We start from the raw sequence: 242,974 nt of genomic DNA, 5'->3' as shown, positions 1-242,974 counted from the left end.
AACACCGTTGTTACGGAGTTTAATGGAAATGGACTCTTACATTTTCTTATTTTCCATTGAGAAAATAAAAGTAACTCACAATATATGCACTTTTATCCTCCTCTGGACGTTGAAGAGAGTTAGTTAAAGCTAACTAAAACTCTTTCTTAATTAGTTTTTAAAATACTTTCCATTTCCAGTGTTCAGTTTTCTTTACAAAATTAAAGCTTATTGGTCTCTGAGTGGGCGAACTTGCATTGTTATACCATTATCAATATGTCACCTGAAATCTCAAAACAACAATATTATTGTTTATCGCAATAACTGGGACAATTCACTATCCACTAAAATGTATTTTGATTGGATAGTAGGAATCCACTGACTTAATCAGTAGCTATGTTCCCATCCAATTGTAGTGCAAATTTTGAGCTTTAAGAAAACGTTGCAAAAGAAGAAAAAAGAAAATGCAAATTATGCGTTTCCACCCACTGCAATAAACAATAAGTAGAAGTTGAAAATGCACGAATCACACATCCCAGAAAAAAAATAGAGTTCTTCTCTTTCAACGTTTCCTGCCTCTGGTAAGGCACAGAACCAGCAGACAGTTTGCTCCTTCATTACAAATTATTTCCCTTTTAGTGTTCTGACTCCTTTGCGGAAAAGTCATTAGGGTTTTTGGAAAACGAACAATTATTTGGACATTTTGCATTTCCATCAACCTTTTCAAATTCAGTACTTCAAAATCAGCACAAAAAACATTCTAAGCACGGCCACAGGCATCTATTAATGTTTTCCAATGTTTTCTTCATTTCACCTTCCAAACAGTGTTGAACCTGACACTTTCCTTGACTTTTCTTTAATTAGTCATTAATTTATGTTTTCATTGTTGTAAATTCTCTGTACCTCCTGCACACTGTTCAATTTGTTCACTTTTTCCCCTGCTGAAAACACAATATGCTGTCACGATCAGCCACAACAATTGGTTGGGTAAAAAGATTAAAAGCAGCCAAATTCTGGAAAAAACAGCCTCAAGAAAGCCTGAAGAACTATTGATCCAGACCACTTTAAAAATACATGAGTCTGGCATCTGTGGAAGAAAAAATATCAGGAAAGTAGAAGTATATATTTAATCACTCAGGATGGAGTGTAAATTGTACTTTCTGCTGAAACAAAGCGAACGTTTAGTTATGTAAGGAAACTCAACCCTCTGTCCCTCAAGATGTTCACTGCGTGTCGCCCGGCTGCTCCATTATGTCAACATGGTGAGCAATGTGCATCTATTAGTCTCTTTGTCATTGAGTTTTCTCAGATCACTACTACTATTTGCTTCATCTTTTAATAAGTTATCAAGTATCTCGTAATAGATGGAAATTTTTAAATTTTCGCTGGCAAAATCTGTCAGCAGAATAAATTTTTAACCCTGTCTTCGGGTGTTTTCATTTTGTTAGTGGGAACAAAATTGCAATATTTGTTGTTTTCAGCTTCTGCATTTGTCTTTTGAAGAATCCAGACCCTTTGAAAAACCTGTTCCCCTCCTTGCCTGTGGGGGCGCTGCACAAAGACTCATGAAGGAAACGACACAAAAACCTCTAAAGAAGACGTAGAGCACAACTTTCTCATTCAGAAAATGCTAACAAAACTGGAGTGGCATCAGTTTTTAGGAGTTGAAGGATTTCTCTTTTGTCTTTAGTAAAAGACCACGAGCTGTGCTAGCGCTAAGCTAGTGCGTTTATTTTGGTTTTATTTACCCAGAATGCCCTGCACTTTAGTCCACTTCCTGCTTTTGGAGCGGCGTCCAGTTTGTTATGCGTTCACATTTGCATCTGAACCGCGTCAGAGTTCACTTTGATGGACTTTGTTTAGCTGAACTCTTTGCAGGGACACATTGTTGAGACATAACTTGAATAAGAGAACATTGATATGGCGATGTGGCAAGATCCTTAATTTGATCCACGTTGTACTTTAGGAGATCTGTCGTCCAGAAGACTAATACCGAGTAAGGCTGGGGGGAGGAAGAGGATGATAATGATACTAAATCCCGTTCGTCTGGGGAGATATGAATTCATAACTGACCAAAAAATCAAACTCTGGTTTCCCTAAAAACCTCAGTTCCGGTTCAGTTTGAATGAACTCTGCCGCTGTTCAAATGCTCCAAAAGCAGGAAGTGAACTACAAACCAGGGCATTCTGGGTAAATACAAAAGGTAAAAGTAATTTTATTTACATAGCACATTTTCAGCAATAAGGCTTTACAGGAATTAAAAGGAGATACAAACAAAAGAAAGAGCAAAAGAAGTAAAATAATGATCCGAAGTAAATAAATTAGATACTCTTTTTCATGGTTGTTAGATAAGTATAAATATTCTCTGGACTTTCGAAGTGTGGTCTAAATTTGTCAAAGTAATAAGTACTCCACAGTTTCTAAGTAATAAAACTAAATGTTTCTGTTCTGGAAGATTTTTTTCTAAGTTTGTTCTGGGTTGCAATAATAGGAGTCTCTGCATAAGAATGTAAAAAATAATCTAATGCTTGATCTAAATAGTGAGTATTCTACAGTTTCTAAAATATAAGTTAAGGAATGACTAATAAACTAGAATATCTGGATTCCATCACAAAACAGTGCGAGAAATTCAACCTGGTCTTCTACAGACTTCAACTTTCCAATGTTTGGCAATCATGATTGAACTGGATTGTGCTGCTTTGGATAACATTTTTTCTACTTATAAATAAATCATCATATCCAAACTGCATTTTGTATTCATTCAGGCAGGTCAAAAGTCAAGAAATTCTTAACTTTTGAAGGCTTTTTGACCAAAGATGGATGCATTTCTCCGATCTGCTTTACTTCACCAGAGCAGCCAGTTTCCATAAAACACAGGAGCGTCTTTATGTTCCTTCTCTCTGCTTCCTCATGGCCTCCAGGAGAACATGATCAAATCATGACTCCAATAAGCCTATGTCTTCTTTAACCAGACCTCAGCCTCTCGTCTCGTTGAGGTTTCGCACCAGCACTGACACAAACAAGCACAGATCCATGTCTTTTTCTGGCTGCCAGCCGAACAAACAATGACCCACCATCCCCTCCTCATCCTGCTCTTCTCGTCCCACACAACATTTTTTACCTGCAACACACCCACCATCACCCCTCCAGGGGCATCTGCAGGAGGATTATTATCTAATCACAGCTCTAATAGGACCAAACAAGATCCAGGACGAGATCCAGAGACCATTTCCTACTAAAAAACACACACAGCAGCACTCACAAACCGCCTCGCTCTCCTCCTATACACGCCCCACATACATCAGTATGTCTTTAGTACAGGCAGAAAGAGGAGAGACGGAATATTAGTATTCAGAGCACAGGGAGGAAAAGGAGGAGAGGCAGCGAGCGAGCAAACGAGGGAGAGTGAGAGGGAGGGGACAGTAGGAAAAAAAAACACAAGGAGGGGATGAAAATATAAGAGAAGAAGAGGGGAAACCGAGAGGTAAAAGAGGGGAGGGGAGACAGGGATCATATTGTTCATTTCTTCCCTCTCAGTCTGCCTTCGCCGGTTCCTGCTCGGACAGATGGATAGGTGCGGAATGCCCCTTTACGAGCGACGCATCTGAGTGAAAACAGCGGAGGAGAGAGAGCGGAGGACGAGCAGCAGGAGGAGCCCAGCGGTTCCTGCGACGCAGAAAGGTAAGGAAGGGGAAGATGTTGGCTTTTCGGTCGCTCCTGTAAAACATCCGCGGCTCTGCTTTCAGCGACGCTCCTTTGATTCCTGCAGCCCCCGCACTGCTCAATGGGAGATCCAGCCGCATGTGGCTGTTTTCCATCAATATTTAATGTTTAGCCTATTATTTGTGCATCCATGTTGCATTCTGCCTCTACATTTACACCCCAGGTATCTACTATCCGCCTGCAGTGTTTTTTCTCCTAATTCTTTTTCTCTAATATCCTCGCTTCTTACAGTGATTTCACTTATTATTATAATTTTTTTTTTACGGGATATATACGATGCACAGACGGCGGGGTGCGCAGAAAACACACACAGAAGACAGGTTGACGTGCGTAAGACGTGCGTAATCCCACACCCCCACGGCCTCCACCCGACTCCCCCTCCATCACCTTCAAAGCTGGAGTTCCTCCACCGAGGAGGATCATATTTTAAAAAATAACCGTCCCACAGACTCTTAAAGCTGCAGGTGAAAAATCAAGTGTGTGTGTGGAGTTGCTCCGTGTTGCTTTATTATCTTTTTTTTTTTTTCCTACCAGGTGCCAAACCAGTCAGTGGAGTCCCGCGTGTTTTTAGCTGAAACCAATGCTTTACTTCTCCCACATATCATCAGGTTCGACCCTCAGGGCTCCAACGTACTTCCTCCCGAAGCGATGACGCGCGGTCTCGTGTTCGCGCACAACTTTCACACAGCCCACCTGGGGACGCAGCTTCCCTCCCCACATCTTCCGTTTTGCTTGAAAGAAAAATGAAATAAAAGCGCCACACCTTTCTGCAGACAGCCTCTTCCAACTCAGCAGTTTCCATCCGGGAGTTTTTAGCTTTTTGACAAGCTTTGCTAGCCTGCTGAACGGGTCTCGCTCTGGAGCTGACGGCCATCTTGGAAGGTACGTTGCTAACGGTCGTGACGGTTGCTATGACGACTACAAACGAGCCACACATTAGCGCTAGCTCTCGTCTCATTCTGGTCTTATAAACAATATAAAGTACATCAAAAGTATTTCTCGACTACTATTTTTGAGAACTTTACCCACCTCTGTGTAATACTAAGATAAATATCAGTGAGATTTACCGAACTAGCAGAATTATCTTAGCTAATGTAGCTTCTATCTGCTAGCTAAGACGGACATGTAGCCTGCGTGTTTGTTTCCACATGTACTTTCTCTGCTTGTCACCAGAACCTTGTTATTCACACAAAAATTGTAATTTAATTAATTAATTTTAGTAGTAACAATTTATTAAGCTGTTGAAACACTGATTAGCTCCTCCGTGGTAAACGCACTCTTCCTGTTCGTTCATTAGTGAAAGACGCCATAGTAGGACATGGCTATTGTTTGACCACAATCGTCTCACATGTTAACTATATAGTACATATCAGTCCTTACAGCAGCCATTTAGTTGATATGTTTCTCTTGCACATTGGTCAAGAGAAAGGAACATATTTTCTTTTTCTTGGCCTCGAAGCCATGATACATCTGTGCTTTGCGCTCAGCTTGTCTACTTCTGGTTCAGATTTGTTTGAACATTGTAATGATAAGCAATTGCTTTCTGAAGGCACGGACTCTGTTGAGGTTTTAAATTTTATCCAGTCGATAAAGTTTGAAATGCGTTTAGACATTGGTGCTGCACTGCAAAAAAAGAAGTGCCGCTTTGAACAAGATGGCCGTTAATGCTCGTTCAATATTTGGAAGTGTGAGAACACAAACTCAGAGGCGTTGTTCACTTCCCCTGCTGGCAATGCTGAAACTACAGACAGACTACAATTATAAAACAAAATCAACATCACAACTACTTCTTCTGTTTGCTGATTGGCCAAGTTGAAATTTTAATTGAGGAATCCAAGTGAATGGGAGAAAGCCCAGACGGTGCGTCGGTTAAATGCTCCTTAAATAGTATTTGTACCAAAACAAAAAAATTACAGTGTAAGCATATTAATTGAAGCAAAATGTTGCTGTCCATATAAAACACATCCACAAACGTCCGACCAATCACACGACACATCGCACAGAGCTCTGTCAGAAATAGTTCGACCCGGGCTTGGTGTCAAAAAGGCAGAGGGATGTTTCACTGCAAACAAGTTGACGTAATTTTCATCACTCAATGACGTCAGTGAGAGCTGATTTCGATTCTTCGGTTTTCCAGCATCTACTTTGTCACTTTTTGACAGTTTTTGCTCTGGGAGGCTCAACTTTGTGTTCACACCAGCCCTATTTAGTCCACTTTAAACAAACGGTAGTTTGTTTGCCTTGAAAGTCTGGACGAAAAATGAACTCTAGTTCGCCTGGGTCTCGGTTTGGTTGTAGTGAACTCTGGTAAAAATAAGGGTTGCATAAGGGTGTATTCACATTAACCCTGTTCAGTCCACTTTATTCCAATTGTTTATTTGCTGAGAGTCTGTTTTTTTTTTTTTTTCCAACTTAGAAAAAGCAAGTCTCAGTTCAGTTGAAGCGAACTCTGGTGCAGTTTGTGAACGCCAAGCGGACCTGAGACCACTCCAGCTGCAGGAAGCTGACTATATTGGAGGGTTTTCTGGGTTAATTCAACTAAAACAAAGGCGTGAATCTTCCATTTGCAGGTGAAATGGCCCTTGTAAGGAAGTTGCATTCATGTCTTCTTCAGAGGTTTTTGTGTTGTTTACTTTAGTGGTTGTTGGTGCAGAGCCCCCACAGGGAAGGAGGAAACATGTTTTCCATAGGGTTTGGGTCTTTTGACACAGTGCAATGTTAAAGTGAACAACACCAGCTGAAAATGTAACAAATGTTGTAGTTTTGGTCCCCAATAAAACCAAGTGTACCAGAACACCAGGTGTAAAAACACCCAAAAATCTGAACTCAGTCACATCACACTCGCTGTCTGCTCTGCAGCTTTGCTTGCAGTGAGGAAAGAGGAAAGAGCATCGGCAGTATCCCAGGGTTTCTGCCTGGCCACTTGTTCTCTCCTTCCCGCCTCATGTTATGGATAATTTAGACACTTGCAGCTCCAACAAGCTTAGAGTGCGAAGCTGTGAAAGCCTCAGCAGCAACATTTAGAAATGTGGGACAGAAATAGTTGGACATAAAAGGCGACAGTCTCCTTTGGATGAGCTGGGTTGTTCGATTGCATGTTTATTGTGATATATGATCATGAGGAGATAGTTTCTGATGCTGCGAAGGTGTCCAGGTCTTATTATAGTGCAGACTAAATTGGAGCAACCTCGAGGCTGAGGCTCGGCAAAGCTATTACCTTCGAGTCAATAGGCATTAATATCCCCACGCTCAGTCTCAACCCTCATGTGGCGCCGTCTCTTGTCCCTGCGAAACGCGGCACCGCTCCACTGGAGTAACCAAAAAGCTGTGTTGTAGCAGCCCTATCTGTTTACCCCAGCGCTTCAATCTGTCACGGCTGAGCGGCCAGAGGAGCGATGATCGCATTGTCTCAGCCAGGCATCGCCGTGGCCTCGGAAAGGAAGTGATGCGAGGCGAAAAACGAGAATACGTCAGCCCTGGCAGGGAGGGGTCACGACCCCTGTGAGTCCAAGATACGTCTGAGGAATGGCGGGTGATCCGAAGGTTCGTGAGTACATCGACTGGAGGTGGTTCGCCTCATGATACGAGCCCAGCAGGGTGGCAGCAAAAGGCAGACGGCATGAAAGTCACGACCAGAGAGGAAGAGGCCACTGGGCCGCTGCCAGTCGGTACAGTGCAGCAGACTGGAAATGACACGTTTTTACAGGAAATACAGTTAACGCCTAAGCTGTCATTAAGGTGCAAACATGGGGGCGTGTGAAATTGAAGAGATTTAAAAAAGAAAACAAAGAGCGGAAATGAAAACAAGAGCTTCAATTAAAGATGACTTCCAGGTAGAGATGAAAACAAAGGAAGGAGCGCAGCAGCTGATGGGGAGACCTCAGAGCACGCTCACTGAGATCTGCATGAAACATCCTATTAAGCAAAACCAACGGATTAGCTTCCTTTTGTCGACAGAAAGCATTGTGCTCTGACACAGAAAAGCATCTGCCTGTTTCACTTTCGTAATTATGTAGGTGTTTTTTTTTCTCTCTTGTAAAAATAGTTTGACGTTTTAGCAATAAACAGTAATTCCCATTGGTCTGGGTTTAATAACGAGAGAGCAGGTTAATAAGACAACGATTTGAATATGCAGCAAATAAACCCTGCGAGTGGAATTAAAAATTAATTGATAACTGTTCTTTGACCCAGAATTAAGACCCAAGTACTTTCAGTGTGAAGAAAGTAAGATCACAAAATGTTGTATAAAAATACCCATCACTGAATACAAACAGGTGAGCAAATCCAACTTAAAAAAATACAGATTTGTAGTTTTTAAACTACATAAATGCCTTGTCACTTTTAGTTTTCAGCTTCATGTCTCACAATGTGACCATAAAACTTAAAAAACTTCATGTTCGAAATTTAGATTAATAAATTTTTCAATAAAGATATCAGGTCAGGGCATCTGCTAACCAACTGGCTAAATATGACATTATTAAAAACCGTAATGAGATTTGTGTGTGAACGTTTACGTCCCCAAAGCAACACAAGGAGGAACGTTAACGTCACACAGCAGCGCACTGTTTGCTGGAGTAATGACGGACACCAACACTTTAGAAACGGCTCATTTCACAAACTCTAGAAGAGCTTATTGCAAAATATGACTGGATGTTTTTTTGTAAATTTAAAGAGAATATAGCTGCACAACTGCTACTAAATCCATTCTGATTGTGCAAAAAATCCTATATTTTTTGCACAATTATTCATTCATATTCAATGCAACCTCGATCAGATTTCTGCATGTTTACATCCCCAAAGTGATGTCACACAGCAGCGCATTGTTTCTGGAAGTAATAATGGATGGAGCTGTTAATGGATTGATTTTAAAGTTCATTCAGCAATAGTAGCTGACATACTGTCACGAAGTCATGAGAACATGAAGGAAACTGATAAAAAAACAAAGCACATCTCATAACAATGTTCATAATAGGGTTGATAGAGAAGTTTGTTGGATGGGAAGTGATTATAATTATCATTTTTCTCAGCTGTTGTTTATGTCTAGCTCGTCTGCTGGTGCGGAAATGTGATGCATGTCTCACATCAATGTTGTAAAATTCGGATTAAATGTAACATGAGCACCCTAACTACAAATGGTTTGAAAACAATTGGGTACAGTTTGATTCCACATATGAAAATGGATCAAATCTTTTTTTGTGTGTATGTGTGAAAAGATCTCAACAGTTTGGACATCTTTTTATGGCTGTTTCACTTTGACAAGACCTGAAACCATAGGCGCCGAATTTTACTGTACAATTACTTGAACTGAAATATTTTATCCTAACGTTTATTGAACCTTTAGAAGTTTCATCACCTGCACTGCGCCACAACAAAGGGAAAATAACGCCGGGAAACAGGTGAAGAACAACTGAAAACCACTCAAATTATTCCCTTTTCCTTCGTTCTCTCTGTTAGTTTCACTGCATACGCACACTTGTTGCTATGACAATCGGCTGACAACAGCTCCGCTAGCCAACGTAGCAGAGTTTGAGTTTATCCCACACATTGAGTCCAGTGTTATATTTTTAGGCTTGATGTTTATTTTGCGTCTATTAATAATTGTTCGCCTCGAAACCTGTAAAAATTTGACCTTTTTAGGGCTGTTTGGTTGTTTTCCGCTTTTCAGCCACATCGATGCATATTTATAGGGAAAATTTTATAGTCTGTAGGCAGAGAACGTTGTCTTTCCATGTCCGTCCAATGAGATGTTGCTCTGAGTCATTGCATAAAACGAAAACCTGAAGGCGAATCTGTCACTTCATGTCACCTTAAAGCCCAGAAACCAATAAAATGTTCGCTGAGCTTCTGGATATCAAAGATGGCAATCACTCAAATTCAAAATAACTCTTCCTCTCTGAGTCCAATGTGGATCCTTGTGTCTTAACAAACCTGCCTTCTGACATATCAAATTTGCAGGTCGAAGAGGAAGAAAACTGTCTGGATCTACTGTGTGAAAAGCAAATTGAAGGAGCGAGTTCAATACAGGATATATATTCATTAGCGAGAGCCTCGGCAATAAGACTCTGGAGAATCATCGCCTCTTCTTTTCGAGCACAGAAACGATCCCCTCATCAGAAGGAGATGCAGACACAAATGTTTCATCTGCTTCATCACCAGGAAGGTTGGATGTAATGGCTGCACTCAGCTTTAAAAATGAGTCATTGAACTGAAGCTCCCATCCTGGGAGATTTAACTGGAGCGGCGGCGGCGGGGGGCAGCGTCTCGCTCAAGGACATCTGTGGAGATTTGAACTTGCAGCCTCCTTCTTCCTGATGCATCCTTGAATTTATATACTACAGATAAGGCTGCAACTAACAATTATTTTAGTTAATCTGGCAATTAATCAAATAATCTGGTGATTAATCGATTGATTAGAAGCCTTACATGAAAAATCTGCAGAATTGACCAATTGCAACATTAGTTTTACTGAAAGATGCAAATAAACAATTTAATTCCTTTTTAATTAAAAAATACACTTTTTATTGCCTAAAATACATAGCATTCCTTTAGTGAAAGGATCCATTTGCATCTAAAATAAATATTTTTAACATCAGCATGTGAAAAGCTCAGCTCTTTTTGCTTGACTTAGCATAAATACAGTGTAGAGGTGATTTGTTAATTATTAGTATTATTATTTTTTTGATTAACTGATTAGTAATTGGATAGCAAAAGGTGCTAAAGAAATTAGTTTTACAGAATTTGAACCAAAGCTGAAACTGATACTTGAGAAGTTGAACATATTTACTGACAGTTTTTTTATTCTTAAATGCAAAATGTATACATTATTTTTACAGTTTTGGCTAAATTACTAGTACATATTTTCCATAAAATTATTCTTAGATATTGAGATTTCTGCTCAGTTCTGCCTATTGTGAGGTCATTTCAGAATGAGCTGCTGTTGCTTTAAATCCCAAAAAAATCTGCCGCTTGTTTGGATTTCAATTAAACTTTTACACTCGCAAGTGAAAATGGCTCAAAACTTATACAACTGTACATTTCTGAACAGAATTAGTGGAGCCTCCTGATCAACCAGCAAGAATGTGGCAAGTGATTTCTGGACAATATGTCAACATTTGGGGTGAAATCAGCTGACCAAACGTGTTGGAATTCAGCTGGGGTTGCTCGGTAACGGGTGGAACTGTTGGGGTTGCTAGGTAACGGTCTGCACTTCTCTGGGGTTGCTAGGAGAGGAACTGCTAATTTGTGACGCTACTTTCAGAAGGTTTTTAAACGGTTCGTTTTTCAGACACCAAAAAACAAAAAACGCTTGGGCTGATTATAGAAGCAGTAGAAGCTCAAATGGAAGTACAAAAACGTGCAAAGTTTGAATTTTGTATCATGCTTCCTCTTTAATTTGACATTTGTTATAAATGTGAATGTATACGCAATAGTCCAGTGTGTATTTGCAATTTGATTGCGAGGGAATGCAATACTTTTGAGAAGGAAAAGGAGGCTCGGTTATGTATCTCTCCACAAGCAGCTTTCTGTCTGCTGCTTTTATCCGGTCTGAGTGCTCCCTTTTTTTTCTTTTTACTTTTTATCCATCCAGATTTAGCTCTTGATCTGATTGGACACTGATCTCATCTTGTTCGCCGCTGTGCGACTGGATGTGGTTGATTCGACTGCCTTCGCAGCCCGACGAGGCGGTGACCTTGCACGCCGTCCTGTCTCCGCCGCTCAGCCGGACGGTGACCTTGCTGCTCTGGCTGCTCCATGATGTGGCGTATTTATTCCCCTGGAGTATTGATCCCGGCAGTCAATGGAGAGGCTGTGGCAGCTTTACTGTTGCTCTGATATCCACTGGAGGAACATGTGTTTCTGGTATCGGTGGTCTCCAAACCGGAATGATTTGTAGATTTCTTTGCCACCAGCTTTTCAGTCAGATTTCCTCATCTTTCTGTCTTTTCCTTCCTGCTTCTCCGTCTTGATGCTCCAGCTGGCATTGAAAGCAGCCTGATTCTCTGCCAGACGCCTGTTCTTCGGATTGAGATATCTTCAGCTTTAAGTCACTCAAACAAATTTGCTTTCCTAATGGAAAAGGAGGACGTGTTATTCTGCCATGGATGCTGCATTGCAAAAACACCAAATCTTACCAAGTAGTTTTGGTATACTTTCTAAGAAATATCTTAGTTCACTTGAAATAAGACAAACTAACTTTTCAACAAGAAATATGAGCTTGTTTTAAGTAAAGAATTTCTTAATATTGATGAAAAAGTTCTGGTTATAAGCAAAATAATCAGCCAGAAGAACAACATTTTTTTCCCCCATATTATAAGTTAAAATATTTTGTTCTACTGGCTGATTTAATAGTTTTTTCCCCTCCATATCAATAATTGATATAGAGGGGAATTAGCTTTGACTAAATACTGGGTGGGTTGTGTACTTTAACGTTAGCCGAACAAATGTTAGGGATTAGAGGTTTTTTGGGTAGCGCAATTAGCTTTTCAGCCAGAGATGCCAACAGATACTTTAAATGTAAAAACAAAAGGAAATAAATTCTGAAAATAAATCTACACATGGTTCTTTTTTATTCTTTGTTGTATTACAAAGGATTAAGTGTTTTTGTAGCGTAGTGGTCTTCAACACAGATCAATTTAGCGCTTTAGCATTAGAGCTAATGTTTAAAATTAGAAGCGCAAATAGCTTTTCAGTTAACTGTCCCCACAAACGCTTCTCAATATAAAAAATAGAATACAAAAATCTGCATATATATTTACATACTGTTTTTTCCCTTTTATTTCATTCTGGAATATTTGTTGTTTTTTTCTGTGTGATTCCTTCGTTTGTAATATTTTTGCACCAGATGGACAGCTAAAATTGACTAGACTTGACCAAAGGGGAAAGTAGAGATTGAGTGGAAGCACTTCTTGTTTCAGACGATGTTCAGTGAGTGAAATATGTCTTTACGTAATGTGGCGATTGATTGATAGACAGGAGACAGATGGACACTGGAGGACCACTTTGCAAGGGAGGTGCCACTCGGCTGACGCTGACATCTCACAGAACAACATACATCAGATGATCGATAGTCCTGCTCCTGTTTGACACGTCACCTCGCTTGAGAAATTGGTCTTTACAAGGACGAAACAGCTGAGTGGGGAACTGAGCTGACTTCTCATCATGGACGCCGTGTTTTACCACTGATTCATTCTTCAGCCGCACCGCTTGTCCACGTTTCCGCTCACCGCCGCTGGGCTTACGGGACGCTGCTAACGTCTCAAAGCAACCCTCATTTTTTAAATGCGTATACTATATAGATTCATTACACACAGAGTGCAATATTTCCGGCATTTTTTTCTGCTCAGCTTCATAATTTTTATAAAAACTCAAGATTCTGCCAGTCAGAATATTTACACACTGCAAAAACACAAAATCTTACCAAGTATTTTTGGTCTGGTTTTTAGTGCAAATATCTTATTACACTTGAATTAGAAAAAAATATATTTTCAGCCGGATGTAGGAGTTTGTTTTAACCTAATAATTTATTAATATTGACAAAAAGTACTAGTTCCTCTTCTACACGGGGAAAAGTCCTGTTATAAGTAAAATAATCAGAGGAACTACAACTTTTCTGTCAATATTAATAAATTATTGACTCACAACATGCTCCAATATCTTGCTGAAAAATTAAACAGTTTTCTCTTCAAGCATACTAAGAGATTTGTACTAAAAATTATATTACAGGTACATGGTAAAATTTCATTTGTTGAGGTTTTAAATGTTAGAAGATTTAGAAGTTTGTTTTAAGTCAATAATTCCTGATTATTGATGAAAAAATACTAGTTCCATTGATGAGATTGTTTCACTGTAACGCGGGAAAAATGTCTTTTTATAATCTGCCAGTGGAACTGCTACTTTTTCATCCATATTTAGAAATTGTTTACTTAAATCAAGCTCCTATAGCTTCATGAAAAGTTATTTGTAAGTTAGTTTTGCCTTATTTGAAATGTACTAGACCAAAAATACTCTATAAAATTCTGTGTTTTTGCAGTGAAGAAGTTAATTTTTCTCATCTGGGCCACATTCCTCAATTGCTAAGTGAAGAAAGAACAAGAAATGAGTAAAAGGTAGACCAGTTTAAAAGGAAAACCTGTAGCGATGAAGATGACTTTAAAACATGATAACTTTGCAGCTTGGAGGCAAAGTAGAAAGAAATGAGGAATGACTCAGGACTTTTGCAAAGAACTAAGGTTGTTTTTATTTTTTCAAATTTGAATAATTAGATAAATCTTTACATGCATTATGTTTGGCCAGGGCCCCCGGAGGCGCAGACTCTGGGAAAGAGAAACATTTTAGTGTTGACCTGTTTTTATTTTGACAGAATGAGACCAAAAAATGAAGACCGTGAACTAAAAGCCAGCGTTTGTTGGATGAAAGGACAGGAAAGAGCCAGACTTCATGAGTATGTTTTTATTTTTTACTTCTTGCTGATTGGTTGGGTTTCTTTACTTTGCAGGTGCAGTTGGAGGGTTTCCACACAGTCTTTGAGAAGTCAGCCTCCTGTCCAGGTGGATTGGTGGAGGAAACGGACTTCACCGATGCATGCTTCGCGGTCCTGCTGGAGCTAAACACGCCTGCTCTGTTCACACCTCTCAGTGAAGAACGATGGTTTTGAATTCACACCACAGATAAATCCATTTCCTCTATCCAAGAAACTTTCACTCAAACCTGCCTTCCAAATTCAGCATGACCAACAAGAGTTGATTCCAGAAGAAGGTAAGGTTTTATTTGTTTCTTTTTTCAAATTTAATCTAAAATTTATTCTTTTAAATTTATCAAATTAGCAAATTCATCTAATAGTTTTAGAGGTGATCTGAAATGCCTCATTGAGCAGGTTAGCATCGATATGTGGCCTATACAAAACATGATTATTACATTTTTTTTTGGACAAAGTCATTTTGAGATTTTAGTTTAGTCAGTTTAGAATTAACTGTTTTAGGGTGTCCTGTCATTTTAAATCCAATACGCCCTCCACATAAATGTTTGAACGAATAGTGAAAATGGCTGCAAACAGTCACACAACTGTACATCGTTGAAAAGCAGAAGTGGAGCCTCCTGTGCAACCAAAAAGAATGTAACAAGTGGTATCTGAATAGCAAGTCAAAAGGAAAACATTTTTCTTTTCCAGCAGCCATTGTACAGCGGTAAAACCAGCTGACCAAATATTCCGGAACTTAGGTTGCCAGGTAACAGGCCTTAATGCAGCTGGAGTTGCTAGGTAACAACCCAATGACTGGAATTTGATGAAAAATCTCAAAAGTTGGGAGATTTTTGAAATGGCTCGTTTTTTAGACATCAGAAATAATTTACTTATTATCATAAAACTACTCAGTGTTTTTTTTTAAGTGTTCGGACTGTTCCTTGGAGCAGTTCAGACCTAAATGTTTGTACAAAAGCGTGCAACATGTGGATTCCGCAAAATAGGTCTCCTTTAAACAAGAAAAAAAAACATACAAATTACTTATTTAACTCTGTTTGCCTCCACCACATGTTTCAGAGACACAGTTTAAGAGAACCTATAATTGTGTAAATTGCTGTGTAATTACAGAAAGCTTCTGGTCAGTTTTAGACACCAACACTTCCACTGAAACCACAGGAGGTAATTGCCAGCATGGTTCTGTGAAATTAGGCGTGCAAACTGTTGATTCAATAATCTGGCTTCAAATAAGGTAAAAAGCTAAATAGTTAATAATGATATGTGGGAAGCAAAAATAGAAAACCAAATTTTCTGAACGCATTTTGTAGATTCAGTGATAAAAAAGAAAGTACACCCCTATTTTGAATCCACCTCTTGGTCTGTGGTTCTTTTAATCCACTGCGAATGTACTGGAACACACTGCAGATTCAAATCAATTATAATTGATAAAAAGAGCAAATAACTGAACAGGTTTGTGTGGAAAAACTAAGTACACCCTTGGTCCTTCCACTGGATTTCAGAATCAGCTTAAGTGAACAGACAGGGACTGTGACTTCGACTTCAAACATACTTGGCACCCAGATGTAAGATGTAATAAATATATAACCAACAGAGGAAATGTAAATGTATTTGGAGATTTGTGATTACCGCAAGCAAAAAGCTAGTTGCACTCTTCCCAAAGCACTAATCTTAACCATTAGCTCTGCTAATGCTAAAGTGCTATACTAACGTGGTATTTAGCAGAAGCGAATGCTAAAATGCTACATTCATCTTTGTTGATACTCACAGCACTGCAAAAACAGAATCCTACCAACTATTTTTGGTCGAGTTTTTAGTTTAAATGTCTTCGTGCACTAAACATAAGACAAAAATAACATAAGTGTGACATTTGTGCATGATATTGGAGCTTGTTTTAAGTCAATAATTCCTCAGTATTGATTAAAAAGTTCTAGTTAGAAATGACATAACCTGCCAGTGGAACAAGCCATTTTGCCATACTGTAAGTTAAAGATGTCTTGTTTCACTGGCTGGTTATTTTTCATTAATATTGAGAAATTGTTGCCTCAAAACCAGTTTTTATATTTTCTAAAAAGCTACTTTTTTTGTTAGTTTTGTCTTATTTTAATTGTAGATATTTGAACTAGAAATTAAACCAAAAGTACTTGGTAAGATTTTGTATTTTTTGCAGTGTGAAGGGTATCAGCATAGCTCAATTTAGCGCTTTAGCATTGGCTTCTGCTAAGTACCATGTAGGTATAGCACTTTAGCATTAGCAAAGCTAATGGTTACGATTAGTGCTTTAGAAATTGCACAACTAGCTATTTAGTTAGCGGAGCCCAAAACTGCTTCTTTAAAAGTAAAGAAAATTCTACATGTTTCTTTTATCCTTGATTTTATTTCTTCTAATGATTTTGTGTTTTTGCAGTGCGTGTGTCAGTAACATGTTTGATAGAGTCAAATTTGTTGTTGCACACATACCTGTGCTGTTGGTCTTCAGGAAGTGAATCAGACTTTTCTGAAAGCTTCTTCACTCTAAATTAAAAAGGCTATGTGACTTTGGTTTGCACAGTCTTTCAGCATTTTAGACTCAAATCTGTCCAGAATGCGACAAACTATTTAAATCCCTCCTTAATGACGTGAGAGGCTAATAAAGTCAGAACTACCGGGAGCAATCGCTGCTACAGGTGGGCCTAAAAGCTGTTAAATCATAAATAGTTTCCTCGTTTTGGCTTCATCTTTAATAAATAATGAAATCTGTTGTGCTCTGTTTTTCTCGCTTGAGGTAGGATTTAATTAATTTACCATCTTGGTAAATACCAGATCCTTTTTATTTTGTCCTCAGATGTAAAACATTAAAATTTAAAGAGGTTGTATTTTTTCTTTCCCCCACATCTGTGGAGAAGCAAATGTTAATTTTCTACCAGCATTTGCAGAAATTAGCAGCTGTAATTGTTCTGGTGGAGACAGAAAATACATTAGTGTTTAGTCTGCAGAGTGAATCGAAGGCCTTGTTCTGGCATCATCTTAGCATGCTTAAAACTACACAAAACTGCCTTACAAGTAACCTTTCAGCAAGATATAAAAGCTTGTTTGAAGTAAATAACTTCTAAATTTTGATTTAAAAACTTCCAGTCATAAGTTCATTGAAAAAAAATCATAAAAGGATTCAATTGAGAATTTTGTTTTCCTGCACAGCAGTAAACTAAGCAAGACATATTTTGATTAAATAAAGAAAATGCTATTTTTGTAAGAACGTAAGGTGCAAATTAAAGAATAAATTTGACCAAAAATAATTGGTAAGATTTAATGTTTTTGCGTTGTAAAGCGATAAGTGATTTGCTGTGTCTTTCTTGTGTATTAAAATATTAGTAAGATTTGGAGTTTTGGCAGTGATGTATCCCTTCACTGTATAGTTAAAGTGTAAAATATCCATACTCTGGTCTAGTTTCTATTGTAAATATCTTAGTAGTTTGTTTTATGTCAATGATTCCTTAATTTTGATGATTTATATCAATTATATTTTTCCCATTTTACAAGTTTAACCAGAAGCTTTCCATCAAAATTAATAAGTTATTGACTTAAAAGAAGCTTCTATATTTGACTGAAAAGTTACTTTTATGTTATACCTACATATTTGCACTGGAAACTAGACCAATAATAGTTTGTAAGATTAGCATTTTAAGGTGATAAATGAGCCAGAAGTTTGATTTTCCGTGTCTTTCAGGGACAGGACCCCCCGCAGAGTCGCTGCTGTTCTTCCTGCATCGTCTTTTCCAGTTGACTCCTTGTGAAAAGAGGTGGACCGGCCGGCACTGTGCTTCTGCAGGAGGCCGTCCGATTGGTGAGGGCGGCGAGGGCGGCGCTGTCGTCGGCTGACTGCTGCGGTGGGAGTGCGATGCGGATTGGAGCATGTCGGGGGACTGGGACGAAGACCTGTGTAAGAAGGCGCTGACGCTTTTGGAGGAGCTGTGCTTCAACTCCCAGAGAGTTTACAGCCAGAGCAAACAGTGCCAGGAGTTCAGCTACCTGGTGAGGGGCCACAACAGGCAGCTGGACGCAGGTAACCCCCATCAAACCTTTTAACACCCATCTCCTGAGTTTCACTACAAAAACACTAAATATTACCAAGTATTTTTGGTTTAGTTTCTACTGCAAATACTTTAGCTCACTACAAATAAAGAGCAATATATAAATGTATTTGGATAATTTATTTTCTTTTGTTTTTGTATTTGAAGAATCCCAAAAGCACCAATTTCAAACATTAGCACCGCTAGCGTTAAAGTACAACACCCTCATGCTATTTAGCCAAAGCTAATGCTGAAGAGGTAGGCTGATCTAAAACACTGCAAAAACACTAAATCTCACCAAGTATTTTTGGACCAGGTTTTAGTGCAAATATCTTATTACACTTGAAATAAAGCAAAACAAACTTAAAAGCAAATGTTTTGGAAATAAATATAGGTTTGTTTAAAGTAAATAATTTCTTAATATGAACAAAAAAGTACGAATTATTTCACTCAAGATGTTTTTCCGACATTGTAACTGAAATAATCTGCCAGTGGAACTGGAACTTTTTCCTCAATATTAAGGAACTACGTACTTTTATAACAAGCTCCTAAATTTCGCTAGAAAGTTACTTTTAGGTTAGTTTTTTTTTTTTTTTGTCTTATTTCAAGGTATTTGAACTACAAACTAGACCTAAATTTCTTGTTGCTCTTCCAGAAAATGGCCTTTTTTGAGCCTGAATCCTCCAGTTAATAATGAATCAATTACAATATTGGACGATTATATTGTATTGATTATATTATATTGTTGTGGCAATAATGTTACTGTGTAAAAAAGAAATCATATTGTGTTTTGTAACTGTGAAATGCTTGTTTTGATTTAGGATTGGGTTTTATGATCAGCAAACTTTCAATAATATGTGTTAACCCAAAATAGTTGTGCTTCACTGGCCTTAAAATGATTAATATTCTGGTTTAACCAGGAAGTTTGACCCTGAAAAGACATGAAACATGCTATTTAGTTGCTAAATTATCTCACTAAATTAAAGAAGTGGCTACAAATAAATGCTGGATTATGTAAAAGAAAAGAAGTGTCAGTAAAAATGACACATTTTTTACTGTAAAAAGAAGAAAATGAAGCCAAACACTCTTCTTCATGCTTTAAAGATGTCAGAGTTGGCTGCTGCTTCCTGGTTAGTTACGGATGATGCTTTGGATAAATGTTTGACCGTGAAAACACGATTTTCACGGTCAAGATGGGGGAGGAAGCATCAACACATCCGAAACACTTTTTTAGAATAAACAGCTTCCCCTTCTGGGCATACAGTTTGCTCAAGATCCTCCAAAGTGCATTTAGAGACGCCTGCTTTGAATACATTCAAACACATTTTCCTCCTAAAGACAGCTTTCATTTCCAGGTCAGTGTATTCAGGAAGACCACAGATGTTTGTTTCCCCTGAGGCGAAATAACAAATCTTAAGACACCTTTAAAGTCTCTGGGGATAGAATTTAAGAAACCAGAATCTGTGTACTTATTTTATTCCTGTAATCAAAGAACAGAGAACAGGATCAAAAATATATGATCAGCACTAAACATATCACTGAGTACAGAGTGAGTGGCAATTATGATGAGGAAGATGATCTGACAGGCGTTCCTGTTTAAGAATAGTTCGACGCTGAGACGACTCGGAAAAACAAATCATGAAATATTCATGTTGCATATTGAAATGTTGATGGTTGGAGTCATTGCATTTCTTTTAAGATGCCCAAAGGAAACAAGAGACTGTTATTTATATGTACAGCTAAGCTCAAAATCATTCATATCGCTGGTAGATTTAAGTTTGAAGTAATTAAATTTCACCTGGTAACTGATGAAATATTGATGTTTCAACGCGACTCAGTCAGATTTAAGACTTCACTGCAAAAACACTAAATCTTACCAAGGTCTTTGGTCTAATTTGTAGTGCTGTTATCGATGTATACTTGAAATAATATAAAATAAACATTCATGCAATTGTTTTATCAAAATGTAGGAGCTTATTTTAAGTCCTTAATATTGATTGAAAATTTGTGGTTCCACTGGTCGATCATTCCAATTATAACAAAACATTTTTCTCATGTTCGAAGTGAAGCCAGTTTTACTACAATTTTAAAAGTTTTCTCCCAATTTACTAGATTACATCTTTTTTGTACAAAATAATTTTTAGATAATGAGAATGTAGTCTACGCATTTCAGAATGTTTTAGGGCGTACTGTCACTTTAAATAAGCTTCTGTTGGCCAGCCACGCCCACTAACTCAACGTCTACGCTCAGATGTGAAAATGGCTCCGAATCGATGCACAACTTTATAACTTTACATTTTTGAAAAGCAGACGTGGTGCTTCCTGCACAAGCAACAAGATTGCACCAAATGGTTTCTGCAACAGCAAATCACTTTTCTGTTTCAGCAGCCATTGTACAGAGGTAAAACCAGTTGACCAAATGTGCTGGAGTTCTGCTTCTGTTGCTAGGTGACGGGCTGGGCTTGGCCGGGGTTGCTGGGTAATGGCGCAGTGCCAGTTGAATGTGATTCAGTTAGAGGGTTTTTGAAATGGTTCATTTTCCAAAGACAAAAAAAAAAGTTATTCCCAAAAAATGTCTGGATGTTTTTCAGGTGTTTTGTTTTAGGAGCTTTGGTTCATTTAAAAGCAGCTGAGACCCAATGGAAATACAAAGTCGTGCACAATGTGAATCCTCTTTAGGTAATCGGCAGATCCCACTGTTCCCACCTTCATGTCTTACGAGTTGCTTCTGGTTGTTTCCCTGTGGTGCCACAACCTCTTCCATTTTCACTACCTAGTAAATCCTTGGAGAGGCCAGTTTACATCATGATTTTGGACTTTGGGAGGAAGCGGGTGTACCCAGAGAGAACCCCCACCTGCACAGGGAGAACAACGTCAATGAAGCAAGACAAGTTCCAGCCTAGCATCTGCATAATCAGATTATTCTGTTCTTATGCAGAGGCAGCACTACATGAACCCAGTCTGAGTTGTTCCTGGTAAACTGCTGAGTTGGTATTGTGCGTGGGCTCCATGGGGACGTTCGGGTGAGCTACACCGGTTAGCATGGATCTTTGGCTCAGTGTAGATTTGGCTCGATTGGCTGGCGTTCCTCCTGAGGTTTGTCCGATTCTCTGCGGACATGCCAGGCCGCAGCTTTAGGCGCAGAGCTGCTGATGGAAACGTCCGTTCCCCCAGAGGTCCGCCGAACGCCGAAAGCTGTCAGCGAATGGCTTGTGTAAGCAGCGGAGATGCGTTTGATGTAGAGGATCGTACGGCTCCCAGCGGGGGTTGAGTCAGTCGCTGAGTGACAGGGAGCCTCAGCCGCTCCTCACGGCGAGCTTCAGAGGCCGGCAGCCCGCCCTGCAGCCCGGCAGCCCGGCCCCCTGCTGATTCGCTCTTTATGCTCGGTGGATTAGTGACGGATCTCTGGCAGGATCAGTGCTCAAGATGCTACGGCTACAAATGGAGGGGAGCCGTTTTTACCCCACCGACTGCAGCTGCACACGTTTGATCAGATCCGTGACTTCAGTGCAGCACTGATCTCCCAGCCTGACACAACCTACTGCTCTCCTTCTGTTTTGCTGCTGCAGATCAATGCATTCACCTTACACGTCTGAAGCTCTTCAGGTGTTTTCCTCTAAATCACTGTCAAGCTCCTTCATCTGAGTTTCCACGGCTCTTCCTCTGCTTATTATTTCTGTTTATGCGTTGCTCTTTCACACCTGGTATGCAGGGGCATTTCTAGATTTTTCTTGTTAGGAGCCCAAGCAGCAGGTTTGCCAGATTTAGCTCATTAGTGCTAATGAAATGATTAATCAGATTAATCATGACGTAAAACACTAATCTCTGTACAATACAAACTAACTAGCACTAATTTAGCTCATTTTAAATGGTTCTTAGTTAGCATAAGCACTAGCTAACATGATCTAGCATGAGCATTACAACCAGTTAGCCTTTTAATAAGGGCATAAGCAGTGTCACAAGAGGTTGTGATTGACAGTGTTAAGCTCCGCCTCCTGGCTCTGATTGGTTGTTTCTTGCTACCACTGGGAGAAGATAGAGAAGCTCACTATTTTTCCTCTAATTCTGTTACATTGCAACAATTTCAACAAATATGTAAAAAACATTAAAAAAATTTTTTTTTAATGAAAGTTACATACTGCAGCTTTAATATATAAAAAAACAACTTGAAAACAACAGAAAAACTATGAATGGAAGTCATAAAGCAACAAATAGTCAATGTATATGCGATATCAGCTCTGGTGGGAGTGGCCAGGCAGTGCAGCTAATCAGATTTCAAGAGCAGCTGGTGCCCCGCCCCGCTACCCTCTTTGGCCCCACCCCTGTTGTGTCAATTTCCTCCTCTATTGCCGCCTCTGTGGAGCTTTCATGTCGGCTCCAATACGTGTTTCAGGTTCATCTTTTCTCCCCTCCTCCTCCACCTGGACCAATCCTGCTCTTCTTCTCTTCCCTTCTTTCTTTTCTTCCCCTCATCTTGCTCTCCACCGAATCGGGTTTCCACCCCCACCCCGTCCTCTCCGCACTCCAATCATATCTTTTGAACAAGTACTGATTAATGACATACACAGACTGATGAATAATTCAGCAACAAGAGAGCGAGAAAGCAGAGTAGAGGAGGAAAGACGAACAGAAGAGGTAGATGCTGAAGGAAAGTGTGGAGAGGAAAAGACGGCAAGGAATGATGGGTAGAAATGTAGCCATTAAATAAACGATTAGCTTGTTTCGCCTTTGTGATGTTATTACATCCAGGGCTGAAACAATAAATCAGATTAATCGCGGCTAAAATAAGCTTGTTGCATCTATGACGTTATATCACATCGGCTTAAACGATTAATCAGATTAATTGTGATTAATCGCGATTAATATAGGCTTTTTCATCTTTATTTGACGTTATCACACATTGAGCTGAAATGATTGATTGAAATAATTGTCAACTAATTTTTATACTGCAGTTGATTGTTAACTGCAGTATATAGACTCAAATAAAATGTCTTTTCCTGAAAGAACCTCACATTCAAAGCAGTAATTATGTATAAAAAGGCTTAAATAAAAAATAGCAAAATGTGCCAAACTTTATTTTTCAGATTAATCGTTAGAATAAGTGATTAATCGATTACTGAAATATTTCTTAATTGCAGCCCTAATCACATCTAAAGTTATTGTCTTGTAACGCCTCCAAAGGAACCTTTAGGAAGAATTTTCTAATCCTAATCTGTGGTCTGGAAGCAACCCAAGAAGGCAAAATATGCCATTTTTACTGCGAAGACTCCGGTGGACAGTCTGCAGATCTGTAATGAGTCTGCTTGGTCTACACACAGACCATCCATATTCATGTGCAGAGCTCTGGGACTCGGCTCAGTGTGAGCGCCGATTGGTCCGTTTTTATCAAGACAGTCATCAGACCCGAAAGTGCTATTTATAAAAAGACTTCAAATGGTTCCAGGATAAGAATAAATATTCATTGTATATTTAGTCTATTTATCTATAAATATTAATGCAACCAGGTCCCCAGCATGTGCAGAAGTTAGAAAGCATGTGTTTGCTATCACAGTTGTGGTCAGAAGCTCATGAAGCACATTTTCACATTTATTCACATGACAACCAAAACTTCTGCTGTTGGATATTTTGTGTGATAGACGAACACGAAGCTGTGCATAACTGCAAATTGTTAGCGGTGGTTACCCCACGCTACCCACCGCATGGGTTAGCGTGTCAGCTAACACGCTAACTGACACGCTAACCCGCTAATTTTTCCTTTAGCTCTTTACCTAAATCTGAAAACGTTTGTGCCCTTAGCTTCCCTTAAACACATTTTCCCTGATAATTTCTGAAGCACTGATTTACTTGGCACAACTGTAAATTTTCAGTTGCGTTGAAATCGTTAGCAATTATTTTTATTCATGCTCTTATTTTGAAGTAAGCAAAGAATGTTTATGCAATAGTTTCATTTCCTGTTTTTATGTTTTCTCTTTTTTTCCTTTATTTCAAACAGAAAACTTAAAGGTACAAGATAAAACACAGACAGTAGAGAACTAAATATAAACATAAATACACATAATAAGGGCATAATTGAAGAGGTAAATTGTAAAGTCAAAATTAAATTGATAATCATGGATTGTAGTGTTACAAGAGCAGATATAATGTGAATTAAAGTTAGTGCTTTAGCAGTAGCTTCAGCCAAATGCTGGTGTAGCAGTTGAGATTTAGCAAATTACAATGTTTATAATTGGTGGTTTAGGGTTTAGTGCAACTAGCTTTTAAGTGAGCGGTGCTCCCCACTGAATGGATGAACTGGTTTTCAAAATTTTTTAAAAGTAAAAGTCTGAAAAACATGACACCCATATATATTTACAACTCCTTAGTCAGTACTTTCTAATAACTAAGTAGAATATTCTAACCTTTTCAGAGTGTTTGTCCTGCTGGAAGGTGAATCGGTCTCAAGTCTTTTGCAGCCTCTAACAGATTTCTTGCTCCATCCATCTTCCCATCAACTCTGACCGGCTTCTTTTTCCCTGCTGAACATGGAGGGTTGCATGTAGGCCAAAGACTCTATTTTGGTCTTTTCTGACCAGAACACCTTCTTCCACTTTTGCTGTGTCACCTACATAGTTTGTGGCAAACTGTAAATAGGACTTCTTATCTCTGTCTTCAACAAAAGTTTCAATTTGATGGAAGATTTTGGAGTGAACAGTTATGCTCCTACTGAAATATTCCCCCACCTGAGCTATGGATCACTGCAGCTCCTCCAGAGTTGCCTTGTTCTATGTAATGCTGTCTTTGACTGTAAGTTTAGGAACATACAGATGAATGGAGCTGAAGCTGAAATGAAAACCATTCAAACCTTTCAAAGAAAATAATTAATCAATTGTCAAGCATGGCAGTGGCAGCGTTATGGTGTGGTTCCATTCCATTTTTCCGTGTAACAGGTGATTTACACAAGCTCAGATCCAGTAGTGGGCAAAGTTAGTTCTCTTAACACAGTGGTATGCTGACATGGCACTGTAAGCATAGCAGTGCCACTTTAGCACAACTAACATGGCACTGTTAGCAGTGCTAACTAATGCATGGAAACTAATGCATTAGTTTTCATGGAAACTAATAGTAAAGTGCTAAATCAACATGTTATTCAGTGGATCCTAATGCTAAAGACCTTAATCAACATGTTATTTAGTGGAAGCTAATGCTAAATACCTTAATCAACATGTTATTTAGTGGAAGCTAATGCTAAAGTTCTACATCAACACGTTATTTAGTAGAAGCTAATGTTAAAAATGATGAAAGTTTACAAAACAGCCAAATATAATAACACTTCAGAATTTGCTCTTGAAAATACATTGTGCTGAACATTTTCACTGTTAGAAAAACTCAAGTGCTAAATGAAAAATTAGCTCTGCTATTAGCATGTTAGCGGATTAGTGGAAATGTACCAAATGCTGTTTAAATCAGTAGTTGGGTGTTCCTGGGGGAAACAGAAAGAAATACACAGCTAATTTGGTTTCGGTGTGACTTCAGCAGGCTAACTTTAAACTTCTGGACTATTCTTGACTTCAGTCTTATTGAAAATTTGTTGATTTGTGGATGACCTTTGACCTATACCAGTTCTGAAATTTAGAGTTGTCAGATATCCAGCCTGTGTCTACTTTAGCTTGAAAAATTAATTTAGGGGAAGCTAAGTGCTAAATATTTTCAAAATTAGCTAAAGTACTGAATAAAAAATTAGCTCTGCTATTAGCATGTTAGCCAATTAATGGAACTCAAACAGCTAGACGGCTACATCTAGACACTTTTCGGTATTTCTACGGAGTGAATCCAACAGCTTCTGGACCAGCCTTTACTTCAAATGTTATTAAAAATGTGGGGATGATCCTTAAAAACTGGACCTGTTCAAAGAAATCGACTTATTCTGAAAAGGAAAGTGATCAAATATCCAGGCAGCATGAGCCTGGCACTGGCAGGTGCAACATGCTAGGAGAACAAACCAAATCTATCACATTAAATCAGGGTGACTGAGTGTATGTAAACGTCTGACTGCTCTGTTTGATGGAAATGTTCTGGACTTTATTCAGTCCAGCGTTTTTGCTCGAATGAGTCATTCTCTCCCCCACCGTCTGGCCCCACGCGCTCCCCCACTAACCTGTCGGAGATTAAAAGGCTCATAACTGTGAAGAAATGCAGGATGACATCACTGTGGGTGTGTTTTTTTTTAATGATTATTAATTGCCATCGTCATCATCGCCTCCTCCCGTCTTGTCGTTTTTTTTTCTTCCTGCCAGCGTTTGCCCCCATTTCCAGCTCGGATAAAAGGTTCAGCGAATGACTGCAAATTACACTTTCTGCTTGCGGCTGCTGGCGTTGATGTGTGATTTGCAGATATTGTGTTAATGGTGCTTTAGTTTGGCATATGCATGATGTGTTTATAGCATGCGTTTGGAGACAAGGCTGTTGTTTTTATTCATGTTGGCGACATTCATCTTGACGTTGTTGTGGCACCAGCGAGATGGATAAAGCTTTTTACAACGTCACATGACAAATCCTGCCTCATCATTTGGGCTTTGCAACATCAAGTGCTTGTTTATTCACCTCTTAAGGTGAATCATGATTGTTGCAAACCCCCACACAGTCATTTGGGGTATTTGTTGTACTGGGATTAAAATAAAAACCAAAGATGTTGAACTTCTGGGTGCCAACTTGAAACATGTTCTTCCGATCCGATATTAATATCTGTATTGATCCCAATGTTGTAAAAACTCTGTAAATGATTCATAAGAGCAGATCTATTCAGTTTAATTCTATGCTTTATTATTTGTTTAGATTTCCTAATTGCACTTTCTGATTAATTTGAAAGGTTTGTTTCAGTTTATTTTTTAAATGTTTGACCAAAGTAGCCAACTATTGTTTTTTGTCAGTTTCTGGGTTTCCACTGCAAATGTGTGAATGTTTGTAAAAAAAAAAAAACACAATTTCATAATTCTTGTGTTTCCTATCATAAGAAAAATGATCAAAATCACGTTTTTTATGTGATAAGTTGGTAAAAAACATGCATCCTTGTCACTATGGAACTACTTCCTGTGGTCATCTTCTTTGTGGTTTTCACCAGCAGTAACATCCAGATGTCTATTATGAGACTCGGTTTACTAAAAACATGTTTTCAATGCCAGTTTTACAAAATAAACCAATTTCAATATAGCCAAAAAAAATGTACCTCAACTCAGTGAAAAATTTGTTTTTTCAAAATTGCTGTTTCCATTAAGCAGGTTTGTTTTCAATTGTCAAATCATGGATTTATATTGTCAGCTATTAACTTTTATCTTCCTAACTGAACTGACTGAACAAATTAAAGTTGTTGTTTTTACATGTTTGACCAAACTTGTGAAGCCGTTGGTGCAGAGCCATGAAACAAATTTGTACATTTATGTCTGTGTTAAAAAAAACAATAAACATATTGCGTCTGTCCAACACTGATTTCTGAATCGTATTGACCGATCCTATACTTCAGACATCGGTATTGATAATAGAAGTGAAGATAGTGGAACAGTGTGTTTCTACTTATAAGTTAAACAAAATGTTTGAACATCCCTGCTATAAGTGAAATAATCTGCCAGTGGATGTTTTTTTATTATTGTTAAGGAATTATTTAAATAAATCAAGCTAATCATGCTGAAAAGTTACTTTCTGTGTTTAAAAAAGAGACGTATGTTTTTCCGTATCTGATCGGCATCAGGAGATACCGATCAGATCTTGGTATTTGTATTGGAAGTGGATCGGTGGATCCTCTATGCTTCAGTTTCTCCATTCCTCTCTCTGCAGAAATCTCCGTCAGCCTGCTGTCGGTCATCGTGACGTTCTGCGGCATCGTCCTCCTCTCCGTGTCCCTCTTCGTCTCCTGGAAGCTCTGCTGGCTGCCATGGCGCGACAAGGAGGGCGGCGGGCTGAGCCTGACGTCGGGGCTGCTGCCCGGGACCGCCGGGTTGCAAGGGGCCGCGGGGCCGTCGCTTTTACCCCCGCTGCTGCAGAGGAAGGAGGGCCAATCCTCTTCCTCGCTCTACCCCTCGCTGGGGCAGCAGGGACACCCCCACTTCTCTGACCTGGTGGGGCTGGAGAGAGGGGAGGGCGGAGGCGTGGCTGGGGGCCCAAACGAGACCCAGGAGCATTCGTACCTGGACATGGACTCTTACCCCAACAATGCTGGTGAGTATTGCCCCTTTTGCACCAACCTGCGGCTTTATATTTATTTATTTTTTAGTTTTAATCGATTAGTGTCCAAGTCTGAGCATCTTATATCTAATTTTTTCTGCTCTCATTTATAGATCATTTTTAGATCAACATATTTACGTGTTCATGCTTTTTATTTATTTATGTTCGGTCATATTAAATTACTTGCATCACTCCTAGTTATATTTTACAAACTGGAACTGAAGCTCTTTGATTTTCCAGCAAATTAATTTTTTTGTTGTGAGTTTTTGCTGCTGTTTATTATTTACAGAGTTAGAAAAAATGGCCGCCGTTCTTCCACAGCTCTGCTTGTCCTTCACGGTCCGGATGTCGATCAACAGCCTGTTTCTGGTTTTTTAGTCTTACTGTCGGCACAGTCGGGTAGTAACTAGTTACATTCACTTATGTCATTTTTTTGTTTTTGAGAAAATTTGCTTTTAGGAGTATTTCTACATCAGGCTAGTTTATTGTTGTCTTGATTTTACGTTGGTTTGTTTTTGATCCAAAACTACTTTTGGTTCTCCAATTTTAACCCGGTCTGGAAACTTCTGAGTTAGTTCGTCCTTGAGTAGATTTTTACCAAATACATTTTTACTCTTGAGTAATTTATTGGACGGCTACTTTGTTACTTTTACTTGAGTAAACGTGTGAAAGCAGTGCTGCTCTTACTATAGTGTAATTCCTGGGTGCTCTGTCCATCTCGGACTGTCGGCAGCATTAACTAAGACAGACGGGTTTGTTTTGGCTTCTCTAGGGACTCTGAAGCTGAGTCAAACATCGCCGGATGTCCCCAACTCAGAGGGCGGGGCCCATCCCAACAAAGAGCTGCCCAACGCCCTTTCCCAGCAGCAGGTCACCCCGCGGTCAGTCAGCAGTCGGATTCCTCGCCTCTGAACTTAATGCATGCTAATTGTTTAAAATCAATGTCATTGAATGTCAACTAGTGCAAAAAACGTGTCTGAACACAAACCGCCAGTCGTCTCACAAAGTTCAGCCTCAGGTCAGATTCTGCAATGCTGAAAAAATCTGCTTGAGTTTGCAAAGTGGCATCCAAAAACCACCTGGAATTATTGATTATTGGAGCTTCTTTTTTCTGCGTTTATGCGCAGAAAAAAGTTTGGTGAAATCCAGGCAGAAGGTCAAACAGAGATGATTAGGACAGCACTGTTTAAAGAGAAATAAATATTATACTGTCTGTCCTCAAAGGACCGGTTGTCCCCAAATGTTTTGATAAAGCTCATTAAAAAACTTTTCAAGGATTAATAAATAGCTCTATGTTTGGGAAGTATTTCTTAAAATTAAATAATTATGTAATTTGACAGTATGTGATTTAAAAACTTTGATTTGATTGATAAGAAAATATTTAAGTTCTTTTGATGTGGCCCCCTGGTACAGAAGACAATGGGGATCACTGATGTTTAATCTCACAAGATTAAAAGTCAAAATTCTGAGAAAAAAATCTGAATTTTGAGAAAAAAAGTCAAAATTCTGAGATTAAAAGTCAGAATATGGAGGAGAAAAAAAGTTAAAATTTCATGCAAAAAAGTAAAAATATTGAGTTTTTAAAAAATATGAATTCAAAGAAAAACTTATAAGTTCATGGAAAAAGACATAATTCTGAGAAATCAAAAATCGACAAAAATATGATTTCTGAGAACAAAATGAAAATTAAAAAAAATAATAATTCTGAGAAAAAAGCCAATGCAAACATATGAAAAATATAAAGTATACATAACTATGCTTCAAAATCAATAAATCCCTTAAATATAACAGATTTGACAGCATAAAATTGACAACAACATCAAATGAACATGAAGAAATTCAACAACAAAGGAGAAATTATTTAAGCCCATAACTGGTTCTTCATTTATGCTTCGTTCAGTCAGAAGGTAAAAGAGAAAATAACCTGCAGATTCACCAGGCTGCACAGCCTCTAGTTTCTATTTTTCATGCGTTTTCCTCATATTTCTGACTCCTCGTGTGACTTCAGACCCAAGCCCATGACTCACCAGCTCTCCAGCCCTGATTTCCACGGCGAGGAGAAGGAGCAGGTCACCTGCATCGGGCAGATCAAGCCGGAGCTTTACAGGCCCAAAGGCGATCAGGGCGAAGGCAAGCAGGGCGACACCTGCGGCAAGATCTGCTTCCTGCTGCGCTACGCCTTCAAGTAAGCAAACCACGGCCGGCTGCACACTCTGACGGGAAGGTTTACTCTAATTTAATAAACTTAACTGGGAAAATGCAGAACAGGAAGCACTGGTCAATTTGGCTTTAATCAGAACAACTTGACCAGCTTTTGCTCATGTTGTTTTTAAGGTTTGGAAAGTTTTTCATTTCTTTGTAAAGTCATTAAAAGTGTTTGATATTTAATCTATATAATAATAATTCTGTAATAATGTGCGATCTGAGTTTTGGTTTCAACTTTAAATAACCTTTTCCAGATTGAGGCTTTTAATCAGATATTTTCATACTCTGGATCAAGACACTCACATTTTCAGAATTCAAAACTGACTTTAAATCAGAGTTTTGATTTTTATTTATTTATTTATTTTCTCAAAACTTTGATATTTTTTCCCCTTAGAATTTTAAAGTTTAAACTCAAGTTTTTTCCTCAGAATTTTGAATTTTTCTCTGAAAAGTTTCACTTTAGTCACTTTCAAATTAAAGTGGGACTCATGTATAAATTTTGATTTCTGACTTCATACAGAAAATACAGTGACTTCCTCCATGTGTGATGTTAAACCAAACTAAACTTTTATTGATTATGGAAATTTAGAATTACTTAAATATTTTCTAAATACTAAGGTTTTATTTTTTTTGAAGTATTGATTGTTAAGTTTTAAATGCTACAGAATTGACAGAGATCATGTTTTTTAGAGATTTATTTGTAACTTTCTTTATTATGTTTAAGCATTTAATTTAATTTTTAACATAATGTGTTTGTTTTAATGTAATAGATATTTATCATTCCTAATGGATCAATAACTTATTGATCGTCTCATATTTCATAGGTTAAAATTGGGGGATTTTTTTTGGTAAATTAGTGTTTTGTTCTCGGACCAGTTTGTTGCTGACAGTGAGACTTTTCAAAGCATAAATGTTTGTTATACTTTACTTGCTGTAGAATGTTGAATATTATCATTAATAACAGTGATAGTGAGTGAGTGTGGTGCTGAAAAAGTTTAAAAAACTACCTTGAAAATGCTTGAAAGCGGCTTGGACTGTGCAGTGTGAACCGCGGCTTGCCTGTTTTTAAGACAATGCTGAACATCCGACCCACATTTTATGCATAACACCAGCCGCTCCTTTTGAATCTGCGATGCCCTGCAGCGCTGTGAAAGCTTTCACCGACTTGCTTGATTGGGTTATGTGTGAAGGAGCAGAAGTGGTTTAAAGAGGGTCTCATGTTAATGGAGAAACCATGAAAACATAATCTGAAAAGACACAGTGAGAGTCTTGAGACGTATTCAGACCGACACTGGCTCTTCCTCCGGCCCAAGGTTCCTTCCTCTTGCATTGGTGTCATGTGTGAAATGACTGGAGCAGTTTGGGAGAAGAAGTTTGACCTCCAATGTTACACCAAGCAGAGATCAAAGGAGTCTCTGACACGGCGGCCATGATGGATATGTGAGCGCCAGACAGCAGAACCGAATCCCAAAACTCACCTGAAGGAGAAGATCGTCAGGGAACCGTTCTGCACTGCAAAAACACAACCCTCCAAAGTAATTTTAGTCTAGTTTTTAGTGCCAACATCTTAGTACACATGAAACAAGACAAAACTAACTTATGATTAACTTTTCAGCAGAAAAAAGGAGCTTGTTCCAGGTAAATAATTCATTAATATAAAAAAAGATATCAGTTTCATTGATAGATTACTTAGCGAATAACGAGACATTTTTACAGTAAATGAAGTAATCTGCCAATTGAGATAATCACTCAGAAATTTGAGATTAAGCTCAGAAACTTTCTACAAAAAACTTTCCAAAGTTTTGAGTTTGAAAAGTAGAATATTTGTTAGAAGAAATCTGAAATTTTGAGCCCAAACTAAGAATTTCTGCGGGTTTTTTTCTCACAAATTCTTTTAGATCTCAGAAAATGTAATTTTTTTCCCAGGACATTTCAGAGATTAAACTCAAATTTTTTGGCAGATTACTTCTCTTATGGGAAATATGTCTTATTAGTTCAATAATCAACCAATAAAATTAATACTATTTACCTAAAACAAACTCCTATGTGCTGCTGAAAAATTAAGTTATATATATATATTTTTTTTCTCGCAAATCTTCATCTTTTGGGGCTCTGAAATTATTTTTTTCCAGAAAATTTCTGACATTGATCAAGAAATTTCTGAGTTCTGAGATTTTTTTTCTTCCAGTTCTTTGGCTTTTGAAGGTCAGAAATGTCTTTTTTTGTTTGTTTGTTGTTTTTTGTTAATCTCAAACATTTTTGTTCAGGAAATCTTCAGTTTGGAGGTCAGAAATTTCCAAAATAAATTTCAAAATTACCAATTTTTTTTTGCGCAAGTTTTTGACTTTTTGAGGTCAGAAATTTCTGTTTTTTTCCAGACACTGTCTCAGAGCAATTTCAGTTTCCAAGGTTCTTTTTTTTTTTTTGTGCAAATTCTCTACTTTTGCAGCTCAAAAACTCAAAATTCTCTAGAAAAAGAATTGAAATTTTGAGATTAATCTCGAACATTTTCCTAAAATAAAGAAATTTGAGTTTGAAACGTAGACAAGTTTCAACTTTTCAAACTGTTTGACTTTTGAAGGTCAGAAACTTTTCTGTTTTTTTCTAGAAGATTTCTGATATTAATCTCAAAATTTCAGAATTCCTCAGTGAAAATTAACTCAATTTTTTTCTATCTTCAGTGAAGCGAATGCTAACCTAATGAGAATTATACCATCAGTATGTGACGCATTTATGATGCACGATCACACTCTTTATTTTTGGGATGGGGTATTGGTATTATTGACCACTGATCGTTATCGAATCGATCTGATAAATGCTGATTTATCAGATCAGTTCTGGAGCCATTGGGCTCTGAAGGGCATATTGGATCTGCAGGGGGGCAGCTCTGCATCCCTTCCTGCCCTGACACGTTGAAACATTGCAAAACGTGAAAGTGCTGATGGTCAGAGAAAAGAAAGGGTGCGACCGTTTCATTCATGAATTATATATATGAGCCGGTTTGAGCAGGAGCCCTGCCGACGCATCAGAACCGCAGACGGCGCTAACGTCAAAGGACAAACGCAAAGAATTAGCCTAATGGAGAAAAAAGCAACAAAAAAAAAGCCATTCCTGCATCTCTTTTAAGTCAGCAGATAATGTCTGTGTCTGTAGTTATGGAGTAAACAACAAAGGTTGGCGGTGCTGCAAACACTCACTCACCTTGCGATGGGATTGGTGCGTTAATGTGTGAGACCCGCTAACAGACGGCAACAACAATGTCAGACCCGCTCAGGTCCTCTGGGAAACGCATTTCTATTGACAGCCCCATTAAAAGCTGACACGTTTCCACAGAGGGAATAACGGCAAGCTTTCCGTGCTGTCTGCCAGGAATAAGGTGGTGAAGCCCAGTTTGAGCTGCGATAGGTGTATTCGCTCTGGGAAACATCAAGAAATCCTGAATTATTCTCCAATGCAGGTCCTTAAAATCCTTAAGAATTATTTCATTTCAATTTTATGTTTCCAAGGCTTGGAAAGTGCTTGATATTTTGTAATAAATTCCATTTAGTGTTTGATTAAAAGCCTAAATTTGGAAAACATTATCATTAAAACAAGATATTTTCATGTGCCTAATATAAAAAGTCTTGCTTTAGTGTTAGAATGAACAAATTGTTTCTAAATACCAGAAAATGTAGTGAGAACATTTTTAGATATTTTTTTTAAATTGTGGTATAAGCAAATCTAATACAGGTGTTGAGATTAAGTGAATATACACAGAAAGAAAATATATTCTCTATATTCTGTTTCAGTATTTAATTTGAGGATGAAGGTTGTTTAGTAGAATTGAAAAGTCGATACAATTGTTTCATATCAGTCGATGATTGTTGATTGGATTTTTATTTTAATATCTCAAACTGTTATAGTCTTTTTCTCCTTTTACTCCACACAGTTACTATTTTATTTTTAAACAGTTATAAGGTGAAACCTGGAACCGCTGCTGTGCAAGCTAACAGGCTGCTGCTAGTTGATTCCTCTTAACTGGCCAAAGGTTGAGCAGCGACGGTCTTTCCTACATCTCCCAGAATGCAGTGTGGTTTTGGATCGGAGTTCAGTGAAATTATTCAACACTCTATTGGAGAATATCTATTTGTATTGATCACGTGTCTGTCATGACTGATATTGTTATTGATTTATTGATTTACTGTCCGGCCCTCACACGATTTGTTTGGATTGTTTTAATGTAGATCAGGGGTGTCCACAGTGCGGTCCGGGGGCCATTTTTATTTGGCCCCTGACCACAAATCAAGAGTACTAAAAATTTGGCCAACTGATCACACCATAATTAGGAAATGACTTGTTTTTTTTTTAATAAGTCTGGAGCCTAAGGATGTCTAGATTTTATCTACATTTTGTTTTTTATCAAGCATTAAATCTAAAAAATTAAGAAAATCACAATTAACAAATTTTAGCATTGTTAGTTTATTGAATTTTGTGGCCCGGATGTAATTTAAATTTGTCAGTATTTTGAGATTTCATTATTGATTTTCCTTATTAATAAACAAGCAGCATTTTTAGTTTTATGAATTTTGTGGCAGCAAGTAAATTAAATTAGTCAGTTTTGGCCTCAGGAGAAAAACCTTTTAAAAAAAAAACACCACTGATGTAATGAATATTTAATATTCCTAATGGCTAAATTACTTGTTGGTTTGTGTAATTGAAATAAAGTAAACTTAGATTTATATTTCATATGATAAACAACGTTATTTATTATTTTTATCAGCGTTTAAAACATAAAGTTTTGTTATATTTTAGTTTTAGCAGGATACAATCATAAAACACTGTTAAAAACAGTAATAAACTACATTATATTAAAGTTAATGGAAGTAGCCTTTTTTTGATCCCATTATTTACCTTAAATATGCTTGAATTTTTCTCTGGAAGTCGTGTATAAATCCTACTAATAAGAGGCTTTATTGCATTAGTTTCTTTTACTTTCCAGCTATTATTTATCTGGTTAATTAATTAGAAAACGTAAACATTTATCCTGAAGTGTAACACGGTGCAGCATCATCTTGATTTGCCCCGGCTACGGCGGAGGGATGTTTATGCGGCTGGATCAGAGTCGGGGGGTAAACGCTTGTCCAGATTTACCACGGCTCTCATGTCAACATGCATCCTGTGGACGTTGCAGCTGCTGCGGGGTCACTGTCTGCCGTTTGCCCCGCTGATCCGCCCTAAGCCTCCAGCTCACGCCGGCCTCCTATACGGCAGTAAATGAAGTGCTGACAGCCTCGTTAACACATGGAGACGCAGCCTAACGAGGTCTGATTAAAAGCCTCCGAGCTGTCCTCATCTTCATCTGGTAATTAAATGCATAATAAACGGCGAAGCGTTCGTATGTGTAGACATCAGAGCCGTCCTGCGCGCGCAGACGTCTTATGTTTGTTTGCGTGACAGAAAGATATTTTCGGTCCCGCTTGGTTTATTTGTGCGTTTGTGCAGAAAGAGGCTGTTGAGCTATTTTTATACAAAGGCTGCTGATTGTCCAATTTCTAACAACCTTTCAACATGTTTTTGTGTGGAAACGTAGGAAAAGCTACAGAGCATAACATGGTGATCCGCCGCCTGAAGGGTTCTGGACTGAGTGGCTTTTTCCGCTATTCCAGAGTCCAGTTTAACACATTCTGAGTCTTATTCTGTCAGCCATCCGTAAACAACGTCTACTTTAGATTAGGGCTGAAATGATTAATTATGATTAATCGATTAATGAAACAATTGATTAATTGTTAACCAGAGCATACAGATAAAAAAGACAATTTGCTGAAAGAATAATATATTTAGAGCAGTAATTAAGTAAAAAAAAATACATATATTTTACCTTTAAGATAAAAAGCTTCTGTCTGTTCTACCCAAAACTCCTCATGTGGCTCAGCTTCACCTGATTCAGGTTCTGTAAAGATTTTCTGTTTAGGACCTTTTGTTGCAGAGTTATCCAATATATTTGTAATTCAGTGCATTTATGTCTGTGTTTTATTTAAAAACAAAGCATTTTTAAATAAAAAGTTCAGCATTGTTTTGTGAATCGAATCAGCATCGGTCGAAACTAATTGGTATCAGCAGTGGATGAAGCGGATCGGTGCATTCGATACAGATCCCAGGGTAATAAAGATAATAAACGAGCTCCGTTCTGTGTAACTCTCTGTACATCTGCGCTCACTGAGCTCACATTTAGCTCTGCTGACGGTGCAACCATGATACAGCTCTGGAGATGGCGCACACAAACACACACCGGCTATTCTGGCTCCTTTTCTTCTTCTCCAGAGACTCTCAACACTCCCACTCCAATTTGTGTGCACGAGTTCAGCACAGGTGTTTCAGTGTTTGTGTGTGGGCTAATCCCGTCTGAGTCTCGGCGTGTTTGTTGTGCAAGCCCTGACTTCATGTCTTATTTTACGGATAATTCGGTTCTGTTTTTGTCTTGTCTCAGTACGGAGCAGTTGGTGGTTAAGATACTGAAAGCTCTGGACCTGCCAGCGAAGGACGCCAACGGCTTCTCCGACCCGTACGTGAAGATCTACCTACTGCCAGACAGAAAGAAGAAATTCCAGACGAAGGTGCGTCCCGCTCGCCTCCATACTCGTCGGAAATCGGCTGTTATTCCTGCGAAAAGAAAACACTTTCCCACCAGTTTCATTCTGTTCTAACAACCCATGGAGAATTACACAGTTTCACTAATGTAATCCCATCTAATCAAGTCTGAGGCACAATTTATGCTGGATAATGTGCTTCAGATGATAACTACAGATAACTGGCACATTTTCCTGGGGTTTGAAGAGTCTTCAGTCTGGTGTGAGCAGTGTGAGCGAAAGCAGATCAAGATCAAATTGATTTGATCCGTTTAACGTTTCGCTTTTCAGAAACAGAGTTGCCAGATTGGGCTGTTTTTGTTGAGGTTGTTACGGACAACTTTTCACTGCATTTGGCCAAATATGTACTTGGGGAAGGTAAGCCTTTCCTTTTTTATAACAGTAAGTTATTGGACCTAAAGAAATGAACAAATTTGAGAAAATCAGTTTCAATGAAGATAATCTGCTATATTTCATTTAAACTAAAAATAAATTGTTTCCAATCATGACTTAATGTCGGTTTTTACAAGGTAATAAAGTCAATTTGAGATCATCTGCAGGTATAAATGAATATTATACCTACTAGAGGCAGCATGCACAAAAACAAAAAGCAGGGCCTAGAAATGAGCCCTGCGGGATGCCATATTGCAATAACACCACAAGTAACGACGTATAACTGGAGCAGTTTGAGAGCCGACTGTGTCAAAAGATCTGAACTAAAGTGGATTAATAAAACCTCTGAAATAAGATGACAGCTGTCCCATCTGTCTTTGGATAAAAAAATACACTGTAGGCCTAAAGATGGAGGGAACAGAAAGTCTAAGACGAGTCGTCCTGCTGAAAGAGGTAAAAATTATGTATAGGAGGGGTTACGTTCCCTTGATTTGTGGTTTTGGTTTATATTTGATATAAAGATTGTGTCCTGCTTTGGTTAAAACCTGCTTTCTGTTGCTGGTACAGTAAAAACAAATGTTGAATGAATTTACTTTGAGGTTTTCCCTTCAGAAATATTTAATTGTATTGTGGAAACAGTCAAAGAGTGAATGGCAACCTTCATAACATTCAGCTTAAAGCAAATGGCCAGTGGTGCTTTTCCTTTGCAACTATAAAACAAACACAACAGATTAATAAAAAAATAACAGTACTTTCCAATGCAGCATTTCATAAAGATGCAAGGTTTAATTAAGGTTGCCACAACTGTGTGGTCACAGTTGACCAATTAAGTTTCCTTGAACAGATTAGGACCGGCTTACGGTCTACACAAAACATGTTCACGACATATTTTGCACATAATCATTCTGTTTTAGGGCATCTTCTCACTTTATATCCAAATAAGCTGCTGCTAGCCACGCCCCACAACTCAACACTTACACTGGCGTGTGGAAACGTCTGCAAAAAGATGTGCAATTATACCACTGTACATCTTCGAAAGGCATAAGTAGAGCCTCCTGCACAACCAATAAGAATGTGGCAAGTGGTTTCTGGATGGTAAGTCAACAACAAAACACTTTTTTGCTGTTCCAGCAGCCATTGCACAGCAGTAAAATCAGGTGACCAAACCAACTGGCACTCTGCTGGGGTTGCCAGGTTATGGGGCAGAGCTCTGCTGGGGTTGCCAGGTTATGGCAACAGGCAGTGGCTGTTGATATGTGTTGTTACATTTCGGGTGTTTTTGAACCTGCTCATTCAAAAACAGCCGCTCACGGGTGGGCGTGTGTTTTCTTTTTAAGCACTTTGGTCGGTTTTAGAAGCAATTGAGACTCAAAACAACAAAACTTGCGAAAATTGAACTTTACATAATATGTCCCCACTAACCAGACATAACTTGTCTGGTTAGTGGATTTATTACATCTAGACACTTCAGAATGTGTTCGTTCGTCCAGCAGCTTTGAGCCACAGATCTGATGCCACATTTCTGTTCAGTTCTTCTTCTGCTATAAACGGCATCAGAAAACTTTCTCTCCCACATCGTCCGTTATACCAATTGGTAAACCTGACTCCGTTGCTCGTAGGTTGCAGACTCGCAGAAGCCCATCTCTCCCTGGCTCAGGCCCAATGAACGATAAATATGGCTCCACAGAATTTCTTTTACTTTTAAGTTTTAGCACCTCATTGATACTAAAAGTAGCTAACAAACTTTTGAGTTTTGCTCCTTGTGTAACAACATCAAACCTGAAGATAAGGGTGGATTTAAAGGTAAGATGTGTTTACTGATTGGAAAAACGTCTGACTTTTTCATTTCCTATGTGCCAATCACCAGGAAAGGACTGTGAAGCTGAATGGGACCCATTTCCAGTAGATGTGCTCCAGAGCTGCTATCCTGCAGCTTTTTGAAGCACCTCTTCTCCAGAACCTCTGAATCAGATGAATAGCTTGTTACCTTTGCAGAGCTGAATGACGTCCTGATTAGATGTATTGAAGAAGTGATGCTTCTAAAACTCCAGGATCTCTGGAGGACAGGATTTGGGGCCCCGTGTCGGTACAATGTGCTTTTAGTCAGCTTCTGCTGCCTTGCACCAGAATAGTTGGTTCATTGTAATCTGTACAGAAGGCAGACATTAAAATATGTTTATTGTGCAAAATTCACATTTTGCACATTTTTGGGTCTCAACTCTGAGCTTAAAAAATCTGATTTTTTTTTGGTAATAAGTTCATATTTTATGGTGTCTGGAAAACGATGAGTTTCAAAAACCTCCCAAATGTAACTCCAAGACATTTGGTTTACAATGGCTGCTGGAAAAGACAAGGGTTTGGTCTTTTGTTGCTACTATCCAGAAACCACTTGCTGCATTCTTGTTGGTTGTGCAGGAGGCTGCACTTCTGCTTTTCAAAGAATTATGGCTGTATAATTCCGCATCTGTTTGCAGCCATTTTGATGCGAGTGTAAATGTTGAGTTGGGGATGTGGCCAGTAGCAGCTTATTTGGATTTAAACTGACAAGAGGCAGAACCAAGCAGACTAAAATCTCATTATCTAAAAATGATTTTGTGTATAAACCATGTGCCTCTCCTAACCTGTTCAAGAATTGATTACCTGAAAACAGTTTATTGAAGTGCTTTTATATTTGGAAAAACATTAAGTCAGACCTTCATTAGCTGTCATATAATTCCCACCCGGCTTGAGGTGATATTTGAGAACATTTCACGATGTTCTGTATCAGAAAATGTTCCTTTTCTTAGACAGGGGGAAAATCAACCTCCCCCGTCTAAGCTATCCTCTGTGGAGAAACTCAACATAACTACTTACAAATGTGATATATGGAAGTGAAGCTACATCCATAAATACCAGCAGTACTTCAGAAGAGGACTGGAGCAGCCACAGAAGTGGGACAGAGTGAAAAGCAGAAGCTAACATGGCAGATGAAGCTGTAGCCGTTAGAAGAAGCTCCCTCTTGATTTCGCCTTTTGTTCTGCTGTCTCTCACGTGCAACAAAAGATCCCTCTGCCTTTGAAAAGCATGAATGCTTCAGTAATTTACATAATGTGGCTCCCATTTTTTTGTTTGAAGTGTGTCTGATTGTTTAATTTCAATCACACCCTCATTAGCATTGAAATTTTACACCTTTCATATTTGGACCTCTTTCATCGCACACCCCGCCGGCTGATTGTGACACCGGCTCACAAAAAGATGTTCGGAGGGGTTTGTGTTTCTAAAAGCCGCCGCTTCGCCATCAGACGCACATTTAGCGACCATCAGGCGCTAATAAAACAGATTGGCAGACGCGCTCTGGCGGAAAGTAATCGTTTTAATTTATTTTTGGTGTCTGCAAAAGCGTGACGTTTCAAAAACCTTCCGACTGTCACAAAACACGAAGGCACCGCGCCTCACCCAGCGAAGAACCGTTACCTAGCGACCCCGGCGGAACTCCGCCCGTTACCTAGCGACCCCGGCGGAACTCCGCCCGTTACCTAGCAACCCCGACGGAACTCCGCCCGTTACCTAGCAACCGCAGCCAGGCAGTGAGTATAAACCCTGTTTACTCCTCGACAAGATTTACACCAAAGGCTTTTCAAGCAAATCTATCCCAATGTGAGGATTTACTTGATAATTTTGATGATTTATAGCAGGGGTGTCAAACTCCAGTCCTCGAGGGCCGCCGTCCTGCAGTTTTTCGATGTGCCACAGGCACAAAACACAGGAATGAAATGGCTTAATTACCTCCTCCTTGTGTAGATCAGGTCTCCAGAGCCTTGATAATGACCTAATTATTCTGTTCAGGTGTGGCGCAGCAGACGCACATCTAAAAGTTGCAGGACACCGGCCCTGGAGGCCTGGATGTTGACACCCCTGATTTATAGGAATAGCAGCAGCTTCTATGCACCACAAATTTGGAACAAACTTCAGAGAAATTGCAAAACACAGAGTTTCTTTAAATCTAGACTCAAAAGAGTGGCTTTTGCACCGTAATTAATGAAACACTAATTAACATTTTGGATAAATTTTAGTTTTTTGTGTTTTTATGATATAAAGCACTTATAACTGCCTTGTTGATGAAATATGCTTTAAAAATAAACAGATTGATTGAAATGGTGGAGTTTGAAGGCAGGAAAATGTTACAAATGAAATCAGCAATCTTATTTCTCATTTGAGCTTTTAGTTGACCTGGAAAAGGTGAAGAAGCTTTGAACACAGTTATATAAAAAGAGAAATGAAAACTTTCCCTTTAAACTACTTTCTTCAATTCAGTGGATTTTTTTTTTTTTTGGGATCATTTTCTCCGAAACGGAATAAAGAAATTCGTTTTTATCCTTTCGGCACAGGAATAAGGTCAAGCTATGGGTTAAGGTTTAAATGCACTTTTCATCCATCTTTTCTTTATCTCCTTTCCAGCCAAGCAGCCAGAATTTCTTATGATCTTTGATCAATAGTTCAGGGTCTCTGGGGGTCTTTTAATGTTTTCTCTGAACTTTGGCTGCTTTTTTTGTTCATTTTCAGTGCATTGGCCTGCATATTTTCAAATGATTGCTTTTCCTGTCCGCTAAGCCACTTATGCTGCATTTCTGAATTATTCTGACATAAAAAGGTCCTTAAACTTGACGAATGAGTCGATGCGAAGTCTAAATTTATTCCATTTATTCATTTAAATGGAATAATCCATGACAAATACTGAAGATATCATATTCTGAGACTCGTAACAAGATTTCACTTCAGTCATTTTCCAACAAGATATTATAATACAAATCTCCAAACTGTAGTTTGTTGGCAGGTTTGTCGCAATAAGTAATAAATAAATTAATTTCCATAATTGTTTTTATTTCTCATGTCTCTATTTATACCAAAGTCTGGCGCTTTGATCTCAACTTGATTCTCTTTTTGAAGAATAACATTGACTTCATTATCCATTTAATTTGTTGTTTTGTTTATTTCTTTTGAATATTTACAATCTCTTCCATTTCCAGTGTTAAATGTTAGCTGGAATTTAAAGTTTATTGGTCTTTGAGAGGGGGTAGTGTCTTACTTTTATTTATGTGTTATTATTTTTTCATTATCAATCAGTCAAATTTATTTTTATGGCACATTTAAGCAAAAATGCAGATCAATACTCCAAGACAAAAGGTCATAAAAACAACCTAAAGTCACCAGTTTCAGAAACCAGTAACAAACGTTACGTTTGTTGTGGTACAAAAGCAACCTAAACTAAAACTAAAGCAACATTTTGAGAAACGGAGAAGCAGAATGTAGAGAAATGTGTAATTTTCACCAGTGATGGAGTTTTGTTTCTCTTGTGATTCAGTCAAATTCTCAACAGGTTTACAGAAACTGATGCTGCTCACATTTTCAAAATGTTTTGGATGAAATAAGAGGAGAGGTTTGTGTTCTGCCACAGGCACGGCGAGAGAAAAGGACAAAGCAAACACCTGTTGGATATTTAAATCAAACATCACAGCAGTGGGAGTGAAAACGGCGTGTTTCCAAAGACATAAATCCGGGGGAAATGTTTTATTTTTTCTGTTTTATCTGAAGGTACAATCTGTGAGGATCATCTGAAATCTGTTTTGAGGATTTCAGATGCACCGTCTTTGAGCTTCTGTAACTGAAACAAAGTAATCGATGGAAAGACTCAAATGTCAAAATGATTGTTTAATAATAGGGCTGATGCCATACAATGTGTAATTATGCAGCATGAACCCGGCATTCGTCTGGACTCCTGGCCAGAGGCAATTATTGACGAATAAGAGTAGGAGGGTCTGAATACGTCTCTTTCTACTTACTCTGTGTCCACTTCATAATTGCTGAGGGCAGTAAAATTATTACTAGCAGGTGGTTAAAAGTATTGAACCAATTAAACTTTTATTTAAATAGTTATTATATGTACCCTATTTTGTGGCTCATTTTTTAAAGATCTCAATAAAAATGCTCCCTTCTCCCAACAATCTGGTCTAATTATACCAATAAATCCTGTTTAAATTGGCCAAATGCGATTTTTAAGGCAAACAGAACAACATAAATCAAAATTGAGTCCAAAAACATGAAAGTTTTCAAAGAAGGAAGGTAAAAAGTATTCAAAGGGCATCATTTAAACAATTGAACAGATAGTGTGTATGAAATGTTTGGGGTTTTCCTTCCAACATGGCTGCCATCAGACATCTTTACTGTTCCAAGTTTTTTAATTTCCTAAAGCTGCAGCTTTGCTCTTTCTCCTTCAGTGCTTTTTTTTCTACATGTCCAGTCAAAAACATTTAAGATTGACCTGTAGATGTCGCTCGGTCTGATCTTTGGGATGACTTTGCTGAGGCGTCCACTGCTGGGAAACCTTTCCACTGAGGAATAATTATTTTCTCTGGAGAAATACAGATTTTAAATTGTGTCTTTTCAGATTATTAAATGGTCAGTGGATGTTTTCTAAATCTGCCCATGTGTCTCTCAGGTCCACAGAAAGACCTTAAACCCAGTGTTCAATGAGACGTTCCAGTTCGGCGTGCCGCTGAACGAGCTACATTCCAGGAAGCTGCATTTCTCTGTGTACGACTTCGACCGCTTCTCCAGACACGACCTGATAGGTCAAGTGGTGGTGGACAACCTGCTGGACTTCAGCGAGGGCAGCGGGGACAAACCCATCTGGAGGGACATCGTGGAGGGAACGGCGGTAAGACACCAACCGAGAAACGCTCAGAGTCCGCGTGATTCGAAGGTTGTGTTGGTTAGTCAGTTTATTTTCATAAACATGCTGTAGGGTGACGTCATGGGCGCTAACGAAGACTACCATTGGTTTTAGCTGTTATCAATATAACAAGCTAAATCTGAAATGTACGTGTAAAAAAAGTGAAATGGTGCTTTGCTACTTGTCAATTGTGAACGCTGCTACAACAACAAGATGAAAGGTCAAGAAATGTTTTCATTAAGAAAAAACAGAAAGGGAGATGAAAGTAGCTATGCTAGCTCGACTTTAAAAACCTAGCAAGTAGACGTGCTGTGGAATTGGATGTGTTTCAGTTCAGTTAGAAAAAGGCTTTGCTGAAAGAGAGATGCTATATTTTCACAGAGAGCAGTGTAAGGAGTTTAGGCCTGTGGGGATCTGCTGTGCCTTCCTGGTTTTATGACAGCAGAAGCATTCTGGATTAGCTGCAGTTGGAGGATGGATTTTCTAGGCAGACCTGTGAAGACTGTTGCATTAATTAATGCAACTAAACATAACTACGTAAAAGAGTTTCTTTTGATATTGCTGAAACATCAGTGCTTTACTCCTGGAAATGTTCTTCAGATAATTGAAGACCAACTTTGTAATTGTCTTTATACGTCTCTGAAGGCTCAAACCTGATTTAGCTCACTGTGTAAATCTTAACGGTAAAGTGGTGAAACTAGTTCATGCAGAATTTCCCTCTTCTTGTGGCTTCTCCCATTTTATGTTTGTGTTTTTTGTGATGAATGGATGAATCAACCTGAATAGTATGACAGATAAAAATCTGCTGAAATCGCCATAATTAGCATTTTCTATAGATAAAACTGTTGCTTATTTGTCCCATAATCCAACAGTGGCAATTAAATAAAAACTGAAAATTCATAAAATTGTAAAACTTTGCTGTGTTATATAATCTGCTCACATCCTCCTGCTGCTCAAAATGATATTTTGTGGACATTTCATCAGGCAGGCGAAATGTTGGTGCAGCTGAAGGCATCAGAGCTGGGTCAACATAATCTCAGGCTGAACTGAACTTTTCTTTCGTCAGCCTGAGATTTGTTTTTGGAAAGTCTTTTTTCTTGTATCAGTATGGCTGGATCTGTTTTGTCTCAGTCATGTTTAATAAATAACATGTATGGATACCTGGAAAGCAGCTAAATAAAATATGTTTAAAATTTTATTTTAACAGGCTAAAACTTTTTTATTTTAAAAGATTTTGTTTTTGAAAATTATTTAGCCTTCAAAAGCAAGCAAATGGGAAAAGTAGGACTTTATTAAGTCTGATCAGTTAAATTTTCTAAGACGTTTTGATTTGATTAAACATTTTTCAGTCCTGAAGGAGACACTTTTATGTGCAACTGTTTGTTTTTGTAATTCTCCTTTGTGCCTCTAGAGGCGCTGAAGCAAGTCGCTGCCATTAAGTGACGACTGGCTTCCTGAAGCGAATAGTCTGACTTTTGTTGGAGTAAAATCAGCAGATAACCAATAACCTGAAATAATATAAATGACGTACGGCTCCACAGTGGTTTATCTCATATTAGATTATTTACATCCCCCTGCGAATAGTTAAACCAGCAAATACTTGAAACCCTCTCTAAAAATCCTAATGACTGTCTATTTTAATCCTTCAGACACCAAATATACCTTAATATGTATTAATATGTGCTGTGGAAACTGTTTTATCCACCGTCGCATTATGGTTGGTTGCTTGGAGATGAGCTACGTTTTGAATCTGCACTGAAATAATTTAAACTTTATTGACAACTTGATGTAATTTAAATACTTTGATAAACAGCAGCCGCTGCAGTAAATATGCTGATTCAGCTGTTTGTTTTATATTATTTCTTTTGAGTTAGAAATCCACATCATTTGCATTTCTATTCTAAAACCCTCATTCAGGAAAGTCATTTTCAAAATATTAGATTCGCTTGCAGCCAGCTGAGATCAATAGTTCAACAGACTAAACCTCGATATATTTATGTAAGGCAAACAAGTCGCCATTTCTCTCCCAGCATAAAGACACAGAGGCTTTAACTGGACCTGCGATCTGCTTCCTGTTCCTCTGATTCAGCTGGATGGTTCTGGATCCAGTCGGAACGGTGACATGCTCGGATTTCGACAGTAAATCCAGTCGGGTTTCTGCAGCGGTCCATATGGAAAACAGTCTGCCTGCAGGATAGACTGATCCAAAGTCTGGCGGTGTGAAAAATCATCTTAAGAGAGTCTGTATAGATTACTGGCAGAATCCAAACTTTATATTGGTTTACGTCCAACTTGTTTTATATGAAATATTCATGGAGGGCTATTAGCAAATTAGATGGAGCAGAGCTTTAAAATGTTGGCACCAGGGTCTAACTTATTAAATAAGTTTAAAGCATCAGTGTATATCAGTGCTTCACTTGGGGAAGTGTTGATGAGTCCGACCTGAATAGCAGCGATTTTGAAGGAAAAAGGCAGGGAAGATAAAAAAGACAAACCTTACAATTGATTGTCAATTAATAAGTTATTAGATTGAAATGAATTCTAATTGTTTGACTAATAACAACTACTATAAATAAACTACATAACTATAATAAAAACTAATGACTTCTGCTTATGCCTTAGTGTTGTAATTTTTCCTCCAACCAGCAGAGGGCAACCCAGGTTATCGTTAAGCAAAGCCAGTTGATACAGAAACAAAGATGGCGGCCGTATCGCAGAACAGGAAAGAGAAATGGACGTCATATCACAACTTTATTCTGAGAATATTACGACTTTTTTCTGGTATTATTTTGACTTAATTTTCAAAATACTGGCTTATTCTCTAAATACTGTTTTTCTTATTTTTGATCTTAGCCTCATACAAATCTATTCTTTTTCAGAAAATGTCTGCTCATAAAAATCAGTCAATTAGATCAATCGACTTGCATGTTAGCCGAATCCCAGGGATCTGTGTTCAGAGTGAGGCCTGTGTGTCTGTCTGGTGGTGTTGTTTTGCAGCTCGGACCAGAGCGTCTCCGCCTGCTTTCTGATCCCTGTCCGTGTGTCTGTCTGCAGGAGAAGGCTGATCTCGGGGAGCTTAATTTCTCGCTGTGTTACCTGCCCACCGCAGGCAGACTCACCGCTACAATCATCAAGGCCACCAACCTCAAAGCCATGGACCTGACGGGTTTCTCAGGTGAACAAATCGCACATCATGAGATCATCAACACATTTACAGGAAGGGGTTTCCTCTGAAACTCCTGCTTTTGTAAAACACTTTCTCCATAAAGTGGTAATTTAAAAGCATTTGGAGCCTCATCAGATTTTAATAAACTAATTCAATTACAATTGCATTTAGACATCAGTCATTAAGTCTATAGCAAACTCCCACTGTTTTCTACCATTCTTCTTAAATTTGGTTGGAAATATATTTATACATAAAGGAAAGTTGTACAGGATTACAAAGTGAAAGGAATATTTTAAGTATTTATTTTCTTTTACAAGTGGAAATCTTAAAAGTGTGGCTTGCATTTGTGTTCAGCCCCACTGAGTAGATATGCTGTAGTAACAGCTTCAAGCCAGTAGGGGGAATTGTTTCATCAAAGTTTGCACATTGAGCGGATAACATTTCTGCCCATCCTTTACAGAAAACAGCTGAATAATCTGGACTTTAAAAAGTCCAGATTAGATGGATTTATTGAAGAAATGAAGAATCCCTTTGGATAAAAGGCGGGCAGTGCAGCGTCTTGTTAGGGCAACTGTAAATGATGTCAAAGAGTAAATGTCCACCAAAAACTCAGTTTTTTGATTCATCTCTGAAATTTTCTAGAAAAAAAACTTGAGATTCAAAAGTCAAAAATTTTTGACTGCTGGAATTTTTCTAAGTTTAATTTTTTTAAAATTTTGACTGTTGGAAAAAAAGTCAAACATTTTTGACTTTTCAAATTCTGAAATTTCCTAGTTTATTGTTGAAAATTCCTGAGACTACTATCTGAGTTTGAGGTTTTTTTCTAACTAATTTTTGACCTTTTGAGCTCAGAAATTTCCTTGTATTCTAGAAAATTGTAGAGTTTTTCTATCTACTCTGGTCCTAATTATTCAGGGTGGAAAAGGTTAAGATGCCGAAAAGGAATCTGAGTCGATATGGGACAGATTCACACTAAATCACTTAAAAGTTGATTAAGCCAAGGGTGTTCAAAGTGTGGCCCGAGGGCCATTTCCAAAGCCTGGACTGATTTAAAAAAAAAATTTTTATGGTCCCCAAAAAAATTTTTATGGTCCCCAGAACACATTTCAAGACAAAATTAGGATAAAACTACAACTTTTAAATCCAAATCTACTTACAGAAATGTAATATCCAATATAAAATCAAAATCAAATTGAAGGTTATAATTGTAACAAGAGAAAATCAAAGGGTATGAATACTTTTGCAAGCCACCAAATTTAAACCCTCATGTTGTTGCCAGTTTTGCTTAATGCTGTACAATGTGAAACCATGTCTGGAGAAAGGCAACAAATGGTGTAATAAGGATTAGAAACTAAATAATGCATGAGATGGAAGCTATTTTTCTTTTTTGTTGCACACACCAACAGATTACGCCTGCATGCTGTTATTATTGCCCCATTGATCTCGGCGTGATTTAAGAGCATCAGAAGATACCGACACGCAGTAGAGGAACTCGGATGCGTGTGATTATTCCCAGCTGCTGTCACTGAGCGAAGGGATCCGACCTGTTCTGCTTCTCCCCTCCCTTTCTGTTGCTAATCCAGCTTTGCCTCGGCGACTCGATTCTCACCAGCTTTCATGTGTGACAGATGCAGATACGCGCGACCTCTTATCTCGCACTCCGTGCTGCCATCCTGTCTGCGTGTCTTCTTCTTCTACTACTAATTCCAGTTTTTCTCTCCAGACCCGTACGTGAAGGCGTCCCTGATATGCGACGGGCGGCGGCTAAAAAAGAGGAAGACCTCCATCAAGAAGAACACGCTGAATCCCACATACAACGAGGCGCTGGTGTTTGACATTCCCAATGAAAACATCGAGAGCGTCTCCATCATCATAGCAGTGATGGATTATGATTGGTGAGGCGCTGTTCAGTCGCCGCTCGCTCCGGGCGCTTCAACAACAGGCTGATCGTTACTGGGAAGCAGCTGTTTGTCAAACGTCTTTGTGCATGCGGCATGTTTGATTTTGGGGCCCGCTGTCGAACACGAGGGGCCTCCTGCAAGACGCCCCCCTCCTGCTGAATGATCCCTTTTTTACATAGATGGGTGCCCCATGAATAAGCATGATTTATGCTAATAGGGAAGGAAGACGCGCAGCCCTGCCAATATTTATCTCACAGTTGCTTGCAGCGTCACTTGGCTGCTTTAAGTGTTTGTGTATAATTGCACCTCCTCCCTGTTATGCTGTGTAGACGCAGCATTTGGCCTCCGTATAGGTGTCCTTCCCAACCTGTCAATCTTTTCTCCAAAGCTTAGAGGACCGATTACGATTCCTTGAACAGTTTACGAGACGTCGACGATCTACACTCTGAAAGGATTTTGATCTCTTTTCAAAACAGGGTCCTTTCACTTTAAATCCAAGTTATCTGCTGTCTTCGTGTTTTTTGCCATTCAGTCCTCATGTTCTCGTGGAGCTGTTGTCAGTCAGTTGCTATGGCAACGTGTCTTCATGTAGCATGACAGACACACACAGCAAGAAAAACAAAGGATATGAGCGGTTTAGAGTTGCTCTTCAACAGTTTTTCTGCCTTATTGTTCCTGTTGCTGCGGCGCACTGCAGTAAATTAATAAAACCTCCAGTTCCGGGTTTCATTTTTAAATCCTCAAAGGTTTTTCAAATGGCTGATTTTCCAGATACTAAGAAAACATAAATTTAATGACAAGAAACAGCTCAGTGGTTGTCATTTTGAGTACTTGGACTGTTTTTATACTCATGTGGAAATACAAAAATGTTCAAAATGTGAATTTTACATAATAGGTCTCCTTCATGAGCTTCCCTTCATTTTTGTGAAACTCTCCTTGTCCTTTCTTGTCTCCTCTCGCTGTCAGCATCGGTCATAACGAGGTCATAGGCATGTGTCGAGTGGGCAGCGAGGCTGACGGTCCCGGGAGGGAACACTGGGCGGCCATGTTGGCAAACCCTCGGAAACCGATAGAGCACTGGCATCAGCTCGTTGAGGTACAGACCCTGGTTGATTCATCTGTTACTGAAGAGGCGTGACTGGAAAATGTTTAAAAATTCAGCCTTTAATTTGACAACATTTATTTAGTGTTGGAAAATCTGTAGGTAGATTAGTAGTTTGTTAATTTTCTGTTCTCTTGAGTAGAAATATTGCATAAAATGTCCTAATTATGAGACAAACTCTAACTAATTCATGAGATTTGAAATATTATTTTTTAAAATATCAGTTTCTATTAATTAATATTTTTGAATTAACAAAAATTCTTAATATTAGACAAATCATTATTGAGATTTAAAGTTGTTTTATATGTTTAGTCTGAAAGTCATATTATGAAAAGTAAATAAAATGTGAAGACGGGTTTAAAAGTCACAATTATGAAAGTAAAAATCATAAATATAAGATTTGGTTTCAATTTTGAGTTTGAAAGAGTATGTGGGCTAAAAGGTCAATTTAGAAAATTATAATGATTAATTAGTGATTGGACTTGATTAAAGTTTTTAATCAAGTTAATTGCAGGGTTTCTAATTAATTTCTAGAATATATTCATCATAAAGGGGAAATTTGCTTAAAAATTGTATCTGGACAAAGTGAGCCAACATTTTCAATTAGAAAACCCTTTTTGCTATTAAATTATTTTAAAAAGACATCTGAGCTCAACAACAGATATTTATTGTTTTTAACCTGTGATCATCCAACCAAGTCGGTCGGAACGGCTTTAGAAATGCGCTTAGCATCGGAACTTATGCTAGCCCCACATGCTAAGTATTGAGATGCTATGTTAGGCTACAATACCTTCGCTAACAGGCTAACTCCTTTTAGCAAGACTTGCCCAAAGTAATAGTTTTCTCCAGTGTCCAATCAGATCGTTTTTGGGCCCGAAATTAATCCCGAACCGGTCAAGAGAAGCAGCTTCGTCTGTCGCTGTTGTCTGAGCTGCTTGTGCGTCAGATTTACGGACGTACCAGAAACGCATACAAAGGTTCCGCATGGGGGAAAAAAACCCACCAGAAGCAATTAATTGTGTTAAGATTTGTAATATGTTAATTCTGATCAACTAATATAGATATTAAGGTGATAAAAAGTGTATTATGATTGCTCAAGTTTAAATATGGAATCAATTTTATTTTTTATAAACAAAACCTTTGAACCATGTTATGTAAAAGATTATATATATTTACATATCAATCTATAGATATGTGCATCTATATATCTATACATAGATGTAGATAGATATAGATCTATCTATCTATATATATCTATATGTGTTTTATGGTAAAATATTAACAGGAGAGTTTTTTCCCTTACAGGAAAAAGCAATTGGTACATTCGTATCAAAAAGTGCCACTACCCCAAAGCCGCATATTGTGGTGGACAGCCCCCACTCTGATTGAAACGGTGAGTCTCTCATGTGTTTATTGGCTCGGAGCATTCCACAAATAGCATTAGCTCTCTTGGACTCTGACTTTTTAATTCCAGCACACGTCCACCGCTGTGTGGCAGATGCTCTCTGGTCCAATTAACACGGGGGCATCGAGTCGGGTCTTAAAAAGCATGGCTGAACTGTGAGGGTGCGATAAGGCAGAGGCTGTGAAGCCGTCAGATGTTGCAGCTCAAAGGCTCAACTCTGCAAAAACACAAAATATTACCAAGTTGTATTTTCTGTGGTTTATCGTGCAAAAATCTTAGTACATTTGAAATAAGACAAAACAAACATTTCAGGAAGATAAAGAAACTTGTTTTAAGTAATTTTTTAATGATTAAAAAATACTTGTCACACTGAAAGATTATTTCACTCATAACAAGAGATTTATTATGAGTGAAATATAAAACAAAGGATGAGGACAATGCAAAGGAGTAAAGACAATACAGAATAAATCCTAAATAATATGAGAATAAAGTCATAATATTACTTTATTCTCATAATCTTAGTACATTAATCTCATTATTTTGACTGTATTCCTGAAATATGACTTTCTCATTTTCTTACAATTCTATACTCATTATTTCAATTTATTCTTGTACAAATTTATCTTGGAATATTATCATTTATTCTCAATATACTTTATAATAGTATTTTTTCTTGGTACAGTCCTAATATTTTGTCGCAGAAATTATCTGCCAGTGGAACAAGGACTTTTTCTTCAATATTAAGGAATTATTTACTTCAATAATCTCCTATTTTCTGCTGAAAAGTAACTTGCAAGTTAGTCTTATTTCAGGTCTATTAAGACATTTACAGAAGAAACATGGTTACATTTGTTTTTGGAGTGCATCATCTGTATAATCTAGATGTTACGGGTTATGTAATGCTTCTCCTCCTCCTCCTGCCTGACTTGCAGAAACTCCATGCTGTTTATATATTATCCTGTCTCCCTCTGTCTCACGCGTGCTTAATCCACCTCTTCTCTCCTTCCTCAGGTCATTATCATCTCTACAGCTCCAGATTTTCCTTTTTTTTTATTTTCTCTCTTGTTTTCTTCTCCTCTCATCTGTGAATAATTCTCTCCATCAAAGACAAGAGAGACGCGGAGACGCTGCCAGTGTCCAGCTGCTAGTGCCGTTTTGCTCCTGCTAATGAATACTCTGACTTCTGCGCTGTCTGCCGAGCTGGAGGGGAGGGGGCGGAGCTTCACCCGTCCTGAGCTGCAGTGTGAACATCAGACTACAAACACATGCAGACAGGAACAAAGTCAGGTGTAAATCTGGGACCTAGCAAGAAGCGCACACACTTTCCTCTCTCTCGATCTCTGTCATACACACACACACACACGGATACACAGAGTTTGTAGTATGTGTGTAGTTCATGTGCTCTTTGGATATGTGTAGCAGTGACGTGCGATTAGGAGAGGCAGGTGAGGCAGTGCTTCACCTGTATGAGTAAAAATAAGAGGTAAAATCAAACTATCCATTTTAATTTTCTATAAATTGTTTTTTTTATTGGTCATTTCAACATTTTCATGGTCAAATTCACTGAATTTCCGCTGCATTGCCTGTTGAAATGCTTTAAAGAAGCCCGGTGCGAGGCAGTGTAGTGCTGTGCCTCACCTCTGGGGGCGCTGTATCGCCAGTTTACTTGTTTAATTGCACATGTTGGCTTTCCACCATATGTTTGGGACACATTTAGTCCCAAACATATGGAACTGAGGGAAAAGGAAGTAGTTCTGTTATATGCTAGCTTGACTATGATAAATGTAACATGTTCATGTGCTGTAGAATTCTGTGTTTCAGTTCAGTTAAAAAAATTAAAAAGGTGATCTCAACAGCAACTCTGACAGATCATCAGTCGAGCAGGTGTTTAAATTAACTAATCTACCACCACAGTGTTAGCTTAGCTGATAGCTGCGGTAGCTAACCTACCACGGCGATCACTTATTAATAATCGCAAAACAAACATAAAGTCTAACAACAAAATACTGTGACGAACTGGATGTTCTGTTCTTTGTGTGGAAAGTGTTTAGGTGTTTTTTGATGCTGAATCCTGAAACAAAGTGGCGTTGTTGTCAGTTGCTATGGCAACGAGCCTGCGTTGAGTGTAGTCGACAAATAGAGCGAGAAAAAAGTAGTTTGCAATTGTTCTTCAACGGATTTTCTCCGTTATTTTTCCCTTTGCTGTGACGCACTGCACTAAACTGATAACGATCAACTAAATCTCCAGGTTTAGTTAACCGTTCTACCGCGGCAGAAGGAATCATCTTTTGCTCTCCAGCTATTTCCGGATGTAAACAACGACATGCGAGGAGTCCATATTGGATTTTGGACTCCGGTGAAGTCCGTGCCTCGCCGGTCGTGAGCCTCACCGCACGTCACTGATGTGTTGTAGTTCATTCTAGACAAAAAAATAAGAAAAAGAAAGCCATCATCGAGTGGTCGTTTCAACCAGGACCAAAGCTTCATGCACTTGTACAGACTATGGAGAGAAAGTTCAGCTTCAGGAGGAGGAACAAAAAAACTCAAACCATCCGTTTTGCATCCATTTGGCGGTTTGAGGGAAGACGTCGAGCTCCTATTGATGTCAGATGAACGGAAAAATGAGGACGGACTCGTCGGCCTCAGCATGTTGCGCAACCTTGAAACGTGTCCCTCTTTGTCTTTTTTTTTTAAATCGTCCAAAAGTCTCAACAGGAGGGGAACTTTCTCGCCAGACTTTTACGGGTTTCCAGGATCGGGGTTGGACTGTTTGGATCACCACTCGGTTGTTTTTCTACCATTCCAGGACTTAAAGTTTTTGCTTTCTCAGTCGAAGAAAAGAGAAAAAAGAAAAGAAAAAGTCATTGTTACGCTTCAACAGATCAAATTGTTGTCCATATCATGTCTCTGACAGGACTATAGAAGGACACACACTTCTGTGTTGCTTTTATCAGTGTGTGTTTCAGTGTTTGTGGGCGTGTTTGTTTTGTACTTGTGTGTATGTGTGTGTTTGACATGTATCTGTGCTCACCGTCGTTCCCTTTTCTGTCTCCACTCCTAAAATTCAGGCGTCTGCACTGAGAAGTTTGCTTAAGAGCCAAACTTTGTCTCGTTTTGTCTCTAAAGAGTGTGAGAAACTAGAGTGTGTGTGTGTGTGTGTGTGTGTGTGTGTGTTCTACTCGTGCCTCATTGCACTATAGGTGGGGAAGCACCGTCTTTGACAGACGTTAGTTTTTATTGTCTATGTTGTCTCTGATAACTGCTGCCAGTCACCAGTGAGCCCTCCTCTCCTCGCGAACCCTTTTGCCTGATGTAAGTAACCGTGTTAATCGTGTTCTTCTTTCACTAATTTATGTGCTGAATGTTGGCGTGAAAAACTCAGATGGGATCGAAAGTGGTGAAGTGCTGGTGTATTTTGCTTATAATTATTCAAAGGAACACAACAACTTTAAAAAAATTAAAAAACTGCTGTTTTACAGGCTGATAACTGAAAGTACGGAATCCCATTCCTGCCTATTTTAGACTGGCACATTGCATGCCATTATCTGGAGTTAAAAAGTTATAATAATGGCACTCGAAGGAATCATTTAGTTTATATCGAAGGCATATTTAGGAAATAAAATATCAAAATTGTGAGTTTGAAGGTTATAATTACATTGAAAAGAGTTTAAAAATATTTTTTTGTGCAATTTAAATTTCAATATTTATGAAAATAAATTAAGAAGTCCTATTATGTGACAAAAATGTTCAGTTTTTAAAGTAGTAGCTTCATAAAATTCAGAAATATCAATTCAAATCATAAAAGTAAAAAAGATGTCAACAATTAGATAAAATTAAAATTCTATAAAATTAGTTTACTTTTATAAAAAATACATTTTCTTTAAAAAAATATATATATATTTCCAAGGAAAATTGGATCAAAATTGTGAATGTAATGTTTATGAGATTCAAAGATATATTTTTTTAATGTCTTTCAAAAACAAACACTCAAAATTATGATTACAAAAGTAATGTTACAAAACTGTGTCATAATTTTGAGTAAAGCAATTATATATTAACATTATCATGAGATGTCAAGTCATACTTTGGTTCTGAAATCACATTTTTTTTAAAAGTAAATAAAATGAAAGAAATTAGTTTAAACTGAAATTATTTTTTTAAATTTGAGTTTCAAAGTAACTGAGTTAAAAAGTCAACCATTGTGAAACCCATAATAAATTGGGTTTCAAATCTGAATGATGAATTTATTTTCATTAATCTCTGTCAAACATTCAAATTATCATGATAAAATTCAAAGTTCACATTTCCCACTGCTGACACAAATATTTTAGAAACCCAGTGTGGCAGTTATGGGCTCCCGTACGAGTCTGGAACCCCCTGAAACAAAGCCGACATGGAGGGAGGAAAAAACCAGCACTTATAAATCAGCCGAGTTCTAAAACCACGCCTGTCACTGCTAATGCGACTGAAGTTGAGCAGAACAGTAACGCTCGGCGTATTGTTGCCACTACTCTCTAATCCGCTCCCGCACAAACACGCCGTGTTCTCCAGAGGGGGGATCTACTTTCTTTCTCTTTACATCCGGATGAAGGAAATCAGGTCACTCGCTCTCTGTTCTCCGTGTTTCTCCAGTCAGGAGATGATCAATCAGCTCGTTGAAGGTGATATTGATTCATTGGAGCTCCATAATAATTCTCCTCCTTCTCTTTCCCTTCGGCTCCCTTCTTCTTCTCCTTTTCATTCCACCTGCTTGTTTTTATTGGTTTTTTCCCCAGCCCTCCATCTTGTCATGTTTCTTATCGTTTGCCCTCTCTCCTGCCGTCTTCTCTTGTTCGTGCCAGTCCCGAATGGTCATGGGGAAACATGTTTGCATGCTTATATTAACACGAATGATGTCAACTTGATGCAATGAAAAATTCTATAAGAGATGCTTTAAGCAAAAATTTGACAATGAACTTGATACTAATACTACTAATGACGACTAAATGGAGACCTAGTAGTTTAATCTCTGTTGTCAAAAAAACTACAACAACGATGAAAATGACGTTGATGCTGTGTTTATCAGTGTTCTGTTTCCTTTCTGTCAGTTTACAGTTGTTTTTTATATATATAATTTATTCAAGAAGTTTACTTTTTTATTGGTTGTTGGTGAGATTGAGGGCGATTGTTTCAGTCCGGACAGGTCACAGGATGTTGGTGAATGTGTAAGTAACGGCGTGGCTGAAGCAACAATAATGGAAATAAAGGATCTGTATCATCCGCTCTGGTGTTTCTGGCTTCTTCTTCTAACTGTTGCCGCGCTGCTCCAGGCAGAGTATCAAATGTAAAGCTGGGGGGATATCAGGTTTTTTACCCTCTGTAATTGACTGGAGTATTAGGATTAACATGCTCCACCTGCAGAAAAGCTCTCAGACTCTCCGCTGTGCATTAAGTCCTGAAATTATTCAGCCACTTTGTCATAAATTCTTCATCGAGGCCCGAAATACAGCGCCAGCACTCGCTCCTGCCACTGCACTGCAAAAACACAAAATCTCACCAAGTGTTTTCACTCCAGTTTCCAGAGCAAATGTTTTACTTCACTGGATTAAAATAACTACAGGAGCTTGTTTTAAGTCAATAATTCATTAATATTGGTGAAAAATGAACCGATTATTTAACTTATTACCTGGGAAATAATGTCTTATAATAAATGAAATAATATGCCAGTGAAATTTGTTCAACTCTATATTTTATTAGTTTTCTTATTTCATATTATTTTCTATTCATTTCTGAACTTGTCATGTTTGAACACTGCAAAAACAAAATCTTACCAAGTCTAGTTTCCAGTTAAAATATTTTAGTGCACTTAAAATAAGAAAAATAAATATTCAGCAAGACATAGGAACTTGTTTTACGTCAATGATTCCTTAATATTGGTGATTATTTCACTTATGGGGAATAATATCTTACAATTGAAATAATATACCAGTGAAATTTGTTCATTTTTATATAACTTTTTAGAAACAAGCTCCCATATCTTGTTGAAATGTTTCTTGTAAGTTAGTTTGTTTTATTTAATACTTTCTATTCATTTATGACCTTGTCATGTTTGAACACTGCAAAAACACAAAATCTTACCAAGTCTAGCTTCTAGTGTAAATATCTTAGAACACTTAAAAAAGGACAAGTTACTTACTTTAAGCAAGTTATAAGAGCTTATTTTTTATCGACGTATGCTTTTTGATGTTAAACCGACAAGGTTTTCTGAAATGTGTGTTTGAAATACCATACCTAAATCTAATCAATTTCTCTCTTTCAATAATCTCTGTATCAAAATAAAGCTAACAGGTGGGAAACTCCATCAGAAGTTAAGTATCACAGAAGCTGCTAGTTTCAGAAAAAAAGAGGATGAAACAAAATAATTTGGATTTGTTTTTTGTTCATTACCAGATTTTTGGTTTTTGCATCATGCAGGGTATAAATCTTTCAGAAATATTATTAAAAAAGATCTAAAGTTTTTTAAACCAAAGATCCACATTAGCTATGTAATTATTGATGCAGCCACCACGTTTTTTTGGCACTGCCAGAGCTCCGTACAAATGCTGCTTTATCATCTTCCAGCCAAGAACCTCATATTTCCATGGATACATGGATACATCTGTGTTTAACAGAATGGAGGCAGTAATGAGAGCAGGGAAAGTTAAAGTCAGAGATTACAGGTAGAAACTAAGAATAAATCTGGTGAAAAGCGTCTTTTATTCAGCTTTTGTTTAAAACTAATTAACTACAAAAAAACTAATATTCCTTGATAGTGATTTTTTTTTTAAAAAGTTACTAGTTCAACTTCAATATTAAGAAATTATTCATTATTATTATTAATCTTGCTGAAAAGCTACTTGTGAGCAGTGGTTGTCCTATCATATTTTTACGAGTATTTGCGGTTTATTTTAGTTTTTGGACACACTCCATTTTCTGCTGCCCTGGGAGACTGCCTGTATGAAAAACTGTCACTGCTTATAAGTTACTTTTGATTTATTTCCCATGTATTAGCAGATAAACACCAGAAACAGTTTGTAAGATTGTGTTTTTGCAGCGTGCGCTCTCTAACTTCTGTTCTCCCTGTTTTGTTTCCTTTTAATCACTTTTATTATCCGACGTGTCGCTGCCACCGGAGCGAAGAGCCGCGCAGGAGCAATTTGCAAGCAGAGAGGGGCGATCACGATGAGCGGGGAAATGACGGAGAAGGAGGAGTAGGAGAGGATTAAACAAATGAAAAGAGGATGACGAGGGCGAGGAGGCGGCAGAGGAGGAGGAAGAGGAGAGGAGGAATGCATGGGGAAACCTGGAGATAGCTGTGGAGGATGGCTCTGTTTATAAAGCATCCATAATGGGCAGCAACAGACCACACACACATATATATATGAATATATTTAAATATATGTGGCATCCCACCAGTTGGCTTTAAAGACTAAGAGAAAAATGAGAGGGTGGGGTGAGGGGGGATTTCTGTCTCCATGGCAACTTTCCAGCCGTGCCAAAAAAATAAAATAAAATAATTTAGTCGGAAAGACATTTCACTCAGTTCAGTGAGCTGTAAGAGGGACGGGAGGGGAAACGGTTTGTTTCTCTCTGAAGGAATTTTTCTAAAACCTGACAACTAAACATGAGCTGCTACTGCAGCGTGGATAAAAAAATAAAATAAAAATAAAACTAAGACATCCACAGAGGACGATAAACTAGACAGCAACGGCTTCATAGGACAGGAATGTCTCCGTGCAGAAGCAGCTGCTTTTGAGTCGTGACGTTGCTGTTTTTGTTTTCAGGCTTTAAAAGTAAATATTACACTGCAAAAATCATACCAAGAATTTTAAAATTTTGTTTCCAGAGCAAATATCTTAGTAAATAAGACAAAACTAAATTACAAGAACCTTTTCAAGAAGAAACAGCAGCTTGATTTCAGTAAATAATTATTTAATTTTGATGAAAAATGACTAGTTTCTTTAGCAGGTTTTTTTACTTATGAGAAAAATGTCATAAATAAAATCTGCATGTGGAACAAGAACGTTTTTATTAATATTAAAACAATAATTTACCTAAAGAAGCTCCTATAACTTGCTGAAAAGTTACTTGTAAGATAGTTTTGAAGTTTTGACTTTTCAAACTCAAAAATGTCCATGTTTTCTTCTGGAAATGAATCTCAATTTGTTTTTAGTGCAAATTTTCAACTTTTTCAAGCTCAGAAATTTCCAAACTGTTTCTAGAAAAATTTTGAGATAAATCTGAAATATTCTGAGTTTTTTCAAGCGAAATTTTTCCAAGCTCTTTCTTGAAAACTTCTGAAATTAATATAAAAATTTTTCTTTTGAAACTCGAAACTCTGAAGTTTTCAGGTCTTTTTCTAGAATTTAATTTTTTCTTTTACATCAAACCAAAACTAAAAATTCTGAATCTTTTTCAAACAATTTTTTTACTATTAAAACTCAGAAATGTCCATGTTTTTTCTAAAACATGTCTGAAATTAATCTAAAAGTTTCAGAGTTCTTTGGCTGAAATTTTCTCCTCCTTTTTTTTGGCCCTAACAGGCTTCCGTACCTGTGCTGCACATCACCAGCAGCAGCAGCCTTCGTAGAGAAACCCAGACAGGATGAGAAACGTATGACATCCCAAATGTCCCAGGTCACTCTGATAAGCACTTCAGAGGACGTAAGTGCAGCAGCATGTAGGCTGTGATTACCTGTTGTGAGACGACCATCTGGCCCTCCCAGCTGGACAAAACGGTCAGGAGATGGATTGTCTTCACCACACCGCCTGGACCTTACAGACACAGTGCACCGTATTTTCTATTTATATTTTATAATGTCAGTCTCTGACTTTAAATAACAAAGAAAAAAACCCAAATGCAGTCGAAGTAAACATTGTCTGGCTTTCCAAAGACATCTAGAGAGCAGGTTCTCTGTAATTGCTTGGCAACTGCCTGCATGGTGCGTGTTGCAGTTCAAAGCTAGACGACATATCTCCAAGCAGCAGAAAACATCAGAGGTGCCTACGCAGGCAGGCACAAACAAACATCCACGAGCCGTCCCGTCACTTTAAATTGGCCATGTTGCTCGGTCACAATCGAAACGCGCTGTGGGAGGCTGAATGTTGAGATGGAAACTTTACTCATCTGCTGCCGGAAGGGGCACGGCTGTTTTCTCCCGCCTGCAGAATTTAGGTTAAACTGATGCAGATTATTGTCTGTGGGAGGTTTTGACTTTGATGAAAACAGAACCGAGCGACCATCAGAAGAACGGACCGCTGGACCAAAGTGAAAGGCTGCAGTCACACAGCAGGAAGATGCCTCCCAAATCTGCTTCTTTTCACCCAACTGCGACTTATATCCAGCTTTTCACCCCCGAAAAATCCAATTTATTCCTCGTTTATACGTGGCAAGAAGCAGACTTGGGTTGTAACTAGTTACATTTACTCAATTACATTTACTTCAGTAACTTTTTGAAAAAAATTACTTTTAGGAGTAAGTTTCTTATTGAAAGAAACTTATTTGAAAAAACTGTATTTTGCCTAATTTAGTTACTTATATAAATTATTGTCATTTTGGTCCTTAAAATACCAAAATTTCCATTTAATTTCATATTTTGGTCCATCTGATGATGTAATTTTTTAATTTTAAATGATTGATAATTTAATCAGTTACTCAGTACTTGAGTAGACTTTTTACCAAATACTTTTTACTCTTACTTAAGTAAAAGTCGTGGTACTCTTAATGGTACTCGTGGTACTCTTATCTTAATTTAAATAAAATTTTTGGGTCAGCTATTCTCCTCTCCTCCGGTACTAATTCGGATTTGCATCCAATAGTTTTCAAAGTGTCTGCAGTCTGACCAGACATGTCACTTTTTATCACCCAGGAAGTGAGATCTGCATCATAATTTGCATCAAAAAAAGCCAAACACTGTAAATCAAGATGTAAACAGAGACTGGAAATTGTAATTATGGATCTATGGAAGGAAAAAATATTGTAATAAGTAACTGTCAAAAGAAATATTTCTACAAAAACAAAAAAATTCTGAACTGATAATGTCAAAACTAGGTAGAAAAGAAAAATCTGATTTTTTTTTTAGATTAATCTCATAAGTTTTCTGGGGGAAAAAAAAACCTCCTGAGTTTCAAAAGTCAAAAAATTTTATGACTTTTCAAATTCTGAAAATTTCTGAAAGTTGAAAACGTTCTTTTCAAATTTATAAATGTTCTTTTCTTTTTAAGAAAAAGTTTTGAGGTTAATCTCAAAATTTCAAGTTCTTTTTCTAGCGCATCTTCTCATGCTCAATTTCCAAGCTTTTTTGAGATAATTTCTGAGATTAATCGCAAAATGTCTGAGTATTTATGCGGAGATTCCCTCAGTTTTCCATATCTACTGGCTACAGAAGCGCATCACAATAAAACCATTTCTGGTTCTGAATACGCGTCCAAACAGACTTCCTTATGTAAAATCTAGTCGATGCGCTAGTAGCTGTGCTTTCTCTTTATTATCTTGATCAGCACTGTTGTGCTCGTTTCGGCTCTTTTTGCTGAATAAACTTGTAAAAATCGATCCACAAACGGCTTTAAACGGAGCGCAGCTGTGTTACGTCAACGATCTTCTTCTGCGCATGCGGGCCGCTCCTGGGGACGTTAACCGTTAATGGCCTTGGTTAGCAGTTGCTATGACATCAGTGAACACGCTGCAGGCTTATAACCAGCTCTCGCGACCTTCCTAATTTATGAACAATATGTGTCCATTTCTACTATTATTTGATCAAAGATGTTCGTGTGCTCTACCCACTTATGTGTGATACTAAGATAAATATCAGTGATATTTACTGTAGTACTTATTTGCCGAACTAGCAAAATTAGCTTAGCTAATGTAGCTTAAATCTGCACGACCACGTAAGAAAAAGATCGGATTTCAACAAAACATTGGAATTGAATACAATACCTGCCAAAAACAGTTAGTTGATTATTTAAAAATACGTTTAGCTGTACGTTGTGTTGACTTACTGATGAGGAATTACACGTTGTGTCTCTACCTTTGACGTTAAACAAGAAATGGTTGAAGATGAGGATGTAAAAATAAAAATGAGTCACAGTGATGTTCAGTTTGTGATCCCTTGAACTCACCAAGTCAAAAGCGAAGAAACCTGACAGTGTTTTCTAAAGCATCTGTAGTCATGCTGTTGTCCCTCAAGTGTTTATGGAAATTATCAGCAGCTGCTTGACGGGGATTTTTACCTACTAAAGAAATTTGGTGCCATCTAGTGGAGATACTGGAAAACTTCCCCTTCTGTTCATCATCACTGCTGAGAATATGAAGCAGAACAATAAATATTAGGCTTAGTTAAATTTAACTATTTAGTACCCATTAACCACAATCGAACCTCGTAAGATAAAATGTTTTGTTGTGAGTTAGATAATCTGGTTAATTATTATTTGGGAATTATTGACTTAAAACAAGTACACATTTCATTCTAAGAAGTTATTTATAAGTTAGTTTTGTCTCATTTCAAGTGTACTTAAATATTATGCATTGAAAATCTGATCAAAACTAAGTTAAGATTTTTTTCAGTGTATGATTATTGAAAACAAAGTTGGAATTATGATTCTGACAATGAATATGTCACAGAGTGACACACAGAAAAACACTGAAGTACTGGGCCACGTATAGTTTCTATGGAAATTAAACTCCTCAGAAAATACCAAATATGATTTCATCTCTTGTTTTTTTGCACATTAAATCATGCTTTAGCGCATTTAATTTTATTTTAAACTTATTATATTATGTTAACTGTTACTACTAGTTATTATTATTATTATTATATTATTATTATTATTATTATTATTATTATTATTATTATTATTATTGTCTGTTGTAGTCAATAAAAAATCTAATTAAAAACAATTGGAATATGGTATTACTTTCACCTTTTCCTATTTTATGTAAATACTTCTTTAAAGTGTTTTCTTAAGAACTCGGCACGTTTAATTTAATTAATTTTGTGGAAAACAATTTTCATCTACAATGTAAACCTCAAGCTCTTATAGGCATTTTGGAAACGCAAGTTTAAGCCCGTTTTCCTCTCTTCCGAGCCGAAATCTCCCTTGCCAATATGGCGGGCGCGTTGACGTGTCTTTAGCGTTCAGACCTGTGAAAGGAAACGCTGCGCCCCTTGTGGTAGCTTCCATAGACCAAAAGCGAAGAAGAAGAAGAAGAAGAAGAAGAAGAAGAAGAAGAAGAAGAAGAAGAAGAAGAAGAAGAAGAAGTGTTACGTCTTGGTGGGCGGGTCTAGACGTCATTTCCGTAAAAAAAAAAAAAACAAACAAACGAGTTTATTTATGATAACGCTAGCATCGCAGCTCTGCGGCTTCGTTTTCTAAGATTGATTTGATTCCGGTTTACCCGATCCTACACTTTAACGGACATCCGTGAAACACCAGGTTAGTTCACACCGCTGTCTAACTTACAGTTATAAGGAGACAATTTAGGCTCCAGCATTCTCACTAATGCTAATGCTAAATCAGAAGCTCTGTTGAATCACACCGGTTATTGATTCTGGTTTTAGACTCATATGGACTTGATTAAACAAAAAAATGTTTACTTCGACTGGCTGTTTCAGCAAACTAACAGGGATGACGTCGATTTGGAGCTGGAGTAAAGGGCTAGTTGTACCATTTTTGATCAGCTTTTACTCCAAATTTAACACAATTACATGGATTTCATTTTTACACACAAGCTATGTTTTATCATCTCTTGTTTTCTTTGCAAAATATTAAAATATGTGATTCTGGGAGTGCTTTAAAGTACAGTTTGTGACTTTAAGCTACTTGTAAAACCACCTGCGCAGCTTAAAACGAATCCCTATATTAATTTTAAGTTTTAATCTGATGCATTACTAACTGTGACTAAAACGTTTCCATTTACATTTATTGACAATTCTTTGTCTTTGGTAAGACAATTCTTTGTCTTTGGTATGTTGTGTGCACATTCAGATAATTTAAAGTAAGATCATTTACTGTTGTAAAGGAGAGAACAAGACATTTATGTGATTTATTCAGATCAAATATAAAGCCATAAAACATTTATCCACTCCAAAAATCAGAAACATTTATCAATTTAAGAACACATGATTAAAGCATTGTTATGCTATAATTAAACAGACACTGAGAGGGGGTGTGTATATGGCTCTTTTTTTTTAAAGGTTTGAGGATAAAAGAAATGTGGCCAAATTACAGTTACACATTTTTAAATATTACAATTTTTTTTTACTATAGACTGAGGTACTTATGTTTATTCTTAATTCACAAATTAATCTGGTTTTATGAGTACCAGAGAAAAGAGGGGCTGAATATAATAATTGATGTAAAATAATTCACAACTTTTTGTCGGGCTGTCATGTAGAACCTCAGTGAGGTGCATTGGATTTTGTGACAAAGCCGTTCCAGAAGTGTGAATATTCTTTCCTCTCTGCTTGTATTTAGATGACATTTCCTCCTCCTGCTTCCTTGGATTGAGCTCAGCACAGGATGGAGCCCTCCACCAAACCTGGGCCCAACCAGGTTGCTGATGTGGTGTTCGTCATCGAAGGAACGGCCAACCTGGGACCGTACTTCGAGTCTTTAAGAAAAAACTACATTCTTCCAGCCATTGAGTAAGTTCCTGAACATCCAAACTGGTGAGTTTCATTGTGTCCTTAATTCATTCTCATATTTATTTATTTATCTTTCAAGATATTTCAACGGAGGCCCTCCTGCAGAAACAGATTTCGGAGGAGATGTGAGTACTCTTCTTAATGCAAATTATCGATTAATGAGTTAATCTAAAGTCAATTGCTTTTACCAATCGACTAATGATTAATTGATAAGTGGCCATTTTCTTAAAACTTAAGTTTATTTTGTACCAAGAGGCCCAGATGCCTTTCCATTACACCAATAGCTACGTTTTTTGCAAAATGCTGAATTTAAAAATACGTTTTTGTGTTGTAGTCAAATACTGACTGAATAATTGCAAAATTATGGTTTTCTCACATTATTAAACTTAGCCGTCAAAATGAACCGTGCTTATTCATGTCTGTTCATTTTCTGTTATCTTCTCCGCTATTCTGTCGTCACTTCCTGCTCTTCGAAGCAAATCGATTAAGAGTGAGCGATATTCACATGAAATTTAAACGGCTAATAGAGCGTCTATATTTCTAACCAGATCTACTTTTCATCCCTGTTTAGATTGTTTCTTTTTCCCGTTCTGCTACTTTCCGCCATCCTGGCGTTGTTTAGAGATGGTCAGTGGCGCCCTCTGCTGAATGGCGGCCAAACTACACCACTAAAAGAAGTCTAAACGGACGTTATTAATTAATCGATTGGAGCTAATTTTAATCTAATGACCCATTCATTGTTTGCATCCCGACTCTCTTCGTGTTCTGGCTGAAATCGCAGCGTTTCTTGAAGGTGAGCACCACTTTGTTTCCTGCAGTATGGAGGGACGCAGTACGGTCTGGTGGTGTTCAACACGGTCGACTGCGCGCCGGAGTCGTACGTCCAGTGTCACGCACCAACCAGCTCTGCTTTCGAGTTTGTGTCGTGGATCGACAGCATCCAGTAAATAGCTTCTTGAATCCAGATCAATATTTCTCCTCGGAGCTGCGATGATTCTTAGCTTTTGGTTTCTTGCAGGTTCATGGGAGGCGGAGCTGAAAGCTGCAGTCTGATCGCAGAGGGACTCTCTGTGGCCCTGCAGCTTTTTGACGACTTTAAAAAGATGAGAGAACAAATGTAAGCTGGTGTTTCTTCATATCTTCAAATCTGTGTGTTATTTGAGGTTAATTTGTACTTCTGTGCACTGTTGCAGAGGTCAAACGCATAAGGTGTGTGTGCTGCTGTGTAACTCCCCTCCATATCTGCTTCCCGCTGTGGAAAGCGTCAGCTACACTGGCTTCACAGCGGATAACTTGGTCAAAATCATCAGAGACGTAAGAGACGTTCTGCTCTAATTCAAGACTTCAGGTGGAATTAATCAGCTCTAAGTATTTTTCAAGATATAATTTTTAAAGTAGAACCAAACTGCTAATTTGAATGTTACTTTCACTTTAGATATGCTTACTTTTGTTTGGAGTAACTATTATTTTAGTATTTGATTAATCAGATAAAAAATTGACAAATTGTATAGTTTTTTTTTTTTAACCACTTATACCTTTTTATACAATATTAGAAATACATTAAAAGATGCAAATAATAAAATAATTCTAAACATTTTTAAAATAAGAAAATAAGGAATTTTTGTTGTAATTTATTTTTATTTACTTATTATTCTTTCACTTTATTTTTTATTTATTTTATTATCATTTCTCTTTTTATCAATGTATTCTCTCGTGTTATTGTTTTTGTACAGCACTTTGGTTCCATTTTAAACCTTTTTAAAAGTGCTATATGAATAAATTTGACATTTTATTGCCTAAAATTTAAACAAGGTGAAACTAAAACTATCACTTAAAGAGTTTTGGGTAAAATATTTTTACAGGGTGTTTCTTTTATTTCTTAGCTTAAATGTAAAATTAATTTATATTTGTACAGTTTGGGCCTAATTATTGATCTGAATTATGTTCTTTTTTTAGCATTTTATCTGTACTCTTTAATGATTAATCAATTACTAAATTAGTTGACAATTATTTCAGTTTTCAATTAATTCAATTAATTGTTTAAGCTCTGCTGTACTAAGTTTACCACTCAGCTTTTAACATTTTGTTTTCATTTTGGTTCAATAAAGAATAACTTTATTGATTCCTTAAAGAGCATTTATTTAACATTAAATTGCTGCTAGCAAGTTGAAAGCAAATCACATAAAACGTTTGAATGTCAGAAATAGTTTGAAATTTGATTCATGTTTGGAGATATTAGCCCAGAACAGCTTAGAGCTTTAAAATGTGTGTCTGAGAGGCAGGTTTTACAGTTTTTGATTGCGAAGGACTGAAAACAAAAAGTCTTTCTTGTCATTTTTGTCTGCAGAGAGGGATTCACTTCTCTGTTGTCGCTCCGCGGAAGCTTCCAGCTCTCCGGGCTTTGTTCGAATGGGCGTCTCCGGTGACCGGCGCCGTGGAACCGCATCCGGACTACAGCCAGGACCCGTTCCACATGGTGCTGGTCAGAGGAATCTCTCTGCCCGGTGAGACGTTTTTGCATCCCAGATCTCAGGATCCAGGTTTTCACGGAGCTTCTGATGCAACACGAGCTTCACACTTGATTTGGACTCCAGTTTTTTTAATTAACACATTTTTTTATTAATTTTAAATCAGTTACAAACACAAAGAACAAAAGAGAAACCCATGTTGCCTCCCACACACACAAGAAAAACAAAACAATAATAATACTGCAAAAGCACAAAATCTCACAAAGTATTTTTGGTCTATATTCCAGTCCAACTATTTTAGTAAACTCAAAATAAGACAAAACTAACTAAATTAGTGTTTAACACAATATAGAGGTTTGTTTTAAGGAAATAATTCCTTAATATTGCTGATAAAATGCTAATTCCACTGCCAGGTTATAACCTCATTTATCTGCCAATGGAACTAGAACTTATTCATCAATATTAAGGAATCATTTACTTAAAACAAGCTGCTATATCTTGCCAAAAAATTACTTTTAAGTTAGTTTGTCTTATTTCAAATTTACTACAATATTTGCACTATAAACTCAACCAAAAATACTTCGTAAGATTTTGTGTCTTTGCAGTGAAAAAGAGATGAGGTGCAATTAGTTTCCCCCTCCAGTCCGTTTCACCTCACCGCCACTCTGAGACAAAAAGCAAAAAAATAAATGAGTAAAATAAAATTATAAAAGACACAAATCTTAGGGATTAAGTAGGAAAGACTCAACCGGTTCCCAAAGCTTCAAAAAAATGTCCAATTTGATCCCGACTCAGTTTTTCCAAAGGAAGGATGACAGATATCTGTGTAATCCACTTACTTACTGTTGCGAAGTCTGTCGCAACAAAATGCACTTCTTGGCAAGAAATCAAAGAATTGCAAACAAAGGTTTAGAATATAGATCCAAATAGTTACATTTAGAAGGTAAAATAAAGAAAATGAGAAGTGAAAGCCCAAGACTTACTGTGCTTACTGTGTGCCACATTTTTGCCTGTGAGCTGCTGGTAACTATAATTTCCTGAGGGAGTCTTCCCAAGGGATCAATAAAGTCAAGTCTAAGTCTAAGTCTAAGTCTATGTTCAGTTCCAGAATGAGAATGGAAGATCACACGGCCAGAATAAAACTCTGTGCCAGCAGAGGTTGGAACGTTTGGGGAACAACGAACAGTTAGATCTGCAGAAAAGTTTCAAATTTAGTTCATGTACACAAATATAAGAGCAGTGAGGGAAAGTCCCATTTCTAATCCTGACAGAGTCGAAGTTTGATGGTTCAGATCCTGGAACCTTTGGGACATTTAGTGGAAAACAGGCTATTTTTTAATCTGCAGGTCCTTAATGAAATATGAATGTGTAGTTACAGTTTTAAATCGTGTTGCTTTCCTTTGTCACTCCGAGGCACACAGCTGCTAAAATTCTCCCACTACAGGTAAATCCTTTTGGATTATTTAGATTAGCACCTCTGGAGGTTTTGCACCTCATTTGGACGAATCATATTTGCTCACATCACTTCCAGATTTGACAGCGGTTTGGCACATTTCTGTAAAAAAATCCAAACCTTGTTTTTGTTCAGGAAGAAATGGTTGTGCAAAGTTTACTGCATTGTGCCGATGCCCATATAAGGTCGCGCTGAGTGCTTCCTACATCTGGCCTGCAATATTTTTTAAATGCATTGCTGTGTGTAAACTTTAGATGTGTGTTTGACATTTTTCTGCTCATTTTATGGAGGAAAAACTATTTTATCATCCTCCTACATGTTTCTCTCAAACCGCCTTTACTTCATGAACGTCAAGGTTTCTTCGATTTATGCTGCTAAACAATATGTGGCTGTTAATTTTCACACCTTAATTGCTTTTTCACAATTTTTCTGCAGTGCATTTATTGCGATGAAGGTTTTAGTGGCCTGACAAAAAGATTTAGTTGTTTTGAACTGTTTTTTTGGCGCGTAGGAGAGAGAAATGCATGAACCCCAACACCTTCTGCAGAGCAGGTTTTCTGAATCATGGAAACGTCTTTATTAGTTTCCGCAGGCGGAGGACCACCACACAAACCAGTCCTCCCTCCTCAGCCGCTGCCTGGCAGCCAGTCTGTTGTCGGACCCTCGCAGGCCCCCCCGCCCATCAACCCCGCGCACAGTTATCAGGTAGCAGGCGCCTTCATGCTAATTCCTGCCACCTGCTTTTTGGCACGCGCTCAGAACGTGGCGTTTATGTCTTCCTCTGGAAAATGTTTGACGCTGTATTTGTGTGCCTTTAATCTGCTTCCTGCAGAATCAGCCTCCGTTGACTCCTGCTCAGGTGGCTGCACAGATGGCCGTGGATGCAGCCAATAACCAGAAGAATCGCTGTAAGTCAACAGGAGGTGCTAAGCTTTTGAGAATAATTAATTTTTGCCAAGCTTTGTTTTGCCTTTTTTTCTTTTTTTTTCTGTTTATCTACCATGTCTGGGATTTTCTTCTCCTTTAGGAAACCCTGTTATGTTTGAGATGTTTACCAGCCACTTTTCTCTCTGTTTTTGTAAAGATCTGAGTTTGTTGATGTGTAGAATTTACACCTTTTCACGGCAAAAATACACAAAATCTTAGGAAGTATTTTTTGTGTAGTTTCTAGTGCAGATATCTCCACACACCTGATGATATAAGAAATAAGACAAAACTAGCTTACAAGTAACTCTTCATTGAAATTATTGGCTTCTTTTGAGACAATTATTAAGGCTTTTGAGCCAAATAATTGCCTATTTACATTTTATTGCTAACTAAAGGAAAGTCAGTGAAGGCTTTCCTATTAAATTAATAGTTTCTTTTAAGGATTAACAGTTTCGAAAAACCTTCTATCTGCAAAGTCATAGTGCTGAAACGACACAGTCAGGCTGCACATTGTATATTAAACTGGCTTACCATATGTCACCACTGTTCACCATTCTCTCTCTGTGTTTCTTAAAAGCAACAGGAACCTGAAACTTTTCCACTCTGCTCAATAAAAAAAAGCTAGGAGCTTCGTTTTGTTGTTCTTTGGATAAAATGTTTTATTTTCATCATATTTAAAACAAATCTTCTGTGAGTAACATTTGCTTTGCTTTCTTTCCTCCAGTCACAGGAATCGGCGCTGGGCAATTCCAGAATCAGCCCATTTCTTCGGTTCCCGGGTCAAAGCACGGGCAGTCCAGCCTACCGACGGTTACCACAGTGACCCAGTCGATGATGCCCCAGCAGGTTCCCCCCAACCCGCAGCAAACCGTCCCGCCCCCGGGCCAGCTGGTGGCCAGTCAGCAGGTCCAGCCGCAGCCCACGCCCAACCAGCCCACAGCGCCGTCAGCGCAGCCCAACATCGTGAGGCAGTTCAGATTTAACACGTTTTGTGTCACCGGTGGCCTTTGAATACACTTTTATTTTATTTGCAGTTCCTATTATCAGGTTTGCTTATAATAGGAACAAAAAGTGTTAACTGGTAAATTGAGACACTTGTTTGCCCCCTGCTGTTGTGACTCATCTTAGTAGATTTAATTCTCAACTCTACAATTTTATTTTTTTCAAGACCGACATTTTGTTTCTTTGGTCTGACACGATTAATCTAATTATTTGTGATTAATTGGTTGTTGAAATAATTGTCAACTAATTTAGTAATTGATTAACAGGAATATATTGAATATATTGAAGCCCATTTGATGAACATAATTAAGCAAAAACTGCACAATGAGTAAATATATTTTGTAATGATAGTTTAAAGAATCTCTTTTCTGTAAATATCTCCTAGAACTTGTGGCATAGTTTGAGCTTCACCTGGTTCAAAATCTGGAAAATAATCTTATGAGCTCTTTTCAGTATTTTTCTACAATATTAGAAATACAATTAAACATTTGAAGTCTGAAAACATTAATCAATAATCTGATTAAATGTTTCAACCCTGTTTACAATGTTCCTCTACTTTGTCTCATTAAATCACTTTATAGGTTTAATTTGTCAGGTGAAAATGTGACATTTCCAAGGGGTACGAATAATTTTTCAGGGTGACGTTTATATCTTGTAAAGTATTAGTAAAACTAATTCTGATATAATCAATTCAGCAATTCTGAATTGATTATGTCCCCTTACAGCATTCTTGGTGATATAATCAATGTTTCTGCCTCCAAATGAGGTCAAAAGTCGGTGAATATTAAAAAATTAAATGTTCAGAGAAGTAATGCGAGATGAAAGTTTCTATTTTTTTTATCAGTTATTTTGACAATTAATTGATTAATCATATAAAAAAGTGTCACTTTCCACAGATTTTTCATTTAATCTGTTTTGTACAATATTAGAAATACATTATAAAATACAAATAAATCGTTTTGTAAATGAGAAAACGGACATGTTATTGATTACTACCTCAGTCTGAATGCCTGACAAATGAAAGACAGAATTAGATTTTATGTTTAATATTAGAGCTTTAATTTACGCTGCAGCCGCTAACATGTGAAAATGCCCCCCAGAATATGTTTCCCTTTAATTAAAATGTATATCTCACTTCAATACGCTTGCATTAAAGTTTCTGTCTCCTTTATTCTGTCCGTAGGCCGGCGTTCCCGGAGGTCAAGTTAATGCAAACCCAATGGGTCAGCCTCAAGGCGTGGCGAATAAGGTTGTGGCCTGGACCGGCGTTCTGGAGTGGCAAGAGGTAAACCAGAACCGAGAGATTCTCAGCTTGCTGTCCTTTTTCCTCACACTGCAAATATAACGCTTCCTCTTTGTTCGGTGTCAAAAATCATACAAAGATTCTGTTTTCTCCTTCTACAAAACGTTCCAGTAATATGCTTGGATTAATTATTGTCCAAGTATCTTCTAAGAGTTGGTGGCATGGTGATGCTGTAGCAGTCAGTCCTACAGCCAGTCTGAAGAAGCCTCTGACTGAAGACTGCTGCTGTGTGATGTTGCAGGCAGCAGAGATGATATTTCACAATAACATGTCCCAGATGAGGCCATTGGTTGTTGGCAGGCTCTGCTAATCCTCCTCATTTGCTTTTGCTGCTCCTCATATCGCCAACATTGGAGTTGGCGATATGATCCTTGCCCATTAAGATCAGTAGAATTTATTTATTTTATGTTTGGTTTTCTTTGTTTCTTGTTCACTTTCCAGTAAGACCCTTGGAGTTGGACTCTCTGCCGCTTAGCTTCTTTAGGAATCACCTTTTATGGCTTGTTTTCTCTCAGTGTGAAGTCGCCAGTCTCCTCCATGAGCACATAGCCGTAATATAGCAATTATGTTATCAAAACTCTTAGCATTCAAATTTTATGAGAAAACTTTCCATTATTTGTGAGTCATAATCGTCAAAATGTGCATAAAACAAACACGCCTTTGGTTTTTATGCATCTTAAAATAAACAATCTAAAATTAAAACTTTAATCCCTGGGTGTAATTGATCAACTCAAAAGCTGCAGGTGGGGATAACAAGATGTAAGCATCATCATCATCATCACCCTGAAGCCACCGTGGTGCAAATTCCTAATAACCCCTTGTTATTGATTGCTGAGCAGTTTGATTAATCACACATCACTTACCGTCCTCCTTCCACCGCTTTCACACAAGGTCAAATTGATCCAGTTTACAGTGCAGAACCAGGAAGTTTGACTGCGTTTATGTGGCTCGTATGGGACGCCATACGTGTTCGCACCGGGCCGATCAATCGCCGCCATCGACTGAAGTCCCATCCTCCCTCATCTGTTTGTCAGAATTATCGAAGCCGGTTAAATTGATAGGAATAAGATTGAGAAGCTTCGTAAAGTCAAAATCTATAAACGGCCCGACGGGTCAAATTGGGAGCATGAAACATTGCTTTTAATCGACGGTTTCCTCCTCCTGGTAGCTCATCTGGCTATCTGTTTGGGAATTGATTCTTCGAAGAGACGGTTTGTATTGTTGGGGAGAATTAAACTGCAGCATCTGAAAGCCGTTTGGAGAAAGCAGTTGTTGACTAAAGAGACGAGATGAAGGTTTTTTAAAGCACAGCATCATCAGCATAATATGATCGGTGCAGGTTTTTCTCTGGGATTCACCAACAATTGTTGTAATCAACCCCTGATTTAGAGCAGAAATAATTGTTTTGTTACTCTACGTCTTTACTCCATGTCCTTTCTGCCGTAGCCAGCACTTAAAATAAATTACCCATTTGTCTTCACTGCAATAAATCTGTAATTGAGTACAGTGGACCTGACTAATGTGTGATTGATTAATCATTTATCCTGTATTGACGCCCTGAAGATGAGACTTGGCAGTTCTCCCGTTGGGACTTTTTGTAATTGCTTGTCCTGATTGGGGTCGCTGACAAAGGTTCGAGCTGGACAAACCGCACGTCTATTTCCTGGGTGATGCCTCAGAAACGCCGCAATTCACCCCTCAACTGCTTCCACTCTTAATGCCGAGAAGAAGAATTTCATTTGAAAGCTTTTATTTATACCTGGAACTTCTCAAGCAATTTGTTTCTCCTTATTTTCACAGAAGCCCAAAGCCTCGTCTATGGATTCAACCAAACTGACGCGTTCCCTGCCGTGTCAAGTTTACGTCAACCAAGGAGAAAACCTGTGAGTAGCTAACGCCGGGTTCAGAGGTCAACCCTAACCCTATCCTAACCCTTACCCTAACCAGAGAACAACTTGTCCTCCCCATCTCTGCCAAATCATTAATAATAATAATAAAAATGCTGAGAGTTATTATGGGATGCCTGTGCTGCTAAAATGTTTTCATTGCAATTGATTGACAACAAATGTGTTATATTTTGTAAATGTGGATGTGCTGGTTGACCTTTGATGACCTCTGGAAGCATTCGTTTCTTTTATATTTGACCTGAATTTAGTCTTCAGTCAGAGGTCGCTTCAGATTGGTTGGAAGACTGACTGCTATCCTTCCTGCCTGCAGCACAGCATCGCCTTCCACAATGATTCTGTGGATGATTTGAGTTATGACAACATTTAGTTTCCCCTTTGGGACAAACAAAGTATTTTTGGGTTTAATTGAATTTTACGCCACATTTTGACCCTCATCAAAGCGTTTTGTGGCTTTACTGTCAGTTTTCGTTTTTCCGTGATGGTGTTGCTTCGTCTCCTTGCAGCAACACGGACCAGTGGCCACAGAAGCTCATCATGCAACTGATCCCACAGCAGTTACTGGTGAGCCAGCTGTTTGTAACAGCCTTTTACGCAGAAGAAACTTCTGGAGTGATGCTTAAATTATAACCCGACTTGTTTTTCCTGCAGACGACTTTAGGGCACCTGTTCAGAAACTCTCGAATGGTTCAGTTTCTCTTCACCAGCAAAGACATGGATTCCTTGAGGGGGCTTTATCGCATCATGGCTAATGGCTTTGTGAGTGTTTACTCTTGCTAAACCTCAAATGTGTTTTTACTTTGTTGAACTTTATAGTTTCTGACTTTATTTTTGGTGAAATCCAAGCGCAGGTTCCTTCTCTGCCCACTAGGTGGCCTGAACATCACTTCTTGTTCCAGTGATTATAATAAGAACTCTGGAAAAGGCTCCTCACCCACATGATGTCTTCATTTTCAGCCTAAATATTGTAAATGTTCTTTCACTTCAGATGGAAATATTGTTAAAACCAGTGAAAAAAAACATCTCTAATTCACTATAAGCTCCACCAAAGGCGCATTATGAATTTACTCCATTTGCATTCGGTTTATGAAGCTCGAGTCTGATTGTTTCTGTTTTTCTTTTCTATCCTGGGGGAAACAAGAAAAAGACAATGAAACACACAAACATACAATGAAAAATCCACAATTTGTGTTCTGTTGTCATTTGAGAAGAGCCGTCTATGTGCAGAATAAATTAAAAAAAGAAATAACGCTGGTAAATTACATGAATAAGGTAAGCCCAAGTTCAGCAAAGGGCTGCACAAAGTATAAAAACTCCAGTGGCATCAATAGTTAAACAAAGAGTTGAATAAAACAACATAGCGCAGGGCATTCTGGGTACATGCAACCAAACAAATGTGGGTATCTCGTCCAAGAAATGTTTATTTTTGCCAAAAGAAAAATCCTACAGCTACTACGTTTTGTTTCCATTTCATGAAGAAGGAAGTTTCGCTGAGTGTCGTCTTCAGAGGTTTTTGTGGCTTGTGGACTGATCAGTGTGAAAAATCTTCAATATTATTTAATTTTAAGAAACGTTTACTGAATCCTGAAACAGCTATTTATTGGTATTTTAACTGTTTAATAGGTTTTATCAACCGGCCCTTTAAGAACAACCTGATTTTTGATATGGTTTTGACAGATGTGTTAAAAATGAGTGTGTGAAATTACAAAATTAGGCCTGAAATGGGGACTAAATGATGTGCAAATGTATTTTTTGTCTATATTTCCACAGGCAGGATGTGTGCATTTCCCCCACACGACTTCGCCGTGTGAAGTGCGGGTGCTGATGCTGCTCTACTCCTCCAAGAAGAAGATCTTCATGGGCCTCATCCCCAACGACCAGAGCGGCTTCGTCAACGGCATCCGGCAGGTCATCACCAACCACAAGCAGGTCCAGCAGCACAGAGCGGTGAGCGGTTAGTGGGCAGGCGGCTCCTCAGGACATGAAATACTCTGATTCTGATCACTGAGCTGCACACTTTATCGCACTGTCTGATTTATTGATGCTTTCATGTAACAAACGGCGGATAAAACAGGATAAAAATAACAGTGGAGATAATGCTGTCAGTTTTCAGGTTTTATTAATAGGATTTTATCATTCGTGGTGGGAAATTTTTTGTGATGAGATGAACGATATAATTTTTAAATCCCTTATAAGTCTCATAAACGGCTTTGATTTTCTGTGAAGGCTTCAGACGGCTCTTTGAACCGTGTTCTCGTAACTCACTGCTGTTTGATGTTAAACACTTCAAGAAAAATCTGGTGTTCTCCTAATTTTATGACTATTACAGCGAGAATAAGAGCTTTTTTTAATGTCTTTTTTTAAATTATGGGCATTGCTATAATATTAGTGAAATAAAGATTCAATATTTCTGGAAAATCGTTGTAAAGTTATGAAAAAAAGGTTATTTTTATTAAGGTTATTAAAAAAACTTCAATAGTTATCAAGATCTGAAATAATTGTTTTAAAGTCCTGCTACTGTTAATATTCTGATGCTGAACTGATAAAGTATTTTTATATTTTTGAAACGTATCCTAAAGTACAACTTCACAAGATGCTTAATATTTTTTTAAATATATTTTTACTATTTCATTCTCCTAATATAAGACTTTATTCTGGTAATATTTTAAATTTTTATATTCATATTACGATGTAATTCTCATTTTATTATCACTTTATTCTGCTAATATTACAAGTTTATTATCAGAATAATTTGGCTTTTTTCTATCACTACAATTCTGCTTAAACTGCAACTTTAATCCTGAGTTATTTTGACTATTCTTCTCGTTTTATCACAACTTTGTTTTGGTAAAATTATTACTTTATTTATTTATTTTTTTTATCTTATTCTAGAGTTGAAAAAAAATCTTAGCTTGACTTTAATACTTTCTTGTAATTTATTTATTAACAGTAACTTTATTTATTTTATTCTCCAGAAACTTTCAGCCAATTTATTTATTTTTTTACTTTAATGGTTTGACCTTATTTGAATCTAGTGTAATAAAGAATAAATAAACTGATATAAAAACAAAGTAATTGTAAAACAAAGCAAAAGAAGGACAGTAGTAAAGTATATTTACATGTTCAAAGGAGTGAAATATGGACTTATTTTTACGTCCTCTGACATTTACAGCATCTCCCAGTGAATTACTATTCATGTGAACTTGGTTTTATTTATTTTCTACATCTATCCATGCATTCATAATTGCTTACCCATATTAATTGTCAAGAATAGTTCAAGTTCATATTAAATATCCGAATGGCGTCTTAATGACACACCAGCTGCTCTGCTGCAGCTTTAAGTTCAAGGTGTGTAAATTTCATCATTAAGCAGAACCGATCCTTCATACGATCTGACGCTCCCGGTTCTCGGCCTGCTCACCATTTCCTCTGGATGAGCCACCTTTCCCGCCACATGGCGTTTCTCCAGCTCCTCTCGCTGCACGGCTGCTAAACAAGCGGCGAGCTGCCAGGGAAGCAGCATGTTGCTCTTTAAAAATAAAGCTGCTTGGCGAGTTTACATGATTCAGATTACATTACTCCTCATGTTCTGATATCATCGGTGTTGATAGCTCTTGTCTAACCATCCCGCTAATTTCATGTCTTTGCGAGAAGCCCAATATGTGACTCATAAGTCGTGTGTGTACGAGTATCGGGGCATTTAGAGAAGGCAGGAGACATGAAATTTTAATGAAGACTTTTTTCTACCTCTGCCTCTTGTGTATCATCACAAATTCAGAGCTGCATTGCTAATAAGGAAGTGCTACAGCAATCTTAGCATAATTAAAATTCAATTTGGACCAGTAGTTAAGGTTTCTGTTTAGCAGAAGTGGCATTCTTCCCTTTTCAGATTCGAGTATTATGGCGTTTCAAGCGATGCAGGTTACCGAGTTGAAGGCAGCAGATGAATCACAGGCGGCGGAGGAGAAACAAGCTGTGTTTAGTTTTCTTAGAAGACCCAGAGCTGTGTGTTTCCTGGCTGTTGTTGGTCAGAGAGCGCGCTGCGTATTAGCAGCATCCCTGGGTGATTTGTTCAGATTCAGTAAGATGGATGGGTGAAGGTGTTTTTCCATCACGCTTTCCTGAGTCTGAAGTTAATAATTTTTTTTGCTGGGTGTGGAGATGAAATGCCCTTCATTTCCCCTTGTCTCCCTGAGTGTGAAATCCATCACAACACATTTTAAATCTAAAAGCCTGTGCAGGTATCTGCATCTGGATGCTGTTAGTTTTCATTTCTAAAGAATCAGAACTTTGATCCTTAAAGCTGCTTCACACTTTATGTTGCAAAATCAACCAAACTTTCTGTTGATGTAGTTTCTCACCTGTCAAACACGTCTTGCTCATTTTTTTTCTTTGCTTTTCTTGGAAATTCTTGCATAACCAAGATTTGATGTAAAAATGCTATCGAGCCTGTTTGGCTCGGATGACATCACAAAAGGTAAACAATCATAATTCCTCTTAAAGAGGCAGTGTGTTTTTTCCTTCTGCCATTTTATATAACAATAAAGTAAATGTGCTGACAAGTTGTTATATAAATGCTGTAAAGGTCAAATTTGGCCTAAAAGAACAAGAAAGAAATGTTTCCGTCTAATTTAACACATTGAAATTGGGTTTCTCTCTCTTTAAAAACTCTTGCTGTGCCTTAAAGACCACCCACTGGAAATCATTACAACAACGTTCCTCTTTTAACCCTTTTAGGACGTTTTTATCTGCATTTCACTGAGAAGTAGCTCATATATTAAAGCTGTGCTGTTCCACCAGGTCTTTGCTAATAGCTGCTGGCTAGTCTGAAGGAGCTGAGTGGGGGAGTCACAGGGGAGGGCTGAGCCCAGTTCGACTCCTCGGAGTTGATTTCTGACCAAAACATTTGAAAACTGGCCGCTTGCAACTCAAATCAAACCTGAAAAATTCAGATTCTGTTGAAATCTGTGAAAAGTTTCTCCTCTGCCGTAGCATCTGCTAATGCAAGTTAATGTCATTATCCAGAATACACACTAATTACAATTGGATACCAGAAGTTTGTGTTGTTTTTAAAAAGCCATTTTCTGAAATCCTGCAGAGAGAATCGATAACTCATTACCCAGCTGTGTTTTTAGTGTCAGTGTAAATCTGTCACTGTAATAAAAATATAGCCGTGGATTGTAGCTTTAAAATGTCCAGCTTCATTTTTGGTGTCTCATTTGTTTGTAATCCATCCAAGGCTGAAAGTCTGAAACTTTGATGCACACCACTGGTCATATTTAGTGAAATGACCCTGAGCAGGTTGCAACTTCTGGCATTAGTAAACATCTGAAACTATTCCTGCATGATATTTGACCACTCTGTCTGTCTCGGCCAGTTTATTCATGGAAGCTAATTTTTAGTTTTGAGACCATCCAGTTTATTTGCCTGTAACTCATTACTCTGAGAGGTTAATGCTTCACGAATTTCCATCCAGATTCCTAAACCTGCTGAGTTTTACCCTGACCAGGATCTGTAGGAAATCTGTTTGGCTTGGCCCCTTAGTTCCGGTGAAACAAACTTTAAATGATTCAGCAAACCAAGACATTTTGGACAATTCCAGGCTCCCAACTTTGTGGGAACAGTTTGCATCTGGTTCCTTCGAGCACAAAGCAAGGTCTATGCTGGAGAGTGGTCTGCACAGAGTTCTGACCTCAACCTAATAGAATGGCTTTGGGATGAATTAGAGCGGAGACTGAGAGCCAGACCTTCTCGTCCAGCATCAGTGTGTGACCTCACAAATGCACTTCTGGACAAATGGTCAAAATCCCCATAGACACTCCTAAACCTTGTGAAGAGCCTTCCAGAAAGAAGAGTAGAAGCTGTTCTGGCAGCAAAGGGAGGACCAACATCACATGGATTAGGATTAAAATTAGGACGTCATTTAAACTCGTCTGTGACTCAAAGCTGGGGAGCGAATACTTTAGGCAACATAGTTTATGATCTGGCCTCGTCTGTTTTCAACACCGGCTGTCGATCATATGGCAAAGCGATATGCACCGTCAGATTTCGTGTGAATAAAACTATTTTAGAGACCATTTCAGAACATTTGGTCACACGGCAAGGTGCAAAAAATCAGCTAAAAGTTCCACTTTGGAAACGGTGTGAACGCCGCGCAGGTGGGGTTTAAAGTAAAATCTCCACTTCTTCTCAGTGTTTGTTTTTCTCTTTCCATCTGCTGTCTGACAGAGTGGGTGTAAATGCAGCCGTGCAAACTTTCAACGCTGGTAACACAGTAAATTGCATAAAGAAAATATGTGCTGTAAATACACTTTATGTCAGCAGAAGGTGTGCATATAAACAGCAGACTGGGAGGATTTGCAGAAGTTTAATGACTTTTATTCCAATTAGGAATCATTTTGCACATTTAAACATCTTTTATGCTTTTTTTTTTTAATTTGGGGTATGAATATAATTTTTTACTGCAGGAATCTTTTAACCTTTAAACTGCCAAGCAGCATTTCTGCCTTTTGTTTTCAGTTCTAGTTTCTGGTGTAAATATTTTAGTACATTTGAAATAAGACAGAACTAACTTACAAGTAACTTTTCAGTAAAATATAGCAGCTTGTTTCAAGTCAATAATTCCTTAATATTAATTATTAGTTACAAGGGAAATAATGTGCCAGTGGAACAAGGAATTTTCATTTATAATAATTATTTCATTACAACTAGTTCTTTTCTATCAAAATTAACAAATTATTGATTAAAACAAGTTCTGATTTTTGGTTAAAAAGTTGCTATTAAGTTAGTTTTCTTATTTAAAGTATATTAAGATTTTTGCACTTCAAACTAAACCAAAAATACTTGGCAAGATTTTATTTATTTTAATCCCTTTGCACTTTTCCCACATTGCAACCCAAACCGTGTATTTTATTGGGATTTTATTTTCAGGTTTTTTCTTCTTTAAAAAAAAAAATCTAAATAAAAAAAAAAAATAACTGATTTTTTTTACTTTTTTATGTATTTTGTTTTTGCAGCAGTTAGGTGGAGCTGGGGTTCCAATGCAGTCCAATCAAGTCCCGACCAACCAGAACTTTCTGAACCGGGCGCCCGGCCCCATCCCGGTTTCCCACAGCAACGTCCAGCAGCAGGTAAACAAAGGCGGCTCCAGAGCCGCTCCGTTTCTCCTCCCGGCGGCCGCCTGCGGAGGTGCATGCCTTACTGGTAACTGTCTCTGCTCCTCTCTGGTCGGCTCTGCATCCAGTCTGTGGTGGTGGGCATGCCCCCCGTTAGTCAGGTCTCCATTATGGAGGAGCAGCAAAGGCCCAGCAGCATGGTGAGAACAACTAACTAACGCCTCCACCTTTTCATCCGGGCTGGGCTCGGTTTCCTTCATGCATGCGTGAACTGGAGGCATGGACTGGCATGGTGCTGATGTGGTTTGTCAACAATGTGATTGATTTAAGTTGCTTTTATTTAAAGGGACCAGGGCAACTTCCAAGTAGTATCACATTATGCTCTCAGTAAAATGTTGGAGGATGAGGGACATACTAAGAAAATAACTATCAAGAATATTACTAAGGTAATATTCTGGTAACACTATGACTTTATAATTCATGTGTAATTATTCTAGTAAAATTATAACTATTCTTGTAATATTACTTATTTATTCCCATAATATCATGATTTTATTCTCATAATTATAACTTTATTCCCACATGTCTTTATTCTCGTACCTCTTATTCGTCAGTGTGGCCCTATAATTTTTAAAATTATAATTTTTTTGAAGTTTTTATTGTCTCTGCATGAAGCTAATTAACTTTATACAGTACATTTAGATTATGGGTGCTGACCTACGGCAAGCTGATTTTACATTTAATAGAGAGTGAATCAATTTTTCCAGGTGATAAAATAACTTGTAACGTAATTCTTCCAGTTTGATCTCAAACATAATTTCCTTGGATAAAGTGAAAATGATGTTAAACTTGTATTTTATGTTTTATTACTGTCAGGAATTGTTTTTTTTTTTTTTTTTTATCCTTGGAGGAATGATATTATCGTATTTCCAGATTATAAGTTGCCATTTTTTTCATATTGTGGCTGATTCTGCAACATAAAGTGTGAAAACATTCGGGGTGGGGGAGGGGGGGTTTCTGTGTTTTCAGCTTAAAATGATCACTGGTGGTTTGTTTTAACCTACATTTAACGCATTTAGATGACGATGAGAGCAACAGGACCAACCAATCAGCAGCCTCCGGTCAGCGGAGCTCCACCCAATCAGGTCGCTCAGGGCGGACAGACCCAGCCACAGGGATCGATTCTCCGCCTCCCGAATCCAGGAGCCAATCCGCAGCTCCGGAGTCTCCTGCTCAGCCAGCAACAGCCGGTGAGAGCAACAGAAAGCTGGTTTTTCATGCTAAATTTTCCAAAAACATGCATGTAGAATCTAACATTGTTACTGTTGTGTGTTTTCACAGCAGGGTGCGGTGTCTCACATGCCGAACATGATGTCCCACCAAGCGATGGGGCAGCAGATGGTGCATCCGACACCAGGAGCAGGACCTCAAATACAAAACCAGTGGAGGCAGCCAATGACAGGTCAGCAAACGCACAACTGTTCACAGCAAGATAAAGATAAAATGACAAAATATTTATGGAAAAAGGCAGATTCCTCTCTATTAGAACTCCCCCGCTCAGCTCCTTCAGACTAGCCAGCAGCAATTAGCAAGAATTAAATTTTTTGTCAAAATTCTCTAAAGAATACATTACAAATAATCTATTGAAAAGTAGCTTTTATTCCAATTATCCCCTTTGTGAGTTTGTTTGACAGAGTATTAAGACCAGACAAGAAAATCTTTGATCATTTACTAGTTTAGTCACAATGTCAGTAAAGACACAATTTTAAAACGCTGATATTCAAACTTGTTAGCATAAAAATTGAAAGAACACCAGGCTGCAAAGTTTTAATAGCAAAAACTATTATTTTTCAATTGTACTTGCTAGATAAAAAATAAATTAAAAGACAATATTTTAAGGAAATTAACAAGTAAGTCAGGTTTCTGTAAAGATGTGTAAGTTGTAAATTTAACACAAAAAAAGGTCCTGTAAGTTTCCCAGAATAAAAAATCTCAAGAAAATTGCAAATTCTAAATTTTATTTATTTATTTATTTATTGTCTTTTTAGTAACGAGAACAGAATATAACTCCATTTTGCTTTATTTTGATAAGCTTATAAAGCCAAAATGCCAGGTCTGAATTTTAGTTAAACCCACTGGTTGTTTTTCTTTTTTATAATTATTAAAAGGAAATGAATTCAAAACAAATTTCTGGATGAATACTTTGTGTTTAATGCCTGAATTGTGATCAAAGACCGCCATATTTGTCCTGAGGAGCCACAAATGGTCCCCGCACCACACTTTGGATACCTCTGCCTTAAAATGACAAAAAATTTAGCGGAAGAAATGCTTTATCATCTTTTTCACCACTAACCATTAAAATTTTATGTTACTCCATTTTTGTGTCTTTCGTGTCGTTTCTTCAGTGGGTCTTGGTGCAGCGCCCCCACAGGCGAGGAGGGGAACAAGTTTTACAATTAGTTTGTTAGTGTGAAAGTTGAACTGCAGCAACTGAAAATGGTTCCCAGTCAAACCGAATCAACTGAACCATCAGTCAATTCCACGATACTTACAGAAATTATATACATTTTTGACATTGCATCTTTTTTGCATTCACTTTGTCTAACTTTTGTTTTGAAACACTTAAGTGTGACCAAAAAAAAGCAGGATAAACTGCATGCTATCGTATAAATTCCCCTCCATTTTGGCTCCAGGTTTTTGTCCAAACAAACCCGCTCTGAGCTTTTCCATTAGCGGCGCTCCTGAATATTTCATGTATGTCTGTGTGCAGGTCAGATGCTGATGTCTGGAGGGCAGCGGGGGCCCATACCCCAACCTGGGATGCCCCAGGTCCCCAGCATCACAGACGAGGACGTCATCAGGGACCTTCTCTGAGGGTCCGGAACCAAAATTGACTTTTGAATCTTGATTTTTTATTATTTTTTTAGTTTAATCTTTCCAATTTGGAGTTATAATTCTGCATTTCCTTTTTTTTTTTTTTTTTTGTCTTCTCTAAATGTTCAATTTAATTAAACAAGCCACATGTTGTTGCTTTTTTTAGCCCTGCTGAGCTGCCAGAGTTAATTGGGGGCAGAAAAATTAGGATTTTTTTTTTTACGGAAACAGTGAAACAGGGAGGAAACTAATCCTTCATTTTTCACACCAGACATTTTCTTTCTCTCTCTGTTTTTTAAATAATCAAGTCAAGTCTTTGCAGAAGAAATAAAATTGAGTATAAAAAAAACTCTTGAGCTTTTGGGTTGCATACATACAAACAACCGAAGCTTCTGTGTTGCAGCAGCTTGGACTCGAAAGGTGAAGCTGAAATGGATCCACTAATAGATAGTTTGGTGTCTTTTCCTGCCAAATAGTGTCACAGTGTTAATTTTAACTACTCCAATATGTCGAGAAACCATCGCGGGCCTCGCTGTGCCAAGTAGTCCTACCAGATGGCGGGAGTTGGCCACGTTTCCACTGGCATCGTGTGCAATCAGGCTGCGCGCATGCGCACAGCGGGCGCCGTCAGTCTATACGCCCGCTGCGCGCGAGCTCCTCTGAATGCATTTTATGGGATTCAAGAAGGAACGAAATCCTGAAAGCAGAGCAAAGGCCGGAGGAACACGCGCCGCACGTCGCTGCTTCCAACAGGAAGTGACGTCAGGCTGCGTGTCACCTGGGAAACGCGGTTGCTAAGAGACAGTGACAGTGGGCTCTTGTTTTTGAGTCTCTCTCCGGGTTTCCAGTCCCGTTTTTTTATCTCTTTTTTTTCACACGGACTCACAGACAGACAGTAGTCCCTCAGAGGCTGGAGCTCATCCCTTCATCACCCGGCGGCCCTCCGGAGCTCCGGCGGAGCCTCGCTTCTTCACCCATCCATCAGCTTCCACCCGCTATCCAGCTATTACCGCCTTTTCAGTGTCTCTGTTAGCAGTAGCTTGTTTTTATAATCGGTTGTTTCTGTCAAATAAGAACAATTTGGCTCTTAAATGGAATTAAAAATACAAATAATTCCTTTTTAAAATAAGCTTTTACTGCCAAAGTTTTAATGTACAGATTTTATTTTGTATTATTTATAGTTTTTTGTTAAGACTCTTATTTTGAAGGTTTAAGGTAGGAAGTAGATGTAGAAGCGTCTGGTTACCAGGTTACCAGAGACGCTTGCGATATAACAGCATCGCGTTGGCAAGCAGATGAAGAAACATGATTTAAGTGTAAGAATTTACTGAATGACCTCATTTCTACCTCAAAAGGAAGGGTTAGCCAGCGAGGTATGTTTATATGTTTTATGTTATTTTTATATCGATATTGTATTCTTGACACCATCTCACTAAGTTTACGTTGTGTTTTAGTTCGACGGTGGTGTTGGTGTCAGGGAAACTGAAGCTGTGATAAGAACGTCTTTAAAGAGTTTCATTAAAGCTGACTTCACACCAGCAGTGCGACGAACTCTTAATTGCCATAAAAGAAGAAGAGGTGGAAGTGATAGTCGAACTCGGAGCTGCACGATTTTCCCATCGTCGCATCGATGACCGGTCAGTTGCAAATGTTAACGGGCACGAAGATTGGACAGTTGACAATATTAACGGGCATCAAGATCGGTCAGTTGCAAATGTTAACGGACACACGTTCAACGGTTGCTTCTTCATAAAGACGTCCAGAAGCCAGACATTTAAGTTCATGTTTGGAAAGTGACACAAGGAAGGAGTAACAACAAGGAACCGTGTGAAGCCTGACAACAAGAGCGCAACAAAGTAACGAGAAGGGAAGTAATGCAACGAAGCTCAGAGTTAATCTAAGTTAAATTAAAAGGAAATTTTGACCAATTAAGAAGTCCATAAGATTTCAAGTAAAGTAAAATGTTGGAAACAAATGAAACAGAAATAGAAGTTGCCAGTGCAGAACAAGCTGCCGAAGCAGAGCAAGTAGATGGAACCTCTTTAGAGCAACCTGGGCAAGAAGAACTACGTAGAAGTGAAAGATCTCGCATGTTAACGGAAAAAGGAAAAGAATTTCATAAAGAAAAACTAAAGGGGCTGCAGCGTCACTTTGAAAGTACCTATGACAGATGGAAAGCATTAATTAAAGTTGCTAAAAAATCTGTTATCAGAGGAGATCCATTTGACATTCTTGAAGGTCACATGGACATTGTGCAAAGAGAACTAGCCGCTCTTAATGATATTTATGATCAATACAGAGCAATAGATGGACCACCTCATGATATGCGTTCCAAATTAGACAAATGTACATCAGTGACTAAGTTAGTTTTGCAAAACATCCAGTGCCACGTTGAGGGAACAAATAAGGAGGAGATTGTTTGGCCTGATGCCAGTTCTATATTTACATCTTCTAGCTCAAGTAGTGTCTCAGTTCATAGTCATTTTAAACCCAGTTCAGTTATCTCTAATGGCTCCTCCGCCAAAAGACAAGAAGCTGTAGCAGAGTATGAAGCCACAAAGGCTGTGCTTAAGATAATGGCTGAACAAGAGAGAATTAGAGAAAAAATGCAAACCATAGAAGAAGAAGACAAACTCAGAACTGCAGAACAAGAAGCTGCTGCGATGTCACAACGCCATCAAGAGGAAAGAGAGGAAACAGAACGCAAGTTAAAAAGAGAAAAGGAGAAGGCGGCTGTGATAAAGAGACAACAAGAAGAAAGTGCTGCAAGGAAAAGATCAGTTGAGGACTTAAAAAGAGAAATTGAAAGACTGGAAAATCTGAAAGGACTCAATGCAGCAAAGGCAAAATTACAAGTTTATGAAGAAGACTACTTTTTAGTAAAGCAAGAAAGAATCACTCCGAATCCTGCAAACATACAGGTAACTGAGATGAAGAACACTGCCAATCAACCACCACAGTTAAATGTCGTTCACGAGAGCACAGGTGAGCTTGTAAAAGTTTTGGCAGAAGCTATGTCAGCTAACAGGCTACCAATTCCAGAGCCTTCAATATTTAGTGGGGATCCACTTAAGTTTAAACATTGGAAGGCATCTTTTCAGACTCTAATAGAGAGAAAGAATATTCCCATTGCAGAAAAGATATTTTTCTTACAGAAGTATGTAGATGGGAGTGTTAAAGAAGCCTTAGAAGGCTATTTTCTGATTGGCTCTGAAGATTCTTATATGGCAGCATGGAATATGCTCAATGATCGTTATGGAGAGCCTTTTGTTATTGCTAAGGCCTTTAGGGACAAGTTGCACACATGGCCAAAGCTCCAAGGTAAAAACAGTGCAGACTTAAGAAAGTTTGTGGATTTCTTACAAAGCTGTCAATCTGCAATGATTACCAATGAGAACCTGAACATCCTCAATGATGCAATAGAGAATCAAAGACTTGCTGCTAAACTGCCAGACTGGTTAAGCAACAGATGGAACCGAAAGGCTACAGAGTATCAGTTAGAGCACAGACAGTTCCCACGTTTCAGTTACTTTGTAACATTCCTGTCAATGGAGGCAAGTATTGCATGTAATCCCATTACATCATATGAAGCTATAAGACAAAGTGACTTTGACAAACCAAAGACCAAGTCTCTACTTACACCCATTCATAAGAAGCAAAATACAGCGAACATCTTCACAACTAACTCCAGAGAAAGAAGCATGATCTCTTGTGTATTTTGTAAAAGAGCAGGACACAGCTTACACAAATGTCGTAAGTTCACTGAGAAACCAGTCACTGAGAGAGTCAAGTTCATTCAAGGTGAAAAACTATGTTTTGGCTGTTTAAACAGTGGTCACTTCTCCAAGAACTGCAGCAATCGGATGACATGCAACACATGCTCAAAACAACATCCCACATGTCTGCACGAAGAAAGACAAAGACACGAGACAAAGAAAGAACAACCTAAAGAACAAGAAGTAGCTGAAGGGAAGGAAACCCAGGAACAGGTAACACAATCACAAGAAACAACGAAAGTTAATGAAAGTACATCTAACAGAGTGACTCATGAAAGTAGAAACACACAGACATCTGCAATAGTACCTGTCTATGTATCCACACAAAATGAGCCACACAAAGAAATACTTACCTATGCTCTGCTGGACACACAGAGTGATTCGTCTTTTATTCTTAATGAAGTAGCAAACAACCTGGACACAGCTAAAACCCAGGTTAATCTCAAATTATCTACAATGTCATCCAAGAAAACAACTGTAGCATGTACAAAACTTGAAGCTCTGCAAATAAGAGGATTGTTTTCCAAAAGGAAACTCACTGTGCCAGTTGCTTACACACGTGATTTTATACCTGTCAATCGTAGCCATATTCCTACTCCAGACACAGCAAGGTCATGGCCACATTTGGAACATCTCACTGAACACATTGCTCCACTATTGGACTGTGAGATAGGACTCCTGTTAGGCTATAATTGCACACAAGCTTTAATGCCCAGAGAAGTCATATGTGGTGAAGAAAACCAGCCTTATGCCCAGAAAACAGATTTGGGTTGGAGCATCATAAGTTACTGTGATTCGTGTGATGCAGGCAGCGATGTAATTGGAGTAAGTCATCGCATCACTGTAAAGCAAGTAATACCAGAGACTGAGCCAACCACAAAGCTAAAGAATAAAGTTCATTACATCTGCAAGACACAGATGAAAGAAGTAACAGGTCCAGATGTAATCAAAGCACTTGAATTAGATTTTACAGAGAGAGCAGTGGAAGAAACAAGCATTTCACAAGAAGATGTCTGCTTCCTAAGAAAGCTGCATGAAGGAATCAAACAAAAGCAAGATGGACATTATGAAATGCCTCTGCCTTTCAAAAGTGACAGACCAAATCTTCCCAACAACATGTCAAGTGCAATGCAACGTTTAAGCAGTCTCAAACGCAGATTCATAAGGGATCAAAGGTACTACTCAGATTATGCAAGGTTCATGGAGGACATTATTGCACGTGGTGATGCAGAGAAAATACCGGAGAAGGAAATCTGTAATTCCCCTGCCTGGTATATTCCCCATCATGGGGTATACCACCCTCAAAAGCCTGGCAAGATCCGTGTTGTTTTTGACTGCTCTGCACAATATCAGGACACTTCGCTGAATGAACACCTGCTTACAGGGCCTGACCTCACAAACACTTTGGTGGGAGTACTCTGTAGGTTCAGGAAAGGCTCAGTGGCTGTAATGTGCGATGTGGAGCGTATGTTTCATCAGTTCAATGTAACACCTCAAGACCAGGATTATTTACGCTTCTTATGGTGGGAGCATGGTGATTTAAATGTTCCCCCCTCGGTCTTTCGCATGAAGGTTCACCTGTTTGGTGCAGCTTCTTCACCTGGTTGTGCCAATTTTGGTTTAAAACATCTAGCCACACAAGGTGAGGGAAAGTTCTCTCCAGACACAGTAAAGTTCATTCAAAGAAACTTTTATGTAGATGATGGACTTGTAAGTGTTACATCAGAAGCAGAAGCAATAAAACTAGTCAAAGAAGCAAGAGAGCTGTGTAACACAGCTAAACTAAGATTACACAAGTTTGTATCAAACAGTGAAAATGTGTTAAAATCACTGCCCAGAGAGGAGTGTGCTGATAGTATTAAAGATTTGGATCTAGCACTTGGAGAGCCACTGATGGAAAGAGCACTTGGTGTTCAGTGGTGCATCTCTTCTGATGAGTTTCAATTTAGAATAAAAGTCAAAGAGCACCCAATGACAAGAAGAGGAATCCTGTGCACAGTAGCATCAGTGTATGATCCACTGGGATTTGTGGCACCCTTCATTCTAAAAGGAAAACAAATCCTACAACAGTTATGTCAAGAGAAAGTCGGATGGGACGAGCCTCTTTCAGATCAGCTCTACAGAGAGTGGGAATCCTGGCTCCTAGATCTTCAAAACTTGTCAAAGGTGAGAATCCAAAGATGTATGCTACCTGAAAACACAGATATCACACAGTGTGATTTACACAGTTTTTCAGATGCCAGTTTGACAGGCTATGGACAATGTAGCTATTTAAGAACAGTCACATCCAAAGGGGATGTTCATTGTGCACTAGTCATGGGAAAGGCACGTGTTGCCCCAACCAAAGTCACTACTGTCCCTAGACTTGAATTGACAGCTGCAGTAGTTGCAGCAAGAACAAGTGTAATGCTAAAAAGTGAACTGGAAATCAGCAATCTTCAAGAATATTTCTGGACAGATTCCAAAGTGGTGTTAGGATATGTGAACAATGATGCCAAAAGATTTCATGTGTTTGTGGCAAATAGGATTCAAAGGATAAGGTCACTCACAGATCCACATCAGTGGCATCATGTACCATCTGAAAATAATCCTGCAGACCATGCATCAAGAGGACTAAGTGTCCAACAGCTTCTCAAATCTAACTGGTTTAAAGGACCAGAGTTTTTGTGGCAAAGTGAGTTACCCATCGAAACTGACAAGGTTGTTGGAGTTTTTCCTAATGATCGAGAGCTAAAAACAGTACATGTGCTCAAAACAGAAGTACAAGAAAGGAGAACAATACTTGATCGTCTCAATAAATTTTCTGACTGGAGAAGAGCTGTTAAAGCTATTGCTCGTCTAAGGAAATTTGTGAGAGATTTTAAAGGAGACACACAAGCAAAAGGTGGAAACACATGTGTTGAGGACAGACGAGAAGCAGAACTATTCATAATAAAACTTGCACAAGAAAACACCTTCAGTAAGGAAATCAAGGACTTAACCCAAGGAAAAGACATCCAACTCAAGGATAAGACACACAGGCTGCATAGCTTAAACCCATTTGTTGATGAGCAAGGAGTACTCAGGGTGGGAGGACGTTTAACAAGAGCAAGTCTGCACCCATACATCAAACATCCTGCCATTATTCCCAAATCAAGTAATGTGTCATCTTTACTGATTAAACACTTCCATGAAAAGATGCAGCATCAAGGAAGAGGAATTACTGTCAACGAGCTGCGTTCCAATGGACTGTGGATCACAGGATGCAGCAGTGCAGTTGCTTCACACATCTACAAGTGCACAACCTGCAGAAAGTACAGGAGGCATACACAAGATCAACAGATGTCAGATCTACCAGAGGACAGAATGGAAACAACCCCCCCATTCTCTTACTGTGGTGTTGACTGTTTTGGACCTTTTTATGTAAAAGAAGGCAGAAAAGAACTAAAAAGATATGGTCTTTTGTTTACATGTATGTGTTCCAGGGCAATACATATTGAAATGTTAGATGACCTTACTACTGATGCTTTTATTAATGCATTGCGTTGTTTTATTTCTATTCGTGGACATGTAAGACAAATCAGATGTGACCAAGGAACAAATTTTGTCGGTGCTAAGGGAGAGTTTTTGAATGCACTGAAGGACTGTGACAAAGAACAGTTGAAACAATATGGATGTGAGTTTGTTCTGAACACCCCATCCTCAAGTCACATGGGAGGTGTTTGGGAGAGGCAGATTAGGACTGTCAGAAGCGTTTTAACTGCTATTCTGGATAAAACTTATAAGAGACTCGATAGTTCTTCCCTCAGAACGTTTCTGTATGAGGTGATGGCTATCGTGAATAGCAGGCCGCTAACAGTAGAAAACCTAAGTGATCCAAGTTCAGAGCCTCTCACACCAAATCATATTCTCATGATGAAGTCCAGTGTTATTCTGCCTCCTCCTGGTGAATTTGTAAGCCAGGACTTGTACCTGAGAAAGAGGTGGCGCCAAGTTCAGTTTTTAGCTAATAAATTCTGGACAAGGTGGAAGAAAGAATACCTTCTTAATCTTCAACAGAGACAAATCTGGCAAAGAAACAAGAGAAATGCAAAGGTAAACGACATTGTTATTCTTCAAGAGGACAATTCTCCAAGGAACAAGTGGAAACTGGCAAGAGTAACAGAAGTATATACAAGCGCAGATGGAAGGATCAGGAAGGTGAAGCTGTTACTAAGTGACTCGATCTTGGATAAGGATGGAAAAAGGACTGTCAAGCCAGTGTATCTTGATAGACCAGTTCATAAAACTGTGTTGTTACTGGAAGCAGAGTAAATGTTAAAATGTAAATATATTCCTATTTAATGTTGTATGTTATTTGAAATCACCATAGGTTTGTGATTTGGTGGGAGTTTTACTGCCAAAGTTTTAATGTACAGATTTTATTTTGTATTATTTATAGTTTTTTGTTAAGACTCTTATTTTGAAGGTTTAAGGTAGGAAGTAGATGTAGAAGCGTCTGGTTACCAGGTTACCAGAGACGCTTGCGATATAACAGCATCGCGTTGGCAAGCAGATGAAGAAACATGATTTAAGTGTAAGAATTTACTGAATGACCTCATTTCTACCTCAAAAGGAAGGGTTAGCCAGCGAGGTATGTTTATATGTTTTATGTTATTTTTATATCGATATTGTATTCTTGACACCATCTCACTAAGTTTACGTTGTGTTTTAGTTCGACGGTGGTGTTGGTGTCAGGGAAACTGAAGCTGTGATAAGAACGTCTTTAAAGAGTTTCATTAAAGCTGACTTCACACCAGCAGTGCGACGAACTCTTAATTGCCATAAAAGAAGAAGAGGTGGAAGTGATAATAAGCATTTTATTGGCTAATGTACAGTACTAGCACAGCATTCTTTAGTAAATGGTAATTTGTGGCATCTGCAGGTAAACAAAAATGCTACGTGGCACTTAAATTTCTGAAAAGTCATAAATTTGTAGCTAAGAGCTAAATACTTGAGTTTACTATAAGTCGCACTGGAGTATAGGTCGCATTTTGGTGGGAAATTTATTTGATAAAATCCAACACCAAGAACAGACGTGTCATCTGGAAAGGCAATTTAAAACAAAAAATAGAATAGAAACCACAGGCTGAACAATTTTACGGTATGCTAACGTCACATGACAAACAACAAACTGAGAACGTGCTTGGTAAGTTAGCATAACATATTAAGAGTTATTCAGATAACTATAGCATAAATAACATGCTAACAAGTTTACCAAACCATCCGTGTTACTCCAAATCACTAATTCTTCATCTTTGGTGGCACTTATAAACAAATCCGCTAACTTTGGAGGTAGCTTCTACCACACACATTATCAACACAGGCCTAAAGCGCCCTCTTGCAGTTTAGTGTGAAAATAGCATGTGATATGACATAATATGCGTTGTTAATTTCACACATAAGTCTCTCCGGAGTATAAGTCGCACCCCAGGCCAAACTATGAAAAAAAACAACAACTGCGACTTATAGTCCGGAAAATACGGTAAATATGACCGCGTGTGAGCCCCAACCAGGTGTGTCACGTTAACAGACACATTAGCTCGATTCACACAAGAAGAAGCTATGAATAAAATGGCTAAAACAACTTTGGGAAGTTGTTTTTGCCACTTCCGACGCCCATCATGACGTCTCGAGGGATTTAGTGACATTGCTGCAAAGGGTCAGCAGCGCAAACTCACTTATTGCGCCACTGGTTGCGCCCCAGTGCAGCAACTGGTGTGGAAGTCCAGAGAGGCGGACTTAACCAGCAAACCGAACACAGGAGGAGGCAGCAGCTTTCTGCATGTGAGGCGCATTCATCCTCCCATCTTTATGCATTATCGGTCTGCGGTGTCCACTCAGTCAGCTGGCGCTGCACAAACACGCCACGAAAAGTGAAAAGGGAGGCGACGCTCCACACCACGCAGCCGGAGGAGACACTGCAGCACAGACAGACAAACAGGGGCGGGATGGGGAGAAAATGTGAGGAAGCTTTTTAAATAACAAGCCGAGGAGGAAGGGGGGATTGAGAGGTTCAAAGCCAAACGAAGGGAGAGAACAATCAATAACAAGACACGGAGAGATACAGGAAAACACCTCCACGAACTACTGAGGTATGTAGGACTGGAGGGGAAGGGTGAGACTTAGCGAAAGGGAGGGATATCCACTGCACTGTTGTGTGACTGGAAATTTAATAGAGCGAGGGAGGCGGGGAGAGGAAGAGGAGGAGGAGGAAGGAGCGACGCAATGCAAGAGCTCAGAGGAAGAGTCTCTGCTGCTGGGATGAAGCAGCAGCGGGACAGGCTGCGGATGCTGATCCTCTCTCCATGTCTGCTGGAGAGGAAACAGGTCGGCCACCCTGTTGCATCCAGACTCGCTACATGCACCAATCAGGCATCACATTACGACCACTGACAGCGGAAGTCAGCACAATCTGTCACTTTATACGGCCACACAAGTGCTAAATCACCAAACTGATCCATTAGCATGCAAAGAGAGGTTTTCAAGAAACTATTACATTTAGTAAGGAAATAAACTTTTTTTAAAGTATTCTTAAATAGGACATATCTTTTGTCCAGCCATTTCAGTCTCAGTTGCTTCTAAAAGCAGTCCAAGCGATTAAAAAAAAAAAACCCAGCCGTTTTTTGGTGTCTGGAAAATGAGTATTTCAAACACTTCCTGAATAATCACATTCAGGTGCTGTAATGTTACCTAGCAACCCAAGTGTTCCAGCTTGTTTTACCACTGTATGCACTGTACAATGGCTGCTGGAAAAGACAAGTGTTTTGTTGTTGACCTACCACCCAGAAACCACTTTCTGCTTTCTTGTCAGTTGTGCAGGAGGCTCCACTTCTGCTTTTCAGAGATGTACGGCTGTATAATTGCGCATCTGTTTGCATCTACTTTTAAGTGCAAATGTGAACATTGAGTTGGGGGCTGTGGCAATCAGCAGTTTATTTGGATTCAAAGTGACAAAAACCCTTAAAACATCACATTCTGACTGATTAAGCTAAAATTTAATTAACTGGGGATAATTTTTTGGGGGGGGGGTTGCCCTTAGTCCTATCCTAACCTGTTTAAGAAAGCAAGTTTCTTATTAGCACCAATCTCAAATGAATAGAATGCCTCACAACAAAAAGCATAACACTATGCTCTAATTTAAAGAAATTCAAAGGGAGCCCAACAAATTTCTACAGTGTGAATCATTATCCAAATGTGGAGAAAACATGGAGAATCTTCCCAGTTGTTACAAATAATTTGTTTGTTGTTGCTGCCAATAATCAGAGACAGCTAAGTTCCCACATACAGCTGGTTACCTTTTTCTCTTGCTGCATTTCCTCGTTTATCTTTGTTAGATAGAAAAGTTTGTTTGATGTGAAACGTAAACAGAAGAACTGAATGTTAGTCGAAATATTTTTAACATTTTGTTCTCAGAGTTGACGAGTCAAAGCAGGAAAAACTGACCAACTTGCGATTGCTAATCGGTTGCTGTTGTGAGGCGTTTATGGTCTGCAGTGATCAGTTTCAAACAATCAGCCGCCTCCCTTTTAATTCCCTGCTGAAGTGACTGATGGCTCAGTCCCCAGCCGACCTTTTCCCTTTTAGTTGACCTTTACGTTTTCCTCTGTTATCCGTCCCTGGGGAGTCTTTGATAAACTGCTTTCACTCTGGAACAGCCGCACATCTCCTCCGTCAGGAGAGGAAAAGCACAGAGACCGGCTACACAGCGCATCTCAAAATGTAACTTTATTCAGAATTGAAGCTCATATAGAGATTCTTTGCAGATAGAAAGGATTTTTAAGTGTTTTTGTTCATTTTAATGAAAAAATACCAAAAATGTTTCTTTCCAGGAAACTTTATTACTGCTTAATGTTCAATAAAGAAAAAATAAAGCAAAAAAATTTCTACACTTAATGCCTGGGTCAATAATTTATTAACATTGATAAAACAAAAACACTAGTTCTCTGTGAGATTTAGTGTTTTTGCAGTGTAGTTTCCAGTCCCTGGACAGATTCAGTTAATCTAGTATCATTTTAACAAATCAAATTGGTAAAGGAAACCAATTTATTATTCACTTACACTTTATAACTAAAACATATTTCAGTCTCATTTGCCAAACAAAAGACCATAAATATTACTTTTTTCATGATAAAAAAATCATATTCTGTATCATATCTTTATTCAAATGCACACAGTTTTTTATGTTTAAGCTGTCATGAGGCATGCTGGGAAAACTTGAAACTGCTGCTGCACCAGTACTCAGCAGCTTGTTGCTAAGTAACCGAAGACTGACTGAGTTGCTAGGTAACCGAAATGTGAGTGAGTTCGTTGATTCCTTTCTTGGTGCTAATTGTACTTTAATAACTGCATCAATGTGATTGCTGGTTGCTTTAATGGCGGCCTTCAGCTGGTTGTCCTGTCTTCCTGCTGACAATACGTAGATCCGCGCTATGCGGGTCGGATCAAGACCAGTTCACCAGCCAATAAAGAACCAACACCAGCAGATCACATGGACCCAGAAATCACTGACTGTGACTCTCGCTCTCCATCCAGACTCCAGGACCAAAGAAGAACCGAGTCTCTTTCCAGCTCAGCCCAGGTAAAACGCCTCTGATATCATCTATGAGTAACAACTAAATTTAAATTGGCATTTCATATCAGTCGATATTGATAATTATTGATTGTTCTTTTGTTTTAAATGTCTGAAATACTGACAAACTGGCTGCATGACCTTTCCTGTTCATCACGTTTTACTTCATGCTGTTGTTTTTTGTTTTTAAGCAGTTATGATGCTCTGTGGGGAAACTTTAAACTGCTGCTGCACAAGTTACTCAGCAGGTTGTTGCTAGGTAACCAAAGTATGAGAGCGTTAGTTGATGTCACCAACTTTGCTTATTATATTATTTTATCTATTGATATTGATCACGTGTCTATCGCCATATATATTGATATTGATTTAGTGTCCTTTAGTATCTTTTCTTTTGCCTTCTTTTAGTTTTAGTCATGGTTAACTTCTGGGTTTAGGCTTTTATTTTGAAGGGGCGGCTTTTAGTTTAACGACAAATGAAGAGATTAAAAGTTTCTTGTGGAAGCACTGCCCCCACAATTCTCATTTTTTTATTTACTTGATCTTTATTTAACACAGAAACAACAAACTGAGAGAAACAACCTCCTTCTGATAGTCAGTTTTTCCTTCCACTAAATGTTTAGCTCCAACAAGACATAGATTTTATGACGGACTCATAGTCCAAATCACGAACAATCAATTATATATTAAAAAAAAAAGAAAAATGGTATAAAACACATTAAAATTAAGATTTTGCCAAAAATTCTGTAATTTTGAGATCAATATTAGAAATTTAATAGAAAAAAACTTGGATATTTCTTTGTGTGAAAAGTTTCAAATTTGCTAGAAAAATTTTTGACAGATGTTGAGATTCAGCTCAGAAATTTCTTTGAAAAAAGTTTAAAATTTTGATATTTTTTTTAAATTCACAAATTAAAATTTTTATCTAGAAAAATTATGAGATAAATCAATTTTTTTTTAAAAAATGTTTGACCTTTTGCTCAGAAATTTGTAAGATTTCTGGGATTGTTTTTAATTTTTTATAAGTCAAACATCTGCCATGATTAAAACATTCTCGCATGACCATGCCAGAATATTTAACATTTTCACAAACATATTTTTTGTTTTTTAATTTGCTTTAAAACCATCAACATAAATAGAAACACATGCTTAGAATATACAACTTTATTTGTAATTAAATGAACTTTTCGATAATATTCTGTGATTTATTGACATGCACCTGCAGGGAGGATAGATGTGATTGTGTCTGCAGTGGCAGCGGCGCTCTGCACAGGTGGAGCTGTGTTGCCACGCAGCAAATGCTCCTCACAGGAGAGGTTGCCCTGGATTTGTTGCAACTATCCGACTATATTGCATGAAATGCATGCGGTCTGCATATGTTTTGATTGTTTTCTTTTGTATTATTATTATTTAAAATAATGATGAGACTGCAGCAGCAGCAGCTGCAGGAAGAGTCCGTGGTTGCATCCACCTGAAGATTTCTGAGACGATTCCCATCATACCAGCGGCGGCAGCGCAGCACTTGGAAACGTTGAATCAATCAGAGAGAGAGGGAGAGAGGGAGTAGGAGAGAGGCAGAGAGAGAGAGGGAGAGAGAGAGAGGGAGAAAGAGAGAGGCAGAGAGAGAGAGGGGAGAGGGAGTAGGAGAGAGGCAGAGAAAGAGAGGGAGAAAAAGAGAGGCAGAGAGAGAGGGGGAGAGGGAGTAGGAGAGAGGCAGAGAGAGAGAGGGAGAGAAAGAGCGTCGGCGGCAGCTCTGCAGTGGAATACGCGGTTATTCGAGGAAAGCTTGGAGCGACGTTGCGTTTTTAGGACTCTGAAGGCATTAGGAGATTTTTCAAAAATGGTAAGTCTGTTTGACTTTCCCTCACGCTCGTTTCTGTGATGAAGATAATGATTATGGCTTCATTGTTGTTGTTGTTATTATTTTAATTTTTGCGTGTGCGCGCTTGTGTCCCGACAGTCAAGTGGCGTTTGATGCTCGGAGCGCAGCGGAAATCTGATATCCATGCGGTGAGTCCCGCGCTGTGCGGACTCTCACATCCACATGTCGGGACGTTCAGATTTCCTCCCCGTAATCCGAACTTTTCCTCGCTGTTCGCCTGTTTTTGGAGCAGTTGGCGTTAACCTTGGGTCATAAGATGGGCAGCATCCACTGTTGCGCAAGCGGTTTCCACTGATTTCCTGATTTAACCCGATCGGGTCAGGCTGTTGCTTCTGCATCGCGGCCGACGACCCTGATTTGGCGGTGGCGAGAAACGCGCTGGCAGCTTGCGGGTTTTTACGCGCGGGCTGCGTTAAGCTTTGAATAAGAAGCTCTGTGTCAAACTCAAGGCCCGGGGGCCAATTTTGGCCCGCCTTAACTTCTCATGTGGCCCTCCAGAGCCTTCAAGATAACAGTAGTGTGGTTAAAAAGCAAAGCGGTTTTTTCTGTATGCTGCCATGAATCTGTCTCTTTACCTTTTCACACCAGTATTTGAAGAAATTTACGCTAAATGAACAGATCCCTCTATTTTTTCGCAAGTTTATCGCAAATTTGAGTTTAACCTATGCTAACTCCCAACTGCAGGTGGTCGTGTTTCCTTCTTCATGTACCTTCAATTTGCTGAGTTATTTTTAAAGTTAAATATTATAATAAACATCTTTTCACAAGAATAAGTCCCTCAAAGGTTTCACAATTCCATGATTGTAGACGTTTGCGCTAAAAGAACAGATCCTTGTAATTTTTTTTGCAAGTTTACTGCAAATATTCTGAAAATATTGTCAAAAATATTAGTTTTTAGTAATTCTAACTCCCACCTGGAGGTGGCAGTGTTTCTTACGTCTTAAAATGTAATTATGTTGAAGATATTTTCATGTAAGCGCATGCAGTTTCTCAGGATTCTTGCTGAAAATTATTCTAGATGACAGATCCCCATATTTTTTGCGAGTTTATTGCAAATTTCCTCAAAAATGGTTAAAAAACATCAGGTGTCAGAGACGCTAACGCTCACCTCTAGGTGGCAGTGTTTCCTAAATTCTTATTTCTTCAATTTGATAAATTCTTTCTAAAATTAAATATTATTGAATATTGTTTTCTCATTGATCAGTCACTCCACAATTTCGTGATTTTTTTTTTGTGTGTGATTTTCTTCAACATAATAATCAAAGAGTTTGTTAGAAATATTTGCAAGGAATTTTGTAACTTGACTTACCAAGCCACTGGAGGGCTGATGTGGTGATTAGTTTTAGATCAATTGATCAATAATTGGATGGGAAAAGGTGCTTCTTTAGACTGGGTGAAGCTAAAATTTCACTTGTGTAGTTTTTGGTAGAACATATTTACAGACTAAGGTTTTTCTTTTTGTGTTTCTTTTTTTGTTTTATAACCATAAATGCTAAATATCCACATTGTTATGTTAGTTTTGACTTAATTACTGCTCTGAGTATGTTGTTCTCTCAGCAGGCTGTAAATCTCAACGATTAATCGTAAATAAATCGATGATTATTTCAATATTGCTTAATCACGATTAGTCGTTTCAGCCTTAACGAGAGAACTCATCATTACAAGGTGTTTAATGATGAGGTACTAAAGAAGTGTTACGCAGACTAACGCTGAAAATTGATAAAATGCCAATAATAAGCCATTTTTTAGCTTAAATTTTGCAAACCATATTCACACACTGCTCTTTATGGTACCTGTAAACTTAAACACTATTCCAGCATGACCATGATATCTACCATTTATGGTCCTGCGCTTTACGGCTTCACTAGGTCCTAAGTGGTAAAACTTTAAGGCGATGGTAATTTTTTATGTTGAGTGTAAAACTGTGCATGTTATCTGCTGTGACGAAGGGAGTCTCTGTCATCTGACGATTATGAAGCGTGCAGCAGCAGCAACACCAGTCACTACAAGGCCACAGTTTCATGGGAAGCTTGTCACATAATATCATATTTAAAGGGAAGGTCCTCCAGTCGAGGGAGCGGGGACGCAGTTTCCACATATCAAGACATGTTTGCACTGAAAAGCGAGGCTGAAATGTCTCCAGGATTTGTTGATTTTCAACTTCTATACATCAATTTTAGGGCAGATTATTGAGAATTTGGTATTTTGCCAGAGAGGATAGTTTCTGGTGACCAGTATGAAGGCATACAAAGGTTTTAAAATGTAACCTTACAAAAAAAAAAAAACCCTCGTCAAGCAACTATATCTGTAATCTTTGAACAATGAGCAGAAGGAAAAACAAAAAAAAATCAGAAAATTTAATCTGTCAGTTGTTATTTTAAAGGGAACATATTATGCAAAATTTACATTTTGCATAAATTTGTCCTTCCTTTGGGTTTCTGCACAGATTACTGGCAGTTAGTTCATGTTTTTGGTATCTGGAAAGTGAGCCTTTTCCAGAATCTCCAGAATGTAACATCAAAAATCAGCAGGCTGTTCCCCTTACCTAGCAACCACAGTTGAGCTCCAGCACGTTTGGTCAGCTGGTTTAACCTCCATATGCTCTTGACAGTGTCTGCTGGAAAAGACAAGAGTTTTGTTGTTGACTTACCATCCAGAAACCACATGCTGCATTTTTGTTGGTTGTGCAGTAGGCTCCACTTTTGCTTTTCATGGATGTACAGATGTATAATTGCGTATCTGTTGGGAGCCATTTTCATGTGTGAGTGTAAACGTTGAGTTTTTAAAGCTGCTACTGAGATAAGCAGCAGCTTTTTTGGATTTAAAGTGACAAGACGCCCTAAAACAACTCATTCTGAACTGAGCACACAGAAATCTGATTATCTAAAAAGGATTTTCTGCAAAAATATGTTGAAAATGTGTTTTATATCACCTGCCTAACTTGTTAAAAGAAGCATAATAGGTCACCTTTAACACACATGGTCCTACATGTTGTGCTGAATCCTCACAAATTAAACGCCAGCTGAGCCATTTCAGTCATTTGAGGGTTTAGGCCAGGCTGCTCTTTCATTTCCGTGGCGCATTGCTTGACCAATGAGCTCGATGAAAACAAGCAGGCAGGTTAACAAGAACATGCTAAATTACACCTGCACACCTGTTCTGCAAAGGAAGGGTGTGACTTTGAGATAATGCGCCTCCTACGCCGCAGGAGTTCCGAGCTATTAGGGATTATTTCCAGCGGAGATTGGCGCAAATCCTCCCAAAACACACAAACGGAGTGAAAAAGGGTCAATGGGGTCATCTGAGATGGTGAATCTGTCAAATTAAAACTCACTTTTTCCAATCTGGTGAAAGTGCAGCTCGTCTCTTCGTGTCCTCTGACTGTAAAAGGACAAAACGTTCAACAGGGTTCATCTGTTGCTGCTTTAAAAGTAGGGCTGCAACTAATAATTAATCAGTTATTCTGACGATTAATTGGATTTGAAAAATGACATTTTAAGATTTTTCACTCATTTATTTTGTAAGATAGTATAAATATGTTTTTAAAATTCAAACAAACAAATAATTGAATTCCTTTTTGAAATAAAATCAAAATTTTATTGCCTACAATGCAACAACAGAGCATTCCTTTAGTGAACGGTTGATGGTTTGTTGGACAGAACGGAGCTGCATTGTGAAAAGCTCACCCTTTCTGCTTGACTTAACATCAACACAGTGTATGGATAATTTGTTGACTATTTATTGGGTTAACTGATCAATAATTCAATAGCAAAAGGTGCTTACAGGAGAGTGTTTTTTTTTTTTCTTTTTTTTTTTTTTTTACAGAATTTGAACCAGGAAAAACTAAAATTGCCACTGAGTAGAGGATATAGAGTTTTTAGTCTGTAATGAAAATGATATAATTTTTTTCGTTTTGACTTAATTACTGCTCTGAGTTTGTTGTTCTTTCAGCAATTAGCCTTGTTTGAGTCTGTATACTTCAGTTAGCGATTAATTAATTACTTACTTAGTTGACGATTATTCCAATAATCAATTAATCTGATTAATCGTCCCAGCCTATTTAAAAAACAGCTGTTTGGTTGAGCTTGCTTGTGGCTTCTGCGCGTTCAGTGAGAACTTCCACTCCTGTGAGGGGGAGAGGGACCAAGATAATAGATGACACTTGAACCGCTCTAATCAGGCCAAGCTGGTTGCTGATCTCTTCATAGAGCGAGGGTGTCAGTGATTGATGGAGGCACAACTTGCTGATGCGCACAGGTTGAAGGGTGAGGGGAGAGTCACTGATCAGCCAGCAGAGACTGGAAACCGTAGGAACGACTGCAGCCTGAAGCTCTGCTGGAATGTTTCACCACTTCCTGTTTCCTGGAACGCTTCGCTACGCCAAGCAAAGTAAATCCAGTAATGTGTTGCATAAACAAACTCGTGATTTAGCATCTTTGGCTAAAAACCTGCGGCTGATAAACTTTCCCCATCATTCTTTTTTATGTTGTACAGTTTTATTCTTCGCAACTTCCATACATGAACGTTATGAACTCTATTTTTAAAGTTATTAAATGTCTTATCCTGAAGAAAGTTCTTTAGACATCTGGGTAACTGATTATTCTGACAAATAATCAATGTTTCAATTTGTTTGGTTAACCATAACTTGCCTAAAGAGTTACTTAATTTATATGACGATCTTTGGGTTTTAATTCTGATGATTAATCAATTAATCAAATTTAAAAAATTGGCTCTTTTTGGCTAAAAACTTAAGCCTTGTTGTTGATTTTTACCTTTGATTCAAACTGTATATGTGTTTTTTTGGACATTTATTTCTTTTTACAGCTTTAAATATGTTGTTCTTTCAGCAAATACTCCTGTCAATGATCAATCGATTACTAAATCAGTTGGTGGTCATTTTAATAATCTATTCATTACAATTTGATTAATCATTTAAGCCCTCCATAATTTGCATGCTGCATCATTTCCAGGAAGTCCACCTGATGCATTGCTGAAAAGTTTTTTGTGTTCCAGTTATGCTAAAAGGAAATAACAATAATAAGCATTTGTTGTTGACATCATATGTTTATATATTTATATATATATATATATTTATATATAATATATATATATATATATATATATATATATATATAATATATATATATATATATATATATATATATATATATATATATATATAAAATCAGTAATTTAGCAGCAAAAGTGGTTTTTGAAATGAAAATATTGCTTATTTTGTCAGTGTAGTTTTCGATTAAACTGCGATTGATTGATTAATTACAGACCCTGCAATTAACTTCCACCACCACATAAATAACTTTCTGCTTAGTGAATGAGTAATGGAAAAACAACCTCAGTTTATGTTGCACATAATGCCAAGAACTCAAACTTGGACAGTGATTTGTATGTTGTTTTTGCATAATGTGCCACTATTTGATCATCAGTAACCAGCGGCCAGCGGAGCACATGTGCACTGACCCGGCTGCAGCAGAACCGCTGTTCCCCTGATGGCTGGATGGGCACTATCACCCATGATTGGTTTGACTGAGCCTCCCGTCCAGGCCTGGGTGTCGGCCCTCCGGGGATCGTGATGGCTGTCCGGGGCATTAATTATTGAATATAGTAGGAGGAATGGGAATGGTTAATTGCATAAAAATGAATGCTATAATCCATTGAATTGACATAATTAGAAATGGTGAGATTTCCCCTGAGGAATATATTCTCATCATGACCAAATGTGGAGAGGAAAAATGAAACTGAAAAATGAACTGAGGATGCTCTTCCTTCCTCGTGAGTTTGTAAACGTCCTGGGGGAGATTTCAAACTTAGTGTGAGATTTTTTTAAAGGTGACCCACTATTCTTCCTTGAATAGCTCCATACAGAACATGTTCATTTTTGCACAAAATCATTCTGAGATAATGAGATTTTAGTCTGCTCAGTTCAGAATGAGATGTTTTAGGGTGTCCAGAGAAGCTACTGCTGGCCACGCCCCCTAACTCAACATTAACACTCACGCGTGAAAATGGCTGCCAACAGATGCGCAATTATTCAACCGTACAACTTTGAAAAGTAGAACTGGAGCCTCCTGCACAACCAGCAAGAAAGCAGCAAGTGGTTTCTGAGTGGTATGTCAGTAACGGCGCCTGTTGAAAGAATTAATCAATCAATTAATTGAATGATAAATCAAAATAAGCTTGGTAGCTTTCATTCTGATTATCAATATTTTTTGAAAGGTAATTCTTTTTAACAAAATTCATAAACCATTTTATTTATGGATTTGGTTGTGTCAGGTTTTTATTTCTGTTTTATTTATTGGAAATTTAAAATATTTTCCAGTTCAAGTGCGATGTGTTTTCTGCCTGATTAAAGTTTATTGGTCTTTCACAGAGCAAACTTACGTGATCACTTGAAAATTGTATAAAAACAACAACATTATAATTTACAATTTGTCATCCAGGCGTACCAACAATCAAACATTTGTCTTTTCCAGCAGCCATTGTACGGCGCATACAGCAGTAAACCAGCTGATCAGCGGCATCAATTGTTTTTTGCTTCGTTGGGTTTTGTAAGGCGACTTGAGGTTTTTGGAAGATGACCCCTTATAAAAATACATTATTACTGTTATTTTTATTATTTTTACCACATGTGCTGGGATTCTGCTTGGGTTGCTAGGTAACGGGCTGGGATTCTGCTTGGGTTGCTAGGTAACGGGCTGGGCTTCTCTGGGGTTGCTAGGTAACGGGCTGGGCTTCTCTGGGGTTGCTAGGTAACGGGCGGTGCCTCTCTGGGGTTGCTAGGTAACGGGCGGTGCCTCTCTGGGGTTGCTAGGTAACGGGCGGTGCCTCTCTGGGGTTGCTAGGTAACGGGCTGGGCTTCTCTGGGGTTGCTAGGTAACGGGCTGGGCTTCTCTGGGGTTGCTAGGTAACGGCAGTCACTGCTGGTTTGTGACGTCACATTCAAACCGATCGTTTTCCAGACACTAAAAAAACGTTAATTTATTGGCAAAAAAATGTGACTGGCTGTTTCTTTAAGTGCTTCGGGTTTTTTCAGCCACATCAGAATCCCAAATGAAACAACAAAAACGTCAAAAAACTGTGAGTTTTGATCCCCTTTCAATGAGTTGCCCTCGCAGAGGCTGAGCGTGGCTGTCGATGCCGAGTCGAGTCACAGGAAGAGCTCTCCTCCTCTCTGCGCGTGTCAGTAAATGTGATTGGATAATGAAGGCAATCCGGCCTGACCACCCTGCGCCGCAGCCACCGCTGGCTCGGCTGCGTTCAGGCTCAGAGTCTCGAGGGAGTTTGTTTCGGGTCACTGATGGCATAAGAGCTCACTACAGCATTGCAGAGTCAGGCTGGGGCCTTTCCTCGGTTCGGTCTGCCTCGCTGACTGGCTCCGCTAGCTGCAGGCGCAACAGTAGAGTCATCCTGATCCTGCCATATGGCAGGCCGTTTTTACATAAAATCTGCCTCACCATACTTCCATCACAGATACCTGAAACTGGTTTAAAGCTTGACAAATGAGTCAGTAAGATAACTGTAATTATATTTTCACAAGACAAAATTCCTGTTTGAAATATCTCTATTTACATTCTGACTAGTAGAAATGACAACAGATTCATTTATACGGATATTTACAATGAATTTCTGACTATTTGAAACATAAATTTCAGATACCCAGAATTATATTATGACCGTTTATAACTTAAATGTAAGATTTTTTGTTCTGGCTAGTCCATATTCCAATTAAAGATATCTTGAATGACAAATTAATTCCAGGTATCTCAAATATATTTTCAGATAGATTTGACTAGTTCAAATCAAATTGTGGATTTATTGAAATCAAATAACAACTAGACAAAACTAAATTACAAGTTTCTAAAGTTGTAATTTTGACTAATTAAAATTCCTTTTAAAATATTTTTAGATATCTGTAATGACAGCTTTTCTATTTCAGATATATTGAATTAACGTCACAGATTTAGGCAGCATATTGAAATCTTAATAAAACAATAGATGGACAGGAGTATCTTTAGCTTTTCAGAACCTTTTTTTAGGTATAATATGTTTGTTGGAAGAGAATAAACTGAATTATTACACATTACACCATTTGAGATTTTAAATTGTTATTCTTACCAGTCAGAATGTGAATGTAGATATCTTAAATTACTGATCCAGATAGTCAAAATGCATTTTTAGATATCTGGAACATAACTACAGATAGTCAGACGAAACTGATTTTTTTGTTAAAACTGCTTGCCATAACTGCCGCTACTGATGCTGGTATAAATATTAATGATGTAGACGATAAACATGGAATTATAACCCTGGTGAGGGTTTTTTTTTACTCCCCTTCTGATGCCGTTGTTTTTTAATTTCATTTCATCTCTCCGTGCTGCGTGTGATTCAACCTGACAGAGCCAGGTTTGGTTTCCACGGCACTCTAAGAGATCACAATGAGATGCCTGGAGAGAAGCGTGGGCGCGCTGTCGCACAAGATGACACGTAATCAAATGTCCTTTTTGTATCTGCTCGGAGGTTGTTGTGTTTTCGGGGGCAGCGGCGGGGGCGGCGCTGATGTCACAGCGAGATGCTGGCTCCAGAGGAGGCCATGCAGGCGTGCCAGCAGCGGCGCCAGGGGAGCCGGAGGGAGCCACGGAGGAGGCAGTTAGCAAAGCTGCATGCCGTCACTGTGATAAATCCCAGATCTGGCTGTACGATGAGGTCGAATCCTCTCCCACCTTCACCGTTTGCTTCCCAGTATCCGCTTTGTGGCCGCTGTATTAGGAACAACTGCAAAACCACAAAGTCTCACCAAGAAGTTTAGTTTCTACTGCAAATATCTTAGAAGACAAAATTAACATTTCAGCGAGATATAGGAGCTTGTTTTAAGTAAATAATTCCTCAATATTATATATTTTTAAAACTTCTAGTTCCTCTGGAACATATTTTCATTTTGAATAAGTGAAATAATCTTCCAGTGGAACTAGAACTTTTTCCATCAATATTCAGGAATTATTGATTTAAAACAACTTGTCCATTTCTTCCCCATATGTGTAAATATCTGAGCAGCAGGACAATGCAACATTTAATCTTAATTAATCTCTAATCTGAACTTTCATCAATTTAGGAACTTTATTAGGCAACTTTTCCTCTAGAGCATTTTTTAGAAAGAGACTCTGGCGAATCAGTAATAGTTATTACTTTTCTCTACGTACCTTGAACCGTCCCACAGGCCTCACAGGGACCTAAGTCCTTGCACAGCACTTTTCCGAGTGCAATAAATATTTCCCCCCCAAATTTAATGAATACGTGTTTTAAATTGAGCAGCTGTATGTGAAAATAAGTTGGTATTGCACTCCACCGGCCTCCGCAGTCAGCAGACCGCCGGCATGTGACACCAACAGCAGATTTGCATCCTGGATGTGCAGCTGAAACTTCTGGAACAACTGTGTGATACTATTATGTAAATATGGAGCCAAACCTCTGAGGAATGGTTCCAGCACCTGGTTGAAAATGTGCCATGAATATTTAAGGCGGTTCTGAAGGAAGACAGGAGTCCGGTACAGTACTGAGTGTGCACAGTGTTGACTGCTGCAGTGAGGCGTTCAGGTTCAACTTTCCTGTCTGTTTTTATCCAGACTGTTTTAATTAAAATGTTAAAAGTACGGCAGCAACTATTTATTATTTTAACACTCAACTGTTTGGTTCATTTGATAAAAAAAATTGCCACATTCTGCTGATTTTTTATTTAACGACCAAGGTTTATTTTATAAAATATTATTGAAAATAAACAAGTACAAATAAATAAATAATTCAGCTTGTTGAAAATAAATATTTTATTACCTAAAATGCAATAATATATAGCATTATTTTAGTGAACTTGACTGGGGAAGGTAAAACTGCCACCTGTGGAGTTTTGGGTAAAACATATTTACAGACTGAGATGTCTTTATGTTAAATGCAATATATATATATATATATATATATATATATATATATATATATATATATATATATATATATATATATATATATACATATATATATATATGTTTTGTATAGTTTTGGGTTAGTTACTGCTCTGAATATGTTGATATGTCGTATATTCCATTTAGCGATGAATTTATCACTTAATAATTTTAATTATTGAATGATTATTTTAGTTGTTGTCATGCAGAATGCTTTAAATGAAATGGTAAAACAGCAATTAGAGCTCGCCTGGTGGAAACGAGGCCTTTGTCCTTCGCTTTGCTTTGTACAGAGACCTGGACTCGCTGTGTTGAAGTTTTACATTCTGTTCAGTCACAAACGTTTGGTGGTGACGTCTGTAATGCACCAGTTCCTATGAAGCTTACCGGAAGTTTCCTGCGCTGTAAACAACCATCCTTCACAGCTGCGGAACCGAACTTTATAGCTATTGATGCTAAATGTGGACGTGCGACCAACACGGACCGAATGTTGATCTGATGTTGCTAAAACTACATGCAGACTACTTTTCTAAACGAGCGCAGAAAATCAACGCCATCGCTCCTCTGTTCGCTGATTGGTCCGGCTGAAAACCTGCCGGGAAAAGCCCAGCAGGTTTTCAGCAGTGAGGGCAGATTGTGGACGTTACGCCTGTGGAGACGTTCAGCCGGAAACGTGGCTGTTTTGATCCGAACCGAGGAGATCCGGCTCCGGCTCTCAGCTTCAGGAGCAGCAGAGCGGGGCCGCGGACGCCCCGAGCCCCTCCGCACCCTCCGCACCCTCCGCATCCCCGCTGACGTGACGGAGAGACGCAGGATGGTGAGTGGTTACTATGGCAGGTTACTATGGCAACCCCAGGTCTCTGCAAGAGCTTCCATTTCGCACAACATGAGAGAGAGAGATGGAGAGATGGAGAGATGGAGAGATGGAGAGAGAGATGGAGAGAGAGATGGAGAGAGATGGAGAGAGAGATGGAGAGAGAGATGGAGAGAGAGATGGAGAGAGATGGAGAGAGAGATGGAGAGAGAGAGGGATGAAGAGAGAGATGGAGAGAGAGATGGAGAGAGAGATGGAGAGAGATGGAGAGAGAGAGATGGAGAGAGAGATGGAGAGAGATGGAGAGAGAGATGGAGAGAGAGATGGAGAGAGATGGAGAGAGAGATGGAGAGATATGGAGAGAGAGATGGAGAGAGAGATGGAGAGAGATGGAGAGAGATGGAGAGAGAGATGGAGAGAGAGATGGAGAGAGATGGAGAGAGATGGAGAGAGAGATGGAGAGAGAGATAGAGAGATGGAGAGAGAGATGGAGAGAGAGGTGGAGAGAGAGATGGAGAGAGAGATGGAGAGAGAGATGGAGAGATGGAGAGAGAGATGGAGAGAGAGATGGAGAGAGAGATGGAGAGAGAGAGGGATGAAGAGATGGAGAGAGGGATGGAGAGAGAGGGATGGAGAGAGGGATGGAGAGAGAGGGATGGAGAGAGAGATGGAGAGAGAGGGATGGAGAGAGAGAGGGATGGAGAGAGGGATGGAGAGAGAGGGATGGAGAGAGAGTGGAGAGAGAGAGGGATGGAGAGAGAGGTGGAGAGAGAGATGGAGAGAGAGAGGGATGGAGAGAGGGATGGAGAGAGGGACAGAGAGAGGGATGGAGAGAGAGATGGAGAGAAATGGAGAGAGAGATGGAGAGAGAGATGGAGAGATGGAGAGAGAGATGGAGAGAGAGAGAGAGAGAGATGGAGAGAGAGGTGGAGAGAGAGATGGAGAGAGGATGGAGAGAGAGAGGATGGAGAGAGGGATGGAGAGAGATGGAGAGAGATGGAGAGAGATGGAGAGAGAGGGATGGAGAGAGGGATGGAGAGAGAGGGAGAGAGAGATGGAGAGAGGGATGGAGAGATGGATGGAGAGAGGGATGGAGAGAGAGATGGAGAGAGAGGATGGAGAGAGGGATGGAGAGAGAGGTGAAGAGAAGAACCCGCAGAGAAAGAAGGGTGGAGAGACCAGAAGAGGAGGTGAGGGATGGAAGTAAACACATGTTGGGTGCAGGAGGAGAAAAAGTGATGGAGGTGTGAGCGATGGGGTGAGACTGTGGATCAGAGGGCAGGAACGCCGGACCGGATCGCTGCACGTGCTGGAATGTTTCAGGTCTGGTTGTCCATCAGTCTGCTGCTGCGCTGCGTGTTCCCACTCTTTACCTCCTCCTCCTCCTCCTCCTCCTCCTCCTCCTCCTCCTCCTCCTCCTCTCCTCCTCCTCCCCTCCTCCTCCTCCTCCTCCTCCTCCTCCTCTCCTCCTCCTCCCTCCTCCTCCTCCTCCTCCTCCTCCTCCTCCTCCTCCTCCTCCTCCTCCCCTCCTCCTCCTCCTCCTCTCCTCCTCCTCCTCCTCCTCCTCCTCCTCCTCCTCCTCCTCCTCCTCCTCTCCTCCTCCTCCTCTCCTCCTCCTCCTCCTCCTCCTCCCCTCCTCCTCCTCCCCTCCTCCTCCTCCTCCTCCTCCTCCTCCTCCTCCTCCCCCTCCTCCTCCTCCTCTCTCCTCCTCCTCCTCCTCCTCCTCCTCCTCCTCCTCCTCCCTCCTCCTCCTCCTCCTCCTCCTCCTCCTCCTTCTCCTCCTCCTCCTCCTCCTCCTCCTCCTCCTCCGGCTCGGCGGGAGACATCGTGTCGGTCTCTGTGACGGGGTCTCCATAGAGACGTCCATCAGTCAGTCGGCGTCGGGTTTTTGCGGGCAGAGCCTTATCGTGTTTGTCAGTGTGAGTGTTTATCTGCGCGCGTGTTAGTCGGGGTGTCACTCATAGGGAAGGCCGGGGCGAGGCCTGAATGGATGGGGGCCAGGGGAGCGCTGCTTATCACTCATGCATGCACACGCTGCTTGTTTGTTGTGAAAAAGACAAGCTTTTCTACACAAAACTCTGGGTGCAGTCGGGGAACTGCAGATACAGTCGGATGCATAACAGGAGCATTTCCACCTCTGCCCTGTTGCATCAACCTGCTGAATACAGATCTTTGATCCTACATCACTAGTTTTCCTGTAGAAATAGTTTATTTTTGCTCTTTTCTAGCTAATATCTGTTGAACAGAGTTTCAGAAAGTTTTTAAGATCCTTTTCATGCAACCTCAAATAAAATTTAAGAATGAAAACTATAAATATATGTTGGTTGGGTGCGTTCACAGCAGCTCTGTTCAGTCCCCTTTCATTGGCCGAGAAAGTCCGGTTCATTTGTGGAGGTATGAACACTGCTGACCCAGACCTAAATAGGTCTGGGTTTGCGGGAAGCGGACAATAGTGCAGGGCATTCTGGGTAAATACAACCAAACAAATGAAAGAGTCGAACACAAGCTGGAGAAACGGTTTGTTGTCTTTTACAAAAGATTGAATAGAAATCCTTCAACCGCTGAAATCTGACGCTACTCCATTTTTTTCCATTCTGTGAAGAAGGAAGTTGCACTCAGTGTCGTCTTCTGAGATTTTTGTGTTGTTTCCTCCAGTGGTTCTTAGTGCAGCGCCCCTACAGGCGAGGAGGGGAACAGGTTTTTCACAGGGTTTGTTGGACACAGTGAAAACACAGGAACTGGAAAAGTAACAAATGCTGCAATTTTTGTTGCCAGGAGAACTGAGTCTGTCGGGATATTTGGTGTGAAAATGTCTTTGACCGCTAACCTTAACTGGAAATTATTTTCAATCATTCAATCATTTCGTAGAGAAAACAGCAAATACGTTTCAGTAAACTAAATTGTGTGCATACTGGAGGGACCACTGATCCAAGCTATATCAATTAGTGTTAAAAACACAATACAGACACAAAAGCTACATCTAAATGAATAATTAAACATGTTATATTGCTTGAAAGTGCAAAGAGAACAAGAGTTGAACAAATATTTAGTTTAGTAACAAACAGGACAAAATAAAAATAGAAAGACCTGTTCCTTGAGTATTTTTTTAATTAAAAACATGACTGTAGTTGAGCTAAAGAGGCTAAAAATAAAATGTTTCTTTACATCTGAAGATCAAAACATCTTCATCTTTAAAGCACTCATCTTCTCTTGGCATCTTTGTTTTCTGGCAGGATATTGAGATAAATTTCTATTTTTTAAATTCTCTCATTTAAATAAACAACTTTAATCCAAATTTAAAATATTGCTACAGATTATCCTTATTAGTCTGTTTCTGGCCTTGCTGCAGCTCCCTGTGTAAAACGACATGCTGACGACCTTGCCCTCGACCTTTAACGCCTAATAAACACTTATAATTACCCTTCTAATTAGAAAGATGCCCTTGTCCTGCACTCATCCAGAGCAGTTGTGCGTGAAAGCTCAGAGTGAGGTAGACTTATCTCAATGTTTAATTTAAAAACGGCACCTGTTAGCTCTTAAGTGCTGCTGTTACTCTGCTTTGTTGCAATGCACCGACTTCTCCGGCCCAATTAGTGGAGCGGCGAGCTGTGTCCCGGTATGTGGATGGGCTTGGAGCCAGGCTGCAGCTGTTAGATTAGCAATCACAGGTTCTCATTCTGGTAGTTCTGCATCGCCTGCACCCAGGAAAGCTTTCAGCAGCCATCAGCATGAAGAACGAATTCTGTCTCTGCATTTTAAAACACTTTTAGACGTGAATGCATGTGTAAAAAAAACAGTCAAGAGTTTTCCTCATGTTGCTTTCTGTGCATTGGAGCTATAAATACATGTGATTAATATATATTTAATTGTGATTCTGCTGCAAAGTCAGAGAATTGCAAATGCTACCAAAAAGTGTTGAGACGGAGTTTCAGCGGCACAAACAACGCGTTGGATGACCGTCCTTTGAACGGCTGCGTGGGAGGATTTATAATTGCTGTTATTGCCAAGCCCAGAATGCTTTCAGGGACTGAAAAAATGATTCTGCATGCAGTACTTTAAAATAATAAGTAGTAGAGCGATGTTAAAAAGGGAAAGTGTGCTTGTGCCGATTTCCATAATGTGAAATCAAATCCAAACATGGTTGATTTATCTTTTTTATGCTTCTTTATTGTTTTATTATGAGGCTAATGTCAAAATATGGACTCATGGTGCGTTTATGGTCTGGCATCACAACCCGAAACGAGAGCACTGCATTTATAAGCAACACTTTGTTAAGAAGTTCTCTGATAACCTAAACAAGCAGAAGGATAAATATTTTAAACTTCGGTGGATCTTCTTTATTGATTTGCTACTTTTTGATAAATTATTGTTAAAAATATTATTTTGTTGGGGTTTTATGTGATAGAAAAATTATATGTAGATTTTTAACCTCTTTACTGAAGAATATCTGAACAGTGCGGTGTGCATGTTGAGAACCTCCCTTCGCTGCAGGTCTTTTGGGTTTGTCTCTGTCAGCTATTTAACTAACTCATCGAAACCAGGGGTTGGCGTCCTTCACAACACTGACAGCCATTTGTTTAGCACAACAAAAGCTACATGAAGTTAGCAGAAAATTACTTCATTAAAAAGTAACATTCTTTATAAAAATGTTATGCATATGTAGCCTTAAAACACCCAGGAAAAGCTGATAAACTATCTTTTAAAATTACCTTTACATTTTACGACCAATCATAAACATTAGTTCTGCTAATGCAAAAGCGCTAGCCTTAATTCAAAATTATATCTGACCAAAACCCTCAAGCACCAGTTAAATCCTGACATTATAATTTGCCTTATTTTATTTATGTATGTGTCTAATGTTTGTGCTTTGTATAGTTTCTTGTTTGAAATAAAAAGAATTTGGAGGAAAGGAGAATGTTGGTAGAGGAAACTGAACTGCTGCATTAACCATCTTCAATCTCTTCAAAATAAGAGCATGAATATAAACATCCGCCTCCTTGGAAGAACATCCAACATTCAGAAAAATAAATTTAGAGGAATGGAAGATCGATAGTCGTTTTAAAAGCTAGCAAAAACACTTAACGCTAAAAGAAAAATCAGCTTAATTTTTGGACCAGATACCAACTTCAACGACGTCAGTAGTTTGGAGATATTTTTGATCTTACACTTTTAAATACAGAGAAGGCACTTTCCTTTGACGGGATATAAAACATGAAATGTTCATACCGCCCACCTGGCTGTGGCGCCCTGGGTGGTTATTATTGCCCGTCTCAAATAAATGTTTTTTTTCCCCACTAAATTTCTACATGACTTTTCTTCACTTAGAGATTTTTGTGTTCCTCCTGCTAAAGAAAACCTCCAAACTCACAACCAATAAAGAGGATTTTTGTCTCTTCTCACAGAGAGGCAACAATAAAACCCAGAGTATAAACACAGAATGCAGCACAGATTGACTTTGTACCAGAAAGGCCACACGCACAATCATAGAGTCAGAGCTGGCAGATTGTACCTTGACCCCTGAGAGAAATCACTCACACTCTCCTTCTTATGTTGAAAAAACAAGAAAACCGGAGGCAGAATGGATTCCAGAAATGCTGAAACAAGTCGTGTTGTGCTAAACAGCTGGGAGCAACGAACGCTCAGCTCAGAAACACCGGGGAAAGCTCTGAGAGCAACCCCAAAGCCGCGCCATTTACAGCGCTCTGTAAATGGCTGGCAGACATTTCCATTAGAGAGCGGTTTTAATCCTCAGGAAACCAGTCCATCAGCACTGCAACAACACGGATCAATTCTTCTCAAAACCAGCTTCCACACCACAGCTGGATTTATGTTTGCAGCTGGGAGTTTGGGGAGATGCTTAAAAAGCCTTTCTGCCCAAAACCTAGCTATCAATTAATGAGTTAATCTAATGCTGATTGATTTTATTGGTCGACTAACGATTAATTGATACACGACCATCTTAAAAACCTGAGTTTCCTCTTGTATCAACTGTATTTACGACATAAAGGACTGCATTTGTCATATGATAAATTTAGCAAAAATATTAAATTTTTCAGCTGTACTGAATTCTGACTGAATAAACAGAATTATTAAGCTAAAGACATATTAATAAAATACACCAAAACAGGAACCTTTTAGGTTGCTGAATGTGAAAATAAAAGATGAAAAAATGAAATGTGCTGCCTGAATGTTAAAACTTCGCACCATGATGCGCTTTATCTTACGACAGCCCTTAAAATGAACCGCACTCAGTGGCGCCATCTTGTTTTCTGCGTCATCCCTCCCGTTCTCACGTAAAATCGTTCCTTCGTAATGAATATATAAAATTTGAATAAGTTTTGATTCAGTTCGCTTTTAAGTGTTTATATTTCTAATCGTTAAATATTGTTTGGTCTTAGTTTTCTCTAAATCAGCCATAGTTGTAATTTTAGTTTTTTCATATTGTGGTTAATTCAGAATCGCCAAAGTTTTGGTTTGTGAGCACCTGTCCTTTCCAGCAGCCATTATACAGTCATTATACAGCTCTGAAATCAGCTGACCAAACATGCTGGAACTCCATGTTGGGTTGCTAGGTGACGGGCCGGGGGTTGCTGGGGTTACTAGGCAACAGGCAGCACCTGCTGGTTAATTTACATCCTGGAAGTTTTTGAAACGTCTCATTTTCCAGACAGCAAAAAATATTTAGTTAATGCCAACAAAACGGCTGGGTGTTGTTTTTTAAGTGCTTGGGCTGTTTTATAGGCAGAGCCAAATGAATGCACAAAATGTAGACTTTTGTTTTTTATTTTTTTTTTACCAAATAGGTGTTTTTGCTCTTACTTGAGCAATTTCTTTGGTGGCTTTTTTTTTTTGCTTTTGCTTGAGTATAAACATGTCAAAGTAGAGCAACAGAAACCATTAAGTGTTTGAATCTCTTCCACCACATAATACCAAGTGGTTTGGAGTCCCAGTTTAGGGGTGGAGGCAGAGTAATGTCCGTTAATGGGAGTGCTTCAGCGGGGTGATGAACACAGTGACTTTTAATCTGCCGCTCTCGGCCTCCTCTGAAGGATGAAGAGGAGGAGGTCCCCTCTCCGGTAAGAGCGGTTCTGAATAGATCAAGGCTCCTCTGCGCCTTCTGCATCCCAATGAGAGCGGAGCCGCGTCTTTGGATGGTTTGAGTGGGAGGGCGAGGTGGGAGACCGCGCAGGAGGAGGGGGCTCGAGTACATCCTATTCGACAAGGATGAGCTGTGAATGAAACGGGAGACGGAAAATTATCCAGTTTTAGAAAGGACTAATAAGGCTGTTCTGCTGTTTTCTAAAAATAAGCACTTATTGTAACACTGCTGCAACAGCTAAAATAGCCGTTTCACTGTTTGAGGAAAAAGAAATGGCATCACATTACGGTCCGGTTTTGATTAGTAAGTAGAGCAAAACGTTTTGAATAATTAGTGGTTTATCAAAGAATTGGAACGTGATCTCAACTAGTTACTTTTACTCAAGTTACTTTTAATGTACTAATTTTACAACTCTGTACTTTTTACCTGAGAACTTTGAGCTGCTTTGTTGGTGAAAATGTGCTACACATTAAAATTAACTTGAGTAATTTTATTATGAAGCATTTTTACTCCTTTTTGAGTAAAATCTCTGGATTTTCTTCCCACTGAAAAAAAAAATTTTATTACCAAAAATTCACCAAATAGTTTGTTTAGATTTTTTATTTTGTAGACTTTTTACCAAATACTCACAGTTGAAAAGAAACTAGTTACATTTACTTGAGTTACTTTTTAAGAAAGTAACTCAAAATCAGAGTTATTAAGTAGTTACGTTTACTCATAAAATGGTTTTTATTTCCATTTAATTGATTTTTTATCGTTGTGTTTTATTTCTGGACATTTAATGTTTTTGCAGCTGCAGTGAGAAATGTTCTTTACAAAACTTTAGTCCATTAATATCAGAGAGAAAACTTGCTTTACCGTTGTCAACTTGAAAATTGTCTAAAAACAATAATATTGACATCTAATTTACCGTCCAACAAAATTTGCTATTATTGAAGGTCTTATATTAGCATATTTATATATTTTTTTATCTTTTTATTTATTCTTGGAAATAAATTAAAATTAAAATATTAAACCCCTAAATAAACAACAAAATATGTGATTAAATAAATAAATGGAATCAAATTAAAATGGATAAATAAACAAAAATAAATTACCTGGGAAAAGTTTTTTTTGGATTTTGTAAATTAAAACAAATAAATAAATTACAAATAAAGTGGCAAATTACTACTAATAAATTACTACTAAGGCAATATATAGATAATATGACTAATTTAGTAAGTAAATAATCAAATATAAAAAATTACTTAATATGTAACAGTTAAAAATGTTTAATAAATGAATACAAAGTAGGAAACAAAAAATTTGAATCAACCTTTATAAATTAATTACAGATTCACATGATCATCAAACTTAAACAATAAATTCATGCCAAGATGAAATAAAGTTTAATCAGCATTTTGTCAAGATTAACTCTGTCATCATTCTAAAACTAAACTGATAATAAATATAATTGCAGATTTATTTGTCTGCGGCTCGATGGAAGGTAATTTAATCAGGACGCTACTGGACAAGCAAGACGTCGCGGAGGAGAGACGTTTCGGTTTGGGACGAGTTCTGCTGTCGTCCCGCGATAGATGAGACTCGTATCGGAGTTGCAGTAAAACACGCAGCGTCTCATGACGTCTGATTGTCTGTGAAGATGCGTATCTCGCTTCCAACGCGCTGCAGGCTCATTTCATCTGGAAACGGGGAGAAATCCTTCACCTCCGCCCCCTTTGGCTCGCTTTACATCCTTCCTGCCTCATAATGATATCAGCCATCAGGCGAGCATCGATTCAAAACGCTCAGAGGGAAAAAAAAGAATGCGTTCCTATAAACTCGTAATTGTGGATGAAATTACAGCGTGCGATATTAGGAAAAAGAATCAATGAGAACAGTGGAGGTGTTACACCTGTAACACATCACTGGCCTTAAGAGTCATCGATTCACCTGAGCTAACGCCTCAGATGATGGTTTCAGGCTCTGCTCGCCTCCTGCAGGGAGCCAGACATGAATCAGGTGGAAAAGGGCTGTTTGTTCGGCGTTAGTCAGCCGGCGTACAGTCAGTGTTTGCGATCCAACGTGACGTCAGCGGCTCATTCATCAGCAAGGCCGGCGCTCCTTTCTGCGGCTGAGAGGAGGAGGAGGAGAGCAGGGCTTCCTCCACTCCTCCGTTCATGATCGTCACAGATTGCTGTACCTGCATCTGCACACTCACTTTTACTTTAATCAAACAGCAGAAACAATTAAAAAAACAAACCATGGAGTCAAAATGATCCTTAAAAAATGGCAGGTTGACACCAAAACACCAGACTGAAGAATCTCATCATCTCGTTTTCGGTAGAAAGACACAAAAACAATAAATCCTGCAAATGAAAATAATTTAATTTCCACTGTTTTTGCAGGGTTTTCTGCATCCCCAGAACCAAAAGCAAACACAGAGAAGCCGCTTTCAGCTTCTATGCACCACAAAAAAACTCAGAAAACTGCAAAACTGCCGAAACACTGAGCTTCTTTAAATCAAATCCCTTTGTCTTTTTTAAAAGTCGCTTGTCAGTTTGTTTTGTCTTAATTCAAGTTTACTAAGATGTTTGCAGATAAAACTAGATCAAAAATACGTGTTTTTGCATTGTAATAGGTTTTATTGAGTTTTCTTGTTGAGGCCAAAACTCATAAAATTAATTTATTTCCCAGATATCCGGTGGCGTGTTCTTTGCTAAAGTCCAGTTTGGACCCCTGACCCACTAAGCTTTATTTACCAGGAACCCGGTAAAGATCTGAAATGAGTCACCCAGCAGCGAACGAAGAGGAAACGGGATCTGCAACCTGCTGGCGTTGCCTCCAGGCGGCGCTGCAGTCACTTTTTGTTTTCGTTCGCAGCGACGCGGCGAAGGGAGGAAGACGGGCGACGACTCCGGGTCCTCGCGCCGCAAATTCTCCAAATCGTTGTTTTTTTTATGACCGTTTGCAGCTCGGACTGTTTCTGCCAATATCGATGGCGTTTAGATAAAAGGAGGCAATTTCCCTGCGAACGTTATTTTACTCTTCTCAGGCTGCAGCAGATTCAGTGGTGAAAGTCCACCAGTTAGAAAAACGGCTAATTGCTCTCAGGGGAATCTGGTCATTGGATTTAGTTCAGGCTGGAAGAATCAGATGCTGTCGCCAAGCCGCACTCATGATATTCATCTTCTTCGACGTCAACCGCGGCAATCTGAAATCTAATCAAATGTGAATTGATTAGATTGATTGAATAAACCGACCAAATCAGCAGCTACAGCGACACAAATTCTCCCTGATGTCAGGGAGGATTTAGAGTTGGTTTAAACCAGTGCTTCTCAAATAGTGGGGCGGGCCCCCTTTGGGGGGCGCGGTGCGATACTTGGGGGGGCGCGTGTGATCCTGGGGAACAGGCTTTTTTTTTTGGCCGTACTAGTAGAAAGTGTAATTGCGCACAGTAGGCGGCAGTGGCGCTCTCATTGTTACTTCTGTCACGTTTGCGACAGTGCAACATTTTACGACTTACAAGACAACAGGTTTGCCTTGGTTAGCAGTGTTAAGTCAACAAAAAGCTCCGACTGCGTTCTGTCTATGGCCTCCGTTATTCAACAACCCCCAACATGAAAAAGTTTTTCACAGGGATGAAAAGAAAAGCGGAGAGAGACAAAGATAATGAGACAACAGAAAGTCAACCGAAAGCTAAGAAGAGGAAATACGACAAATCTTAGTTAGCGCTTGGCTTCACTGTGACTACAGTTGGAGAAGAGGAAAGACCGGTGTGTTTGCTGTGTCTAAAAATGCTCGCAGCGGACAGCATGAAGCCAAATAAATTAGCGCGTCACTTAAATACGTTACATCCCAATCACGCCGATAAGCCGCTAGAGTTTTTTCAGCGAAAACGTGCTGAATATTGCCAACAGTCATCCCGCTTTGTGAAGGCTACTTCAGTAAACCATCGAGCGCTGCTAGCATCATATAAGGTGGCGTACCAAATTGCGCAGTGCAAAAAGCCCCACACCATAGCAGAGGAGCTGATACTGCCTGCAGCAGTAGACATGGATTTATTTATTTTTAATTTCAGGCATTGATGCACTTAAAATCTTTTCTGTTGCAGACTTAAAACACAATTTAATAAAGTTATTCTTTGTAAGTTTGACCATATGTCTTTCTTTTTTTCTTTAATGTTAATAAGGAAAAAATGTTATGCAGAGATGGATAGTCACGGTGGGGAGTGGGGGGCGCGAATAGTTTTCTTCTTGCTAGGGGGGGGCGTAACGGAAAATAATTGAGAAGCACTGGTTTAAACCATAAAACGTGTCAAATAAATAAATTATTCTGTGTGCATTGATTGTTTTAATGGTCTCATAATGTCAGCGATAACTTCTGGGACGACAAATTGTCCCAGAAGTTATCGCGATAAACGATAATATCGTTGGTTTGAGACCATTTTTAAGTAACATAATGATAAATAAACTTTTTCCAATATACTTAAAAATATTGGAAAAAGTTTGACTGCAGCTACTTAAGAAGTATAATAAATAGTTCTTATTGTCACGTTAATCGTTCTCATAGTGAACCCACAGCATGTCGTGATAAACCTTCAGCCTGGTGAAGCAGCAGCGTCTGGGCAGTAAATAAGATGCTTCCTGATGCCGGTTTCATGAGTCGAGATGTTTGACAGCAGATTTTCCTGCTAAAGCTCCAGAAGCCGACTGGAGGGAAGTCGCCGCATCAGAAAAGGTCGTGGCTCTCTTCCCACTGCCCACATTGGACGTGATGAGCTTTCCTCGTCTTTTTTTCCTCCTTTTTTCTTGCGGCTGCGTGAGCTGCCATCTTGGTGTGTGCCAGCTCATTATTGATGGGCCTCCATGCTGATGTGCAGACAGGAAACTGGAGAGCAGGACTTTGTTCCTGTCTGCTTGACTCGCTGCGTCTCTCTCCTCTCGTTTCGCTTCGGAAATGTCTGAACTGCCGTCATACTGGAGCGCGTTACTGTAAAAAAATCATCCAAGTGTGGATTTAAGCGTAAAAATGTGTGTGATTTCTGAATTTCAGGATGACGGCCATGTTTCAAGATGGCCGCCATCTTTTTCAGCTACAATATTGAAACAAATTCTAGATGTTTCAGAGACAATGTGGATGAATCTTAAGAGCAAATCTATTCAGTCAAATTCTATGCATTGTGCTTTATTGTTTATTTATGTTTAAATTCCTAACTGCATTTTCTGACCCATTTGAAAGAAGTTTTGTTTTATTTTTACACACTGCAAAAACAAAATTTTAACAAATAATTTTGGTTTAGTTTTTAGCGCAAATATCTTAGAACACTTGAAATAAGGCAAAACTAACTTCAAAATAATGTTTCAGAAAGATATGGGAGCTTGTTTTGAGTCAATAATTCCCTAATATTGCTGAAAAAGATCAAGTTTAATCTGTAAATTACTAAACTTGTAACATGGGAAAAATGTTTTGTTAAAAGAGAATTTATCTGCCAATAGAAGTAGTCATTTTTAAAGAATATTAAGGAATTATTGACTTAAAACAACTTGGAAAGTTACTTTTAAGTTAGCTTTGTGTACTAAGATATTTGTGCTAAAAGCTAAACTAAAAGTACTTGATAGGATTTTATCTTTTTGCAGTGCTAGGAAGTCCTCCCATTGTTTTTATCAGTTTCAGTTTCTTTATTACTTATTTTACATTGTTCTTCTCCGAAATCCATTGACTGAACAAGTTAAAGTTGTTTTTGCAGGTTTACAGGCTTGTGAAGCTGTTGGTGTATTTTAAATCTGCTAATTAGTCATTTGACACATTTATATCTGCATTTAAAAAACCCAGAAAAGACAGATCTGCTAAACGTCAGTAACTGCATCAGAAGGTAAAACAGTGGATCTGTATTTCAACCATTTATCATCACTAAATGTCACTAATTTTCATGTCACATCAAATGTTTTCCACTGTGGTTGTCCTATCCATACAACTTTAGAGTGATGATATGTATTCAGTATTTCTGAAAACTTTAAAACGAGTTGCTAAAAAGTAAAACTTGAAATGTAAGAAATATTTGAAAACTGAAAACTTATTTAAGTTTTCAGCTCCAGTAACTTCAGCCTGTGAATATGCACTAATTAGCTTTGATCGTTTGGATCAAAATATGTTCAGAGAAGCCAAACCTGTTGGCTTCCAGAGGAAAACGGATCCGGTGCCCGTGAGTAGGAAGCTGTCGGTGAAAACTTGGTGAAAACTTCAAGTTTTTTCTGTAAGTTGACACTTCCAGGTTGGATCTGTGGGAGGATGTTAGACGTTACATATATTAATGTAAAATACTTCTAATTAAAATGTCAATAACAGCTCAAATCATTTATCTTTTCTCAATTTTGCCAAATACAGAAAATAATTTATAATGAAGTTTCATCTGTAATATAGCAGCTTCATCAGCAGCAGACTTGTTGCATTTCACATCAAATCAGATTTTGTAGCATCTCAGGAGAATTTTAAGCAGCTACTTTTCTAACTTCCTGTAACCACCAGCTGTGCTGCAATTTAGTTAGAAAGCTAATATTAGTAATTGCACACAATAAACAACATCAGTGCATTAACATTTACATTCATATTCGATAAAATATGAACATTTTAACATGAACATGAGAATCATAAGAAGGATTTGGTTTTAGTTTTCTTTGAGTTGAATACAACACGGTGCATATTTTGAATTAAAGAGTTTATTTTCTAAATCAATGAGAATCGATTATGGAATCGGTATTGATCAATTCTTTAGCTGATCTTTAAAAAGACTGACCTGCCGATTCTGATTTTGGCCGATTCGTTTTTATCTGTAATGTCACTAAATATAACAAGAAAGTAGCTGAACTGGTAAAAGTGTTGTTAGCGACAAACGTCCAGACGTGGCCCGGTGGGCGGGGCTAATGGCGCGTTCAAAACGCGCCTGACGTTTCCAGCTGTAGGCGAGCGTTGAGAGGAGCCGCTGTTTTCCTCTGTCCATGACACTGAGAGAGTGACACCAAAATGTGATGCAGTGAAGCTTCTGCAGTCGTAACGCAGGATCAGATGAACATTTTGTGTGCAGCTGGTAACAGCACGATGTGCATCGGACGTTCTTTCCTTCCTTTCTTCTCCCAGTTACTGTGAACAGATTAAATATTGAGTGTTTTGGTTTTATCTGCTGAATTATCCGGTGTTTAAATTCCCTAGATAATTCAGAGGTGTTGTAAGTTTTGTGAGCTGTTAGTGTTGTTTGATGACTTGCTAACCTGCGTTAGCCAGGCTAGCAGGAGATTTCCTGGCAGGACACCAACCGCTGGCCTCTGCGTCACGCCGCCGAGTCTCTGATTGGTTGATGCTCCGTGTCGAGCAGCGAAAGTTCAGATTTCTCAACTGCAACGTTGGACTTGTTAGATACTCAAAACGCTTCAATCGCGCATGAGACACGACGTCGACGCGCCGTCGACACGACGTCGTGTGACGTCGACGCGCCGTCGACACGGTGCCTCCACATCGACTTTGGATGTAAACCAGACGCTCTTGACGTTGAAATTGCGTTTGGTTTGAACGCATCTGAACAGTCGAACCTGTGACTGCAGAGCTGAAGAGAACAGCGGTCCATTTTTAGACGTGTGAGGGAGAGAAGATCAGTGGATAATATCGGCTTCCCATGTAAGTATCGGCCGATCTCCCACAGTTAGATGAATCGGTGCAGCTTGTAGTTTTATTGGTTTCCTGGTCGAGGGGCTGCAGTGAAAGGAGCAGCATATCAACTTACTGACGTCGATCCTGGTAAAAATGTCTTTGAACCAAAACTTAAAAACAACCTTGGCTTTTCGAGCGTGACTCTCTGCCGACGTTAGCGTCATCGCTGCAGCATCCCCGCCGCAGGCGTTGGCGCCGGCTGCTTGTGTCTCTTCTTCGTGGCTTTAATTTTTTTGTGGAGAGTTGATGTCATTCAGACTCTGGTTTAGGCCTCTTGTGTATGATTGTGTGTATAGAGTGCTAATGAGGGGGAGCGGGAGGAGGATGCGGAGTCGGTGGGATACAGCTGGACGGAGCGGGAGACTGTGGTGAATAGGTAACCATGGCAACTCTGCCGGCTAAGATTTCAATGTGCAGAGAGGAACGAAAACGGGGAGAGCGAAGAGAAGCTGCAGCGAGAATGTAAGGGAACGCGTCGGGGTGAGGGGTCAATGTGCGTCATTGTTGCAGGTTAATTTTTCATCAAACTACAAGGTCAGTGCAGCATTTACGCCGCACAATGGACGCCACAAACAGGGCGGGGGGTCAGAGGTCAGGAACGCTGGAAGGAGGAGAGGAGAGGATTCGAGCTGGAAAAGGAGGAGAGGATGAGTTGGCAAGAGTTTGTCTTCTGTCCCTTAAATACAATATGGCCATCAAAACGATTTAGAATAAAATGAGAGAATATTTTATGTAAGTCAGAATTTATTAATAAATCAGAATGTAAAATGTGAAATTCAACAAAAATACTTAAGAAGCAAAACCATTTGAAATAAACTTTAAAACGTTTCCTGAACCATTTTGCAGACGATTTGTTGTAGTTTATTCTTTAAATGTTTTTCTCTTTGGCTCTTCAACTCTAATTGCACCGACTGAACAAAGTAAAGTTGATTTTACACGTTTGACCAGATTTGTGAAGCTATTTGTGATTTTAACTGAACTGCACCGGTGCAGAGTTATGAAATACATTTAATTCACTATATTTACATCTGTGTTTAAAAAAAAGAGACATTTAGAGTCAATTCAGCTGTTTTTCTGTATGCTATCGGTATCGGTATCAGAAGCAAAATAAAGTGAATCGGTTGAGTTCAGTCTGCGCATCTTTTACTGAGATTTAAATTAGTTTCATGTTAAGAAACATTTTGGTTAGAAATTATAGTAAATAAGAGGAAACACTTTTTCAAAAGCAGTTAAGAAGTGAACGACTTACATTCACTTGAATAACTTTATTGAAAAAATTTCTGTTTAGTATTTTTTCTACGCTGTACTTTTTACTCTTAGTTGAGTAAAATGTCTGGATTTTTTTACCCACTGAATGAAAATAAAACATGTTTTAACCAGAAATCCACCAGACTAAAGTTTTTGTTGAAGTTTAATTAGTTTCATTGAAAGAAACTGATTTTGAAATTTTTGGTTTGATTTTCTTATTTTTATTACTTGTATAAAAATGAATTATTGTCATTTTGTCCTTAAAATACCAAAAATTCCACTTCACTTTGTTCTTTGGTCTGTGATGTATTTTTTAAATATGAGATGATTGATCATTTGATCAGTTACTCTTCTAGGAGAAACTTTTCACCAAATACTTTTCTACTTGAGTAAATTTCTTTTCCCTGTAAGTTGAGCGAAACATGTTGAAGTTCCTCTGGGTGCTGAAAGTGTTTGCTGTTTTAAAGCGACGGCCTCTGGCCTGCTGTCAGCACCAACTAGCCTCACTCTGCGATGGACTCGCTCCTCCCAACATCACCGCCACCATCTTAACCTCGGCTTTCTTTTTTTACAGCTTTCCACTCAGATGATGTCTACCTGAAATAGCTCCGGCACTTAAACCTCGCTGCGCAGCGCGAGGGGGGGCGCAGTGTGCGTGGAAATTAAAACATGTGAAAGAGGTGGTCCAAAAATAACACAGAGCTACTCTTTCTCCATCAGTGGCGGCGGCGGCGGCGGGGGATACAGATGTTGCAGCAGTCGCCGTCTCCGTGCCGACTGCTGCGCTGCAGCTTGCAGTCCCGCTGCAGCAGCAGCTGCAGCAGAGATGCTGTCGCCTGTGTGATTTATTGCCGTGTCCTTGTGTGTGTTTTAATGTCATTGAACTTCGGCGTGCGTGTTATTGATCAGTCGACCAATCGGAGCCCAGCTCCCCGTCTTCTGGAGGAAAACTCCACCTGTGTTGTCTTTTAGCTCCATCTCTTCGTTTTGTCTTGTCATCCTCATCCCTCCATCTCCATCTGCTTTATATTCATCTCTCTGTTGAGCCTTGCTCACTCCTCTCCTCTTTCTCTCCCAGATTATTAATATTAATACCTCTTATTTCCTCTTTTTTCCCCAACTACTGATCTCTTTTCTGCTCCTTCCACTATTTATACCTCCATCCCTTCCACCCAGCCTTCCCTCCATCTGTCTCCATCTCCATTTCTTTCTTCTTGTCTCTCTTTCTCTCCGCAGCTGTTCAGTATTCATCTATTACTGTACTGTTGATAATTCCCTCCTCCGCCTGCAGCCATACACTCATCGATCAGATTAATAATCCTTCTCTTCTTCACCATCTCTGCACTCCTTCCTCTGGATGCTCAGCGTGTCGGACGGGTTTGTCCCATCATTACAACCATCATCATTAACAACCGGATGCCCTTATTTGGGGTTATTGGGGTCTAAATAACCTGCAGGGGGGCCATTCTTGACCGGTCATCTATTAGCAGTAATGTGCAGTGGGCTTTTCGGCAGCGTCCTGCGGGCCCTGAGCCTTCAACGCCGCGTTCGCACAGGAATCAGATTAGCATTTTGGTCTGCTGCGGGGAAAATGCCACGGGATTGGACGGGCTTATTGTTTCAGGGTTTGGACCTTTTAATGAGTCTGAGTTTAATTGCAGTTGATAAGTGTAGCATGTTCGCACATCAATCCATCATTGTCGTATTAATTGTTATACCTTGGTATAATTAGTGTTAACAAATGAGAGCGGGGCAGAGATGGCTGGAAGCCGCTGCCTCACCCTGGTGATGTTATTAATGGCTCTCATAGTTGGGACCAAATGTCCCGTTGCACCCTGTCAGCACCGTTATGTTTGGCTTTTTAACTGATGGTTTGTTCACAACATCATATTTCATTATTTTTAGTAATTGAAAACAGCAGCTTTTCTTTAAAGTCCTTCGTTTTAGGCCCGTGTTCCTGATTGATGCAGATGATTCTTCAGTTGGTTCATCAACGCTTGTGTTAGAGGTTTTAAACGGGATCTGCTGTCCAAACGTTTTGCATGTTTCTGTACTTCCACTTGTGACCACTGAGCCACAATCAACTCTAGCTGTTATTTTTTTAAAATCAGATTCATATAATCAGACTTTAAATTAGCCTCATAGTTGCATTTTTTTATAGATTTCTGGAAAAACCAGCCAAATAACCATTTTTCTGCAGAGACTCCATGAGTTATTTTGTTCTTTAATAGTTTCAGGTTGAATTAATGATGCACATCCATGACAAAATGGATTCTCTTTAATGTTTACTTCAGTCAGAAAAGCCACATGTTTCCTATTTACTCTGCATGTTTTGTTGTCTAGACCTTTTAACAATTAGATACACCAGAATCCTCTTGCTGTGCGATGGGATTTGATTACTGGCAGAATATCTGTTCAGGGATTATGTGGGATTTGATGTGAGCAGCGCCACACAACTTCTAATACTTCTGACAGACTTTTTTTGACAATCCCTCCCCTGATAAGCTGCACTGTAGATGTCTTGGTATTGTTTGTTTTGTTCGATGTGTGCTGGTGAAGACACAAAGTGCAGTTTGTCTCTAATATCTGCTTCTCTCTCTCTTTTTCTCTTTGTTTTGCTCATCGCAGTAACTCCTGGGCTCTTCTCACTTCACAAAACGCCTCACTCAAATCTCCTGACAGCCCAAGGAAAAAAAAGAGAGTAGCATCTGTTTATCTGCATACTTCTATGTTCAAGAAACAAGAGGAGAAAACAGAGACTGACAGAGGACAAATGAGATCTCAGAGGATGTGGAATTAGAGGGAACAAATTGATACCGGAGGACCGAAGGGAAAGTGAACCACAAATCCACCGACGTGGAGCCACCTCACCTGTATCTCCGGATTAAAGAGCAGGGTCATGTCCCAGTTGCCATGCGCATTGCCACGCTGACCTGCCTTCCCGGCCCTTCCCCCTTCCTCTTTCTATTGGTCCATCTGCTCCTGCGGCTCCTTCTCGTCCTCCACGGGCCGCCGCTAGCGGGAGCCGCCTCCACCTGCCCGTCCCTCTGCACGTGCTCCAACCAGGCCAGCCGGGTCATCTGCACCAGGCAGAACCTGGAGCAGGTGCCCGAAAGCATATCGGTCAACACTCGATACCTCAACCTGCAGGAGAACTCGATACAGGTAAATATCGCCTTTGAGCAAACGTCTGGAGACAATGGCTGTTTCTACCTGGACTCCTTTTAATATGATTTATGGTTTTCACACAGTGACCAAATATTTGACCTACAGAAGTTCATATTTGTCTCTCAGATTTATGTAAACAGTGGCAACAGAGGCTCCTCCCCTTCCTTTAAAAAAGGCGGGAATCACCAAAGCAACCAACTGCCCTTTTGTTTGTCACAAATGTTTACATGAAAAATTGGTTCACTTGGGGGCAAATATTGCAATATTTGTTGCCGCATCCCAGATTCAGTGGCTGTGGTTCTTTCACACTGTTGCGTGTCAAACCTGTTTCCATCCTCACCTGTGGTGGCGCTAAAGAACCACTCACCAAAACGACACAAAAACCTCTGAAGAAGACACAGAGCGCAACTTCCATCGTGACAAAATGTAAACAAAAATGAAGTGATGCCAGATGATAGCAGTTGTAGGATTTCTCTTCTGTCTTTGGTAAAAGTCTACAACTCATTTCTCCTTCTAGCACTAAACTACCGTGTTTGTTTTGGTTGTATTTACCCAGAATGCCCTGCGGTATTGTTATCTTCCTGCTTTTGGAGTGGAGTTCACTTCAAACAAACCTAGACTGAGGTTTACATTTGGAGCAGAGTTGCTGTTTTGGGATTATGCATTCACACGTCCCCAAATGAACCGGACCTTCAAAGCAAACAAACTAAAGTTTAATTATAAAGGACTAAACAAAGCTGGTGTGAAAACACCCTAAATTTAACGAGGAGTGCATCATTACCATGCAAAGTCGATCTGCAGTTTGTGAACAAAGTAAATCTTCCTGTTCATGTTACACCCTAACCTTTATGTATATGTGCCTCGACTGCAAAAGGTTCTTGCACACGTATTTATTTTTACAAAAAGAGGTTAAAATGATAGCAAAGGACACAAGCATCTGCTGAACTGAGGGAATGTTTAATGAAACCAAAGCCGGCCTTTACATTACCAGTTTGTCTGGATGGTGTGCGGCTGCAGGGCTGCAGGACTGAACCTCAGATCATTTATACACATATGCCAACACTAAGCACAAATTCAGTTCCTTCATATATGAGGAAACTGAATTTGTGCTCAGTTGATTCCTCTGCAGTTTTTTTGTTGTTGTAATTGGATTCATCCTCATGTTGCTGACAGTGCTTTGTTCTTTTGTGGTGTTTAGAATAGTTTCCGTTACATTTTATCTAATGAAAAGCCATGAATGTCCTGGAGATTGTTAAATTTTTCCACAGCATCACTTGTAACGTTGGAGAAAACGTCTTATTAAACATTATGTGATGTTAACGCAGCATAAATGGGACATCAGGCCACTCGATTTAGACGCTGAGGTTTAAAGGGAAGCTGTTAACAAGCAGGCGAGAAATAAAGAAATAATAATAACTGTATTTATTGCATCTTGTTTTCAGCCCAGAAAATTTGATTCGGTTTGCTGTATCCTGCAGCTCCACTTGAAATGATTAAAAATCTAAAAATGTTTTAACACCTGAAGGCATCCCAGATTCAGTGGCTTATTTTTTCCTCCACTGAGTACCCTGAGAGTAAAGCCTTGACAGCTTCCACCCCCTCTTAACATCCTCACCCTCCTTCTCTCGCCTCCTCCTCTCGCTGCCTATCACCTTCTTCTGCTCCACATACAGAAAACGCGGCGCTCCGACTCAGGACACACACATAATGAACCGGAGAAGATTTCAGGCTCTTTCTTTCAGCTCCTCTAACTTACTCTGTGTCTGACTTCGCTCCAGCCGGATCTTTGCAAACGCTCGTCATTGTGTTTTCCAGGAAGCGTTTCATTTGTGCAGCGATATTATGAAACCTCCTCCAGACTTAGAAAAGCGCAGTTTGGAGCGAAAGGCCTGATTCTGCCTCCTTTGTGGACGTAAATAGGTCTGGTAGTTTCTGACGCTGTCAGGCTTTTTAATAAGTTACACTGTAAAAACACAAACTCTGTCCAAGTCAATTTGGCCTAGATTCTACAGCAAATATCGTGAAATAATTATTTCTCTTAAATCATATAAGTTAAATAATTTTCCAGTGGAACTAGAACTTTTTCATTAATATTAAAACAAACTCTAATATCTTACTGAAAAGTTACTTGTATGTTACTTTTTACCAGGTGAACAATTTCTTGATATTAACTCTATAAGTACTTCACTTATAGAGCTGTTACTGTCACTGAAATAATCTGCAAATTAAACGTTTTCGTCAGTACTAAGGAATTATTCATTTAAAAAAACTCCGAAATCTGAAAAGTTACTTGTCATCTCATTATGTCCTATTTGAAGTGTGTTAACTTATTTACAATACAAACTGGAGCAAATTTATCATTTCTTATTTCCTTTATCATTTTTGCTTGTTGTGTTTTATTTTCAGTCTGTAAAATGTCTTCCAGTTCCAGCTTTGACGTCTTTTGTGCAAAATTAATGTAAAAGTTTATTTTTACAGTCTGTTGAGACTGCTGATTCCTTCTCGCCTTCAGTTTTCTGTTTGCGCGGTAATAAGCTGCTCAAAGTTTTTTTATTTTCTCTGCAGCCAGCAGAGGTTGGACACACCTACTCAGTCTGAATTAATGGCCACAATTAACCCGAGTGTGGGATGAGGGGAGGAAGGCCGACACGGTCACTGTCACGCCGCCTCAGCCGACATGCCGAGACGCTGATTTGCTGCGTCAAAGTGCAGTTTTTATGTTGAGAGAAGCAAACAATAAAACTTCATTTGTTTGCAGTCTTTAAAACGACATGAAGGGCTCTTTTGTAGCGGAAATGTATTGATTTGGATTTTATTGCCTCAGTATTTATCAGGTTTAAGGAGCTTAATAAAAAAGCTCTCAAGTTCTCTAATTTTACTGAAACTAAACATTGTTCAAGAAGTTGAAATTTTTTAGAAAAAACAAAGAGATATGCTGATATTTATGTAAAAAAGTAGTGAGAATATCACCTTTAAATTTATGAATCACAATCAAAACTTAAGGTTTCATCAGAGGCGGTTTTGCATATTCTGCTTAAGCGCGCTCATGTCGATTCCTCCTCGGGCGAAGGCTTGTGAAGTTCATCCATGATGACGTTGTTGCAGTGTGAGCACTGAGCAATGCCTGACCTTTTGCACATGCATTACACAAAGGTCAAGTTTGTGTGCGGTGGCGGCCGCCTGAAGAATGCGTCGCCTGGCTGGGCGCAGCTTCACAGCGGGGGTCCAGTTACAGTCCACAGACACTCATGAAATTAAAGTAAAAACATAAAAAATTGTGTGAAAACATTAAACAGAAGTAAAAATGCCTAACTGAGGTAAAAATATCTAGAATTAAGCTGTAAGAATGAGATAAATTTCATGTTTGTTAGGTAAAACTTGTCCTGCTAAAATAGTTTTAACCAAAATGCACAGGAGGGAAAAAGTAAAACAAAATTTGGGATAAACAAATAAATTTAGTGAAATTTTTGTACTTAAAGGCAATTTTAAATATCAAATATTTACCATGTTTGAGCATTCAGCTGATGAGTATTGCTGTATTTTATTTCACTTTAACCAACTCTGAAAGTTGAAAATAGTTTAAATATAAACACTTTCTTGTTTTAGATCAATTAGGATTATAAAAATTATTTATTTCTCAGAAAATGTCAGATATTTATTTATTTATTAGGTTTACATACATTTCCTCATATTTCCTCATTATTTGCATAGTTGTTTTTTGTGACGATGCAAAAAACGTTTAGCAAATCAAGCTAATGCGATTTTTTTATTGCCACCATGACTTTTTCTGTAAAACTGCAAAAATAACTTAAAATTATTCACTCGCGTTTTGTTTCATGTAATAGTACAAATTCACCAAACGATCTTGTTTTCTGTTAAAAACTGATACGCTTTTATCTGTTTTAAAAACTATTTTTGTAAATTACATGTCCTCATACTCATGTTTTCAGTAATTCTCCTTTCTTCTGTCCCTCCAGGTCATCAAATCCGACACCTTCAAACAGCTGAGGCACCTTGAAATCCTCCAGCTTTCCAAGAACCAGATACGGCAGATTGAAATCGGGGCATTCAATGGCCTCCCTAACCTCAACACTCTGGAGCTCTTTGACAACCGCCTCACGTTGGTGCCAACACAGGCCTTTGATTACCTCAGCAAGCTGCGGGAGCTGTGGCTGCGCAACAACCCCATTGAGACCCTCCCGAGCTATGCCTTCAACCGCGTGCCCTCCCTTCGTCGCTTGGACCTGGGAGAGCTCAAGAAGTTGGAATACATCTCTGATGCGGCCTTCGTGGGCCTCGTCAATCTACGGTACCTGAATCTGGGCATGTGTGGGCTCAAAGACATTCCCAAGCTGACGCCTCTGGTGCGTTTGGAAGAGCTGGAGTTGTCGGGGAACCGTCTGGATATCATTCGTCCGGGATCCTTCCAGGGACTGGTGTCTCTTCGGAAGCTGTGGCTTATGCACTCACAGGTTTCCGCCATTGAGCGCAACGCCTTTGACGACCTGAAAAACCTGGAAGAGCTTAATCTGTCCCATAACTCACTGCGCTCCCTGCCTCATGATCTTTTCACACCCCTTCACCAGCTGGAGAGGGTACACCTCAATCATAATCCCTGGGCCTGCAACTGTGATGTACTTTGGCTTAGTTGGTGGTTGAAGGAGACGGTGCCCAGCAACACCACCTGCTGTGCCCGATGCCATGCTCCTCCACTACTTAAGGGCAAGTACATTGGGGAACTTGACCAGAGCCACTTCACCTGCTTTGCTCCTGTCATTGTAGAGCCTCCTACTGACCTCAATGTCACCGAAGGGATGGCTGCTGAGCTGAAGTGTCGTACAAGTACCTCTACAACGTCAGTTAACTGGATTACGCCCAATGGCACGCTGATGACCCATGGGTCTTACCGGGTGCGGATATCTGTTCTTCATGACGGCACACTGAACTTCACAAACGTCACCCTGAGGGATACGGGCCAGTACACCTGCATGGTCACCAACGCTGCTGGAAACACCACAGCTACCGCCGTTCTCAATGTATCTGCTGCTGACGCTAGTGTCAACTACACCTATTTCACCACCGTTACTGTGGAAACGGATAACGGAGGAGATAAAGATTATGCACAGATATCCATTGACGAGGCCAGCATTCCCATTCCTTCTGACCTGTTGCCAGAAGTGGTTCCTACCACTGCCTCCTCTCTGGCTGGTGGCTGGTCGTCCTCCTCTCCCCGGACAACTCAACCCACGTTCACTGTGCCATTCACAGAGCCGGGATTCTCTGGCCTGGACGATGTGATGAAGACCACCAAGATCATCATTGGCTGCTTCGTAGCCATCACCTTCATGGCAGCAGTGATGCTGGTGGTGTTCTACAAGCTGAGGAAGCAGCATCAGCTTCACAAACACCACGGCCCAGCTCGCGCCATTGAGATTATCAACGTGGAGGACGAGCTGGGGCCCGGGGCAAGTGGCCGGGGCAGCGGTATCTCCGGAGGATCTACTGTGACACAAAGCGCGGGCGGTGGAATAGGCGGGAGCCAGAGTCTTCGGTTGCACCACCCGGAGATTGTGAACCTACCCAACCTGGCACGATCGGATCACCTCAACCACTACTACAAAACACATCACTTCAACAGTAACATGATGGGCCTGGGAATGGGCACGGGGCCAGGAGTGGGCCTCAACAACAACAACAACCCCTCGCCGTGCTCTCAGTCGCAGAGCATATCCTGCTCCCAGGTCCCTTCCAGCACCGGTGGGGGGACGACCACTGGTGGCACCCTGCCCTCCACCCTGCCTCAGCTGGGGCTACATAGCTCTCTGAAAGGCCTGATGGGAAAAGGCCAGAACGAGCCGCTGCTTTTTAAGAGTGGCTCAAAGGAAAATGTGCAAGAGACTCAAATCTAAAAGGATTTGAGGTAAGACAGAGTAGATGTTAAAGAGAGACCATTTGAGAGTGATTGTAGCCCAACGTCCTTATGGACAATCCTTAGACAGGCTCTACATAACCTTTATTTTGTGGTGGCCCTTTGTTAACAGATAGTAAGACAAAAGGAGACAGTAGACCAGTCCCACAAACAGCATTTGCACAGTCCCAAATGTCAGAATTACTCATTGCGTGCAGCGTGATACGGTCTTTGCCAAAGCTCGAGATCAAGCCTTTTCTCTCGGCGGACAGATGTGAACAATGCGGCGAGCCCTTCAAGGATGTATACAGATTGCTTCGTACATTTCCAGATGCATTCAGTGTATATATTTGGAGGGAGACGTGATATTGGCCATTGAACACGTTGTCAGATTAGTGTTTGGCAAAGCCAGGGAATAAAAAACAATGATTTGTGCGGTTCCAGGTTTTCAGAGGAAGCGAAATAAGAGCAGAGCAGCAAGGTCGCTTGGAATATTGGAGGAACAAAAAGCGGTTTTGCTCTTCACTTTATCACTTCTTTCCAATTTTACACCTTACTGGTTACTGTCTGCTTTGGGAGAGAGGAAATATCATGAAGGAATACAGGACGAGAAAAACTGAAGATACATATTATATATACGGTAAATATATTTTCATTCAAATAAATAATGAAAAATCTTTATCAAGCAAATGAGTGACCACGACGACGACTGAAGAATATATATATTTAAAAAAATAATTTTTAAAAACATGCCCTCTCATTTTAGTGGAACAACTGCTGGTTGCTACTTTTCCAAACTGCTCTTCCTCTGGATAAACGAGAAACAGCGGAGTTACAATGCAAACCTGGCAAAAACAAACACAAAATTACTATTATTTTGGTGTTGACTCTTTTTTTGTAGTCGTTTTCCCTATAGAAACAGGGTCCTTTGAGAATGGAGACGTTCTGCTCTCTGCTGCAAAACCACAAACACAGCAAATATGGCGGCACTAACAATAATCCTGAGCGTAATAATGACAACAAATTCAGCTTTATTTGTCATATTTAAAATGGTGAAACATTGAAATAACTTGACATGCTGGTGACATTAATGTTGCTGTCATTGTTGCTCATGTGAGCATTATTGTTACTGCTGGAGCCCACAGGTGACGGAGAAGAGACGTTTTTGCATTTGTACATGACGCTGATCTCATTGGGCAGATTTAAGAGAACTCATCAGCAAGAATTGACCCGGCTCATAAAATGGCTTCCTCCACCCCGGTTGACCCTGGTTGAGCCCGGTCGACCCCGGTTGACCCCGTCCGACAGGACCGTCATGCTGTCTGACATTACGGACGAAGACTGCACCTTTTTGCAGACTGGATTTGATGGCAGCAGGGGGCGAAAATGGATGGACATTTTTATAAAAAGGTAAGAGACTCTGGTCTGCTGGAGGCTGAGTTGCATTTAGTGCAGAATTCAATGGAGGGTGAATTTTTTTTCTAAAGAAAAATGACAACTAAATGAAAAAAAATAGAATCTTATAGATCTCTTTAAAAAAAATGAAACAAAATTATAAGTGTTTTTCATTCTTGGTTTTTATCTAGTTTGATTTTATTTTATTTTTTAAATCACGTGTTTATTGTAATATTGTTATTATTATTATTATTAGCTGATTACGCTGAAAGATGTTCTGTTAGCAGAGGTCACTTTGAAAAATTAAAAAAAACTTGGCACATAAAAAAAAGGCAGTTGAAGTTTGTGAAAATTCGGTGGCTGTTTCATTTTCATTTCTTTCCTCTGATCGGCTCTAATCGCGTTTCTGTAGCGAATGTGATGATTTTTTATTTCTTCTTTTCTGTTTACATTTTATTTCTGCACAGAGGGACAGGAAAAAAGAAAAGGCTCGCCGTGTACATTTGTGAATGTCATCGCTGACCGTTGTGCTGGGAGTGTGATTCTGCTATGTCAACGCCTAGTTGCCGTGACAACGCACTAATGCCCCCCGTTTCACCCACTTGTTTGTGGCGCTGCTCTGAAAGGCGCCGCGTCTCGGGGAGGCGGCCCGTTCTCCTTCAGCGGCAGCAAATCAACCTCAGCATTAGAGCCATGTCCTCATGCTAAACACCCTCTTCCTCCTTCTCCTCTTCCTCCTCCTCCTCTTCCTCCTCTTCCTCCTCTTCCTCCCCAACCCTCAGCATCCTGCCATCAGGTTTCCCTGGCAACTGTTGCTGCTGCGACAGCCCCTTATCACAGCATCTTGATTTGGGTTTTGAATGCTAAGCAGATGAGAGCAGACAGTTCAGAACTTCATGTTTTTTAAATGCACAGTGATCACCGTTTCACACCAATATATTTTAGCAAGCTGCTAACTCCCACATATTTACTTGCAGACGAAGCTGCAATACAGCATTAGCTGCCTTACAGACAGGTGGAAAAACAAAGACAACTTCAGTTTAGACAAAGAAATCTTCCAAATATTTGATCTTTACTTCTTGTCACTTGAGCATCACGTTTATTTTCTTAAATGCTTAAGGTTACAATGGCACAAAGCTAGCTGCGCTAACCCTAAAGCACTAATCATAAACAACATGCAGAAGCATTAGCTTCTGCTTTAGCATTTAGCAGAAGCTAATGCTAAAGCACTAATAATAAATATTAGTTCTGCTAATGCTACAGCACAGTAGCAGCAGCTAATGCTATGACATTAATCACTAGCTTAAGCACAATACCATCTTAGTATTTAGAACAAGCTAATGCTAACGCACTGCTAAACATTATTCCCACTGGTTTAAGTGCTTTATAAAACCATGATTTTAGCAGAAGCCAGTGCTAAAATGCCAGACTCAGCTGTGGTGGTACCATCTTGTGTCAATGTCACGTTTTGAACTGTAGTTATGGCTCCAACAACAGGATCAAATCACTTTTTCATACCTGCCTGTGCAGCTGTTTCAGGAAGTGATTCTGTGGAAGTCATGGTTTCAATTTTATAGTCGTTGAGATTTCCTGAACGTAGCAGAACATTAATAGATTTTAAACCATTTACTGGAGAACTGCAGCGATGCATTCTGGGTACAGCATAAATATCCAAGCTTCTTTGTAAGTTTAATAACCAGAGGTGGGAAGAGAACCCAGAAGCGCTCAGGAGCAGCACCACTTCAACGCATTTCTACTCAAGTAAAAGTAAAAAACGTATTTGGTAAACAATCTGATTGATCCAATTATCGATCATTTCATATTTAAAAATTACATCGGAAATATAAAGTTGTGTGGGAGTTTTGGTGTTTTCAGGACCAAAATGAAAATAAACCTTATAATAAATGTAATAATAAAATAGCAAAATAAGGCAAAAAAAAAAAAAACGTTACGTTTTTGCTAAACGTAAAGTTTAACAAAAATTCTGGTGAATTTTTGGTTTAAACATGTTTGTTTTCATCCAGTGGGTAGAAAATCCAGAAATTTTACTCAAGTGAAAGTAGAAATATCTCATAATACAATTATTCAAGTGAAAGTAAAGTACAGTGTAGTAAAAAATACTCCTAAAAGTGAATTTTATTCAAAACTTAGAAGTAAATGTACCCAACTCTGAAACTCTGAGTGCAGGTAAGACACTGTCTCCTCCTAAACTCTCCGCAGAACCCCACTCAGAACATTTTAATTTGCATGCTCCATTGCTAAACAAATTTATGCACCTTACACTTGTGATTAACACTCATTCTCTGCACAAGCTATTAGCATTCCCTTCTCCCAGCACAGGGGATACAAGCCCCCCCTCAAAGTTATTTCCATATTCATCTGCCTGTGTGTGCAAATAACAGAAATTATCACGCGGGCACGCTCCCGGGTAGGGATACGTGTGTAGCTTTCTGTCAGTATTTGTGCGCATCACAGGCTAAAAAAGCGGATTAGGCCGTGGATTCGTGCCCCGACGGCTGCAGTAGCTGATGGCGTCTGTAAGCGCTGGGCTGCCCCCTCAGGCGCCTCTGAAGTGGCACAAACCAGAGGCTGGAGACACGCAGTATCACATTGCTGCAGTGTCTGAGTCACGGAGCAGCGAACACGCTCCAAACTGTCTAATGGCAATGCTGTGTTTGCTGTGCAGGAAGTCCCGCGCGCTCAGCAAAGAATCGCCAGAATTGAGGTGTTTGTTGCAGGGCTGAAAACAAACCTGTTGTGTTGCTGTGTGAGGTGCAGGAATCTGAACATTTAGAGGTGTTAACGGCACAAAGATGCTGCGTTTGAGGTTTCAGGTGGCCTTCCGCTGCGCGGGAGGAGGGCGCTGAGACCTCCATTTTAGATCCCAGCTCTCACTCTTTGCTTCAGGCTAATTTTTATGATCCTCTCACTGACACTTTAAGTAAGGACAGGATATTTTCCCCTGCTTAAGCTGCTCCTCGTGGTCTGCCTCTGCACAGAGTCGGATAATCACTACTCACATTTACTCCCTTACATTCAGCTGACTAACTTCTGGAAAAAAAAAAACTTTTTACTGGAGTCATTTTATTGTGAAGTATTTCTACTTTTACTTGAGTAAAATTTCTGGATTTTCTGGCTTCCTGGCTAAGCTGTTGCCTTCCAATGCAATTGTCTTTGATTCTCATCTCCGTGCTGCACTGTCTGGGATTTCTCCCATTCAATTTGATTTCTCTGACAGAATTTCAACCGGTCAGCAAACACAAGAAGTTTTGATACCAGTTTTTTGCACTGTTTTAAAATTTTAGTGTGCCTGTAGTTTTAGCGATGGCAGTGTAGGATGTGAATTTTGGAATAAACATTAGCTGTGTTTACATGGACCATACAATTGTGCAAATTAAAATTCCGAAAATAAATGTGCTAAATGACAACCCGCCAATTTGTTTTAGTTTTTCGAGGGCAGATGTAATTTGAATTGAAGTTAGCTCTTTAGCATTAGCTTTTGCTAAGTATTATGGTGTTTTCAGAGGTATGGAAAGCGGTGTAGCATTAGCAGAAGTATATTTATAATTAGAGCTTCAGCAATATCAGCATGAATGTTTAGTTATTAATGCTTTAGTATTGAGCAGAATTAATGTTCATTATTAGCGATTTAGTGGTAGCAATGCAAATTTTTATGAATAGCATTCTAGCATTAGCAGAATGTTCATTATTAGCATTTTACCACTAGCAGAACTAATGTTTATGATTATAGCCTTAGCATTAGTGGAACTGAAGTTTATAAGTACTGCTTCAGCGCTAGCATAGTTAATGTTTATGGTTAGCACTTTAGCATTTGCAAAATTCATGTTCAGCATTAGCAGCTTACTTTCAGCAGAACATGTGCTTATGGTTATTGCTTTAGCATTGGCTGAACTAATGTTAATGATTAGCTTTTTAGTGTTAGCAGAACTGATGTTTATGGTTGTTGCTTGGGTGTTAGCAGCTACCTTCTTAGCTATCAGTGCTAACTACTGGTGTTGACCCTGTTGTTAGTCATAACCTTGCGTATGAAAATGATCTGAAGCTGCTCCCTTACAGTCGGCCAGGTCGCGTTCCAGCCTTGTTCTGGCCAGCAGCGCCACAAACCCGGCGCCGTGTTTGAGTCGGCCCCTGAGGGCCACTCTGCACACGTTAACCTCGGCTCCATCATCCTCTGTAAGCCCTGCACAACTTAATTTCTTTTCCGACACCCCCCACAACTCTCCTCTTTGAAAATAGCAGTGAAGCGATAGCAGAGCTTAATGCATTATTGATACATATGGTGTCAATGATGCATGTGCTGAGGCAACGGCGCTAATTTTCTCCACATTGCTGGGCCAAGAGCATCAAACCGTCTGTAATTTATATGCATCGTTATTGCTATTATTTTTCACAGCCCCCTCAGGAAGCGCGTTGGAAGCCAAACGTTGCAGCTTCTCTTCTCACATGACGGCTGCTGTGACTCTGAGACGTGCAGGAATGTTTTCTGTGCCACTGTGTCACCTAGCAGTCACCACCGTCAATACGGCAAGCAGTTTTATCATAAAATCTGCTTCAACACACTTCTAGTCCAGGTATCTCTCATTATATTTAGACTAGAAAAACAACCTAGTTAAGATATTTCTGATTAATTACATTCTGACTAGTATAACTGACACCATGTTTAATGGAAGATTTAATTCAAGATATCGCTTTTTATTCTGACTAGTCATAATTACACTTCAAGGTCTTAAATGTATTTCAGATACATAATTAGATTAGGCTGGTTCAAGTTAAATAGTAGATGTCTTGAAAACAAATAATTAGGCAAAACTAAATTAGCGATACAAAGAATTGTAATTTTGACGACTCAAATTTCATCTAAAAACATATTTAGGTATTTTAATGGGAGCTTTTCTATTTCACATGGATTAAATTAACATTCTGGGGAGTCAAAATGACAATTTTGATATGGTAAATGATTATTTTCATTTATTTAGTCAAAACATTATAGATTTATGTAGAACTTTTAGATTTTAATAAGGTTTTTAAAAAAATAACGATTTTTGTAAATAATTCAAAGTGCAGCATGTTTTGTCAGAGGTGAAAAAATATGAGATTATTTGTCATATTTCTGAAACAGTCTCTAGGTTTACAAAGTTTAGCATTGTCTTTATCTTCCAAACCTATTTTTCTACATTTTAGCACTTTCTGGCAATTATTTGGACAGCTCAGAGGCAGCAGAAGGGGCTTAAACGCATCTTAGTTCAGACATATAACTATTTTATTTTGACCAATTAGACGGCAGAATATTAAGCGACGTACTGAGAAAAAAATAAGAAACACAATTATGAGAATAAAGTTGTGATATTACAAGAATAAAGTCAATAAATGAGAATAAAGTTATTATATTGTGACTTTATTCTTATACCATAACTTCTTGTCATTAAATGGTTTTATTTTAGCTACTACATGTCGTATAATAACGTTCCACACGTCTAGAAGTGTAATAACTACGAATCCGTTGACATCATGCACAACTTCTTCCAAGGGATTTTGATTCATTAAAATGTAATTAAAGATATTTTGGATTATTGTTTTTTCTAGTCAGAATGTGAATGCAGAAATCTTAAATTACTATTCGTGATAGTTAAAATGCATTCTTGTATTTTATGATGGAACGGCTTGCCATACGGCTGCGGTTCATCGCCGTCATGGCGCCTTGATGCTGATTTGATGACACCAGTTTCTGTTTCGTGCTCCGGTGGTTCTGCTCAGTCGCATCATGCCAAGGTGTCCTCAGGTTGAGAACGGCCGACACTAACGCATGACTGGAAACCACGCCTCCAGTCACAAGGCGGCCATGATGAGAGCATGATGAGAGCAGAGGCGTCTCCGCGTTTTTTCCCTTATGGGGCACAAACTGTAAGACTGGCGCACCAAGATTAACATTTTATCTAAATGCAATGCAGAGTTGGTGAGATACTTTATTCTCATATTGTTTCTAGTAATAAAATTACAATAACATCGTAAAATAAGAATAAAGTCAAACAAGAAAAAAAATCAAAATAATACAAGAAAATCTTACAAGAATAAATTAAATGATTCATGTGGGGTTTTATGAGGATGCTCTACAACTTAAGATCGTAACATGAGAAAAAACTCGAAATAAGAATTGAAGATTAATCTCAAAATTTCTGAATATTTTTAAAGTAACTGCTTCAACTTTTCAAACAAAAATCTCTAGAAAATTTCTCCAACTAAATTCAGAATTCCTGATTTTATTATTATTTTGAATTTTCAAACTCAGAAATGTTCTCATTTTTCTAGGAAATCTTTGAGATTAATCTGAGTTTTTTTTTTCAAACTAATTTTTGACTTTTCAAGCTCAGAAATTTCCAATTTTATTCAGGAAATTCTCTGAGGTTAATCTAAAAAATTCTGAGACTTTTTCAAGTTAATTTTCAACTTTTCAAACTTTTGTTAAGGTTTTCTGTATTCTTTTTAGATTAATCCAAAATGTTCTTAGTTTTACTCCTTTTTTCTTCGATTACCCAACATGTCGCCGCATTAGCTTAGCCTCTGTTGCGTCTCCTTGTGATTATTTGCATTACAGGGACATATTTCCTCCAGAACGCTGAGTGATGTCAGACTGCTGTTATCTTGAACGCCTCTGTGTTTTGCAGAAACCCTGCAGCCTTTGTGTTGCTGAAACTTTGTGATTCCACTGGGGAAGAAAGAACAGCAGATCTCGACATGTTCAAACGACGCCTGTCGCTCTTGGAGCCTGAAACATTTGGAGCTCGGTTTTCACCCAGCATGCACCGAACCACTGATTTTCTTTCGCCTTTGCGTTTGGAAAACAATCTTTGCTGTTGCAGCTGTTGTTGGGATGTGGAAAACACTCTGTGGGATTTTTACTGGAAGGTTTTTGAAGCAGCCTGAACTATTAGCGATGTGCTGATCCAGCAGCTGCGCTCCTCTCAGAGGACGAACTGACTTCCTCGCTGCGCCTGGGTGTTTTCTTCACTCGCTGTGTTTGATGCTCGTTTGGTGGATTCAGATTAACACTTTCAAACGGAGAAACCTGAAGCAGGTTGAAGTTTGACAAATGCTTTAAAAATCCCCCAGATATCCGATCGATCCATCAGTTGATTACGGAGGGAATGTCGACTAACTGCAGACCAAAGTATCAAAGAAAATAATTTCAGCTAAATCTTCCACAGAACAATGCATTTGTAAAGAAAAAATACAATTGGCAGATAAAAAAAATCAAGATGGCCACTGAGGAAAACATATCTGTGAAGTTTGTCGAGATTTATCACAAATGGATGTGATTAGACCCATAGAAATCATATTTAGTGACGCCGCCCCGTATCAGCCCCTGCTAGCGATATTTCATAATAAAGTTTCTCAAGTAAAAGTAAAAAGTACAGCGTAGTAAAAATCCATTTTTAAAATAGAACTACTGATGTAAATGTGAGTAAATATAAGTATTTTCTGCCAAACTCTGGAAATGAGTGTTTTTAATCTGCGGTTCTGATCCGAGTGTTCGGGTTGCGCAGGCCTCAGCGGCCCGGAGGCCAGCGACCCCCTGCCTGCTCGGGTCAGAGGCCGTTTGGTCTCCGAAAGGTGAAACTGGAGCAGAAATCATCTCTGACCCAGATAATCCTGCTCAGCTGAGCTCCGGATCAGGGTCGTAGAACCGCCATCCAGACGTATCCGCTCTGGGTTTCTCTTTGTTCTCCTCTTCCTGTGGTGTCGGCCGGTGAGGGAGGCCTCTTCTCATGAATATTTGTTCATTTATCGGCTCTGGCCTCATTTCTCTCTCCGTCTCATTCCGGCGTGACACAAACGCGCACTCTCACCCCGGAAGTGCACGAATCGCCACGAGCAACGCGCGGTTGGCATTGCGCCGCTTCATTCCCCCAGTTTCTGTTTTTTCTGCTCGACTCTGGTTGTGTTTATCACGCAGCAGCCTGTCGCCTCGGGCTCCCGCTCCACAAGGCCGCAGGAAAACGAGGGACAACGGAGGCACAAACACGGAAAGAAAGGGGCAGCAGAATGAAAAATGACACCGGAGGACAAATCGGTGCTTTATGTTGTTATGAATCTGCATCACAGGCGATTTAATGCCATAAATTAAAACATTTTCATCTGAGTGCAGGGCCGGCCCAAGCATTTCTGGGGCCCTTAGCAGATTTTCACCTGGGGCCCCCCATACCAACATGTCAACACCAGATGCTTCATCGTTCCTAAGCTACTCTATGTAAAATGCTGCTATCATATTTAGCTTAATTTATCGTTAGCTTACATCACACCAGTGCTACTGTAGCAACAAACGCTAAAGATTTATATTTTGAAATGCAGAGTGGTACTTAAGTGTGCCATATTACTTAGTAATACTAATTTATTGTAAAAAAGTTAAGTTTGATAACTTAATATTGTTTGTGTGACATTTATAAAAAATAATATATAAATTGCTTTTGCGTTTAGTTTGTATTATTCAATGTTACTTTAGATATATTTAAATCTATTCTGACAATCAGATAAAAATGGCTCATTATTCTAATTTTTTATTTAAACACGTAATCCGGTTTTAAACTAAATTAGTTCATTTAAATAAATAATACAATTCCCTTTTAAATAAGAAAATAAACATTTTATTGCCTAAAATGCAATGACATTATTTGGTGAATCTGAACCAAATGAAGTTAAAACTATTAGCACTGCTGGAGTTTTGTCTAAATCATATTAACACCTGATAATATACATATATTATAGTTTTACCTTAATTACTGCTCTGAATAATTAAGGCAGGAATTATTGTGGGTTTTTTTAGGCAAATTGCCTTTTTTGATTCTGTATTTTCCAGTTAATGATTAATCAGTTACTAAATTAGTTGACGATTATTTCAGTAATCAATTTATTGTGATTATTCCAATTAATTCAGCCCTAATAAAAATATATATAAATCTGTAGGAGGAGGAGATGTGATGAGCCAGAAGGGGAATTATTCCTCTCTGTTTCCAACACAGGGATTCGGAGGAGCAGCACTACTCCTGCTCTTCTCGTTCCTCCAGAAATCATCTCACATTTTCCTGCTTTTTCTCTCCCTTCCCAGAGCAGAACAGAAGCCATCTACCTCATGCCACTTTCTGTCACCTTTTCCAACCCTCCACCTCCAAACCCCTGCAGCTAAATGTCAACTTCGAGTTTTCATCCCCACAAACAGCAAGCTTAGCCATTAGCCACCATTAGCTCACATTATTTAATTCTATTATTTATTTGTTTTAAGGACAACCACTTGAGACACATCATCTCATTTTCAAGGTGCAGTTGGTCACTGTTAGCTTTCGTTCACCAGTGTTTGTCCTTGTTAGCTCCCATTACCCCGGTTTTTCTGGTTGGCTCTCATTAGCCCCTGTTAGCTAGCTTCTGTTAGCCCCCGTTTGCCCTGGTTAGCTCCCATTACTTGTTTCCTCTCGTTAGAAACTGTTATCTTTCATTAGCCCCTATTAGGCACCGTTTGCCCCCGTTAGCCTGTTAGCTAGCTCCTCTTAGTCCCGTTTGCCCCTTCTACAGCACCATTGCAATCGTCTCTCAGGAAAACTGAAAAAAAAACCGAGGCCTCTGATATTTCCTTCCCTCTGTTCAATTAAACATGGCCTCCATCTGCTTCTTGGTTTTGCTTCAGTTTCTTTTCCGCAATATTGACTCTGGTTGTTTCTGTGATTGTTTCTTAAGACTGTGTTTTATCCTGTTATAACTACATATGTGCATATTAACACTGGAGGAAAATGTTAGCAGTGTGTGTGTGTGTGTGTGTGTGTGTGTGTGTGTGTGTGTGTGTGTGTGTGTGTGTGTGTGTGTGTGTGTGTGTGTGTGTTTGGAGATGAGGGGACGGGTTTGTTCTGCTTTACGGTTGTGCCAAATCTTTTTCAGAACATTCAATCTCTGTTCATGTGTTATACTGAGAAATTTATGAACTCATAATAATTAAAAAAACAAGTTTTTCACAAATTTGCAGGTGAGATTGTGTTGCTTGTTCTCCTCTTCCTGCCGTTTCCGGCTCGGTTCTGCCGATCCGCCTGTGTGTGGGGGTGTGTTGTCTGTCTGAGCGCTAGCGCTGTTTGTAGCCTGCGGTGATCACTTAGCTCCAGCAGGATGGGGTTTGCCAAGAGGTCAGCGTCTCTGCGCCCGACTGCGGGTTACTGTCGCCGTCCTCGCCATGAGCGCGTCTGTAAAAGACGAAGGCCTGGGGTTAAATCGCGAAGGCCTTCTGCCTTCACGGTTTTAAATATGTGAGGGATAAATCATTTCTTTAAAGACGCAAAAACTCCAAATACATAAGGATTTTAGATCCTAAACGGAGAATCAACTCAACCCAACTAATTTGGCTTTTTTTAACAGAAGCCTTACAAAGCAATAAAAGATCTGATGTTTTGATTGACTGCATTTTAGCAGCTTATTAAATAATAATTAGTGACAGATTGCTACGTTTTCATAATAAAGCATTTTAAGTTAGGATTATGCATTTTCCAGCACAATCAAGTCACTTTGTCATCATGGAAAAATATTATATAATGATAAAGGATAAAGGTGAGGCATGCAGTTCTCTTGCCTCATGGCAGGGGGCGCTCATGATCCCAGAGATTGTGACTCCACACTGCAGAGTAAGAGACACCAACAGCGAGCTAGCGATGGAGCTAGCTAGCCATACAAAAAAGTCAAGTGCAGCGATATATTTATAGTTTTCTCCTTTCACAAATGTCATGGTGAGATCGTCTCGCTTGTTCTCTTCCTTCTGGGAATCATTCGAAAAATTTAATCTATTCTCGGCAAAAAACAGGAGTTCGGTTTCTCTTTGTCTGAAAACATTAGCTGTACTTCAAGAAAGTAATGAACTGCAAACTTTGATGCAGTTTTCTTCTGAGTAAAAATCAGGATAAATATGTTTAGATTTAATGCAAAAGGCTGTTTATTAAACTATTAATATTTTTTTACTGCACCTAATATTTTTTTAAATTTTTATGTAAAAATAAAATCACCAAATTTAGCCAATACTGACTGAGTTTTGGGCCATAGAAAATCATTTGAGGGCCCACAAGTGGCCCTTGTGCCGCACTTTGGGACACCCTTGATTCAGACCAAGCTTTTTCTTTAAACCGCTTTTATATGGTAACTGGAAGAGATATATCAAATTATTAAAAAGTGGGAAAGTTTTTCCTTTTCTCTAATCAGATTATTGTAATCCAGTTACAAATTATTTTTTAGTCCTGCAGCCTTTGTGTGGGAGAACGAGAGGAAAACGGCAAAAAGGAGCAGAAATTTCAAACAAATTGTCCCGTTTTACATATCATGTTAAACGAGGTTTAAATCCCACATGCGTGTCATTTGCCTGTATTTTAAGATAAGCTTCAGCACGAGATTAAGCAGGAAGTTATCATCAGCGAACGAAGGAAACTTCAAAATGCTGATGTGACGCCACCTTGGCTGCCGTCTCACTGAGTGGATTATGCAAAGTTGCCTTGCAGTTCTCATTTTCACCTCGCCGCCGCTCGTTTCAATGTGACCCGGAGGTGCAGAGGGAAGGACACGAGAGATAAGAGGAGACTTCATGAAATCCGGCCTAATTTAAACGTGACAGAACAGTGCGGCGACCCGATCGCGGCGCCGCGTTACCTCTCTGGGTCAACCAGCCGGGATCGGAGCAAACGTTTATAAAAACAGCTCCAGCACTTAAAAACAAACCCATGTTTCTAAAACCTCTGGAATGGAGCGTCACCTAGCAACGCGAGCTGAGCTCCAGCTCATTTGGTCAGCTGTGCAATGGCTGCTGAAAAAGACAAGTGTTTTTGCTTTGTTGACTTACCATCCAGAAGCCACTTGCTGCATTCTTGTTGTGCAGGAGGCTCCACTTCTGCTTTTCAAGTTTGTACGGCTGTATAATTGTGCATCTGTTTGTAGCTATTTTACTGTGTGAGTGTAAACATTGAGCTGGGGGGCAACTTAACGTTATGACAGGTTTAGGTTCATTTTTTTACATTTTGCACAAAATTATTCTTACATAATATTTTAGTTGCTCATTTCTGTGTTTTTAGCTCCTTCCAGAATGAGCTTTTAGAGCTTTCAGTCCAAAAAAGCTCCTGCCTCCATCTTGATGATTACGCTTTTAATTTTTCTTAACGTGGCCCTAACTAACACTCTTGACACTGTGTTTGTTGTCCAAATATTATATGTCTTGATTTTCAAGGCCCAAAAATGGCCCATGAACCACACTTTGGTCAACCTCTTTAATCTAAGAAAACCCAGCTGTCTGCATAGTTTAACTCACTTTCAGGAATCCCTCCTCCTGAACAAGCATGCGGCAACAATGGGAAGGAAAACACGTCAATCACCTTGCTAAATGAGTAAAATGTCGGTTTTCCTTCTAGCAGCTTGTTGGGTTTTACAGGAAACGCGTCTCGTGTGGAGAATCGCGGTGTTTTCGTCATGTCCGCTGCACGTTGCTCCGTCTGGAGGCGAAGGTCAGCGGCAGAAAAAAGGTTCCTTTAACTTGGCGTCAGGTGATGAACGGCCGCCGCCGCCGCCGCCTGCACTGACACAGCTGTTGTAAAGCGTAACCTTGGAGACGGGGGTCAATCACCCGTCTCTCCCCTCCCCTTTAATCTGCCGTTCAGGTGTTTCACTGTATTCGCTCCTTTCCTTTTAAGCTCCGTTTCTCCGCTGCCATCTTTGTGTTCGTCCTGCGGAGGACGATTGTTTTTCTGTGGGGACAGAAGAGGATCGACGTCGAGAGATGAGTTATTGATTAGAAACCGGTGAGCAGGAGAACCAAGACGGGACGACACGCATGCGACAAGCTGCATGTAAAATCTCCATGGCAACACAACCAGTCATGCATGCAGAGTAAACAGAAGCAGGACGTTTCCTCTGCAAACTAAATATAAACGTTTATATCAATATAACTGAATATGTAGCATAAACTACAGATAAATATTTTATTTGGAGTCAAATCTTTCCTTAGTGAGCAAACTTTTTAGTTTACAGTTTAAATATTCACTTTGGAGCCAAATATTTAGTTTGGAGCTATAAATGTAGCCAAGAGCTCATCATTTAGTTTGCAAACTTCATATTTAGTGCTCAAGCTAAATATGTAGTTTGTTCGTTAGCTACGATATCAAATGTCTGAGGCCTTAAGGAAACGGCTGCTTACACTGACGTTTATTTGTGGCTATCGGAATAAATGGGGCTCAATAGAAATCAGAATCCAACATTTTAAATATATTTCCTCATCTTTAATTTGCTATGAACTACTAAGTGTTGGTCCGTCACGTCTCTAAGCTCCATTTGGTATTTTTGCATCAACTATTTATTTTTGCCCTCAGCTTCGGGACCACGTAACCATGGTTACCACAAAAATGAACTGTCGTACAGAAAGTAAATTTCAGACGCTGCGATTTCCCCGGATGCAGCCGGTGTTTGTGCAAACAGGAGAAACTCGTCACAATCGGTGGGTCTTCCGTAATCACACAGGATTAAACCGGACTGGATTTGACTGGACCGGAGATCTGCATGAGATTTCTGCTCCTGTCACATCTAAATGTTTTAGATCTTTAATTATTTTTTAAAATCAGAAATAACCTGAGATTTTTTAAACACGTGGAAAGGTAAAAAGTTTAGAAATAACAGAGACATTTTTAAAATTGTTTCCGTTCAGCATAAAGGTTCTGTTTAAGGATCCATGCCTGGACTTTGACTAGGCCACTACAGAACTGGAAAATATCGGAAAAAAGCAAATCGGAGGTAAACAAGATGAGATGTTTATGTTAATATGTATTTAGTAAAATCTGGAGAATCAAATTTATTTCTGCTCTCATTTGTTTTTCCTCAATTTAACCTTCAAAACAGTGAAACCAAATTCCATAATTTTCCATCTATGATGTTTTCAGATAAACTCCATGTAAATCACGTCATGATAAAAACACAAAGACGCTTCGCATCGCATGCGGCTCACATGGAGAGCCGTTCTAATGCGCATGTGGGTCGCTTTGGGGCGTAAACACAGAATTCTACGATGACGTTTTAGGGCCGTTGCAGATAAAAAGAAAAAACATGGAGGCAGAAATTTCTGCCAAAAAAAAAAAAAGAAATCTTTAGACTAATCTTTGAAATTTTCTAGAAAAAAAACATGGACATTTCTGAGCTTGAAAAGATGCAAAGTGGCTTGAATTATTTTTTTTTGACCGAGTTTTTTCTAAAATGTTTAAATCTAAAAAATTGACTTTTTTCTCGCAATTTTTCAACTTTTCAAACTCAGAAATGTCCCATTTTTCTAGAAAAATTCTGAGATTAATCTCAAAATTTCTTTTTTTCTCATTTTTCTAGATTTCAGGCTTTTTCCAGCATTTTTTTTATTTTTAAATTCAGAAATTTAAAAAAGGTTTTAGAGAAAATATTGAAGATTAATTTCAAGCTTAAATTCCCTTTCTAAATTTAATCTAAATATTTAGCTTATAACCAAGTTCGTTATTGAAAGAAAATAAAAAAACTTATGAGGATGGTCATAAAATGATGAGACTAAATATGTAGTTTTATGCAAATATAGTCAAAATTGTGTGAGAATAAAGGTTAAATAGTGTAGTTGAATTTCAATATTGACATTATTGATGAAATATTACTTTATTCTCATACATCTATACTTTAGAATACTTTGTCTTCTTTATTGTAATATTACAACTCTTTTCATGTTACTTCAGATTTACTACTTTATTCTCATAATATTGACTTTATTCTAGTTTTTTTCATTATTATGGTCCCAATATGCTGTCGTATTAGCTTAAACATTTAGCTCTTTTTTTTTTTTACATTTGTATGCATTTTTTAAATCAGTAAATATTTCACTTTAATTCGTTTTCTAAGTGTGAAATAAAAAATTTATATTTTTAAATTGTTGTCAACGACCACACAGAATCACTGGAAGGGCTGCAAATGGCCCTCTGGCCGCACTTTGGACATCCCTGTTTTAGAGCTTACGAAAACTGCGATTTCCCATAATGCACTTCTGTTGCAGCGCTGCACACGTCGGACTTGTTTACACTCGGTGGAGGGGCCTTGATGAGTAAATATAATTTATAGTCGGGCGCGACGGCGGCCACCTCTCCGTTAGACTGATGATGACGGCTGCCTGCAGGAACCAGTGGTACTTTGCCGCTTTTTATTTTATGTTTTTGCAGTGTGTTGCCTGGTAAATGAGCCAGCAATAATAATAATAGTAATAACAACGAAAGTGGCGTGTGGAGTGGAGGTCTGAGATTTTTTAATACCACAGGAGAGAAAATGACGTGGCAATGAATGAATTAGAGAAAAAATAAATCGTGGGAAATGGAAAGAAAAGAAGGAGGGAGGAGGAAACGCACGATCGATGATCAGTGAAGTAGCATTAGCATTGTTCACACATCTCTTTTCCTCCTGCGGCCCATCTTTCTTCTCTTGCTGCAGCGTTGCCATGGTGACCGGGAAAGGTGGGAATACCTGTCCTTCAGAGAGATGGAGAGAGATGTGGGCCGACCCTCATAAATCTAACCTTTTCCTTCACAAATAAGGGAATTCTGGGGAAAAAAACTCAATTTTGGAGAAAAATGTAACAAATTTTCTAGACTCAGGATGGAGATAATCGGATCGGTACCGATGTCCAAGGTACCGATGTCCAAGGTACCGATGTCCAAGGTACCGATGTCCAAGGTACCGATGTCCAAGGTACCGATCCGGCACCAAGGTTTACCTGGTATTTTTTGTCTCGTTTCAATGGTTAATGTCTTCGTTCACTTTAAATGAGACAAAACTGTCTTACAAGTAACTTTTCAGAAAGATAGATGGTTTTTAGTAAATAATTCCTTAATATTAATTTAAAGTACTTGTTTTAGTGAAATTATTTAAAAAATGCCTTGCTAATAATCTATCAGTGGAACGAGAACATATTCATCACTATTGTGCACTTAATTTAAATGCAAAATGTACATATTTTGTACATTAATTACCTTGTTTAATTACTGCTCTGAATTTGTTGGTTTTTCAGCAATTTATGTTTTTTTTTTATTCATAAAAACACCAGTTAGTGATTAATCAGTCGCTAAATTAGGTGATAATTGATCAAAATTAAACCGATTAATCGTTTCAGCCCAAGTCAGTGTTTTCAAAGTGGGGGTCGTGGCCCCCTGGAGGGCCACCAGGTGGCGCTAAGGGGACCTTAGGAAGTTGGAGGGAAGTTGAGAAAAACCTTTTAAAATAAAACAAATTAAGAATAATTTTTTAAAACCACTGTTTTTCATATACATCTTTCAGTCTAATAAAATGAAAGTTGATGATGAAGATGGAAATAACCTTTGTTGTCCCACTGAAAGCAAATGTTTTGATTGGCTGCCCGTCAAATTTATCAAGCTGTTTTCTCCTGAAGCTGGAAATACAAAAGTTCCTGACAAGAAAAACAAACCATATAAACTGTGGGGATGAAATAAAATTAGATTACATATTTTCTTATCAAAAGAGGGGATTGTGATGGAAATGTTTACCTGCCAGGTGAAACAGAACTCGTGACAAGCTAAAATCAGAAGGTTTGAGGTTAGTATTTATGCTAAATGGCTATAATAATAATATCAACTGCATCAGGTTTTTGACCTCTAACTCGTCCCGGTGACCTTCAGGGTCGCCAGCCTGTCGTGTTCGTCTCCTTCCCGTTTCGCTCTCACCTGCTGCAGCGATTCTCCTCAAATTCATTTTATTGGCAGCTAGCATTTCCATGGAAACATCTCGAAACCATGGCAACTGCTCCAACCGAGCCAAGCGCTTTCAGACCTGCTGCAAACGCTGCTTCGACTCTCCCTCGCGCTATTTTTACCCCGTCTCCTTCCTCCTCTCCGTTTACCTGCTCTCAGATATTCACACGCTACACCTGTGGGGTTACAGTCACACAGCGACTGTGAGGCTGCAGCCTGATTCTGCAAACTTCATGGAGGAAAATCGGCTCTGGTTTGAAAACTCGGCCATCCTTAAAAGGTCTGAAATTCAATCATCTAAAACTGACACCTTAAAATGTCTCAACTTAATTGAAAAGCCATAAATTGGCCATGAATACATTGATCACAAGTCTCACATGTAGTTTCATATTTGAAGTATTTTTTGTTTTTCTGGCTGGATTTTACTGTGACACAAAACTTTGAGTCCTGCACCCATGCTAACTAGCTACACTGCAAAAACACAAGATCTTACCAAGTAGTTCTGGTCTAATCTTACTGATTTTACTGCACTTCAAACAAGACAAAATAAACAATTCAACAATAAAGGAGTTTGTTTTAAATGAATAATTTAATATTGATCAAAAAGTTCTTGTTCCACTGGTGGATTATTTTACTTAACAGGGGAAATTTTTTTTTTTTAAGTGAAATAGATTGCAGGTGGAGCTTAAAAAAACTTTTAAAAAATAAATTATTGGCATAAAATAAGCATTTATCTTGCTAAAATGTTCTTCTAAGTTGATTTAGTCTTATTTCAAGTGTACTAAGATATTTTACATTCAAAACTTGACCAAAAATACTTAAGATTTTGTGTTTTTGCAGTGTAGCTAGGTGGCTTTTTTCTGCAATTGGCTGAACAATGTCTGTCTTTGCCATTGGCTCACTTCTGTTGCCAATCCAGGCCATTTATTTATTGGAGATTTTCCTTTGTACGTCTCTGTCACAGTATAGGTCTTAAATTGTATTCGTTATGGTTGTTAAAAGTCTTAAATTTGAGTTGGTGAAACTTGTAGAAACCCAGAAGCTTCACATCAAGGAGGTTTGCAATTTCTAGTTTAAAGAAGTTGGAAGGTTTGTACATTTTCCCCACAGTAAAATTTATGCACCTTTAAGGCATTATCAAGGTAAGCTTTCAATTCACATAATTCTTTTTTTTTACTGTTACCAATATCTTCTGATAGTATTCTACATTCAACAGCAGGCACTAAACTAAAGGATAATCTGTTTATTCACCAGACTGGTCCCAGAATGTGCCAACACTGCCAAAACAAAATCTTACCAAGTATTTTTGTCCAGTTTCTAGTGCAAATGTCTTAATACACTTGAAACTTACAAGGAACTTTTCAGCAAGAAATGGGAGCTAATGTATTATGTCAATAATTCTTTAGCGCTCTATAGCATGACTTTTTATTCTTTTGGGGAAAAATATTTTCCTGCATTCTGTGGGAGCTTGGTGGTAAAAACATATCAATCATAAAATCGGACCTTGACGCCAGATTTAGGTTTGATTCCTCAATGTGTCTAAAACACCAAATTAAATACAAATCAAACAAAAACTGTAGTCATAAAAAACTTTTTGTTGACAAAAATAAATCATTGATCCAATTCACCAAATATAAAATAAACAACTAACTTTCATGAATGAATAGTACATGGATGAAATGCCTTCCTATCAAAACAGAAAATGATTAAATTGGCATAGTGACTGGAAAAATAAAAACAAACATTGCAAAAATGCAAAGTCTAACCCATTTCTACTAATTACCCTTGAAATAAGACAAAACTAACTTACAAGTGAATTTCAGCAAGATAAAAGACATTAAATCCTTAATGTTGATATTAGTTACACTGGCAGATTATTTTGCATATAAATGTTAAAAATGTTTGAAATATTCTGTTACTGAATTATTTACTAAAAACAAGCTTATATTTCTTGCTGAAAAGTGATTTGTAAGTTAGTTTTGTCTTAATTCAAGTGTACTTGCTAATATTTAGTTTTTGCAGTGGAGCATTTAAATATTTTATTTTTTGTTAGTGTAATTGTCTGAATGAAAACTGCTCAAGGCGTTTTTTTCCTTCACCGTTTGACAGCAGATGAGTCTCCAACCCTGAATTCAGCAAGCAAGCAAGAAAATAAATGCTCAACAGCAGCACACTCTAAAATAATAACACTATTACTAAACATAATGCAGATGAAAGCGCAGCCATATACACAAGTCTGTTCCCCACAGACCTCTGGATTTGCTCAGTGGGACAGAAAAACAATTACAGCAGCATGAAATGAATAAAAGGTATATTCAGCTATCTGGGTCCTTTGAAGATGGTTGAGGACGAGTAAGCAAATTTAATTCAACGGCGGCGGTTTTTTGGTTGCAGAGGAAAAAAAAAATCCCAAAGTACAGAGATTAGACGGCAGTACTGGCAGCTTCTTCTTCCTCACCGGGGAATCGTTTCTGTGTGTGCGTGTGTGTGTTGGATTGCAACAGACCAATCTGCTCTGCAAAACCAAAAAAAGAGAAAGGAGCCGTCCATGTCTGCAGGATCCTGGGAGCTGATGATGAGGTGAGAACATTATGATCGAACGCATGCAGAGAGAACAAAATGAACACATTCGAACGGAGAGAATTTAACAAAATAAACCTGAATCCAACAACAACAAGGCGCCTTTGCTATGAAATTCATTTTGTTTCTGGAACCGCTTTAGACGGTGCAATGCAGGAATAATTTAAAGTTTGAAGATTTCACAACAATGTTCGATAAAGAAACATAAACACGCCACAATCGGCCTTTACTGTGGCTTTGATTCTACAAATTTAACAAAAACATTTTCTCAATCCCATTCACACCGATTTAAATCTACATTTACACGCAGCCAAGGACGTAGTCAAGATCACCCAACCCAGACCAAGACCAGCGCCCCGTGCCACAATTAAATGTAAAATATGATCAAAATTGCTTCTCAAATTGATCTGAAATATCCACATTCCCATAAAAACACATACGTATTAAACACTTAAGATCTGAAATAAATAATTCAAACTCATCTATGAACACTGTTCAAGGCGCAACAAGCACCCATTCTTCTTCTGCAACATCTGCCACCATGACAGGTGGCAAAAACAAGCAAAGATCAAAGAGCATGCTCTGCACTCTTACATTCTTGCTTTATTCATTCGCCAATTAAATAAATCTATGTGTATATTAGTTAAATACAATAACAATAACTACTGTAAGGTAAGAGTCCTTCAGAAGAATTGAATGTTCAGGAATATATATAGCAGACTTTTGGTCACAGCGTTGTTCCATATATGTGACATGTCATTCACACAACAACTCAGGACAATGAGTGACACCTTTTTTTCATGCAACAATTGAGTCTCTGTACAGCTCGCTTTGCTAACATCCCGTCCACAGAGCTTACCTTTCTTTAAGTTTCCTTTCCAAGTGACAATAAAAGTTGGACGAAGCGCAGCTGAGCTTAAAAGTCGCCATATTTGATGATTTATGCAGTGGATTTCTATTACTGACGACAGACAGCCACCTTGTCCCGCTCAGAGAAAACCACTGCGCATGTCTTGGAGGGTGACGACAGACCCACGTAATTACGTAATTGTTTGGATTTTACGGCGCCACGTGAAGTCCCTGTACTTCGCATTTTAAGAAAAAGCGCGCAAAGCGACTTGGATGTAACTGTTCTGTAGAAATATAGTGCAATAGAAAGTACAGATACTTACTGTAAAATGTAGTGGAGTAAAAGTCGAAAGTATCAAAGATTAAATCTACTTAAGTGAAGTAAAGATACACGAAACCGAGCCGAACCTCCTCCCTCCTGACGTGTTGATCACATTATTTATATTAATATGTCATAAACAGAGTTTCCCCTTCGACCGGAGCGGCATCAAAAACCTACAAAACACGAGATGCTAACCAGTTTGTTCCATACATGCTAGGCTACATCATCGTCTACATGGTTACCAACGGTTAGATAAAGCGTACCTTCTCCATAATGCCATATTGAACATCTTTAAAGTCTGACCTACGTATAAAGTTTATGCTCGTTAATCTCCTTACCTTGTAAAAAGTGTTCGCTGTGTCCTGACTGGCTTTAATGGAGCCGTTGGTCGTTTTAACGTCCATCATGGCGGAGTGGGCGGGGTTACGGAGAGCGTGACGTAATGCGCAAAGGGTCAACAGTTTTAGTTCTGAAAACGATTTTTAAAATAATGTTATCTCGCTTTTTAAGCATGTTTTGATTAAATTAATCAAAAAAAAATTTTTTTAAACAAAATTTTTACTTTTTCCTAACTTCACATTTGGTCATTTAGGACATTTTCTTCTGATCCTGTGATTATTAACAGGCTTCCTGCCTTTAAATAATGTTTCTCCTATGTTTTTAGGATTTTTATGACTGTTATCTCCTTCGCACTGTGCAGATGGATTTACATACACAGTATGTGATTCATTTGTGTGTGTCAACATATTTAACACCTCCACACATTTGCATGCCTGTGCACACCCACACAATACTTATGTGAACCTTCTGTTGCTTATATTTATAAATGGAAACCTAAAACTGTCACTGCTACATCACAGCTGCCCAAATTGTTTTCATTCCCAATCTTGGTGCTTTAAAAAATTTGTCTCCATTTGACTTTTAAATCGGAACAAAATGTGTAAGTCATGGAAATGGTTTTGACATCAGCCTGTTGAACTGGAACCAGCAGGGAGCCAGTAAAGATGAGTTACCATTTGGGTTTGTAAAGCAGCTTCCATGAAGTATTTTCCTTTTTTCTGAGAGTTTTTGTTCAGTCTGGTGCTTAAAACTAGAGTTCAAAGCATAAACGTTTCAAAAATATCATTTTTTAAATAGAAAATCCATATTTTGGGGTATTCTTAATTGTTTTGGGTTTCTGGCAGAAGCATCAATGAGTAATAAGAAAATGTATCATAAATGGCCAAAACTTTGAGAAATAACCCTAATTCTTGGTATGTGTAGAATGTACATCAATAGGCATATTTCAGTTGAATATGTAATGTCAAAAAATCACAATTTTCTTGTTTCCATTAAGTAAGAAAAGCAACAAAAATCTCCTGTCAATTAATTTGTTCCTGCGATGGGTCATTAAAAAACACACCACTCCTTCATTCTCCAACCACTTTCTGTCGTCTTCTTCCTCTTTTCCGCCAGTAGAAACATCCAATTCTTGATCATGTGACACAAAAAAAATCTATGTATTTTTCCAAAATACACCAATTTTGATACAGCAACAAAACCACCTCATTCTAGTGCAAATGCAACAAAAGTTGGTGGGTTTCTGTTAAGTTAATTTATTTTCAGAATTCCAATTTGCGCGTACAGAATCCATATTTTTAAACATTCGGATCCTCTAGATAAAGGCTCTTTGGTGAATATTTTTGGGTTATTTTGAGGAAACTGGCTAATTTTCTAGCTGTGAAGCAACATTATTTCAAACTGGAGCCACCAGTGAATATCTATTTAAAAATTAACACCAAATTTTCTGCTCACATTAAATTTCAGTTTTTCTGAGGACACCAAGGTCGTTTGGATCAACAAAATTATCCTTCTTGTCGATTTTTCCACAAAGATTTCAAAGACTGAACATTTTCAGAGAAACTTCAGCATTAAGGTACTTTTAAACAAACAAACAAAAAAAGAAACAGATTTATCAGGTAACTTTAAGAATATAATTTAAAATATATTGTTTAAAGGTTTGTTTAGGATAGATATAGTACTAAATAGTAATAAAACTGTTGGTGCATTTTAAATTCAGATGTTTGTTGCCATATTTTCTTGTAAATGTTTCAAACATTTAATTTAGACTCTAAATAAATGAACTTAAGGCTCTAATTTTAGTATTTCTGGCAGGTTTGGCTCCATCTGTTTCAATAGGAAACCCTCGTTAGAGCTGAACCCTGTGGGAACGTCCTGTAAAATTATCTTTACTGGAGGAAATCCAGCTGGGAATCTGCTGCCACTCGGGGAACTTTCAACAAGGCAGAAAGCGTGGGGATAAAAATATACGGGCCTCCGACCCGGCGGTACCTGGGGAACGGGACGAGCTGTGATGAAGGGAAAAGGACGCCTGATTCTCCGCTGACCCGGTCCGTGTTTCTGGGAAATGGATGGTGGCACCAAAATAAAGCAGCTCCAAATTACAAAAGGAAAGCATCCAGAAACCTGATTTCCACACAAACTGTTTTATCCTCCCCTATGTGGAGAAACTGCACCGGCCATTCTCCCACAGTTTTATTCTCATAATCAGACTAAATGTTTCTGGTTATTTTTGGAAACTAACGAACCTGAGCTCAGCTTTTTATAAACTGATAACTTGGTTTCTTACAACAATATTTCAAAGAAATATTTGAATTTCTTTCTTAGACAGGAACCCAGTTCCTCCATTATTATTAATTATTATTATTATCATCATCATCATCGTCACAGTTCTGATTACAGACACTCTCAGTGAGTGCCGGTTGGAGACATCCTCAAAGGAAACGGATTCAAGTGGAAAACCATCTGGACCGACCCATCTATATAATCTGCATCAGAGGAAGGCCTCATATTGATGCTAAAAGCTGCTAAATATTAATTTATTTAAACCGTTTTGTACTGGTGTCAGCAGAACTTCTTCATGTCCAATATTCTGATTTATACACTGAAATTTAGACAATCAATTTTAGACAGTTTGGGAAATATTTCTACAACTTTATGTTTTAATGGTATAAGATGAATGGATGGATAATTATTTTTTGTTTTAACTTCAGATCTTTAAAAGTTTGTGTTTATTTTTTACTTTTAGCTGCTCTTCTCTCTTATCTTTCTGTCCATTTCTTCGTCCTTTCTGTGTCTCGTCTTCCTCCTTTTCTGCCGCCGTTTCTGTGACGTTTGCCTGAAATCCGTCCCGGTTGGGTTTCATCGTTGGTTCTCCTGACTGGACGGTTCCCAGCGGCTCAGATGAGTCGGGTTGACCCACACTTGACCCAAAGCCTGTGAAGTTTGAATTTCGCTGGCGCAGTCTGTTTGATGAACGTCTGGTCTGCCTTCCTCTCCTCCGCCGGACACATCTGAGAGACCAATTTGTCCAAAACGGTGGACTTTCAGCAGGTGGCACAGCTGAAAATGTGGGACACTGAACTTTTCAGAATAAAAAGCTTTTTCTAGGCAGTTCATCGTCTAATTTTAAAGCGTTTTTGTTTTAAGGTTTTCCCCTGGTTGGTGCGATGATGCAGTCAAGCTTTAACCTTCATCCACCCTGAGATACATTGAGCTCATTACGTGGGTCACGACCCCAGGGAGGGTTTGGGCCCTTCAAACGATGAGCGCGATAACGCAGAACGTAAGTCACACCGGCTTTCATTAGAGGAACTGAACTCTGATGGAGACCAAAAACATCAAACTGGTCCCATTTACAAACATTACGGGAATAAAGTCAGAATGTAAATGACACCTTACTCTTTTAAGATTCAATTCTTGTGACATCACTAATTACTTTAGTATTATTTTGACTTTATTCTAAATTTTTTCATAATATCAAAACTTTATTCACAAAATTGACTTTATTCTCGTACAACTTTTTTAATCATTTGAAACTTTGTTGTTTCAAATTATAAATGACAAATCATAATATTGTAATTCTTGTGCAACTTTTTTGTATTATTTCACCTTTATTCTAATTTTTTTGTAATTTACAACTTTATTCTCATAACTTCATCCTTGTAATATTTAGATTTTATTCTTGTAACATTATAAATCTCACGCAACATTTCTTTTACATTATTTCGACTTTATTCTTGTAAAATTATGAATTTATTGTTGTGTGACTCTTTATTCTTGTTTGACTTTATTCTGGTATCATTTTGTTTTTATTCTGGTACTTATGTCCTAATTCTCCGTCGTAGATTGGACCAATCCAAGCCTTTCTGTTTCTGTGCACTAAACTCTGTGAAGTTTTGGCGCGCAGGTCAAAGGTCGCAGTCCTGTGTGTGTCTGTTTCATTTTTAGTTGCTATCCTGTAATTACCCCGATGGGACTCGCGGCTCTCTTTCACTCCAAGTCTGTGATTTCATGTATAATTACTTGCATAATTACAGTTCCCTCCATCCCACTGTTTCAGGAGGTCTGTTTCTGTCTCGCTTCACTCACACGTACACCACCGCAGCCAGCCCTCCCCCCTCCCCCGCCTGCTGCTGAGGCTTGTCACTTCTCTTTGTCTCGTCTTCGTCTCAGCCGGGCCTGTTCTAATATTGGAAAGGCAGCAGCAGATACAGTGGCACTTCCATGCTAACTTATTAATTATGCAGTCGCACATCACAAACTTGACGAGCCTTAAGGTTTGTCGCAGGGAACGCGGGGAAAACAAAACACCCCATTATTATTTTATTTTTTTCTGGTGAACAGCAGCGGCTTCACCCAAACCGTTCTCCTGTTTGCAAAGTTTCGAAAGGCTTCAGGATGATGCCATCAGACACAATTAATGTGATTGCTTAGCAACCGAGCGTCGCTTTTTACGGCAAGGAGAGCAGCAGCAGAATATTGAGGTTATGCGCCGTCTTCCTGAAGGATGTGTTGTTTTTTTCCCATGCGGTGGATCCCCAGCGCCGCTTTCAAGTGTCAATCAGCGGAGATACGCGCCACACTGCGTCTCGGGTTAACTGACAAAAACGTTATGTCAACATCCGCGCACACGTAAACACGGCTGAGCAGCAGGAACGGCCCAGTTTCAGGCGATTTGCTGCACAATGTGCGCAGAGGATGTTACGCTCAAGCAAGAGCAGATCTACTGAGGTAAAAACTAAAGGCAGCCGTCCAAGAAATGAGAAAAAAAAAGTATTTGGTAAAAAGTTACTCAACTCCTGAGTAACTGATCAAATTGTCTATCATTTAATATTTAAAATTTACATCATCACCGAAATATAAAGTGGAAATTTTGGTATTTTAAGCATCAAAATGATAATAATTCATAAAAGTAACCAAAAAATAAAATCAGGAAAAATATATATTTTTTAAAAAAAATCAGTTTCTTTCTATTTAAAACTTGTGAAATTTCAACAAAAACTTTTGGTGTGTTTGTGTCTGGTGAATTTTTGATTAAAACATTTTTGTTTTTCATTCAGTGGGTAGAAAATCCAGATATTTTACTCAAGTGAAATTAGACATACTTTGAAATAAAATGTAATTGAGTATCTGTAACTAATAACTACCCAACCTTTGATGTATGCATATAAATAAACAAAAAGAAAAAACCTGTATGAACCCTATCCGCCACAGGGGGCGCTGTGCTAGAAGGGGCGCCAAACAACAACACAGTTAGCATTTTCTAGTTAGCATTTTCTGCATTTAACAGCTGCTTTATGTCTAAGTTTTAAAAAAAAATGGGTTAAAGCTTTTATAAGCTACATTTTGAAAAAAGTTTCAAAAGTTTTCATTGAAAACTATTTTTTTTTGCATGATTTTGTTATTGTTACTTATTTGAATTATAAGTAATAACAAAGACCATAATTTCTACTTAACTTTAGATTTTGGTCCATCTGATGATGTAATTTTTAAATATCAATTTATTGGTAATTTGATCAGTTACTTCATTACACTTTTCACCAAGTATTTTTAATTTTTCTCTTTTTTTCCTCTTATTCAGTGTCAAGTAAATAACATTTACTCAAATACATTTATGTGGGTAACTTTGTAAATATGTACATTTAGGAGTATTTTTACTATGTTGTACTTTTACTTTGACTTGTGTAATTTTATTATGACGCATTTTAATCAAAAATCCACCAGACAGACGCACCTGCAGTTTTTGTTACAGTTTAATAATTTTTTTTATTGAAAGAAACTGTTTTGGAAACATTTTCCTTTGCCTGATTTTGGCCATTTGAGTTTATATTTTGGTCTGATTGATTGATTGATGATTTGATCAGTACTTTTAGCAAATACTTTCTACTCTTTCTTGAGTGATTTCTGCCTTTACTCCAGTATCAGGATGCTGGTTCGACCCTCGCTGACATTCTGGGTCATCTTGCCCTCTCACCTGGACCCAGACCCTCCTGACGGCCAGTTTTGCTCTTGCGCCCTCTGCTGGACACACCGTGACCTCACGCAGCCTGAGGCCCTGCTCTCCGCAGTTTTTGCGCCACATTTGCTCGTGGCTGGTTCAGGTGTGCGCATGCGCAGGGTGACCTGGCGTCTCCCAGCGGAGTCGGCGCTGTGTTTGTTTTGCGGGTGTGTAAATTAGCGGTAATTCGTTTGCTCAGTAATGACGTGGGAGAGCTAATTAGGCCAGCGCTGATGGGTGCATTAATTAGTCTCTAGTGTGATGCTAATGAGGCCCTGATTTGGAGCGCGTGTTTGTGTAAGTCGTGTATCTGAGAAGGCCTCTCGCGAGAGGTCAGTGAACTCTCAGAGCACGTGCGTATCTGTGTGCAAGAGGCTCCTTGATTCCTGTTATTCCAGCATGTCTGTCGATCCTTCCGCTCAACCATCACAGCAGCGGCTTTGGTACGGCAGGCCGTTGTGACATAAAATCAGCGCCTAATTAACTTTCTCCAGTGGAAAAGGCAAAAGCCGATGGGACATTTAAGATTTGTGCATTCATATTCTGACACGTAATTGAGCTACAATTAAATTTTAACGAGTCAGAAATTGTTCAGTATCGTCTCAAATGACGTCACAGGATCCGTCATCTGAACGTCACACTTCCGTAATTACATTATTATATAGTATTATTTTGCAAAACAAAAATATAATAAAATAATAATATTGTAAGAATAAAAGTCAAAATAATAGAAGAATAGAATATTTAATTTCCCTTTTGGATTAATAAAATATTTCTTAGGTATCTGAATTAAGAATTGCTGCCACAGAGCTGTCCGATCAGTTGCCTGGAGAATTTTGGGTTTTATATACAAAATTATCAGAAACTGTCACAATGTAGAAAAAACTGAGCAGTATGGGATACAAGTTCAACACAAAACTTTGTTGACTTGAAGACTGCTTTGAAAATCTGCCAATAATTTTCCATTTTTTCACTTCTGTAAAACACAGTACGGTTGAAATGGCGTTGAAAAGCTAAAAAGGCTGCTAACAACCCATCCCCAAACTGAAAATGGTGAATTTTATTCATTTTTTTCTATTTTTTATTGTTGTATTGAAATTTCAAAGATGTTATGTAAATCTGTGACGTTTTGACTCTTCAGAAAACTAACTCAATATGTCTTAAAAAGAATAGAAGTCATTAAGATATCTAAAGATATTTCAAAAGGAAATGTGAGTAGTCAAAATTACTGTTCCAGTCTTGTTAAAATATAATTAAAGACATTTTAATACATCTAGTCATAAATCAGATATCTGAAGTGGTATTTTGGTGAAACTGATTTTATGATAAAACAGCCTGCCGTATTTTTGGTGCCATAGAAAACACATGGACACAGAAAGGAACCAAAGACACAGGAAGTGGTAATGGATGTTTTATAAGGGTTCAGCGACAGGTCCGCTTCACGGCGGGGGGGAAGATGGCAGCTTTACGGCTCGGTTCTGATTGGTCACAGCAGAAGTGAAGCATGATCTGTTCTGATCATATTTATTCATGACTCTCCTGTTATACATAATCCATTTACTGTTTCCGTTGGACTGTGTCCTCTGGCGCTTCATTTCTCTTCCGTCTTCTCCTGCAGAACTGTGGAAACAAAAACCACCAAGTCAAATGCAAGCAGTGCTGTGCAAAAGTGTTCATGCTCCACGTTACCTCACCTTACATCAACAAACTCAACGTAAAAAACAACTTTTACCAAGTATTTCTGGTCGAGAGTCTAGTGCAAATAAGACTAAACTAACGTACATGTAACTATGAGCTTTTTTAGTGACTTAATATTGGCAGATTTTATTTATAACAAGGGAAAATAATCTGCTTATGAATCTAGTATTTTTCATCCATATTAAGGAATTATTTACTTAAACAGGCTCATATTTATTGCTGAAAAGTTACTTCTAAGTTAATTTTGTCTTATTTAAAGTAAACTAAAATATTTGCACCAGTAACTAAACAAAAATACTTGGTAAGATTTAGTGTTTTTGTTGTGTAGGAACAAATTGGTTTTTCAAAAATAATGTACTGCACTTTAGTTTTATTATTTTTGAAAGGATGTCTCCCTCACACAACAGAAAATGTCTGTATTTACAGATATTTTTTGGTATGATCCACTGTGTTTAAATAATTACAAATTAGCATAAATTCCCAAATAACCTTTATTAGATTAAACCTACCTAATATTGGGAAAATAAAACCGTTTACTGTCTCCAAACATTCAAAAATAGAACATCTGTTTCCTTTTAGCATTTGACTGATTATCAGAGAAAACTGACCAATCTCTATTAAAGGAGCAGTTATACTGCGACACTGAGTTTGGTTTGTTTCTAGATGTTTGAAAGGAAATTCGCACCTCGAACCTCCACCTTGCACTCCACCTCGTCGACCCCCAGGTCGTTGACGGCCCTGCAGGAGTAGCGGCCGCCGTCGAACAGACTGGCCTTGCGGATGTTCAGGGTCAGGACGCCCTGGTTGTTCTGCATCAGGAACTTGGGGTCGCCGTCGATGGCCATGTTGTTCTTCATCCAGATGATCTTCGGCTGCATTGGGGAGGGAAAACGTGAAATCAGATCGACGATTGTGTCTCCGATCTTTCCGCTCCTGACGTGAAAAGCCTTTAATCGTTCCCAGTTTGACTCGTAAAACATGCAACGCTGCGCCGCAGCCAGAGGAGGGGAAATGCATGCAGGAGGCTGCAGCCAGTTGCTGCAGCCAGAGGAGGGGAAATGCATGCAGGAGGCTGCAGCCGCCGTCGCTGCAGCCAGAGGAGGGGAAATGCATGCAGGAGGCTGCAGCCGCCGTCGCTGCAGCCAGAGGAGGGGAAATGCATGCAGGAGGCTGCAGCCAGTCGCTGCGAGCTACAATCACTTCCCCCTCATTTCCCTCAGGTTTACTCTGCTGCTTTTATTTATACTCACTTCCCATCATGCTTCCATTACATCTCTGCAGATAACTTGATTTACCAAAAGTACAACTTAAGAGATTCACATTTTTAAAATGTATATTAAAATTTTCTGATCTTGTGTGTTTTATTTTTGTGTTGCTGGAATGAAATAATTAACGTAATTAACTTTATTTTTCTTTATTTGTTAATGTAAATATAAAATATGACAAGTGATAATATATAAAAATAAGTAATGAAACCAAATTAAATTAAAAATCTGTATTTCCACAATTAAATTAATACTTTCATCAAATATTTACATAAAATTATATAAATCTCAGCTTTTTCTTCTTGTAAATAAACAAAGTATGAACATTTAAATAATAAGAATTACATATTTAGATGATAAATAATGTCAATTGAATATAAAGCTTTATATTTTTAGATATTTATTTATATTTATGAATTTACAATGAAATTCATGTAAATTGTTATGTTTATTTGCAATAATACTTATGATTCCATAAATGCCTCCAAATGTCTGTAGTGATAAGAATAAAAACACAGATTTCATAGTTTAGTTATTTTCTGACTGACCTGTTTGAGTTTTTTAAGGCGTTTTGCTGTAATTCAAATTAAGTCTCTGAATTCTGAGCTGAAGTTTGGTACCTTGGGGTATCCGCGGACGGCGCAGCTGATGGCGGTGGTGTAGCCGGCGATCACACTCCGGTCCACTAGAGGCGCTGTGAATTTGGGGGATCGGTTCATGTCCGTCTCCTTGAAAGCTTTGGGCTGGTAGAGCAAACCTAAATAGGAAAAAAAAGACAAAACACGTTTAAAAACCTCAACCTGAGAGTGGAAAGCAACGTTTGCTGCGATCTTTTTCACCTGTTTTGTCGATGACGGCGGTGTTCTTGCTGATGGCGGCGTCGTCGCTGAGGCCACAGATGTTTTCGCTGAACACTCGGAAGGAGTACTCGTTCCCCATGACGAGGTCGGACACGGTGCAGCTGAGCCTGCGGTTGTGCTCGTGGACCGTGAACCACTCCTGAGACGGAGACAGAAAGTTCAGACCTGCAGCGTTACTCAATCTGCATCTAATAATAACAGGAGAAGCTTGTAGATCCACTGTTTGGATCGATAACTCAGAGCTTTAATTTGTTACAGTTCATTTCTGAAAAGTATAACAATTTGGACCTGTGGTAATTGTAGGATTTATGACTTAGGATAACCCTAACCCTACAATTTATTATAACAGTCTTGTGGTAACATCTACGATGCTAATTTTATAATTTTTCTGAACATTTTTCAGTCTTAACTGTTTGATTAGTTGATTGAATTTTGGCCAGTGATGAGATGTAAAGAACAAATCTGAATTTAAAATGGCAAACGTGCAGAAAAGTATCTTAATTTATAAATAATCTTTTCATCACAAAATGTTTATAAATGGTTAAATCAGTCTAGTAAAATGTAACTATACAGCTTTTTTAAATCTATTTGTTGTTATTCCATTTAAATCATAGACTATTTTTATTACAATGAAATGCAAAACGAATGCAGAAATAGAAACACCACCTTCCTTTCGCACAAAATAAGCTAACGGTTCGGCTTGTGCTGATGTCTTTCCGCCCTGGCATTGTGCTAGCACACATTAGCGTTCTCCAGGGCAGAGCCAAGTCTAATTATTTTAAATAAGTTTCTAATTCTATTACATATCAATGCTTTTCCAATCCATTTTGCTGTAGATTTATGCAACATATATTGACGCTAAATTATAACCAAGCTAGCACAGATGAGTGGAAGAAGCAGCTAAAAACAACAACAATGCGGCTTAAAAGTGAAATCTTTCTAAGTACAAGTGGTTGCTAATTGATTCCATGTTCAACAGCAGCCTGGATAACTGCGTTTCTCTGTAATTTGGTTGTGCAGTGAACACTTAGGAATATAAAGCTGCTAACATTTCCAGCCAGCGTGGCGTAAACATGAGTGAAACGAAGCATTCGGAGGCAGAAAACTAAAATCCATGAAATGAAGAGCAGAACGAGTCTCTGCAGAGGCGCAGAGGGCTGCTTAATTGGGTAATAATTCTTTGTGGGTTTAATATCTTTTGTGTTACATGCAGTCATTTAAATTATGGTTTAATATGTATCAATTACAGCCTTTTACTCAAAATGAAAATATTACAATCTGCTGCAGAATGAAACCAGAATGTGGAGACTGGCTGTATTTTTATTTTAATGGTTCGTGGTTTGAAATGAAGGAGCTCTGGCATTTTTCACAGTAACATTTTAAAGAAGAAGTGATGCAGTGTGAAAATAAACAAAGACGCACTTTAACCATTACAGCAGATTTGATTTATACACTGCTATTATCCTGGGCAACCAGGGAGAAACTAATTGGTGTATAAATATGAAATAAGTCATCCACATGGACAAGCTTCTGCGATTTTCAGGAAATACGTTTACTTTGACTACACTTATCCAAAGAACTATCATCTTTAGAAGTATATGTATTAGTTTAGTTAATCGCACGGTGCGTAATTAATTAATCGCAAAACCTTAGTTGACAAATTAGGAAACATTTTTAATTTAAAGACACTTTTTGGTGCTGAATTTGTGAAAATGATACTTGATCTCAACAGCAAAGATATTTTTTTATTCCTCTGGAACCTTTGCATGTCAGTAAATAAATGATGGAATTAAATGTATTTAAAGTGTTTTAAAATGTCATTAATTGCCACTAAATTAAGGGAGATGTTTGTTGATCTTCTTGACCCAGTTGCTAACTAATAACCAATCGGAGCCAGGAAGTGGGTCTTAGCTCTGTCAATCACCCTATGTGTAGCAGAATCTGCTGTCCTGTATATGTAGCTCTCATGTGATGTCACATTTCCGGCAACTTTGTAGCTGACGGCCATCTTGGTAGGTATTCGTAACTAACTGTCAGGACAGTTGCTATGGAATTGCTATGACAACAATATGAAACTTCTCCATGTTGTGCGACTGTTCGTGTTCATTAGGTTGTTAGCTATGTCGCAGTATCGCTCACAACCCGTAGGGCGGGGCAGCCGGGTTTAGAGGCAGCTTCTTTTCCTCATCGTCTGCCGTATTTTCAGTCTCCGTCTCATACGGGTCGATCCCAGCAGCAGCCATTTTGTATATTTTTCATGCCCATTGGAAAGAGTGTCAGTATATTTTATTTTTGTTGGTCTGGAAGCCATTGTTCATCTAGGTTTGCTCTTGCCTACCAAGATGGCGGTTTAGTGTTGGGGATCGTGTCCGGTTCAGAAGTTGTGGGAACTATGTATTATAAAGCTGTAAGTGGGCCGTCATTGGTTCTTTAAGAACGATAATGATCCAAACAACGAGATCGTCAGCATAGGAGCGGTTTAGCTGGCGGTTGCTTATACTGGTAGATTTACCCAGAATACACTGGGACTGTTCTTCCTTCATGCATACCTTCGTCTTCTTGTCACATTTCTGGACGGTGTAGCCAATAATCTCGCAGTTGCCGTCATCTTTGGGTGGCTTCCACTCCAGCGCGGCGTTGAAGCCCCAGACGTCGGCGACGTGAACGTTGATGGGCGGGCCGGGCTTCTCTGGAGAGATCGCACAGCAGACAGGTGAGTGGCAGGATTTCACCTGAAACTCAGCAAATTTGACTGATTAATTGATCGATTTAAATAGAACTTATCAATGACCAACTAAGGTGACCCAGGACTGGAGGATATCGCTGAAAAGCCTATGATCAGTTATATCTGAAATGTCAAACTGGTTCCTGCTTTATCCACAGTTTTCACTCCACTGCATTTTTTTATTTTTAAGCAGCTGTGAGGCACGGTGGAAAAACATGAAACTGCTGCTGCACACGTTGCCCAACAAGTTGTTGCCAGGTAACCAAAGAGTGAGTGGGTTAGTTAATGGCACCAATGTAGCTTAGCAAGCGGTGAGCAGTAAAGCGGCTATAGCCTTTCCTCTGCCTACGTCTCCCAGAATGCTGTGCGATTCTGGATCGGAGTTCAGGGAATATTTTATATGTTGAATATTCTACCTATTGATATTGATTACATTTCTATTACAATATATAATGTTATTGATTTATTGTTCAGCCATAAGGCAACCAAAGCAATTTACAGCAAAAATCTCATCACAAGAAAAAGAAAACAACATTAAAAATAAGGAAAAATTGTCGCTTCGCTGCATAGTAATCTTAGGGTCATTATTAGAAATCCACCACAGTAATCCAGTCTAAAACTAACAAATGCGTGAATTGCCTTCTCCAAGTCAGTGAAAGTAAATCTTTGAAACCAACTTTAGTTATTTTAAAACCAGATTTAACAAAATATTTAACAGTGGAAGGATAGTCTTTTTTTATATTAATCTTTTAAAGAAAGATCTAACTTTTGTCAGGTGATCTAAACTCTCGATCAAATATGACCTCTTGGTTTCTGACAGTTTTATTTAGCTAAAAAGTCAGGACACTCCCATCCATGTGTCACCAAATAAAATACTACAGTCCTTCGCTAGGACTCTGCTTGGGTTGCTAGGCAACTGGGTTGCTAGGTAACGGGCTGGGCTGTGAGGGTAATGCCTGACAATTTGTGACGTTACATTTTTTTTTAGAAAACATTAACTTGTAAACTGTCGGAGTGTTTTTTTTAAGCACTTTGTTTTTAGAAGCAGTAGGAACAAATGAACAAGAACGTCCAAAATATGTATTTTGTATAATACGTCCTCCTTTACGAGACAAATGGATTTGTAAGTCATCTGCATAACGTTTGAAGGACAGTTTTTGCAAGGATGTAACTTCTCCTGGTGGCAGGATATAAAGGGAAAAGAGAAGGGAGCCAATGATGGAGCCTTGTGGCACCCCACACACAACACAGAGAATGTTCTGTAAGCCACTTCAGCGCAGAGCCACAGACACCGACAAAGTGTTTTAAACGAGTCAGAAGGACAGAAAGCTCCACCGTGTCGAAGGCTGATGTAAGGTCCAACAGAACCAGAACGACAGATTTGTCAGAAGGGAAGGATAAACTCTGCCAGGAGGTTCTGAGACGAAGAGAAATCCCAACGGGAGACAAAAATCAACAGTTGCAGTGGAGGAGATTTGACAGATTAGACAGATTAGAGAGATTGGCAGATTAGTTTAGCAAAGAAAAGGGATCAAGGGAAGGCAGAGAAAGGAAAACTGGCAAAGCAGCAGCATGCTTTGCATTACAAAGAAGAATGAAGTCTGTTGTTATTCTCTCGTCTGTGTGGTCTGTGTGTCACAGCGCAGCAGCGGAGTACTGTACGGCATCGCCGAGTGTTTATCATCAATCTCACTCTGCTGCTTCTGTAGTCCTCAGCGCGGTGACGGATCATCCGGGGAGGGGGCGCCATCTGAGCCTCTCATTAGCTCAACCTTCCCAGCGCCGCTAAGTGACAGAGTCGCCCTCAAAATCCAACCCTAATCCCAGTCAACGTGCAAATAATCCCCCAGGAACCCCGGCCCACGGAGAAGAGCCCTGCAGGATGGAGGCGCGGCGGCGGAGTTAGGATTACGTCTCAGAGGGGAATGAGCTCTTTGATGGTTCGCTACTTTTAGCTGCACATCCCTCGGATCAGAAAATGAGGAATTATCATCAAGTTCGGAGGAGAAATCTCGACATGTCGCGGATTTGGAAACAGGTTCCTAATCTTGCACCTTGTGAAATTGGAACATGCGTGATGCACTAATCCTAATGAGAGAACATGCAACACAAGGAGGGCAAAGGTCGACGTCATACAGGTGATGAGTTTAAGAAGGAAAATGGTAACTTTTAAACAGAAAAATAACTAAAGGAGTTAAAACCTGCAAGGTTTTGCAGGTTCCTACAGTAAAGCTGTTGCAAATTATTACTTTATTAATGAAGCAAACAAATATTTTCCTTTCTGTAGCGGCTCCTCAATGTGAAAAACTAAATATTAGAGAAAATCCTAGTAAATAAATAACTCAGTTGCTTCTTTTAGTAAGAAAACATGTTAAAAGACAATATGATTACAACATCACATTTATTTTTTTAAAGTGTAAAAGCTGATGAGTAAAAATCAAACACTGCTTTTCATATCATTCAGTCGCTAGTTTATTAGGAGTATTGAAGATACCAAAAAAAAAGGAGGAAATTTTTGCAAAAAAAAAAGCCCCATAAAACTCAGAAGTTTTCTAGTTTGGAAAGTCGTTTATTTTCTAGAAAATACTCATAAATTTTCAAAGTCATCTCTGAAATGTGCTAGAAAGAACACTGATATTTCTGAGCTCCAAAAGCTGAAAATTTGCTGGAAAAAAGTCAAATTTTAAGGCTGATCTCAGAAATTCGACAGAAAAAAGAAAATGTGGAACTTTCTGAACTCCAAAAACTGAAAATGTTCTAGGAAAACTCAGAAATTTGTGATTGTTCTCATAAATCTTGAAGAAAAAAAATAAAGTTGGCAAGTTCAAAAGGTAAAACATTTTTGATTTTTTAAATTCAGAAGTTTTTTTAAAGAAAACTTCTCAGATTAACCTTAAAATGTGAAGAGTTTCTTTTGAAAATGTTTGACTTTTTTAATTTCTAGGTTTTTTGTAGAAAACCTTTTATATTAATTTTAAAAATTATATTTTTTCCACTTTTTAAAAAAAATCTTTTAAACTGAAATTTCCAGGGTTTTTCTAGAAAATGTCTGAGATCAATCTCAGAATTTTTGGCAGGAATTTACACCTTTTCTGTCTATAACGTCATACGAGGGAGTTAATTTGCCTCATGTCGGGTAACGCTCATCACTGACCTACGACCTGGATCTCGAGGTCTGCGCTGTCCGTCTTGTCCTCGACCTGGACAGACAAGGTGTACGTTCCTGAATGTCGCCGCTCTGCAGAGCGGATGAACAGGATGGTGTCCACCTCGGTGGTGCGAGTTCCCACGGATTTGTCCTCCATTAGGGCTCCGTCTTTGAACCAGGTCACGACGGGTCGAGGTTTTCCCTGCAGCCACGGGAAAAAATCAGGAGAGATCAACACAAAAATGTCAAAGAAGAACTGAAAAGGTGTGAAGCACCTGCTGTCCCTCTTTCTTCCTCTCACACACACGTTTCTCATTTTGGATTTAAGACGTTTTAGAACAATTTTAAATGTGTCCTGATATGTAAAAAACAAGGAAGCTACATTTATTTTCCACTAGGACAGTAAACAGCAGTGGCAGTGAAATCGGGTTGGATATTTCTCCAGTTTTGTTGGTACAAAAACAGCTCCAGGAGCAAAATGTCTGCCTCTTATATAAGACGACAGAACGGTTGATGCTTTCTCTGTCTCTGGAGATCATCATGCAGCTTCGTCCTCCATCTCATCTTCCTCCTCTGAATCACTTTCTTCTTGTCTATTTTCATTTACAACAAGCCTTTTGTCGCTTGCGTTTAGCTTCTTCTTTACCAGCGCCATAATTTGCAAGTTGTTGTCAGATGCTGTAGTTGTCCTCGTGCCTTTAAAGCTCTGGCTCTCTCTCTCTGTTGCAGGCAATATTCACAAAACGGATTTTTGTTCAAGGAGATGAAACAAAGGAAATGCAGCCATCAGGGGGAATCTAAGTTGTTGGTTCTTTTAGTATCCAAAACACATACACACAAAAATGTGGCTGGGTGTGTTGCAGTCTGGTTTTTTTTAGATAATTTGCTGCATTTTTCAGCAAATTCTTGCAGAAATAAAGCAGAGAACATTGTGTTTAAGACGTAAGCTCTTTATCCTGGGCTGAGTTTTAATTGAAACGTCTCGACTTAGAGTCTCAAATGATATTTTGACGCAGGTAAATGTTAGATCTGACTTCAGCTTTTGATGCCGTTCATCATCTGATGCTGCTAAATGAGGCATTACACTGGAAAAACAACAATCTACCAGATATCTTTGATCTAATTTCTACTACAAATATCTGAGGACACTTGAAATAAGAAAACTGACTTACACGTAACTTTCCTTAAGAAACAGGAGTTTGTTTTAAGTCAATAATTCAGTAATATTGATGAAAAGGTTCTAGTTCCAGATTATTTCACTTATTAATCAATATAAAGGAATTATTGGCATAAATATAGCTAATATATTGCTTTAAAATGTTACTCTGAGTTAATTTTGTCTTATTTCAAGTGTACTAAGACATTTACACCTCTCTGGCGTCCCACAGGGTTCAGTTTTGGGGTGGCCACTCTTGTTTTTGCTCCATTTCCATCCTCTTGGTTCCACACAGTCGTACTTAAAGAAAAATTTCTGTTCTTACGCATTCAGACTTCAGTTTTTATGTTTCTCTAATCTGGAACAAACTTCTAGAAAACTGTAAAACAGCTGAAACACTGAGATCCTTTAAATGAAGGATAAAACCCCACATTTTTAGAGTTTCTTTTGAATATTAATAACAAGAGCATTGACTAGTATATATGATGTACTAAAGTACTGACTTAAACCTTTTTGTACAATAACAGAAATACATTATAATTGTATTTTATTGAATAAGATTAAATAATCTGAACCACCATTACTGGCTCAATTCTGGATGCATTTTGTGATTTTTATTCTCGAAGAGTCCATACAGATAACATGTTTGCCTCTTCACAAAAAAACATAAAGTTGTTTCTTCCAGAAACATTTGAAACATTCAGGCTAAACATAACAATTAAAGGTTGATTTGAGTCCAAAAGGAGGTTTTCCTGTTATGTCGAAAAGGCTTTGATCTGCAAACATGAAACCTCTGCATGCAAGGAAAACAAATGAACAAAGAAGTCGGTTTTACCTGGAAAGGGATGACCAAGTTCACCTTCTCCCCCACAGCTTTGATGATCTTAGATCTCAGGTTGCGAGGGAGTCTAATCTTTGGATTTTCTGCATGAAAAGACGGATCACGCTTATAATCCTTTTATAAGTTTGCAACCTTAACTATCCAAAGAGACGTTTTTGCTCCCAGTCAAGCTAAATAGAGCTGAAAATATCAAACGACCTTTCGAAAAACGACAACTTATGAAATTTAAGATTGGAAATTTGTTGTCAAAAAACATAAAAACACTAAAAATATGCAACTTTTGAGTGACTTAAAACAATTTCTTCTACTGGATGTTGACACATGTGAAAAATGATGTAACTGTTATAAATAGTTTCCAACCTGAAGAGAAGAACAACTGATCCAGTTTTTGTGTTTTTCTGTTGTAAAAATATGGAAAACCACAAAAGCCTGAATTTGTAATTTTTTTTTTAAATCATCAGTTAGCAATTTTAGAAAAAGAGATTATGAGCCATTGAAAGATCCAAAGATCAGTAAAATATATGAATGTGTACACGTTGATGATTCACATTTAAAACATTCTCTGGAAAACAAGAAAACCATGAACCAAACCTGGGCTGCAACTAATAATCACTTTAGTAATCAATTATCCTGTCACTTATTTTAATGATTAATCGATTAATTGGATAAAATTATAATGCATTCTGCATAATTTTATGTAACCATTTAAGCCTTCCTGATGCAACATTAGAAAAACAATAAATGATGCAAATTAAAAAAAACTATTTAATTTCTTTTTTTAAATAAAAAAATACGTAATTGCCTTATTGTGGCTGAATCGCTGTTCTGAATATGTTATTACTTCAGAAAATGTATTTTTATTGAGTCCGTGTATCACAATTAATGATTAATCAATTACTATACTAGCTGACGATTATTTGAATAATCAATTAATCATGATTAATCATTTCAGGTCTAAACCAAACTAAAGAAAAACTTCTGGAAGAAGCCAAATAATTGTTGCTGAAGCTGCTATTTGGAGCATGAAGCGAGAATCTTACCAACAACCTCCCTGATGGTGACGGGCTGAGCCAGCGTGGCGGGGGGGCTGCGTCCAGCCACATTCACTGCAAACACTCTGAACAGCATCTTCTCCCCCGTGGGGAGGCCCTTCACTGTAAACTGGCTCATTTCCACTGGTTCCTTATTGGCCTGCACCCACTGGTCACCTGGGAAAACAGAGAATCCATCAAACCCTGCCAGCAAATTAGGAAAAAAGTTATTTAAAATTAGCATCAAGCATCATTGGAGCGTCATCTGAAACCAGGCCTGAAACGATTAATCGTATTAATCAATAACTGAAAAAATGTTACAATTTAGTAATCAATTAATCATCAACTAGAGTAAGTCATTTGCTGTAAGGACAGTAAATAAGCCAAAGCTTTTTAAACAAACATTTTGTACTTGAGATAAAAAAAATAAAAATAAAGCTCTTTAGCCTTTAAATATGTTCTACCAAAAACTCTTGGCTCAGATTCAGGAATGACATGTGATTACATTTTAGAGCAATAAAATGTTAATAAAGGAGCAGAATTGTTTATTTGCATCTTTCTAATATCGTATACAATAGTGCTTAAATGAGAAATCTAAAAAAAAAGTGTACATTTTTCTATCCGATTAATCAATAAATCGTTGGAATAATCAATTGAATAATTGATTGCTACAATAATTGTTAGTTGCAGCCCTATTTTCCTGATTTAAACAGGGATTTGACAAGTCAAATTACTTTTTTCCAAAGCACGAAAGGACCCAACAATATATTTTATGTTGAGTTATTTTCTTTCTGGTGCAAAGATAAATATTTAAATATTTTCTCCACTTTATCGTTTGCAACAAATGATTAATCGTTCACTAAATAAAAGATGAATATTACGCAGTGACATGTCTACTTTCTTATTGAATTGTTTATTTGTATTTTTACATGTATTTCTAATATTGTTAGCAATAAGCTGAAGTTGTTAAATGATCAGCAGAATGTGACAATTTTTATTCGATTAATCAATACAATATTTGATTAATTGACAGAATATTTGATTAATCTATAGAATAACCAATTAATCGATAAAAAATGCTTAACTAATAAACAGAACAACCGATTAATCAACAAATGTTTGACTATCTGATGTAATAACTGATTAACTGATAAGAATATTCGATTAATCTATAGAGTAAATAATTAATCGATAGAATAATCGATTGGTAAAATAATCATTAGTTGCAGCCCAAGCTCATACAAGACATCACACTACTGTAATGCATTCAGACAGGATTTGTTTTATTTACTTCCTTCTGTGCAGTACTCAATGATGTAGCCGTTGAGGCCGCCAGCTCCGATCTTTTCTGGAGGTCGCCACTTGAGCGAACAGCTGGAGTCGGTCACATCCTCCACAGTGAGGCGAGTCGGCTCGCTGGTGGGGGCTGAGAAACACAAGAGCTTATTAAGACCTTAATACCTGGAATAAACGGGAAGGGAAAGCAGGTTAAGCTGCATCAGAATGAGCGCCGTGTGAAAAGCCTGGGTTAATTAGCCGCTCCATTAGCGACGCACCGATGGGCATGAAGGGCTGGGAGCTGGCGCTGGGCTGAGAGACGCCAACGCTGTTGACTGCAAACACTCTCATCTCGTAAAGAACGCCCTCAATCATCTTCTTGGCCTCGTAGGTGGTGGACTCATAAACGTCGAAGTTTAGTTTGGTCCACCTGGCTGAACCAACCTTCCTTCTCTCCAGCAGGTACCCTGCAGAGAGCAGAGGAGGGAGGAGTAGCCAAAAAATATACTCAAGTAAGAACAGCACGGCTTCAAAACTATTTAAGTAAAACTAAAAAGCAGCTGTCCAAGAAAATACCCAAGTAAAAGTAAAAAGTATTTGATAAACATGCTACTTGAGTAACCGATAATAAAATCTGATTCAATATTTTAAAATGATATTATCAAACAGATGTATATATTCTGGCATTTTAAGGACTAATATTAAAAAATATATAATGAAAATAAATACAAAACCTAAACTTTGAATAAAATTAAACCCTACAGTAAGTAATATGTTCATTAGAACAGAATAATGACAATAAATAAATGATCTTATTTGTCTCAAAATCACCCAACAGGCTCAGCAAGTAGAAAATATTAGATCAACAAAGCTGGTTTATGAACAAGAGGTCTCACTTTGACATAAACTGAAGGTGTGTGTGTATCTATATTTCACATATTTTTGGCTAAAATGTTTGTTCTTTCTTCATTGAAGTTACTTGTATTGAATAGAATATTCAGAAATTTTAGTCAAGTAACAGTAAACAATAAAATAATTTAAAATTGAACATTGAACTTTCTATTAAATCAGTTTGATGATCTGAAGCCTGAGAGTGTTAAAAAAATTCCCTCTCCACTGTGAATCTGTCAGTAGTTTGTGATGAAATGAAAACAGACCTATTAGATCATGAAGCTGTTTTCTCCCGGGAGGACATCAGATGTCAAAACATCTGATGTACAGGCGTACAGCAACATTTACCTTTAACAGGAACGCCGCCATCAAACGAGGGAGGATCCCATGTGATGATGGCAGAATCTTCGCCAACTGATGTGCACCTGATGTTGCTGGGAGCGTTGGGCATATCTGGAGGTTACAGTCAGAGAGTAATTATGATTAAAATGAGTCCTTGGATGAAAAGAAAAGAGAAATTAGAGGTCAATTAACTTTTCATATATGGGAATATCTGTTTATTTGAGCTGGAAGGGGACCTGATATGCAAACTTCGCAGGTTTTTGCACTTCCATTTGGGTATCTACTGCTTCTAAAAACAGGCCAAACGTCTAAAGAAAACAAGCAGATGGTTTTTTGGGGTCTGGAAAGTAAAAATCTTCTGTATTTAACCCGTCACCTAGCAACCCCGGCTGAAGTCAGCCTGTTACCTAGCAACCCCAGCAGAGTTCCGCTCGTAACCTAGCAACGCCGCAAGAGTTCCGGAACATTTGGACAGCTGGTTTCATTAAATTTAAAAGTACTTTATTGATCCCAAAGGGAAATTAAACGATGTTTCTCATTTGATTAAAGGTCAGCAACAGCAAAGAGTGGAATGTAAGCAGCTGCCAAAATAACAGTGGTGAACTTTCTAGGTAAACATTAGTGACGAAAACTTACTGCAAAGAGTTCAATGCGCTGTATAATGGCTGCTGGAAAAGACAGGTGTTTTGTTGTTGATTTACCATCCAGAAGCCACTTGCTGCATTCTTGTTGTTTGTGAAGGAGGCTCTACTTCTGCTTTTCTGAGATTTATGGTTATATAATTATATTCTGTTTTCAGCTACTTCAGGGTAAACGTTGAGTTATTTGAATTTAAAATGAAAATTCAGAAATGTCCAGACTGAAAAGTTTGTATAGCCCACCTTTCTGTGTGAACAAATAAAGATGTAAACAGAGAATTAAAAGGTTACTGACCCACAACCTTGATGAAGAGTTCAGCCTTGTCCTCTCCCACTGGGTTGGTCACAGTGATGGAGTAGGGAGCCTCGTCTCCTCTCTCCGCCGCGTCGATCACAAAGCTGCTCACGGTCTTCTCCGTCTCCACCCGGACCCGTCCCTCGGTCTCAGAAATCACCTGTCACAAACTGCCTCCTTTAAACGTGTTTATGAAGAATGTGTTTAAAATGACAAAGCTAAATCTAATGTCGTTTTTCTCAGCAATTATAAACTCTATGTCAATAATTTTAGTCTGAAAATAAAGCTAACACATGCCGAAAATAATTTTCATTTTTAAAGTATCTACATTTCTTTTGTCAAATTATATATAAAAAACAATAAGAAGTTTCTATATTTGACTCCAATTGTAATTTTTGAAATCCTGTGTAAACAAAATACAAATTAAGAGATTTTTAACAGATTTTTTTTAAATCACTGAGATATATACACTCTAGATGTTTTGGCACTACCAGAGCTCCATACAATGCCTTTTAGATAAAGCGTCTGTTCTGCAGCCCTTTGGCGTAAACTCAATCACTCAAATGCTTATTTGGGATTCAGTTGTGCTTCAAAAACAAGTGAACAAACAATATGTCTCCCAAAATAAAAACAAGAGCATAACCAGGTAAGGATAAAAATAAATAAATAATGAAAATCTGCTGATCTCACCTGGTCTCCTTTCATCCAGGAGACAACGGGGGTCGGCTCTCCCGTGACCTCAACATCTAGGCGGAGTTTGTTTCCAGCCACCACCGTGATGACGTTCCCGTCGCCGCCGAAGTTCAGGTGGATTTTGGGAGGTTCTGTCATCCAAAGAGAAAACATGAGCCAGGAAATCATGTAAATACGAAGATAATGGCTGCTTAAGAGTTCTAATTAGCTTTTAATTCTTAATGTTTTATTACAAAACAGTGTGGTGTTGCTTTAATAGTGGATAACTGCATGTAAAACAATGTTTCACCTTTTTCTTTTTTGTCTACAACAGTAAAATAGTTTTAGTAATTCATCCTGCTTCTCTGTCTCTCCTACCTGATCTGACGATGGGAAAGACTGGAAAAAATTTTAATTTTGGGAACAAATTTAAGCTTCACACTTTTTTTTACTCAAAAATGTTGTTGCCGTGATTAATTATAATTAAGAACCTGATTTTATTTTTTCCCAAAAACAGTTTTAAAGAGACATATTTTGTAAAAATGGAGCTTTGCTTATGCATTGCTAGCATTAATACTAGTTACACTGGCAAATTATTTCACTTGTAACATGAGAAAAATATTTTCTGCTAGCAATTTCTTTGATCAATATTAAGAAATTATTTTCTCGAAACAAGATCCTATATCTTGCCGAACAGTTAATTGTAAGTTAATTTTGTCTTATTCTAAGTGTATTTAAATATTTGCACTAAAATGTAAATGAAAATATTTGGTGTGACTTTGTGTTTTTGCAGTGTAACGTGTCCATAAAATATTACAAAAAAATTTTTCATGCTAATCTTTGGATAGTTGAATTAAAAAAAAAGAAGAATTACCTTCTATGGGAACATATTCAATCTTGACCTCTAAGAAAAAAGGAAATTATTCTTTGTAAATAAAAACAGCTGGAGGGCTGTTTAAAAAATGTTAAAAGCTTAAAATGTTTTTTTTTTTCTCACCTATGAAGTTGAGTTTTGCAGACAAAGAAAGATCGTAGCCGTCTGGGACGAAGGTATAATCTCCTGCATCTGATTCCTGAACGTCATCAATCGTCAGCTTGTGCATCCTGAGGATTATTAGGCAGATGTTACAAAACAAACAACTAAATAAAAAACTATTTTCATGACCTGCGTTTATCCTGAAAGATGACGCAATCTTAAGGAGCGATGCGTTCACCTTGTGGGATTACAATCGCCTCATGGATCTCCTGCTTTGATGGAGAAGGAAGGATTACTGTGAGAAAGCCCAGACCCCTAGGGGTGCATGCTCCATCTGAGGAAGCTTTTATTGTGTGTTTTCAGAGGTTAACGCCTTACAGACTGCAGCCTATCTGCAAAAATAGGTCAAACGACTAAAAAAACCCTGGAGTAGTAGTTTGCCAAGCCATTTGGCAGCCAGTAAATTCTGTTCTGCACACTGCAGAAGCACAAACTTAACCCAGTGCTTTTGGTCTAGTTTCTATTGCAAGCATGTTATGACACTTGAAATAAGACTAAACTAACTTACTAGTAACTGTTCAGCATGAAATAGCAGCTTGTTTTAAGTAAATAAGTCCTTATAATTGATAAAAGCAGTAATATTTTAATTTGAAAATTAAATTTTTTCCCATGTTATAATTGAAACAATGTCACCGATGAATTAGTACTTCTCCAACTTGAAAGTTAGTTTAGTCATATTTCAAGTTTACTAAGATATGAAACTAGAAACTAGTAAAAAAACATTCTAATAATGAATATTTAGTGTTTCTGCAGAGCAGTTTGATGGGAGAAAAGGTCTGAACAGCAGAAACTCCTGCGTGACGTTTGAAAATACCTGCCGATGTGGGCGACTTTGATGCGGTCGCTGGGCTGAACTTCGACGCCATCTTTGAACCATTTTCCCGTCACGTTTTCATCGGACACTTCGCACTTGAACACGGCCTGCTCAGCTGATTTCACCGTCACGTCAGCGATGCTCTGCAGAATCTCCAGCTCCTTATCTGCACGGACAAAAGGAGGTTTTAGCAAGATTATAAAAAAAATAAAACGCAGTATTGCTACGGCCTGGCAATTCATTGGCTTTCTGTAAATTAATTTCTGGAGAGTACATTTTTGGGGGAATTGTGTTTTTTTAATTTTTTTATTTCCTTAGTTCAAAATACAGTCATTTCATTTAATCAGGCTGAGAGTGAGAAAAACGGGAGAGATTTTAAAATTGTGACGTTCTTTCAGCCCCTTTAACTACGACACTCCTAAGTAAAATCCAGCACAACAAACTGACTTCAGAAGTTAAATTAGAAGTTAAATATATTTACTAAATTAGTAACTATATTAAAAATCATATGTCTGCTTCACTAAGTCACAAAATGATGAGACAGAAATGTGAATAAATCTGGTGACGAATGTTGATTATTTCATCCTCACAGATTCTCACAGGGAGCTGAAACTGTCACCGTTTCATGGTACAGAGATGTTGATGTTCGCAGATCTATGATTGGACTCGCAGTAATCTCCCCAATTAACAGAGAAGGACGGACAGCAATTTTCACACCATAATCAATTAGCGGACTTGTCTGGAGCGCCTGGAAGCAGAAACCAGTAAGAGGTGGAAAGCAAAATGTGCCTGACGAATGCTGAAAGCCGCTGATACAAGGAATTAACCAAGTTTTATTAATTACCACATAAGTAATGACTAATTTACTCCTTTTCATGCTTGTCAGAATGGAAAACGTCAACATGTTCGGATTAAATTGCAGAGAGATTCAAGCTGGTAAACTTTAAATGGCAGCTGATTATTATTTCCATCGGAGCTCAGTGAGATGTTTATTACAGCGGCAGAAAACAGAACAGGAAGGGCGCATTTTGCCAAAAACTCAGATAGTTTGAGATCTCGGAAATTTATACAAAAAAACTTGGACATTTTTGAGCTTGAAAATCACATTAAAAAAAAAATTTAATTTTATGATTAATTCCAAAAATTCCCCCCCAAAATTGGAAATTTGAGTTTTAAGTGTCAAAGATTCAGATATTTTTTGCAAATTTTACATATGGCACATTCTAGCTTCTTCGAGACTGCATATTTTTGACAATAAAATTAATGGTGATACTATTAAAAGAAAAGACAACTTTTATGTTTTCTTTTTTCAGATTTATGTTATTGACAGCGCAGACAAGAAGAGGTTTGAGGAGACGGGATTGGTAAGCTTGGAAATTCAGTTTGATTCCCACCCCACAAAAAAAGAAGCATCACAATATTTTAAGATATCATGTTTGATTGTTTATGTGTATTTAAAATTCCTTTCAAGCAGTTTCCACAAAGATAATAATCTTTTTTGCTTAGTGGGTTGCCCACTTTTTAATTGAAATCTATTTTTTCAGCAAAATTTCAACTTTTCAAACTCAAACATATTAAAACATTTTATTTTTTCTTTCAAATTTTTTTATTTTACTTTTCAAATGTAAAAAATTGTTTTCAAGAAAATTTCAGATATTAATATCACAATACAGTTTTTTTATAGCAAATTTTCAACTTTTCAAACTCAAAATTTTATGCATTCATTGTTTCTTCCTTTGAGGCATTTTGGTGAAAATTTACTCCTCCTTTTTCATGTTTTCTACCTAAAGTGGCCCTAACACGCCGTCAAAGCTTACAGACGGAGTGTTAGGGCCATTTTGGCATATAAATACCTAACATTGGCCTGTTTGTTTGGATAAATCAAGTCTTCCTGTGACCTTCGACCTCCAGCTCGGCACTGGACTCTCCGCCGTTGGTGAAGGCGTAGTACGTCCCGATGTCGTCTTTAGTGGCTTCGGTTATGATCAAAACATGCCTCTTCCCGTCTTTCTTGAACCTGTATTTGGATCCAGCCGTCTCTCTGTTCAGCTCGACTCCGTCTTTCATCCTGAGGAAAAAAACCCAATCAGAATCGATCACAAAGAGAAAAACCCGATCAGAATCGATCACAAAGAGAAAAACCCCATCAGAATCGATCACAAAGAGAAAAACCCCATCAGAATCGATGACAAACTACAAATACCTTCTCTCACTTATAAATCCAAGAGTTACAATAATACCGAACATTTGATTTAACTTGAAATGCTACAATGTAATTTAATTGCTTAATTTTTCAATAGGAAAATAAACTAAACATTTTTAATCTGGAAGCTGATTTTGAATTCATGTATTTCAGTTTTCCAAGAGTTTTGTCTCCTACTATAGTCAAATTCAAAGAAAAAAAAAGCTCATTTCCATGTGTCTTACCTCAACTGTAGGTGCAGTTTGCGCTCGTAAAAATGACTTTTACACAGGAGTAAAGATGTGCTTATCGCTACCGTAAAAATATACAATAGTTACAGTTTATGTCCAGTTAAAACACTAATTGCTCTGTAGGGCATCAACATTTCTTCCTGTGGACAGAAAGGTGCCCTTCTGAAGTCGTTTTTATTTGTTAAACAGCCTAAAATCCCCACGGTTTTGTGACACTCACCATTTAACGTTGGCTCCTTCCTCTGACACTTCCACTTCGAACTCCACCTTCTCCCCAACCACAGTGTGAACATCGTCCAGCAGCTTGGTGATGGTGACCGGAGGCTCTGAGGACAAACGAAAAACACCCAGAGTAAAATATTTATCGGCGTTTTGATAAAACTTGAACAGAAATACGTCAAAATATGTTCAGCTGTCGTCGTTTTTTAAAGCTGTTTTTCTTTGTCTCTGTGCCTGTAAACCCCAAAAATTCAATCCATCACTTGTAAATGAATAATGTCACAGTGTGTTGCTAAAGTCCTTATCCAAGCGCGCAGACACGACCGTCTGCAGAGGTGGAAGGTAGATCGGCTCCCCTGAGGCGGCCGGAGTCGCATTGTGCAACCACAGGGTGTGAAGCTTGATGCTCCGCTAGCCTCGACTATTTGTCATCGTCGTTGCTCCGTTTCCCCTCCAGACATCTTCACTCCCTCAGCGCACAAACTCTCAGAGCCACAGGAATGTGAGCAAGCTTCACCGCAGGCGTTTCACAAGTTTTAAAGAACATGGTAGGTAAATGGGATCCATTATACGAAATTCACTTTTTTTCCTATTTACTTTTGTTCTTCTATTTGAGCTGACAGCGATAAGAAAATTTAAACAGAGCAGAAAACTCACCTGAGTAAAGTCCTCAAATCTGGTGGCCAGAGTTTTCAGCAACGACTTTAAACTTGTGTGATGTTAATCAAAAACTTTCCAAAGCAAAAGCAGCACAAAACAATTTTTTTGTGCTGCACAAACATAGTTGAACGGATTGACAGCAAACATTTTGTAAATGTGAGAGTGGTGGTGGTTGACCTCTGATGACCTCAGGAAACTTTTTTTTTTATTAATATCTTTAAAAAGATATTAATTTAAAAACTTTTAGTGCACAAATAGAGCACAAACCCAGCACGAGTGTAGAACATATGTAGCATAAATGTAGCAAAATCATAACAGAAATGTGGCACAAACCGAGCAGTCTCAGCAAAAACGCAGCACAAATGCAGCAAAAACATTTAAATGCAGTACAAATGTTTGACACCTATTTTGTTAGACTTGGAGAAGCTGGGGAACCAACTTCACTCTCTCTCTCTGCTGTTTTCCTCACTCATTTACCTTTAACGAAAAGCTCCGTGCCGCATTTCTCCTCGCCGATCACGCACTCGTACTCTGCGTCATCAGACAGGTTGCACTTGTTGATGATGAGGGTGCGCTTGTTGCCCGCATTCTCAAACACGTACCTGGAATATGCAAAACATAAGACGAAAAACCATTAAAAAAATAAAAGGCTTGGAGACAAAAGTGACTCAGTCACACGTTACGTTTTCTTTCCGCGCTCTCGCTCCTCCCAGGTTACATCAAAAAGTCTCCACCGCCATTTTACAAGAGACTTTTACGAGATAGAGTCGTCATGGTTACCGGCCAACAACACCTCAACCTGTAGTGATGACTGGTGTTTGCCGTAAAGTTAAAATTCAGAGATTAAGGGTTTTGCGGTATTTTTCTCTGATTTATGTTTATCAAAAGCCACAAAATGTTGATTTATTTCCGGCTTAATGGAGGAAATACCTTCTCTTTTTCTTAGTTTTAGAGTAAAATAAAAGTTTCCTCTTAATCAGAACAGGAAGTGGCTTCCTTCCTTCCTTCCTCTCTACAAACAGCATGACGATGTCAAAATAGCAGATGGTGGAGAGACATGGATGAAATACCAATTGCAACAGCTGTAGCCTGTTCAATAAAACACTAAGAGAAGCCTTTGAAGGAGGCGGGGAAAGGAGCGCGGCAGAAGGAGATCCAGGCTGGATGAAGCCCAGCGGGCAAAACGGGCCGAGAACTAACACATACATACACAGTTTGACTCGTCTCAAAGTCAAAGCCGCACCAATAAAACTTTAAATGAACACTTTATAGTGCGATCTGTGCACAAACCAGAGCTCAGACTACACTTTCCTGAACAGACACTGCAGTAAACTGGACTTTAGTGAATACAAAATGTTTTCGTAGGAGAGACATAACTCAGCAACCACATAAAATCGCTGTTTGTTTTTTTTAAACCAGATGTCTGAGGAGTAAAATCTGGAGCACAGATTATGTGGTAAAAGGCAAGCACTGCTTTCTCTAAATTCAAAAAAGTCATAATGACCAAAAATTTTGCATTCATGATTAACAGCGCCACCTGTTGACAGCTAAAGATGCAGTGAAAATCGATGGTTTTAATTCATTTGACTTTATTTCAAGTTTACTTGCTTCCTGGAGCAGCCAGATGTGCAAATCGCATCAAAATAAATATTTTTAACTGTTTTTTGTTAGACTGAGTGTAAGCGATGAGTAGCAGCTTTAACTTCAGCCTATTATTATTAGTATTGCTTTTAAAAGGGACCCACATTGCAAAATGCGATGTTTGTGTCTTAGAAAGAAAAAAGAAAACACCCAGACGTTTCTCGGCAATAAGTTTATGTTTTTTGGTGTCTGAAAGTTGAGCGGTTTCAAAATCCTCCGGAAAGTAACGTAACAAACGAAGCTCATCCCGTTACCTAGCAACCCGAGTGGAACTCCAGCATGTTTGGTCAGCTGGTTTTTGCTACTGCATATGCTATAGATGTTCAAAAAAATATACATTTGAACTTTAAAGGGGATCTATTATCCAAAAATTCACATTTTCCATGATTTTGTATTTCCATTCGTGTGTCTGCTATGTCTAAAAACAACCTCAGCACTTTGAAAAACCTTTTAAATTTAGCTGCTGGTCTGACCGTACAATGGCTGCTGGAAAAGACGAGTGTTTTGTTGTTGACTTACCATCCAGAAACAACTTGGTGTATTCTTCTTGGTTGTGTAGGAGGCTCTACGTCTGCTTTTCAAAGATGTACAGTCACATAATTGCGAATCTCTTTGCAGCCATTTTTACGTGCGAAGGTAAATGCTGAGTTGTGGTGCATGGCCAGCAGAATTTTGGATTAAAAGTGACAAGAAGCCCTAAAACAGCTCATTCTGAACTGAGCAAACTAAAATCTAATTCATTTTGTGTAAACAAAATCTAATGAGCGTGTTTTTGTTGTAGCTTGTAGATTTATCCCAACCTGTTTAAGGAAGCTTATTAGGTCACCTTTAAGAAACCAACTTTCAGTATTGCTCACACATTCAGGTGCTTACTTGGCTGACGGTTTGATTTCCTGACCGTTTTTCAGCCATTTTACTTCGACCGTGGGGTTGGCCACTTCCACAGTGAGCTGGATCTTCTTCCCCTTATCCACAGAGTAGGCAGAGTCCAGCTTCGTCAGGAAAGCTAACGAGAAAGTATCATGTCAGCACAGCTCTGGTACAACGTTAAGAGCCAAACGATCCACGGCAGCCGGGAACGGGCTAACAAACATTCCACCTGTCGTCCAACCTCCAGACGCCTTTAAACGCTGCCAGTATTTACAGCCGGCTGCATTAAAAAGGTTTAGTTTCCTCCCTGCCGTCAAATTTCTTGTGCACATTCTGGCTTTGTCTTGTAAAATGTCTCCTCTGCGACTCACCGTCACTCTTCTTGGACTCCGCCTTCATCTTCTTCAGCCGCTTCAGCATGCCCCTCAGGTCCGTGATGCCGTACTGAAAGGCAATCTTCTCGTAATCACAAGGCTTGGCTGCCTTTAGGATTTCCCATACGTCAACCTCTTCCTTTGGTTCCTCTGGTTTCTTCTCCTTCCTGAATATCAGCGATGATGCAGTTGGAGTTAAATCTGATGCAGGCGAAGTCAAAATGTGGATTGTTTTTACTTATCTTACCGTTTCTTAAGCAAAACGCTAAAGTCCAGCTCACCAGCATCCTCATCTCCCTCTCCTCTGAGAAAAAGAAAAATTTAATTACAGTGAGTTTAGTTTTGAGTTTAGCTTCATTTAGTTTTAGATCAGGTTTGCTAGTTTTCAGTAGTCATTATCTGTTGTAGCAGCAGTTTTATGGGCAGAGTATGCAAAGATTGCACTCAAGTAAGAGTACTTCAAAATATTTCCACTCAAATAAAAGAAAACAAGAAATTACTTTCGCAACAGTGAAAAAGTATTTGGTAAAAAGTCTACTCAACCACTGAGTAACTGATCAAATTATAAAGATAAGTGGAAATTTAGGTGTTTTATGGACCAAAATGACTATAATTCATATAATTATATATACTATATACTATAGGATAGTAACAAAAAAAAGAAAATTTTTCTAAATCATTTTATTTCAATAAAAAACTTATGAAACTTTAATAAAAACAGCAGGTGTGTGTTTCTGTGCCTGGTGAGTTTTTGGTTAAAACATGTTTGTTTTTCATTCATTGGGTAGAAAATCCAGAAATTTCACTAAAGTAACAGTAGAAATACTTCAGAGTAATCTTACTGAAGTAAACTGAAAAATTATAACGTAGTAAAAATACTCCTAAAAGTAAACTTTCTGACAGAAATTACTTAAGTAAATGTAGCTAGTTATTTCTCAACATGACATTTTTCCATGTTGTAAGTTAATTTATTTGCCAATGAAACTAGAACTTTATTTTTTTAATCAATGTAAAGAAACATTTATTAAAACAGGCCTCTATATATATATATATATAAAACTTACTTTGCTTGTCTTTTTTGAAGTTTACTCAAATATTAGATGAAAATTATTTGGTGAGATTTTGTGTTTTTGCAGTGCAAGGACAATGTCAGCTCTGTTTTTGGTTTGCTCTCGTCACACTAACAATATTTTTACCGTAATAAAAACCTTTTTTCACATCACTTCCATCACGGAGGGTTTTAATGACGGAAAAAGCCTTAAACTCCGTTGATATTTTCAAACGCTGTGAAAGCAGTTACACGGCTAACATCATTTTCACGCTCAGCCGACCACTTTTTATTTATTTTTTATTCTGCGTGCTGAGTGAGGACGGCATTGTCCTGGGAGGATTTGCTCCCCTCAGGACGGCCGGATGAACGCTGTCCTCAGATGATCTCCTCTTACTGGAGCCGGCTTTGAAGTTATTCGCATTTCTCTCGGTCTCAGATGAGTTAAATGAACCTCAAACACACGAGGACGACGCTCACTGTGATGTTGGAAAACAACAAAAACCAAATCCTGCTGATGCTTTGTAGAAATCGCCATGCAGACTCAACACCCGCAGGACTTTTTCCCATCTCATTTTCCTGCTTATATGTTAATGTAAAAGGCTGACTAAGGCGTTCTTATCTACCCAATTTCAATTAATCAGATTTTCCCTGACACTTAAAAACATATTCAGATGAAAAAGTTTATGTAAAAAAATCTACAAATATTAACCCTGAAGACGCTTTTAAAAAAAATACATGTATTTATAAACGTTCCTTTTATTCAGTTGTGAAAAAATATTATTTCTGAGATTTATTGCGTTTTAAAGACAGAGATATTGGCTAAATCTGTTCTGTAAAAGTCATTTTCTCTTGGTGTTATTGTTCTTTTTTCTGTATAAATAACCAAAGTATTTAATAAACATCTTTAAAAAATTAAATAAATGTACAAAAGCATATGCATGAGGCTGCGACTGTAAGTGTAGATTAAATAATAATAAATTAATTGTACAGATATAATTTAAGAGTAGAAATTGTGATATAGGGTAAAAAATAAAGTAAATTAGGAAATATTTACAACATGGGGTAATCAGATGTAGGATTTTAACCAAGAAATAATGATCTGACATAAATTTCTCAGTAAAGTATTACTGATTAAACTTTAACATAAAATAAATTCATATAATTTTTAAAGTTTAATCAGTAATACTTTTATAACAAATTTATGTCACATCCTGATTTCTTGTCATAACGAAGATATATTGAATAAAGTCAACTTTGTATTAAAAGTGTCATAATTTACTTTCTCACGTTATGACAAGTTTGTTCATGTTATAACCGTCTAATTCACAACCCGTCAAATAAAGTGTTACCAATTTTTTTCTTCCAATAAAAAACTTATGAAACTTTAATAAAAACTTTAGGTGTCTGTCTGTTGAGTTTTTGGTTATAACATGTTTGTTTTTCATTCAGTGGGAAGAAAATCCAGAATTTTTACTCAAGTAAGAGCAGAAATACTTCATAATGAAATCCCTCTTAAAGTTTTTTGTTTTTTCAAACACGTGACTCGAGTAGATGTAACTGAGTAAATGTAACTAGTTACTCTCTGGTTAAAAGATGCTGAAACTCCTGATGACATGCAGGAAGTAGAAGCTTTGAGACGTGACAGGAAGAGAGAGACGGCGAGCTGCAGAGCAACACTCACGATCGTTTAAACGCCTCCAAGATGTTGTCCTGCTGGCCCTCCTGCGCGGCTGGAAGCAGCAGACAGAAACAGGAAGTGAGGTTAATTCATCACGCCGCGCCACAGGAATGATGAACTGATGACGGGCTCTAATGTCTGCGGCGCTCTGCGCGTTATTGGCTGACACAGTCAGTTACGCCGTCATGGCGGACGCGTTGAATGGAAGATGACAATGATGTGATTACGTGCTGTTGGAGAAATTGTGATATTATTAATCAATTATTTGTTATTTTCATTGATCTTTATAATGTATCTTTAATTGATGCTTTCCTTAAAGTTAATCTCATTATAGAATTAAGAATGTTTCTTGTATTGTTGATTTACTCTGATTCTTTTCTCAGAAGGCCTCACTGACAGAGAGCAGAAACAAAATCTTCCTGCAGGTTTACCTCTTGGTGAAGAGCTCTGTTTCGGTTGAGTTGCTGGCCTCCAATAAAACCATCATTGCTAAGATCACTACATATTTTATTAATCTTTGTGCCTGGAAGGACATTATCTAGTACAGAATGATTGTGTGTTAGTTAGTGAATAACATTTGACGCTGTAGCTGTTTGCCCCCTCCCTTTAGAGCTACAGCGTCCTTGTGATTAGGGATCCTAGAACAATAAAATAGAGGAGCAGACAAAATGTGCTTGAGAGCGGTAGGAGATTGTAACTGAAGCACATCTCTGTCCGTTCTCCTCGCGAGTGAAAAAGAATCTAACTCTTTTGTCTTTTCTGTCTTTGTTAATGTATGTTTAACAGGTGTTAACCCTAACATTTTTGGTCCTTCGAGCCGGATGTCATATACTGGAAAGATTCCGGCAGGTGTGGCGGACCCCATAAGACCGTGCGCACGGCAAGAGAACCTGTTAAAGGACTGGGCTCGGCCTGCCTGCTGGGATCTGAAGGTTGACGACACTCCAGGGAAAGACAAGAGAGGGTGAGTGATTCTTCTTTAAAAAGTGGCGAATGACGTTTTAGAGAGTAAGTCATTCTTCTGTGTGAGAGAAGAGTGACTTCTTCTTTGACTGAAGGTTGTTGCGCGCACAAGTGAAAACCCTGTCAATTCTAGACTCTAACAGGTAAAAGTAATGCACAAAATCCGTGGATAGGCTAACGGAGCCTGGTGCTTCAAGGCTGGAGGCCTTGTCCTGTTCTGGGGAACCAACAATTGTACTATTGTGGGCAATGATAGCAGCCCAACTAATACTAGAAATGTTCTGGGTAATAGCAGCTCAAATAACTAATACCAGCACTGTTCTGGGTAATAACAGCAACTCAAATAACAATTGTACTATTGTGGGTAGTAACAGTAGCCCAACAAAATACCTGCACTGTTTTGGGCAGTAACAGCACCCAATCACTAATTGTACTATTGTGAGCAGTAACAGTAGCTCAACTAGTACCTGCAGGCTAAACGGATTGCGGAGTCCGGCGAAAACAGGCGCTTAAGTTCCGTATCAGTATGTAAGAGATAAAAATAAAAAATAAAAGAGAAAAAATAATAAAAAACTAGAAAATAAGGGTTGGTAAACCTTACCTCGCTGGAGGTCTTGTAAAACCCTACTGGGACGAGGACTTGCAAACCTTACCTGGTTCGGGGTTTTGCAACCTCACGTGGTTTGAGATCTTACGAACACCTGTTGTGGGAACGGGGCCCGACGAATACCCGTGGTTAAACGGACGGCGATAACAGGCGCTTCAATCCGTGAAACAAAAAAAAAGTGTGTATGTGAGCGTGATTGGAGGTATAAATACCACTTGGTATTTTATCTCATGTAAAACAGTAGGATTGTGAGCAGCAAACCTCTTGTGGATGCACAGGCAAGAACTCTCCACTCGAAAGAGTTGAAGTGAGAGTTACCACAACAGGTCTTTTCAATTGCTGGCCTACTGAATCAGATCTCCAGTTTCTAGGACTCCCTAGGAGTCGGCAAAACTGGTCCAAATTTTTACAAAAAAAAATGGGGAAATGAATAAGTAAAACTAAGCCAACAGACAGTCTAAAATCAAATAACTGGAAAGTTATTAAAGATCAGGATAAAAAAAAAACAAATTCAAATAAAAATTGTACGAGGAAGGGTATGATGATGTACAATTAGTAGCGCAAAAACGAGAAAGTGGGGAGAAAGAAATTACAAAAGAAAAGAAAAAGGTTCCAGGAGCCTTTTTCCAGGATGAGGAACAAGTGTTTTATGAGGACAGGAGAGGAAGAGAAGGCTTTAGGGGCAGAGGTCAGAACCTTAGAGGTTTAAAAGGGAGACGTGGGAGAGGAAACTACAGGCACAGTTACTCGGGGTGCTGGTGTTGCGGGCAGGAAGGACATTTAGCCAGAAATTGCCCAAGAAAGAAAAAAAAACAAAAAACACAGGACAGTCAGCATGATTAAGATCAGAGAAATTGGGGAGTGAAGAGGTCCAGTTAAATCTTCAGGATTTACTTTCTATGGACAGCATAAGACCTGAAATAACTCTCCTAATAAATGGCAAACCTGTAAATTTCCTCTGTGACACGGGTGCATGTAGAACAACATGTAGAGAAAACATTCTTGGGGTAAAATATTTGTGGTGAAAATGTCAAGATCAGCTACAGGAATAAAAGAAGGGGACTTCTTTGTTGTCCAGGGACACAGGGAACTGTATTACTTTTATTCATTGGATGTGCCCAACAAACCCCCACACAACACTGCACAAACACTTCTGGCAGAGGGGCATAAAGCCATTTCTGCCCTACAGGATCAAAAGTCTCCTGATGATTTGCATGTCACACTTTGGTTCAAAACAGTTCCTGGGCCTGATAGGAACTATGAAGCGAGACTCAACAAGGTCACCCCAGCCAAGATAACTGTGACCTATCTGTACACAGACACAAAACATGTGCCTGATCCACACACATTGTTGAATTCTCTTAGATCAGATGCAAAAGTATTCACGGTTTGTAGACATCAGTAAATGCCTTTTTCTCAATACCAGTAGAGAATGAGAGACAATATTGGTTTGCTTTTACTTTTGAAGGGAAAAGATACACGTACACCAGACTACTTCAAGGCTACTGTGAAAGCCCTACAATTCTCTTTCAAGTAATGAGTGCAAGTATGTCAACTTTTCAACCCCCAGGAGGGAGCCAAGTTTTGTTGTACATAGTTGATGTTTTATTGGTTTCTCCAGACAGGGAAACCTGTAAGCAAAACACTTTAGCGCTTCTGCAACATTTAGCTAAAGAAGGTCATAAGGTTAACAAAATAAACTTTAACTGTGTAAACGACAAGTAAAATATTTGGGTCATAATTTGAGTGAAGGAGGACGAACCATAGCGGAGGATAGAAAAACGACAATTCTCCAAGCTCCCAAACCACAAACAAAAAAAACAAATGATGTCCTTTTTGGGGTTGACTAACTATTGTTGAAACTGGGTGCCTAATTATGCAGAAATTGTGACAGCTCTGAATAAATTAATGTATAAAAAAGATCTTAAAAATGTCTTCTTTGTTGTGGGCAGATGAAGCAGAAGAAGCACTTTGGAAACTAAACAGGCCCTCGTGTCAAGCGCTGCGTTAGCATTACCAGATTATCAATACAAAACCTTTTGTTCAGATGGTGGATTGTAAAGGTCATGTCATGACCTCGGTGCTAGTCTAACAGCATGGTGATAAAATGAGACCAATAGCATATTTTTCTTCAAAACTTGATAGTGTAGCGTGTGCCTTACCACATTGTGTGAGAGCTGTAGTTGCTGCTTCTATGGCAGTAGAAGTTAGAGCTCCTATAGTTCTTTTTCACCCATTAACATCAAAAGTAACACATGCAGAATTATTAAAAGAATTATTACAAGCCGTGCACCTACCAAAACAACTAGCAATCTGTAAATGTGCGGCGCACACTGCAGGGACAGATAAGGTGTCCCTAGGGAATGCTTTCGAAGACAAAATAAAAAATAAAAAAAAGCAGCTGAGGTAGAGATAAATGTATTACATGTGGAAAAAAAAAAAATTAAATAAATAAAAGAAACTTTAAGAGACATGCAACAATTAAGTCCTCAAAAAAAGGATTTATGGATTAAAAAAATGGAGCAAAATTGGAAAATTATATGAAACTGAACCTATCTTACCAAGAAAAAGATGTGTATAAATGGGCTGCAATATTGAGCCATGGCGTTTCGCATGTCTCAACAGGGGGGATGGTAGGATACATCAACATTACACTACTTATGGATTTATTTCTTATTTAAAAAAAAAATTCTGTAGGACCTGTTTGATATGTGCAAAACATACCTCTCAGGGCAATCTAAGATCACATAGAGGAAAGTTTCCTACTCTGCAATATCCATTTCAAGTAATGCACATGGACTTCATAGAATTGAATAAAAGTGAAGGACAAAAATATTGTTTAGAAATAATTGATGCTTTTCTAAATGGATTGAACATTTCACTAAAAACCCAGATGCAGCGGAAAAGCCAACTTGGATACATTTAACACACTGCAAAAAGGAATTTAATTTCAAAAGTAATTGGGAAGCAAGCTCAGGACGCTCACCGACCTACAGGGCAAAGTCCAGGTTACAAAGGGGTTAAACCAAATAGTTTTTCCGTCTCAAAACTGGTGAAGATTGTCCACAACCCTGTAGTGTCTTTAGGAGCAGAACGGACTTGCACATTAATGAAAATAACAAGTGAATATATCTTTTTGTTTTTATTTTGTGTTTTCATCTGGGAACAATTCACGTCACGAATAAAAATGTTTTCTTGTAACACTGTTTACAGAATGAGGATGAGTATTCAGGTGTGTTTTCCACCTAGTTCTGTTATCATTGTTTTAGTCTGCTGGGCAAGTATGACGTCGGCAAACTACAGAGATTAAACTTGATGTATGACAATGATGTTTTAACTGGACTGTTCTCTCTGTGAACAATGAATTTAACCCTGTCTTTCGTGCGGATGTCTGGTGGTGGTGCAGTGGTGACAAAATTTTTAATAGATTACCTAGGAAGGTAACAGGGATGTCTGCATTAATTTCTTTATTATTGCCTGTTTCTGTTTATCCTATGACTGCTGATCATTTAATTCATGCTTTAACTGATGTTGTGCCTCAGCAGTGGCGTTAGTTGCAGAAGCGAGACCTGACCTGGAGGAACAATGATCCTACATACATCGATGCCATTGGTGTTCCCCGTGGTGTACCAGATGAGTATAAATTGGCCGACCAAATTGCAGCAGGATTTGAGTCCACAATTTGTTGGTGGTGCACATTGAACAAAAACGTTGACAGAATCAACTACATCCATTACAATGTACAAAAACTGGGCAACTGGACACAGGCAGGCTTCAAGGCGGTGCATGAGCAGCTGGCCGCTACATCACTGATGGCTTTCCAGAACCGTATTGCACTTGACATGGTGCTGGCTGAACGAGGGGGAGTGTGTGCAATCTTTGGTGAAAGATGCTGCACTTTTCTACCCAACAACACAGCGGCTGATGGCAGCCTGACGAAGGCCATTGAGGGGCTCCGTACCCTTAATGGTAAGCTGAAGGAGTTCTCTGGAGTGAATACTTCCAGGTGGGACGACTGGATGAATGTTTTTGGAAAGTACCGAACCCTTGTGTCCTCTGCTTTAGTGTCGATGGCTGTCTTTGCTGCCATTCTAACCTTGTGTGGATGCTGTTGTATTCCTTGCCTGCGTTCTTTGTTTAATAGTCTCATCACTACAGCAATTTAGCCCATGGGGAACCAGATGATGCCGATGTATCCCTTATTGGCGAGAGAACCTGAGTCTGACAGAGAAAGCTCTGATGAGGACTCTTTTGATGTGTTTCCTGATTCTAAGTTTTGGACTGAGTATAAACCTTGAGTGCTTTCTTAAAAATGAACTCCTAGTTGAAAATTGTTTGAAGTGGCTGTTTAGGAAGGATATGAGAATTAGAACAAATATTTGATAAACAGGGGGGAAATGTTGGAGAAATTGTGATATTATTAATCAATTATTTGTTTTATTTTCATTGATCTTTATAATGTATCTTTAATTGATGCTTTCCTTAAAGTTAATCTCATTATAGAATTAAGAATGTTTCTTGTATTGTTGATTTACTCTGATTCTTTTCTCAGAAGGCCTCACTGACAGAGAGCAGAAACAAAATCTTCCTGCAGGTTTACCTCTTGGTGAAGAGCTCTGTTTCGGTTGAGTTGCTGGCCTCCAATAAAACCATCATTGCTAAGATCACTACATATTTTATTAATCTTTGTGCCTGGAAGGACATTATCTAGTACAGAATGATTGTGTGTTAGTTAGTGAATAACATTTGACGCTGTAGCTGTTTGCCCCTCCCTTTAGAGCTACAGCGTCCTTGTGATTAGGGATCCTAGAAACAATAAAATAGAGGAGCAGACAAAATGTGCTTGAGAGCGGTAGGAGATGTAACTGAAGCACATCTCTGTCCGTTCTCCTCGCGAGTGAAAAAGAATCTAACTCTTTTGTCTTTTCTGTCTTTGTTAATGTATGTTTAACAGGTGTTAACCCTAACAGTGTCGGTCTGCAGACCTACCTTCCACGGAGACTTCGAAGGCGCAGCTGTCGCACTTGTCTTTGGCGGTGACCTCGCAGCGGTAGCCACCTGCGTCTCCGTCCACCACCTTGATGATGCTCATCTCGTACGTGTAGATCTGACGGAAAGACGCATAAAACCGAAGCACAAACAGTCTCTGCAGCTTCAGGTTCTGGTTCGTTAAAAATCTACATAATCACATTTAATAATAATGTCATTATTATTATTCTTTTTTTTTAAAGTTGAAGCCAAAATGAATCAGGATTTTTAAGCTTTCCTTCATGTTAATTCATTGTTTTGCTTGTTTTTTATACCTCCATTTATCCACGTCCCAAAAACCTGCGCTGCCTTTTTAAGGCTGGAAAATGTCCAGCACTGCCAGATTTACAGCCTGTAGAGCAACACGTAAACAGGTTGGGACAGAGAAAACGGCCGCGCACCTTGGTGTTTCTGTCGTACGACTCCTTGAACTGCAGGTGCTTCCCGGCTTTGCTGGACAGGTCGAGCCACTTCCCCTTCAGCCACTTCATGACGGGCTTCCTGGTCAGAGTCGACGAGTCGACTTTGGCCACAAACGAGATGTCCTTCCCTGCCAGCGACAAAGACAGACGACATTTTTATTCCAGACAGATAAACAGTTTGTCCTCCTGTAGAGTGGACACTTGTAAATGTACAAATAAATAAATAAAACTTGTTAAAATATTGCCTTTCTGTGAAGTATTTAATGACTTATAGTTTGTAATGTTTAAGAGAAAAACTAATTAATCTGCTTGGTGTAAGAGACAGAAAGCTTAAAGTGATCCAGAATTAGTTGAACATGTTGACCGTAATATGTTGTAAGATTTCTATTAACTAAAAAAATTGCTGTTTGTGATACAAAAAACTCATGAAAACTTCAAAATTTACATCTTTTGTAATATTTTTCACCCCTGGAAGTCGCCATTTTTTCACCTGCTGGGCTGATGATGCGTTTTGGTCCGTTCTGTACTGGAATCTACAGAGTGAACACAGGAAGGCCAACTTTACCGAGTTATTGCTCATCATTGCATTTGACTGGTGGCATAATTTTAGATAATGCCACAGTGTGTCACTGTTGGCTGTAACTAAAAATAAAAACAGTGAGGTGAGTCTGGATCACTTCCCACACAGTCAGAGAGATCACAACTTCAGAAGGACCAAATCTGTGCCCTCAACATTTCTCTCCAGAAGACTTTGAGTCATTTGTACGAGCAAAAACGGTGATTGTTAACTTAACGAGCAAAAATAAATGCCATGCCTACAGTTTTTATCCGCAAAGCGCCTAAACCCTGCTGCAGCCGGAGCAAATAACGCTGGGAGAAACACCATACAGCTCTGGAAGCTCTTTTAAATGCTAACGAAGCTCTGCAGCAATAGTACCGGCAGCACTACTACCGCCCCGGACGAAGACCGGACCAGATACAAAGCTATAAAGGTACTTATTGGATCAGTGAGCCCGAACAGAGGTACGTGCCATTCATTGTTTCATTTATGAAGCTGAAGGAGGAAGAAGCAGCAAAACACCAGCTCCAACGGCTAACTCTGTTTGGTCCTCCTCATCTTCATTCCCGCTCTCTAGATCAACTTGAAAAGGCTTAAAGACGTTACTCATCGTTGTTTTGACTGGAGGAGCCAGGCAGTTGGACCATTACCCAGAATGCATTGCAGTGTGAACAATGTGATGACGTTCATGTCACAATATTTTATTAAAATTTGTAAAAACTAAACAGTCTATATTATTATTACTATATTGTTTTTGCATCTAAAGTAGATATTTCTCAACTAATTGTGGATCCTTTTAATTTTGGAGGTTTGATTTAAGTTCATTGTTCCGTCTTTTTGAGTTTATGTTTGCAAAAAGCATCAAAAGGATTTAACTGGACCAAGATAAAGTCAATAATAATAATGTAGCAAGAGACTGAGTGATTGTAAAGCTGCCATTTTGAACTGTGTGTGAACGATGCTGTGATGCTGGAGGCCTAATAAACCAGCTTTGTTTATTGTACAGCCAAGTTTACTGACTTTTTCCTTCTGCCCCACAAAATCTCACCAAGTATTTTTGTCTACTGTCAGGTACAAATATCTTAAGACAATTTATATAAGACACTTAGACGTAACTTCTTATAACATGGATGATGTCTTATTGCAAGTTAAATGATCTGCCAGTATTTATTTTTCATCAATATTAAGGAATTACTGACTTATAACAACATCCTACAAGATGCTAAAAAGTACATTTGTAAGTTAGTTTTGTCTAATTTCTATTGTACGAAGATATCTGCACTAGAAACTAAACCAAAATACTTGGTAAGATTTTGTGTTTTTGCAGTGTAGACCCAAATCTTATAGATTTGTAGAGCAAATATTGCCAAGTCAAAGTGAAACATTTTGAAGCTGAACCAAATATGGGACTATTTTTGTACAGAATGTCACATCAGAAGTGGAAAAAAAATGCCCATTTCTTTTTTATTTTAACTTTTTTCACTTGTTTTAACGTCTTTTGTGTCACTCAAGAGTTTATTTTGACAAACCTTTGGTGGCGGTGGCGCTCTCCGGCTTCACCACAAACAGACTGCTCTGCTCAGACGTCTCGCCACCTTCTCCTGGTGCAGCATCTGAGAATAAAATTCAACCACAGACGACAAATTAGAGCAGGAAAACTGGACCCAGCAGCACCGATGAGCCCACAGACAGAACACAGGAGGAGACAAACGGACCAAGCAAATCACTAACGCATCTCTGAACTGTCGAGAAACAAATCTGGGTTTAATTTAAGGGCAAAATGTTTTGGTTTTTTCCCCATAGTGTAGAGCGATGTCAACATGTGCAGGGCGGCCATCTTGTTTTACAGCTTCTATTTATTTGGACTTTGAATTCAGCTCAATCTTAGAATAAAATACAAACTTCATATTTCATATGATTTTTGTCATATTTTAATAGGAAAAAAAGTCATAATATTACAAGAATTCAGTCAAAATACAAGAATAAAGTTCTATGACAATTAAGTTGAAATCAAATGACAATAAAGTCTTAATATTACCACTATAATGTCATAATATGAGAATAAAGTAATAAATAATAAAAAAAATATTTTTTGTTTGTCTCATAATGATAACATTGCATTTTTATTCTGCCAATATTATTAATTAATTCTAGTAATTAAACAATAATTCTCATAGCCTGGTACTAATAGTCAATAGTGCAACTCAGTAAAGGAGTGACTGAAATAAAAGCCACTTTTTGAAAATGTTTCCTGTTATTTCTAATTACTTTATTGGAAAAAATGTGTGAGAGAAAAAACACTCAAGTGAAATGGGAAATTTTATGTTTTTGCCATATTTCCCAGCCCTATTTAAAACATCAAATTATCATCTCAAGGTTCTGCACCGAGGATTTTAACTCTCTTTTCTCAACTGTTGGGGTAGAAACCAACTGTGTCGTCGTCTAACAACAACAAAACTCTGGGTAACACTTTATTTGAGGGGTTGTGAGTAAAAGTGTCGTAACACCTGTCATAAACATGAGTAACATCTGTTGTGAACGTATGTAAGTCTTCATGAAATGAACCAAGACATTAAAATTATGTAGCTTGACGTTATTAAAGCTAAAGGTTAATCAGTAATACTTTTATCACAAATTTCTGTCAGATCATAATTTCTTGGTTAATGTCAAGTTGTCATCAAGACATTTTGAATAATGTCAACTTTGTATTGAAAGTGTCATGATTTACCGAATGACACTTTATGACAACAGTCAAATATTTATGAAGACTAACTCATGTTTATGACGGTGTCATGACAGTCTTATTCACAACCCGTCAAGTAAAGTGTTATCAAACTCGGTTTCTATTAAAAGCGCCATCTTTATAACGTGTTTGCTTGTCAGTCACAATTCTTCACAGAAACACTAAAACATTATTTTTTCTTACCATCCAGAGGCAACTCTGCACCAAATGAGGAAGAAAACAAAAGACAGAGACAGCAAGTGAGACATCAATCTGTGCAGAACCTGCCCTGGCTCTTAATAATCAAATCAATGTGCTTTCATGCACCTTTCCACCTGTCTTCAACATAACTGTAAGAAACTGTTTCTCTAAGCCAAATGTTCTGTTTCTGTCACCGTGAGAACAAACTTTGACTTGTAACACTAGGTCACCTTTAAAGGTGACCTTCTATGCTGCCTTCAATGTGTTAGGATCTATAGTCGATACAAAACATGGTTTTTTACATGTTTTGCATAAAATCATTCTTAGATAATGAGATTCCAGCCTGGTGAGTCCAAAAAAAGCCGTTTGCACTTGCACCTGAAAATGGCTGCAAACAGATGCACAACTTTAACATCCGTACATCTTTGTAAAGCGAAAGCGGAGCCTCTTGTGCAACCAACGAGAATGCAGCAATCGGTTTCTGTCACCAACAAAACGCCTGTCTTTTCCAGCAGCCGTTGTAAAGCACATTAAACTCTTGGTAGAATAATATTTATCTCTGCTTACATTCCACCCTCAGCTGTTACCGACCTCTAATTGCATGAGCAATAATCACATTTAATGTTCAGGTATTTTTTAATTGAGTTATTTGAGCTGACTAAACGTGCTGGAGTTCCACTTGGGTTGCTTGGTAACAGGCTGGAACTCTGCTGGGGTTGCTAGGTAACAGGCTGGAACTCTGCTGGGGTTGCTAGGTAACAGGCTGGAACTCTGCTGGGGTTGCTAGGTAACAGGCTGGAACTCTGCTGGGGTTGCTAGGTAACAGGCTGGAACTCTGCTGGGGTTGCTAGGTAACAGGCTGGAACTCTGCTGGGGTTGCTAGGTAACAGGCTGGAACTCTGCTGGGGTTGCTAGGTAACAGGCTGGAACTCTGCTGGGGTTGCTAGGTAACAGGCTGGAACTCTGCTGGGGTTGCTAGGTAACAGAATGATTTGTTACACTCTGGAAGTTTCCAGACACTCAGAAGAAACATTAACTTATTGCCAAAACACAGCTGTAGGGTTTTTTTAAGCATTTTTAAGCAGTTGAGACCCAAATAGAACGACGGAAACATGCGAAATGCAAATTCTTGCATAAAAGGTCCATTTTAAACGTGAAATAGTCCTGAATGGATCCAGGGTCATGAGTCAAATGAGGTCATGCTTCTTCATAAATTCACAGAGCCACGCCATCGCCTCCTCCACCCCCTCACCCAAACCTCCCCGCTGCTTTTATGGGTTCAGTTAATTCGATCTTTTAATCAAATGTACCCCAGAGGACAGATCCAAGTTCAGCTGTTGAGGATGATTTAAAAGGTTTCAGCCAGAATGCTAAGCAGGAAAGCGGATCTCGGAAAGAAAACCCAGGGGACACTTTTGAATGTTTGCAGTCTTACACTGTAACACCGGATCCTCCATCGCGTTCGCAGGGAAGATTCTCGGTGAAATTAACTCCTCACTTTATCTCTGGCAGTAAAGCTGGAGATCTGAGTTTTGGACAAAAGCCTGCAGGGACATTAAGATACTCAATTTATAGTTTAAGCTTTTTATAACACTTGGAAAAATATCTGCAATTATTGATTTTGAATCTTGCATGCTAAGCTTTGCTTTTATTATTTTCTTTAATCAAGTCATACCAATTAAAAAAGTAAAACAATTTATTCTAAATGCTGTAAAATTTCATATTTTCTGACACAAATAGCAGAATACTTTGACAATTGTAGCCACATTCTTAAAGAAGACCCATTATTAGGTCTTTGAATCTGCTTGTTTTCCATACATCAAAAAATATCAATTTATTGCCAGAAAAATGTCTGAATGTTTTGTTTTTGTACTGCTTGGACTGTTTCTAGAGATGCAAGCAGAAGAAGAAAAATGTACAAATAGGGAATTTTGCATAATAAGTCCCCTTTCAGACAAGACCTTAAAGCTAATAGCACATTCCTGAAGAACTCAAAAGTCTGACTTTCTTTGTTCTAATACAAGTTGGAAATCAGATTTTAAAATTATACACTGCAAAAACAGAAAATCTTAAGTATTTTTAGGCTAATCTCTAGGGCAAATATCTTAGTACACAGTACAACACAAAACTCATTCATAATCAACTTATCAGCAAGATACAGGAGCTTGTTTAGCAGGAGTAAATAATTCCATAATTCTGATGAAAAAGTACTAGCTTCACTGTCAGACCATTTCACATATATCATTGGAGAAATGTTAGCACTTTTCAATAAATTTTAAGCTATTACTGGCTCTGAACAAGCTCTTATGCTTATAAGTTAATTTTGTCTCATCTCAAGTATACTAAGGCATTTGCACTAGACCAAAAATACTTGGTATGATTTCCTGTTTTTACAGTGTAGATCTCTGACCAATGACTATCTCAAATCCAACATGGCCGCCATTCATTTGAAATGATACACAGTGAATTTTCAAATTTACATTTTTTTCATTAAATCAATAGAAGAAATGGTTATAAAACATATTTGTGGATTAAATAATTCTATAATTTGAAAAGTTTAAATGTCCATCAGAATTATGATGTCCCAGTTCTCATCATAATTCTGAGAACTGGGATGTAAAATCCTGAATAAACTGCATTTTTCAGTGCGTTTGTCCCACTTATCTTTTCGTGAAGAAAATGTAAAAATGAATAACATTTTAGTGGCCAGCAAATAAATGCTGCACACGTTTTTAGCTGACTAGACAAAGCTTTTAATTAAAACCTCAGTCAATTTAATAATTTTTAAAGCTATTAAAGACACCAGAGATTCTGCGGCTGAATAATACTGTTAATTTCACAGTTATTACTAATTTATTGTAGCAGCAATTTATAAATCTGAAGACATTGGCAACAGAACCATAACTGTGTTAATTACATACATATTGGACTGTGATATTCTCCAGTTGTAGCATAAAGGAGCTAATTTCTAACAAATAAAGCACAAATCCATCATATTGCAGCGCTTTGCTTGCATTTACTAACTCATCTTTAAACTCACCAGCATCTTCATCTACTATATTTACTTGTTTTTCAGTGGACTTCTGTAATCTGATGTTTTTCAATTTTAAATAGCATTGCGACAACTATTATGGTTTTAAATGTCTATTAATAACGACGTAAATTAGCAGAAACAAGCAGGCTGCTATAGAATTACCTACAGGAGGCTGGATACCAGTTAATAGTACTAAGAACAGGAGTCAATGAGGCGTAAAGCAGGAGTAATGTACTGCAAGCTTTACACACAGAGCCAAACTAATGACTCTCTGGAATATGGACACGATTTTAACAGATTCAGTCTTACAATAAAGGAACAACATGTACATAAATTTGCACTCAGGCATTAAGGGTTTCATCAGAGAGACGGCCTGTGGCAGATGTTTCTTTTTTTATTTCACGCTCTAAAGCCAGCCTGAAAACACATTTTGTGTTAAAATGCGGGATATGAAGATTTAAAAACACTTCAACTCTGTTCACCACGACTCACTGCAAAAGCACAAAATCTTACAAAGTAATTTTATTCAACTTTTTTGTGCAACGATCTCGGTGCATTTGAAATCAGACGAAAATAACTTACAAGTTAATTTTCAGCAAAATACAGGAGCTCATTTTTGACAAAACATTGAGGAAGAAAATAGTTCCACTGACAGATTATTTTACTTGTGAAATGGCAAAAATGTCATAAGAGAAATAATCTGTCAATAAAACATTTCATTACGGAATTAATTACTAAACACAAACTTAAATGAATCTTGCTTAAATGTTACTTGTAAGTTAGTTTTGTCTTATTTTAAGTGTACTAGCACATTTGCACTAGAAACCAGACAAAAGAAAACACTTTGATTTTACAATTTTGTGTTTTTGCAGTGTACAAGTTGCATGTTAGCACATGTCAACTCAAAACTCAGTCGTTTTTATTCCACCCTCTAGTTGCCACATAAATAGAAGTTTCAAGATTACTGTTGGGTTTTTAAATATTATTTATCTATTGAATCAAAGGAGTTTTTATCCAGTTTTTTGTGACTCTACAAAATCAACACATTGCCACATTTATTCACACAAATTTCCCACAAAAAGTGCAAAAAAACATTAGCTTTAAGTGATGCTACCACCCACCTGCAGGTGGCAGTTTTTCTTATGTCTCTTACTTCTGCCTCACCTGATGTCAAGTTGTATTGTGAAAAATTCACATTTACCATCATACATAAACACATCTAAATTAGATCCACAAAATCTATACTTTTGATTGCAAAAAAAAATCTCAATCATAAAATCCTGGAGGAACTGATCAGTGTGAAAAGATGTTCAATATTATATAATTTTGAGAAGAACGCGTAGCTGTTTATCAATATTTTAATAGTTTGTTATTGGGTTTTATTAATATACTCTGGCACAAGCGGCCCTTTAAGAAGATTCATGATAAGAGCTCGACACCCCAGAAAGCTCTTATCATCTTTAGCCAACACCAGCATTACATCACAAATGCTGGAGTAGATTTCTTTGATCTATGCTGTGTGAGGAAGCAGAACGCATTCAGGTTCGGGTGAGAAGCAGAAAGAGGAGGAAGGTGGGGAAAGCTTTACATCAGGGAGTACAGGCAGACATGCTTGTTCAGGTCTAATGTCTCGTTTGCTGCTCATGATCATCGCTTACAACGGAGCCTTGTGGGGCATAAACGTAACTCGCCGAGTGTTGGCCCCCCGAAGACCGCGACTCATTATAAATGAGCTGCAGTGTTGGTTTAAATGGCTGTTCCACTTCATCACTGCACACGTGCAAAAACGCTTAATCACTCTGCGGAAAGTTTATTATGGTAACTGGCTGCAGAGGCAGAAGAACATCTTCCTTCCTTTTGCGTTTTAGGATGTTTTCACACAGGAAGACTCGGTTCGATATTTTCAGCTGCTGTGGTTTAGTTTAACACTGCAGTGAGTCAAACAAACAAAAACCTTCTACTAACCTGTGGGGGGCGCTGCACCAAGGACTACTGAAGGAAACAACATGGAAACCTCTGGAGGAGAAACTGAGCGCAACTTTCTTCTCCATAAAATGTAGACAAAAGTGGAGTGCGTCAGATTTTAGCGGTTGTAGGATTTCGCTTTTGAGACATTGGTTCCGCTAGCACGCTTTGTTTTGGTTGTATTTACCCAGAATGCCCTGCTCTCGTCCGCTCCCAGCTTTTGAAGCAGTCTGTGGTTCGCTTGGTGTTCACATATGCATTCAAACTGGACCAGAGTTCACTTCAACCAAACTAAGACCGAGGTGTTCGATTACAAACACCTCCAACTGAACTGAACTTTCTAGACAAACAAACTAGAGTTAAATTAAAACGGACTAAATACGGCTGCTGTGAGTGACGTGGATGTTTTCCCATCTGCAGTGTGTCAAATGATTCAAACCCTTTGAAAAACCAGTTCCTGTGGGGGCGCTGAACCAAGAAATGCAGGCAGAAGCAACAGAAAAACTTATGAAGAAGACACTGAACACAAAAATAAACAAAAAATGGAGTGGCGGATGTAGGATTTCTCTTTCTTTGTAAAAGACTAAGAGTCATTTCTGATGCTGGCATTGAACTAGCATTTTTGTTTTGGTTGTATTTACCCAGAATGCCCTGCGCAGTAGTCCACTTCCTGCTTTTGGTACGTTTTCTGGTCTGCTTGGTTTTCACATAAGCATTCAAACTGCACCAGATTTCACTTAACTGAACTGAGACTGAGGTTTATTTTTCGGGTTGAAGGAACATTCGCATCTTCCCAAACATACCAGACTTTCCAGACAAACGGACTGGACTTTGATTAAAAGGGACCAAACAAAGCTGATGTGAATGAGAGCTGACATTAAAGTGAACCAAGTCTGAGCAAATTTAACACTCAAGTTTGGATTTAACAAAGGATCTCCAGGGACTCTTCAAACATTTCCCAGACACAAGGAAAATAAATAACCGCCTTCATTATGATTCCCTTTGATGTTTTCAGCTGTAAAAACATTGAACATAAATGTTTTATGGTCATCTACCCATATTTAACAATTTCACACTTAATTTATCCACAGTCATGAATTTCACTGAAAACGTCTGCATTTGTTGCTTTCTTATACAGCTGGGGACATAAATTGTGAGAAATAATCACCGGTTCCTCCTGTTTTCCTCAAACGGCATCGTCTCATGATCTGCAGCATGTCGGGAAAAACACGCGGCGACAACTGATCGCAGCGCGGAGGAAATCAGACACACTCAGCGGAGCGCAACCAAACATGCTTAACATCAAGGGCTGTGGGAATATCTGAGACGCTTTATTTAATCCTGGAGTTTGACGCAGAACAAGTTATGATATAGAATTAAATTACCGCTGGGAAAGATGTCTGGAAAGCCTGGAAATAAAACTGATCGCACTGAAATATTTAGAGCGATCCAAGGTTTAATTTGAGTTGATTTCAAGAAAACATTGTTTGGTTCATCCTTTATTTCACTGCAGACTCGTCTGGAGAGTTTCTGGATGAAAAACTGGATTTTGGTCTCACTTGGTCAAAAAGAGAGATCAGAAAACCCCGTTGTTTACATCTGTGTAGTTATTATTATGATGATTTTACTTTTTCCGAGTTATTATTACAAGGTAATATAAAGTCATCTGACAGTTTTTTGGTGTCTTTTTTGTGTTGTCTGAATGGCTTAAAGTTTTCATGTGCAGTTCCATCTCAGCCATAAACATGCAGTGAATAAATCGATTTCCAATCAGTTTTTGCACCAAACAACTAATAAAAAACGCGTTTTCACTTTAAATATGTACACAAATTTTAAATTGATATTTTTGACAGTATACAAAATAGACCAGCAAATATTGCAGTAAGAATATTGGGAGGAAATGCAAAAGAAACATTCTTTTTTCCCATGTCCCCTGCAGGGCTCCGTACTTTTTTACTAAATAGAATAACCTTTTTTTGAGTCCCTCATTCAAAAGATGTTTTTCTTTTTCTTAACCTCACTTCAACATAGATTTAAATTTTTTGTTTTATTAAATTAGCCTTTCTTTCATCAGTAGGTCATAAATTATTTTTGCCTTCATCAAAAATGTTTTAGACATGTTTTTTATTGCACTGCAAAAACACAAAACAAAATGGATTTTTGATTTATTTAGTACACTTGAAATAAAAACAAAACTTTTTCAGCAAGACATGGGAGTTGTTTTTCATCTATTTATGAACTAATTCTTGTTCCACTGGAACAATTTTTGAATTTTTTGACGTTAATTTACTCATTTCTTTTTTTCTAATCTACAATAACTAATACATCGTCGTACAAAACTAACTCAAGTAATTTTTTAGGAATATTCAGTAGCTAGTTTTAAATAAATTATTCTTTAACATTGATGAAAAAGTAATAGTTCTGTTATGAGATCATTTCACTGATAGCAATGTAATTTTTCCATATTATAAGTTAAATAATTTGCCAGTGGAACAAGCACTTTTTTAAAATAAATCTTAAGGGATTATTGACTTAACAAAAGCTCTTAAAGTTACTTGTAAGTTAGTTTTGTCTTATTTCAAGTGTACTAAGATATTTGCACTAGAAGTAAACCAAAAATACTTGGTAAAACTTTGTGTTTTTGCAGTGTCGATGACTACAATAAGAGTAAAAGACAGATGTGAGGAAATAATCTGCATTGCATGACGTAAAGCTGCGCCGAAATACCAAAAGTCATACATGGATCCATGCAGAGTGGATAAACGGCTCCTGCTTCGCTCCGGATTCCACCAGCTGGGTTTAAATCGGAGTTAAAAGTGAGCGCTCGGCGCCAAAAAAAGCCAGAGAGACAGTAAAACGGCCTCCTGCTCCATCCAGCAGCGACGCCGTGGGAGTCATGCACCTCCACACTCAGTCCCATCACCCACAGAAGATCACAGCTTCTGTGTTTGTTTCATCACTCAGCCTTACCGTCCTCCTCCGCTGGCTTCTCTGAATGATCGGAAAGAAACACCGGATGATGATGACGATGATTATAGGAACGATTGGGAAGGATGTGGTGGGTTTCTCTTACCCTTTTTGTCTAAAAGTAAGAACAGCAAGAACATTAGTCAGAAATGATTCTGGAGGCCAGTCTGCATAAACAAAGGAGTAAATGTCAGCTACACTACAAAAACATTAAATATTACCAAATGTTTTTGTCTAATTTATAGTGCAAATAACTTAGTACTTGAAATAAAACAAGACTGCAATGGTGTATTAGGGCCTTTACAGATTAAATAATACAGGAGCAGTACATATCTGCCAAAAACTTTTAAGTTCAGAAAATTTCTAGACAAAAACCATGGAAATTTCAAAGTTTTAAAAGTTTAAAATAAAGTAGAAAAAAACCTGCTGTTCTGAACATAATCTCAGAAATTTCAAAGAAAAAAACATGAAAATTTCTGTTTGTAAAGTGAAAAATTTGCAAGAAAAAAAAACCCTGAGAGGTTTCAGAATTTTTTTTTAGAAATATTTGAGAAAAAGGTCGAAAATTCTTTGAGTTTAAAAAATTGAAAATTTCTGATAAAAATCTCAAAATTTTGGGTTTTTTTGACAGAAATTTACTAATTTTTCTACCTATCACGGCTCTAATACACTGTCATACAAAACCAACTTACAAGTAACTTTCTGGCAACATTTTGACTTTTTTAGTCAATAATTCCTCAAAATGAATGAAAGTTAGTAGTAAATCCACTGGCAGATTATTTCACTTCAAACAAAGTTAATTATTCGATATTTTTAAGTTTAGAAGCCTCTAAACACATTAATGCCAATTGCATTACTATATGAAGTTTTAGTGATCTGTTTTTAATTTTTGATTATTGGGAATAACTGGTTCATCTCAAATGAATAACTAATCTAAGTCTATTCTTATATTTCACCAGCTCTAATGTGACAGATAATGAACCCATAGAAAATAAAACACATACATTTACATCATTAATGAACAAAAACATTACTTTATTTTAAATTTAAAAACCAAACCAATGAATTTCATTATGACTTTTGTTACTTTTATGAATACAAGTGAAACAATCTGCCAGTAGAACCAGACATTTTTAATCAAGATTAAGGAATTTTTGATTTAAAAGAAGCTGCTATATTACTGAGAAGTTGCTTGCAAGTTAGTTTTGTCTTATTTCCAGTCCAGTAAGACGTTTGCATTAGAAACTAGACCAATATACTTGGTGAGGTTTTGTGTTTTTGCAGTGTAAGCTGAGTCACTGTGGATTCCCTTGAGAGCTCAGATTAGGTGCCACTTAGTCTCTTACCAGCAGGGGCTGCTGCAGCCTTATCGCTCTGGGCTTCTGCAATTAAACAACAATTATGCAAATTAATTAGTACAACCTCATTATTCCATATCATATAGCACCAGCAGCACTAATTTTGCGCAGTCACATTAAAACGCTGGGACTCAGTGAACTGTTTGAAGAGCAACATCTTGTCATCTGAATCCTCAAGAGACCCCAGTAATTATTGCCATCAATAGCTAATCATTACTACACATAACTATGGGCACTTATCAGTTCAGTTATAAAAAATGCAGACATGGGGAAGAAAGAAAGTGCACCAATTATAATTTGTACGTATCGGGGCATGATTACAACAGGGTTGGGTGTTTACCAGCTTCTTAAAGCATTTAAATCTACCTTCAGGTGGGAAAAAAATTATTGTTTAATAATTAAAACTTAAATGAATCTGCGTAGGAAAACAAAGAGTTGCCATGGTGACACATCAAAGATGACCTGTCCAGATTAGGACGGGTCTGTGGGCGAAACAAAAAAACAAATCTATCTCAGATAACAAGATTTGAGTTTGATTTGTTCAGAATGAACCGTTTCAGGTAAAACTAGCCAAACTAGAGGAGTGGGCGTGGCTGGGGTTGCCAGGTAACAGGAGGGGGCGTGGCTGGGGTTGCCAGGTGAGCGCGAGGCGCTGCTGATTTAAGCAACGGTGAAGATAGGAAACAAGAATGGGAGTAAATTTCCACCAAAAAACTCAGAAATTGCAAGATCAGGATTTTTAATTTTCTTGAAAAAAAAGAAAAGTTGTCAGAGAAAGTTTTATCAAATTTTTTGAACTCAGAAACTTCAGAGTTTTTTCTAGAAAATGACCAAGAGCAATCTAAAAATTTTGCACAAATTATTTTAGCACAACGTTTTCACTTTTCAAAGTAAGGAATTTCCGAGATCAATCTCAAAATTCTTAAATTAATCTCAAAATTTTGAGATTATTCTCAAATTTCAATTTTCAAACTAAGAAGACCAATGTAAAAATTTTGGGGGTTTTTCAAGTAACTAACTTTTCAAACTAAGACATTTTTTCTCCAGTTTGTTGGTGGAAATTTACTCCTTTTTCCTGATGCCATTTTCTAGACACTAAAATACATAAACTTGGCCCAGTGCTTTTTTTAAGAGCTTGGATTGTTTTTAGAATCAGTAGAAACCCAAATGCAAGAACAAAAATGTACTTAATATGAATTTTGCATATTAGGTTGCCTTTAAATATTTTTAGTACCTGGTAAAGGTCATTTTTAAAAGTTGCACCTTAAGGCAAAATCTCTGGGTAAGGAAATCCAAACCATGCATGAAACCAGAGTTTTAACAAACAGTCGTCTAACTCCTTCATTTCTGCAGGGATCGCTTCTGGCAAAAGGGAATATTGGATTTTAACAAGCGAACGGCGCGCGATCCGGACGAGCTTTACAGAAACAGCGAGGCTGAGATAAATATGAGTGAGTTCTTTTTTTTTTACAGAGATCATGAGGAATAATTGAGGTTTAAATTTCACCGAAAGGCTCGGCCTCGAGACAAATGAGCTTTTGATGGGATAAAGAACATCAAAGTTCCAGGATCGCAGAAATCTGGGTTGCTTTAGCAGCCGGAGGAACGAAGATCAGGAATAAATTTATGTCTGCCAGGAAAACCGAAGTGCACTGGCTTAGCTCCAGCAGCATTCAGCATCTATTTAAAAGATCTACGTTAATAATATCACTGGACTGACGAGAGTAATGTTTAAACTTCAGGAAAGGAAAGGAAAGGAGAGGAAAGGAAAGGAAAGAAGGGAAGGAAGGGAGTGAGGAATAAAGGAAGGGAAAACCGGAAGGAGGGAGGAGGGCAGGAATTATGGAAAAAAGAAGCAAAGAAGGAAGGAAGGAGAAAGGGATGGAAGGGAGTAAGAAGTAAAGAAGAAAGCAAGAGAAAAAAGAGAAAGGGCAGGAGGGAGTGAAGGAGGAATAATAAAGAGAAGAGCAAAGGAAGATAGGAGAGAACAAATGAAAAAGGCAGGAAAAGAGGAAGGAAGGAGTTATGGAAAAAAGAAGGAAAAAGGAAAGGAAGGAGGGAAGGAAGGAAGATGTAAACAGCAATACATTGCAACAGTAATAGTTTTAATGTATTTATATTTTGTTTATAAGTTACAAACGAGACGGGAGCTAGCTCTAAGCTTATTTATTGTTGTCGTAGCAATTCCATAGCAACTGCCAGCCACACAGAGCAAAGTCTCATGAGAACTTCTTTATTTAAAAAAATCTTTTTTAACAATCATCAAAACACTGACATTATAAAAAAAGAGAAATAAGTAAATTTGCCAGCGGAATTTATTCATATAGTGACAAGAAAATCAACTTACAAGATATTAAATTTGCTATATTTAGAGTTTTCATGGCTTTTGGATTATTAGATAATAATAAACAAGTTTTTCATGAAGTCAAATAAGAACTATAAATAGATAACTTGTGATTAAGTGACATACTGATAGGAGGGAGCTGGAATCGAATCTACAACCTGATGAACCCATGCAAGAGAACTACCCACTGGGTCGCCCACAAACTTTACAAATTGACATTCTGCGATTATTTATGGCGAATTATTTGCGTCTTTTTGACGCTGGAAGCTAATGCAGCTTAACAAGGGGAGCCGAGAGTCTGTGAAAGTCATTATTGGGTTTTCTTAGCCGAGTCCTCGTCGTTATTTCCGTCGGTGTCGTTGCGCTTACTGAGGGATTCCTGCTCTCCGTTCTGCATCCCAAACATCTTCTGCTCAAATCGTACGGGGATTTGGGCTCTTATTCGTGGCATTAGCCGGCTTTGAAAAGCTCGATCAGCCCCTCAAGAATGTAAACAACTCAGTGGCGGAGTCACTCTTTATAATACGAGACAAATCACTTAATTACAAAAAGGAAGCATAGAAAAACCTTTTTAATATTTTTTAACAAAGCTGATTTAGCAGTGTCAGTGAGATTAAAATGGATAATTGAAATGGTCCGACAAACATTTGACTTTACAGGCATTTTAATTCATAGAAAAGTTTTTCATTGACCTCAAAGTGGAGAAATATACTGCATAGTAACAAAATACACTCAAGTGAAAATAAAAATATCTAAAATCAATACAAAGACATGGAAAAATTGTATATAATTCAATTAGTCGGAACTTTTTTACTTTATAAGATATGTTTATATAAAGTTATATACATATCTTACATAACATTTGAATTCCCTTTGGGATCAATAAAGTATTTTTGAAATTTAATTAAATCAAACTAATTTGTCTAGAAAGTTCGGTTTGTTCCATGAAAAACTCTAGTTCGCCTATAAGCCTCGGTTTCGGTTCAGTTGGTCAGCCGGTGTGAACGGCAAACGGACCGGAGTCCGCCCCAAAAGCAGGAAGTGGACTACAGCACAGGGAATTCTGGGTAAACACAACCAAAACAAATGTTTAGAGTTTAGCGTTGGAGCAAAAAATTATCTTGTAGTCCTTTTGCCAAAGACAAGAGAAATCCTACAGCTGCTAAAATTTGACGCCACTTCATTTTTGTTTACATTTTGTGAAGAAGAAAGCTGTGTTCAGTGTCTTCTTCAGAATCTTTGTGAATCATTTCCTTCAATGGTTCTTGGCCCCCACAGGTGAGGAGGGGGACAGGCTTTGTAAGAGTTAATTTTGTTTGACACAGAGCAGTGAGAAAGCAAACTGCAGCAGATAAAAATGGAACAAATATAGCAACTTTGTTCCCCAATAGAACCAAATCTATCAGGTGTGAAAACTCCTTCAGTTCATAAGAGCTACTAAATGTTGTGATTCTCCTCTATTCATCCTCCTTCACCCACCATCATGAGATCCTGCTTTTCTCTGTAAGAGGCTGTTAGTGTGCTACTGGAACCACTTTGACCCTTAATCCCTCCCCGCTAACATGCTAACGCTAAAGATAATCCGCAGCTGCAGATCTATCTTCGTTCTCATTATCATCTGGCCTTCAAGCTTTGGCCTAAATAACTTTACTCAGCAGTCATCTGTTTCCCTGTCTTCCAGGTATCTGTTAAATGGATAATATATCTTCCTTTTTGCTGAATGCAAATCCTCATTCTCAGCAGTTTTTATCCCGCTGCTTCTCTGTCCTACTTAAATCTGCTTCCATGTTTTTTAAGGGGAGAAAAGAGCAGATTAACTATATCCTCTATAAACTATATTTAATAATGTGGAATTTTTGTTGACATTTCTGATGACCAGTTTCTGGTGACCTCATAAATATCAGTACCAAACTGAAATACAAATAATTCAACATGTATCTAAAATTTAAAACCTAAAATTTAAAACTCTCCAAAGCTTCTCTGTGGTATATATTTAAACACATAGCTAATGCTAACAACAAACACTAAAGTTAAGGTAAAAGCAGAGTTACCAGAAGGTATTTTACTGTACCTAAGAGTTACTACATAAATAGTAAATATGACTGTTAGCTTCTGTTAGCTTACGTGTTTGCATAAGTTTAATTTTGGATTTATTTTTAGCAATTAATCTGTGGAGTTCTGCTGATTCCTAAAACAAGCGACACCAGATTCAAACTAGAGATAATTTTGATATGAAAACGTCTTTAAAATATAATGAAAAATAGAAGAAAAGTGTTTTAGGTAATGCTCCAGTTAGCTTTTAACAGTATTGTTTCAGAGACAGTTTCTTTAGCAAATCAACTGTGGAGTTCTGCTGGATCCTAAAAGAAATTATATCAACATAAACCATATAAAATATAAAAGTATGTGCAAACGTAAAACTGTTTACATTTTAGTTGCCACCATTAGCTTCTCTTAGCGTCTGTTAGCTGTCTGTATCTCTGTTGTTTTTAAATTGAGAAACTTATTAAAGTTAAAGCTTTTATATTGTGATATAAATTTTATATTAAAAGCATACTTTATTTAGAACCAAAGGCTTTATGGTTTTGTTTTTTGTTCTGTGGCAGTACATTAAAAAACAAACAAACGCAACTGTTAATAATTCAGAAAACAAGCTGATTAATATAGCAGTGCTCTCTTCATCTCTGTCTCTGTTTGTCTCTCCTGCCGACTCGTGTTTGAAGGCTAACCTCGGTGGATCGCGCTGCGTTAATCTCTTCTGACATTTTCTTGTCTTCCTCTGCTTGTTTAAGCAGTTACACTGAAAAACAGTTCAACCAAACTAACATTTGACTCATAAAAGTGATTTTATTTCCTCGCTGAACAAAGCTAAAAACACCCATTTTAAATGATTGTTTGATAGGTTCGTGAGAAACAAACATATTTGGTTTTCAGTGATAAACAGTAAAATTGTCACAGGAAAAATCCATAAACTATAAAACAATTTATAGTTCAACTTTGATGATTTGACATAAAGTTGTCGTAAATAAATAAATCGGCAGAAACAGTAGTTTGTACTTTTTACATTTGTAAATTTATTGTGGAGGTTTTTACCTGTAAAAAATTGTTTTGTTATTTTTTTCCAGTGTAATAGCCCTCCAAAATTTCAACGTGTATGTATGGAATCTGAAAAAATTTATTTTCAGCTTCTCATAAAAACACTAATCGTTCAAGCTAGTTTATAATATTTTGATAACTTAAGCAGCATAAATTTTATATATGTATATATATGGCAGAAAATGACGGGAAACCAGGCATTACCCGATTTTATTTCCAGTGCTGTCTAAGGTTGAAGGGATTCTGAATACATTAGACAATTTAAAAGTGTCTACAATTTTAAACCGAGGCTTAAAGTTAACGTGTTAACTGCTGGAGATTCTGGGACGAGCGCCTCCGCTTCACCAGAACCTAACACCGGGTCGTAGTAACATGTTCCCGCCGCTCGTGCTTTGTTAATACAATCTTTTGCCCTTTACAGTTCAGCGCAGTCATGCCACTCAACAGCTGTGTCAATAAAACTGAGAGTTCCTGTTACCATGTGTGATTTATAGTATAAATGTGTGAACACATTCACATATTTCTGACAAAATCGGATTAGAAAAACCTTTTCTTCACCGCCACACCAACTTGGAAATGAAGTGAGAAATTTTATTTAATTTTAACAGCTGTTAAAATCAAACTTTTCTTCCACTTTATAATTATTCAATATGCTTTCTTGATGAAATATCACATGAAATTCCACTTACATTTGTTTTTGTGGCATCACAAAAGATGGAGGAGTTTAAAATGTCTCAAGCTAATTTTTACTAAATGAACGAGATTTACTAGTCTAAAACTTAAATGTAAAAACACAATGGTAGTTAACTGTATTGCTCCAGATTACACTCCTATTTTCCTTGAAACACATGAATCACACTTACGGCTGGAAAACTTATCATGACATCATCGTTTTATATCAGTCAACAGATAATATTTAGTTGTTGTTTTAAATGTGTGAATTACAGATAAACTGGTGGTGTGACCTTTCCTCTTTTGTCCAGTTTTCACTCTACATTGTTTTTTTAAGCAGTTATGAGGCACAGTGGAAAAACCTTAAACTGCTGCTGTGCAAGTTACTTAAGAGGTTGTTGCTAGGTAACCAATGAATGACTGAGTTGCTAGGTAACCAACAGCGAGCGAGGCAGTTGATTACACTAACATTTCTTTCTGCCAGCAGTAAAAGGTTAAGCAGCAATATTTTATTAAACATATTATTTATTTATATTGATCATGCATCTATTACCTAAATATATATTATTGATTTTTTTTTGGCTCCACTATAAAAGCGGCTCACTCTTTCATCTTTCATCCAGATCACTTTTATCCAAGCTGCTTCCACTATCCTGAATAAACTTGATACCAAGTGCAAAATTCAAATATATGTCTATATATAGACTTGCAGAACACTGGTTATTACATTCTGGATGAACATCAGTGATATTTACTGGCTGGAGGGCATTATGACCCAAACAGAGCTGTATTTCTTACAAAAAGAAGAGCAAAATGGATCAATTCACTTACAAAAAAAAAAACATCAAAGAATAAATTTATCCAGCATTGCAGTTACAAACCATAAAATCTGTCACATTCTAAATTAGGTCACCTTTAAATGAGATCACGTTGCAAAGGAAGGAGAAAATTAGATCTTTAAACCGTCGTCCAAAAACCAAAAGCATGCAGAAAATTCCTCTCTGCTGGTAATTAAAGATTTCAAAAAGCAGGTTATTCTGCAGGAAAGAAGAGCGCTCAGTTTTCAACAGGAGGATTTGAGCTAGGGGAGCTCTGTGTAAATTTGGTTGACCTACTTTTTGTTTCTGGCTGCTGTGCTTCAGCCTTTAATATTTAAGAAGATCATTTCTCCTAATGAACCTTTCTCAGAATCTGTGTAAGGTGAACACGTCTTACAAAACAAGGCCGTTTGTCCTTTCATGTGTGGATTAAACTGTTCTTAATTACTTTATGAGATATAATTATAGTCATTTAGAAAAAAATAAGCTATTCTGCAAAGGTTTGAAAGGGTTCAGAGGTGAAAACGTGCATCAGAAAGAAAATATTTATCATTTTAGTAATGATAAATCACTAAATAAAGTTTAAATACATTGTTAGTTTTATTTTTAGCAAGTTTTGACCTCCTTTTGGATTTTCAAAAGTATTTGCTCTGTTCCAGGTTAGATGAAAGACACTAAGGAAATTTTAAAAGGCAGTTTTCAAGAATTTGATTTCATTATTTGAAAGAAAAAGCTCTATATATTTATAGACGAAACTGAAAATGCAGTGTGACAGATCGTAAGTTTTCTGTGAATAACAAATTTTTTTATTTTTTTTGCTATCAAAATTAGATTTTCTGGTGATGCTTTAAAAATATTTGCAAATATTTTTGCTATATTTTTTTCTCATTAAACCCTGTATAAAATCTAAATGTAGAAAAAAGAAATTACAAAACAATAATTATTTTTTTCATTACTCTTTAAAGATCATAAAAAGCTACATTTTTGTTACAGATCATGGAATATTATAACTTTGCAGTGCAGTGGAAGGTCACTTAAACAACATGTTTTTGTTTTCTTTACAATTTTTGCTAAACATTGTCATTAAATTCATAAATATGCATTAGCGTTAAAAATGTGAGGATCTGTGTATTTTTGATTAATTGTGAAAAACTGGAGGGACTGAAATTTCATGAAACAAAAAAAAATGTAAATCTCAAAATCAGTTCTTCTTAAAATTAAATAATATTCAGTAGTTTTTCCAATTTGATTGGTCCCACATGATTTTATGAATGTTTTTGAGATTCTTTTTAGATAAAACTCAGATTTTGAGTTGAATTTTTTTTTTATATTTTACAAAGTTTTTCAGTATTTGCCTTTATGTATGACAGCAAATGTGACTTTTGTTACTTGCCACATTTATCACGGACTGTGACTTGACATCAGGTTAGGAGAAGTTAGAAATGCTGCCATCTGAGGAGGAGAGTTTGCAGAAAACTTACGATATTTGTTGATTTTGCGTGAATAAATAAGAAAACTCTCAAAATGACCTAGTCAAAACCCAGACTTTCATCTGACTGAGCTGCTATGGCATGAAAATGATGGAAATTGTTTTATTTTTAAAATAAAATTTAAAAAAAAATAAAACAACTATGCAAAGAGTGGGAGATTTATTGAACAAAAAGGAAAATTAACATCAAACTTTTTTTACTGTTTTGTAATTTTCAGCTGGTATGATATATTTAATAACATTTAAAGGTGCAGACAGTCCTGCATTGTGTAGTTTGTGCTTTTGACTTTCAACCATGCAGAGGGAACATAACAGATGTGTATATCAGTGTTTTACAATAATAATGAAATAAATTACGCCTTGTTTGGATTCCTCTTGTGAAGTCTTTGTCTTCTGTCAGGAAGAAATGCTCAATTTGATCAGGAATCTCCCAAATATTCTGAAAATTTAACTAAATGGATAGAATATTGCTTTGTTCAGTCCACAAGGCCGGCTTTAATCTGCATGTTGAGATGCAGTCCTCTGCTTTCCCTTTGTCTCCCACTGTCGACAGATTGTCCTCTAATTAGGCCAAGGAAGATTTAAGAAACAGAAATCAATTCTGGGTGTGCATCCTCCGCTCGGCCCGTGTTCACAGTCTTTGGTAAAGGCGTATCTGTCAACTTTTTAGTTCGTCTTCTCGGGAACGCGTGGTGCAGTTGCTTGCCTCTGCATCTGTCTGTAATTCATCACGCAGCGGGTGCATACCTGCGGGAACTCGATGATGGCCACAGTATGAAGCAGCGCAGCACTGAGCCAGTTGTGATACGTTTTGTTTTTTTTGGTGGGGTGATTAGGGCGGCGTGTGAGAGGACATGATGTTTGCTTCCCTTTTTTCTGAAGCCCATCTGGAGGGTTTAACCTTTCACTCAACAACTGTCGCTCTGCGGAAAGAAAAGATGGACCTTCGATGCCCAGAATTCCTCAAGCCGCTGCTTGAAATCCAACGCCTCAGTACAACACCCCAGAGATGTTTTCAAACTATCTTCCCATGTCTGTCCAGCTCGATTCAGCAACCAGCGATTGCACCATCAAGGCCTTCGCCGCCAACTGTAAGCCCAGGGGGGAACGGGTTCATTTTATTTATTCAGGACAGATCTCTTCACAGCTCTAACTGCAGATAGAGACACTGGTGTCCCCAGGTCTAAGCAATAAACAATAAATCAATCACATGAGCAATTAAAACAAGCTCAATACTTTATCGCTTTTCTCTTTTCTCTCTCTCTTCCTGCTCTTCCGTTCGGATATTTAAAATATCTTCCAGTTCCATTGCTAAATGTTCATTAGCATTTATAGTTTTATTGATCTTTGAGAATGTACTCCTTTTATATTACTTTTATCGTTTATCGCAACACCTTCTGGGACAATTAATCATTCAGCAAAATGTGTTATTGTGACAGGAATAAGTAACTCCTCTCTTGTTTAAACAAATATAATTGTGAATCTCATTTATACTGGCCAGACATGTAATGAAAGTGACAGTACAGATAGTACAGTAGTTACATATGGTGGCCCTAAGGGTCAAGGTTCAAGATAGTTATTCAAAATCTGATGTTTATCAGGTGCTAAAAACATTTATAGGAGAAGAGCTATGCAAAAATTACATCTTGCCCTTTTTTATATACATCTATTTTGGTCTCAACTGCTTCTTAAAACTACCTAAGCACTTAAAAGAAAAGAAAAACAGCAGATTTTGGCAATAAGTTAAAGTTTTTAGCGTCTGGAAAATGAGTCATTTCCAAACCCTTTTAAATGTAACATCACAAATCAGCAGTCACTGCTCCGTTACCTACCACTGAACAGATGCTTAGAGCAGATAAATGTGTGGATGTGCTAAAACTTTCAAACAAAAGTGAAGTTATTGTCTTTGGACTGAAAGTGTAACGCTCTAGGGTCAATGCACAGCGCCAGTTATTACAACAAGAAACTAAAGATCAGGCCTGAAATCTGGATGTTGTGATGACCTCTGACCCAAACATTCAGAGTCACATACAGACAGTTACAAAGTCGGCCTTCTGTCACCTGAAGAACAGTTCTAGGATTATAGGGCTATTATTCATGTTAGTGTTGAAAAACCTTTACCAGCTGCAGTTAGTTGTCAAATTCACTTCCACTTCAGAAAGTACCAAGTAAGTAATGAGGCTACAGTTTCTTGTAAATGCAACCAGCGAGGACAGCAGCTTTCATTTGTCCACGCAGCTCCACTTAGTCAACCAGTTTGTCTATCATCAGTCTGCCTGAGTCAGCATGAATAGCAAACAGAGGTCATGTTAACCGCTCCAGCTGCCAGGGACTTATTTATCAAGACATACTGAGAATATTCTTCATGTCTTCTCACTTCTATTGCACAAGTTTTGGATCCAACACAGATAGTGGGCATGAAGTCCGTTTTCACGCCTGATGGTGCCGTAGACTCGGTTCAATTGGGGATCAAAATAACATTTTGATCAATTTTCAGCACCTGCCCATCACTTTTACACTGCATTAGGTCAAACAAACCAAACCGTTTGAAAAAGCTGTTCCCCTGCCCACCTGTGTGGACATTTTACCAAGAAATACTGAAGGAAACGACACAAAAACCTCTGAAGAAGACACTGAACACAACTTCCTTCTTCACAAAATGTTAACAAAGAGATAGTGTTGTCAGATTTTAAGGGTTCTAGGATTTTTCTTTAGTCTTTGGTAAAATACAATTAGCCATTTCTCCTGCTAATGCTAGCCTCCTGCGTTTGTTTTGGTTGCATTTACTCACAATGCTCTGGTCTGTTGTCCGCCTCCTGGTTTTGGATCTGTCTCCAGTCCACTTGGCGTTCACATATGCATTCAAAGATATGCATGTGAACTGAGATTTTCAAGGATAAACCTCAGTTCGAACTGAGGTTTGCTTTTTTTAGTCGACTGCGCGTTTCTAGAGTTCAATTAAAGTAAACTAAAACTAAACAGGGCTGATGTTTTTACTGTACAGATTGTAACAACCAACCATTTAAAGAAAATTAGCATCAGTCTGAGTCAAGCTCTATATTTATCTTCTTCTCCAGGAATGAAGCATCTTCAACCAGACTTGTGCAGGGTGACTCATCTCGTTTGACACTGAAAATATGTCTACAAATGTTATTTAACACCCAAGCAGCTCCATATGATTACACCTCGCCCTCCGTGCTTTATGACAGAGGATCATTCTCAGCTTCGTAGCCAGATTATGTAGATTAGCTCCCAATCAGTGGAGTCACTTTAGGCATATGATCCCTTTGGAAGTAACTGAGCTTTGTTTATTTTTAAGTCTGGGAATAAACGAAATGCAGACATGAAGGGCGAAATAGCCCAGATTATATTCAAACTCATATTTCTATTTTTTAATTTAAAAAATCTAAATAAATTGGAAGTAGTTCTCACGACTAAATTAGTTCATTTCTGTTTGATTTCCAGCAGTTTGATTACTACACAAAACAGAAAGACACCAATTTACCACTCCAAACCTACCATTAATTTGTCAACAGAGCTACATATAGGCCTGTGTATAAAACAGAGGGTTTTATATACAGGCCTATATATAATATTGGTTCAACTGACTATCGAGGAATGAAAATTCAAGCTTATTTTGTCATTTTAGTGAATTTTATTGTGGCTTTAGATTAGAGACAGGCTTTTCAATTCTTATGTGCAGTGCCAGTTTGTTAGGATTTCTCCTGATTTCCTCCACTTCACTGAATAAAGAACCATATAAACATTTATTATTTCACACAAAACATGGTAATCCTTTGCTTTCACTGTTTTTATCTCGCCTGGCCATTGAGTTATGAATTGTGTGCCATATTTTCAGTGGTGGGCATCCATCTGCCAATCTGTTAATGAGCTAATAGCTGAGCTAATTTTTCATTTAGCGCTTTGGCGCTTTTGTCAATTGTGAAAAAGTTCAGCACACTTTGCTTCTTCTAAATTAATATTTTGGCTATTTTGGCTTTCATTTTGTAGCAGTTCATAATAATAAAACAATAATTTATTTAGTTGGGTTATTTCTTTACTAATTGTCTTTTTTTATTTGTAACACCATTTTCAGATATTTTGTATGATTTTTCTACTGATTTAAAATAGTTTAGCTATAGTAAACAAGATTGCTGTCTCAACTTCTGAGTTTAAAATGAACACATTAGAGTCCATTGTGTTCTTTTAATGAAACCAAGATATGGACTACAACAATTTTTTTAGATATAAAACAAATTAAGTGTCGTATTGCTCATACCAGCTTAAAGTTTACTTAGTATTGGATCGGAAAGAAAATCTGTTGTATCGAACATCACTCTTACTCCACTGACATTTTATGCTCTTTCCCTTTTGGCAAACATGGTAAACATGGTAAAATATTGTTCAAACTATTAGTAACTTACAGTTTGAGCTACATGTCAACTGTTTAAATATTAAATTAGAATTTCCATTACACACGTTTTTTTTTCATTGACAATAACACAAGGGCTTCCATTTGAACATGGTTTGTTTTAATTATCAGAAGAGATTCCATAAAGTAAGTGATTTCTTTTTTTGCGCTTGAAATGAGAACATTTTTACTTTGACATAATAAATTCTAGACTTGAAGTTTGCTTTGTAAATATTGATATTCTAGTTTCTAGTATATATTAACTCATAATAAGTAATATTTTCTGAGATAATTAAGTACAAAAACACTTAAAATAAGAAAAATATTCTAACACAAAAACCTCTTGGTGAGAAAAATTATCTTGTCAGAAAAAAACAAGAGTAAATTTCCTCAATTTAAGATATTTAATCTTTCTAAGATTTCAGTTTTTGCAGTGCAATAACAATGAAGCAAGTGGTTTCTTTTTCAACACAGCATTTTTTCTTGTACAGCATATACAGCGATAAAACAGCCGTCACCATGTACAGCAACTCTTTGAAGAATTTGAATTAATATGACCTATAGCAACATTTAATTTCCCTTTGGGATCAATTAAGTATTTTTGATTTGTGAATTAGAAAACCAGCTGACCAAACATGTTGGAACTCTTCTTCAGTTGCTAGGGAACAGGCGGAATTTGGCCGAGGTCGCTAGGTAACGGGCGGTGCCTGATGATTTGTTACTTTACATTCTGGAGGTTTTTGAAATGTCTGATTTCCCAGACACTATAAAACATTAACTTAGTACCAAAAACCATCTGTTGTTTCTTTTAAAACACTTGAACTGTTTTTAAAAACAGTTGAGACCCAAACAGAAGCTCAAAAACACGCAAAATGTTAATTTGATCCACAGTTTTCTGCTGATGTACTTTTCATATTCCTTAATTAGTCCAGCTGAGTCAAGTCCATCTTCTACTACATGAATCAACGGTTCTGTCGCCAACGTCCTTACATGTGGGAACTATTCTTGTGGCTGTTTATTGGGATGCGTGCTCCGCCGAGTCTCGGGACGTTTTGCCCCGCTGAGAGCAAGACGCCGCAGGAGGAGACGTATTAAAGTGACCAGCTGATCGACAGGGACAGAGGGGACATTGAAGCTAAGACAGTGCGATTGAGTTCAAGACGGGGGCAGCAATGTGAGGATGAGTGGATAGGAAGGAAAAAAGAGGAGCCTGATAATGTGGTGTTGGGAATATAATATGAATGATGTCAGGATGTCGGATCGGAGACTCATTTGTAGGATATAATAAAATGCAGGGATGAAATTACTGCATGATAGGGAAATAGAAATGGAAAAGGCTTAGAGGTCTCTCTGCAGGGAAGACATATCAAATCGACACATTTCATCACGCATCAACGCTCACATGCATCTCTAAATATGGACTCCAATATTTCAGGAAAACACCTTCTTTGGTTTGCCCAAACTTTTTGCCACATGGGCCAAAATGTAGAACATACAAATAATTAAAATCAAGAAAATACAGTTTTGTTTTATAGGAATGGGATGCAATTCTTTGTTAAGTCTGTCACAATAATCAATTATTAAATGAATCACATGATAAATTAAAATGTTTGACTGTTTTTGACACATTTTTGTTTATATACTAAATAATTTAGTTTATTTGTGGTTTAAGTTGTTTGTGGTTTTTATTTCCTTTTTATTTATTGTTTTTGTTTGTTTTATTTTGTTTATTTAAAATGTCTTAAAGTTTGGTGTTCTGTACAAAATAAAAATTAAAAAAATATTTTTTGTCAGTTACAAGCACAGAACTTTTTATGTTTTTTCAAACCCTTTGCAAATATTTAACTAAGTTTAATAAATTTTTAAAATGCTGATTTTGGTGCAACAAAATTGACATTTCACAAAAAGTCTCTGGATTCATGCGATTCAACTTATATAAAACCTTGGCTATAAAAGGACAAATACTTTGTGTTTATCAAACGAAGGAGTATTAGGGTCATGCTAAAAAATTACAAAAAATGTAACTATGAGAAGTTGTAATAAAATAAACTTGTAAGAGCATAAAGTCGTAATATTTCGAGTGTAAAGTTGCACAAGTTTGACTTTATTCTGTAAGTATTTTGGCTTTGTTCTGAAAATATAAATATTTTCGTATTATTTCAGTTTTATTCTTCTGATTTTTTTTTTACTTTGTTCTTGCAATTTTATTCTAATCTTCTTTGCATAGCCCTAGTACGCCATTGTAATATTAACATTTTCCATTGTAAGAAAGTTATGTTAATAGTTTTACCCTGATTATAAATAAAAAGTCTCCATCTGCATCAACCACCGGTCCAGCTATTGTATCAGTATTGAACTGCAGTTAAAGGGCCATACAACTTCAGTCCAACGATCGCAAATGGACCTCAGACCGCACTTATTCACCCTGGATAAACAAGTCGTTTACTCTGGATAACTTTGTCAGAGTTGGAACATACAAAACCATTAAATCCCAGTTTTCCTTACATAATAATGAGCGAGACAGTGAAAATGGTGCAGGTGGATGCCAGCCGGGCAGACGGTGTAACCGACAGAGACAGGCCGGTTCAGATGGATGATGTGTTGGTGGAACGAAGACGTGATGCAATGTAGTCGCACCTGACTTGGCCTAGGCCAATCTGACAAATCATTTCCTGCTTAAGTACTCTGGATGACCCAAGAGAGACATAAAAAATAACAATTAACCTTTTAAATGGCTTTCATTATTAAAATTTTATTTTTTAAATAAAACTTTGTTGTTTTTTGAGGTTTCATAAATATGTTTCACTATGAAATTATTTTATATTATCATGTATAAAATATATCAAAAGCATATATATATTATATATATATTAATTAAATATATATGGCTGAAAATCATATTCAAATCAAATTCAAAACTACTTTCTTGATCCCAAAGCGAAATTAAATATCACAATATAAAAATTTATGTCAATATTGCTAATTATTGATTTTTTTTTTCATTTCAACTATCTGAAAAGCTGCCAAACTGATGACATGACTGTTCCCGTTTTATCCACAGTTTTCACTCCATGTCATTTTTTATTTTTAAGCAGTTATGAGAGACACTGGTGGAACTTTAACTGCTGCTGGGCAACTTACCCAACACACTGCTGCTAGGTAACCAAAGAGTGAGCGGGCTGCTAGGTAACCAGAGAGTGAGCGGGTTGCTAGGTAACCAAAGAGTGAGCGGTTGCTAGGTAACCAAAGAGTGAGCGGGCTGCTAGGTAACCAAAGAGTGAGCGGGCTGCTAGGTAACCAAAGAGTGAGCGGGTTGCTAGGTAACCAAAGAGTGAGCGGGTTGCTAGGTAACCAAAGAGTGAGCGGGCTGCTAGGTAACCAAAGAGTGAGCGGGTTGCTAGGTAACCAAAGAGTGAGCGGGTTGCTAGGTAACCAAAGAGTGAGCGGGTTGCTAGGTAACCAAAGAGTGAGCGGGCTGCTAGGTAACCAAAGAGTGAGCGGGCTGCTAGGTAACCAAAGAGTGAGCGGGTTGCTAGGTAACCAAAGAGTGAGCGGGTTGCTAGGTGACCAAAGAGTGAGCGGGTTGCTAGGTGACCAAAGAGTGAGCGGGTTGCTAGGTGACCAAAGAGTGAGTGAGTCAGTCTATTCCACCAACTTTTCTATTTGACTTATTATCTATTGGTATTTATCATGCGTCTATCGCGGTAAATATTATTGATTTATTGTCTAGACCTAATGAAACATACTGTATTTTAAATTTCTACAAGCATTGCAAAAAAAATAAATAAATAAAACAATCAAATAAAAAAAGCTATGTAAACTTTATCACCAAAATAGTTTTACACACTTACTATTTTTAATTCATTTGGAACAGTGGATCTCTTACTCAAAGGTTTCCCAAGTTGTAATAGACCCTGTGGGGGCATTTATATATACAATTTTCCTTTCCAATAGCATCCAAAGACTGAACTATAGGGTTCAATCTATAAGCTTGGGTAAAAATAAAACTAGAAATTGTCAGCATTTGTGCATTTATGGAGTTTGAAAAAGAGCTTTTGTAATTATCTCTCCACCAACGACAGATAAAAACACCACAGCCTTGGCCGGGTTGAATTTTAGGAACGGTGTCTTGTGGTTGGTTAATGTTTCACTGCAATTGGAGGTTACGTCGCAATTTTTGTAAGATGATACATTACTGGAATAAACCGCAAATTTATGGTGTGATTAAGAGCTTATCATTAACGCTGATGCAAGGATGTCTGCCGAATGTTATTTAAGTTTTTATTCTTAATAGCAAGTGTGTGCTTTGGCTATTTGTGGCCTATGGACCGATTGCCCCCAACTACAGTTCAAGATACAAATTTGGCCTGGTGGCTGATATAGATGGAGATTTTTTATTTTTAATCATGTTAAGTTGTTACCAGAAAATTTTTCTTACTATGGAAAATTGCTCATTCAACATAAAGTATTGATATTTTTACAAATAAGCTTTATTAATAAGTTGAACCACCTCAATTAATAGACTTTTACCATAAAGTCGGCTTCGTTGAACCCAAATAAGCTTTTATTTAGTTTATTAAACTTGGCTCAATATAGCGGACATTTTGAAACAAAGTGACCCAAATCTTGTTCTTAAAACTGTTTAATCGAGCACAAATGAATTTGAAAACTAGACGTGCAAAATACGTTTTAACTTTTATATGAATAACAAAAATACTAAACAAAAAAACTGGCTACCTTATTTGCTTGATTTTAGATTTTTCTTTCTTTATTTCACTACTTTGGATAATTTTAGACCACTTGGCAAAAGTTTTGACATCCCTGCTCTATCGTAATATTTACATTAGGCAGTTTTTAAATTATTATTTAATTTAATGTAATAAGGAAATAAAGCAATCCAAATTGACTCATGCCGATCTGAAAATACAGTCCAGCTGTATTTCATTAGCAAACCACATTTTAGTTTAATTTCATAAGCCACACTTCAAACCACTTAAATAAAACTTGTTTGACAACATGGAGTAGGCAAGATCATCCTAAAACTAACACATAATGCTATAACCTGATCTAAAACAGGCTTGAAAAATCTCAAATGTTCCTGAATTAAAACAATGTTTTAAAAAAAAGTCAACCAAAACTGTTGCAAAAGTTTTATTTGCAGTTAATGCAAATGGCTATTAACTATTAGCTTAAGGGAGCAATTGCCATTTGTAGAATGTCAGTTTGACTGAAATCTGACTGACCCAACTTTCATTGATCAGTGCTGAATAAAAACTAATTGCCTGCTTAACAAAACTGCTGTTTAAATTGTGGAGGAAATTTGGTGATTTACAACTTTAACTTCAAATATTCTTTGTTGTTAAACGTCTGTTAAAGTCTATCATTACTCCCTGAGCAGAAAAAGAAAATACATGTTGATCAGGTTAATTAACTTTAAATGTTTTTGTTTAGTTTACATTTGAACAGAATGCATATACTAGGAAAAAATTACAAACTTTCAGCAGTATTTCAAATGAAAGTTTATTGCTAAACCTGAACCTAACAGTGGTAGGCAGTACTTAAAATACTGCTGGAGAAAATGAGCTGTGAAATCTGGATTTGACCCTTGAAATCCAACTGTTTTTACTCTAAATATTCACAGATTGTTGCCCAATCATATTATTACTTTCTTCTACTTAATGAGCTTTAACTGCAGGTGATTATTCTCTCTCAAACTGCAAGTTTGTCACAATACAAACATCTGAAAAATACAAACCAGACTGCAAAAGTGCATCTGTTAGACACAGTTACCAGCAAATATCTTTACATTTAACCCTAAAGAAACATTAGAAATATTAGTGATTTAAACATACATATTTCTGTTTATGTTCGTCCTTCAGAGATGTTTTCTCTCTAATTAATGGACACATACTGCATTAATTCCTAAATACTTTAAGGAGTATTTTAGGAGTGAAAATAATCCTAAAAGAATTTCTTCCCACCCCCAAAATTATCAACTTTGACCATATTCAGTTTTAGTTATAACTAGAAGCCCACATGCTGTGCATATTAGTACAAAATCAGCCTCTTTTATTCAATATTAGGTATTTTCTGGGTTCAATTGTTGGTCTACACTGAAAAAACAAAATATGATCAAGTAATTTTGGTCTAGTTTCTAGTGCAAATATCTTAGTACACAATAAGGCAACAATAAGTTACAAGTAACTTTTCAGCAAGATAAGAGAGCTTGTTTCAAGTAAATAATTCATTAATATTTACATAAAAAGTACTACATCCATTGGCATATTATTCCATTCATTATTCCCCATTACAAACAAAGTGGCTCGTATTTTTTCAACAATATTTGGAATTTTGTGGGGGGGGGGGTTCAGTGGAAAAAGTACTAGTTCCTCTAGCAAATTATTTCACTTGTAACAAGATATTTTCCTGCGTTATTAGTGACAAAATTCACCAGTGGAACTAAAACATTTTCATATGTTAATAAATTATTTGTTAATAATTATTTAATAATGTTTCTCATTGAAAAAAGTTACGTCTATGCTAGTACACTCGAAATAATGCAAAACCAAGAAGCCAGATAAAAAATACTCTGTAAAACTGTGTGTATGCAGTGGAAAACATTCTAGCACCATTTGCATATTATTTAACTTTTAACAAGACTTTTTTCTCATGTTATAATCTAGTAGTGAATGGCAGTTTTCCATTCATTTTCACACAAAAAGAGCTCCTACATCTTGCGGAAAAGTTACTTGTTAGTTATTTCAGGTGTACTAAGGCATTTGCAATAGAATTTAAGCTAAATTTACTTGGTAATATTTTGTGTTTTTGCAGTGTAGTGAGGGTTTCCCGTGTGGACTGTCTTACCTGTCTTCTTTGGCTCAGGCATGTCTGTGTCTGTTTAACGGGACTCCTCCTTCCTGCTTCCCAGTGGAACTGCGGGCGCGTCTCCTCATCCCCTCATTTTATGAGCTCGCTCCCCGCCCGCCGCCGCCATCCTCCCCCGGGAGGAACCAGAAAGCAGGAGAGCGACAGAATGGCGGTCACTTGAAACCCTGGCAGGAGCTGCGAGGCTTTGAGGAGGCCGGAGGATGAAGACGCCGATGGGGGGAAAGGAGTTTCAGGGAAACTGTTTCAGAGCAGTTAAGGAGAAACCAGCCATTATTACGCCCGGGAGGCTAACCATTAGCGTACCGAGGCTAATTTTTCGATGCAGAATTTGAAAAAAAAATCACAAATATTGAATTGTGAGTATATTTACGTGAATTGAGTAATTAAAACTCAACAGTAACGCCGTCGTCTTAAATTGAATTGCTGTTGAACAACCAACTGATTCTGGTAATTTCCTCCAACTTTTGCCGCCGCCATTTTTCTCGAACTGGCGGAAGTGCCGTAATTTGCCGACAGATGACGTAAACTGCTTGCTTTTACATATCAGTTTGAAGTGCTAACTAGCAGCTTTCTGAACAAGAAAACGAAGGATATTATATCTTTAATTTCAGTCTGCTTTAGTTAGTGTTACAAACGCACAATCTTGTTCCAGCTAGTTGTTGATTTTCCCCATTTAATTACCTTTTTATTTAAGTCAGCTGTTGATGTTTATATCCAGATGCATCAAAATAAATATGAAACTTAAAACTAACTTATGACTTTAACATTTCACCCCTCTAAAAAATACATAAAACAATTATGGAGACGTTTGTTTATTTTTATCTCTTTACGAAATATAAAATATTAAAGTTTACTATGAATTTACGGTAGATCTTCATACAGAGTACGGTTTAAAAATATGGAGCCTGGAAAGACTAGAAACAAAAAAGGGAAGACGAAAGAGGAAGGATGAAAGGAAGAAGGACACAAAGGAAAGAACAGGAAAAGATGCAAAATAAGGAAGGTTGGTGGAAATAAGGAAGGATGCAAAGAAAGACAGAAGAAAGGGCAGAAAAAAGGAGGGAAGCTGGAAAGTAGGAAGGATACAACAGAAGGACATAAAGTATAAAGGATGCCTAAAAGGAAGGACACAAAGAATGGAAGGATGGACATTTATATGAAACATTTACAACAGCCTCAGGTCACCAAAGAACTTCAGAACAAACAAAACATCACAGGCAGATAAATGATAAAACATAAAATAAAGATTAGTAAAAATAATACGACAATTTTCAAATTGGGAGTAAACATAAAAAATTAATATGAATAAAAACCAGAACACACTTAATTTGAGCTGCTTCTCTTTAGCTTTAACAAGAGGAAAGATGTTTAGCTTCTTGTGTTGAAGGAGAATAGATGCGTCCAGAAAAACTCAACAAATTACAAATTTCTACTTAGATAGGGCAGACGGAAGGGATGAAGTATACAAAGGAGGAAGAACAAGAGGGAAAGAGAACAGTTTCCTAGCAGATTATGTTTTCTACGTTGTGGGAAATAATTTCAGCATTTTTCTAATGTAACTTGGCTGAACATCTCAAGCTGATTTCAGTCCTGATGGACGCATTCACCCTCTGCAGCTATTACAGCATTAGCATATCTGAAACCTGGGTTGAGTTTTGAAATTAGCTGAGAATTTCCCAGCGTTTTTTCTGTGTCGAAGCTCCACATCAGAGACTCTGGGGACGAATCTGCTTTCCAAGAAGCCAAACATGAAGTTCAAGTTTCCTTCCCAGAGCAGCAGGCCTCGTTTTTAAAACGAGCCGAGGAGAAAACGGAGAGGAGGAGTAAAGAAAGAGACTAAACAAGCATCTGAAACGAGTTCTTACAACAAGGGCTCTGAGCGAAGGGGTGGTAAAGCAACACAATTAAAAACTAACAAAAAATTTGGTTTGTTTGGCCTCTTAAAGAGGGAAAAGATGTGTGTATTTTTCACAATCGTATTCCTACATTTATATATGCCAGTTCCAAATTAAATATTTATTTCAAAATCTAAATATTTAGTTAGTAAAAATAAATATTTAATTAGCATATTTAGAAATAAATATTTAACAAATTAATTATGAACAAATTTCAAAAATATTTACTGAGGAAACTAAATATCTAGTTCTCAACTGAATGTCTCTGTCTGAGCTAAATATTATAATTTTCAAACTAAATGTTTAGTTTGAAAAATTTTATATTTTGCTTACTAAATATTCAGTTCAATATTTATATTTGCTATATTTACTTGGCTAATTTTCAAACTAAATGCTTATTTTTCAATATAAATATTTCAAAATAACCTAAATATTAAGATTATTGCTAAATATTTAGCAACCTAAAAATATCTTTACCATTTATTTAGTGGTCAGCAAAACTACCTTTTAGTTTGGTATCCCACTTCCGCTAGTGGCCAAGCTAATTTACATATTAGCTAAATATTTGCGAGCAATCTAAATATTTAGTTAGCAAAGTAAATATTTAGCTTTCTTGTTAGCTAAATAGCAAGCAAATAATTTTGCTAGCAAGTACAGAATAAGTTGTTTAGCAAATATTTATAATATGAAATAAAAAGAATTGAGCTGATCCTAAAGCGCTAATCATAAACACCACCTTCTCTCAATAAGCACGTAGGATTTTTGTTAATTTTGATCTGTACTCTACCAAATAAACATAATTTGCTGGATTTTTGTCCCACGGGGGGAGCGCGAGGAGGGGAAACGGAATTGGCACGTGAACAAGTGTAACTCCCTTCAAAATAAGAGCATAAATATAAAATACCTGAACAATTTTTTTACAATTTGTAACAAAACTTCAATACAAATTTGAAACATTATTCAACTGAAAATTTACAAAATTATGATTCAGCCAGAAAAAAATAATTTAGTGTAAGATAAGTGTGCTAAATATTTCAACATTAACTAAAGTGCTAAATGAATTTATGTGACATATATTCACATATTGGGGTTTGTGGATTATCTTACTGAAATCTGGGTTGGTTGTAAAACAAACATTATAAGCTAACAAATGTCTTTAATTGAATGAACTTGTGTCAGTATCAGACAGAAAGATGAACCTGCATCTTGTGACAACCTCCAGCAGAGCAGATTTGACAAGAGTTCTGTGCACCAAAGTCTAAACCAAGTTAGAGACCCAAAAATAGCTCAGACTTTTGAATTTTCAGACTTTAGGATCATTATTGTCAAAATGAAAGTGCTTTGATGAAGGCTTTCCACTGCTGTCTGAGCTGGGTTTATTTGTGGGTCAGACAGGAATAAATACACAGCATATTAATTATGTTTGGCAAAAATATTTTGATCATGTTTTTCTTTTGAAACATTTGATTCTTTCAGTTAAACTTTGTGTTTTTCTGCCCTTTTGATGTCCCAAACTCTTTGATGTAGCAGCAAATAAGTGATTTATTTACTTATTAATTTTATAATGATAATTATAATCATGATAATGTAGCAACAGTATTAATATTTAACACTTTTACTTAATAATTTAATCATTTATGTATTTATTCCTTATTTGCATTTATTTTTTGTTATTTTATTAGTAGTAGTAGTTGTCATGTTCGTTGATGTAGTCGTGGTGATAGTGGTAATTTATTTCCTTTATAATGATAATAATATTAAAAATGTAGTGATAGTGGCTAATATTTTTACTTAATTACTTGCTTATTTACATTTCATTATTTACTATATGCTATATATATTTTAAATAATTTATAGTATGTTAATTATAAATTATTTTTGTTATTAGTAGTAATCATGTTTGGCAATGTATTGGCATGCATAGTAGCTAACAGTTTTACTAAATTATTTGCTTATTAACATTTATTTATTACATATCATATTTATTCTATCATTTATATTACATTCAGAATTATTTTATTAGTAGCAATAGTGTTAATTTGATTACTTATCTTAAAATAATAATCAGAATAATTCAGCAATAGTGATGTAACTAATACTTTTTCTCAGTTACTTGTTATATATTTATTAGATTTATTAATCTATACTACATTCATTGTTATTAATATTATGTACCGATAAACATGGTAGCTAATACTTCAACATATTTTGCATAATTTATTATTAAATGTCACATTTATTTATTTACTTACTTTAAACTTATTATTTTTAGAATTAACATAATTATTGCGATTGATGAAATAGTGTAAGTTTAATTAAATTACTTGCTTATTTACGTATTATTCTTGATATATTACTATTATATAGAAAGATTGTAAAGAGTTAACATTTGCAGCCCTGCTTTCTTCACAGAGGAAACAATGTTATCTCATATTGTAGTAATTTAAATCCAGATCTTTCAAGACATCTGGATGTGTGAGACCTTTTGGTAAATATGTTCGATATAAACCAGTCAGAGCTTCCCACAGTTGGAGGAGTTATTTTATCCGGGTAAAAAAGCCGCAGCGGTTCTCTGGGGACAGATGCCAGATGTGGACAGCTGTCCTTTCCAGCTTAAAATGTCGCAGTAAAACTTTCATCCAAGGCTTGGGATTAAAGCAGCCAGGAGCTGAATAAGCCCCAGCATAAACTCACCCCTTCAATTTGACAAACTAAAAAATATATATATATATATTTTTTTTAGAAGCGGAGCTACAAGTGCTGACTAAAGAATTTTAAAACATGAATTACTTTCCTTCCAGAGGGACATAAATATTTAGCATTTCTTGTGAAAGGGACTGCTGGATCATAGAAAGGGTGAGGAAGTTTTTTCTGGTCTGTTAGCAACCTCTGCTGGTTTAAATGCGATCATCAATTTGAACTCAAACTGATTTTACTATATTAATATTTCATTTCTGATCATGTAAGGTGCCAAGAAAACAGAAAAAACTAATATCACACTTTCTGCAACCCTAAAACAAAAACATTAATAATGATAAAAAGTAGTTTTTGAAACAAATGAATGTGATATAAATGAAAATATTTCTATTTTAATCTATCAGAAAATATTGTCTGAAACTTATAGTTTGTCTGTCTTATGTACATTTGTATTTTAGAACTTCTTTAAAAATTATAACCATTATAACTAAATAATTTTGTGGATTTCTAGTAATATAAATCCACTTGTATGATTATAAGTTGATTTGAAACATACCTAGTCAAAAAATGCACCAATAGATTTTACAATGTCCAACTCTGTGTGTCTTTCAATTTAAGTTTTCTCTGGATTCATTTATAGATTAATATATTTCTATGTACATGTTTGCTATTATTTTATTTACTATTTTATTTTATATTTAGACAAATTTAGATTACTTTCAATATCTCACTTATATATATTTTATATAAACTTTATAACGCTTATGGTTACATTTGTATTTACTAATATTTCACACTTTGGATGGAATAACTTGTCAACAAATCACATTGGGTATTAATAAAGTATATTGTATTGATGTGAACAACCTTTAAATAATACAATAACTACATTATTTTTGTTTTAAGAATATACTGTAAATAATGTATTTCAAAATAAAGATAAAAATCGCAGCGTACACGTATTTACATACGTCAGTAAGTTTGTGCTTTTATTTTGAAAATGCGGATGTTGTTACTTCTTCAGCAATCTTCCGGTGTCCACAGTTAGCAGCAATGGCTGGCCTGCTACCGTTTAATGTTGCTGTTATTTCCATTGTTTTGTTATTGAGATGCGCAAATTTAGTATCGTGTAATAACGGCCGAAGGGTAAGAGTTAAATAATAATTCGTAAATATATTTTCAACAAAAACTAGCGATGAGGGTTATTTCATTTATGTTAACGAGTTATGCTAACGAGTTTAGCGTTAGCATTGTGTGGTAATGTAGATGCTAAACGCAGATTTTGGTTGTTTTCAGGCCGGGGATCCGTTGGAGGCCGAACTCAGTGGATTCTCTGTGCCGCTTGAACACTCGTTTGAACTCGGTGAGAAGATATTTTAACAGAACCGGGTAGAACATCACTCATGCTAGTTTGCTAACTAAGTATCCTTGTGCTCACCTAGCTAACGCAATTTTCGTTTCTGTCATTGTAAGGACAGACATTCTGTTTTAATTATGTTTTTATATATCTATAGTTTGTGTCATAGATGTTTTGGAAGTTTATTGAGCAGGTTGAATAAAATAGAATTTTCTACTTTACCTCCAGGCTTTCTAATTTTGGCATGTAGTAGAGCCTTGTCTTTATTTTAAAATTATCTTAAAAAATGTAAATATACAAGTCAGATTTAGCCAAAGAGGCTCATTTTCATGTAGCACGTTTATGGGCTGGATTAAAAAGAACTAAAATCAGCATACATGATTTGACATTTCTGAAAGATTTCAATATGTAGCTGAAATTTATGTAATTTACTGTAAAAACCCATAAGAAAATGAAAACAAGTCATGTTTTCATGTGACGTAAAAATACAAATTAATGTATTTAAGTACAACTGATAACAGCTTAATGATGTTGGCTGTGTTTGTAGAAAATCAAACTCAGTATTTGAACATAAACGCCTCACATTATCAATAACAGCGGGTCTGTTAGCTCTTCTGATTACCAAATTACTACTGATTATTTTAGTAATTGATTATTCCATTGATTACTCTGACAAAATCTAGATTATTTTATTTAATCAGTTAAACCTTTTTGTTTTGATCCCAAGATAAAATTAAGTAAACAAAATATATTAAATAAAAAAATACAAATTTTATTGCCTAAAATGCAGAGTTTTTTGTTGTTTTTTTATCTTAAAAGCAAATTTTTGCCATTTTGGTTTAATTTCTGCTCTGAATATGTTTTTTTTTTCAGGAAGTGACTTTTTTTCTGTTTCTACTCAAAAGTTGATAATTACTTTTTGCTTTTTAAATTTTCTATGCTCACAGTTGTTTGCTCTGTTTTGTCTTCAGATGATGTTGCAAAGTTTCAGTCGCGTGGATCCTTGCTGCTGAAAACGGGTCGGGAGCCAAGCGTCTCTCTGAGTCAGAACCAGCTGTCAGAAGACGACCGCTCCAAGCTGAAGGTGAAACTGAAAAAACAAACCTTTGACTAGGACCTCAGGAGTTATAAAAACTAGGGACCTGTTTTGGTTTTTTTTTAAAACAATGCTTTTTTCTGGTTTGGTCTCCTCAGGAAGTGGCTGCAGTCGATGGCCTGTACAGAATCCGAGTGCCTCGGGTTTTCCTGCAGGCGGACAGACAGACGGAGTGGCAGATGGACGGTTACCTCACAGCGTTTGTCAGAGCCGTATGTGTTCAGCTTAAAAAATGGCAGCAAAAACGAATCGAGACGAAGGTTTCAGTGGAGAAGTTTTGTTTTGTTGTGATTCCCAGTGTGCGATGGTCGAGTCCCACCTGAGCGACGTGATCACGCTCCACACCGACGTGTCGGGGTACCTGATCGGCGTCTCCATAGTAACCTTACCTGGAGCCTGCAGAGGCGCCGAGGTGGAGGATGAAGTCGACCTGGAGGTTTTCAACACAACTCTGAGCATCATGGCTCCTGTAAACGCTCCAGGGTCCGTCCTTAAGCCTGATTTGGTTCTGATTCAGAAGAAATAGTTAGAAAATAGAATATTAGAGTATTTGTTTTTCTTTTCACTGAAGCAACAATAAATTGATCATTGTTGTTTAAGTAAAGCTTGAAATATTTTAATTAAACAAAGTAACTTGATTTATTTATGTTTTTGTACATGCAAAACTTCAAATGTTTTTATCTTAAATGAAAGGAATCCAGTTTGTTAATTATTTTGGGCTCAATTTGAAGGAAATTGAAAAAAATATTTTGTTAATTCTCCCCAATAAAAGCAGTCCTCATTTTAAAACATAGCCGAGTGTTTTAGTTGTGACGTACATAATTCAGAGACTGAGGTCCAGACAAAAGTCAGGGAGCAAAAACAATCTTTAATACATCTGCAGACGGAGAGCAAAAATGCACTGCATTAGGCGACAAGTCATTTTCTTTTTTTTGTTTATTTGTTTGAAAATTGATTAATTTAAATCTGTTTTTGTTTTGTTTTTCCAGACCGGAGACAGCTCTGTTCCTGGAACGGATGGAACAAGAATCTGAGAAGAAAGGAAAGAATCCACAAGAGCAGAAATCGTTCTTCGCCAAATACGTAAGAGCGATCCGAGTTTCTGCCGATGCTTTCAGGGTTTATGAAAGGTTTAAGAAGTCACAGTTAACCCATAGTTAGCAGGTTACATATTTTATTTCACAGAAAATATTTTCAGAGTCATTTTTATTTCAAACATCCTTTCTGAGTTATTAGTGCCAGCCTATGAGGACTTTGGTTCTTCTTGAAATTAAATTTTTGTAATGAGAAAAAAAACACATTGAGTTATCAGGATCAGTTTGTGTTGTTGTTTTGTGGAAATAGACTTAGCTGTTGCTGCTGCTAATAATTTAGTGCTGATGTGTTAAAATGTTAAATAGTTCTATTCAGTATCATCTCTAAAACATCACAAGATGCTCATCTTTCCTCATTTAAAGCTTTTATTTTTCATGTAAAAGTTCTCGTAAATTTATGACTTTATTCTGGTAACATTACGACTGAACTCGTATTATTTTCATCATCAGAAAATAAAATCGTAGCTTAGCCCTAATATTTTGTCGTAGAGTTGACATGAATTCAAATTCAGGGTATATAGAGGCTGTAGAACAAGATGGCCGCCCTGGGTGCGCTGACATCACTGAACTTTGGAAACTGAAGGAAAAAATATAGAAATTTTCCAAAAATGAAATCTTCAGAAACCAAAAATTTGACTAATCGATAAAAATTATTTAGCAATTAATCAATTTGTTTAGCGATTAATTGGTTTCGTCAATGAATGATCAACATTTTTTAGCTGCAGAGGGATCAGTCACACGTTTTTGAACAAAGTTATTTTTCCTCAAAGTTTTCGAGACCGGAGCCTCTAATACCGGATTTCTGTATTTATTGATTCTCTGACACTCAGCACGACTTTCTGCCGGTGCAGCTTCTGCAGAGACGCAGGAAGCATGAAGCACCGGCTGCTTTTGGCTAAAATAACAGAACGCTTTCTGTCTTATTAATGTGAGCTTCCAGCCACGCTCAAACAGAAATTATGAAACATTTCAAACCATTTCAGAGCTGCAAAGTTTTCCTTCATGGCTGAAATCATGATCAATCAACTATTTAAATAATCAACAACTAATTTAGTAATTGATTAATCATTAACTGGAGAATTGAGACTTAAAGGCCATTTACTGAAAAAAACACCCAAACATTCAGAGCAGAGAATGTTTGGGTAAATATAAATATATTTTGAATTTAAGATATAAACAGTTTTGTTTGTGTTTCTTTACCTGGTTCAGATTTACTGAAGAAATTCTGTTTTTGCATTTTAGGTTGTTTTTTTTTCTTTTAGTTAAAAAAGGAATTAAAGTTTTTATTTGCATAGTTTCGTTGATTTATATTATTAAAGACTTAAGCAGTTAAATGAAAAATCTGGAGAATGTTTCTTTTTTATCTGGTTAATCCATTATTCTGACAATGAATACATTAATCAGTAAGTAAAATAATTGAGTTACTAATTAAGTTACAGATTACTTTCCTTCACCTGCTCGTTAATTTACATCTGAAATCAAATTTAAGCAGCAGGCAGTTCTAGCGCCACTGTAGACAAAGAAAAAAGGAGTCGATTGACCCCAAAAAATGTTGTCATTTCTGACTGAAAAGTGGAAAACTTGTTAGAAAAAAGTTTAATTTTGAAATAAAGCTAGAATTTCTTTTACTATTGAAACTAAAATTTTCACTTTTTTTTCCTGAAGAATTTGAGGTTAATGTCAAAATTCAAAGTTTTTTCTAGCAAATGTTTAACTTTTCAAACTCAGAAACTTTCAAACTTTTTTTTAGAAAATGTTTGTGTTTTTTCCTGCCAAATCTTAAATTTGAATAAGGTCTACATTTCCAAGTTATTTTCTAGAAAACTTTTCATGTTTCAAACTTAAGAAATGTCCAATTTTGAAAACTCAGAATTTCTAGAAGATTTGACTTTTTAAACTCAAAAATGTTCCCACAGAATTCTGGGAAATTGTTTATGTGTGTGTGTGTGTGTGTGTGTGTGTGTGTGTGTGTGTGTGTGTGTGTGTGTGTGTGTGTGTGTGTGTGTGTGTGTGTGTGTGTGTGTGTGTGTGTGTGTGTGTGTGTGTGTGTTTCGGAAACTTTTCGGCTTTTCACATTTAGAAATATCCAAAAGAAAAAATTCTAGTCAATATCTGATGAATCTCAAAATTTCTGAGTTTTTCTGAAAATTGTGTCTTTCTGAGTTGACAGAAAATTGTCAACTTTTGAAACCCAAATATTTACCAGTTTTATTTTCTAGGACATTTTCTCTCAAACTTCTTCTGATTTTGGTGTAGATTTACTCCTCTTTTTTCTGTGCAGTGGTCGTGATACGCTGTTGCGGTACACAGAGCTCTTTTTGGTCGTTTTATCGGGCCAGGTTCCTGCGGCCTGTTGCGACCCGGTTCTGTGTGATCCGGCCCGGTCCTCGGTGTCGTTTTGTGCCGTGTTTGTGCCTCGCTGTGTGTCCAGTGACTCTGTGTTGCTGTGTTCCAGTGGTATTTGATTCTGGGAGGTGCCATCTTCCTCATGCTCACCAACTCGGCACAGCCCCCAGCAGGGGGCGGCAGAGAGCAGAGCTGATTCCCACTGAAGTACAGTTTCCTTACTTGTGGCTCTTCCTCCTTCTCTTCGTCTTCCTCCTCCTTCTTCTCCTCCGTTTGTGTTTAACCACAAACTGTAGTTTTTCGACTTCTTCCTTCTTTTTCCTCTCTTCGACTTCTCAAAAGTCTAAAACCAAATACATTTTAGGCTGATAGTTTCTAAAAATCGACTGAATCCAAACCTTTAGAAAGTTAGTGGAGCCTAAAAGTTTTTGGTGTTTGACTCTCTAGTCTCTAACCCTCCTGGAATATTTTAATATTTTCTTTTTCTGTTGAGAAATAAATCTGATCTTACCTGGGAGGAAATAAATCAGCAACTTTTACCAAATCCATGCAAGTGATCACAGTTAATTCTATGTAAATAATAGTAGTTATTTAAACCAGGTCTGTTTTTCTTCTCTTGCAGTGGATGTACATCGTGCCTCTCGTTCTTTTCCTGATGATGTCAGGGGCCCAGGACCAATCAGGTGGCGGCTCTGGTGGTGGAGCCGCCAACGGAGGAGGTCGATGATCTACTGTTTGTTTTCCGGTATCATTCACTGAATAATGATTCTCAGTTTTTATCTGCTGTACATAAAGCTATTTAAGGAGGAACATATTTGTTGTGCATCTGAAATCTGTACAGTAAAAAGGAAACTTTGTGACCCGCAGGTGACTGCACTTTTACTACTAATGTGGAAAATAAAGTATTTATTACTTTGTCTTTATTCTTTATTTATTTCACTACAGATTCGTGTTGTTCTGTAAAATTAACATTCCAGTGTTTTTTAAATCTGCTTTATTGATAAACTTGTACTTAAAGGGGAATAAAAGATGCAAAATAAAGCCTTTAATAACTTCTAAAGTCTTTATGAAAGTATAATCTGATATGACCAGAAGATAGCTGTTCTGTATAAATTAAATAAGAAATTGCCTAATCTTAGAATTAAACAATTGATAATTTAATCAAAACGATGCTTTTAGCGCCCTCTGCTGGAGATGTTGCCGTCATATTTTTTGACTATCAAGCTTGAAGTTTTTCTGTAAAATAAAAATTATATAGAGCTGACTTGTAACTATATAAAAATGTAGTGATGACTGTATGCAAATTCATTCATATTTTGACTTTAGCCATTTCGAGTGGAAATAAATCTGAAGGTACCCTTATTCCTCGCCAAAATTTAATTTTTATTGCGATTTATATGAAAAGTCTTATCTTCAGTTTTTATATCACTTGTAATTCAGTATTCATTAAATTAATGTTTTTGTAAAAGATATATTAGAGAAACATTGTGTTTCCATTACAAATGTATGCAAAACTTTGTTGATATTCTGCTAATGTCGAAAAAATGCAATTGCTGTGTTTCCTTTCAATAAGAAACAGAATTTAAATCACGTAAATAAGTTTGTTCATGCAATAAGTCATTAAAAACATGCAGCGCCATCATCCTCCAGCCACTTCCTGTCTACGTCTTCTTTGTTGTTTCTGCCAGTAGTGACATCCTGTGGACTCGTATGATATGAAAAAAGTGCTTTCTGTGCAGTTTTGTGAAATCCTCTAAAATAATTTAATCCTACTTGAAAAAGTTTTCATTAAAAATACTTTTTTTTTCAGAAGTGATGTGTTTCTATTAAGCCAATTTATTTTCAAAATGTCAAATTGCTCAACTTTAAGGTAAAGGGAAACGTTGCTAGTGGGCGTCTCCCATTTGTTGCACTGGGACCAGCTGACTGGATCCGTCTCTGTACTTCAGGGATGATCCCTGTGTCAACATTACATCACCTCGTTTTTCCGTCTCCAGCTGTTTTTAGTCCACACCTCCAACTGTGAGGAAAATCCTTTTATTTTGGGAGGCTCAGTTTGGAGCTTCAGCTGCGTCTCTTCTAATCACCAGAAAGATCTTTGTCAGAATGACTCACTCTGTTCCTTGTGCTCCTCCGGGACCAAACCCACTCGTCGCCTCTGCTGTCAGAACCGGGAAGGCTGAAAAAACAAGTCATATAAGATTTTACTTAGACCACAGATAAAAACATACTGGTTCAATTTCAGATAATTTCATTTATGACATGGGAAAAGTGTTCTAAGTAAAATAATCTACCAGTAAAATTAGCATTTTAAAAATCAATA

General features: G+C 38.0%; 6 protein-coding genes and 1 long non-coding RNA gene across 14 annotated transcripts; 5 read left to right on the top strand and 2 right to left on the bottom strand.

Moving 5' to 3' along the window:
• Positions 1–3,071: 3,071 nt before the first annotated feature.
• Positions 3,072–57,164, top strand: syt3 (synaptotagmin III). Of its 2 annotated transcripts, none has more exons than XM_055051903.1 (13): positions 3,072–3,660; positions 14,198–14,457; positions 17,883–18,218; positions 28,033–28,413; positions 29,192–29,300; positions 30,428–30,604; positions 37,091–37,217; positions 44,098–44,316; positions 47,386–47,506; positions 49,221–49,392; positions 50,365–50,494; positions 51,806–51,893; positions 52,917–57,164. In XM_055051903.1, the coding sequence occupies exons 3-12, from the start codon at positions 18,068–18,070 to the stop codon at positions 51,887–51,889; spliced, it is 1,671 nt and encodes a 556-aa protein (XP_054907878.1). In that variant the 5' UTR covers positions 3,072–3,660; positions 14,198–14,457; positions 17,883–18,067; the 3' UTR covers positions 51,890–51,893; positions 52,917–57,164. The 2 variants fall into 2 exon arrangements, with proteins under 2 accessions (XP_054907878.1, XP_054907879.1); XM_055051904.1 differs by lacking the exon at positions 3,072–3,660 and adding an exon at positions 4,481–4,584.
• On the bottom strand, positions 54,642–63,186 carry LOC129373823 (uncharacterized). The gene is made up of 3 exons (XR_008607404.1): positions 63,042–63,186; positions 60,619–60,698; positions 54,642–54,726 (listed from the first exon to the last, which is right to left on the bottom strand). It is a non-coding gene; the product is annotated as an uncharacterized LOC129373823 (long non-coding RNA).
• Positions 63,187–64,232: 1,046 nt separating this feature from the next.
• Positions 64,233–86,774, top strand: med25 (mediator complex subunit 25). Of its 4 annotated transcripts, none has more exons than XR_008607443.1 (21): positions 64,233–64,355; positions 65,397–65,566; positions 65,646–65,691; positions 66,385–66,509; positions 66,585–66,683; positions 66,760–66,880; positions 67,914–68,070; positions 70,071–70,192; positions 70,320–70,395; positions 71,139–71,377; positions 72,600–72,701; positions 74,520–74,602; positions 75,130–75,187; positions 75,275–75,382; positions 76,394–76,570; positions 81,643–81,753; positions 81,867–81,938; positions 82,818–82,988; positions 83,080–83,200; positions 84,509–85,985; positions 86,067–86,774. XR_008607443.1 is itself a non-coding variant. In XM_055052177.1 (20 exons), the coding sequence occupies exons 2-20, from the start codon at positions 65,442–65,444 to the stop codon at positions 84,610–84,612; spliced, it is 2,220 nt and encodes a 739-aa protein (XP_054908152.1). In that variant the 5' UTR covers positions 64,233–64,355; positions 65,397–65,441; the 3' UTR covers positions 84,613–86,774. The 4 variants fall into 4 exon arrangements, 1 of the variants encoding a protein (XP_054908152.1); XR_008607442.1 differs by having other exon boundaries at positions 81,640–81,753; XR_008607444.1 differs by lacking the exon at positions 81,867–81,938 and having other exon boundaries at positions 81,640–81,753; positions 86,067–86,773.
• A 666-nt stretch (positions 86,775–87,440) lies between these two features.
• On the top strand, positions 87,441–92,769 carry LOC129373994 (uncharacterized). Its single transcript, XM_055052176.1, has 2 exons — positions 87,441–90,554; positions 92,427–92,769. The coding sequence occupies exons 1-2, from the start codon at positions 87,543–87,545 to the stop codon at positions 92,679–92,681; spliced, it is 3,267 nt and encodes a 1,088-aa protein (XP_054908151.1). The 5' UTR covers positions 87,441–87,542; the 3' UTR covers positions 92,682–92,769.
• A 5,955-nt stretch (positions 92,770–98,724) lies between these two features.
• lrrc4ba (leucine rich repeat containing 4Ba) lies at positions 98,725–140,161 on the top strand. Of its 2 annotated transcripts, XM_055052067.1 has the most exons (4): positions 98,725–98,818; positions 98,936–98,985; positions 128,298–128,834; positions 132,815–140,161. In XM_055052067.1, exons 3-4 carry the CDS (start codon positions 128,583–128,585, stop codon positions 134,744–134,746), a joined length of 2,184 nt encoding a protein of 727 aa, XP_054908042.1. In that variant the 5' UTR covers positions 98,725–98,818; positions 98,936–98,985; positions 128,298–128,582; the 3' UTR covers positions 134,747–140,161. The 2 variants fall into 2 exon arrangements, with proteins under 2 accessions (XP_054908042.1, XP_054908041.1); XM_055052066.1 differs by lacking the exon at positions 98,936–98,985.
• Positions 140,162–164,404: 24,243 nt separating this feature from the next.
• On the bottom strand, positions 164,405–230,644 carry mybpc2a (myosin binding protein Ca). Of its 2 annotated transcripts, XM_055052018.1 has the most exons (28): positions 230,537–230,644; positions 230,143–230,404; positions 199,731–199,814; positions 197,622–197,770; positions 197,182–197,299; positions 190,626–190,674; positions 188,141–188,197; positions 187,891–188,060; positions 187,523–187,655; positions 185,486–185,610; positions 184,350–184,455; positions 183,595–183,764; positions 181,697–181,862; positions 180,844–180,950; positions 180,721–180,750; positions 179,865–179,998; positions 179,175–179,334; positions 178,248–178,352; positions 177,287–177,475; positions 177,022–177,156; positions 175,740–175,907; positions 174,694–174,782; positions 172,709–172,904; positions 169,379–169,518; positions 166,809–166,968; positions 166,590–166,726; positions 165,390–165,576; positions 164,405–164,626 (listed from the first exon to the last, which is right to left on the bottom strand). In XM_055052018.1, exons 2-28 carry the CDS (start codon positions 230,162–230,164, stop codon positions 164,598–164,600), a joined length of 3,315 nt encoding a protein of 1,104 aa, XP_054907993.1. In that variant the 5' UTR covers positions 230,165–230,404; positions 230,537–230,644; the 3' UTR covers positions 164,405–164,597. The 2 variants fall into 2 exon arrangements, with proteins under 2 accessions (XP_054907993.1, XP_054907994.1); XM_055052019.1 differs by lacking the exons at positions 230,143–230,404; positions 230,537–230,644 and adding an exon at positions 202,560–202,649.
• Positions 230,645–235,785: 5,141 nt separating this feature from the next.
• On the top strand, positions 235,786–241,570 carry emc10 (ER membrane protein complex subunit 10). Of its 2 annotated transcripts, XM_055052021.1 has the most exons (8): positions 235,786–235,904; positions 236,055–236,121; positions 237,087–237,199; positions 237,310–237,423; positions 237,510–237,694; positions 238,201–238,294; positions 240,761–240,858; positions 241,274–241,389. In XM_055052021.1, exons 1-7 carry the CDS (start codon positions 235,812–235,814, stop codon positions 240,845–240,847), a joined length of 753 nt encoding a protein of 250 aa, XP_054907996.1. In that variant the 5' UTR covers positions 235,786–235,811; the 3' UTR covers positions 240,848–240,858; positions 241,274–241,389. The 2 variants fall into 2 exon arrangements, with proteins under 2 accessions (XP_054907996.1, XP_054907995.1); XM_055052020.1 differs by lacking the exon at positions 240,761–240,858 and having other exon boundaries at positions 241,274–241,570.
• The last annotated feature ends 1,404 nt before the right edge of the window (positions 241,571–242,974 follow it).

Source organism: Poeciliopsis prolifica, unplaced genomic scaffold (genome assembly GCF_027474105.1).
Source record: "Poeciliopsis prolifica strain line A6 unplaced genomic scaffold, Auburn_PproV2 SCAFFOLD034, whole genome shotgun sequence".
Taxonomy (NCBI): Eukaryota; Metazoa; Chordata; class Actinopteri; order Cyprinodontiformes; family Poeciliidae; genus Poeciliopsis; species Poeciliopsis prolifica.
The sequence above is the reverse complement of the archived record's forward strand: the minus strand, read 5'-3'. Positions and strand labels throughout refer to the sequence as shown.

Bases quoted from the DNA above. Each gene is read 5' to 3' on its own strand.
- syt3 (XM_055051903.1), top strand. From the start codon at position 18,068: ATGTCGGGGGACTGGGACGAAGACCTGTGTAAGAAGGCGCTGACGCTT. The intron at 44,317-47,385 runs GTAAGACACCAA...GTCTGTCTGCAG, and splicing joins ACATCGTGGAGGGAACGGCG to GAGAAGGCTGATCTCGGGGA. The intron at 50,495-51,805 runs GTACAGACCCTG...TTTCCCTTACAG, and splicing joins ACTGGCATCAGCTCGTTGAG to GAAAAAGCAATTGGTACATT.
- med25 (XM_055052177.1), top strand. From the start codon at position 65,442: ATGGAGCCCTCCACCAAACCTGGGCCCAACCAGGTTGCTGATGTGGTG. The intron at 82,989-83,079 runs GTGAGAGCAACA...GTGTTTTCACAG, and splicing joins TGCTCAGCCAGCAACAGCCG to CAGGGTGCGGTGTCTCACAT. The intron at 83,201-84,508 runs GTCAGCAAACGC...GTCTGTGTGCAG, and splicing joins GTGGAGGCAGCCAATGACAG to GTCAGATGCTGATGTCTGGA.
- LOC129373994 (XM_055052176.1), top strand. From the start codon at position 87,543: ATGAAGAACACTGCCAATCAACCACCACAGTTAAATGTCGTTCACGAG. The intron at 90,555-92,426 runs GTGAGAATCCAA...AATCTTCAACAG, and splicing joins ATCTTCAAAACTTGTCAAAG to AGACAAATCTGGCAAAGAAA.
- lrrc4ba (XM_055052066.1), top strand. From the start codon at position 128,583: ATGCGCATTGCCACGCTGACCTGCCTTCCCGGCCCTTCCCCCTTCCTC. The intron at 128,835-132,814 runs GTAAATATCGCC...CTGTCCCTCCAG, and splicing joins TGCAGGAGAACTCGATACAG to GTCATCAAATCCGACACCTT.
- mybpc2a (XM_055052018.1), bottom strand. From the start codon at position 230,164: ATGCCTGAGCCAAAGAAGACAG. The intron at 181,863-183,594 runs GTCACAGGAAGA...TTGTCCGTGCAG, and splicing joins TGCCGAGCTGGAGGTCGAAG to ATAAGGAGCTGGAGATTCTG. The intron at 177,157-177,286 runs GTGCGTCGCTAA...TGTGTTTCTCAG, and splicing joins CCAGCCCTTCATGCCCATCG to CCCCCACCAGCGAGCCGACT.
- emc10 (XM_055052020.1), top strand. From the start codon at position 235,812: ATGGCTGGCCTGCTACCGTTTAATGTTGCTGTTATTTCCATTGTTTTG. The intron at 236,122-237,086 runs GTGAGAAGATAT...TTTTGTCTTCAG, and splicing joins TGAACACTCGTTTGAACTCG to ATGATGTTGCAAAGTTTCAG. The intron at 237,200-237,309 runs GTGAAACTGAAA...TGGTCTCCTCAG, and splicing joins ACGACCGCTCCAAGCTGAAG to GAAGTGGCTGCAGTCGATGG.